The 258,464-nt window shown below is 49.2% G+C and overlaps 5 protein-coding genes and 1 long non-coding RNA gene across 17 annotated transcripts; 3 read left to right on the forward strand and 3 right to left on the reverse strand.

Annotated features, from left to right (window-relative positions):
• Positions 1 to 6,794: 6,794 nt before the first annotated feature.
• LOC135812033 (serine/threonine-protein kinase OSR1-like) lies at positions 6,795 to 128,857 on the reverse strand. Of its 9 annotated transcripts, XR_010552735.1 has the most exons (7): positions 127,702 to 128,856; positions 125,460 to 125,918; positions 116,475 to 116,582; positions 14,178 to 14,285; positions 11,571 to 11,666; positions 6,971 to 8,204; positions 6,795 to 6,938 (listed from the first exon to the last, which is right to left on the reverse strand). XR_010552735.1 is itself a non-coding variant. In XM_065325338.1 (6 exons), the coding sequence occupies exons 1-6, from the start codon at positions 128,650 to 128,652 to the stop codon at positions 7,380 to 7,382; spliced, it is 2,547 nt and encodes an 848-aa protein (XP_065181410.1). In that variant the 5' UTR covers positions 128,653 to 128,856; the 3' UTR covers positions 6,795 to 7,379. The 9 variants fall into 9 exon arrangements, 6 of the variants coding, with proteins under 6 accessions (XP_065181410.1, XP_065181415.1, XP_065181414.1 ...); XM_065325338.1 differs by having other exon boundaries at positions 6,795 to 8,204; XR_010552737.1 differs by lacking the exons at positions 6,795 to 6,938; positions 6,971 to 8,204; positions 11,571 to 11,666; positions 14,178 to 14,285 and adding exons at positions 109,536 to 109,665; positions 109,711 to 110,949; positions 114,603 to 114,698 and having other exon boundaries at positions 127,702 to 128,857.
• On the reverse strand, positions 74,529 to 93,189 carry LOC135812372 (uncharacterized). The gene is made up of 5 exons (XM_065325748.1): positions 93,055 to 93,189; positions 91,530 to 91,955; positions 84,675 to 84,770; positions 80,453 to 80,548; positions 74,529 to 75,957 (listed from the first exon to the last, which is right to left on the reverse strand). Exons 1-5 carry the CDS (start codon positions 93,187 to 93,189, stop codon positions 75,121 to 75,123), a joined length of 1,590 nt encoding a protein of 529 aa, XP_065181820.1. The 3' UTR covers positions 74,529 to 75,120.
• Positions 128,858 to 154,464: 25,607 nt separating the features above from the next.
• Positions 154,465 to 155,709, forward strand: LOC135812690 (uncharacterized). The gene is made up of 3 exons (XR_010552920.1): positions 154,465 to 154,566; positions 154,814 to 154,893; positions 155,667 to 155,709. It is a non-coding gene; the product is annotated as an uncharacterized LOC135812690 (long non-coding RNA).
• A 199-nt stretch (positions 155,710 to 155,908) lies between these two features.
• LOC135813018 (treacle protein-like) lies at positions 155,909 to 160,491 on the forward strand. The gene is made up of 4 exons (XM_065326237.1): positions 155,909 to 155,939; positions 156,464 to 156,624; positions 157,586 to 157,637; positions 158,607 to 160,491. Exons 1-4 carry the CDS (start codon positions 155,909 to 155,911, stop codon positions 160,238 to 160,240), a joined length of 1,878 nt encoding a protein of 625 aa, XP_065182309.1. The 3' UTR covers positions 160,241 to 160,491.
• A 1,686-nt stretch (positions 160,492 to 162,177) lies between these two features.
• On the reverse strand, positions 162,178 to 224,878 carry LOC135812035 (serine/threonine-protein kinase dst1-like). 4 transcript variants are annotated; one of them, XM_065325345.1, is made up of 7 exons: positions 223,670 to 224,878; positions 177,383 to 178,060; positions 175,311 to 175,418; positions 173,494 to 173,601; positions 172,656 to 172,763; positions 170,780 to 170,875; positions 162,178 to 163,566 (listed from the first exon to the last, which is right to left on the reverse strand). In XM_065325345.1, the coding sequence occupies exons 1-7, from the start codon at positions 224,621 to 224,623 to the stop codon at positions 162,739 to 162,741; spliced, it is 2,880 nt and encodes a 959-aa protein (XP_065181417.1). In that variant the 5' UTR covers positions 224,624 to 224,878; the 3' UTR covers positions 162,178 to 162,738. The 4 variants fall into 4 exon arrangements, with proteins under 4 accessions (XP_065181417.1, XP_065181416.1, XP_065181418.1 ...); XM_065325344.1 differs by lacking the exon at positions 223,670 to 224,878 and adding an exon at positions 178,529 to 179,581; XM_065325346.1 differs by lacking the exons at positions 172,656 to 172,763; positions 173,494 to 173,601; positions 223,670 to 224,878 and adding an exon at positions 178,529 to 179,581.
• Positions 195,945 to 202,745, forward strand: LOC135812374 (mucin-1-like). The gene is made up of 7 exons (XM_065325749.1): positions 195,945 to 195,948; positions 196,293 to 196,393; positions 196,581 to 196,660; positions 197,401 to 197,445; positions 198,267 to 198,357; positions 199,741 to 199,792; positions 200,864 to 202,745. The coding sequence occupies exons 1-7, from the start codon at positions 195,945 to 195,947 to the stop codon at positions 202,492 to 202,494; spliced, it is 2,004 nt and encodes a 667-aa protein (XP_065181821.1). The 3' UTR covers positions 202,495 to 202,745.
• Positions 224,879 to 258,464: the final 33,586 nt, after the last annotated feature.

The following is a 258,464-nucleotide window of genomic DNA, read 5'->3' on the forward strand; positions in this document are numbered from 1 at the left end:
CTTGGTCCGAAACAGTGGCGTCGAGCCAGGTTTCGTTGACACAGACTATATCCGGGGCGTTGAGTTGTTGTGTGAGCAGTAGGATGTCATTGAGTTTGTTACGCAGGCTCCTGATGTTGAGAAATAGAACGCGAAGTGCACTTGGGTGGGTAGGAGAAGGTAGTGGAACTGACGGACTAAATGAGTCAGCAAGGGGGTTAAGATTGGGAGTTTTATTAGTTTGTCGTCCAGAATCAGGAAGGAATGGTGGCGCAAGTGGATTGAGCGACGCACTCAGTTCTCTTGAGTGATGCGGTCTGATTTGAAGCGCCATTCACGAACCGAAATGCCACTTGGCCAGAAGTCTAGACTCTGGAAGGTGGTGGTGGTGGTGTGTGTGTGTGTGTATGCTCGTACTCTGCAGTGCACGTTGGCCTGGAAAGGGTGTCGTCAGGGGAACAACAAACCCCAAACTGGCATGTGGGTGTGAGCGATATTGTCCATACGGTTTAGTACTGTATAGCACAGCGATGTTGTACCGTCCGGGATTCCAAATGTCTATGTTGTGCAGTCCAGGGAGGGGGGGGGGGGGATTTCAAATGTCTATGTTGTGCAGTCCAGGGAGGGGGGGGGGTTCAAATGTCTATGTTGTGCAGTCCAGGGGGGGGGGGGGGGGTCAAATGTCTATGTTGTGCAGTCCAGGGGGGATTTCAAATGTCTATGTTGTGTCGAGGTTTGCGTTCAAGCAAAGGTCGCCAATATCAACAGTTTTGTACAGCCTTCAAAATTCCCAAAGCCCTGCAAATGTTGCAGGTTGTCTGTTCACCAAAGACACTGGAAAGGCAACGGATATGTACGAGACTCGTACTGAATGTTGATGACCTGGCCATGCCACTGAAGGCTACTGTACACCGTAGTGTGCTGTGTTGAAGCCTAATGTCTGATAAATTATAGAAGCTTGTTTTGAATAGAAGCCTCATCTTCTACATACGCTGTCGGCACAGTAGCCTGGTTTTAGTGTTGACACACATAGAAATACCTGGTTTGAATAGAAGACTGATGTGAATAGAAGCCTAGCCCTGACATTGGCTTCTGTAGAAATATGCCTGGCTATTCACGACATTACGGTAATTGTCGATCTGCTTGCTTTCTCGACTTGGTCTTCGGCAAAGACTTTAGAAGTACATGCAACGTGAGTCGCTAATGCAAGTGCGGCGCTTTGCCGCGAGTAGTCCGCGACTTCACCAAAAGCATCTCAACTGATGCAGACATCCACCATAGACAAAGTGTCTGGAGTCTTCGCTGCAAGACTCCAGACACTTTGTCTATATCGCTCCGGCTAGCAGTTGAGCACTTTACCCTGAGCTGCATACAATGGACCGACATCTACCATATTTATCACCGTAAATTTGACCATCGGAGTATAAGCCTCATGCCCCCCCCCATTTTTGGTTGAATTTTCAGTGTTCAAAGTGCGGCTTATACAATCATGTACTCCAGAGAATACGGTCATTATGTAACAATATCATAAGCATGGCCATGGGTACCAAGCAGTCACCAGGTCACTAGCAGTGCTTCACCCATATCAACCAGCTACTTCAGTCCACTGCACTCTGAACATTTATACCGATCACACATAATATAGCAATAAAAACTGCTTTATGGCAGTTTTCTAAAATAAGTTATTGTGTTCTAGTCCATGGACCCCGTCTAAAAAGTAAGAAATTAACGAAATGTGATAGCTGAAAATTAAAATTTCACACAAAACCTCACAATAATCACAACACTTGAAATGCTGCTTTCAACACTAAACTTGTACTGCACCAACAATTGGCAACATGCATGCATAGGAAAGAGGATCACGAGGGGAAAAGGTCTTCTGCATGTAGCTTTTCATTCTGTGTGTGATTATTGTGAGGTTTTGTGTGAAATTTTAATTTTCAGCTATCACATTTCGTTAATTTCTTACTTTTTAGACGGGGTCCATGGACTAGAACACAATAACTTTTTTTAGAAAACTGCCATAAAGCAGTTTTTATTGCTATAATTTCTTTTGTTTTTTCTGTCACCAATCAATAGAATGCCCTATAACCCCCCGGGGGGTTATGGACTCTTGCCTATATCAATATGTAAATGATGGCCTTCACATCATATCAATACCATATTATACGCATTGATGTGCAAGCCTTTTCTTGCAGAAAATGGCACTAGCATAAATGATAATGCATGGGAAACATGTGAGCAGTGGTGGTGAAACTTTTTTTATACGGAGGTCATTCTGTGCATGTTGCAGAATTTCATGACTCTGTCATAAAATTGTCTTGCCTTTCAGATATTTCAGATTTCTCCACCCTCAATCAGATTTATTTGAGAAATGTAGCCATGCGCCAGGTGCGTGTCGCAGATGTTTTTGTTGATTCTGTGTTTATAGTCATGGGTTATCGTGATAAGGTCATCCAGCATCATATTGAAACTTGATGTCGATACAACTTTTGGAAGTAGTTCAATGACTTCAAACTGTTAGTCCACGATTGTCTAAAACAACACAGCAAAGGAGGAACATGTATTAAAATGTAAACGAATACATTGCTGAGTCCAAAACCTCGTTCCAACAACTACACTGATGCTGAGGATAAAAGGGGCAAGGCTATGGTTGGAGGTCACGTAGTACTGAGAGATATACAAGGCACTCCACAATAATAAAATCTTAAACATCTTTTGGTGAGTATGAATGATATCCAGTCGAACCTCTTTAGGACGAACACCAAGGGACCGATGGTATTTATTCTGTGAGCTTAACCTATTTTATAACCAGAGAAAACAATAGACCCTTTGCGCAATAAGCGAGAGGGGTCGAGACGGGGCATGCTGTGCGCGCGCTGCACACTTGGCATGCAACCAGCATGCATGGTTTGCTGCAGGACGTGATCAAGTTTCCTGTGACAGGCTAGGTTTTCACGGTCCCGACGCGATGTTCATGTATGTACTCCCCAGCCTTTTTTCATTTGAAGTTTTTTTAGTTCTGAAGGAAGAAGTTCCGAAATGCTTTCCAAGGACTGCTGTTGGGTTCTTGTTTGGAGCAACCGTCATCCCTTGTCTAAGAAACCCACTTGTTTTTCCAGGCGTTCCCTAGTGATGCTGGCATTCTACTCTCTTGAATCCTGGCTATCTGGCGAGAAGGGCAGCAGTTTGCTGCGACATCGTTCACAGTCACGGTTTTGCTCGGAACACTTTGTCGATGAAGACAGTCACTTTCATCGTTTTGCGAAGACGCGGAACGTCCTGCCAAGAGACTCTGGAGCTTGAGAGAAAGGCATGACCCATCCCTGTCTTCGCTATTCAAGGAAGATCGACTGCTTGCTGGCGCTGCTCGAGCTGCTGATGTTGAAGTGCAGAGAGACGCAGCCTCATCGCTCAGGCGTGCAGAGAAGGCCATCTGAGTTCGAGCTGTGGCTGTGTGCACGATATGACAGACTTTCACGTTATGCACATAGCCACCAAAGTAAAACTCATGGACACTATCCACGGGCTTCTTCACTAGTACTACTCCATCAGCTCCCTAGCCCTCTTCACTGTCGTCGGCGACTTGCCCCTGCGTTGGAGATGAGCAAGCCTGGTGTGGCACTCACTCTGGGAAACAGAGGTTCATCACTCATCGAGTCATCCACTGGGACGCATGAAATGTTGGGCACGACGACTGTACACTCGAGGAAGTGGTGCCCTTCTTAGTTCTAAGAGCATCAGGGTTCTGCATAGAGAAGTGTTCTCTACATCGACAGAGAAGAGAAGGTAGAGAAAATAAAAATAAATTTCAATCTACAGTAATCCGAAATATCCACTGACTGCGGAAAACTTACCGCTCCAACAACTCCTTCTTTTTCCAGACAGATACGCACCCTCATTCAGCAGAAAACTGTGCAGTTCCTTCACAGGCCATTCTTCATTTGACAGTTCGTCCACGGGTGCCACAGCCATCGATGGCAAACCACTCGACACTCTCTCCTCCATCTCCAAAATGGAAAAATACAGTGTTTCACCATGCTCAACAACGGATACTCTGCACAAAAATCGAAGAGGATGCCCCGTCTCGGATCACGTGACCGTTATTGTGCAAAGGGTCTATTATATCTCCAATAGACATACGAATAGATTTCTTCTATAGCGAAAGATTCTAAGCCACACCGACTCATTGACTCGTCTCGTATGAAACAATTGAGTCACAAGAGAGATTCTGCAAAACGAAAATGCGTACACACTTTCGCTCTACATCATGAAGTGCGAAACTTCGCACCTTTGGACGCGAAACTTGCAGGGAACGTGAAATGAACTGTCGTAGGAAATTTCGTGAGATCGGGTCATGGCGTACGTGCACTTGGCCCGCGCAAACTACGAAAATGTGCAGAACGCAAAGTTCGTGCAAAAATTCGCACACACTTTCGCAAGGACTGTCGCGAAACTTCGTTCGAATTTTCGTTTTGCAGAACCTCTCTACTGAACCTTTCTTTAGCAACATGACGGCAACTGAAACAGCAACAGAGAAAGTACGATACATCTACTCCACATTCTTACAGGTACTACAAACAGATTGCAGATCGTAATTCTTGCTTTGGCGGCACGAAACGTTATTTGGGGCAGTGCAATCTCGGCGGTACTCACAAATCAAACAGCCCAGACTTGAGTAAACAAATCCAATCATACAAGTACGAGATTTTCACGAGACGAGACTGCACCCATTGGCTTGTTTCGTATGAAACAAACAAGTTACTGAACCTCTCCACAATAGAGATTTCCCCTGATATGCGAATTTATTTTGCAAACTCGGTCAATTGGTACTTGAACCTTTCCCTCCAGATTGGGAACTGCCAACGATAGTATGCCACTGACCAGTGCCTTACTTGTAACGTACCAATGTACAATGAATATCAGTATTTCGACAATACATCTAACATAAGCCTTACCGTCAAGAAGTTGAACTCTCGTTCTTCGCGCACTGTAGACAAGGGCAAAGAGATAAAAATGGATCTAAATCCGAATAAAATCAGCGCACGTTTCCGTAAATGAAAGATGAACATAAGCAAATGAATCGAAGGAAACCGGTCAACTTAGAGATCACCTGTCATCGAGTATTCCGTAAAAGGAGGCCTCGCAGCTCGGCAGCAGAAAAGCAAAATTTAGAAAAGAGATCCTGTCAACTTCTCCATTTTATTGCATTCCGCCCCAAAATCAGCACACTTTTCCTGAATGAAAGAGTCAACACAAGCAAATGAATCAAAGGCAACTGGTCAACTCACCTGTCATTGAGTAATATTCCGCGAAAGGAGGTCTCAGCAGCGCCGAAACGAAATAAGCCAGGTCATGAGACGAAATATCCGAAACAGCTCATGCAAGAAGCAGTTCCAAAGAAGGAAGTTCCTCGCGCATGCACATCCGAACACGCGTGCACGGATCCGCGGACTGCATGCATGCACATGCGCTGAACACAATGTCTGCCGTGCACGTGCACAGCACACGGCTACCACGCGTTGGTAGATTTAATACCGAGTACCTTACGTAGAGACTTACGTAGCCTAAGTGAAATACCGAGCACCTTACGTAGAAACTTACGTAGCATAGCGATGTCGTTTTTTCTGCCATGTGAACACAATAATAGAAAAGCTGACAGGATCGCTTTTCTAAATATACAGCAGCAGAACTTCACCATACGTTGTCAACGGCAACCATGCACCATACATGTATGATTATACTAGATGTTGCAGACTGTTGGGGCGCGGGGCGGGGGAGCAGTGAAGCAAGGGGAAGGACCCATGAGTGTGTGTGTGTGATCCCGGGTAGCCTAATCGGTAGGGCACTGTCCCGGAAAGACATGCAGGGGTACTGGGTTCGAATCCCGCTCGTGGATCCTACTTTTGCAAAATAGAGTAGTAGGAAGGATCTCCCGGCGGGATTTGAACCCTGCGCCCCTGTCTTTCCGCTACACAAACCGCTCCTCAACAAAATCATTATCAATCCAAGTAGAGTGACTTTCAGGAACTAATCCATCGTCTTGTTCATTCAGCAAGCATCGCTTTCCTATGTTTTTCGCTTTCTCCAGAAAAAGATGCGCGAAAAAAATAGAGTCTACTGCAAGTACTCGTGCTGCACTGTACGAACTACTACCTGGGTCACGGCGAAGTGTCTCATTCGCTCTCCCTGCCGGCGTTCCGCAGCCTACAACGCTTTGCGCTGGTGGCTGTGGAGTCGCGTGCGCGCACTCCTCGTTGCCATGGCGCAAAAACTGCCGCACTCCTAGACCAGCGTCCATTTAGTCCTTCGCTTCCGCTACAGTGCCCTACCGATATCATTCCCGGGGATCGCACACAACCGTGGCTCCTTCTTGCTACACTGCTCCCACGACCCACCGTACCCTCCCCCCCCCCCCCCCCCCGAGTAGGTATGGGTGGTGTGAGTACACAGCCTGTTGTGGTGGGGAGCAGTGCAGCAAGAAGAAACCACGTCACGGGTGTATGTGATCCCTGGTAGCCTAGTCGGTACGAGGTAACTGTCCCGGAAAGACAGTGGTGCTGGGTTCGAATTCCGCTAGCGGATTCCTCTCTTGCAACACATACAGGATTTCATTGTTCAGCAGTGGCTATAACCATGACACTACTCATGAGTGTGATTCCCAGCAAATGCGTACAAAGACTACAACTGAACGGGAACTTTTTTGTCTTCCCAGTAAAAGTACTATACTATTAGCGGAAGATTCACACCAGCTTGCCAGGCAGTCCACACCGCACAGGGTGATACTGATCCACAACTGAAGTGCACAGAAGAGCTTGAAAGTGAGAGAAACCGAGTCGACTTTGAAAGGAAAAATATCAGGGTGTGTATATAATTGCATGAGGAAGAGTAAAGTCCAATGACATCATTCAAACCTGGGTTCAATGCACTATGAGGTCATCCAGACCTAGATAATATATCTAGATATCAAAAGCAATGCGGTCACCCAGACCTAGATATCAAAAGCAATGATGTCATCAAGTCTAGGCATAGCATTGTAGCATGGTAGCAAGGCACAAGGTGATGCAGTCCGTTACATGTACAGGTAGGTACATGACTGTCTAACAAACAATAGAGAAATGGTAAAATAGTATTTTGTGAACAGCATGATCATGATCAGAGGCAAGGAAACCGAATACTGCGAGTGCATTGTCAGTGTAGGTATTGATATGTACAGGTAATGTAAGGATGGAGTTACTCTAGCATATTACTATAGTATACAGTACATGGGCTACAGAGAAAAGTAGAGAAGATCTGGAAGGAAACACCAAGTTACATCATACAAACATCAGTTAATTAAAAATATCAAGTACCGAATTTGAATATGGTAAGGCAGTAGTTCTGTGCCGCCTATATCCTGCTCAAATGTTGATATTCAGGGTGTAGAGGCCATCTTGTGTACTGAGCACCACTACTTCATTGAGTAGTGCTATTGGTGATGCACCATACCCGCTACTCTGTACACTGGGCAACTCATAGACGCAATGTGTACGTACATTGTACACAGTACACTTAATACGCTGTGAGGCCCAATCACGCCAGGCAATGACTAGACTATCATCAGACAGTGAACATGCCTGGCTGTGATGCAGGTTTACACCATCTGGTTTCACAGCCTCTTGCCAATGACCATCATCAGTGTACTGGAGGAAACACCCACTGTAACCACCAATGATGTACAGTGAGCCATGACAGGCGACAAGTGAGGCATATGCACAGCCACATGGAAGATCAGGTAGTGAATGTGAGGGGTCAGCAGAGGATTTCCACTGCTGGTCAAGCAGTGTGTAACAGCTAACACAGCTGCTCATACCTGATATATTGGTGCAGCCACCTAGAAGACTAACACTAGTGTCAGTAGCATGTACAACACAGCCAGTGTGCTGGCCATACGGCACCTTTGCTACTTCCACCCACTGCCTATCATGCTGATTGTACTGCAGTAGAACAGGTTGATCTTGGTTGTCATGACAATACAAGTACAAAACCTGACCATTGCTAGCTAGGGATGGGTATTGAAATGGACCACCATGACGTGGAAGAGGAAGGTCAGTCCAGTGACGTACGTCTGTAGTCTGCTGGATGCTTGTAATGGCATTATGTCCATTGAACGAGACAGCAACGAGAGTGTTATTGTGGATGATGAGTTTCGGAGATTGACCACGACTGGATTCTGCTCTGATCCACTAGAGAAGACACACACACACGCACACACACGCACACCCACACACGCACGCACGCACGCACACACACACACACACAAACATAAATACACACACACCGTACAGCATAATGGCCCAGGGAACAAACTGAAAATCAGTTTCTACATGTGTAATGGACAACAGGCCCACAAGCAGCCTCAGTCTTGTTGTTCAAAATCCAACCTCAGTTACCCCCCACCACCACCAAACACACATACACACACACACACACACACGCGCGCACACACACACACACACACACACACCCACACACACCCACACACACACCCACACATGCATGCACGCACGCACGCGTACACACACAAACACGTATGCACACACACACACACACACACACACACACACACACACACACACACACACACACACACACACACACGGGCACGCACATACACATACACACACACACACACACCACACACACACACACACACACACACACACATAAATTACAATAATTCTCAATTTGCAGTGGAGCTTGCGCACACTAGGAAAAACACTTTATACTTCTAAGCCCAAGCCTCTAGAGCTCGAGTGGTTGCGTCATCTTCTGCAGAGAATAACTTACATTCTTTCTCTATACATTTAGGCCTGGGCGGATAATGCTAGTTATTTTGCGGGATAATGCTAATGGAAATGCCAGAAAAACTGTATCATAATGCTACTTATAGTGCTGCTGTTCCTCTGCAATGCCAGCAATTCACCAGTAGTATAATAATAATAATAATAATAATCAGCAGTACGCGTAGTATATATGGAAAAATGGCTTGGTTTGGGCAGTATTGTGCACGTTTCGTAGTTCTACGTAGAAGGCATGGAAAATGCTAGAAAATCATGATCATAATGTTAAATTATGCTGCTATTGCTCCATACAATCCCTTGCAGCTAGCTGTCCAGCGAGGACAGTCTCGAGTGGAGGCCTCTCGATCTGCTCGCTCATTCGCCTGGCATTCAGTAGCACTTCATCGCCAAGGACTTCAATTCAAAACAGTTTTCACACTGCGCTTCAAGCCTTTTTCCTCGTGAACTTGCTGCAAACGTATGAGCTCTGCTGCGCGTGTTCCCTTTGTGCCCAGAAACAGCTAGTATCTCCGAACTTCGATTGGCTGGATCGATGTCGTCCAGGTTCTCCTCGCTATCGCCATCACGACTCTAACTGGAGACGATTTCTTCACCATTTTCCGCAAGCAGCAGCTAGCGCAGAAATTTCGCCATCCCTGAGTGTAGGAGATGGAATCCGTTCGATCAGCTCAAAAACTCTTCGTTGTGACTAGAGGAGTAGCAGAGAATTTTCTACCGGAAGCCCTTTGACTTCCCTGACTGCTGAAACCCTTCCTGCCATGACTGCTACTTTCTCAAACAAGAGAGATGCTCTTTGGTTCCACTTCACTGCACTCGAACGTCCACGTCCACGCGACACAACCCTTTTACAAACATCATTTTTCTCAAAAAAAAAGATTTTCACCCTAAGCCTGGTTTTCGCAGAAGTAAAAATAATTAGTTGGGCCATTTGAGTGTAATGCCACTTTTGTGGAAATGTAGTGTTATAATGCTAGCATAATGCTCGTTGCAAACCGCACACTATAATGCTACTTAGAATGCTAGCATTATGCGCCCAGGCCTAACACTAGTGACCATTATAGGGATGAATAGAAAAACTACCATCACTCTTCTTCTTCCACCACCTTTTCTCGGACTAATCGAATGGACTGGAGTTGCCGCTTCAAGTCCTATCCTGTGCAGGCGCCTATTGATCTTTTGTTGCCCAAGCATTGGTCCGGTAGTTCCTGGACTACCGTACTCGTGCGATTAGTGACCCTGGGGCACTATATTTTCAATGTCCATCACTGGTGGGGCACTATTCAAGAGAGGGCACTGTTTTTTTCAATGCTGGTAAACTTACATCATTCTGCATAAAAACAAAGAAGACAAAAAGACATAGCCTATAATGTACTGTAAACTATCATGCCTCAACAGAAAGGGCAACAAGAACTGTGATCTTGATCCTGAAACCACCAATTCAATGATATGGACAAGAACATTAGCAAAAGAACACCAAACTATTACATGCGCTTGGTTACAAGGGGGGGGGGGCACTTTTCAAGAGGGGGCTTTATTTCTTCACTGGCCCATAGAGACTGGGGCACTATTTGAAGATAGGATACTATTTAAGAGAGGGCTCTAATCGCACGAGTACGGTAGATGTGCAAAAGGAAATATACTCAGGTACGAGTATGTCAAGGGCGGAATTGTGTTAGCATTTCGTACGAGACGGAAGATCAATTTTTTTGTTCAGCCCTCTTCTTCGCGCCTTCCCCTCAGTTCAAAAAACGGTGATTTTCACTATCTTAACCATTCTGTAATATCTACTTTCAGTGACGAGAGTCATACTAGACACCCTTAGCAAACAATCGTAATGCTATCTTTTTATATGCTACTCCTACCTTGATCACTCATAGAGCATTGAAGCTGTAGCGTAAAAACGTTATTGGGCCTGATTTATCATTGTGACGAACGGTTTTTCGGCCAAATATTGCGAAGTGCGTACCCATTTCACCTTGTATCGCGTAAATAGCGTCATAAATGGTTGTACCACACGAAATACAAGCTATTGTCATGGCAACAGTGTACTAAAATAGCGTGCGTCTTCCTAAAGTTCGAACCCAAATCTCTGTATTTTTCTCCTTACGGTAATGCCGTTTGGACAACATAACGGTTTTTTTGCTAAGGGTGTCTACTAACTCGAAACAACTGTACAAAGGAACTTATTACCAACTGCTGTGTCGCTTGCGGATGGTGTGCTGTGTAAACGTGTCGAGGTCGGCTGGGGAGCGCAATTTTGGTGTGGTGGTTGATGAAAAACCTTAAAAACTCGTTATATTCGAAAATCTCCAATACGGCTGTTCCTAGTATTCCAAGGATCGGATGCTGGTATTAAAAAATACACAGACAGAATATGTGCTGTAAAGCCTTTTGCCTCCGTTGTTTTGTGTCCATATTATAGTGTGCCATGTCTTTTTCCTTGATCATCTTAGTTTTGATCTGGTTCCTCCTTGGACAATATTATCTGGCAATGAAAGTTTGGGGCACCTGGGACATGGACCAGTGGTTATTTTGATAACGTATTTTAAGTCCTGATGAATTAGTTTGTAAACGGATCTAAAAACAGTGGCATAGACCATGGTTTGCAGGGCATTTAACATTTCTAGCCACTAGCAGCGTTTAATGACCAGCCGGACCCGCTATACTGAGGGAGGACCTGATCTGCACAGTAAAATCATGGGGGGGGGGGGGAAGGAAGAGAAAAATTCCAAACACGTTGTACTATACCTCTCTCTCCATTGTGATGCGCCGAATCTTCTCCGGTGTGATAGTCAGAGAATGTGCGGCGGGTGCAGCAGAGTGCTGTCTAGAACTGTCACCAACCTACACACGTATCCAGGGTAGAATGTGAATAGTGGAAGGTAAGCAACACACACATACACACACACATAATATTATTTTAGTACGCACATGCACATTGAAGCAGATGCACACACACATACATGATTGTATGTACGCATGTACTGTGAGTACACATACATTGCACTTGTACTTGTTCACTGCCAAAAACTGGTCACGTGGTCTTCCCGGGAGAGAGGAGAGAGATTCAAAAGGCATCTTGGAAAGATGACTCAATTGGCTATTGAATCGCCCAAAGGCTGACAACCCCTGAAATCCCCAAACTCCGGGTGGACTTGGAAATGATCCCACCTATGCGCTAACCACACCGCGGTAAGTGGGCAAGGACAAGGTGCAGAAAAAGATTGACGGCATTCGAGTACACATGCACATATTTGCCTGGTGAAAATCAGGTAGCTGCGGCATTTTTGAGGAAACGGACAAATTTTACCCTAATGACGTGTATCAAGACTCAAGGTCATGCGCACACGCACATACACTCATATGCCTGCTCACCAGCCCAAACACCAACCCAGAACGACCATTCAACCTCCCCCCCCCCCCCCACCTCCCTCCTCCTCCCCCCCCCCCCCCCGTGATTGCCTGTCTTTGGAGAGCAAGACGTGGCCTCACGCTGCAGAACAGAATCGGCTAATTCCGGAGATCATTGTGCTTGTATTTCCCTACGGCTACGGCTCCTAGAGCACAGCACAGCCCTGACCCAAACCCATCTTCATCGTCTGCAAGTTGTGCAGAACTGAGGTGAAAAGGCACTCTTTGGGAGACTGCACTTTGAAGCAGCACATGACCTGCTAGAACTTAAGTCAGTCTACCGAATCCGTGAGCTAAATGTTAAGAAGATATTGTCACTCATGTGGCGCTGTCTTCATGGCCGTACCAGTCCCACACTTAGAAGCACTCTTCAAGTTGGGCGATGGCCACTCAACCAGGCTCCGAAACACAAAACGACTTGGAGGACCCAGTCAGCTGAAGACATGCTGGGCATTGTTGGCTTACCTCAACGGGCAGCACTCTCTGCAACTCTCCAGCACCTGCATGGTGTTGGCTTCAATGCTCCACTACCAACATTGGTCAAAATCATCGGAGAGTATGCATTCATGGACAGATGTGTATGAACTGCTACACTCTTCATGTATTATGGTACTACTTGGTCCGCGTCAGCGATATTGTCGCTTATCTTTCAGCTTTGTTTATATGTCGCCAATGCTTACTTGGCAGCCCATTTCATCCCAATTTTGGTTAGCAAGTTAGTTTGCTAGTACCTGAAAGGTCTAGCTAGAGTTCGAATGGATTTCGAGAGCGACAGGTGGGTGATTCCGATTGATACAGCGCCGCATCAAAATAGATTATCATTTTACGCTGTGCAGGCAAGAGCAGCGCAAGCCACAAGAAAGTAATCGGCAACTCGGAATCAGCTCCATTTTGCTGAACGGCCGAGATCGCTCACCTCAGGGATCGCTCGTCAAGCTGAGATCGCAGCTCCCTTACCTCCAGCTCAACGCTCGGAGTATCCAGCGCGTCGTGGAGATTTGCAAGTACTGTACGCATCGTCGTCGTTCAAAATAAAATCTTGCAAAGAACGGCGTCTGATTTGAACCACACAGGCTGTCGTGCTGCCCACGCGAAGTCCTATAGAGAAGGCGACCGTCACGATAGACTTCTCTCTAGAAAATAGCCATGCAGCGGAGAGGAAGAGAGACGAGCTTGCAAAAGCAAGAGAGTCGATCCCGAGCAAAATTACTAGTCGCCAGCGCCGAGAGCAGCGACGAGGAGGACCGAAAAAAGTAGGAACCCTTCCTTGGACAATAAATTCCTCGCAGCTAGTTGTCATTCTATACCTTACCGTCCATCGTACCAAGTTTTATCACTTCAAGTGCACGCGTTCATGTCCAAAGTCTAAGTTCGAATTGTCGAAAGATAAGCGACAATATTGCTGACGCGGACCAAGTAGACAAAGGCCAGAAACCTGTTTTGTCTATATTCTCCTCTATCTCTATCACACAGCCCAGATATCTGTTTTTAAATAGCATGCTCTCTCTCTCTCTCTCCCTCCCTCCCTGCCTCCCTCCCTCCCTCCCCCTCTCTCTCTCTCTCTCTCTCTCTCTCTCTCTCTCTCTCTCTCTCTCTCTCTCTCTCTCTCTCTCTCTCTCTCTCTCTCTCTCTCTCTCTCTCTCTCGGCGTAGTGTACATTTCTTATGGATCAAATCCAGCCAGTATCTTTAATTCCCGGTTTGTAAATCACACACAAGGGAGTTGATAAACACAGAGATCTGTGGAAATCAGTTCAAACCTGTATTCACTGTGAGTGAAAACATCGACAGCAGCAAGCTCTAGAACAGTTTTTTTATTTACATTTTTATCTCTTTTCACACTATCATTGGACCGGATGAGGCGAAGCATGCCTTTGGCATTATACGCATTATCAGTGGTATACTGGCAACACCAATCAAGATTTGTTGAGCAAGATCTGCTTACGCTAGAAACTGGAGTGGCCCTGGTGGCTCTGCTTTCTGCACTAGACGTCTGTCCTCTGCTAGCACTGGTCATTGCTGACCGTCCAGAGTCAGCGCCACTTCCCTGAGCCTGTAATGTACAGAACAGCATAAGCATGTACACACATGTACACACCCACACACACACCAGTGTATGGCCGTAAAGACATGCACATGCACCCAAGCACACGCGCATGCCCAAGCACACGCGCACACACAGAGTAAGAGCTGACTGTCGGCTGTACAATATAGCTGTCCGCAGCCGACCCGCACTAGTTATGGCTGATCGGAAGTGTGAGAAAGAATCGACATTGTCGACATCTCCACCACTGGGGTACATGCAAGTTCGCGGGGTCTGACAGCGTAGAAGCATCCTTGTTCTCGTATTGAGACTGACCTTCATACTCCACTCAAGTACTGCATTGCATTGTCAGAAGGTATTGTGTGATCATGATGAGTTGCTTGTGGACTAGATAATGTTTTTATTATTACTATTTTTATACAAAGAACACAAACCCGGCTCGAGACAAAAAAAATAAGAACAAGAAAGATAACAAAGTTGCATGCAGGGAGAATGAAGAAACGACTAGAACACATAAGTTGTGGGTTGACAGAACAAACAACTATTGAGTCGGGGCTGACTACTAGTATCCACTAGCGCAGCTGTGTAGGTGTGTAGGTGTGTAGGTGTGTAGGTGTGTAGGTGTGTAGGTGTGTAGGTGTGTAGGTGTGTAGGTGTGTAGGTGGGGCGTTGTCAGAAGGCATTGTGTGATCATGATGAGTTTCTTGTGGACTGGACAATGTTAGAAGGTATTGTGTGATCAAGATGAGTTTCTTGTGGACTGGACAATGTTAGAAGGTATTGTGTGATCAAGATGAGTTTCTTGTGGACTAAAGAACCATAATATGGCAAAACACTCATTACATTTCCACACAATCTCATACACATGGCCGTGACCGTGGAAGGTAGTGTCCCAATTTCTGATCACAAATGTAGATGTGTGTGCTTTCAGAGAAAAACACATTGGTGTTTCATATATAAAATGAACCAAAATTGCTTAAATCTATGGATTTTCATGCTTCTCTTTCTTTCACATGCATTTGAATCAAAAGTTAAAGGGGTTAAAAACGGACTTTGATGAATGAATACACTTTTTTGTTCCCAACAAGGCCCCTGCACAATCTTCTCAGCACCAAGCTCAAGGCGACAAATCTCGTACGCGTACGAAGCCTCGTAACCGTCCCCCCCAGCTTGACCCAGCAGCAAACCAGCTGGACCCAGCCGATGCAGATGATCCCCGGGACAGCAGTCAGGGCAGATCGACTTGGCCTCTGGCTCTGCACAGCACGAAACCCGTACCCGTACGGACGACCCCAGCTTGGTCGATCCTGAGCCTGTGCAATCAAACTGCAAGAAGAGCCAACCTATCCTGGCCATCATCGAGGATGACAGTTGGAAATTAGTTGCCGCGCGCCCGCCAAGAAATAAGCGATCGGTGTTCCTTGTGGGCAACTTAAGCCACGACTGTACGGTGGACAGCCTCACTGAGTTTGTACACCGTAGGTCAGAAAGCGTGAGGACGCCTGTCAAAGCCCACCAATGCAACCTACACACAGCCGGAAACAGGCGAGTGTCCGCAAGGATATCAGATGATGCCACCTCCAAGCTGACAGTGACGTCAGTCAATTTCTGGCCAAGGCCGCTCTACTGCAGGCCGTGGAGATTCGATACCTCCACAAATGCAAATGCAGCTAACAGCACCAGTCGAAGCAAGAGAAGCAGCCACAACAAGAACAACAACAGCAGCAGCAGCAGCAGCAGCAGCAACAACAACAACACCAGCAGCAGCACCAGCAGTCGCCGCAGCAGCACCAGCAGTCGCCGAAGCAGCACCATTAGTCGCCGCAGCAGAACCAGTGGTCAACACAGCAGCACCATTAGTCGCCGCAGCAGCACCAGTAGTCGCCGCAGCAGCACCAGCAGTAGCCGCAGCAGCACCAGTAGTCGCCGCAGCAGCACCAGTAGTCACCGCAGCAGCACCAGTAGTCACCGCAGCAGCACCAGTAGTCGCCGCAGCAGCACCAGAAGTCACCGCAGCAGCGCCGGTATTCGCCGCAGCAGCACCAGTAGTCACCGCTGCAGCCCCAGTAGTCGCCGCAGCAGCACCAGGCGTCGCCGCATCGGCACCAGTAGTCACCGCAGCAGCACCAGTAGTCACCACAGCAGCACCAGTAATCACCGCAGCAGCACCAGTAGTCGCCGCAGCAGCACCAGTAGTCAACGCAGCAGCAGCAACATTCGCCGCAGCAGCACCAGTGGTCACCGCAGCAGCCCCAGTAGTCACCGCAGCAGCACCAGCAGTCGCCGCATCGGCACCAGTAGTCGCCGCAGCAGCACTTGCAGTCGCCGCAGCTGCACCAGTATTCGCCACAGCAGCGCCAGCAGTCGCCGCAGGCGCACCAGTAGTCAACGCAGCAGCAGCAACATTCGCCGCAGCAGCACCAGTGGTCACCGCAGCAGCAGCAGTAGTCACCGCAGCAGCACCAGTAGTCACCGCAGCAGCACCAGTAGTCACCGCAGCAGCACCAGTAGTCAACGCAGCAGCAAAACCAGCAGTCGCCGCAGCAGCAACAGTAGTCACCGCAGGGGCACCAGTGGTCAACGCAGCAGCAGCAGCATTCGCCGCAGCGGCACCAAAAGTCACCCAGCAGAAGCAGCAGTAGTCACCGCAGCAGCACCAGTAGCCGCTGCAGCAGCAACAGTAGTCACCGCAGCAGCACCAGTACTCCCCGCAGCAGCACCAGCAGTCACCGCAGCAGCCCTAGTCGTCGCCGCAGCAGCACCAGCAGTGCCGCAGCAGCACCTGTAGTCGCCGCAGCAGTACCAGCAGTCTCCTCAGCAGCACCAGTTTTCGCCGCAGCAGCACCAGCAGTCGCCGCAGGCGCACCAGTAGTCAACGCAGCAGCAGCATTCGCCGCAGCAGCACCAGTAGTCACCGCAGCAGCACCAGTAGTCACCACAGCAGCACCAGTCATCAACGCAGCAGCACCAGTAGTCGCCGCAGCAGCACCAGTAGTCACCGCAGCAGCACCAGCAGTCGCCGCAGCAGCCCCAGTAGTCGCCGCAGCAGCACCATTAGTCGACGAAGCAGTACAATGAGTCGCCGCAGCAGCACCAGTAGTCAACGCAGCAGCACCAGCAGTCGCCGCAGCAGCACCAGTAGTCGCCGCAGCAGCACCAGTAGTCACCGCAGCAGCCTAAGTAGTCGCCGCAGCAGCACCAGCAGTCGCCGCAGCAGCACCTGTAGTCGCCGCAGCAGCACCAGCAGTCGCCGCAGCAGTCGCCGCAGCAGCACCAGCAGTCGCCGCAGGCGCACCAGTAGTCAACGCAGCAGCAGCAGAATTCGCCGCAGCAGCACCAGTAGTCACCGCAGCAGCACCAGTAGTCACCGCAGCAGCACCAGTAGTCACCGCAGCAGCAGCAGTAGTCACCGCAGCAGCACCAGTAGTCGCGGCAGCAGCACCAGCAGTCGCCGCAGCAGCCATAGTAGTCGCCGCTGCAGCACCAGCAGTCACCGCAGCAGCACCAGTACTCCCCGCAGCAGCACCAGCAGTTACCGCAGCAGCCCTAGTAGTCGCCGCAGCAGCACCAGTAGTCGCCGCAGCAGCACCAGTAGTCACCGCAGCAGCCCTAGTAGTCGCCGCAGCAGCACCAGCAGTCGCCGCAGCAGCACCTGTAGTCGCCGCAGCAGCACCAGCAGTCGCCGCAGCAGTCGCCACAGCAGCACCAGCAGTCGCCGCAGGCGCACCAGTAGTCAACGCAGCAGCAGCAGCATTCGCCCCAGCAGCACCAGTAGTCACCGCAGCAGCACCAGTAGTCACCGCAGCAGCACCAGTAGTCACCGCAGCAGCAGCAGTAGTCACAACAGCAGCACCAGTAGTCGCCGCAGCAGCACCAGCAGTCGCCGCAGCAGCCCTAGTAGTCGCCGCAGCAGCACCAGCAGTCGCCGCAGCAGCTCCTGTAGTCGCCGCAGCAGCACCAGCATTCTCCGCAGCAGCACCAGTTTTCGCCGCAGCAGCACCAGCAGTCGCTGCAGGCGCAGCAGCAGGAGCAGCATTCGCCGCAGCAGCACCAGTAGTCACCGCAGCAGCACCAGTAGTCACCGCAGCAGCACCAGTAGTCACCGCAGCAGCAGCAGTAGTCACCGCAGCAGCACCAGTAGTCACCGCAGCAGCACCAGTATTCGCCGCAGCAGCACAAGTAGTCGCCGCAGCAGCACCAGTTGTCACCGCAGGCGCACCAGGAGTCGCCGCAGCAGCACCAGTAGTCGCCGCAGCAGCACCAGTATTCGCAGCAGCAGCACCAGTAGTCGCCGCAGTCGCACCATCAACATTCGCTGCAGCAGCACCAGGAGTCGCCGCAGCACCAGTAGTCGCCGCAGCAGCACCAGTAGTCGCCGCAGCAGCGCCAGTAGTGGCACCAGCAGCACCAGAAGTCGCAGCAGCAGCACCAGAAGTCGCAGCAGCAGCACCAGTAGTCGCAGCAGCAGCACCAGTAGTCGCCGCAACAGCACCAGCAGTCGCCGCAGCAGCACCAGCAGTCGCCGCAGCAGCACCAGTAGTCGCCGCAGCAGCACCAGTAGTCGCAGCAACAACACCAGTAGTCGCAGCAGCAGCACCAGTAGTCGCAGCAGCAGCACCAGTAGTCGCCACAGCAGCACCAGTAGTCGAAGCAGCAGCACCAGTAGTCGCCGCAGCAGCACCGGCAGTCAAAGCAGCAGCAGCAGGAGTCGCCGCAGCAGCATCAGCAGTCGCCGCAGCAGCACCAGCAGTCGCCGCAGCAGCAGCAGGTGCCGCAGCAGCATCACCATTAGTCGCCGCAGCAGCACCAGTAGACGCCGCAGCAGCACCAGCAGTTGCCGCAGCAGCACCAGCAGTCGGCGCAGCAGCATCAGCAGTAGCCGCTGCAGCACCAGTACTCGCCGCAGCTGCACCATTAGTCGCCGTAACAGCACCAGTAGTCGCCACAGCAGCACCAGTAGTCGCCGGAGCAGCACCAGTAGTCGCCGCAGCAGTAGTCGCAGCATCGGCACGAGTAGTCGCCGCAGCAGCACCGGCAGTCGCAGCAGCACCAGCAGTCGCCCCAACAGCACCAGCAGTCGCCGCAGCAGCACACGCAGTCGCCGCAGCAGCACACGCAGTCGCCGCAGCAGCACCAGCAGTCGCCGCAGCAGCACCAGTCGTCGCCGCAGCAGCACCAGCAGTCGCCGCAGCAGCACCAGCAGTTGCCGCAGCAGCATCACCATTGGTCGCAGCATAAGCACCAGTAGTCGCCGCAGCAGCACCAGCAGTCGGCGCAGCAGCAGTCGCCGCAGCAGCACCAGTAGTCGCCGCAGCAGCTCCATTAGTCGCCGCAGCAGCACCAGTAGTCGCCGCAGCAGCACCAGTACTCGCCGGAGCAGCACCAGTAGTCGCCGCAGCAGCACCACTAGTCGCCGTAGCAGCACCAGTAGTCGCCGCAGCAGCACCAGTAGTCGCCGTAGCAGCACCAGTAGTCGCCACAGCAGCACCAGTAGTCGCCGGAGCAGCACCAGTAGTCGCCGCAGCAGTAGTCGCAGCATCGGCACGAGTAGTCGCCGCAGCAGCACCGGCAGTCGCAGCAGCACCAGCAGTCGCCCCAACAGCACCAGCAGTCGCCGCAGCAGCACACGCAGTCGCCGCAGCAGCACCAGCAGTCGCCGCAGCAGCACCAGTCGTCGCCGCAGCAGCACCAGCAGTCGCCGCAGCAGCACCAGCAGTTGCCGCAGCAGCATCACCATTGGTCGCAGCATAAGCACCAGTAGTCGCCGCAGCAGCACCAGCAGTCGGCGCAGCAGCAGTCGCCGCAGCAGCACCAGTAGTCGCCGCAGCAGCTCCATTAGTCGCCGCAGCAGCACCAGTAGTCGCCGCAGCAGCACCAGTAGTCGCCGGAGCAGCACCAGTAGTCGCCGCAGCAGCACCACTAGTCGCCGTAGCAGCACCAGTAGTCGCCGCAGCAGCACCAGTAGTCGCCGTAGCAGCACCAGTAGTCGCCGCAGTAGCACCAGTATTCGCAACAGCAGGACCAGTAGTCGCAGCAGCAGCACCAGTAGTCGCCGCAGCAGCACCACTAGTCGCCGCAGCAGCACCAGTAGTCGCAGCAGCAGCACCAGTAGTCGCCGCAGCAGCCACAGTAGTCGCAGCAGCAGCAACAGTGGAGACAGTAGCCTGGCAGAAGAGACAGCAATCCTCCAGTAGGCAGTAGACTCACTGGCAGCATGGGGAAGCAGGTGGAAGATTAAGTTCGAGCCCACAAAGCCGCAGGCATTGACCATCAGCCACCACCGCTCGCCAACACCCCCCCCCCCCCCCCCAACGCAATACGCTTCCAAGGAGCAGTCGTGCCAAAAGTAGAGGAGCTCAAGCTTCTTGGCGTCACTTTCGACAGGCAGCTGGCATCCGCAGCCATATCGGACAGCTTTTAGTACGAGGAGCCCAGCGGCTCGGCTTCCTCCGTAAGGCATCGGCTGCACCAGACCCAAAGCACCGGGCAATCGTGTACCGCGGCTTTGTCCACCCTGTGTTAGAGTATGGCATGTTGGTGTGGATGAGCGCGGCCCCCACCACCTTGGCCCGCCTCACTGCCATCAAGCGCCGTGCCTTACACATGATTGGAGACAGATCATACCTCCCGAGCCTCGCCATTCGACGTACCGTAGCATGGCTCTGCTTCCTGTACAAGCTACACTTTGTGGAGGGTCCGGAAATGCTGAAAGCCATTCTGCCACCATCAGCAGTCGCACAAAATGCCGCATGTCTACTCGTGAGACAACCAGATCTGCAACACATCATCCATCACAACTCACCAGTATCCTTCCCCCTCAGTCACAAAACAACACACTCGTGACTCCGCTCATGTCCCCACCCCCTCATCACAACGTGGAATCAGCTCCCACCTACCCTTGTGCAGTCTCCCCTTTCTCGCAGAGGTATGCACACCGTCAAGAAAAATGTCAACGACCACTTGCGGCGCAGCAAGTTGGAGTGGGCCACAAACAGGTTATGATCTCTCCATCGCAGCCAAGACACCAGCCTAATATACTGACTTCACTCCAGCTTCCTCCTACCTCTCTCTCATCCCCTTTGCTCAGCCTTAATAATTATGCGATTATTAGTTCTCTCCATCTTCCTTATTCCGCGGTGCACTGTTTTTGCTATTGTTATGTCCTATCTCAAACTCAAATTCTCCCCTTTATCGTTTGCAAAGCCGGTGCTTCCCTCTTGGACGCACATGTTCTTTTCTCCTATGGATCGGCTCACATGAATAACGATGAATACGAGACCTTTGGTCGGAGGAGTTACTTTTGCCCCGCCCCCACTTCCATCCAATATGCCACCGGACCCGCTGTGCAGCATCTGATGGTTCTGTGGTATTCAGTAAAACAGAGACACACACTCACACACACACACACACACACACACACACACACACACACACACACACACACACACACACACACATTCTTACCTGTACTGTGGAGCGAAGTTGTGATAGCTGATCATTCACCCGTCTGTTGGTCTCATCTAGCTGCTCACTGATGGATGCCTGTAGGTCTGTCTGTTGACTGGCAACTACGGCTACATGTCCTTGCAGGCTGGTGACTTGTTCGGTCGTCGTCTCCAGTCGGTCACGGATTTCAGTCCCTTGTTGGTGCATAGTCTCCTGTCGGTCATGGATCCCAGTCACTTGCTCGCTCGTAGTCTGCAGTTGGCCACGGATAGCAGTGGTTTCCTGCTGAGTGTCGACAAGACGCTGTGTTATGGTGCTGAGTTGGTCCTCTACTGCAGAGCTGCGTGCAGTGATGTCAGCAATGCGTGTAGCTAGCTGCTGTGAAATCGACTCTAGTTGCCTGGTAACCCCTGTACCAGCAGTGCTAGGCTGACTCTGTACAACACCATCAAAAACAAACAGCAGACAGAGGGACACAGAAGGACAGAGGGACACGGAAGGACAGACAGAGGGACAGGCAGACAGAAAAAGATGCAGATAGGGAAATAGGAAAGTGGATACAGACATATAAACACACAGACAGTCATTTTTTAAGCAAGAAACTCAATGTACATCAATGTGTGTTTGTACGCACGTCAAAGTTGCATATCAAGCACAATACATCAGCAACAGTAATAGATACTCGTGTATAGATACGCTGAACGAAGGCCTGCATTTGCTGCATTCATTAATTTTTACCTAGCATACACACTGTCAGTGAATGGGTATGTAAAACAAAAAACATACGTGAGTATGTGACTGTGCAGGCGCGTGCACCGTATGAGTTTTTTGGTGTCCGGAATCCACCTTTTTTCGGGCAATCTTGCCGAAGGAAAAGCGCGCCTACTGGATTGGTTATCCTGCATACGCGTCGATCGACGGGCAGTTTACAGTACAGTGACTATGTCCTTATTTCGAAGTGAGAGAGAGAGTTGCTTTGCATGTAGTTCAAAATACATTATTCTCTCTTTCTTCAGTGGAGAGTAGCGACAGAGAGATCGATCTCTAGCTCTGGTTCGCTCCTGGATTGGCGATGACGTTCAAGAAATCCGTTCTGTTTCGAAATTTGAGTCAAGCACGTGCGATTCAAGTCAGCAAGGATATGATTGACGATATCTCCTTCCAAAGTGTTGACTCAAATCAAGATCTCCACAGCCTTTCGTTCTCGCTCATGTGCGCAGCAGAGATGTTCGTCAAAAACGTTGTCGACTGGAAGACGTAAAAATGTGCGTCCATGATCCACTTGCGCTGCTTCAGAACGAAGCGCTCCTCCGGCCGCGACTCAATGACGCGGGACTCTGCTTTTCTTCCGCGAGCTTCCATCGAAGCAAGGCCCATAACTCTTTATTGAAATCATGTTGAACATTGCCAATACATGCTGAAAATTTCGTCATAAGAACAGAAAGAAAGATCCTTAGAATGTAAGCAGTGTTTTGATGAAACAAACATGCCTGGAGTGGACTCCATTGTAGTGAAGTACCATAGACATAGTGTTATACTAGTCTTATAGACTGTAGTGTAGCCGGGGCTGCTAGGCCTATCAAACTTTTACGTGTTCAATATAATGACAAACATGTCATTGTATACGAGTGCATTGACTTTTGCACCCTCTTTGCAAATCCTTTTTGAAGTGCTGGTATGTAAAAGGTAACCCGTTATATCCTGTTTCCAGTTACACGTGTACCAACATTTCCATGCAACATCGTCCCCTCTCTCCATTCCTCTTATTTCTGTCCTTTCGACCCCTGTACCTGGTTCCCTCTCTGACGCGTTTGTGCCGGCATGATCTGATGATAGCAGTCGGACGAGCCCCGCATCTCATCAGCACCAGTGTTCATTGGTGCCCTGCACCCCTGATCTCGAGTCCCCTCCCCCTCCCTCCTCCCTAGCCCTCGCATCTCATCAGCACCAGTGTTCATTGGTGCCCTGCACCCCTGATCTCGAGTCCCCTCCCCCTCTCTCCTCCCTAGCCCTCGCCATTATCTCCGACGGGATGTTCGGGGGATGCGCATGTGCACAAATACATAATGATACAGTGGGTCTCCAGAAAAAAATTACCAACTCTAGAAACCCCCCTTTCAAGACTCGGTGCACGCCACTGCTGTGTCTTTGCAGTTCATACTAGTACTACACAATCATGTACTCATGAAATAAAAGTCTACAAGATCACGTTTGAATACAAACAACAAAATAATTGCTCACCAGCAAAATACTGCTGAACATGGCCAGGAAACGTTTGATCTCTTCGTGCGCTTGCTCGGCTGACGGTCGGTCCCCAGGACGGTTAGAGAGGCAGCGACGTATCAATGGCTTCAATGGATGTTCATCTGGCAAACGTGCTAGGTAGCGTGCTCTGCGTGTTGTCTCCGGAATCACTTCTTCAACTTGTTGGCCACGTTCTCGCACGACGACGAAATGTGGCGCTGTGATCAACTCGATGCCAGGCATAACTCCTGTTAGAACGCTCAGCATCATTACACCTAGCGAAAACACGTCCAAGGGACGATCGTAATCCGGAGCCTCACGCAACGCTTCAGGTGCCATGAATGGCAGCGTACCTGGGCAGCGAGTCATCTCCATTGCCGATTGGACTTGGTGCTGTTGTTGTCGAGGTGAGGTCAAGCGCACAAATTTAGCACCGCCGAAATCACTGACTTTGGCTGTGCCATTTTTCACAAGCACATTCTTGGGCGCTAGATCGCGGTGAATGATTCCGAATGAATGCAGATAGCGAAGTCCTGCACTAGCGTCGCAGAGATACGACACGAGTTTAGGAGCATCTTCTCTGCCATCTCCAATGCTAACGTCTTCTAGAGACGCCGACAATAACTCCAGGGCCAACGCAGCATTTCCCCTTACCCGAGCTAATCCTATCAGTTGACACAGGTTCGGGTGATGTACTCTGCTAAGACGAAACACCTCTTGGCCAAACGCTCTGAGCTTACGCTCTCTATCCTGTACACCTGGCTCAACCAACACGGGGTGTAAAACTTTGAGAGCGATATCGATACCTTGCCAGTTGACCTTGTAGACTACGGCATCTGATCCTCTGCCGATTTCGTCTTCGTCTCTCACCTGAACGTCACCTAGGAACGTGATATGCTGGTGTGTTAGCCCTAGGTCATCCAGCAACGCCTGAGCGTCGCGATTCATCATGAACGACTTTGTCTACGATACTCCGATAGTCACACTTCAGACAGTACGTTCCCAGTGGTAAGAAAAAGAACAAACAAATCCAGGACGCCTTCGTCCCTCACCAACTCGGCGGCTAGATGATAAAAAAATGTTTTCGATGTTGGTCTTACTATACGGTATCTAACTGCTAGTACAGCAGTAGGTGGAGCTTCGCAGGCGAAGCCTTTTGTTCTGGGATGACTAGACTGGGATCTTACGATGCCGCAGATCTACGTATAGTCCATCGGCCAAGTCTCAAAATCGAAAGTGGTGATGCACTGAGCTTCCAACTAAACGCGACCATACCCAGCACGTAGAGAATATATCAGAGAACACTATTCCGTTTGTTGGACGTGCCGAATTCAGTCCAGGGCGTCGATACGAAGCGTTCTTCGTCGCCGAGTTTTTTACTGTGCGCTCCATTTGAGAGTGCGCAGAGTTCTGATCGAGAGTTTTTTGAGCAGATTTTCAAATTTTTGAGGCTGTCAGCTGACAGCTGTCAACCCTAAATGGCACTTAGTATGTGACAGGCAATAGGTTTTGGTGCCTCCGTATGCCTTCTATCTTCCTTCGTTTCACTTCGCTGCTTCGCCCACCACCTCAGGAGATGACAGCGTACCTGCACTAGTCAGCTCTCGCTAACCCTGTCTCTCTTTCTCCGTCTTACTCTTAGCGCTCGTCATTCGTGTCCTTCTGCATGGGGCGAGTTTGATACTGTTGTGTCGTAGTTTTTTTGTTCGCGTGACGATCAGGATTTATGGAGAAAGACGACGACTCGCCAAGTTCCCATGCAGCCACAGACGGCGTAGCAATTCTTACCGCCAACCCTTCGAGCAACGGAACCGGCCTGAGTTGGAAATCGTGTCTGTGTAATTGTGCCACGATACGGATGAAACACACAGGCTCACATGTGACGAGATGAAGATAATCTCAACAGGCTGACGGAAATCCAACAGGCTCACGGGAACGCTGCAGTTATGGTCGGAGACGCGGAGTTATTTAGTCACTGGTAAATGTTGCATCGAGTGCTGTGTGCTCAAACACAATTGTAAAAATCATGAAAAAGCGAAAATAATGCAATGGTGGGGCTGAGTGGTGTTCTGTGGAGGAGACGTCGCTGTCTCAGTATTCAACGCCGGACCCTGTATTTCAAGTCTGTGATCATGCTCGATCATAAATTCCTGTATGGCTCCAGTGCCTTCTCAGCATTGTTGGCGGGTAAGCACCTGGATCGTGTCCAAGTACTGCGGCTCTGGTGGCTTGAGGGATGTACGGGTGCTCGCCGTGCACCCCTGCCGGCAATCTGCTAGTGAAGCTTGGTACCTACTGTGTCCGGGAGATTTTCATCCAGAAGCTGATCTTCCTAGGCTGGAGCTGCTGCTACTCCTGTGCTAGCCCTCAACCACTGGTGCTCCTACTCGGCTCCAGTGTGGGCCATTAACCACCCTGCCCGATTTCGCACTGTTGCTATTCCACACCGTCAGCATTTAACTCTGAGGTCAGACCTTGATCCCTCGCACCATATGCTATCTGTCTGTCTGCCTCTCTCTCACACACAGATGTGCACGCATACACACAAACACGCATGCACACACACACGCATGCACACACAGTGACACAAACATACACATGGCCAACTTCTCTGTGTTTGGTGATCATCATCTGTTTTCTGATGTGCAAGCTCACCTCTGATGCCGATTACTTCCTTACTTAGACCCGGTCTGCTATTAGACCAGTCTGCTCTCCCTTCACTCGCTTGTAAATCCTACTTGGAGCAGTAAGGTTGTGTCACTGCTCCTACTGATGTCATTGTTGTGAAAGCAATATCATCGCCATTGGTGGTAATTTTCCACTGTGCATGAATCATTAACAATCATCATCTATGTGTCACGGCCTAACCATCCTCGTAACTCCCCTCATCATGACTAGTGCTGTACCGTTGAAACCTACTTTGCTTCAGTGTATATTCGCTCCAAAGCTCTTGTTTTGTTGCATAGTGATCTGACGCAGTGTGCTATAGCCTATCGGGTAATATGGATAAGATTAGTATAGTCGGCATCGCCTATCGAGTGACCAGGTACATGTATAAGGATACTAGTACATGTATACCGGCTTAACGATATCGGAGCACAAATAGCACTGTGTGTGCAATATTCCTTTCTAAGCTCACGCTGTGCGGTGCAGATAGGTCATATGTCGTTGCCAACTTGCCGCATGTGCATGTGCAGCAGGAAGGCACCACATGTCGACTACTACTTATACTGTACAGCATTGTGTGCTTACATGCATCTACGGCCTTGTGGATGCAATTGAGTCTCACATACATGTGCATGAAATATTGCTTGTAGTGCGGCATCAGTTAACATACAGTGGCTAAATATTTTTCTCGCAATAATGACCGTATTCACCACAAGTGTGTTTATGTCCAGAGCCAACTCAAGTCCTGTATTATTTATGACCATGACAACAAGACTTCCGGGCTGAAATTCTTCTATGACAGGCATGAACACTTGCCTTACAATTGTTCGTGATTGTACGAAGTACATATTCGCTGTTGCATCAATTTTGCACCATTTACATTGTAGTGCCACTAGTGGTACCACCTGCATGCGTATTGAGTCAAACAAGGTTACCTCTGTATAATTATGCTTATCGTGGCTATCAAGAGCTTCGATGCAAATAATTCCCAGCTGACGAATGGTGTCCAGCTTGTGTTCAGCTCAGCTGGCACTCACAACTCATAATAATTGCGTTCTAGACGCCAGATGAGATGTTTTAGCTACAATGTAGACACAACGTCCGTGTTCAAGAAAGCCGTCACTTCATCTTCTGTCCATCCTCAATAGCACGCTCAAGCAAATACGTCTGAAACACAGTAGCGACAATCCGACAGCGGCGACACGCCGTCTTCTCCGAATGAGATTCTACCGTTCTAATTCAGATTCCCCCAAAAATGTCGAAATAAATAATAGATTTCCACCAAGCTCGCTAGAATCTTGCGAACCGTCAACATGCAGGCATTTCAAGTGTTCGAGCGTGCGTAGATTCTGCTCAGCGGCTCAAGAACATTCGCCAAGCGAAAAAAAGTCGATGAGAAAGACGTAATGGTGGACGAAATTACGAAAATCGGAAGAAGGTATTCGACCCAGTTCGACTATCCTGGACTGGATTGGCAACGTCCAACAATCGGATTCGTATTCTATGGGGTCTCATGAGCTCGTGTGCCAAAGGGCGTTTAGTTGGAGCTTCAGTGCATCACCTTCGCCGAAAGAAGCCCTTTCTGAGATTTGGCCGATGGACTAGTAGATCTCCCATGTCTTCTGCGCCGGCTGGCTTCAAATCCTGTTCTTTCTGTGCGGTGCCCGGCATCTCGCATGATCTCGGAGGGTCATTCATGGTCATGGCATGCGCCGAGCTAGTCCTCCTTCTGAGTGCTTCAAAGGCTACTAATAGTAGTGAGGTTTTGCATTCCGAAATTCGGCAAAAAGATTCGGCACGCGGGAGCGAGGTCGAAAATGCACACGAAGATTCGGCATGTTTGTTCGGAAAAAGCTCACTTTGCCGAAAATATTTTTCGGATGAATTTTCTTGTAGAAGAGCGCTAGCGCGTGATTTATTCAAAGAGGTTTCTTATCTCGGCATCGCTTCGCCTCCGTCTTTGGCGACATCAGCATCGTCAGCTACCTCTGATTGCTCCTCTGAGTCCTCTCCACTGCCTGTCTACTCTCTTTCGCCTGGACTGGAGTATCCTCACCGTCATCTGTGTGGCTGAAAAGACTATGGCGATACGCATAAAATTTGACTTGGCCATGGAGTTGGTTTTTCTGAGGTGACTGGGGAGGCAGGTTTGGCCCTCGACTCTTTGGGCGATCAAAGTTCGTTGGAATCAGCAAGAAAAGGAGCACGGGACAGGACATTGCTGATGCTGGGGCTCACGAAATGAAAACACATCATTTTCGACTTGCAAAACAAACGTTGGTGCGAAAATTCGGCATTTTGATGTTCGACAAATGACCGAAGAACGCCGAACCGAAATTCGGAATGCAAAACCTCACTAGTAATACGCTACTAATACATGCGCCTTATCCATACTACGTAACCATGGTATCATAGTTCAGGAATCCGGCCACAACGCCTTCACAAATACATACGATGACATAACAAAGCCCTAAACAATATTTGCCTAGCCTGTTCATGGTTCAGGGGCAGCACGCGGCCTTCATCCGATGCAGACTTGTACTTGTCACTGTAACCATGGTAACTACGCTGTACTGTCTTTTCTTGGCTCCATGATCATCTCATGATGCCTATTGATGGCATGAATCATGATGTCTGCTACTGTACTGTGCTAGGGTCAAGCCAATGCGAGCACGTGCTCTGGGATGACTGGAATCAAAGCTTCCGATGCCGGAGTTCTACTATAAAATTATACGTAGATCTGCTATGCCTACTACAGTCGTCCCTCTCTAATCCGGCACTTTATAATCCAGCACCCTCGATAAACCAGCACAATTTTCAGGAGCCAAAATGTCCTCTTCATGCACATTGCAGCAGTAAATCGGATTTGTTAATCCAGCACCCTCCCTAATCCAGCAGATTTTAGTGGCACAAATGGTGCCGGATTATAGAGGGACCACTGTACTAGTACTGCTCCGGCCGCCGGACTTCAAAATCTTGTTCGTTCTATGCAGTATCTCGCACTAATCATGATAATGACGGAATGTCATGCGCCGAGCTACTACTAGTACTAGTAGAATCTATTACCCGTACTCGCGCGGTTAGAACCTCCTCTTGAATAGTGCCCTAGTCTCCAAAAGCCAGTGAAAAATAAAGCCCTCTCTTGAATAGTGCCCCCCCCCCAACCGGTCTTGTAACCAAGCCCATGTGCAAGTTAATTTGGTGTTCTTTTGCTAATGTTCTTGGCCATTGATGCGTTCATTCTTCTGCCGGCTCACTTCTGTGCCGCCTGTTCTGCCTTCGTGCCAATTCTGAGGCACGTAACCGCACCTGCACAAGGTCTCAAGTCTCGCTTGGACTTGTACTGCCACGAGCCTCCTCTCGATTTGGTTATTGTATTCCTCTCTTTCTTATCTAGCCGCTGACCGCTGAAACTCAGTTCCGGCATCGGTCCGCCTCGCTGCTTCACCAAGTCAATTTCGTATCGCAATCCTAGATTGGCTAGGGTACCCGTAAGGCGACCATAGGTCTGTAAGGACTGCCCTAGAGAAATATGAATAAATATTATACTATACTATTGCTTCGCAGTGGTGTTTTCAGGGACAAAATTGCAGGTCTTGTTCCCGTTTCTGTGGAGTCGTGAGCGTTTACAGTACACCTTAGGCTGAGCCGCTCTGTTATTTTTTGTTTTCTGCTGGATGACGCAAATGTACCAGCAATGAAAAAAATTAATAGTGCCCTCTCTTGAATACTGCCCCATCTGTGATGGATATTGAAAAAATAGTGCTCCAGGGGCACTAATCGCGCGAGTATGGTACTACATGCTACTAGTACATCTACCATGCAGCACATAATGTAGCGACTCTCCTCCTCCGGGGACAAAAATAATTAAAAAGAATCATTACACTACCTTTCATTCCTTGTCACTAAACTGTTTTTTCTTGGCTGCATGTTTGCTGGGGTCCAGCCAATGTGAGCGCGTGCTGCACTCAGCAAGTGTCAGAGTTAGGGAATCTGGGACCTGAATGACTGAAGCTGCATGCATGGTTGCATGGTGGAGCGAGCAGTCCAGTAAATTATTAATCATTGTACAACACACAAAAGGCACAACAGAGGTTTAAAGAGCTTGTTGCTGGAGCGACAAACTCTGTAATAAACCTCTTTTGTGCCTTTTGTGTGCAATACCACAATGTACATGTAGTGGTTCACGTTATCAGTAATTGTGTTGAGTCTTTACCGCTAGCAGAAAGACGTTTTCCTCCTTGTGATCATTGTGCAATGTACATGATTGTATACATGTATCTGCCGCATGATAATGTATGATCACGTGGTCGGATGATGTCGTAATGGAGATTGTTCAGAAAATGATCTCCTGATTTCGATTGACCTCTGCAGGTAGGACAACGCTTTTTTTCTTTTTCTTTTTTTTTTTTTTTTTTAAAATACCGAGGTACACAGTCGAGCAGATTATGTAAATGTACATGATTGTACATATGATAACCTTACACTGGTTAAACTCCAGTATTAGATAAACCTTGTCACTGTTTCCGAACACAGTGTCCTCCACCTTGTTTCATGCTATCAATCTAACAATTGCATGATTGTACATGTACAAGTACATGAGGTGCTGAGTGATAATGTATGATCACGTGGTCGGATGATGTCGTAATGGAGAGTGGTCAGAAAATATTAATAATCTCGTGATTTCGATTGACTTCTGCAGCCAGCAGGTAGGACAACGCTGTTTTCTTTTTTCTTTTTTTTTCTTTTTTTAAATACTGAGGTACACAGTGGAGCAGAGAAGGTAATGAGAAGACCGAACCAATGACAATACATGTACATGTACAATCATGTCATTGTCATATCTGGAGACGAATCAGCGAATCAGCGTGCTGGTGAATTGGGTCTACCTCCCCCGACAGTGGGTCTCGGGTTCAGCGGCAGGATTGTCTGGATTCGTTCTGCTTTTTTAAAATTGCACATACTACTGTAGTCACAAGAACAAAGCAGGAGGAAGGAAGAAGAAAATAGGAAATGTTGTGTTGTCGGCAGCTTCATCAGAAGAAGAGTTCTCTCAGTGAATGCAATCAGTCATGGGAACAATACAAATATGTGTACTAGTAACTACTGCTTGACTTGTTAACCTGTACTCGAAGTACATGTACATTGTACCTGCCATAGGCCTTGACAGATTATGCTAGCATAATTTTTCGCACAATTCCTACCAAAATCGAATAATCGCATAAGTGCTCCCATAACCTCAATGCAGAGACCGGACGGCAGTATTGCTCATGATACTAGGTACATTGCAAACTTGCCCAACGTGCATTTGTACCGCTGTTGCACCTAGTGACGACCCACAATGGTGCGTGCCATCTCTCGCGGAACACTCTGCTATTCTGTCCTCACTTGATTCCTTCCAGACCTCCCCATCCACAGTTAGGACCGTCATTAACAAGTTGAAAATCAATAAATAACCTGGTTTTGCCGGTCTTCCCAATGAAGTTCTTAAACGTCTGGCACCCTCAATTTCGTCTCCTCTCTCCACCTTCTTCAAAATCTCCTTAGCAAGCGGCGTATACCCACTTGTTTGGAAGTTTGCTGTTGTCACTCCCATTTATAAGAATAAAGGCTCTCGTCAGCACACTACCAATTATCGCCCCATTTCGCTGCTACCAAGTTTGTCGAAAGTATGTGAACGTGTTGTTTACAATATTCTGTATAAACATGTCTCAACCGGCGCTTTCTCAGTACCAGTCTGGCTTCTATCGTGGGGACTCGACCTCGCTACAGCTGACCCGCATTGTCCAGGAGCTGTACACTCAGCGACACCAAAGGCGCCATCAAGGTCTCTGCTTCTTCGACTTGGCCAAAGCATTCGATTCGGTATGGCATAGAGGGCTGATCGCAAAACTACGATCGTGCTATCGCAGGATCATCACCAAGGCTATTATCACACGTGTCTCTTCCGACATTGCTGCTGCTGTTGTGCCGCATCAGCTATGTGTTGGCAATCCCTCGGCTTGTGAGGCTGCCACTATCTCAGTGCAGTCTCAATATTTCAGTGTGGAGACTGAGGCAATTCTCCTCATTGATGCGTCCAAAGCATTTAATGCAATTAATCGCAAAGCTGCTCTGCATAACATCAGCCACCTATGTCCTCCAATGGCCAACTTCATTGCCAATACGTATGGTGCACCCATCCCGCTACTTCTGTCTGGCGGCGGCATGATTTAGTCTCGGGAGGGCACGTGTCAGGGTGATCCCTTGGCAATGGCCATGTTCGCGTTAGCAGTGACACCTATGGTTCGTGACCTTTGGCAACATCACGCGGATATTCAGCAGTGCTGGTATGCGGATTACGGCGAGGCTGGTGGTCGGCTGTGGGTAGTTCATGCGTTTTGGCGTGACATCACCTCCCTTGGTCCACAGTATGGACACAATCCAAATGCTGCTAAGACTAAGTTACTAGTCAAGCCTGGATTGGCGGAGGAAGCAAGGATCTTGTTTGCTGACACACCAATTGATATACGGAGTGATGGTGCCCGTTATCTGGGTGGCGCAATAGGCACGCAGGAGTACATCACTGGAAGTCTGTGACGTCACGTGGCATTGTGGAGTAAGGAGGTACGTGCGTTGGCATCGTTTGCCAGGACGCAACCACATGCGCGGCTTACAGTGCTTTTACCAGAGGCCTGCGTAGGAAGTGGCACTATCATCTGCGATCTCACAAAGACCCAGAATCTGCGTGTTTTGATGAACTGGATAGTGTCATTGGAAGAGACCTGATTCCGGCCCTCACTGGTCGTCCCAGCCTGTCGGATACTGAACGCAAACTGTTGGCACTGCCTGTCAGGTTCGGTGGCCTCGCCATCCCAAGTATTGCCCAGGACGCCAGTGAACAGCGAAGAGTGAGTCTGAGGGTGACGCGGCCCATTGCGGACATTATAGAGTGCAAATCTGATGCTGCTCCGCCGGCCATCGTTATTACTCAGGCAGGGGCTCTCCGCAGGGGTGAGCAGAAGTTGCGTGCGTCTGCATTATCGTCAGTTGCAGGCGCACATGTCCCTGGGGCTGTGCAATCAGCAGAGGTTGCTGGTGGAATGTGCTGCTGACCCTGGGGTTTCAAGCTGGCTGACTGCTGAGCCCCTGGCAGAGAGTGGCTTTTTTCTTAACAAGGTGGAGTTTGTTGACGCATTGTCATTACGATATGGCTGGCCCTTGCGGGACATTCCAAGCTCGTGCGTGTGTGGTGCGGACCTCAGCGTCGATCAGCGGCAACGTTCCCTACTGGGGGGTACCCCACTCTCCGGCACAATGCTCTGCGTCACCTGATTGCCGAGGCCATGGATGCGGCCATCCCGATGTGCGAATTGAGCCTCCTTAGCTCCCACTCGAGGGTGAAGCGCTCTCTGGTGCCACGACTAACCGGCGTCGGGAGACTCGTCTGGATATCTGTGCAAGGGGCTTCTGGTCTCGGCAGCAAGACGCATTCTTTGATGTTAGGGTGACTCATCCTTCAGCGTCCTTGCTGTCGAGAGCGGTGGTTCTTGCTCAGCTAACCAGGAATGAGCAACAGAAGAAGAGAGCATACCTGCAGAGGGTAATACATGTGGAGAGAGGTGCATTCACGCCCTTGGTTTTTGCTACCAATGGTATGTCAGGGGCGTCGGAACCGGTGCGGCAGGTGCGGCCAAAGCCGCACCAATAATTTTGGAAGTTTTTTTATTTTTATTTTTTTTTAAACATTTTCAACCTTGTTGATGGCTTGTCGACTCTTGTACAGGTACCATATTTTACGTCGACAATGCGGTGTGTCATGAGCATGCATATTCTTATTTCTCATATTATTCGGTAGCATTAAAAATATGGCCTTTTAGGCCCAATTTTCAAAAAAAATCACGGGGGAGGACCCCCGGACCCCCCTCTCACACTTTCGCCGCACCAATGTTAAACTGCTTCCGACGCCCCTGTATGTGCAGCCAGGAGTGTTCAGGTGCCCTGAAGAATTTGGTTGGCTTAATTATCAACAAGCATCCTGATTTACATTATTCAAGCGTTATGGCAAGATTGAGGTGCTGTATCTCTTTCTTGCTATTTAAATGGTTTGTAACGTGTTTTCGTGGATGCAGGGCTTCCTATTTGCGTCACTCGTTTGCAGGCGTGCTTGTTAAAATATTATTTTTCCTTGTTAATAATAACGACCTACTTCTTGCGTAGGGATGAATAATTATCCGATCAACGATGGGAATTAACCGTATTGCGTGACTGATCCTTTCAATGTTCTAATCTTTCAAGTGACGTTTCCTTTTCTACCTGGACGCCTCCTTGTTTTCTCTTTCCTCTCTAGCTCCTCTCTTGTACCTTTTTATTTAATTTTTATTATCATTATTTATTTATGGATTCCCCAAAGGTCGAGGCCTAAGTCGAGGGGGTCTCCGTTCATGGCTTACTGGGAATATATCTGCAAATTTAGAACATTATAGATTGAGAAGAGGAAGGGTTATAACAAATGCGTACTGTAGAAATCAGCCATATCATTCGTTACTATGTTATAGAAACTCTGGAAGGAATGAAACCAGCGGGTTCGAAGCGGGTGTTGGCAAAGATGGTACGGACACGAGACACAAAGCAATGACAATTTTGGGTGGTTCTAATGTCAGTGGGGGAAGAATTCCAGGTGTCAGCGGTAACCCTCCCCCCCCCCCCCCCCTTCTTGCTATTATTCACTTAAATGTGGGGCTTTGAATAAAACACGTTGACTACTCATACAGTGACTATGCTGCACTAGGCACCGTTCGACTGCGGAACCCCTAAGCAGTCAAATATAAGCATTCATTTTAGCCCTAAGGAGTGAAATATGCAGGAATATACAGTTCCAAGAAGAAGAGAAAAGCACGTGAGTCTGTCAAGTCGACACCTCTCGTCAGTACTGCTGGCAGCCACGAGAGTCCCAAGAAGAAGAGAAAAGCATCGCTGTCTACTTCCCTACCGGACATCGCCAGCACACCGTCCAGGGACGGCGGTGACTCCAGCGGTGGCGAACTGGACCTGTCGGATCTTCTCGCTGACGGTAATGCCGTGTCTTCTGCCCCGCCGGCGCTTTGTCGTCGACGGAACGTCTCCATAGGGAACGTCTGGACAGGGAAGAGGAAAAGGCCGTGTCGGTAACAAAGCATCCTCACTCCGGTGTCAAAACTATGAAGATGGACATGAATAAAGGAGCAGTGGCCCGTGGTAGGAAATCTGCGACCAAGTCGATACCGCCCAAGGCGGGATTCGATCCAACTAAGTAACTGCACGCCGAAAGTGACTTTGGTCTTGGAGATGCATCATCATGGTAGTTACTAAGTTAGATCATGTCAGTGCAGCCTGAAAGGTATGATGTCATACTAAGAACAAATGATGATGTCATCATGATGTACAGATGATGTCAGCATGGCCTCTATTTTCTCGTATTCTCAGTTCTCACTTTAAATGTCTGTCTATGACTATGATACATGTACTTGGAGGTACATAATAATAAGGAGGCACAGCTTTATTGCGCAAGCTGATGCTCTGAAGCTATTTCTGCTAGCATGTCATTGTCATGTTCTCCTTTTGCCTGTTATTTCCGCGGGCAAGCCTTGAGCGCGCGTGCGTGCGTGTGTGTGTGTGTGTGGGGGGGGGGGGGGGTAGTGTGTATGCCCGTACTCCGCAGTGCACGTTGGCCTGGACGCGTGTCGTCAGGGGAACAACAAACCCCAACTGGCATGTGGATGTGAGCGATATTGTCCATACGGTTTAGTACTGTATTACAGTATATAGCACAGCGATGCTGTGGCGTCCAGTGGGGGGTTTGAAATGTCTATGTTGTGTCGAGTTTGCGTTCAAGCAAAGGTCGCCAATATCAACAGTTTGTACAGCCTTCAAGATCCCCAAAGCCCTGCAAATGTCACAGGTGGTCTTTTCACCAAGGACACTGGAAAGACAACGGATGTGTACGAGACTCGTACTGAATGTTGATGACCTGGCCATGCCACTGAAGGCTACTGTATACCGTAGTGTCTTGTGTAGAAGCCTAATGTCTCATAAATTATAGAAGCTTGTTTTGAATACAAGCCTCATCTTCTAGATACACTGTCGGCACAGTAGCCTGGTTTTAGTGTTGACACACATAGAAATACCTGGTTTGAATAGAAGCCTAGCCATTGTATTGGCTTCTATAGGAATAGGCCTGGCTATTCACGACATTACGGTAACTGTCCATCTGCTTGCTTTCTCGACTCGGTCTTCGGAAAAGACTTTTGAAGTATTAAATTAAATTGCAAAGTGAGTCGCTAGTGCAAGTGCAGCGCTTTGCCGGGAGTAGTCCGCGGCTTCACCAAAAGCATCTCAACTGATGCAGACATCTACCATATTTATCACCATAAATTTGACCATCGGAGTATAAGCCTCATGCACCCCCCCCCCCTTTTTGGGTGAATTTTGAGTGTTCAAAGTGCGGCTTATACATTTACTCCAGAAAATACGGTCATTATGTAACAGTATCATAAGCATGGGTACCAAGCACTCACCAGGTCACTAGCAGTGCTTCACCCATATAGGTAGGTAGGTAGGTACATTTTTATTTGAATTCGCAGAACCAAACGGGCGGTGTCGCCCAATTACATGGAAGCGAATGGAAACAGTAAAATATTGTAGGAAATAGCCTAACACGATAGCATCAACCAGCTACTACAGTACACTGCACTCTGAACATTTATACCGATCACACATACCGTACTGGCAATATATGTTGCCGCAGTGAGGCCATGAAGCATTACATTGGCACATGTTTGCCGCACGCAGGGCGTTACATGCAAAGTCGCACAGGAGCCGTTACACAAGTTTCTATATTGCCGCAGTCCTTTTTTTGCTATTGCCGCATCACTTTTTTGCTATTGCCGCATCATTTTTTTGCTTTTGCCGCATCATTTTTTCTTGTGCAGTGCAAACTGCAATGAAAAGATCGCCGCACCCCGCCGGACGCGCGTTACGAACTCAACGAAAATTTGTCGCACTAGCCTGGTCGCGCGTTACGCCGCACCCCCCTGCGTTACGCGTTACGCGGCAACATATATTGCCAGTACGGTAATTTTTTTTATTTATTTTTTTATACGAAAGTCCACTATATTCCCGAATATGCGCGAGAAGTGGTGGCGGGGCCAGGCTGCTCTGCCGACCTCAAAGGTCTCGGCGTCTACGCAGACAAAGCGCGCCATAATGCAGTAAAACCATGTAGAGAGGAGGAAGAGGGGAAATGAATAATAGTGAGAAACAAGGACAATGGGTAGATGGTCGTGAGAGAAGCAGAGTGAAAGACAACGTCACATTGTGGTAAGGGGGGGGGGGGGGAGGATGCTAGTGAGGCACTGGTCTAAACCGTTTCATAGGGCGTCGGTGGCTGCTTGCCAGTTCAGGTGCAGCAGATACTTGTTGCATTTTTCTTTGAATAATTGGAGCTGGCTGGGTTGCGGCCGTGCTGGTAGAATGGTCGCTGGTATGCTGTTCCACAAGGGAATAATGCAGTCTGGGTAGGAATCCTGGAGGCTGCTACGAATGCGCACGGGCAGCGTCGACTTCAGCTGGAGTGGGTGGCAGTGGGCAGTCTCCGTGGCTAACCTAGTGGATCGACCACCCACTGGGCGGGGATTGGCTGGAGGTGGGAGGATGGGCTTCAGGGGGCTTGTTGTTGGAAGGTAAGACAGCTTGAACGTGAACGAAAGCGCAGCAACCAGTCGGCGGTGTTTCAGGCTGGGGAGCCAGGCGCCTGGGCCAATCACCTTCAGTGCCTTGTGCTGGATTTTGTCCAGTCTGGATGTACCTGACCCCATCCACACCAGGCAGCAGTATTCCATTGTTGGCCGCACGAAGCCTTTGTAGACTGCCGTGCGGCCGCTGGAGTCCAACAGGGGCGCAACCTTTCTCAGGAAGTGTAGGCGTTGGGCAGCCTTTGAGGCCACGGCCCGGACGTGTGCTGCGTAGGACAGTTGCGAGTCGAATGCTATGCCCAGAAGTTTAATTTCCTTCTCTTCAGGAACAGTCACTCCATTGAAGAGCACTGGTGGGAACGCTGGGGGAGGCTTGCGGTGGTCGATGATGAGGGCCTGAGATTTGGATGGCTCGAAGGTGACCTTCCACTTGGAACCCCAGTGGGAGACGGCGTCCACTGCTTCCTGGAGTTGTGCTGCAGAGTCGGATATGCTGGCGGTGGCAGAGATGCACTGATACAGTGTCGTGTCATCTGCATACGTGGCAAGCTCAGCACCAGCAGGCAAGGTGTCCTCGCAGTCATTCACGTACAGGAGGAATAACGTTGGTCCAAGGATGCTACCTTGTGGTACCCCTGCTTGGATATGGTGCAGGGAGGACTCTTGGCCGCCCACAACAGCCTGCAGGCGCCGGTTGTGCAGGTAGCTTTCCAGCCATCCGAGAAGCGGGCCGTCTAGACCGTACACGGAAGCCTTATGCAGCAGGCCAGCATGGCTGACTTTATCAAAGGCGCCTGCTATGTCTATCGCCAAAACATGGGCGGCTCCTCCAAGGCCGGCTGCTCGGGACCATTCACAGTGGAGCTTGGTTAAGACGTCGGCTGTGCTCAGGCCCTTTCTGAACCCGAACTGTTTCGCAGAGATGACATTGTGGGACTCCACGAAACTGGTTATCTGACGATTGACAATTGTTTCCATCACTTTGGATATGATAGACAGCAGAGACACAGGTCTGTAGTGTTGAGGCAGGTTCTTGGATTTCTTCTTGTGAATGGGTGTGACTCTAGCTGTCTTCCAGGATGTCGGCATAACCATGCTGTAGAAGCTAAGGGAGAACAGTTTGGAGAGTGGCTTACTTAGGGGGTCGGCACACATCTTCAGAACTCGTGCGGGAATGCAATCCGGTCCAGTAGCTTTCGATGCATTTAGGCGGCGGAGTTCTCTCTTGACAGTGGCAGGGCGGAACCGAACCGTTGAGAGCTTTTCAGCCGTGCGCTTTGTAACGTGGGGGAAATCAGTCGCTGGTTGGTTCGCGGGGAAGTCGTCGGCGCCCAGGCTGCACTTTGAGGCGAAATACTGCCCAAAACACTCAGCTTTTTCGGCATTCGATACGCATTCCAAACCAGGCTGCGGCGTAAGAGTTGGGATGGACGTGTTTCTGCTGCTGCCACCTGCTTGCTTGATGGTAGACCACCACGAGCGGTCACTCAGGCTAGCTTTGGAGAGCTTAGTACGCAGGGTAGCCAGGCGGGCCACCTTGGCATGCTGGAGGATGTCATTACAACGTAGAGTGGCTGCTGAGGCTGTCTGCCGCGCTGCTGTTGACTTCTGCCGTCTGGCAGTAGCCCAAGCCCTCTCTTTTGCTTTTATGGCATCCGTGCACTCAGGGGTCCACCAAGCTGGATCCGTCGGCCGGGATGTGAGTTGCCGGGATGGGATGAAACGTGACATACCCTGGAGGATAACTTCGGTGATGTTGGCGCACGACTCATCAGCGCTGGTGGTGAAGGCAGTTGACCAGTCATAGGCTAGGAAAAAGTGACAGAGGCGGTTCCAGTCTGCTTGGTTGTACCGCCAGACAGTGCGTGTGGTTTTTGGTTCACGGAACGCAGAGATAGGGAAGTCCATGGTGAGGACAGCGTGGTCAGAGGACCCCAGTGGGGCATGGCATTTCACCTGAACGGGTTCACTGAAGTCAGACATCACAAGGTCCAGGGTGTTGTCTCCACGTGTGGGGATGTTGACATGTTGCTCCAGGCCATGAACATAGCAGAGTTCCTCGGCTGCTTCTCCTGCCGAGGTAGTCTTGGTGCTCCCTAGCCATGCTGCATTGTGGACATTGAAGTCCCCTGCGAGGATAACATAGTCACCGTGGCTGCGGGCCTCATCTAGGTGGGTATCAAGGTATTCGATCAGCTCGGTGTCTGTCCCGGCTGTGGAGCCTGATCGGTAGAGTGCACAGATAACAATCTTGGACCGGCTAGCTGTTGATACAGATATCCATATCACTTCGTGGTGCTCTGTGCTGAACCGGTCCAGGTGCTGGAAGGCCATGTTTGATTTCACCCAGATGGCAACTCCGCCTCCATGAGCGTTTCTGTCATGTCGGATTGGAGGAGCGTATCCGGACAGACAGACCTCACTGTCAGTGACCTTTGCGGTTGAGAATTTTGTCTCTGTAACAGCGATGACATCAGGTGAGGAGCACTTTGCAACATGTGCAAGTTCACCAAGCTTTGACTTTAGGCCAAAAGCATTGGTGAGTAGGAGCCTGAGGAAGCGCTTCATTGGTGACCATGTAGGTCATGTTGTGGCGCAGATCCGTTTGATCTCTTCAGGTCTCCAGCCTCTGGTGGGGAGAGGTGGGAGTTTCTCCGTTTTTGGCCACCAGGCAGTGGAGTGGAGATGATGTCTGCCGGTGGTGGTGGCGGCGGTGGTGGCGGCGGCGGCGGCGGGGAGGAGGTTGAGCCCTGCTGCTGTTGTTGCTGTTGCTGTTTAGTCAGAACACTGGCAGAGGTGCTGCTTCTGCTACTGTGGCAGCGACTGCTGGTGCTGCCCTCAGGGCTGGTTTCAGAGAACCTCCATGGCCTGCAGTATAGGGGTCTTGGCCAGAAGTTGGGCGCTGTAACTGTGGAGAATGAAGTGGCATCGATGGTCACTCTGGCGGAAGCACGCCCACTTTCTGACAGCCATACACTGCAGGTGTGGACAGGAATAGAGGCGCCCAGAAACTCACTCCTGGTTTTGATAAATTGCCTGAAGTGGCTCTCAGTGCTATCTGTGGCGATATTGCCCACGTACACTACGGCACGCTTGTTCTTGGGTGGTTCTGAGGAGACAAGCTTCCATGAGTCATCCTCGATAACATGGAAGATTGGCTTGCCGTTGGACTCTGTCACATCTGTCTGAGACTTGGACTCTGTCACATCTGTCTGAGACTTGGACTCTGTCACATCTGTCTTGGGCTGTGACTCAGAACACTCTGCCTTTGCCAAGTCACCGCTTCCCTGGGCCTGGGGGCCGTGGGGCTTTCGATCCGCGCTTGTGAATGTGACGCCAGTACGTGATACGGTGCTGCTGGGTTCCATGTGAGCTGCAGCTTGCTTGGCGCTGCGTTTGCTGGCACGGGTACTACTGGTACTACTTTGCGTACGATGTACGTCTGCTTGAACTGGTGAGCTGTTTCTCGTCGTCTTCGACTGCATCCAGGCAATGGCGGAGTTTTTTGAAACAACTAACTCTTCCTTCAAATCTTTTACTTCCGCTGCCAGCTCACCAATTTTGCGTTTCATCCGCGCTTCGCGATCAGCAGACTCGGTCGCGAACTTTGCCAGCGTTTGCATCACTGCAAGGAGACCCTGCTCAATCCCCAAGAGGGTGCAAAGCAGCTTCGTCACGGCCTCAGCAGAGAGCTCGCCCATGGCGAAGGGTTCCTGCCTGGCCCTACCTAACTATCTAGACTATCCTACACTATTTCTACTACTACTACTACCCACCTAGCTATCTCCAGTCCGGCCTGATGCCGGCTGGGATGTCCAAAAAAACGAAAAGCTACGAGCTTGAAAAACGCGTGCCACACTCGTAGCTGCAAAAAAAGGAATGGTGATGTGAGTAGTGACTTCTCGGGCCCCGGTCGCTACAAATGGTAACAAGAGTCCATAACCCAAGAGTATGCAACTGTGATTATGGGTGCATGCGTGGCGCGCTGCCTTCATTACGTAACTTGCCTTCATCACGCTCTGAAAGCATGCATTCAAACTCTCAATTTCTCGCACGAGCCCATCCGTTTTTGCTCTATTCGTTCCAGTACCTACACAATCTCTGAATTCTGGCGCGTGAACTCCAGTTCCGTACGAAAGTTCATTTCAAACTGGAGGGGAAAGTGCGGTGTTTGATTTTCCGCAGTGCGCGGACTGCAGCTGAATGATGTAATGAAGGCAGCGCGCCGCGCATCTGGCCCATAGAAAAGAGATCACAGTTGCATACTCTTGGGTTATGGACTCTTGATGGTAATAATTATGCAGCAGCAGAACTTCATCATACGTTGTCAACGGCAACCATGCACCATACATGTATGATTATACTAGATATTGCAGACTGTTGGGGCGGGGGGGGGGGGGGGGGGGGGGGAGCAGTGAAGCAAGAAGGACTCATGAGTCACTTTGAGTGTGTGTGTGTGATCCCCGGTAGCCTAATCGGTAGGGCACTGTCCCGGAAAGACAGGGGTACTGGGTTCGAATCCCGCTCGTGGATCCTACTTTTGCAAAATAGAGTAGTAGGAAGGATCTCCCGGCGGGATTTGAACCCTGCGCCCCTGTCTTTCCGCTACAGTGCCCTACCGATATCATTCCCGGGGATCGCACACAACCGTGGCTCCTTCTTGCTACACTGCTCCCACGACCCACCGTACCCTCCCCCCCCCCCCCCCCTACCGGCGGCGGCGAGTAGGTATGGGTGGTGTGAGTACACAGCCTGTTGTGGTGGGGAGCAGTGCAGCAAGAAGAAACCACGTCACGGGTGTATGTGATCCCTGGTAGCCTAGTCGGTACGAGGTAACTGTCCCGGAAAGACAGTGGTGCTGGGTTCGAATTCCGCTAGCGGATTCCTCTCTTGCAACACATACAGGATTTCATTGTTCAGCAGTGGCTATAACCATGACACTACTCACGAGTGTGATTCCCAGCAAATGCGTACAAAGACTACAACTGAACGGGAACTTTTTTGTCTTCCCAGTAAAAGTACTATACTATTAGCGGAAGATTCACACCAGCTTGCCAGGCAGTCCACACCGCACAGGGTGATACTGATCCACAACTGAAGTGCACAGAAGAGCTTGAAAGTGAGAGAAACCGAGTCGACTTTGAAAGGAAAAATATCAGGGTGTGTATATAATTGCATGAGAAAGAGTAAAGTCCAATGACATCATTCAAACCTGGGTTCAATGCACTATGAGGTCATCCAGACCTAGATGATATATCTAGATATCAAAAGCAATGCGGTCACCCAGACCTAGATATCAAAAGCAATGATGTCATCAAGTCTAGGCATAGCATTGTAGCATGGTAGCAAGGCACAAGGTGATGCAGTCCGTTACATGTACAGGTAGGTACATGACTGTCTAACAAACAATAGAGAAATGGTAAAATAGTATTTGTGAACAGCATGATCATGATCAGAGGCAAGGAAACCGAATACTGCGAGTGCATTGTCTGTGTAGGTATTGATATGTACAGGTAATGTAAGGATGGAGTTACTCTAGCATATTACTATAGTATACAGTACATGGGCTACAGAGCAAAGTAGAGAAGATCTGGAAGGAAACACCAAGTTACATCATACAAACATCAGTTAATCAAAAATATCAAGTAAAGAATTTGAGTATGGTAAGGCAGTAGTTCTGTGCCGCCTATATCCTGCTCAAATGTTCATATTCAGGGTGTAGAGGTAATCTTGTGTAGCGAGCACCACTACTTCATTGAGTAGTGCTAGTGATGATACACCATACCCGCCATACCGTACACTGGGCAACTCATAGACGCAATGTGTACGTACATTGTACACAGTACACATAATCTTCTCTGAGGCCCAATCATCCCTGGCAATGACTAGACTATCATCAGACAGTGAACATGCCCGGCTCTGCATCAGGTCTACACCATCTGGTTTTACAGCCTCTTGCCAGTGACCATCATCAGTGTACTGGCGGAAACACCCAGTGTTACCACCAATGATGTACAGTGAACCATAACAGGCTACACGTGAGGCATATGCACAGTGACATGGAAGAGCAGGTAGTAAATGTGAGGGGACAGCAGAGGATTTCCACTGCTGGTTAAGCATTGTGTAACAGCTAACACAGTCGCTCGTACCTGATATATTGGTGAAGCCACCTAGAAGACTAACACTAGTGTCAGTAGCATGTACAACACAGCCACGGTGCTGGCCATGCGCCGGCGGCACCTTTGCTACTTTCACCCCCTGCCTATCATGCTGATTGTACTGCAGTAGAACAGCTTGATCTTGGTTGTCATGACAATACAGGTACAAAACCTGACCATTGCTAGCTAGGGATGGGTATTGAAATGGACCGCCATGACGTGGAAGAGGAAGGTTAGTCCAGCCACGCATGTCTGTAGTCTGCTGGATGCTTGTAATGGCATTATGTCCATTGAGCCAGACAGCAACGAGAGTGTTATTGTGGATGATAAGTTTCGGAGTTTGACCACGCCTGGATTCTGCTTTGATCCACTAGAGAAGACACACACACACACGCACACACAGGCACACCCACACACATACGCACGCACGGACACACACACACACACACACACACACACACACACACACATAAATACACACACACCGTACAGCATAATGCCGTTTGGACAACATAACGGTTTTTTTGCTAAGGGTGTCTACTAACTCGAAACAACTGTACAAAGGAACTTATTACAAACTGCTGTGTCGCTTGCGGGTGGGGTGCTGTGTCAACGTGTCGAGGTCGGCTGGGGAGTGCAGTTTTGGTGTGGGGGTTGATGAAAAAACTTAAAAACTCGTTATATTCGAAAATCTCCAATACGGCTGTTCCTAGTATTCCAAGGATCGGATGCCGGTATTAAAAAAATACACAGACGGAATATGTGCTGTACAGTCTTTTGCCTCCGTTGTTTTGTGTCCATATATAGTATGCTATGTTTTTTTCCTTGATCATCTTGATTTTAATCTGGTTCCTCCTTGGACAATATTATCTGACAATAAAAGTTTGGGGCACCTGGGACATGGACCAGTGGGTGTTTTGATAACGTATTTTAAGTCCGGATGAATTAGTTTGTAAACGGATCTAAAAACAGTGGCATAGACCATGGCTTGCAGGGCATTTCAGATTTCTATCCACTAGCAGGGTTTAATGACCAGCCGGACCCGCTATACTGAGGGAGGACCTGATCCACACAGCAAAATCATGGGGAGGGGGGGGGGGGAAGGAAGAGAAAAATTCCAACCACGTTGTACTATACCTCTCTCTCCATTGTGATGCGCCGAATCTTCTCCGGTGTGATAGTCAGAGAATGTGCGGCGGGTGCAGCAGAGTGCTGTCTAGAACTGTCACCAACCTACACACGTATCCAGGGTAGAATGTGAATAGTGGAAGGTAAGCAACACACACATACACACACACATACACACACATACACACACACATACACACACACATACACACATACACACACACATAATATTATTTTAGTACGCACACGCACATTCAAGCAGATGCACACATACACATACATGATTGTATGTACACATGTACTGCGAGTACACATACATTGCACTTGTACTTGCTCACTGCCAAAAACTGGTCACGTGGTCTTCCCGGGAGAGGGAAGAGAGATTCAAAAGGCATCTTGGAAAGATGACTCAATTGGCTATTGAACCGCCCAACGGCTGACACCCCCTGAAATCCCCAAACTCTCGGTGGACTTGGAAATAATCCAACTTATGGGCTCACTACCCAGCAGTAAGTGGGCGAGGAGAAGGTGCAGAAGAGGATTGACGACATTCGAGCACGCATGCACACACTCACGTGGTGAAAATCAGGGAGCTGTGGCATTTTTGAGGAAATGGAATATTTTTATGCAAAATGATGTGTATCAGGACTCATGGTCGTGCGCACCCGCACATACACTCATTATGCCTGCTCAACAACCCAAACTCCAGCCCAGAATGACCATTCAACCCCCCCCCCCCCCTCCTCCTCCCCCCCCCCCCCAATGATTGCCTGTCTTTGGAGAGCAAGACGTGGTCTCACGCTGCAGCGCAGAATCGGCTAATTTCGGAGTTTCATTCTGCCTGGATTTCTCTACCGCTACAGCCCCTAGTGCACAGCCCTGACTCAAACCCATCTTCATCGTCGGCAAGTTGTGCAGAACTGAGGTGAAAAGGCACTCTTTGGGAGACTGCACTTTGAAGCAGCACATGACCTGCTAGAACGTATGTCAGTCTACGGAATCCGTAAGCTACATGTTCAGAAGGTACTGTCACTCATGTGGCGCTGCCTTCATGGACGTACCAGTCCCACACTTAGAAGCACTCTTCAAGCTGGGCGATGGCCACTCAACCAGGCTCCGAAACACACAACGGCTTGGACACCCCTGTCAGCTGAAGCCATGCTGCGCATTGTTGGCTTGCCTCAACAGACAGCACACTGTGCAACTTTCTAGCACCTGCACTACGATGCATCGTGTCGGCTTCAGAGTTTCGCCTGGCAGTCGTACCCTACTCACTTCAATAATAGGACACTATTCATGGATGACCACTTTGCTAGCTGTACATGTATGTATGTAAAGGATGTTGCCAGCATTGGCAGCAGATTGTGCAGCTGAAACAAACATATGTGACGCAGGGAGCTGGAGATGCATACTCGCATGACTCTAACATTATTAAACATGGAAAATAATCAGTCCTGTAGCCGACATGGGGCCACACCACCACACTTTGCAGCGGGATTCAGGCAAGCGTTTTTAATATTTAATTTTTTAATCTCTTTTCACTTTCTCATTGACTGGGCCAAGGTGAAGCATGCCTTTTGCACTATACACATCAGTTTTGCTCTGGATACGATGTCACATTGTACCCGAGGAAACCAGGCTCCGTCTGTACTACGCCATCGTCACACCAATACTGTTAAGCGCGATGCATAATATCACTTCTGCGACACGATGAGCGACGAGTGATGCGATCGAGAGTTTTTCTGCAAAATTGGAGACTGACAGAGGCTGCACTGGAGAAGCTGAACGCCTTCCACAAACGCCGACAACAGAATTTATTCAGATTTAGGTATCCCAAAATCTTCTCCAACGAAGACCTATATTCCAGAGCACACTCACGCACGCACGCACGGAGGCATGCGCGTGCACCCCCCCCCCCCCCTCCCCCCCACACACACACAACCACTCTCTCATACTACTGTCCTCTGCCATTTCCGGATGCTGGATCATGGCTTGAGGATGCTTTCAGACACCCTGCCACAACAGACAATGGACAACTACTTCTGTTTAAAAGAAGTAACCGATGTGCGTGGACACCCGAAATCGAAACTGGCCATGGCAGTAAAGGCAAGCGCTGCTCTCAGAGACATGCCACTGAAGACCGTGAATGATCTCAGTGAGCTGAGACAACATGCTTTGTACAAGCAATCATGTAGAACTCTTAGCCTGAGCTGATTTGGTTCACGCATGCAATGCACGGAGTAGTTGTTCCCAGACAGAAGCAGTCCAGGCATCATGACTTTGCGCATAATTATGTCGTTATGCTGCTTCATTACGCGCCCTGTTCTATTCTCATTATTCTTACTGCCAACACCAATCAAGATTATTCCGCTTACACTAGAAACTGGAGTGCTCCTGGTGGCTCCGGTTGCCGCACTAGAAGTCGATCTTCCGCTAGCACTGGCCATTGCTGATCGGCCAGAGTCACTGCCACTTCCCGAACTCTGAAATGTAAAGAACGGCATAAGCATGTACATGTACACACATTTACACATCCACCACCACCCCCCCCCCCCCACACACACACACACATACACACACACACACACACACACACACACACACACACACACACACACACACACACACACACACACACACACACACACACACACACACACACACACATACACACATGCACACATACACACACACACACACACACACGTCAGTGTACGGTCGCAAAGACTTGCACACATGTACATACATCCAAACACACACAGAATAAGAGCTGACGGTCGGCTGTGGGGTGTGCAATATGGCTGTCCTCAGCTGACCCTACACTACTTATGGCTGATGTGAAGTGTGAGAAAGAATCAACATTGTCGACATCTCCACCACTGGGGTACATGCAAGTTTGCAGGGTCTGTCAGCGTAGAAACATCCTTGTTCTGGTATTGAAACTGACCAGCATACTCTCCTCAAGTAATGTATTGCAATGGCAGAAGGTTTTAATTCTGTGATCAGGATGAGTTGCTTGTGGACTAAAGAACCATAATTTTGTTGAAACATTCAAAACAATTCTTCGCAATCTCCTATAACGTTAAATGGCATGCCGTTGAAGGTAGTGTACTAATAAATATAGTGATAAACGCAGATATGTGTGCTTTCAAAGAAAAGGCATTGGTGTTTCATATATAAACAAAAATTGCTCAAATCAATGTATGTTCATGCCTTCTCTTTCTTTCACATACATTTGAGTCATAACTTGAAAGGGTTAAAAACAGACGTTAATGAATAGCCTTCACACACATTCTTACCTGCAGTGCAGAGTGAAGTTGCGATAGTTGAACTCTCATTCCTCTGTTGGTCCCATCTAGCTGCTCACTGATGGATGCTTGTAGGTCTGTCTGTTGACTGGCAATTACTGCTACATGTTCTTGCAGGCTGGTGACTTGCTGGTTTGTAGTCTCCAGTTGGTCACGCATCTCAGTCACATGCCGGTTCGTGTCTACAAGGCGGTCGTGCATCCCGATCACATGCTGGTTGGTAGTCTGCAGCTGGTCGCATATCCCAGTCACTCGCTGGGTTGTGTGTCCCAGGCGGTTATGGATCCCGGTCACTTGTTGGCTCGTAGTCTCAACGCAGTCACGGACGACAGTCACTTGCTGGTTCGCAGTCTGCAGCTGGCCCTGCATCCCGGTCACTTGCTGGTTCGTAGCCTGCAGTTGGTCACGCATCCCGGTCACTTGCTGGTTTGTAGCCTGCAGCTGGCCACGCATCCCGGTCACTTGCTGGTTCGTAGTCTGCAGTTGGCCACGGATAGCGGTGGTTTCCAGCTGAGTGTCGACAAGACGCTGTGTCATGCTGCTGAGTTGGTCCTCTACTGCAGAGCTGCGTGCGGTGATGTCAGCAATGCATGTAGCTTGCTGGCTTAGCTGCTGTGAAATCGACTCTAGTTGCCTGGTAACCCGTGTACCAGCAGTGCTAGGCTGATTCTGTACAACACCATCAAAAACACACAGCGGACAGAGGGACACAGAAGGACAGACAGAGGGACAGACAGACAGAAATAAATGCAGATAGAGAAATAGGAAAGTGGATAGAGACAGATACACAATCAGACAGACATTTTAACCCTTTCAGTGCCGCTGTCGACTCCAGTCGACAGCCCATTCATGCACTCTAAGTGCCGCTGTCGACTGCAGTCGACCAGCAAGAATGCAGTTCCCAGTGCCACTGTTGACTGCAGTCGACAGGCTGACTTCGCCCAGTTTGGGCCACTATTTTGGGGTATTGGAGATGTTTAGCTGCCATAGAGGGTTAATGGGCCCTGGAAGAGGTCCATATCCATTGAAATACGCTGCCAGGAATAGGGGTTGCCATTAGAAAAAATCGAACCAGCGTCGTTGAAAATGTGTATCTGAGTTTTAGCCGAACGGCGCTAAAAAATACGGTTCCCACGCACTTCCACCTCACTGAGTCGGTGAGAATATATTTCTATTTCCCGTCAACTTTCATTGCATGGAGCATGGAATTTGGTTCAGACTTGATGGCTATAGTGCGTTTCAAAAGTATAGACCTCTAGAATTTTTCAAATAATTCAAATTAGGTTTGAGCTTTTTTGTAAAATTTCTTCGGAATATTGCTCAGGCAGCTCACGCAATTTTTCTCATACTTGTATAAATTTCTAAGCGATTGGATAACAGACGCGCAATTTCGAAAATGTTATGCACAAAGTGATCATAGATTTTATGGGGGATAGATGCTGGCCTAACGGCTTTTTGAAACCAGAATTCTGGACTTTTGAAACGCACTATAGCTATTACCCAAGACTCCAGGCGGTTATCCATTGCGACAGGCGGTTGGAGTCACGGGTAGAGAACCAAACGACGGATTCCTCACGAACGCATTTTGGATGCAGCTATGCACAAACTTGACGGAAAAAGCGCTGGCGGCGCTCGCCGGGTCCAGAACTAAATTTTCCTGAGAACTAAAACATTGCAATGGCGACCAGCACGGTCAAGGGACACTACAGGTGTGTCAGCTACAAGTGTAATAATATTATTCTTTCCGCAACGACACCCACCTCAATACCTGACGATCTACTGCAAGCTGGTGCGGAAGTGATACCGCGAACGAAGCGCTTGTCAACGGAACAGGGAAGCGCTTCATTCTCCGACGTTGAAGAAATGTGCGTGGACTGCTGACAATCAGGAGAACAAAGGACCACCATGTTGGCAGAACTATCAGCGGCTGTTCAGCGACACTATCCCCTTCACGAAACGACTCGCGATCGTTCCCCAAGCTTTCTGCAAACAACAAGAAATGCGTCCGCAGCGACAGGACGAAAGTCTCTCGAAAACTGAAGGCCTGTTGCCACGAAGACAGGGAAGTTTCAGCAAGCACTTTCTTCTGTTTCAAGTATTCTAGCCCTTCGGTCCACTGGCAGATCTTTCAATCAAATCGAACGAAAAACAGGATTTGCTTCTCTCTCCAAAACAACAACTAACTTAATGTCTTTACTTCGCAACTGGCCGGGCCGTATGGTATACATGTAGTGTCAACTTGGCTAATAACGACTGCGGATATAACGACAATTCGCGAATAACGACAGAATTTCCTTGCCCAGAGCAAAGTCCCATCCAACTGTAATACATACATTGTATAATGAGACTTCGGTTATAACGACACTTGGCGAATAAGGACACTTTTCTGATGCCCCGCCGAGTGTCGTTATCCGCAAAGTTGACTCTACTGTATGTAGTGCATGCGGCGCGTGGCGCACTTTCGCATTACATGATCACATGACTTGCTGCACAGCGGCTGGCGCTAGAACGCTCAGCGCGCTTGTCCTTCGGATTTTGCGATATTTTTCGAGGGCAATGGCTTCCTTTATCAGTTGGCTACCTACGATGTATAATTCAGGCCGTCATCACACTACGTTCTCCGACTCCCGTTTACGTCTACGTCTATTGTGAGAAAACAAAATGGGTGGTCGTGTCACCAGACAGGCACAGTTTTTGACGTGTTTACGCAGTCAGGTTTTTGGAGAAATTTGAACCCACGTACATCGAAATACAGGGTCGCTCGGAAAAGGCTGGGGGAGATACGTGTAGACATCTATTCAGTCACTCACAAGACAGCCATTGTGCTAAACAGATCTTCTTTAGTTCTCTATCAGAAGTGCGCCATGTCATCTCTCTCGTGCTATACATAAAGCGGTACAAGCACGGCATGCCTGCACGTGCGTACATAGTACTACATACAACTGCATGTACGATATCTACATTACCCCCCTTCCCTCAAAAAGAAAAAAAAAAAGAAGAAAGAGAAAAAAGGAAAACTAAAACAAACAAAAAAACACTTGCATCCGTATCCTGCAGCTTGCAGAGGAATGTACGTACATGTGTTGGAGTAAAAGAGAGACGGGAAGTGTTGCAACTATTAGAAATAATCTGACTCAAAACTTGAGGCAAAAACACCATGAGTTTGAGTTACAATGCAAACTCGACCAATAAGGGGAAAAAATAAAGAAAAATCTAAATATTCACAAGGTAGTTAGAAGATTCTAAACAACGCCAATCTGGTTAGAAGATTCTAAACAACGCCAATCTGGTAGCGATTGAAGCCACTCATTTGGTAATGCATGACTCGACGACTCAGATGTCAGCTTCACGTGCTTTCTCTGTAAGCTTGATCTGACGGCCAGCTCTGGTCTGTACGCCCTCACGGAATACACTTGGACGAGAAGTTGGCGGTGACAGTGACATACAGGCCGGTGTTGCAGGTGATGCTGTCGTCTCCGGTGAAGCTGCAGGAGACAACGGCAATGTGAGCGCAGTTACCGGAGCTTCGGGCCTGGATGTTGCGCTGCTCGCTGACGGAAGGCTTGTTGGGTCGGACACTGGCAGTGCTGGAGCACACACTGGCTCTGGCACATGCTCCCTCTCTGACTGTGCCGGAGGTTCACTCATGGGTGCTTTCTCCGCTGCTGCTGCTGCTGGTGCTACAAACTCGGTAACATGCTGACGGTTCCGGAGCAGTATGCGTGACCCATCAGTGACCCCAACCTGACGACCATACTGCTCTACTACCTTCCATTCTTTTCGAGGGTCGCTGTACCCATCATGGAGCACTACCCGCGTACCTGATGGCAAATGGGGTAACTTGCGGACACCTCGGCGCGAGTCATGACCTTCAACCATTGCTGCTTTCGCCTTGATCTGCTCAGATGGGTTGACGATCTGTGGGGTGATGGATGCTGGAACCCGTGTCCGAATGACTCTGCTGAACAACGCTTCGCTCGGCGATGTACCTAGCATCCGGTGCCGCGAATTGCGAATGTCGAACAAGACTTGAGTGATGCGGCGGTGTAGCGGTAGATGAGGTCTCAGGCTGGCAACTCGTTCTTTCACCAGACGATGTAGTCGCTCCACCATACCGTTAGAGCGGGCATACCGGGGGCTAGACTTGCAATGCTCAACACCCAACTGAGCGAGAAACTTGGACATCTCAGTGGATGCAAACTGTGGGCCCCAATCCGAGACGAGTGTTGAAGGCAGACCAAACCGTGCGAACAACTCCATCAGCTTGTCGATCACACCCGTTGTCGTAGTATTGGACAGTGGTAGAAGCTCTGGCCAGCGGGAACCATAATCAATAGCAGACAGGAACGTGGCTCCCTCAATGGTAACAAGGTCAATGGCCAGTTTCTGCCAGACACCTTCTATCTCTGTAGGGAGGAGCTGTTGCGCTGGATTGGAGCGTTTACGCCAGCATTCAGAGCATTTCTCTGCAAACAGATTGGCATCCTTCATGAGACCTGGCCACCAAACCCGTTCGCGAAGGGTATCCCGGAATGCATCGATGCCTGGATGACCTTCATGTGCTAGTCGCAGCACCGCTGGGCGGAGCTCTTCTGGAATGACGTAGCGATTGTCTAGCATGACAATCCCTTCAATGACTGTCAGCTGATGGCGTAGCAGGAAGTAAGGCTCTTCCGTTTGGATGCACCCTGACCAAACTGATGTGCCCACTCTTTGTCGGACGCTGCTCAGTGTCGGATCAGAGTCCGTGGCCTGGCGAATATCCTTGGAACGAACCGGACAAGCCTCGAGAATGAGACTAACGAATTCCGCCATTGAACGTGCCTCTGCAGGTGAAGCTGTGCGATCAGGTAGAGGAGCTCGAGAGAGGGTGTCAGCACAAACCATCTGCTGGCCAGGGACGAACACCAAGCTGTAGCGATAGGGCATCAATGCGACCAGCCATCTCTGAAGCCTCGGTGGCACTTCGTCGAACGGCTTCTGGACGATAGAAATAAGCGGCTTGTGATCCGTAAACACTTGCACTTCTCGGCCTAGTACATACTGCCGAAAGCGAGTCAGGCCGAATACCACTCCCAGCATCTCTCGTTCCAGCTGAGAATAGCGTGACTCAACATCTGATAGAGAGCGACTGGCACATGTCACTGGTACCCAACAGCCACTGGTATTCTTCTGCCACAGGACTGCTCCCAAACCGTCTGGCGATGCATCACAGCTGATAGCAGTAGGGACGTCTAATGCTGGTTGAAAGAATGCCAACGCTTGCAAAGCTGACGCTATACCAGCCTTTGCTGAGGTGAATGCCTGCAGGACTTCATCATCCACACTGAAGGGATCACGCTTTGCTAGCCTGCGCAGAGAAGCCGTGATCTGGGCCAAGTTCGGAATGAACTTTCCAAGGTACGTAGCCATCCCCAGGAACCGTCGCACATCAGAGATAGATTTCGGAGGGGCCAGCTCCTGGATGGCTTGTAACTTGTCATCATCTGGGGACAAGCCGGTCGCACTTAGCCAATGTCCCAGATACTTCACACGGTCCTGGTTCAGTCGGCACTTGGTCCAGTTGAGTTGGAGGTTAGCTGCTCGCAGTCGCTGCTTGACTGCTTCTAGCCGTGCATCGTGTTCTGCTTGATTGGAGCCAAACACTAGGATGTCGTCGATGTAGACGATGACTCCGGGCAGGCCTTCCAGAATGTCGGACACCACTCGCTGGAAAATCTCAGGCGCACATGCGATACCGAAAGGTAAACGCTTGAAACGGAACAGGCCACAGTGCGATGAGAAAGTCGTTAGAGGCCTTGCTTCTTCTGACAAGAGTAGCTGATGGAATCCAGATTCCGCATCCAGAACTGAGAAGACCCCTGCGCCATCAAGCTGAGCTGTGATCTCGTCAACGGTTGGAAGAACGTTGCGCTCACGTGTAACTCTCTTGTTCAGTTCTCTGTAGTCCACGCATAGTCGCAATGCTCCATTCGGTTTGCGGACTGGAACAAGTGGTGACACCCACGGCGTGGCTTCCTTGACGGGTTCAATGATATCCAACTTGGTCAGCCGTTTCAGCTCGGTCTCGATGTCAGCCCGGATACTGAAAGCTGGGCGTCGTGGTGGCTGGGCTAGAGGCTTTGAACCGTCTTCCAGAGAGATTTCGATGGGTGACACGTTCACCACGTTTGCTTGTGACAGGAGGTTCAGCTCCTTGATGACATCCTGTCCGAAGAGAACGGAGTGCTGACTGGCTGCTACCACGAAACAACTGCACTTCACGTTCTTGCCACCATGTGAAATGTGGACGTCAGCCATGCCCAAAGTCTCTACGACACCGCCATTGTACGCTTTCAGCAAGCGGTCACTCTTGCGCGTGGGCTTGATCACATCATCAGTGAGGATCGTCCGAGTTGCACCTGTGTCTAACAGTCCAGTGCACAGCTCACCATTGACTTTGAGTGTAGTCTGGAATGTCTTGTCGCCAGCGAGTGCATAGCTACTGACGGCGAAAGCGGAGTCGTACATGCGACTTGCATGCTCATACTCATCAGGCTCATCCTCTACTGGCCGGGCTCTTTCTTCGTGTCTTTCCACTTTGTTTGACATGCAGACCGCTGCAAAATGCCCTCGCTTGCCACACTTGTTGCAGGTGACGTTGGCCGCAGGACAGTTACGCATGCCTGGTTTGTGACTACGTCCGCAGTATTTGCACTTCTTTCCCTCTGATCCAGAACCAGCTGCAGAGACAGCTTGCACACGCTGGATGGGCACGGGGAACACAGGCGGTGCGTCACTAGCTCTGGTACTATCGTACAGTTTACTGTCAGTAATCGACGCTTCCAACGCCACTGACTTGGTGACGGCGTCGTTCAGGGTCAGCTTCGACTGTTTCAGCAGCTCCTTTCGAAGCTCAACAGAACGCAGGCCCACGATCAGCTGGTCGCGAATTTGGCAGTTGACAATGGTATCCACAGAAGTGGAGCTGAATTCGCAAACATCTGCCTTTTCTCTCAGCCGCCCAACGAACGAAGTCACCGACTCGCCCTCCATTTGGCGGAGTTGGCGGAATTTGTGACGTTCAGACGTGACATTTGTTGACGGTCGAAAGTGTGCCAACAATGCGTCCGTCAAGGCTTGGTACTCATCTCCAGGTGAGCCATCTTGTGTCTGCTCCACCGTGACAACCAGACCTTTCACAATGCGCCTCACTGCTAATCCAGCCAGATTCAAGAACAAGCGTTTCTTGTCAGCTGCTGCCGTCACTTCACTGATTGAAAGGAAATCATTTATGTCCTCGAGCCAGAGTTCAAAATCAGCACCGACGTTGCTCGCAGCATAGTCAGGAATAAATTCCTTGGGCGTCCTGCCCTTTGTCATTTTCGTTCACTGCGCCAATGTAGACATCTATTCAGTCACTCACAAGACAGCCATTGTGCTAAACAGATCTTCTTTAGTTCTCTATCAGAAGTGCGCCATGTCATCTCTCTCGTGCTATACATAAAGCGGTACAAGCACGGCATGCCTGCACGTGCGTACATAGTACTACATACAACTGCATGTACGATATCTACAATACGCACGTTCATACAAAAAGTCGTATACCCGTATCCCCCTCTCCATACCACGTCTACGTCTCCCGTTTCCTCTGCTCCCGTTTTCACCCCGTATACGAATCATCATGACAACCGACCAAAACTCCTTACGTGGACGTAGACGCAGCGCTTTGTACCATGGTGTCATGACAGCCTGAGAAAGCGATATTCCGTCCAGAAAGTACCAAAAAATACAGGAAAAGCTGGCTTTTCGATTTTTTGAACTGGACGTAAAAAGCGCCTGGCGCTGGGGCAGTGGGGGTGCACAGCTGACAGCCTGGCATTGAGTGCCTTGTCACTTGAGCAGTCAGCTGGCAGTGAAAAGAAACTCAATGTACATCAATGTGTGTTTGGACTCGTCTCAAAGTTTGTTGCATATCAGGCACAATACATGAGCAGCAGTACATGTACTAGACTCCCGTGTATACATATGTTCCGCGCAATCTGAGATTTCCTAGATTTCCTGCGCAATCTGCGGTGACACAGTAATATTTGTGGCACGAGACTGAGCTTCTGCGAGACTTCTGGGAGCAAAAGCGGTACCCAAGTACGTGTGGTGAAAAACTCACGTGCGCCGTTCGTGCAATCTGTGGATTTCTCTCAAAACCTGAAAGGCACAGCAAATTCATGTGGAGCGCAGTCGGTGGGTGCAATCATTGGATTTCGTTGAAAATCATGAAGAGCACAATGAATCTGTGTGGCGGCAATCTGTGGCCCGATTTCGCTGAAAACGGATTCGCTGTGCTCTTCAAGTTTTTTTCAAAGAAATCCACAGATTGTGCCCACAGATTGCGCCCCTCATGGATTCGCTGTGCTCCTTGAGTTTTTCTTCTTGAGGGAACTCGGGCCACAGCTTGCGCCCCACACGGATTCGCTGTGCTCTCCTTGATTTTCAACGAAATCCACAGATTGCACTCGCAGACTGCGCCCCACATGAATTCGCTGTGCTCTTCAAATTTTGAGAGAAATCAACAAATTGCACGAACCACACACTGGAATTTTGCACCACACGTACTTGGGTGTGCTCACAGAAGTCTCGCAGAAGCCCAGGCACGCGGTTTTACTGTGCCTGGTCTGAGCAATTTGGCAATTCTCAGATTGCGCAAATTCCCAGATTGCGCGGAACTGCCTTCGCAATCTACAGAGTGAGCAGGCTATCTGGAATTCTCAGATTGCGCAGCGCGATCTGTAGATTGCGCAAATTCTCAGATTGTGCGGAACACATGCATTGTATGAAGACCTTCAAGTTTAATGCATTAATTTTACCTAGCATACACACTGACAGTGAATGGGTATGTAAAAAGAACATTCGTGAGGACTGTAAAAGCCATTATTCTAACGAGGCGCATTCATAACGATTTCCCAAAATTGACTAGTTTACGTGTACCAAAGGTAACGATTCTCACTCATTCTCAACGCTCAATAGGACAGTATATGTATCGATTTCTGTATAACGATTTCTATTTTAACGACAGATTTCTCCTCGTTAACTCGTTAGAGTTAGCACTTCGTTATATATTATGGCTTTTACAGTATGTGACTTTTTCTTAGCAGTTCATATTGCTGTCGTGGACACGGAAATCCAGTCGATTGACGGCGCCGGTGCCCTCAGCGCGTACAGAACAGCGCTTGATGCGACCAGCGCGCTGCAGCGTGTAATACAAGGTCATCCATGTGTGTGTGTGTGTGTGTGTGTGTGTGTGTGTGTGTGTGTGTGTGTGTACTGCTTACCCACGGCTGCATGGCCAGCGCCTTGGGGCCGCTAGACGTGCGACCGGATTTCCATGTCTACGACAGTACACGTACATGTAGTCATGAAATAAACGTTTAGGTTACATTCACACACGGTACAAAACCGCATACAAGCATCATGTTCTTTGAAGTGGGCATGGAAACGTGCGCGAAAAGTGAACAATCACATCAACGTTCAAAGCCATCCCGGAGCGGCTTTGAAGGCGGCTTTGAAAGCGGATTTCGACTTTTAGCTTTCAGGCAAGTCGAAACGAGTGGTTTGGTGTGTTGAGTGCGCGGAGTTTTTGTTAGTTTTTGGAGAGTCCGTACCATGCCTCGAGTTGTCTTTTCTGCCGAGGTGGAGCTACGGCTGATAGAACTATAGTCTATGGAGAAAATACCAGCAAAGTGGAACTATGATGAAAAGAGCTGTTGCCGAGAAGAGGATTGCAGATGAGCTGAATCTGTGCGCAAAGCAGCTATCCGGAGGTGATCAGGAAATGCTATACACCGCCGCGATCGTTTACAACTCCAGCACACTCAGAGGAATACACCAGTTGTGGAGGCGTTCCACCGAGATCATACTAGCGCACCAAGAAATAGTATTATTGAAATGTTGAGCCAAGTGCCGTACTGTAGTCTGTACCGGTGCGCTCAGCTCATGCAGAAATCAAAATTCCCGCTCTTCGCCATGGGTCACGCGGGTCACTTTACGTGTTCGGCATGCGCTGCATTTGACTGTGTGAATGCACAGGCGTTGCAAGTGGCTTGTACGGTCACGTAAACGCGAATTTTTGTACGGTGTGTGAATGCAGCCTTAGGCTGATTCCACACTACACCAAATCCTGCCTAAAAAGCCATTTTTCAGGCACTTTTCAGGCAAGTTGCCATGGCGATCACTTTGAGAAACGCGCGAAAGTGAAAAGTGCTTGTTGTCTACAAAGCAACACCAGCACCCTCTTTCAAGGCAACTTTTTACCTTTTCAGAACACTTTTCTGACTTTTTTTCAGCCTTTCGATTTTTTCCGAATGTGTTCCCTGTCGTATCTTTCAGTTGTGGTGAGTTGTGAGCTGTCAACAATGCCTAGGGTCATGTTTAGCCAGGAGCTTGAGGGCAAGCTGATCGAGCTTTGGAGCGGATATTTGAGGCGACCTCCGGCCGGTACAGTTCGCGGGAGCTACGCCGGAGGAGATCGCCATCAAGCTGAATTTGTTTGCTGAACAGCTCCGGGAGGAGGCAATATACTGCGTCGATCGTCCATTCCAAAATCGACAACAATTAACGAAGGCGAAAGGACTGTACGAGACATACACAACGAAAACTGCCACCGGAATGCCTGTTGGCGAGGTTGACAAATATTCGACCTATGATCTGGAATCCGCCTACACCGCGCGCTGGCGTGGTCAAATTTCAAGATTGGGCACGCGAAAGTGGGTGATATTCGAGGATTTGGCCCAACAAAGAACCTCTTCACTACCGCCGTTGCTAGATCAAGCACAGGAAAGCCTCACAGTCTAACCTTCAAAGCAAAGTCCCGTGATCGACACTTGTAGGTGTGAATGCAGCTTCACTTTATAAGCCAATTTATGCCTTCAAGGCAAAGCCACTTTCGGCGTAGTGTGGAATCGGCCTAAGGTAGGGAGTTCAGTTCCGGTCACTGAAAAGCGAAAAGTGCAGTCACAGCTCGCCTGTACAAAGTGAATGGGCGCCTCGTGGCTGCAGTTCGAGATGCAGTTCGCGGCCCGAGTATCTTCTCCCGCGGCCTTTTCGGCCTTGTCGATGCTATTTTTAGGTAGCCGAGGTCATTACCTTTCCAATGGTGCCACACATGCCATGCTTCCAAAAATAATGCCTCCGCGCTTGGCGCGGGTGCACTTCGAAGTACTAATTTCGACCAGATCCGTACTCGGCTTCGCGAGGAACACCCGATTTTCGTGTTCAGCGGCCTCGAATTAGCCTAAACCAAGAGGATTCTACAACATTGAGGCTCGCGCTTTATCGCCGTAGAAGGAAAATGATCACAGAAACCAGCCCACGGCGATTTCCTGGTGGTAGACGAAAAAATCGAGTGAACTGCGCGCACACTGGTAGAAGCAGTGACCATGGTGACGGTGAAAACGTGTGACTTGTGCAAGTCGGCGCGCACGGCATGCGTGCACACTGCATATATGCGCATGCATGCACACATCCTGTGTCGCCATGTATGCACCAGATAGTGCAGTGCTGGACGGAAACCACACGGCTCCCATACATACTTGCATTTACTTCTGTGACTACTTTCTCCCCCGTTTTCCGATCTTCAATCGACTATAACTCTAGATTGCCTTGGAATTTCGGGTTCAAATTTTCACAGGTTGTTTCTCGATTCTTCCCGGTTTAGAAAAACTAGCGTTTTATGCAAAACTCGCGAATTTGATTTTTCAATTGAAGTCCCTACCTAAGGTCACATTCGATTACAAACAACAAAATTATTGCTCACCGGCAAAATACTGTTGAACATGGCCAAGAAACGTTTGATCTCTTCGTGCGCTTGCTCGGCTGACGGTCGGTCCCCAGGACGGTTAGAGAGACAGCGGCGTATCAATGGCTTCAATGGATGTTCATCCGGCAAACGTGCTAGGTAGCGTGCTCTGCGTGTTGTCTCCGGTATCACTTCTTCAACTTCTTGGCCACGTTCTCGCACGACGACGAAATGTGGCGCTGTCATCAACTCGATGCCAGGCATAACTCCTGTTAGAACGCTTAGCATCATTACACCTAGCGAAAACACGTCCAAGGGACGATCGTAATCCGGAGTCTCACGTAACGCCTCAGGTGCCATGAATGCCAGTGTACCTGGGCAGCGAGTCATGTCCATTGCCGATTGGACTTGGTGCTGTTGTTGTCGAGGTGAGGTCAAGCGCACAAATTTAGCACCTCCGAAGTCACTGACTTTGGCCGTGCCATTTTTCACAAGCACATTCTTGGGCGCTAGATCGCGGTGAATGATTCCGAATGAATGCAGATAGCGAAGTCCTGCACTAGCGTCGCAGAGATACGACACGAGCTTAGGAGCATCCTCTCTGCCATCTCCAATGCTAACGTCTTCTAGAGACGCCGACAATAACTCCAGGGCCAACGCAGCATTTCCCCTTACCCGAGCTAATCCTATCAGTTGACACAGGTTCGGGTGATGTACTCTGCTAAGACGAAACACCTCTTGGCCAAACGCTCTGAGCTTACGCTCTCTATCCTGTACACCTGGCTCAACCAACACGGGGTGTAAAACTTTGAGAGCGATATCGATACCTTGCCAGTTGACCTTGTAGACTACGGCATCTGATCCTCTGCCGATTTCGTCTTCATCTCTCACCTCAACGTCACCTAGGAACGTGATATGCTGGTGTGTTAGCCCTAGGTCATCCAGCAACGCCTGAGCGTCGCGATTCATCTTGAACGACTTTGTCTACGATAGTCACACTTCAGACAGTACGTTTCCAGTGGTAAGAAAAAGAACAAACAAATTCAGGACGCCTTCGTCCCTCACCAACTCGGCGGGTAGATGATAAAAAAAATTTCGATGTTGGTCTTACTATACGGTCGGTATCTGACTGCTAGTAGTAGGTGGAGCTTCGCAGGCGAAGCCTTTTGTTCTGGGATGACTGGGATCTTACGATGCCGCAGATCTACGTAGATCTCCCATGTCTTCTGCGCCGGCTGGCTTCAAATCCTGTTCTTTCTGTGCGGTTCCCGGCATCTCGTATGATCTCGGACTGTCGGAGGGTCATTCATGGTCATGGCATGCGCCGAGCTAGTCCTCCTTCTGAGTGCTTGCAATGCAAAGGCTACTAATACGCGCGCTACTAATACATGCGCCTAATAGGGCTTGAAAGTGCTACGTCACAGCATAGCAACAATTTCAAAAATTCAAAGATTGGATCCACTTGGATCCAGTTTTTGTATGGATCCAAGCACATTTCAAGCCGTCTTACTCACAGCAAGGTGATGTAACCAGTGAAACTGACTGATTTGGCTACTGGGGGCGGGGTTACAACTGGTGGCGAAGTAAAAGTCACCCCTGCATATGACATGAGTGGGTTGCTATGCACCCACATACTGAGGCACTAGACATCCTTAGCAAAAGTACGATAACGCTAACTTTTACGGTACTCACTCCCAGCCGTGACAAAAGACGTTATCAGATAACGGAAAAACGTTACAGAGCTCAAAATAACGGGCCGACGTTCGTTATGGAAATTCTGCAAAAAATGCAAAAACTCGCATTGTTTTGTAACTGGCGGGAGATAAAAAGCACGTCGTGCAGATCGAGATGAGATCGAGAGTCGAGATTGCTTCCTCTTGTGACATTTAGCTTTTTTGGCGAGTTTTGCCTTTCAGTTGACAATTTCTGCGTTTTCTGCTTCGTGCCTTTCTCCCTCTATCCCATCTGGGAAACAAAGGACCAGTTCCACGGCACTCCTGAGGAAGAAATTCATCGGCCTCTCCCAGACGTGCTGGAGCTGGAGAACCCTTACAGTCTTCGGTGCTGCGTTTAGGAAAGGGTTTCCAAGGACCTGGGAACAGCGAAAACTCATTTTCGCCGTGCTTTTGCTATTCCAGAGTAAAAGACCTCGCCAAGGTATTCTTTCGGAACGACATCAAACTAATCCCTGGTTCAAAATTTTGAATTTCCCGCATCTGTTTCCACGAAAATTCATATCGCCATGGTTGTCACGACTACTTCGTCTCAACTATAACGTACTTTGTGCTAAGGGAAAAGTCAGCTTGAACGATCCGAAGTACGGAAAGGTTTGCGTTTACGTTAGCGTTTTTTTAGCTAAGGATATCTAATAGCAAAGTCACACCTTAGTGGATCCAAAATAGAAATCTGATGTCAACTTAGTACTCCCTGGCCGTTTTTGACGTCATCACTTTCAAGCCCTATACATACTACGTAACCATGGTATCATAGTTCAGGAATCCGGCCACAACGCCTGCACAAATACATACGATGACATAACAAAGCCCTAAAAAATATTTGCCTCCTTCGCCAGCTAGCAGGCGGCCTTCATCCGATGCAGACTTGTACTTGTCACTGTAACCATGGTAACTACGCTGTACTGTCTTTTCTTGGCTCCATGTCCATGATGGCATGAATCATGATGTCTGCTACTGTACTGTGCTAGGGTCAAGCCAATGCGAGCACGTGCTCTGGGATGACTGGAATCAAGGCTTCCGATGCCGGAGTTCTACTATATAATACGTAGATCTGCTATGCCTACTACTAGTACTGCTCCGGCCGCCGGACTTCAAAATCTTGTTCGTTCTATGCAGTATCTCGCACTAATCATGATAATGACGGAATTTCATGCGCCGAGCTACTACTAGTACTAGTAGAATCTATTACCCGTACTCGCGCGATTAGAGCCCCCTCTTGAATAGTGCCCTAGTCTCCAAAAGCCAGTGAAAAATAAAGCCCTCTCTTGAATAGTGCCCCCCCCCCAACCGGTCTTGTAACCAAGCCCATGTGCAAGTCAATTTGGTGTTCTTTTGCTAATGTTCTTGGCCATTGATGCGTTCATTCTTCTGCCGGCTCACTTCTGTGCCGCCTTTTCTGCCTTCGTGCCAATTCTGAGGCACGTAGCCGCACCTGCACAAGGTCTCAAGTCTCGCTTGAACTTGTACTGCCACGAGCCTCCTCTCGATTTGGTTACTGTATTCCTCTCTTTCTTATTTAGCCACTGACCGCTGAAACTCAGTTCCGGCATCGGTCCGCCTCGCTGCTTCACCAAGTCAATTTCGTATCGCAATCCTAAATTGGCTAGGGTACCCGTAAGGAGACCATAGGTCTGTGAGGACTGCCCTAGAGAAATATGAATAAATATTATACTATACTATTGCTTCGCAGTGGTGTTTTCAGGGACAAAATTGCAGGTCTTGTTCCCGTTTCTGTGGAGTCGTGAGCGTTTACAGTACACTTTAGGCTGAGCCGCTCTGTTATTTTTTGTTTTCTGCTGGATGACGCAAATGTACCAGCAATGAAAAAAATTAATAGTGCCCTCTCTTGAATAGTGCCCTCTCTTGAATACTGCCCCATCTGTGATGGATATTGAAAAAATAGTGCTCCAGGGGCACTAATCGCGCGAGTACGGTACTACATGCTACTAGTACATCTACCATGCAGCACATAATGTAGCGACTCTCCTCCTCCGGGGACAAAAATAATTAAAAAGAATCATTACACTACCTTTCATTCCTTGTCACTAAACTGTTTTTTCTTGGCTGCATGTCTGCTGGGGTCCAGCCAATGTGAGCGCGTGCTGCACTCAGCAAGTGTCAGAGTTAGGGAATCTGGGACCCAAATGACTGAAGCTGCATGCATGGTTGGAGCGAGCAGTCCAGTAAAATAATCATTGTACAACACATTAAGGCACAACAGAGGTTTAAAGAGCTTGTTGCTCGAGCGACAAACTCTGTAAACCTCTGTTGTGCCTTTTGCGTGTAATACTACAATGTAGTGGTCCACGTTATCAGTAATTGTGTTGAGCCTTCTCCGCTAGCAGAAAGACGTTTTCCTCCTTGTGATCATTGTGCAATGTACATGATTGTATACATGTATCTGCCGCATGATAATGTATGATCACGTGGTCGGATGATGTCGTAATGGAGATTGTTCAGAAAATGATCTCGTGATTTCGATTGACCTCTGCAGGTAGGACAACGCTTTTTCTTTTTTTTCTTTTTTTCTTTTTTTAAAATACCGAGGTACACAGTCGAGCAGATTATGTACATGTACATGTACATGATTATGATATAACCTTACACTGGTTAAAAACCAGTACAGTCTGTATCGGCTATAGCGTACGTACCCTTTTGATTTCCGTGATTTCATCACTATAACCGATGCATCACTAAACGCGATACGATAGATTTTTTTCTTTCTTTTTTTCGATCGACACATGAAAGGCAAGGAAATACTTCCAGCATGGCGTTTTGACAAACGAGCATGCTGCATAGTTGACAGTGCCCGAATTTCCATAAAACAATTCTGTTATGTACACGCACATGATTGTATCACTATAAAAATAAGCAACGTGAAGAAAGTAAAAAAATAGGGCCTTTGATATTATTGCTACATGTATTTTAAAGTTATCACTATAGCCGATAATAATATAGTGTGTTATGCATGTTTTGATTCTTTGTTGCCATCATAATATCCGATATATCATTACATCCGATAATATTGGTTGTAGTGATATTTCTACTGGATAAAATACGTTTTGCTTTTGATATTTCGTACCAATATCACTGTAGCCGATATATTCTTATATCCGGTCACTCTATAGCCGATACAGACTGTATAAGATAAACCTTGTCACTGTTTCCGAACACAGTGTCCTCCACCTTGTTTCATGCTATCAATCTAACAATTGCATGCTTGTACATGTACAAGTACATGAGGTGCTGCATGATAATGTATGATCACGTGGTCGGATGATGTCGTGATGGAGAGTGGTCAGAAAATATTAATAATCTCGTGATTTCGATTGACCTCTGCAGCCAGCAGGTAGGACAACGCTGTTTTCTTTTTTCTTCTTTTTTTCTTTTTTTTAAATACTGAGGTACACAGAGGAGCAGAGAAGGTAATGAGAAGACCGAACCGATGACAATACATGTATAATCATGTCATTGTCATATCTGGAGACGAATCAGCGAATCAGCGTGCTGATGAATTGGGTCTACCTCCCGTGACAGTGGCTCTCGGGTTCAGCGGCAGGATAGTCTGGATTCGTTTTGCTTTTTAAAATTGCACATACTACTGTAGTCACAAGAACAAAGCAGGAGGAAGGAAGAAGAATACAGGAAATGTTGTGTTGTCGGCAGCTTTATCTGAAGAAGAGTTCTCTCAGTGAATGCAATCAGGCACGGAACAATACAAATATGTGTACTAGTAACTACTGCTTAACTTGTTAACCTGTACTCGAAGTACATGTACATTGTACCTGCCATAGGCCTGGACAGATTATGCTAGCATAATGTTTCGCACAATTCCTACAAAAATCGAATAATCGCATAAGTGCTCCCATAACCTCAATGCAGAGACCGGACGGCAGTATTGCTCATGATACTAGGGACATTGCAAACTTGCCCAAAGTGCATTTTTACCACTGTTGCACCTAGTGACGACCCACAATGGTGCGTGCCATCTCTCGCGGAACACTCTGCTATTCTGTCCTCACTTGATTCCTTCCAGACCTCCCCATCCACAGTTAGGACCGTCATTGACAAGTTGAAAATCAATAAAATTATCACCTGGTTTTGACGGTCTTCCCAATGAAGTTCTTAAACGTCTGGCACCCTCAATTTCGTCTCCTCTCTCCACCTTCTTCAACATCTCCTTTGCAAGCGGCGTATACCCATTTGTTTGGAAGTTTGCTGTTGTCACTCCCATTTATAAGAATAAAGGTTCTCGTCAGCACACTACCAATTATCGCCCCATTTCGCTGCTACCAAGTTTGTCGAAAGTATGTGAACGTGTTGTTTGCAATATTCTGTATAAACATTTCTCATCCGGCGCTTTCTCAGTACCAGTCTGGCTTCTGTCGTGGGGACTCGACCTCGCTACAGCTGACCCACATTGTCCAGGAGCTGTACACTCAGCGACACCAAAGGCGCCATCAAGGTCTCTGCTTCTTCGACTTGGCCAAAGCATTCGATTCGGTATGGCATAGAGGGCTGATCGCAAAACTACGATCGTGCTATCGCAGGATCATCACCAAGGCTATTATCACATGTGTATCTTCTGACATTGCTGCTGCTGTTGTGCCGCATCAGCTATGTGTTGGCATTCCCTCGGCTTGTGAGGCTGCTACTATCTCAGTGCAGTCTCACTATTTCAGTGTTGAGACTGAGGCAATTCTCCTCATTGATGCGTCCAAAGCATTTAATGCAATTAATCGCAAAGCTGCTCTGCATAACATCAGCCACCTATGTCCTCCAATGGCCAACTTCATTGCCAATACGTATGGTGCACCCATCCAGCTATTTCTGTCTGGCGGCGGCATGATTTTAGTCTCGGGAGGGCACGTGTCAGGGTGATCCCTTGGCAATGGCCATGTTCGCGTTAGTAGTGACACCTATGATTCGTGACCTTCGGCAACATCACGCGGATATTCAGCAGTGCTGGTATGCGGATTACGGCGAGGCTGGTGGTCGGCTGTCGGTAGTTCATGCGTTCTGGCGTGACATCACCTCCCTTGGTCCACAGTATGGATACAATCCAAATGCTGCTAAGACTAAGTTACTAGCCAAGCCTGGATTGGAGGAGGAAGCAAGGATCTTGTTTGCTGACACACCAGTAATATATATATACGGAGTGATGGTACCCGTTATCTGGGTGGCGCAATCGGCACGCAGGAGTACATCACTGGATGTCTATGCCGTCACGTGGCATTGTGGAGTAAGGAGGTACGTGCGTTGGCATCGTTTGCCAGGACGCAACCACATGCGGCTTAGAGTGCTTTTACCAGAGGCCTGCGTGGGAAGTGGCACTATCAACTGCGATCTCACAAAGACCCAGAATCTGCGTGTTTTGATGAATTGGATAGTGTCATTGGAAGAGACCTGATTCCGGCCCTCACTGGTCGTCCCAGCCTGTCGGATACTGAACGCAAACTGTTGGCACTGCCTGTCAGGTTCGGTGGCCTCGCCCTCCCAAGTTTTCCCCAGGACGCCAGTGAACAGCGAAGAGTGAGTCTGAGGGTGACGCGGCCCATTGTGGACATGATAGAGTGCAAATCTGATGCTGCTCCGCCGGCCATCGTTATTGCTCAGGCAGGGGCTCTTCGCAGGGGTGAGCAGAAGTTGCGTGCGTCTGCATATCGTCAGTTGCAGGCGCACATGTCCCTGGGGCTGTGCAATCAGCAGAGGTTGCTGGTGGAATGTGCTGCTGACCCTGGGGTTTCAAGCTGGCTGACTGCTGAGCCACTGGCAGAGAGTGGCTTCATTCTTAACAAGGTGGAGTTTGTTGACGCATTGTCATTACGATATGGCTGGCCCTTGCGGGACATTCCAAGCTCGTGCGTGTGTGGTGCGGACCTCAGCGTCGATCAGCGGCAACGTGCCCTACTGGGGGGTACCCCACTGTCCGGCACAATGCTCTGCGTGACCTGATTGCCGAGGCCATGGATGCCGCCATCCCGATGTGCGAATTGAGCCTCCTTAGCTCCCACTCGAGGGTGAAGCGCTCTCTGGTGCCAGGACTAACCGGCGTCCGGAGGCTCGTCTGGATATCTGTGCAAGGGGCTTCTGGTCTCGGCAGCAAGACGCATTCTTTGATGTTAGGGTGACTCATCCTTCAGCGTCCTTGCTGTCGAGAGCGGTGGGTCTTGCTCAGCTAACCAGGAATGAGCAACAGAAGAAGAGAGCATACCTGCAGAGGGTAATACATGTGGAGAGAGGTGCATTCACGCCCTTGGTTTTTGCTACCAATGGTATGTGCAGCCAGGAGTGTTCACGTGCCCTGAAGAATTTGGTTGGCTTAAAGGGGAAGTTAAGGCAAAAATTAAAATTTCACCAGTTGTAGTCTTCGGGGTGCTGAGTCGAATGGTCTTGGTCCGAGGAAGCTGAGACGCTTCCTTCCTACTTGAATCCCAATCGAACTCGCGCACTTCCACCGAAACTGGGTGACTGCACCCTACTAGATGGGGATTTGTATGCAAAATGTCACTAAAAGCGCCATTTCGTTCTTATAAAAGCACGGATGACCTCGATTGGCCCATATGTTGTAGTCTTTTGGACGCTGAGTCGACTGGTTTTGGTCCGAAAAGGCTGCGAAGCAGCGTTCCTCCTTTATTCCCAATCGAACATGGTCGAACAAGTGGTCACGTGCTGCTGCGTACACCAGTCAGCTGGTCACCGTGCCTGCAGGGTACAACTTACTAGCCTGTTTGACCTTTTTTGGGTGCAGTCCTGTCACTCGAGTTGAACTCGAGTTGAACCTTGGTGTGAAAGTTGTCGCCTGCTGGCGTGGTGACCAGCTGATTTGGGCACCCAGGAGCACGTGACCGCTTCTTCAACCATGTTCGATTGGGAATAAAGGAGGAACGCTGCATCGCAGCCTTTTCGGACCAAAACCAGTCGACTCAGCGTCCAAAAGACTACAACATATGGGCCAATCGCGGTCATCCGTGCTTTTATAAGAACGAAATGGCGCTTTTAGTGACATTTTGCATACAAATCCCCATCTAGTAGGGCGCAGTCACCCAGTTTCGGTGGAAGTGCGCGAGTTCGATTGGGATTCAAGTAGGAAGGAAGCGTCTCAGCTTCCTCGGACCAAGACCATTCGACTCAGCACCCCGAAGACTACAACTGGTGAAATTTTAATTTTTGCCTTAACTTCCCCTTTAATTATCAACAAGCATCCTGATTTACATTATTCAAGCGTTATGGCAAGATTGAGGTACTGTATCTCTTTCTTGCTATTTAAATGGTTTGTAACGTGCTTTCGTGGATGCAGGGCTTCCTATTTGCGTCGCTCGTTTGCAGGCATGCTTGGTAAAATATTTTTTTTCCTTGTTAATAATAACGACCTACTTCTTGCGTAGGGATTAATAATTATCCGATCGACGATGGTCATTAACCGTATTGCGTTACTGATCCTTTCAATGTTCTAATCTTTCAAGTGACGTTTCCTTTTCTACCTGGACGCCTCCTTGTTTTCCCTTTCCTCTCTAGCTCCTCTCTTGTACCTTTTTATTTAATTTTTATTATTATTATTTATTTATGGATTCCCAAAGGTCGAGGCCTAAGTCGAGGGGTTCTCCGTTCATGGCTTACTGGGAATATATCTGCAAATTTATAACATTATAGATTGAGAAGGGGAAGGGTTATAACAAATGCGTACTGTAGAAATCAGCCATATCATTCGTTACTATGTTATAGAAACTCTGGAAGGAATGAAACCAGCGGGTTCGAAGCGGGTGTTGGCAAAGATGGTACGGACACGAGACACAAAGCAATGACTATTTTGGGTGGTTCTAATGTCAGTGGGGGGAGAATTCCAGGTGGCAGCGGTAACCCCCCCCCCCCTTCTTGCTAGTATTCACTTAAATGTGGGGCTTTGAATAAAACAAGTTGACTACTCATACAGTGACTATGCTGCACTAGGCACCGTTCGACTGCGGAACCCCTAAGCAGTCAAATATAAGCAGTCATTTTAGCCCTAAGGAGTGAAATATGCCGGAATATAACAGTCCCAAGAAGAAGAGAAAAGTATCGCTGTCTGCTTCCCTACCGGACATCGCCAGCACACCGTCCAAGGACGGCGGTGACTCCAGCGGTGGCGAACTGGACCTGTCGGATCTTCTCGCTGACGGTAATGCCGTGTCTTCTGCCCCGCTCCGGTCAATCCATCCGCCGACGCTTTGTCGCTTTCCAGGAATATAACAGTCCCAAGAAGAAGAGAAAAAGTATCGCTGTCTGCTTCCCTACCGGACATCGCCAGCACACCGTCCAAGGGCGGCGGTGACTCCAGCGGTGGCGAACTGGACCTGTCGGGTCTTCTCGCTGACGGTAATGCCGTGTCTTCTGCCCCGCTCCGGTCAATCCATCCGCCGACGCTTTGTCTTCGATGGAACGTCTCCATAGGGAACGTCTGGACAGGGAAGAGGAAAAGGCCGTGTCAGTAACAAAGCATCCTCACTCCGGTGGTAAAGCTATGAAGATGGCCATGGATAAAGGAGCAGTGGCGCGTGGTAGGAAATCTGCAACCAAGTCGATACCGCCCAAGGCCCCGGGGACGGGATTCGATCCAACTACAACTGTAGCCTGCACGCCGAAAGTGACTTTGGTCTTGGAGATGCATCATCGTGGTAGTTAGATCATGTCAGTGCAGCCTGAAAGGTATGATGTCATACTAAGGACAGATGATGGTGTCATCAATGACTCATCATGATGTAAAGATGATGTCATCGTGACCTTTAGTTTCTCGTATTCTCACTTGAATGTCTGTCTATGACTATGATACATTGTACTCGGCGGTATTATAATTATGAAGGAGGCACAGCTTGTTGTGCAAGCTGATGCTCTGAAGCTATTTCTGCTAGCATGTCATGTTCTCCTTTTGCCTGTTATTTCCACGGGCAAGCCTTGAGTGCGCGTGCGTGCGTGTTTGTGTGTGTGTGGGGGGGGGGGATGGGAGTGGTGGTGGTGGTGGTGGTGGTGGTGGTGGTGGTGTGTGTGTGGGGGGGGGGGGGGGGGAGGAGTGTGTATGCCCGTACTCTGCAGTGCACGTTGGCCTGGACGGGTGTCGTCAGGGGAACAACAAACCCCAAACTGGCATGCGGGTGTGAGTGATATTGTCCGTACGGTTCATCTTCTATTTATCTTCCTCTCGTCTGAGTCACGTTGGTGCGAGCGCGCACGTGGAGATGCTCCAGTTTTCAGCCATGTCGTCTGTTCCGTTATTACGAGTGGCCATGCATGCTATTGTTCTACTGACGCTGATAATTCTCTCCTTCTGTCTAGTCGCGTTCTACTCTGCTTCTCTGTCTCTCTTCTATTCTGTTTCTGCTTCGAACGTGTAGTTGTTTGAGCTGCTCTCATGATAATTTATTTGTATTTTTGAAACCCTTTGTACCCATGATCATGCGCTTGTAAGTTGTAGTTGTACAACTGCGCTGTGCTGTATGACTGAGCTATGACTATGACTATGAGTCATGCTCGCACTATGATGTCTTTTGTGTCACGTGTACGTGTATGTCGTGGCGCAAGCGCCCTGTGCCTTTGCTGGCCCTTTTTTGCTTCCTTTTGCAGTTTTGGTTAGAGAGTTATGCCGGTTATGGTTGAAGTGTGTTTGCAAGGAGAAATCCAGAACGTCTAGTAATGGTGTGTTGTCCCATTTGCGTTCGGAGAGTGTGCCTGTGCACGTGTATCGATATTTTGAATTCTTGCCTGTAACAGTCGCCAATATCAACAGTTTGTATAGCCTTCAAGATTCCCAAAGCCATGCAAATGTCACAGGTTATCTTTTCACCAAGGACACTGGAAAGGCAACGGATGTGTACGAGACTCGTACTGAATGTTGATGACCTGGCCATGCCACTGAAGGCTACTGTATACCGTAGTGTCTCGTGTAGAAGCCTAATGTCTCATAAATTATAGAAGCCTGTTTTGAATACAGGCCTCATCTTCCAGATACGCTGTCGGCACAGTAGCCTGGTTTTAGTGTTGACACACATAGAAATACCTGGTTTGAATAGAAGCCTGTTTTGAATACAAGCCTGATCTTCTAGATACGCTATCAGCACAGTAGCCTGGTTTTAGTGTTGACACACATAGAAATACCTGGTTCGAATAGAAGCCTGATGTGGATAGAAGCCTAGCCCTGGCATCGGCTTCTACAGGAATAGGCTTTATACGTATCTAATATTGACTGAGTACGAGGTCAATATAGGAAATAAAAGCCGAGTAAAAGACCGAGGCGAAGCCGAGATCTTTTACGAGGTCGTTTATTTCCTATGCTGACCAAGTACGAAGTCAATATTAGATTAATCTGACCAACGCATGTGTTCAATCGCTAAAAAGGAGTCGAATATAAGCGGTCAATATAGCCCTAAGGAGTGAAATATGCAGGAATGTTTGACTGCTTAGGTATGGCAAAAATCTATGTGAGTCAATACTAAGGGAGTGATAAACGACATTACGGTAATAATCGTCTGTTTGCTTTCTTGACTTGTTGAAAGTGCTCAGCAAAGACTTTAGAAGTGCATGCTAGATGTCAGCGGATTTATAAAGGTTACAAGTATGGTGGAATCGAATTTTGCTACAACTGTTGTTGATTTTAATTCGCAAATCCAAGTGAGAGAGAGAGAGAGAGAGAGAGAGAGAGAGAGAGAGAGAGAGACATAGACAGAGAGAGACAGAGACAGAGAGACAGAGAGACAAAATGAGGGCTGAGACCGCTACAACAGGGCTTAATTTTAATTCGCAAATCCAAGTGAGAGAGAGAGAGAGAGAGAGAGAGAGAGAGAGAGAGAGAGAGAGAGAGAGAGAGAGAGAGAGGAGAGAGAGAGAGAGAGAGAGAGAGAGAGAGAGAGAGAGAGAGAGAGAGAGAGAGAGAGAGAGAGAGAGAGAGAGAGAGAGAGAGAGAGAGAGAGAGAGAGAGAGAGAGAGAGAGAGAGAGAGAGAGAGAGAGAGAGAGAGAGAGAGAGAGAGAGAGAGAGCACAACTGCTCAATGACAAGGCAGCGAACATGTTAGGCAAAGTTTCACGCTTGAGCAATTATGTCCCAAACATTATTCTAGTATTGAAGTTGGAACTGAGAATAGGATCTTGTAATATGCCTGGGAAAGTAAGTGAAGAACAGTTACTTTTGAACGAGGAATACAGTGGACCTCTTTGGAGGTGCTGCGAATGATTAGAATTGGCGAGTATCAGATTTCTAATGGACAAAGCATGCAGTGCGAGTGGCTAGTGCAACTGCAGCACTTTGCCGGCCCGCGAGTAGTCCGCGACTTCACCAAAGCACCTCAACTGATACAGACATCTACCTTATTTTATCGAGGTAAATTTGATCATCGGAGTATCAGCCCCGCCCCCCTTTTTTGATGAATTTGAGTGTTCAAAGTGCGGCTCATCCTCCGTAGAATAAGGTTAATGTAACTATAATTATTATTATAAACATGGATATCAAGCACCATACATGTATGATTGTACGCAAGTAGCAGGAGGGATCCACCGGCGGGATTCGAAGCCTGCACCCCCGTCTTTCCGGAACAGTGCACTACCGATTCCATTCGGCTACCGGGGATCGCACACAGCCGTGGCTCCTTCTTGCTACATGACCCCCCCCCCCCCCCCCCCCCCTACCCACTCCCGCCCCCCACCGGCCAGTAGATATGGTGTGAGTACACAGTCTGTTGTGCCGGGGAGCAGTGCAGCAAGAAGAATCCACGTCACGAGTGTATGTGATCCCCGGCAGCCTAGTCGGTACGAGGTAACTGTCCCGGAAAGACAGTGGTGCTGGGTTCGAATTCCGCTCGTGGATCCCCTTCCCTTGCAACACATACAGGATTTCACTGTTACTAACTTAAAAGCAGTGGCTATAATCATGACACTACTCACGAGTGTGCTTCCCAGCAAATACGTACGAAGACTAGAACTGCATGGGAACTTCTTTTTCTTCCCAGTACAAGTACTATACAGTCCTATTATTTTATAGTGGAAGATTCACACCAGCTTGCCAGGCAGTCCATACCGCAAAGGGTGATACTGATCCACAAGTGAAGTGCACGGAAGAGCTTGAAAGTGAGAGAAACCAAGTCGACTTTGAAAGGAAAAATATCAGGGTGCGTACACAATTGCATGAGGAAGATTAAAGTCCAATGACATCATTCAAACCTGGGTTCAATGCACAATGAGGTCATCCAGACCTAGATCATAGAGTAATATACCTAGATATCAAAAGCAATGAGGTCATCCAGACCTACATATCAAAAGCAATGATGTCATCAAGTCTAGGCATAGCATTGTAGCATGGTAGCAAGGCACAAGGTGATGCAGTCCGTTACATGTACAGGTAGGTACATGACTGTCTAACAAACAATAGAGAAATGGTAAAATAGGATTTGTGAACAGCATGATCATGATCAGAGGCAAGGAAACCGAATTCTGCGTGTGCATTGTCAATGTAGGTATTGATATGTACAGGTAATGTAAGGATGGAGTTACTCTAGCATATTACTATAGTATACAGTACATGGGCTACAGAGAAAAGTAGAGAAAATCTGGAAGAAAACACCAAGTTACATCATACAAACATCAGTTAATTAAAAATATCAAGTACAGAATTTGAATATGGTAAGGCAGTAGTTCTGTGCCGCCTATATCCTGCTCAAATCTTCATATCCAGGGTGTAGAGGAGGCCCTCTCTTGTACTGAGCACCACTACTCCATTGAGTAGTGCTAGTGATGATGCACCATACCCTGCACTATGTACACTGGGCAACTCATAGACACAATGTGTACGTACATTGTACACAGTACACATAATATACTCTGAGTCTGAACCCTCACCGGCAATGACTAGACTATCATCAGACAGTGAACATGCCCGGCTGAACTCCAGGTCTACACCATCTGGTTTTACAGCCTCTTGCCAGTGACCATCATCAGTGTACTGGAGGAAACACCCAGTGTTACCACCAATGATGTACGGTGAACCGTGACAGGCGACAAGTGAGGCAAGTGCACAGTCACATGGAAGAGCAGGTAGTGAATGTGAGGGGAGAGCAGAGGATTTCCACTGCTTGTCAAGCAGTGTGTAACAGCTAACACAAACACAGTCGCTCATACCTGATCTACTGGTGAAGCCACCTAGAAGACTAACACTAGTGTCAGTAGCATGTACAACACAGCCAAGGTGCTGGCCATGCGCCGGCGGCACCTTTGCTACTTCCACCCACTGCCTATCATGCTGATTGTACTGCAGTAGAACAGCTTGATCTTGGTTGTCATGACAATACATGTACAAAACCTGACCATTGCTAGCTAGGGATGGGTATTGAAATGGACCACCACGACGTGGAAGAGGAAGGTCAGTCCAGTGACGTACGTCTGTAGTCTGCTGGATGCTTGTAATGGCATAATCATCTTCACAGACAGCAACGAGAGTGTTGTTGTGGATGATGAGTTTTGGGGAACAACCACGAGTGGATTCTGCTTTGATCCACTAGAGAAGACACACACACACACACACACACACACACACACACGCATGCACACGTACACACACACACCCGCACACACACCCGCACACACATATCAGCCTCAGACACCTCAGACATGCCCATCGCGGAAGCGATGATAGCGAACAGCTATGTTAGACATAGCAACTGGTGCTGGGATTACACCATTCAACAGCTTGCAAGGCTGATGACCTGACCTCCACTAATTTTTAGCCTGGTATCCACCACACAGCTGATTGAAGTGGATTTTCCTGGCCAGTGAATCCCTATTTTTCATTTTTCATTTTTTCATTTTTTTTAAACACACACCACACCACATACTCCGGCATACACTGGCTGTTGGTAACCACCCAGGAGAATGAAAGAAGAGCAATGAGAATGAGAAAGAGAAGAAAGACGTGTGCGACCATAATCGTCGGGAATTGAACCCGCAAAATCTCGATTGGAAATCGACTGCACATACCACTGCACCATATGGGACACATATAGTCACACATACACACACACACACACACACACACACACACACACACACACACACACACACACACGCACACACACACACACACACACACACACACACACACACACACACACACACACACACACACACACACACACACGCACACACACACGCACGCGCGCGCACGCACCTCAGACCTCAGAGCTGCCCATCGCGGAAGCGATGATAGCGAACAGCTATGTTAGGCATAGCAACTTGTGCTGGGATTACACCATTCAACAGCTTGCAAGGCTGATGAATTGACCGCCACTATTTTTAGCCTGGTATCCACCACAGAGCTGATTGAGGTGACTTTTTCTGGCCAGTGAATCCCTATTTTTCATTTTTCAATTTTTTTCTTTTTTTCTACACACCACACCACATACTCTGGCATACACTGGCTGTTGGTAACCACCCAGGAGAATGAAAGAAAAGTCAGGAAGAGATCGAGAAAGAGAAGAAAAATGTGTGCGACCATAATCATCGGGAATTGAACCCGCAACCTCTCGATCGGAAATCGACTGCACATACCAATGCACCATATGGGACACCATTGGACCATTGGACGCCCATCGCCGGAGGCGATGATAGCGATGCTACAGCAGAAGCCATAGCAACTTGTGCTGGGATTGCACCATTCAACAGCTTGCAAGGCTGAAGAATTGACCGCCACTATTCAGCCTGTTCTACACCACACAGCTATGCAGTGGCTTTTTCTGGCCAGTGAATCCCTACTTTTTGGTCTTTTTTTTCTTTTCTTTTCTTTTTCCCCGCACACACATCACACCACATACTCCGGCATGCACTGGTTGTTGGTAACCACCCAGGAGAATGAAAGAAAAGTCAGGAAGAGTCTGAGAAAGAGAAGAAAAACGTATGTGACCATAATCGTCGGGAATCGAACCCGCAACCTATCGATTGGAAATCGCTGCACATACCACTGCACCATATGGGACACACACACACACACGCACACACGAGCACACACGAGCACACGCACAGATCACGCCCGCCCGCCCGCTCACACAAATCCGCTTAAAAATATTCCATTTAGATGCAACTATTTTTTCGGAAGGAAAACTACTTTATACTTCTAAGCCCAAGCTTCTAGAGCTCGAGCGGTTGCGTCATCTTCTGCAGAGAATAACTTACATTTTTTCTCTATACATTCACTAGTGACCATTAGGCCATCATTTTCTTTATCTATGTTTCGCGTCAGTTCAACTTCCAGAATCATATGCGAGAGGTGGAAAAAAATAATAAGTTGCAAAATAATAAAAAGGCTCATCAGAGGTGTATGCACTGTACATAGCACAATAGCTTGTGCATGGTGTACATTCGAAAGAAAAATCGTACATCAAAGCACAACATCTAGGTTAGCAGGATGAGTAAATATTCATTTTGGGCAGAGGAGGCAACCGTTGGTGCCTATGCTTCGCTGGATTATTGTACTCAGACTTCAGCAGCGGTGCAAAGAGCTCCGGAACGACGCATCCTCTCAGCTTAAGGCGATCAATGCGGTCTGGTGTAAGCTCATAGAATATTGCTCCCAGATGCCGAACAAATGATTTACCAACGCTGGCCTAGAGGCCATTTCTGAATCCCAGCTTTGCCGTATGCAACCAGTCCACACTGATGACTCGCACGATCGTACACTCGCTGTGCATGTTTGATTTTTTTTCCGAAAAAAATCAAAACGTATGCGTGCGGACGACGTGATACATAGCTATAAAAAATGATGGCCTTATACGGATGAATCGAAAAACCACCATCACTCTTCTTCTTCCACCACCTTTTTCTCGGACTAATCGAATGCACTGGAGTTGCCGCTTTAAGTCCTATCCTGTGCAGGCGCCTATTGATCTTTTGTTGCCCAAGCATTGGTCCGGTAGTTCCTGGACTACCGTATTCGCGCGATTAGTGACCCTGGGGCACTATATTTTCAATGTCCATCACTGATGGGGAACTATTGAGAAAGGGCATTATTCAAGAGAGGGCACCGTTTTTTTTCAATGCTGGTACACTTACGTCATTCCGCATAAAAACAAAGAAGACAAAGAAAAACAAAGAATGCAAAGAAAAACATAGCCTATAATGTAGCCTCAACAGAAAGGGCAACAAGAACTGCAATTTTGATCCTGAAACCACCAATTCAATGACATGGACAAGAACATTATCAAAAGAACACCAAACTATTACTTGCACATGCGCTTGGTTACAAGGGGGGGGGGGGCACTATTCAAGAGGGGGCTTTATTTCTTCACTGGCCCATAGAGACTGGGGCACTATTTGAAGATAGGATACTATTTAAGAGAGGGCTCTAATCGCGCCAGTTCGGTAGATGTGCAAAAGGAAATATACTCAGGTACGAATATGTCAAGGGCGGAATTGTGTTAGCATTTCATACGAGGGGGAAGAAGAAGTTTTTGTTCAGCCCTCTTCTTCGCGCCTTCCCCTCAGTACAGCTACTACTTTCATAGGAAAAACGCGATTTTTGCAGGTGTTGACGTGGGGCGGCATTCAGGTAGCGTCGTGCTCAAAAGGTGAAAAAAAAACGGTGAATTTCACTATCTTAATCATTCTACAATATCTACTTTCAGTGACGAGAGTTATGCTAGACACCCTTAGCAAACCACGGTAAAGCGGGATTCACAGAAGCTTTTTTGTGATGCGACACGCGATGCGACGCGATCTGCGATGGATGCGTGCGATGCGAACTCGCGAAATACCATTCACAGAAGAAGTCAGCGATGCAACATGGTCTTGCTGGCTTGGTTACGTCACCATGATATTCGCGCGGTTTGATACAACTTGTACAAATTTATAGGCAACTCTTGAACCTTTGTACAACTTTGCTGTAGAAAAGGTCAAATTCGTACGCCAAATCGCTTGTCGCATCGCATCGCAAAAGTTGAGCCAAGCTCAACTTCTGCGATGGCCTGCGATGGCCCAGTTGCGGCGGTTGCGTGGGCCGCGACATGGCTGCGATTTGGGGTTTTCCCGGTTTCGCGTCTGTCGCATCGCGTGTCGCATCGCAAAAAAGCTTCTGTGAACCCCGCTTAAGGCTTTTTTTTTACGGTGCTCATACCGTTATCACCCATTTAGCGTTGAAGCTGCAGAGGTAAAAACGTAATGGGGCATGATTTATCGTTGTGACAAACGGTACGTTTTCGGCCAAATATTGCGTAATGCGTACCCATTTCACCTTGTATCGTGTATACGGCGCCATAAATGGTTGTACCACACGAAATAAAAGCTATTCTCATGGCAACAGTGTGCTAAAAATAGTGTGCATCTTGTTAAAGGTCGAACCCAAATCTCTGTAATTTTCTCCTTTCGGTAATACCGTTAGAACATCACGTTTTTTGCTAAGGGTGTCTAATAACTCAAAGTAAATGTACGAAGGAACTTATTACCAACTGCTGTGTCGCTTGCTGATGGTGTGCTGTGGCAACGTGTCGAGGTCAGCTGGAGAGTGCAGTTGTGGTGCGGTGATTGACGAAAAAGCTTTAAACCGTTATAAAATATATTCGAATATCCCCAATACGGCTGTTCTCTTAGTATTCCAAGGATCAGATATAAAAAAAAATACACAGACGGAATATGTGCTGTACAGCCTTTTGCCTGCATTGTTTTGTGTCCATATATAGTATGCTATGTCTTTTTTCTTGATCATCTTGATTTTAATCTGGTTCCTCCTTGGACAATAATTATTATCTGACAATGAAAGTTTGGGGCACCAGGGACATGGTCTAGTGGTTGTTTTGATAATAACGAATTTCAAGTACTAATGAATAATGTTGAAAACGGATCTAAAAACATGGCACAGACCACGCTTCGGCAGGGCATTTCAGTTTTCTATCCACTGGCAGGGGTTAATACCTAGCCGGACCAGCTATACTGAGGGAGGACGTGATCCACACATTGAAATCATGGGGGGAAGGGAAGAGAAAAATTCCAAACACGTTATACCGTACCTTTCTCTCCCGTGTGATGCGCCGAATCTTGTCCGGTGTGAGAGTCAAGGAACGTGCGGCGGGTGCAGCAGAGTGTTGTCTAGACCTGTCACCAACCTACACATGTCAACAGGGTAGAACATGAATAACTGACCAGCATGCTCTACTCAAGTACTGTATTGCAATGGCAAAATGTATTTGTGATCTTGATGAGTTGCTTGTTGACTAGATAATGTTTTTATTATTACTATTTTTTATACAAAGAACACAAACCCGGCTCGAGAAAAAAAATAAGAACAAGAAAGATAACAAAGTTGCATGCAGGGAGAATGAAGAAACGACTAGAACACATAAGTTGTGGGTTGACAGAACAAACAACTATTGAGTCGGGGCTGACTACTAGTATCCACTAGTGCAGCTGTGTAGGTGTGAAGGTGTGCAGCTGTGTAGGTGTGAAGGTGGGGCGTTGTCAGAAGGTATTGTGTGATCATGATGAGTTTCTTGTGGACTGGACAATGTTAGAAGGTATTGTGTGATCAAGATGAGTTTCTTGTGGACTGGACAATGTTAGAAGGTATTGAGTGATCAAGATGAGTTTCTTGTGGACTGGACAATGTTAGAAGGAATTGTGTGATCATGATCAGTTTCTTGTGGACTATTTTTTAAAATGCACCAGTAATCAACGCAGCAGCACCAGTAGTCGCCGCAGCAGCACCAGTAGTCAACGCAGCAGCCACAGCAGTCGCCGCAGCAGCACCGACAATCGCCGCAGCAGCACCACTAGTCGCCGCAGCAGCACCAGTAGTCGCCGCAGCAGCACCAGTAGTCGCCGCAGCGGCACCAGTAGTCACCGCAGCAGCCACAGCAGTCGCCGCAGCAGCACCGACAATCGCCGCAGCAGCACCACTAGTCATACGCAGCAGCACGAGTAGTCGCCGCAGCAGCACCAGTAGTCACCGCAGCAGCACCAGTAGTCAATGCAGCAGCAGCACCAGCAGTCGCCGCAACAGCACCAGTAGTCGCCGCAGGGGCACCAGTAGTCAACGCAGCAGCAGCAGCAGCATTCGTCGCAGCAGCACCAAAAGTCACCGCAGCAGCACCAGTAGTCGCCGCAGCAGCACCAGTAGTCAACGCAGCAGCCACAGCAGTCGCCGCAGCAGCACCGACAATCGCCGCAGCAGCACCACTAGTCGCCGCAGCAGCACCAGTAGTCGCCGCAGCAGCACCAGTAGTCGCCGCAGCGGCACCAGTAGTCAACGCAGCAGCCACAGCAGTCGCCGCAGCAGCACCGACAATCGCCGCAGCAGCACCACTAGTCATACGCAGCAGCACGAGTAGTCGCCGCAGCAGCACCAGTAGTCACCGCAGCAGCACCAGTAGTCAATGCAGCAGCAGCACCAGCAGTCGCCGCAACAGCACCAGTAGTCGCCGCAGGGGCACCAGTAGTCAACGCAGCAGCAGCAGCATTCGTCGCAGCAGCACCAAAAGTCACCGCAGCAGCACCAGTAGTCGCCGCAGCATCACCAGTAGTCGCCGCAGCAGCACCAGTAGTCTACGCAGCAGCAAAAGTATTCGCCGCAGCAGCACCAGTCGTCACCGCAGCAGCACCAGTATCCGCCGCACCAGCACCAGTAGTCACCGCAGCAGCCCCAGTCGTCGCCGCAGCAGCACCAGCAGTCGCTGCAGCTGCACCAGTAGTCGCCGCAGCAGCACAAGTATTCGCTGCAGCAGCACCAGTAGTCACCGCAGCAGCAGCAGAAGTCACCGCAGCAGCACCAGTAGTCACCGCAGCAGCACCAGTAGTCACCACAGCAGCACCAGTAGTCACCGCAGCAGCACCACTAGTCACCGCAGCAGCACCAGTATTCGCCACAGCAGCACCAGTAGTCACCGCAGCAGCACCAGTAGTCACCGCAGCAGCACCAGTAGTCGCCGTAACAGCACCAGTTGTCACCACAGCAGCACCAGAATTCGCCGCAGCAGCACCAGCAGTCACCGCAGCAGCCCCAGTAGTCGCCGCAGCAGCACCATTAGTCGCCGCAGCAGCACCAGCAGTCGCCGCAGTTGCACCAGTATTCGCCGCAGCAGCACCAGCAGTCCCCGCAGGCGCACCAGTAGTCAATGCAGCAGCAGCAGTATTCGCCGTAGCAGCACCAGTAGTCGCCGCAGCAGCACCAGTAGTCACCACAGCAGCACCAGCAGTCGCCGCAGCAGCACCATGAGTCGCCGCAGCAGCACCAGTAGTCAACGCAGCAGCACCAGTAGTCGCCGCAGCAGCACCAGCAGTCGCCGCAGCAGCAGCAGTATTCGCCGCAGCAGCACCAGCAGTCCCCGCAGGCGCACCAGTAGTCACCACAGCAGCGCCAGCAGTCGCCGCAGCAGCACCAGTAATCACCTCAGCAGCACCAGTATTTGCCGCAGCAGCACCAGAAGTCACCGCAGCAGCACCCGTATTCGCCGCAGCAGCACCAGTATACACCGCAGCAGCCCCAGTAGTCGCCGGAGCACTACCAGCAGTCGCCGCAGCAGCACCAGTATTCGCCACAGCAGCACCAGTAGTTAACGCAGCAGCACCAGTAATCACCGCAGCAGCACCAGTAGTCACCGCAGCAGCACCAGTATTCGCCGCAGCTGCACCAGTTGCAAACGCAGCAGCACCAGTAGTCACCGCAGCAGCACAATCAGTCGCCGAAGCAGCACCAGTGTTCGCCGCAGCAGCACCAGTAGTCACCACAGCAGCACCAGCACTCGCCGCAGCAGCACCAGTAGTCACCGCAGCAGCACCAGTATTCGCCGCAGCAGCACCAGTATACACCGGAGCAGCCCCAGTAGTCGCCGCAGCAGTACCAGCCGTCGCCGCAGCAGCACCAGTATTCGCCACAGCAGCACCAGCAGTCGCCGCAGCAGCAGCAGCTGTATTCGCCGCAGCAGCACCAGCAGTCCCCGCAGGCGCACCAGTAGTCTGTGCAGCAGAAGCAGTATTCGCCACAGCAGCACCAGTAGTCGCCGCAGCAGCACCAGCAGTCGCCGCAGCAGCACCAGTAGTCGCCGCAGGAGCACCAGCAGTCTCCGCAGCAGCACCAGTATTCGCCGCAGCAGCACCAGCAGTCGCCGCAGCAGCAGCAGCTGTATTCGCCGCAGCAGCACCAGCAGTCCCCGCAGGCGCACCAGTAGTCTGTGCAGCAGAAGCAGTATTCGCCGCAGCAGCACCAGTAGTCGCCGCAGCAGCACCAGCAGTCGCCGCAGCAGCACCAGTAGTCGCCGCAGGAGCACCAGCAGTCTCCGCAGCAGCACCAGTATTCGCCGCAGCAGCAGCATTCGTCGCAGCAGGCGCACCAGTAGTCAACGCAGCAGCAGCAGCAGCAGCATTCGTCGCAGCAGCACCAGTAGTCACCGCAGCAGCAGTAGTAGTCACCGCTGCAGCACCAGCAGTCGCCGCAGCAGCACCAGTATTCGCCGCAGCAGCACCAGTAGTCGCCGCAGAAGCACCAGTAGTCGCCGCAGCAGCACCAGCAGTCGCCGCAGCCGCACAAGTAGTCAACGCAGCAGCAGCAACATTCGCCGCAGCAGCACCAGTAGTCACCGTAGCAGCACCAGTAGTCAGGGAGCAGCACCAGTAGTCGCCGCAGTAGCACCAGTATTCTCCGCAGCAGCACCAGTAGTCACCGCAGCAGCACCAGTAGTCACCGCAGCAGCCCCAGTAGTCATTCGCCGCAGCAGCACCAGTAGTCGCCGCAGCAGCACCAGCAGTCTCCACAGCAGCACCAGTATTCGCCGCAGCAGCACCAGCAGTCGCCGCAGGCGCACAGGTAGTCAACGCAGCAGCAGCAGCATTCGCCGCAGTAGCACTAGCAGTTACCGCAGCAGCAGCAGTAGTCACCGCAGCAGCACCAGCAGTCGCCGCAGCAGCACCAGTATTCGCCGCAGCAGCAACAGTAGTCGACGCAGCAGCATCAGTAGTCACGGCAGCAGCACCAGTAGACACCGCAGCAGTACCAGTAGTCGCCGCAGCAGCACCAGTAGTCACCGCAGCAGCACCAATAGTCGCGGCAGCAGCACCAGTAGTCACCGCAGCAGCACCAGTACTCACCGCAGCAGCACCAGTATTCGCCGCAGCAGCACCAGAAGTCACCGCAGCAGCACCAGTATTCGCCGCAGGAGCACCAGTAGTCACCGCACCTGATCCACACAGTGAAATCATGGGGGAAAGGAAGAGAAAAATTCCAAACACGTTATACCGTACCTTTCTCTCCCGTGTGATGCGCCGAATCTTGTCCGGTGTGAGAGTCAAGGAACGTGCGGCGGGTGCAGCAGAGTGTTGTCTAGACCTGTCACCAACCTACACATGTCAACAGGGTAGAACATGAATAACTGACCAGCATGCTCTACTCAAGTACTGTATTGCAATGGCAAAATGTATTTGTGATCTTGATGAGTTGCTTGTTGACTAGATAATGTTTTTATTATTCCTATTTTTTATACAAAGAACACAAACCCGGCTCGAGAAAAAAAATAAGAACAAGAAATATAACAAAGTTGCATGCAGGGAGAATGAAGAAACGACTAGAACACATAAGTTGTGGGTTGACAGAGCAAACAACTATTGAGTCGGGGCTGACTACTAGTATCCACTAGTGCAGCTGTGTAGGTGTGAAGGTGGAGCGTTGTCAGAAGGCATTGTGTGATCATGATGAGTTTCTTGTGGACTGGACAATGTTAGAAGGTATTGTGTGATCATGATGAGTTTCTTGTGCACTGGACAATGTTAGAAGGTATTGTGTGATCATGATGAGTTTCTTGTGGACTAAAGAACCATAATATGGCGAAACACTCATTACATTTCCACACAATCTCATACACATGGTCGTGACCGTGGAAGGTAGTGTCCCAATTTCTGGTCACAAATGTAGATATGTGTGCTTTCAGAGAAAAACACATTGGTGTTTCATATATAAAATGAACCAAAATTGCTCAAATCTATGGATTTTCATGCTTCTCTTTCTTTCACATGCATTTGAATCAAAAGTTAAAGGGGTTAAAAACGGACTTTGATGAATGAATACACTTTTTTGTTCCCAACAAGGCCCCTGCACAATCTTCTCAGCACCAAGGTCAAGGCGACAAATCTCGTACGCGTACGAAGCCTCGTAACCGTCCCCCCCCCCCCCAGCTTGACCCAGCAGCAAACCAGCTGGACCCAGCCGATGCAGATGATCCCCGGGACAGCAGTCAGGGCAGATCGACTTGGCCTCTGGCTCTGCACAGCACGAAACCCGTACCCGTACGGACGACCCCAGCTTGGTCGATCCTGAGCCTGTGCAATCAAACTGCAAGAAGAGCCAACCTATCCTGGCCAGCATCGAGGATGACAGTTGGAAATTAGTTGCCGCGGGCCCGCCAAGAAATAAGCCATCAGTGTTCCTTGTGGGCAACTTAAGCCACGACTGTACGGTGGACAGCCTCGATGAGTTTGCAAACCGTAGGTCAGAAAGCGTGAGGACGCCTGTCAAAGCCCACCAATGCAACCTACACACAGCCGGAAACGGGCAAGTGTCCGCAAGGATATCAGATGATGCCACCTCCAAGCTGACAGTGACGTCAGTCAATTTCTGGCCAAGGCCGCTCTACTGCAGGCCGTGGAGATTAGACACCTCCACAAATGCAAATGCAGCTAACAGCACCAGCCGAAGCAATATACACAGCCACAACAAGAACAACAACAGCAGCAGCAGCAGCAACAACAACAACACCAGCAGCAGCACCAGAAGTCGCCGCAGCAGTCGCCGCAGCAGCACCAGCAGTCGCCGAAGCAGCACCATTAGTCGCTGCAGCAGTACCAGCAGTCGCCGCAGCAGCACCAGTAATCAACGCAGCAGCACCATTAGTCGCTGCAGCGGCACCAGTAGTCAACGCAGCAGCCACAGCAGTCAACGCAGCAGCCACAGCAGTCGCCGCAGCAGCACCGACAGTCGCCGCAGCAGTACCAGCAGTCGCCGCAGCAGCACCACTAGTCATACGCAGCAGCACCAGTAGTCACCGCAGCAGCAACAGTAGTCACCGCAGCAGCGCCAGTATTCGCCGCAGCAGCACCAGCAGTCGCCACAGGCGCACCAGTAGTCAACGCAGCAGCAGCAGCATTCGCCGCAGCAGCACCAGTAGTCACCGCAGCAGCACCAGTAGTCACCGCAGCAGCAGCAGCAGTAGTCACCGCAGCAGCACCAGTAGTCACCGCAGCAGCACCAGTAGTCACCGCAGCAGCACCAGTAGTCATCGCAGCAGCACCAGTAGTCACCGCAGCAGCACCAGTAGTCGCCGCAGCACCAGTAGTCACCACAGCAGCACCAGTAGTCACCTCAGCAGCACCAGTAGTCACCGCAGCAGCACCAGTATTCGCCGCAGCTGCACCAGCAGTCGCCACAGGCGCACCAGTAGTCAACGCAGCAGCAGCAGCATTCGCCGCAGCAGCACCAGTAGTCACCGCAGCAGCACCAGTAGTCACCGCAGGAGCACCAGTAGTCACCGTAGCAGCACCAGTAGTCACCACAGCCGCAGCAGCAGTAGTCGCCGCAGCAGCACCAGTAGTCACCGCAGCAGCACCAGTAGTCACCGCAGCAGCACCAGTAGTCACCGCAGCAGCACCAGTAGTCACCGCAGCAGCACCAGTAGTCACCGCAGCAGCAGCAGTAGTCATCGCAGCAGCACCAGTATTCGCCGCAGCAGCACAAGTAGTCGCCGCAGCAGCACCAGTAGTCGCCGTAGCAGCACCAGTAGTCACTACAGCAGCACCAGCAGTCACCGCAGCAGCCCCAGTAGTCGCCGCAGCAGCACCATTAGTCGCCGCAGCAGCACCAGCAGTCGCCGCAGCACCAGCAGTATTCGCCGCAGCAGCACCAGCAGTCCCCGCAGGCGCACCAGTAGTCAGTGCAGCAGCACCAGTATTCGCCGCAGCAGCACCAGTAGTCGCCGCAGCAGCACCAGTAGTCACCACAGCAGCACCAGCAGTCGCCGCAGCAGCACCATAAGTCGCCGCAGCAGCACCAGTAGTCAACGCAGCAACCCCAGTAGTCGCCACAGCAGCACCAGCAGTCGCCGCAGCAGCACCAGTAGTCGCCGCAGCAGCACCAGCAGTCACCGCAGCAGCAGCAGTATTCGCCGCAGCAGCACCAGCAGTCCCCGCAGGCGCACCAGTAGTCAATGCAGCAGCAGCAGTATTCGCCGCAGCAGCAGAACCAGAAGTCAACGCAGCAGCACCAGTAGTCACCGCAGCAGCACCAGCAGTCGCCGCAGCAGCACCAGTATTCGCCGCAGCAGCACCAGTAATCGCCGCAGCAGCACCAGTAGTCGCCGCAGCAGCACCAGCAGTCGCCGCAGCCGCACAAGTAGTCAACGCAGCAGCAGCAACATTCGCCGCAGCAGCACCAGTAGTCACCGCAGCAGCACCAGTAGTCAGAGAGCAGCAAAAGTAGTCGTCGCAGGAGCACCAGTATTCTCCGCAGCAGCACCAGTAGTCGCCGCAGCAGCACCAGTAGTCAGGACAGCAGCACCAGTAGTCACCGCAGCAGCACCAGTAGTCGCCGCAGCAGCACCAGTAGACACCGCAGCAGCACCAGTAGTCGCCGTAGCAGCACCAGTAGTCACCGCAGCAGCACCAGTATTCGCCGCAGCAGCACCAGTAGTCACCGCAGCAGCCCCAGTAGTCGCCGCAGCAACACCAGCAGTCGCCGCAGCAGCACCAGTATTCGCCACAGCAGCACCTACAATTGCCGCAGCAGCAGCAGTATTCGCCGAAGCAGCACCAGCAGTCGCCGCAGGCGCACCAGTAGTCAGTGCAGCAGCACCAGTAGTCGCCGCAGCAGCACCAGTAGTCACCGCAGCAGCACCAGTAGTCACCGCAGCAGCACCAGTAGTCACCGCAGCAGCACCAGTAGTCACCGCAGCAGCACCAGTAGTCACCGCAGCAGCAGCAGTAGTCACCGCAGCAGCACCAGTATTCGCCGCAGCAGCACAAGTAGTCGCCGCAGCAGCACCAGTAGTCGCCGTAGCAGCACCAGTAGTCACCACAGCAGCACCAGTAGTCACGGCAGCAGCACCAGTATTCGCCGCAGCAGCACCAATAGTCACCGCAGCAGCACCAGTATTCGCCGGAGCAGCACCAGAAGTCGCCGCAGCAGCACCAGTAGTCACCGCAGCAGCACCAGCAGTCGCCGCAGGCGCACCAGTAGTCAACGCAGCAGCAGCAGCATTCGCCGCAGCAGCACCAGTAGTCACCGCAGCAGCAGCAGTAGTCACCGCAGCAGCACCAGCAGTCGCCGCAGCAGCACCAGTATTCGCCGCAGCAGCAACAGTAGTCGCCGCAGCAGCACCAGTAGTCACGGCAGCAGCACCAGTAGTCACCGCAGCAGCACCAGTAGTCGCCGCAGCAGCACCAGTATTCGCCGCAGCAGCAACAGTAGTCGCCGCAGCAGCACCAGTAGTCGCCGCAGCAGCACCAGTAGTCACCGCAGCAGCACCAGTAGTCACCGCAGCAGCACCAGTAGTCACCGCAGCAGCACCAGTATTCGCCGCAGCAGCACCAGTAGTCACCGCAGCAGCACCAGTATTCGCCGCAGCAGCACCAGTAGTCACCGCAGCAGCACCAGTATTCGCCGGAGCAGCACCAGAAGTCGCCACAGCAGCACCGGCAGTCACCGCAGCAGCACCAGTAGTCACCACAGCACCAGTATTCGCCACAGCAGCACCAGTAGTCACCGCAGCAGCACCAGCAGTCGCCGCAGCAGCCCCAGTAGTCGCCACAGCAGCACCATTATTCGCCGAAGCAGCACCATTAGTCACTTCAGCAGCACAAGCAGTCAACGCAGCAGCCCCAGTAGTCGCCGCAGCAGCACCAGCAGTCGCCGCAGCAGCACCAGTAGTCGCAGCAGCAGCACCAGCAGTCGCCACAGCAGCACCAGCAGTCGCCGCAGGAGCACCAATAATCAGCGCAGCAGCAGCAGCATTCGCCGCAGCAGCACCAGTGGTCAACGCAGCAGCACCAGTAGTCACTGCAGCAGCACCAGCAGCCGCCGCAGCAGCACCAACATTCGCCGCAACAGCACCACTATTCGCTGCAGCAGCACCAATAGTCACCGCAGCAGCACCTGTAGTCGCCGCAGCAGCACCAGCAGTCACCGCAGCAGCACAAGTAGTCACCGCAGCAGCACCAGTAGTCGCCGCAGCAGAACCAGTAGTCACCGCAGCAGCACCAGTAGTCACTGCAGCAGCATCACTAGTCGCCGCAGCAGCACTAGTAGTCGCCGGAGCAGCACCACCAGTCGCCGCAGCAGCCCCAGTAGTAGCCGCAGCAGCACCATTAGTCGCCGCAGCAGCACCAGTACTCGCCGCAGCAGCACCAGCAGTCGCCGCAGCAGCACCAGCAGTCGCCGCAGCAGTAGCGTAAGTAGCCTTGCAGAAGAGACAGCAATCCTCCAGCAGGCAGTAGACTCACTGGCAGCATGGGGAAGCAGGTGGAAGATTAAGTTCGAGCCCACAAAGTCGCTGGCATTCGCCATCAGCCGCCACTGCTCGCCAACCCCCACCCCCGAACGCTATACGCTTCCAAGGAGCAGTCGTACCAGATGTAGAGGAGCTCCAGCTTCTTGGCGTCACTTTCGACAGGCAGCTGGCATTCCGCATCCATATCCAACAGCTTGCAGTACGCGCAGCCCAGCGGCTTGGCTTCCTCCTGAAGGCATCGGCTGTACTACACCCAAAGTACCGGGCAACCGTGTACTGTGGCTTTGTCCGCCCTGTGTTAGAGTATGGCATGGTGGTGTGGATGAGCGCGGCCCCCACCACCTTGGCCCGCCTCACTGCCATCCAGCGCCGTGCCCTACACATAATTGGAGATGGATCATACCTCCCGAGCCTCGACATTCGACGTACCATAGCAGGGCTCTGTTTCCTGTACAAGCTACACTTCGTGGAGGGTCCGGAAATGTTGAAAGCCATTCTGCCACCATCAGCAGCCGCACTGCAATGCCGCATGTCTACACTTGAGACAACCAGATCTGCAACACATTATCCATCACAACTCACCAGTATCCTTCCTCCTCAGTCACGAAACAACACACTCCGCTCATTTCCCCACCCCCTCATCGCAACGTGGAATCAGCTCCCACCTACCCTTCTGCAATCTCCCCCTTCTCGCAGAGGTATGCACACCGTCAAGAAAAATGTCAACGACCACTTGCGGCGCAGCAAGTGGGAGTGGGCCACAGACAGGTTATGATCTCTCCATCGCCGCCAACACACCAGCCTAGTATACTGATCTCACTCCAGGTCCCTTCTACCTCTCTCTGATCACCTTCGCTCAGCCTTAATATGCGATTATCAGTTCTCTCCATCTTCCTATTTCCACGGTGCACTGCTTTTACTATTGTTATGTCCTATCTCAACCTCAAATTCTCCCCATTATCGTTTGCACAGCCGGTGCTTCCCTCTTGGATCCACAATCATGTTCTTTTCTCCTATGTACCGGCACACATGAGTAACGATGAATCCGAGACCTTTGGTCGGATGAGTAACTTTTGCCCAGCCCCCACTTCCATCCAATATGCCACCGTCCTCGCTGTGCCGCATCTGATGGTTCTGTGGTACCGGATTTTCCCCAATAAATGCACAGTACTTTTATTTTTTCAAAGGTGGTCAGACCTGTACTACTATAGGAGACTGTACTAGTATTGGAGACGTGTACTTTTATTATTTCTGGAAAGATTGATTGCCTGAGTTTGGTGGCAAACAACTCGTGATAATGATACTGTAAGGCTGTAAATTCACTCCACCATAGTAAGAATCAGTGTACAAAGACACAAAGATGATGAACGGGTAAGAAGAACGAAGTAAGGTGGACCCTGGTAGCTGTACCCCAGTAGTGTTCATCACATCATTCCGGCATTTACTCTTATTAGAGACGTGTTATTTTATATTTTTTATCCATGCTCAACATGTACTACAATTGGAGACGTACTAGTATTGGAGACGTACTAGTATTGGAGACGAGTATGTTTAATGGGAAAAATATTGTATTCAGTAAAAAAAACACACACACACACATTCTTACCTGTACTGTGGAGCGAAGTTGTGATAGCTGATCATTCACCCGTCTGTTGGTCTCATCTAGCTGCTCACTGATGGATGCACGTAGGTCTGTCTGTTGACTGGCAACTACGGCTACATGTCCTTGCAGGCTGGTGACTTGTTCGGTCGTAGTCTCCAGTCGGTCACGGATCCCAGTCACTTGTTGGTTCGTAGTCTCCAGTCGGTCACGGATCCCAGTCACTTGCTGGCTCGTAGTCTGCAGTTGGCCACGGATAGCGTTGGTTTCCAGCTGAGTGTCGACAAGACGCTGTGTTATGCTGCTGAGTTGGTCCTCTACTGCAGAGCTGCGTGCGGTGATGTCAGCAATGCATGTAGCTTGCTGGCTTAGCTGCTGTGAAATCGACTCTAGTTGCCTGGTAACCGCTGTACCAGCAGTGCTAGGCTGACTCTGTACAACATCATCAAATATACACATAGCAGACGGAGGGACAGACAGGGGGACAGACAGAGGGACAGACGGAGGGACAGACAGGCAGACAGACAGACAGAAAGAAATGCATAGAGGCAAAATAGGTAAACGGATAGAGAGACAGATACACACACAGGCAGACATTCTCCAAGAAACTCAATGTACATCAATGTGTGTTTGTACGCATCTCAAAGTTGCATATCAAGCACAATACATCATCAACAGTAATAGATACCCGTGTATACATACACTGTATGAAGACCTTCAAGTTTGCTGCATTCATTTTACCTAGCATACACACTGACAGTGAATGGGTAAAAAAAACATTCGTGAGCACGTGACTGTTTCTTTGCAGTTCATACTAGTACTCAGTCATGTAGAGGAGACGGCTCGATACCGGGACGTTTTGACAGCCAAATTTGTATAGACCCAAACCGATCATCAGCGTTGATTTTTCACTCGAAATATGTTTGTGGAAGGAAACTGGCATGTTGAAGTTTGCTCTGGGGCCAGAGTCAATCGAACTGAGCCACTCCTTTGTGTTGACCCATTGCCTCCAGTTGCCCAATTTTTCGCTTCAAAAAAGTTCAAATCAGAGGTGGCTCCAAACCGGACACGTTTTAGAGTGCCCGTCAAATTCACTCTGGGTCTGAAATTAGGTAATTGCTATCGCTCCACGACGGCCAGTACAGAGTAACAATAAGCCTTGTGTGTGCTTCCATTAGTTTTGATTGGTATGCGGTGCTTTATTGGCGAGAGGCGAGCCGCTGTTTACCTGCGACAAGAAGTTGATTTTTCGAAAGTCGTAAAACTCAAGTCGCAGTGCGAAGCAACACGTCAAAAACTCACCTGCTTGATATGGCGCTTCTGGTCATCGCAGAGCCATGCAATTTTGGCTCGGAGTATAACACATCGTAGTCTCACTGTGACATATGTTTTCTAATCAAAATACCAAGAGAGAAAGTGAATATTGAGTCCGTTCCGGTTTGCAACCGGTGTCCTATTTGAAACCGTCCCCTCTACTCATGAAATAAACGTTTAGGTCACATTCGATTACAAACAACACATAATTGCTCACCGGCAAAATACTGTTGAACATGGCCAAGAAACGTTTGATCTCTTCGTGCGCTTGCTCGGCTGACGGTCGGTCCCCAGGACGGTTAGAGAGACAGCGGCGTATCAATGGCTTTGTGGTGACTTTAGCAGTTCCCATACCTGTAACTTTTCCGTTTTCACTCCTGGGTTTTCCATAAGCGGTGACTTTGATTTTTATGGCCATTTTCCGGAATTATAATGTGTACGCTACTTCCGGTTCAGATTCCAGATTGTACGCATATATCCCATCATGCATCCTAGTATTTCGCCAGGCATTTATACCGTAGCGTATCTGTATATAGGACATATACACACTGTCACTGTACTATGTCATTACTACACATGTACACCCTTTTCCTTACTGGCCAAGACATTCTCAACCTAGAGCTTTAGGCCAGTAGATAGTTTGGTTTCATCGAAGGCAGTTGCCTTTCTATCTCTCTTTCATTGCTTTGTCAATATTACAGTAATAATACAACTCTATCGATTTACGCCATTTGTGTGCGTTTTAAGAGTTGTGCTAGGGCTAGGACCCTACATTGGTGACCCCGTTCTATTTTTTTTTGCAGTATTGCGTTTGTGCGCGGATCGCGTTCGTAGTTCTCGATCGAGTCTGTCATCGTTTATATCACAGCACCATCTGAACATGTCGAATCCTGTCACCCCACAACGCGGTACAGGTGCGGGCCTTGGCCGAGCTAACGCACTTTCGAGGTCTCTGTCGGCACAGCAGCGCCCGCGCCCTGGCCAGAACACAGACCAAGTGCAACCAGCAGCCGTTCATGCCGTTGCCATCAAGCTGCCACCGTTCTGGCCCCACGACCCGCACATTTGGTTTGCCCAAGCTGAGGCGATGTTCAATACGCGGCAGATCCGGACCGAGCGGACTAAATTCGACCACGTTGTCAGCGCCTTGGCCCCTGAGTTTGTGCAGGAAATCAGAGATCTCGTGTTGCGTCCTCCTGCCTTGAATCCGTACACAACGATAAAGGATCAGCTGATCAAAAGGACCGAGATATCCGAGCAAGCCAGGCTACGCAAGCTCCTGTCTGACGAGGAACTGGGAGATCGCAAGCCATCCCAGTTCCTTCGAAAACTCCAGCAGCTCTTGGGAGGTGCTTCGCTGGACAATAGTTTCCTGCGGGAACTGTTCCTGCAGCGTCTACCTGCCTCAGTAAGGATGGTGTTGGCCTCCGCCAGCAGCACGATGGACCTCGCCAGCCTGGCCTCCATGGCAGATAGAGTGATGGAAGTTTCCTCTGCTCCTCCGCCCGTGGCCGCAGTAGTAGTGGCTGAGGAACACATGGACCGGTTAGACGCCCTCCAGCTGCAGGTTGCCGCACTGACCGCTGCAGTGGACAAGTTGTCTGCGCCCCGTGCGCGCTCCCGACCCAGCTCGCCTGAGCGGTACACAGCGCGCTCACGCCAGGCCTCACCTGCACGTGCTGATAGTCGCAAGTCACACCTCTGCCGCTACCATGCTAAGTTTGGCGATAAGGCTCTGAAGTGCGACCATACCTGTAGCTACTGGCCGGGAAACGCGCAAGCCAGACATTAGTGGCGCAAGTGTCTGGTACGAATACCTCTAGCCGCCTACATGTCCGAGATCGTATTGCTGGTGCTCTATACCTAGTGGATACAGGAGCTGCTGTGAGTGTTGTTCCGCCAACCAGGGCGGACATACGTCAGTCAGCACAGTTTACTCCCCTCCATGCAGCCAATGGCACCACTATCCGGACATATGGCCAACGTTCCCTGACCTTGGACTTTGGCCTCCGGCGGCATTTTACATGGGTATTCATTGTGGCGGACGTAACGCAACCCATTCTGGGAGCAGACTTTCTTGGACATTTTCACCTGCAAGTGAGCATCGCCCACCAGGAGTTGCGGGATGAAGTGACCAGTTTGCACGCTCTGGGTTCGATCAGCGTGGCCACACCTGAGCCACCGATCAGTACTATACCCCCTGCTGCACCATCCGCGTTCACCTCATTACTGGAGGATATCCCTGAGGTCGCCCAGCCACCCAGGTATGACCAGCCAGTCAAGCACACCGTCAGCCACCACATTGAGACAAGTGGACCTCCAGTATTTGCGAAAGCCCGCCGACTCGCACCGGACCGTCTTGATGTCGCCAAGCGTGAGTTCCAGCACATGATGAATTTGGGCATCGTTCGGCCATCCCAGTCCACATGGGCCAGTCCGCTGCACATGGTACCTAAACCTAATGGCGACTGGCGTCCATGTGGCGATTACCGTGCACTGAATCAGAAGACGATCCCAGATAGATACCCGATTCCCCATATCCAGGATTTCACAGCAGATCTGAATGGGGCTCGCTACTTCACGAAACTGGACCTTATCCGTGCGTATCATCAGATCCCGGTTGCCGAGGAGGATATTCCTAAGACAGCAATCATCACCCCGTTTGGGCTATTTGAGTTCACCCGCATGCCGTTCGGCCTCCGCAACGCGGCCCAGTCCTTCCAGCGGTTCATCGACCAAATCCTGCGCGATTTACCATTTTGCTATGTATACATCGATGACGTGCTCATCGCCAGTCCGGATCTGGAAACACACCGGCAGCATGTTCGACAAGTCCTACAACGGTTGCATGATCACGGTCTCGTCATCAACCCCAGTAAGTGCGTGTTTGCTGCCGACTCACTGGAGTTCCTTAGCCATGTTGTTTCCGCTGACGGCATCCAGCCAACCCCTAATCGTGTCACGGCCATTAACGAGTTCTCCCGGCCCACAAGTTTGAGGCAACTCCGGCGTTTCCTTGGCATGGTAAACTACTACCGGCGGTTTATTCCCCAAGCAGCGCAGCTGGTTCGTCCACTCACCGACATGCTAGCAGGTAAACCTAAGTATTCCTCTGCTTTCCCCTGGACTGACGCTACCGAGTCTGCCTTCGCCGCTGCTAAGTCGGCAATCGCATCAGCTGTGATGCTCACGCATCCCATTCCGTCCGCACCACTAAATTTGATGTGCGATGCCTCGGACACTTGTGTGGGTGCCGTCTTGCAGCAGTTCGTGAATGAGGAATGGCAGCCGCTCGCTTTCTTCAGTAAGAAACTCACCGCTCCTGAGTGTCGCTACGCAACGTTTGGCCGTGAACTGCTGGCTGTCTACTTGGCAATTAGGCACTTCCAGCACTACCTGGAAGGCCGTCCCTTCCATGTACTCACCGATCACCGATCACTGACCCATGCCATTCGTTCTCCGTCCTCCAAGCATTCCCCGCGGGAGGCTCGTCAGCTGGGATACATTTCGGAGTTCACTACTGACGTCCGCTATGTGTCCGGTCCCAGCAATCCTGTTGCCGACGCTTTATCGCGCGTCCATGCAGTTACCGCACCGCCGACAGTTGATTTCTCAGCGCTGGCTTCTGCACAAGCCGTGGATGCCGAACTCCTCCAACTGCGCGGCCAACCTGACTGCAGTCTTCAGTTCCGGGAGGTGACTCTTCCCTCCGCCACCCTCCCAGTAGTTTGCGACATGTCCACTGGCAAACCCCGGCCGTTCCTGCCGCCCGGTTTCCGACAGTGCGCCTTTGAGTCATTGCATCAGCTTGCTCATCCGGGAATAAAAGCTTCGCGCAAGTTAGTCGCGGATCGCTTCGTATGGCCTGGCATGAATGCAGACGTCGCCAACTGGACCCGTGCCTGCTCTGACTGTCAGCGTGCTAAGATCCACCGCCACACCAAAGCTCCGGTATGTCCAATCCCTATGGGTGATCGATTCGCCCACATCCACGTTGATTTGGTCGGTCCCCTGCCCACGTGTCAATCGGCAACATATCTGTTCACCTGCATTGATCGTTGCACCCGCTGGGTTGAAGTGCTGCCTCTCGCTGACATTACCGCCGTATCAGTATGCAAGGCCCTGTTGTCGGTATGGATTGCTCGCTTTGGCATCCCCTCTACCATCACGTCTGATCGAGGTGCGCAGTTCGAGTCGATCCTGTTCCGCCACCTCTCGCAGGCCTTGGGTTGCCAACACCTCCATACCACGGCCTACCATCCTCAGGCCAATGGTATGGTGGAACGGTTTCATCGCCAGCTCAAGGCCTCGCTCCGCGCTCTACCCGATCCGGCTTTCTGGGTCGACCATCTGCCGGTCATTCTGCTCGGCATTCGGTCTGCCATCCGGGTCGACACCCAGTTGAGTTCGGCCGAGATGGTCTATGGCTCCTCCTTGCCCCTCCCAGGCCAACTCCTCGGTGCCTCCGCCCCGGTGTCCGACATCCCATCCACTGGTGCGGACTACTTCCGCCGACTGCAGGATGCGATGCAGAGTGTCACACCGATCCCGACCCGTGACGTCGACGCACGTGGGTATTTACCAGTCGCTTTAGCATCAGCCGAGCGGGTATACCTACGCAACGACGCTGTCCGGCGGCCTCTGCAGGCTCCGTACGATGGTCCATTTGCTGTGCTCCGTCGATCTGCCAAATATTTTGTGCTGGATGTAAAGGGTCGGCCGGTAACCGTCTCCATTGACCGCCTCAAGCCGGCACATGTCTTGGAGTAGTGTTGCAGTCCCTGCTACAGTCTCATTCCTGGTCGCTCACGACCCACATTTTTTCTTCTTCCTTTTTTTACTATGGAGTCGTGCTCTAGGAGGGGGGTAATGTGGTGACTTTAGCAGTTCCCATACCTGTAACTTTTCCGTTTTCACTCCTGGGTTTTCCATAAGCGGTGACTTTGATTTTTATGGCCATTTTCCGGAATTATAATGTGTACGCTACTTCCGGTTCAGATTCCAGATTGTACGCATATATCCCATCATGCATCCTAGTATTTCGCCAGGCATTTATACCGTAGCGTATCTGTATATAGGACATATACACACTGTCACTGTACTATGTCATTACTACACATGTACACCCTTTTCCTTACTGGCCAAGACATTCTCAACCTAGAGCTTTAGGCCAGTAGATAGTTTGGTTTCATCGAAGGCAGTTGCCTTTCTATCTCTCTTTCATTGCTTTGTCAATATTACAGTAATAATACAACTCTATCGATTTACGCCATTTGTGTGCGTTTTAAGAGTTGTGCTAGGGCTAGGACCCTACAGCTTCAATGGATGTTCATCCGGCAAACGTGCTAGGTAGCGTGCTCTGCGTGTTGTCTCCGGTATCACTTCTTCAACTTCTTGGCCACGTTCTCGCACGACGACGAAATGTGGCGCTGTGATCAACTCGATGCCAGGCATAACTCCTGTTAGAACGCTTAGCATCATTACACCTAGCGAAAACACGTCCAAGGGACGATCGTAATCCGGAGTCTCACGTAACGCCTCAGGTGCCATGAATGCCAGTGTACCTGGGCAGCGAGTCATGTCCATTGCCGATTGGACTTGGTGCTGTTGTTGTCGAGGTGAGGTCAAGCGCACAAATTTAGCACCTCCGAAGTCACTGACTTTGGCCGTGCCATTTTTCACAAGCACATTCTTGGGCGCTAGATCGCGGTGAATGATTCCGAATGAATGCAGATAGCGAAGTCCTGCACTAGCGTCGCAGAGATACGACACGAGCTTAGGAGCATCCTCTCTGCCATCTCCAATGCTAACGTCTTCTAGAGACGCCGACAATAACTCCAGGGCCAACGCAGCATTTCCCCTTACCCGAGCTAATCCTATCAGTTGACACAGGTTCGGGTGATGTACTCTGCTGAGACGAAACACCTCTTGGCCAAAAGCTCTGAGCTTACGCTCTCTATCCTGTACACCTGGCTCAACCAACACGGGGTGTAAAACTTTGAGAGCGATATCGATACCTTGCCAGTTGACCTTGTAGACAACTGCATCTGATCCTCTGCCGATTTCGTCTTCGTCTCTCACCTGAACGTCACCTAGGAACGTGATATGCTGGTGTGTTAGCCCTAGGTCATCCAGCAACGCCTGAGCGTCGCGATTCATCTTGAACGACTTTGTCTACGATAGTCACACTTCAGACAGTCCGTTTCCAGTGGTAAGAAAAAGAACAAACAAATCCAGGACGCCTTCGTCCCTCACCAACTCGGCGGGTAGATGATAAAAAAAAAATTCGATGTTGGTCTTACTATACGGTCGGTATCTGACTGCTAGTACTAGTAGGTGGAGCTTCGCAGGCGAAGCCTTTTGTTCTGGGATGACTGGGATCTTACGATGCCGCAGATCTACGTAGATCTCCCATGTCTTCTGCGCCGGCTGGCTTCAAATCCTGTTCTTTCTGTGCGGTGCCCGGTATCTCGCATGATCTCGGAGGGTCATTCATGGTCATGGCATGCGCTGAGCTAGTCCTCCTTCTGAGTGCTTGCAATGCAAAGGCTACTAATACATACTACGTAACCATGGTATCGTAGTTCAGGAATCCGGCCACAACGCCTGCACAAATAAATACATACGATGACATAACAAAGCCCTAACAAATAATATATTTCAATTATTTGCCTCCTTCAGGGGCAGCACGCGGCCTTCATCCGATGCAGACTTGTACTTGTCACTGTAACTACACTGTCTGTACTGTCTTTTCTTGGCTCCATGATCATCCTCCATGCCCATGATGGCATGAATCATGATGTCTGCTACTGTACCATGTGTACTGTGCTAGGGTCAAGCCAATGCGAGCACGTGCTCTGGGATGACTGGAATCAAGGCTTCCGATGCCGGAGTTCTACTATAACACTAGTATACGTAGATCTGCTATGCCTACTAGTAGTACTGCTCCGGCCGCCGGACTTCAAAATCTTGTTCGTTCTGTGCAGTATCTCGCACCAATCATGATAATGACGTAATGTCATGCGCCGAGCTACTACTAGAACTAGTAGAATCTACTACCCGTACTCGCGCGATTATTAGTGCCCCCCCCCCCCCAACCGGTCTTGTAACCAAGCCCATGTGCAAGTAGTTAATTTGGTGTTCTTTTGCTAATGTTCTTGGCCATTGATGCGTTCATTCTTCTGTCGGCTCACTTCTGTGCCGCCTTTTCTGCCTTCGTGCCAATTCTGAGGCACGTAACCGCACCTGCACAAGGTCTCAAGTCTCGCTTGGACTTGTACTGCCACGAGCCTCCTCTCGATTTGGTTACTGTATTCCTCTCTTTCTTATTTAGCCGCTGACCGCTGAAACTCAGTTCCGGCATCGGTCCGCCTCGCTGCTTCACCAAGTCAATTTCGTATCGCAATCCTAGATTGGCTAGGGTACCCCGTAAGGCGACCATACATGTAGATCTGTGAGGACTGCCCTAGAGAAATATGAATAAAATATTATACTATACTATTGCTTCGCACTGGTGTTTTCAGGAACAAAATTGCAGGTCTTGTTCCCGTTTCTGTGGAGTCGTGAGCGTTTACAGTACACTTTAGGCTGAGCCGCTCTGTTATTTTTTGTTTTATGCTGGATGACGCAAATGTACCAGCAATGAAAAAATTTGATAGTGCCCTCTCTTGAATACTGCCCCATCTGTGATGGATATTGAAAAAATAGTGCTCCAGGGCCAGGGCCAGTAATCGCGCGAGTAGCGTACTACATGTTACTAGTACATCTACCATGCAGCACATAATGTAGCGACTCTCCTCCTCCGGGGACATGAATAATTAAAAATAATCATTACACTACCGGTATGTCTGCACGTGCCTTTCATTACTTGTCACTAAACTGTCTTTCCTTGGCTGCATGTCTGCTGGTGTCCAGCCAATGCGAGCACGTGCTGCACTGAGCAAGTGTCAGAGCTAGGGAATCTGGGACGTGACCCGAATGACTGAAGCTGCATGCATGGTTGGAGCCAGCAGTCCAGTAAAATTCATTGTACAACACAATAAAGAACAACAGAGGTTTAATACAGAGCTTGTTGCTCGAGCGACAAACTCTGTAAACCTCTGTTGTGCCTTTTGTGTGTATAAATACTACAATGTAGTGGTCCACGTTATCAGTTATTTTAATACTACAATGTAGTGGTCCACGTTATCAGTTATTTTAATACTACAATGTAGTGGTCCACGTTATCAGTTATTTTAATACTACAATGTAGTGGTCCACGTTATCAGTTATTTTAATACTACAATGTAGTGGTCCACGTTATCAATTATTTTAATACTACAATGTAGTGGTCCACGTTATCAGTTATTTTAATACTACAATGTAGTGGTCCACGTTATCAGTTATTTTAATACTACAATGTAGTGGTCCACGTTATCAATTATTTTAATACTACAATGTAGTGGTCCACGTTATCAGTTATTTTAATACTACAATGTAGTGGTCCACGTTATCAGTTATTTTAATACTACAATGTAGTGGTCCACGTTATCAGTTATTTTAATACTACAATGTAGTGGTCCACGTTATCAGTTATTTTAATACTACAATGTAGTGGTCCACGTTATCAGTTATTTTAATACTACAATGTAGTGGTCCCCGTTATCCGTAATTTTAATACTACAATGTAGTGGTCCACGTTATCAGTTATTTTAATACTACAATGTAGTGGTCCACGTTATCAATTATTTTAATACTACAATGTAGTGGTCCACGTTATCAGTTATTTTAATACTACAATGTAGTGGTCCACGTTATCAGTTGTGTGATGAGCCTTCTCCGCTAGCAGAAAGACGTTTTCCTCCTTGTGATCATTGTGCAATGTACATGATTGTATACATGTATCTGCCGCATGATAATGTATGATCACGTGGTCGGATGATGTCGTAATGGAGATTGTTCAGAAAATGATCTCGTAATTTCGATTGACCTCTGCAGGTAGGACAACGCTTTTTTCTTTTTCTTTTTTTCTTTTTTTTTAAGTACCGAGGTACACAGTCGAGCAGATTATGTACATGTAGATGATTGTACATATGATATAACCTTACACTGGTTAAAAACCAGTATAAGATAAACCTTGTCACTGTTTCCGAACACAGTGTCCTCCACCTTGTTTCATGCTATCAATCTAACAATTGCATGATTGTACATGTACAAGTACATGAGGTGCTGCATGATAATGTATGATCACGTGGTCGGATGATGTCGTAATGGAGAGTGGTCAGAAAATATTAATAATCTCGTGATTTCGATTGACCTCTGCAGCCAGCAGGTAGGACAACGCTGTTTTCTTTTTTCTTTTTTTTTCTTTTTTTAAATACTGAGGTACACAGTGGAGCAGAGAAGGTAATGAGAAGACCGAACCGATGACAATACATGTACAATCATGTCATTGTCATATCTGGAGACGAATCAGCGAATCAGCGTGCTGATGAATTGGGTCTACCTCCCGTGACAGTGGGTCTCGGGTTCAGCGGCAGGATTGTCTGGATTCGTTTTGCTTTTTAAAATTGCACATACTACTGTAGTCACAAGAACAAAGCAGGAGGAAGGAAGAAGAATACAAGAAATGTTGTGTTGTCGGCAGGTTCATCTGAAGAAGAGTTCTCCCAGAGTTCTCTCAGTGAATGCAATCCGTCACGGAACAATACAAATATGTGTACTAGTAACTATTGCTTGACTTGTTAACCTGTACTCGAAGTACATGTACATTGTACCTGCCATAGGCCTTAGACAGATTATGCTAGCATAATTTTTCGCACAATTCCTACCAAAATCGAATAATCGCATAAGTGCTCCCATACCCTCAATGCAGAGACCGGACGGCAGTATTGCTCATGATACTAGGTACATTGCAAACTTGCCCAACGTGCATTTTTACCACTGTTGCACCTAGTGACGACCCACAATGGTGCGTGCCATCTCTTGCGGAACTCTCTGCTATTCTGTCCTCACTTGATTCCTTCCAGACCTCCCCATCCACAGTTAGGACCGTCATGAACAAGTTGAAAATCAATAAATCACCTGGTTTTGACGGTCTTCCCAATGAAGTTCTTAAACGTCTGGCACCCTCAATTTCGTCACCTCTCTCCACCTTCTTCAACATCTCCTTTGCAAGCGGCGTATACCCACTTGTTTGGAAGTTTGCTGTTGTCACTCCCATTTATAAGAATAAAGGTTCTCGTCAGCACACTACCAATTATCGCCCCATTTCGCTGCTACCAAGTTTGTCGAAAGTATGTGAACGTGTTGTTTACAATATTCTGTATAAACATTTCTCAACCGGCGCTTTCTCAGTACCAGTCTGGCTTCTGTCGTGGGGACTCGACCTCGCTACAGCTGACCCGCATTGTCCAGGAGCTGTACACTCAGCGACACCAAAGGCGCCATCAAGGTCTCTGCTTCTTCGACTTGGCCAAAGCATTCGATTCGGTATGGCATAGAGGGCTGATCGCAAAACTACGATCGTGCTATCGCAGGATCATCACCAAGGCTATTATCACACGTGTCTCTTCCGACATTGCTGCTGCTGTTGTGCCGCATCAGCTCAGTGCAGTCTCTATATTTCAGTGTGGAGACTGAGGCAATTCTCCTCATTAGTGCGTCCAAAGCATTTAATGCAATTAATCGCAAAGCTGCTCTGCATAACATCAGCCACCTATGTCCTCCAATGGCCAACTTCATTGCCAATACGTATGGTGCACCCATCCCGCTATTTCTGTCTGGCGGCGGCATGATTTAGTCTCGGGAGGGCACGTGTCAGGGTGATCCCTTGGCAATGGCCATGTTCGCGTTAGCAGTGACACCTATGATTCGTGACCTTCGGCAACATCACACGGATATTCAGCAGTGCTGGTATGCGGATTACGGCGAGGCTGGTGGTCGGCTGTCGGTAGTTCATGCGTTTTGGCGTGACATCACCTCCCTTGGTCCACATTATGGATAAAATCCAAATGCTGCTAAGACTAAGTTACTAGTCAAGCCTGGATTGGAGGAGGAAGCAAGGATCTTGTTTGCTGACACACCAGTAATATATATATATATATATATTAACTGGTTTGAGGGAAAGAGACAAACGGGAAAAGTCTGAAGAAAAAATTGACTGTCACCACCAGGACTCGAACCAGGGACCCTCGCTTGTAGCCAGCGATGCTCTAACCACTGAGCTATGATGTAGTCGTCATCCCAGCAGTGGCCGTTCAACATTTTCTTCAGACTTCGTAACTCACACTTCCTGTGAATCCACACAATGCGGATTACGGCGGGTATATTTTTTATTTTTATATATATATATATATATATATATATATATATATATATATATATATATATACGGAGTGATGGTGTCCGTTATCTGGGTGGCGCAATCGGCACGCAGGAGTACATCACTGGAAGTCTGTGACGTCACGTGGCATTGTGGAGTAAGGAGGTACGTGCGTTGGCATCGTTTGCCAGGACGCAACCACATGCGCGGCTTACAGTGCTTTTACCAGAGGCCTGCGTAGGAAGTGGCACTATCATCTGCGATCTCACAAAGACCCAGAATCTGCGTGTTTTGATGAACTAGATAGTGTCATTGGAAGAGACCTGATTCCGGCCCTCACTGGTCGTACCAGCCTGTCAGATACTGAACGCAAACTGTTGGCAGTGCCTGTCAGGTTCGGTGGCCTCGCCCTCCCAAGTATTGCCCAGGACGCCAGTGAACAGCGAAGAGTGAGTCTGAGGGTGACGCGGCCCATTGTGGACATGATAGAGTACAAATCTGATGCTGCTCCGCCGGCCATCGTTATTGCTCAGGCAGGGGCTCTCCGCAGGGGTGAGCAGAAGTTGCGTGCGTCTGCATATCGTCAGTTGCAGGCGTACATGTCCCTGGGGCTGTGCAATCAGCAGAGGTTGCTGGTGGAATGTGCTGCTGACCCTGGGGTTTCAAGCTGGCTGACTGCTGAGCCCCTGGCAGAGAGTGGCTTCATTCTTAACAAGGTGGAGTTTGTTGACGCATTGTCATTACGATATGGCTGGCCCTTGCGGGACATTCCAAGCTCGTGCGTGTGGTGCGGACCTCAGCGTCGATCTTGCGGCAACGTTCCCTACTGGGGGGTACCCCACTCTCCGGCACAATGCTCTGCGTGACCTGATTGCCGAGGCCATGGATGTGGCCATCCCGATGTGCGAATTGAGCCTCCTTAGCTCCCACTCGAGGGTGAAGCGCTCTCTGGTGCCACGACTAACTGGCGTCCGGAGGCTCGTCTGGATATCTGTGCAAGGGGCTTCTGGTCTCGGCAGCAAGACACATTCTTTGATGTTAGGGTGACTCATCCTTCAGCGTCCTTGCTGTCGAGAGGGGTGGTTCTTGCTCAGCTAGCCAGGAATGAGCAACAGAAGAAGAGAGCATACCTGCAGAGGGTAATACATGTGGAGAGAGGTGCATTCACGCCCTTGGTTTTTGCTACCAATGGTATGTGCAGCCAGGAGTGTTCACGTGCCCTGAAGAATTTGGTTGGCTTAATTATCAACAAGCATCCTGATTTACATTATTCAAGCGTTATGGCAAGATTGAGGTGCTGTATCTCTTTCTCGCTATTTAAATGGTTTGTAACGTTCTTTCGTGGATGCAGGTGTAGTGTGCGTGAGCCTCCTAGCCTTAGACCACGCACATTACATTGGTGTGCGTGGTCTAAGGCAAGGAGGCAACTCCCACAGTCAGTCAACGAACGTTTCAGAACTTACTCCGGCACGGCCTGGAGCTTATCTTGTATCCAATATTCCTAAGTGAACTTGCTCTCAATCAACCACGACTCTTACGTATGAGATACAAACAAGAGAACTTATACAGAATCTAACAAGGCCGTTGGCAAGGGGGCCAGCTAGGAAGCTTCAGCTGGTGTCTATTGCGGGAAACAAGCAGCAGGCAGCAAAACAGCTAAAGGACGTATGTGATAGCATAGCAAGCAATCTGGAAATGCCATTGATTACTCGCAGCACGCCTCAGTGCTACAAAGGAAGCATTGGAGCATGAAACTGATATTGCAGTGAAGATAAGTCCATACAACTGCACAAGGACCTCTTGCAAATGAAGCATAGTGGCACAAGTATTGTATTTTGGAAACAATGAAGACTACTGATAGTTAGTGTTGGTCTAGCTACTCTCCAGTGTGTAGTGGCGCCATGCAAGGATCATGGAAGAACAATCGTAAATGTAGGAAGTACTGTATGCAGTTCTAAACAATAAGAGTCATGCAAAATACATGTACTACTAGTCATGTGTAAACTGTAAAGCAGGGATACTACACAGGGCTTCCTATTTGCGTCACTCGTTTGCAGGCATGCTTGGTAAAATATTATTTTTTCCTTGTTAATAATAACGACCTACTTCTTGCGTAGGGATGAATAATTATCCGATCAACGATGGGAATTAACCGTATTGCGTGACTGATCCTTTCAATGTTCTAATCCTTCAAGTGACGTTTCCTTTTCTACCTGGACGCCTCCTTGTTTTACCTTTTCTCTCTAGCTCCTCTCTTGTACCTTTTTATTTAATTTTTATTATCATTATTTATTTATGGATTCCCCAAAGGTCGAGGCCTAAGTTGAGGAGGTCTCCGTTCATGGCTTACTGGTAATATATCTGCAAATTTATAACATTATAGATTGAGAAGAGGAAGGGTTATAACAAATGCGTACTGTAGAAATCAGCCATATCATTCGTTACTATGTTATATACACTCTGGAAGGAATGAAACCAGCGGGTTCGAAGCGGGTGTTGGCAAAGATGGTACGGACACGAGACACAAAGCAATGACTATTTTGGGTGGTTCTAATGTCAGTGGGGGGAGAATTCCAGGTGGCAGCGGTAACCCCCCCCCCCCTTCTTGCTATTATTCACTTAAATGTGGGGCTTTGAATAAAACAAGTTGACTACTCATACAGTGACTATGCTGCACTAGGCACCGTTCGACTGCGGAACCCCTAAGCAGTCAAATATAAGCAGTCATTTTAGCCCTAAGGAGTGAAATATGCAGGAATATAACAGTTCCAAGAAGAAGAGAAAAGCAAGTGATTCTGTCGAGTCAACACCTCTCGTCAGTACTGCTGGCAGACCCTAGACTAGAGTCCCAAGAAGAAGAGAAAAGCATCGCTGTCTGCTTCCCTACCGGACATCGCCAGCATACCGTCCAAGGACGGCGGTGACTCCAGCGGTGGCGAACTGGACCTGTCGGATCTTCTCGCTGACGGTAATGCCGTGTCTTCTGCCCCGCTCCGGTCAATCCATCCGCCGGCGCTTTGTCGTCGACGGAACGTCTCCATAGGGAACGTCTGGACAGGGAAGAGGAAAAGGCCGTGTCGGTAACAAAGCATCCTCACTCCGGTGTCAAAGCTATGAAGATGGCCATGAATGAAGGAGCAGTGGCCCGTGGTAGGAAATCTGCGACCAAGTCGATACCGCCCAAGGCCCCGGGAACGGGATTCGATCCAACTAGCCTGCACGCCGAAAGTGACTTTGGTCTTGGAGATGCATCATCATGGTAGTTTGATCATGTCAGTGGCAGTGCAGCCTGAAAGGTATGATGTCATACTAAGAACAGATGATGATGTCATCATGATGTACAGATGATGTCATCATGACCCCTAATCTCTCGTATTCTCACTTTAAATGTCTGTCTATGACTATGATACATGTACTTGGAGGTACATAATAATAATTATTATTATGATGGAGGCACAGCTTGTTGTGCAAGCTGATGCTCTGAAGCTATTTCTGCTAGCATGTCATTGTCATGTTCTCCTTTTGCCTGTTATTTCCGCGGGCAAGCCTTGAGCGCGCGTGCTTGTGTGTGTGTGTGTGGGGGGGGGGGGGGGGGGGAGTGTGTATGCCCGTACTCCGCAGTGCACGTTGGCCTGGACGCGTGTCGTCAGGGGAACCACAAAACCCAAACTGGCATGTGGGTGTGAGCGATATTGCCCATACGGTTTAGTACTGTATAGCAGAGTGATGTTGTGCAGTCCAGGGGGGGGGGGGGTTCAAATGTTTATGTTGTGCAGTCCAGGGGGGGGGGGGGGGTTCAAATGTCAATATTGTGTCGAGGTTTGCGTTCAAGCAAAGCTCGCCAATATCAACAGTTTGTACAGCCTTCAAGATCTCCAAAGCCCTGCAAATGTCACAGGTGGTCATTTCACCAAGGACACTGGAAAGGCAACGGATGTGTACGAGACTCGTACTGAATGTTGATGACCTGGCCATGCCACTGAAGGCTACTGTATACCATAGTGTCTTGTGTACTTGAAGCCTAATGTCTCATAAATTAGAGAAGCCTGTTTTGAATACAAGCCTCATCTTCTAGATACACTGTCGGCACAGTTGCCTGGTTTTAGTGTTGACACACATAGAAATACCTGGTTTGAATAGAAGCCTAGCCCTTGTATTGGCTTCTATAGGAATATGCCTGGCTATTCACGATATTACGGTAATTGTCCATCTGCTTGCTTTCTCGACTTGGTCTTCTGCAAAGACTTTAGAAGTATAAAATTGCAATGTGAGTCGCCAGTGCAATGCAGCGCTTTGCCGCGAGTGCGCAATTTCACCAAAAGCATCTCAACTGATGCAGACATCTACCATATCATTTTATCACCATAAATTTGACCATCGGAGTACAAGCCTCATGCCCCCCCCCCCCTATTTGGGTGAATTTTGAGTGTTCAAAGTGCGGCTTATACATGTACTCCAGAGAATACGGTCATTATGTAACAATATCATAAGCATGGGTACCAAGCACTCAGCAGGTCACTAGCAGTGCTTCACCCATATCTACCAGCTACTTCAGTCCACTGCACTCTGAACATTTATACCGATCACACCTAATTAAATATGCAGCAGCAGAACTTCATCATACGTTGTCAACGGCAACCATGCACCATACACCTATGATTGTACCAGATGTTGCAGACTGTTTGGGCGGGGGAGCAGTGAAGCAAGAAGCACCCATGAGTGTGTGTGATCCACGGTAGCCTAATCGGGAGGGCACTGTCCCGGAAAGACAGGGGTACTGGGCTCGAATCCCGCTCGTGGATCCTACTTTTGCAACATAGAGTAGCAGGAAGGATCTCCCGGCGGGATTTGAACCCTGCACCCCTGTCTTTCCGGGACAGTGCCCTACCGATTTCATTCCCGGGGATCGCACACAGCCGTGGCTCCTTCTTGCTACACTGCTCCCATGGCCCACCGTACCCTTCCCCTCCCCCCCCCCCCCCCCACACCCCCTGCGTGTAGGTATGGGCGGTGTGAGTACACAGCCTATTGTGGCGGGGAGCAGTGCAGCAAGAAGAAACCACGGCACGGGTGTATGTGATCCCCGGTAGCCTAGTCGGTACGAGGTAACTGTCCTGGAAAGACAGTGGTGCTGGGTTCGCATTCTGCTCGTGGATCCCTCTCTTGCAACACATACAGGATTTCATTGTTCAGCAGTGGCTATACTCATGACACTGCTCACGAGTGTGATTCCCAGTAAATACGTACGAAGACTAGAACTGCACGGGAACTTTTTGTCATCCCAGTACAAGTACTAGACAATCCTATTAGTATTAGTGGAAGATTCACATCAGCTTGCCAGGCAGTCCACACCGCACAGGGTGATACTGATCCACAAGTGAAGTGTACAGAAGAGCTTGAAAGTCAGAGAAACCGAGTCGACTTTGAAAGGAAAATATCAGGGTGCGTACACAATTGCATGAGGAAGATTGAAGTCCAATGACATCATTCAAACCTGGGTTCAATGCACTATGAGGTCATCCAGACCTAGATAATATATCTAGATATCAAAAGCAATGCGGTCACCCAGACCTAGATATCAAAAGCAATGATGTCATCAAGTCTAGGCATAGCATTGTAGCATGGTAGCAAGGCACAAGGTGATGCAGTCCGTTACATGTACAGATAGGTACATGACTGTCTAACAAACAATAGAGAAATGGTAAAATAGGATTTGTGAACAGCATGATCATGATCAGAGGCAAGGAAACCGAATACTGCGAGTGCATTGTCATTGTAGGTATTGATATGTACAGGTAATGTAAGGATGGAGTTACTCTAGCATATTACTATAGTATACAGTACATGTGCTACAGCGCAAAGTAGAGAAGATCTGGAAGGAAAACACCAAGTTACATCATACAAACATCAGTTAATCAAAAATATCAAGTACAGAATTTGAAAGGGTAAGGCAGTAGTTCTGTGCCGCCTATATCCTGCTCAAATCTTCATATCCAGCGTAAAGAGGCCATCTGGTGTACTGAGCACCAGTACTCCATTGAGTAGTGCTAGTGATGATACACAACCCCCACAACACTGTACACTGGGCAACTCATAGATGCAGTGTGTATGTACATTGTACACAATACACCTAATACACTTTGAGTCAGAATTATAACCGGTAATGACTAGACTATCATCAGACAGTGAACAGCCGTTGGCCAGGTTTACACCATCTGGTCGTACAGCCTCTTGCCAATGACCATCATCAGTGTACTGGAGGAAACTCCCGTAGTAACCACCAATGATGTACAGTGAACCATGACAGGCTACAAGTGAGGCAAATGCACAGTCACATGGAAGAGGAGGCAGTGAATGTGAGGGAACATCAGAGTATTTCCACTGCTTGTCAAGAAGTGTGTAACAGCTTACACAGTGGTCATAACCTGACATGGTGTAGGAACCTAGAAGACTAACACTAGTTTCAGTAGCATGTACAACACAGCCACAGTGCGTGCCATGCTTCGGCACCTTTGCTACTTCCACCCACTGCCTATCATGCTGATCGTACTGCAGTAGAACAGGTTCAAATTGGTCGTCATGATAATACAGGTACAAAACCTGACCATTGCTTGCTAGGGACGGGTATTGAAATGGACCACCACGACTTGGAAGAGGAAGGTCAGTCCAGCGACGTATGTCTGTAGTCTGCCGGATGCTTGTAATAAGGAAATTTTCACCAGCCGTCCAGACAGCAACGAGAGTGTTATTGTGGATGATGAGTTTTGGAGACTGTCCACAATCGGATGTTGCTTTGATCCACTGGATCCACTGGAGAACACACACACACACAAACACACACACCTTGACCTTTTGACGCCCATTGCCAAAGGCGATGATAGCAATGCTACGGCAGAAGTCATAGCACCTTGTGCTGGGATTGCACCATTCAACAGCTTGCACACACACACACACACACACACACACACACACACACACGCACACGCGCGCACACACACATATGCACACACACACACACACACACACACACACACACACACTTGTACTTGTACTTGTTGCTCACTGCCAAAACTGGTCACGTGGGTCTCCCCGGGAGAGGGGAGAGAGACTCAAAAGGAATTTTAGAAAGAGGACTCAATTGGCTATTGAACCACTCAACGGCCGACACCCGCTGAAATCCCCAAAACTCTGGGTGGACTTGAAAATGATCTCACTTATGGGCTCACCACACCTCAGTAAGTGGGTTAGGACAAGGTGCAGAAAAAAGGATTGACGGCATCAGGGTATCCGTCCTGGGATCCAACTGCAGTTACCCCTGCCCCCAGTGAAGGTAATACTTGCTACTAGTGTGGATGGCTGAATCAGAGTGGATCTGATACAAGCTTCACACACACACACACGCAAACACACACACACACACAAACACACATTTGTTGCTCACTGCCAAAACTGGTCACGTGGGTCTCCCTGGGAGAGGGGAGAGAGACTCAAAAGGAATCTTGGAAAGATGACTCAATTGGCTATTGAACCGCCCAACGGCCGACACCCCTGAGTTGGACTTTTTCCGTCGCCATGCACTGGCCTCTACGGCTCTAGCAATGCGCTGCGTGCATGCTTGCTGCAATGTAGTCAACAAACTCATCACACATGGAACTACTCCCGCACTGCCGTGCTGGGGTAGCTACAACAAGACTCGAGTCACAAGACTCAGAAAACTAGTCAACACACGGACTTGTCATGTACTACACTCGTATCAGTTCATGTGGTCAGAGAACGTGTGTTTCTCCTTGCCGGTGCCGGTGGTTGTGCTTTGAGAAAGAAAATTTTAGTTTCCGCTCCCGCCTCATTATTTTATGCTACAGCGATGAGTGCACAACCGTGACAAGTAACAAAACAGCGAACAGCTCCCGGACCTAGAACTTTCAGATCTCGTAGCGTTGCGAGCGAAGAGTCGTGCCAGTGGTTCAAAGAGCCTGCACTGTTCTCCAATTGAGTGGTGCGAAATATGCCAAGTTCGCACCAAAACATCACCATGTGGCAGGCTACTTGAGTCTAAGCGAATCGGTATGGAACAACATTTAGAGCACTCGCATCACTCTTCTCCATTTTGGCGACTCTGCTCTCTAGTGATCTGATAATTATCTCAGCCTCGTCTACAATAGCTGCTGCTTCTTCATCAGTCGGAAACTCAGTAGCGCTCACTCTTGACCGGCCAGCGCGGCCATTTCTTCAGCTGAATACCGAGCCCTGGACCGAACTCATGAAAGTCAGCCATGGCTGCATCCTCATATATCACTCTCACAAGGAGTTATGTCCTCGGGGTCGCTTGCACCACCTACTATCGGTCGCCAAATCATTTGAAATAGCACTGACACTATTGCTTTCACGCACTTCTTTTGACCTAGCTGCACGCTATGACGTTGCGGGGGGTGTGGCGCGGCCGCGTGACGTCATGGCACAGCCCCCGAAACTCAGTTTTTCAAACGGAGATATCTCGAGAACGCTTTGTCGGAGACACGTGGGACCAACACCATTTGACTCAGCGCCCGAAACTCTACCAACCCTGAAATTTAAATTTTTCACCGGACTTCCCCTTTAATCTAGGCAAATGCAGTCCATGGTATGTATACTTCAACCAGAAAGTATATGAACCCTGGAACCAACAAAGGTAGCAGGTACAACATTACACCTTCAAGTAGCCGAGCCCGTTGGCAACAGGCCCAACACAATCAGGCATAAGTGTACCCACCAACCGAACGAGCTGGCACACACGCACGCACCCACACCCATACCCACACACACCACACACACACACACACACACACACACACACACACACACACACACACACACACACACACACACATGTATGCACACACATGCACATATGCACACACACACACACACAAATGTTCACACACGCACACACACATACATGCTCACACGGTACAGCGCAATGGTAAGGGAACAACCAGAACTTAGTATGTACCGGTACATGTATAATGAACCACAGGCCCCTAGCAGCGTCAGTCTGATTGTTCAGGCAAAATTTAACCTCAGCTACTCTTCCCCCCCCCCCCCCCCCCACCACTACCACCGTCACATGCACACAGATACACACATCAAATGCCATGCATGCATACATGCTGTAGCGTAGTGTCTTTATGCACTGCCCAGGCCCAAACTCTATAAAAATGTCAGTGGCTACGAGTACACCATATACACAGCTAAAGTGGCATGCCTCATGCAATTTGCAAAGCAGTCACCTCGTGTTGAGTGAGCCCTGGCAAACTCTCGATGATCAAATTGCTTACAAACAAAACTTAAAGCTGAGTCCTTTTCAATGTGCTAACGAGAGAGCTTGAAACTCAGGGCCCTACGCTATGCTTTTTTGCCTTGATGAGCTAGGCAAAAAAAAGCATAGGGATGTTTTTTTTTCATTTCTCCTATTTTTTCCAAGACATAACCTGGGATTCAAACCCGCACTATCGCCCTGCATGCATCCCCCGATACACTTCGCATACATACTAATTCTTCCCAGTTGCTTCACGTTATGATCTTGCATTTGAAAGCCCTATTTGAATATTGTCGCCAGCTGTTTGTGGCCAGCCGTCTTTGATGGTACGGTAATGTCGAGGGTAATACGACACCGTCAACCACCTTGATGACCTAGGTACGGGACAGATACGGGGATAGCGCCAGACATAGGTCCGTCTGCCACAAACACCAAATTAAAGCTATGTGGACCCTGGCTAGAGCCAGACGTTACTGAAGTAACGTCTTCTCCATAGCTACGGGAATAAAGGGAATTGCACCGTACAGAGCTTATACAAATCCGCTTCATTATAAGTATTTTATATATTCCATTTAGATGCAACTATTTTTTCAGAACGAAATAATTACTTTCTTCTTGTAAGCCCAAGCCTCTAGAGCTCGAGTAGCTGCATCATTTTCTGTAGAGAATAACGTACAAGTTGGCTCTATACATCAACCGCTGACCACTATACGCATGAATGGAATAACCACCAGCACTCTTCTTCTTCGACCGCCTTTTTCCCGGACTGGTCGAATGCACTCGAGTCACACAGACGGAATATGTGCTGTACAGCCTTTTGCCTCCGTTGTTTTGTGTCCATATATAGTATGCTTTGTCTTTGCCTTGATCATCTTGATTTTAATCTGGTTCCTCCTTGGACAATATTATCTGGCAATGAAAGTTTGGGGCACCTGGGACATGGACCAGTGGTTATAAACGTATTTTAAGTACTGATGACTTATTTTGTAAACGGATCTAAAACCAGTGGCATAGACCATGGCTTGCAGGGCATTTCAGATTTCTATCCACTAGCAGGGTTTAATGACCAGCCGGATCCGCAATACTGAGGGAGGACCTGATCCACACAGTAAAATCATGGGGAGGGGGGGGGGGGGGAGAGAAAAATTCCAAACACGTTGTACTATACCTCTCTCTCCATTGTGATGCGCCGAATCTTCTCCGGTGTGATAGTCAGAGAATGTGCGGCGGGTGCAGCAGAGTGCTGTCTAGAACTGTCACCAACCTACACACGTATCCAGGGTAGAATGTGAATAGTGGAAGGTAAGCAACACACACATACACACACACATACACACATACACACACATAATATATATTAGTACGCACACGCACATTGAAGCAGATGCACACACACACACACATGATTGTATGTACACATGTACTGCGAGTACACATACATTGCACTTGTACTTGCTCACTGCCAAAAACTGGTCACGTGGTCTTCCCGGGAGAGGGGAGAGAGATTCAAAAGGCATCTTGGAAAGATGACTCAATTGGCTATTGAACCGTCCAACGCCTGACACCCCCTGAAATCCCCAAACTCTCGGTGGACTTGGAAATGATCCAACTTATGGGCTCACTACCCAGCAGTAAGTGGGCGAGGAGAAGGTGCAGAAAAGGATTGACGGCATTTGAGCACGCATGCACGCACTCGCATGGTGAAAATCAGGGAGCTGTGGCATTTTTGAGGAAACGGACTATTTTTACGCAAAATGATGTGTATCAGGACTCATGGTTGTGCGCACACGAACATACACTCATATGCCTGCTCACCAACCCAAACACCAACCCAGAACGACCATTCAACCTCCCCTCCCCCCCCCCCCCCCACCTCCCTCCTCCCCCACCTAACACACACAACTACCCCCCCCCCCCCAATCATTTCCTGTCTTTGGAGAGCAAGACGTGGCCTCACGCTGCAGAGCAGAATCGGCTACTTCCGGAGTATCATTGTGCCTGTATTTCTCTACGGCTACGGCTCCTAGAGCACAGCACAGCCCTGACCCAAACCCATCTTCATCATCTGCAAGTTGTGCAGAACTGAGGTGAAAAGGCACTCTTTGGGAGACTGCACTTTGAAGCTGCACATGACCTGCTAGAACTTAAGTCGGTCTACCGAATCCGTGAGCTAAATGTTCAGAAGGTATTGACGCTCATGCGGCGCCGCCTCCATGGCCGTAGCCGGCCCACACTGAGAAGAACTCTTCAAGCTGTGCGATGGCCACTCAATCAGGCTCAGAAACACACAAAGGCTTGGAGGACCCAGTCAGCTGAAGCCATGCTGGGCATTGTTGGCTTGCCTCAACGGGCAGCACACTCTGCAACTCTCCAGCACCTGCATCGTGTCGGCTTCAATACTCCACTACCAACATTGGTCAAAATCATCGGAGAGTATGCATTCATGGACAGATGTGTATGAACTGCTACACTCTTCATGTATTATGGTAGTAGACACAGCCCAGAAACCTGTTTTATCTATATTCTCCTCTATCTCTATCATACAGTCCAGATATCTGTTTTAACTAGCATGCTCTCTATCTCTCTCTGTCTCTCCCTCCCTCCCTCCCTCCCTCCCTCCCTCCCTCCCTCCCTCCCTCCCTCCCTCCCTCCCTCCCTCCCTCCCTCCCTCTCTCTCTCTCTCTCTCTCTCTCTCTCTCTCTCTCTCTCTCTCTCTCTCTCTCTCTCTCTCTCTTTCTCTCGGCGTAGTGTACATTTCTTATGGATCAAATCCAGCCAGTATCTTTAATTCCTGGTTTGTAGATCACAAACAAGGGAGTCGATAAACACAGAGATCTGTGGAAATCAGCTCAAACCTGTATGCACTTTGAGTGAAAACATCGACAGCAGCAAGCTCTAGAACAGTTTTTTTATTTACATTTTTATCTCTTTTCACACTATCATTGGACCGGATGAGGCGAAGCATGCCTTTGGCATTATACACATTATCAGTGGTAAACTGGCAACACCAATCAAGATTTCTTGAGCAAGATCTACTTACGCTAGAAACTGGAGTGGCCCTGGTGGCTCTGCTTTCTGCACTAGACGTCTGTCCTCTGCTAGCACTGGTCATTGCTGACCGTCCAGAGTCAGCGCCACTTCCCTGAGCCTGTAATGTACAGAACAGCATAAGCATGTACACACATTTACACATCCACACCAGTGTATGGCCGTAAAGACATGCACATGCACCCAAGCACACGCGCATGCCCAAGCACACGCGCACACACAGAGTAGAAGCTGACTGTGGGCTGTATATGGCTGTCCGCAGCCGACCCTGCACTAGTTATGGCTAATGTGAAGTGTGAGAAAGAATCGACATTGTCGACATCTCCACCACTGGGGTACATGCAAGTTCGCGGGGTCTGACAGCGTAGAAGCATCCTTGTTCTCGTATTGAGACTGACCTTCATACTCCACTCAAGTACTGCATTGCAATGTTAGAAGGTATTGTGTGATCATGATGAGTTGCTTGTGGACTGGACAATGTTAGAAGGTATTGTGTGATCATGATGAGTTTCTTGTGGACTGGACAATGTTAGAAGGTATTGTGTGATCATGATGAGTTTCTTGTGGACTGGACAATGTTAGAAGGTATTGTGTGATCAAGATGAGTTTCTTGTGGACTGGACAATGTTAGAAGGTATTGTGTGATCAAGATGAGTTTCTTGTGGACTGGACAATGTTAGAAGGTATTGTGTGATCAAGATGAGTTTCTTGTGGACTAAAGAACCATAATGTGGCGAAACACTTATTACATTTCCACACAATCTCATACACATGGTCGTGACCGTGGAAGGTAGTGTCCCAATTTCTGGTCAGAAAAGGTAGATGTGTGTGCTTTCAGAGAAAAACACATTGGTGTTTCATATAAAGTGAACCAAAATTGCTCAAATCTATGGATTTTCATGCTTCTCTTTCTTTCACATGCATTTGAATCAAAAGTTAAAGGGGTTAAAAACGGACTTTGATGAATGAATACACTTTTTTGTTCCCAACAAGGCCCCTGCACAATCTTCTCAGCACCAAGCTCAAGGCGACAAATCTCGTACGCGTACGAAGCCTCGTAACCGTCCCCCCCAGCTTGACCCAGCAGCAAACCAGCTGGACCCAGCCGATGCAGATGATCCCCGGGACAGCAGTCAGGGCAGATCGACTTGGCCTCTGGCTCTGCACAGCACGAAACCCGTACCCGTACGGACGACCCCAGCTTGGTCGATCCTGAGCCTGTGCAATCAAACTGCAAGAAGAGCCAACCTATCCTGGCCATCATCGAGGATGACAGTTGGAAATTAGTTGCCGCGCGCCCGCCAAGAAATAAGCGATCGGTGTTCCTTGTGGGCAACTTAACCCACGACTGTACGGTGGACAGCCTCACTGAGTTTGTACACCGTAGGTCAGAAAGCGTGAGGACGCCTGTCAAAGCCCACCAATGCAACCTACACACAGCCGGAAACAGGCGAGTGTCCGCAAGGATATCAGATGATGCCACCTCCAAGCTGACAGTGACGTCAGTCAATTTCTGGCCAAGGCCGCTCTACTGCAGGCCGTGGAGATTCGATACCTCCACAAATGCAAATGCAGCTAACAGCACCAGTCGAAGCAAGAGAAGCAGCCACAACAAGAACAACAACAGCAGCAGCAGCAGCAGCAGCAGCAGCAGCAACAACAACACCAGCAGCAGCACCAGCAGTCGCCGCAGCAGCACCAGCAGTCGCCGAAGCAGCACCATTAGTCGCCGCAGCAGAACCAGTGGTCAACACAGCAGCACCATTAGTCGCCGCAGCAGCACCAGTAGTCGCCGCAGCAGCACCAGCAGTAGCCGCAGCAGCACCAGTAGTCGCCACAGCAGCACCAGTAGTCACCGCAGCAGCACCAGTAGTCACCGCAGCAGCACCAGTAGTCGCCGCAGCAGCACCAGAAGTCACCGCAGCAGCGCCGGTATTCGCCGCAGCAGCACCAGTAGTCACCGCTGCAGCCCCAGTAGTCGCCGCAGCAGCACCAGGCGTCGCCGCATCGGCACCAGTAGTCACCGCAGCAGCACCAGTAGTCACCACAGCAGCACCAGTAATCACCGCAGCAGCACCAGTAGTCGCCGCAGCAGCACCAGTAGTCAACGCAGCAGCAGCAACATTCGCCGCAGCAGCACCAGTGGTCACCGCAGCAGCCCCAGTAGTCACCGCAGCAGCACCAGCAGTCGCCGCATCGGCACCAGTAGTCGCCGCAGCAGCACTTGCAGTCGCCGCAGCTGCACCAGTATTCGCCACAGCAGCGCCAGCAGTCGCCGCAGGCGCACCAGTAGTCAACGCAGCAGCAGCAACATTCGCCGCAGCAGCACCAGTGGTCACCGCAGCAGCAGCAGTAGTCACCGCAGCAGCACCAGTAGTCACCGCAGCAGCACCAGTAGTCACCGCAGCAGCACCAGTAGTCAACGCAGCAGCAAAACCAGCAGTCGCCGCAGCAGCAACAGTAGTCACCGCAGGGGCACCAGTGGTCAACGCAGCAGCAGCAGCATTCGCCGCAGCGGCACCAAAAGTCACCCAGCAGAAGCAGCAGTAGTCACCGCAGCAGCACCAGTAGCCGCTGCAGCAGCAACAGTAGTCACCGCAGCAGCACCAGTACTCCCCGCAGCAGCACCAGCAGTCACCGCAGCAGCCCTAGTCGTCGCCGCAGCAGCACCAGCAGTGCCGCAGCAGCACCTGTAGTCGCCGCAGCAGTACCAGCAGTCTCCTCAGCAGCACCAGTTTTCGCCGCAGCAGCACCAGCAGTCGCCGCAGGCGCACCAGTAGTCAACGCAGCAGCAGCATTCGCCGCAGCAGCACCAGTAGTCACCGCAGCAGCACCAGTAGTCACCACAGCAGCACCAGTCATCAACGCAGCAGCACCAGTAGTCGCCGCAGCAGCACCAGTAGTCACCGCAGCAGCACCAGCAGTCGCCGCAGCAGCCCCAGTAGTCGCCGCAGCAGCACCATTAGTCGACGAAGCAGTACAATGAGTCGCCGCAGCAGCACCAGTAGTCAACGCAGCAGCACCAGCAGTCGCCGCAGCAGCACCAGTAGTCGCCGCAGCAGCACCAGTAGTCACCGCAGCAGCCTAAGTAGTCGCCGCAGCAGCACCAGCAGTCGCCGCAGCAGCACCTGTAGTCGCCGCAGCAGCACCAGCAGTCGCCGCAGCAGTCGCCGCAGCAGCACCAGCAGTCGCCGCAGGCGCACCAGTAGTCAACGCAGCAGCAGCAGAATTCGCCGCAGCAGCACCAGTAGTCACCGCAGCAGCACCAGTAGTCACCGCAGCAGCACCAGTAGTCACCGCAGCAGCAGCAGTAGTCACCGCAGCAGCACCAGTAGTCGCGGCAGCAGCACCAGCAGTCGCCGCAGCAGCCCTAGTAGTCGCCACTGCAGCACCAGCAGTCACCGCAGCAGCACCAGTACTCCCCGCAGCAGCACCAGCAGTTACCGCAGCAGCCCTAGTAGTCGCCGCAGCAGCACCAGTAGTCGCCGCAGCAGCACCAGTAGTCGCCGCAGCAGCACCAGTAGTCACCGCAGCAGCCCTAGTAGTCGCCGCAGCAGCACCAGCAGTCGCCGCAGCAGCACCTGTAGTCGCCGCAGCAGCACCAGCAGTCGCCGCAGCAGTCGCCACAGCAGCACCAGCAGTCGCCGCAGGCGCACCAGTAGTCAACGCAGCAGCAGCAGCATTCGCCCCAGCAGCACCAGTAGTCACCGCAGCAGCACCAGTAGTCACCGCAGCAGCACCAGTAGTCACCGCAGCAGCAGCAGTAGTCACAACAGCAGCACCAGTAGTCGCCGCAGCAGCACCAGCAGTCGCCGCAACAGCCCTAGTAGTCGCCGCAGCAGCACCAGCAGTCGCCGCAGCAGCACCTGTAGTCGCCGCAGCAGCACCAGCATTCTCCTCAGCAGCACCAGTTTTCGCCGCAGCAGCACCAGCAGTCGCTGCAGGCGCAGCAGCAGGAGCAGCATTCGCCGCAGCAGCACCAGTAGTCACCGCAGCAGCACCAGTAGTCACCGCAGCAGCACCAGTAGTCACCGCAGCAGCAGCAGTAGTCACCGCAGCAGCACCAGTAGTCACCGCAGCAGCACCAGTATTCGCCGCAGCAGCACAAGTAGTTGCCGCAGCAGCACCAGTTGTCACCGCAGGCGCACCAGGAGTCGCCGCAGCAGCACCAGTAGTCGCCGCAGCAGCACCAGTATTCGCAGCAGCAGCACCAGTAGTCGCCGCAGTCGCACCATCAACATTCGCTGCAGCAGCACCAGGAGTCGCCGCAGCACCAGTAGTCGCCGCAGCAGCACCAGTAGTCGCCGCAGCAGCGCCAGTAGTGGCACCAGCAGCACCAGAAGTCGCAGCAGCAGCACCAGAAGTCGCAGCAGCAGCACCAGTAGTCGCAGCAGCAGCACCAGTAGTCGCCGCAACAGCACCAGCAGTCGCCGCAGCAGCACCAGCAGTCGCCGCAGCAGCACCAGTAGTCGCCGCAGCAGCACCAGTAGTCGCAGCAACAACACCAGTAGTCGCAGCAGCAGCACCAGTAGTCGCAGCAGCAGCACCAGTAGTCGCCACAGCAGCACCAGTAGTCGAAGCAGCAGCACCAGTAGTCGCCGCAGCAGCACCGGCAGTCAAAGCAGCAGCAGCAGGAGTCGCCGCAGCAGCATCAGCAGTCGCCGCAGCAGCACCAGCAGTCGCCGCAGCAGCAGCAGGTGCCGCAGCAGCATCACCATTAGTCGCCGCAGCAGCACCAGTAGTCGCCGCAGCAGCACCAGCAGTTGCCGCAGCAGCACCAGCAGTCGGCGCAGCAGCATCAGCAGTAGCCGCTGCAGCACCAGTACTCGCCGCAGCTGCACCATTAGTCGCCGTAACAGCACCAGTAGTCGCCACAGCAGCACCAGTAGTCGCCGGAGCAGCACCAGTAGTCGCCGCAGCAGTAGTCGCAGCATCGGCACGAGTAGTCGCCGCAGCAGCACCGGCAGTCGCAGCACCACCAGCAGTCGCCCCAACAGCACCAGCAGTCGCCGCAGCAGCACACGCAGTCGCCGCAGCAGCACACGCAGTCGCCGCAGCAGCACCAGCAGTCGCCGCAGCAGCACCAGTCGTCGCCGCAGCAGCACCAGCAGTCGCCGCAGCAGCACCAGCAGTTGCCGCAGCAGCATCACCATTGGTCGCAGCATAAGCACCAGTAGTCGCCGCAGCAGCACCAGCAGTCGGCGCAGCAGCAGTCGCCGCAGCAGCACCAGTAGTCGCCGCAGCAGCTCCATTAGTCGCCGCAGCAGCACCAGTAGTCGCCGCAGCAGCACCAGTAGTCGCCGGAGCAGCACCAGTAGTCGCCGCAGCAGCACCACTAGTCGCCGTAGCAGCACCAGTAGTCGCCGCAGCAGCACCAGTAGTCGCCGTAGCAGCACCAGTAGTCGCCACAGCAGCACCAGTAGTCGCCGGAGCAGCACCAGTAGTCGCCGCAGCAGTAGTCGCAGCATCGGCACGAGTAGTCGCCGCAGCAGCACCGGCAGTCGCAGCAGCACCAGCAGTCGCCCCAACAGCACCAGCAGTCGCCGCAGCAGCACACGCAGTCGCCGCAGCAGCACCAGCAGTCGCCGCAGCAGCACCAGTCGTCGCCGCAGCAGCACCAGCAGTCGCCGCAGCAGCACCAGCAGTTGCCGCAGCAGCATCACCATTGGTCGCAGCATAAGCACCAGTAGTCGCCGCAGCAGCACCAGCAGTCGGCGCAGCAGCAGTCGCCGCAGCAGCACCAGTAGTCGCCGCAGCAGCTCCATTAGTCGCCGCAGCAGCACCAGTAGTCGCCGCAGCAGCACCAGTAGTCGCCGGAGCAGCACCAGTAGTCGCCGCAGCAGCACCACTAGTCGCCGTAGCAGCACCAGTAGTCAAAGCAGCAGCAGCAGGAGTCGCCGCAGCAGCATCAGCAGTCGCCGCAGCAGCACCAGCAGTCGCCGCAGCAGCAGCAGGTGCCGCAGCAGCATCACCATTAGTCGCCGCAGCAGCACCAGTAGTCGCCGCAGCAGCACCAGCAGTTGCCGCAGCAGCACCAGCAGTCGGCGCAGCAGCATCAGCAGTAGCCGCTGCAGCACCAGTACTCGCCGCAGCTGCACCATTAGTCGCCGTAACAGCACCAGTAGTCGCCACAGCAGCACCAGTAGTCGCCGGAGCAGCACCAGTAGTCGCCGCAGCAGTAGTCGCAGCATCGGCACGAGTAGTCGCCGCAGCAGCACCGGCAGTCGCAGCACCACCAGCAGTCGCCCCAACAGCACCAGCAGTCGCCGCAGCAGCACACGCAGTCGCCGCAGCAGCACACGCAGTCGCCGCAGCAGCACCAGCAGTCGCCGCAGCAGCACCAGTCGTCGCCGCAGCAGCACCAGCAGTCGCCGCAGCAGCACCAGCAGTTGCCGCAGCAGCATCACCATTGGTCGCAGCATAAGCACCAGTAGTCGCCGCAGCAGCACCAGCAGTCGGCGCAGCAGCAGTCGCCGCAGCAGCACCAGTAGTCGCCGCAGCAGCTCCATTAGTCGCCGCAGCAGCACCAGTAGTCGCCGCAGCAGCACCAGTAGTCGCCGGAGCAGCACCAGTAGTCGCCGCAGCAGCACCACTAGTCGCCGTAGCAGCACCAGTAGTCGCCGCAGCAGCACCAGTAGTCGCCGTAGCAGCACCAGTAGTCGCCACAGCAGCACCAGTAGTCGCCGGAGCAGCACCAGTAGTCGCCGCAGCAGTAGTCGCAGCATCGGCACGAGTAGTCGCCGCAGCAGCACCGGCAGTCGCAGCAGCACCAGCAGTCGCCCCAACAGCACCAGCAGTCGCCGCAGCAGCACACGCAGTCGCCGCAGCAGCACCAGCAGTCGCCGCAGCAGCACCAGTCGTCGCCGCAGCAGCACCAGCAGTCGCCGCAGCAGCACCAGCAGTTGCCGCAGCAGCATCACCATTGGTCGCAGCATAAGCACCAGTAGTCGCCGCAGCAGCACCAGCAGTCGGCGCAGCAGCAGTCGCCGCAGCAGCACCAGTAGTCGCCGCAGCAGCTCCATTAGTCGCCGCAGCAGCACCAGTAGTCGCCGCAGCAGCACCAGTAGTCGCCGGAGCAGCACCAGTAGTCGCCGCAGCAGCACCACTAGTCGCCGTAGCAGCACCAGTAGTCGCCGCAGCAGCACCAGTAGTCGCCGTAGCAGCACCAGTAGTCGCCGCAGTAGCACCAGTATTCGCAACAGCAGGACCAGTAGTCGCAGCAGCAGCACCAGTAGTCGCCGCAGCAGCACCACTAGTCGCCGCAGCAGCACCAGTAGTCGCAGCAGCAGCACCAGTAGTCGCCGCAGCAGCCACAGTAGTCGCAGCAGCAGCAACAGTGGAGACAGTAGCCTGGCAGAAGAGACAGCAATCCTCCAGTAGGCAGTAGACTCACTGGCAGCATGGGGAAGCAGGTGGAAGATTAAGTTCGAGCCCACAAAGCCGCAGGCATTGACCATCAGCCACCACCGCTCGCCAACACCCCCCCCCCCCAACGCAATACGCTTCCAAGGAGCAGTCGTGCCAAAAGTAGAGGAGCTCAAGCTTCTTGGCGTCACTTTCGACAGGCAGCTGGCATCCGCAGCCATATCGGACAGCTTTTAGTACGAGGAGCCCAGCGGCTCGGCTTCCTCCGTAAGGCATCGGCTGCACCAGACCCAAAGCACCGGGCAACCGTGTACCGCGGCTTTGTCCACCCTGTGTTAGAGTATGGCATGTTGGTGTGGATGAGCGCGGCCCCCACCACCTTGGCCCGCCTCACTGCCATCAAGCGCCGTGCCTTACACATGATTGGAGACAGATCATACCTCCCGAGCCTCGGCATTCGACGTACCGTAGCATGGCTCTGCTTCCTGTACAAGCTACACTTTGTGGAGGGTCCGGAAATGCTGAAAGCCATTCTGCCACCATCAGCAGTCGCACAAAATGCCGCATGTCTACTCGTGAGACAACCAGATCTGCAACACATCATCCATCACAACTCACCAGTATCCTTCCCCCTCAGTCACAAAACAACACACTCGTGACTCCGCTCATGTCCCCACCCCCTCATCACAACGTGGAATCAGCTCCCACCTACCCTTGTGCAGTCTCCCCTTTCTCGCAGAGGTATGCACACCGTCAAGAAAAATGTCAACGACCACTTGCGGCGCAGCAAGTTGGAGTGGGCCACAAACAGGTTATGATCTCTCCATCGCAGCCAAGACACCGGCCTAATATACTGACTTCACTCCAGCTTCCTCCTACCTCTCTCTCATCCCCTTTAAATAATAAATAAATTTCACGGTTCGCGTGAGACTCGGCTGGAAGCCGAGTTTTCCGCATCCGCCGTGGGAACGCCACCACCCTCTAGGATCAAAGGCGCAGATGCAGCGCCTAAACGGTGGGAGGTGAGTAGATCAGACCCACCACCAAGTGGTCAAAGACCGAAATCCCATTAGCTGCATCCATGTTACCCTCGTGCCAGGCCACGAGTTCCCAAATTAACTGTGGGTCGCAGCACGGCTGGAAAAATTCCTTCCGCTTCCAAGCAGGACTTGAACCTGGTACCCTCTGTTTCTCAATCATGGTCTTAGACCATCCCACTATGCCTGCCTCATCCCCTTTGCTCAGCCTTAATATGCGATTATCAGTTCTCTCCATCTTCCTTATTCCGCGGTGCACTGTTTTTGCTATTGTTATGTCCTATCTCAAACTCAAATTCTCCCCATTATCGTTTGCAAAGCCGGTGCTTCCCTCTTGGACGCACATGTTCTTTTCTCCTATGGATCGGCTCACATGAATAACTATGAATACGAGACCTTTGGTCGGAGGAGTTACTTTTTCCCCGCCCCCACTTCCATCCAATATGCCACCGGACCCGCTGTGCAGCATCTGATGGTTCTGTGGTATTCAGTAAAACAGAGACACACACTCACACACACACACACACACACACACACACACACACACACACACACACACACACACACATTCTTACCTGTACTGTGGAGCGAAGTTGTGATAGCTGATCATTCACCCGTCTGTTGGTCTCATCTAGCTGCTCACTGATGGATGTACGTAGGTCTGTCTGTTGACTGGCAACTACGGCTACATGTCCTTGCAGGCTGGTGACTTGTTCGGTCGTCGTCTCCAGTCGGTCACGGATCTCAGTCACTTGTTGGTGCATAGTCTCCTGTTGGTCATGGATCCCAGTCACTTGCTCGCTCGTAGTCTGCAGTTGGTCACGGACAACAGTCACTTGCTCGCTCGTAGTCTGCAGTTGGCCACGGATAGCAGTGGTTTCCAGCTGAGTGTCGACAAGACGCTGTGTTATGGTGCTGAGTTGGTCCTCTACTGCAGAGCTGCGTGCGGTGATGTCAGCAATGCGTGTAGCTAGCTGCTGTGAAATCGACTCTAGTTGCCTGGTAACCCCTGTACCAGCAGTGCTAGGCTGACTCTGTACAACACCATCAAAAGCAAACAGCAGGCAGAGGGACAGACAGAGGGACAGGCAGACAGAAAAAGATGCAGATAGGGAAATAGGAAAGTGGATACAGACATATACACACACAGACAGTCATTTTTAAGCAAGAAACTCAATGTACATCAATGTGTGTTTGTACGCACGTCAAAGTTGCATATCAAGCACAATACATCAGCAACAGTAATAGATACTCGTGTATAGATACGCTGAACGAAGGCCTGCATTTGCTGCATTCATTAATTTTTACCTAGCATACACACTGTCAGTGAATGGGTATGTAAAACAAAAACATACGTGAGTATGTGACTGTGCAGGCGCGTGCACCGTATGAGTTTTTTGGTGTCCGGAATCCACCTTTTTTCGGGCAATCTTGCCGAAGGAAAAGCGCGCCTACTGGATTGGTTATCCTGCATACGCGTCGATCGACGGGCAGTTTACAGTACAGTGACTATGTCCTTATTTCGAAGTGAGAGAGAGAGTTGCTTTGCATGTAGTTCAAAATACATTATTCTCTCTTTCTTCAGTGGAGAGTAGCGACAGAGAGATCGATCTCTAGCTCTGGTTCGCTCCTGGATTGGCGATGACGTTCAAGAAATCCGTTCTGTTTCGAAATTTGAGTCAAGCACGTGCGATGCAAGTCAGCAAGGATATGATTGACGATATCTCCTTCCAAAGTGTTGACTCAAATCAAGATCTCCACAGCCTTTCGTTCTCGCTCATGTGCGCAGCAGAGATGTTCGTCAAAAACGTTGTCGACTGGAAGACGTAAAAATGTGCGTCCATGATCCACTTGCGCTGCTTCAGAACGAAGCGCTCCTCCGGCCGCGACTCAATGACGCGGGACTCTGCTTTTCTTCCGCGAGCTTCCATCGAAGCAAGGCCCATAACTCTTTATTGAAATCATGTTGAACATTGCCAATACATGCTGAAAATTTCGTCATAAGAACAGAAAGAAAGATCCTTAGAATGTAAGCAGTGTTTTGATGAAACAAACATGCCTGGAGTGGACTCCATTGTAGTGAAGTACCATAGACATAGTGTTATACTAGTCTTATAGACTGTAGTGTAGCCGGGGCTGCTAGGCCTATCAAACTTTTACATGTTCAATATAATGACAAACATGTCATTGTATACGAGTACATTGACTTTTGCACCCTCTTTGCAAATGTTTTTTGAAGTGCTGGTACATGGTATGTAAAAGGTAACCCGTTTTATCCGGTTACCAGTTACACGTGTACCAACATTTCCATGCAACATCGTCCCCTCTCTCCATTCCTCTTATTTCTGTCCTTTCGACCCCTGTACCTGGTTCCCTCTCTGACGCGTTTGTGCCGGCATGATCTGATGATAGCAGTCGGACGAGCCCCGCATCTCATCAGCACCAGTGTTCATTGGTGCCCTGCACCCCTGATCTCGAGTCCCCTCCCCCTCCCTCCTCCCTAGCCCTCGCATCTCATCAGCACCAGTGTTCATTGGTGCCCTGCACCCCTGATCTCGAGTCCCCTCCCCCTCCCTCCTCCCTAGCCCTCGCCATTATCTCCGACGGGATGTTCGGGGGATGCGCATGTGCACAAATACATAATGATACAGTGGGTCTCCAGAAAAAAATTACCAACTCTAGAAACCCCCCTTTCAAGACTCGGTGCACGCCACTGCTGTGTCTTTGCAGTTCATACTAGTACTACACAATCATGTACTCGTGAAATAAAAGTCTACAAGATCACGTTTGAATACAAACAACAAAATAATTGCTCACCAGCAAAATACTGCTGAACATGGCCAGGAAACGTTTGATCTCTTCGTGCGCTTGCTCGGCTGACGGTCGGTCCCCAGGACGGTTAGAGAGGCAGCGACGTATCAATGGCTTCAATGGATGTTCATCTGGCAAACGTGCTAGGTAGCGTGCTCTGCGTGTTGTCTCCGGAATCACTTCTTCAACTTGTTGGCCACGTTCTCGCACGACGACGAAATGTGGCGCTGTGATCAACTCGATGCCAGGCATAACTCCTGTTAGAACGCTCAGCATCATTACACCTAGCGAAAACACGTCCAAGGGACGATCGTAATCCGGAGCCTCACGCAACGCTTCAGGTGCCATGAATGGCAGCGTACCTGGGCAGCGAGTCATCTCCATTGCCGATTGGACTTGGTGCTGTTGTTGTCGAGGTGAGGTCAAGCGCACAAATTTAGCACCGCCGAAATCACTGACTTTGGCTGTGCCATTTTTCACAAGCACATTCTTGGGCGCTAGATCGCGGTGAATGATTCCGAATGAATGCAGATAGCGAAGTCCTGCACTAGAGTCGCAGAGATACGACACGAGTTTAGGAGCATCTTCTCTGCCATCTCCAATGCTAACGTCTTCAAGAGTCGCCGACAATAACTCCAGGGCCAACGCAGCATTTCCCCTTACCCGAGCTAATCCTATCAGTTGACACAGGTTCGGGTGATGTACTCTGCTAAGACGAAACACCTCTTGGCCAAACGCTCTGAGCTTACGCTCTCTATCCTGTACACCTGGCTCAACAAACACGGGGTGTAAAACTTTGAGAGCGATATCGATACCTTGCCAGTTGACCTTGTAGACTACCGCATCTGATCCTCTGCCGATTTCGTCTTCGTCTCTCACCTCAACGTCACCTAGGAACGTGATATGCTGGTGTGTTAGCCCTAGGTCATCCAGCAACGCCTGACCATCGCGATTCATCACGAACGACTTTGTCTGCGATACTCACGCTTCAGACAATCCGTTTCCAGTGGTAAGAAAAAGAACAAACAAATCCAGGACGCCTTCGTCCCTCACCAACTCGGCGGCTAGATGATAAAAAAATGTTTTCGATGCTGGTCTTACTATGTACGGTATCTGCTGACTGCTAGTACAGTAGTAGGTGGAGCTTCGCAGGCGAAGCCTTTTGTTCTGGAATGACTGGGATATTACGATGCCGCAGATCTACGTAGATATCCCATGTCTTCTGCGCCGCGGCTGGCTTCAAATCCTGTTCTTTCTGTGCGGTACCCGGTATCTCGCATGATCTCGGAGGGCTAGGGTCATTCATGCCATGGTCATGGCATGCGCCGAGCTACAACCCCTCCTTCGGGGGCAGCACGTGCACGCGGCCTTCATCCGATGCAGACTTGAACTTGTCACTGCAACAGTACAGTAGTAGTACTCACTTACAAAGACACTTTTCTTGGCTCCATGCCGATGAATCATGATGTCTGCTAGTACAGTCATGTATTGTGTTAGGGTCAATTCACGCCAATGCGAGCACGTGCTGCACTGCGCAAAGGTCAGAGTACTACTACCATGACTACTAGACTACTGTCGTGGACCATGTCACCATGTATTATAATGTGCACATGGAAATCCAGAGGACCAGACCGCCACCGGGGCTAAGGCTGACGCCCTCAGCGCGTACAGAGCAGTGCACAGCCATGGACATCTGCATGTTGATCCGATACGATCAGTACACATGGTCGATTCTACAGGGCGACGCAGCGCAATGGCATGCATGTAGCCTATCTAGTATCTAGTATACAGACTCAGTGTAGCCTGGCTGTAGGTCTACTAGATCTAGACTGCTTACCCACGGCTGCATGACCAGCGCCCTGGGGCCGCTAAATGTGCGACCGCACTTCCATGTCCACGACATCGACATTAGAGAGGTTTCGTTTCACGTTGTTCTGCACTACACCGTGAAATTTCACGTCGGTGTGGCAAATTTTGGCGTCGAAACTCCCGTTTACGACGTGAGCTGAGGTCAACTCACGTTCGACGTGAACGCGAGTTTTTGCAAATTTAGCCTTGCTATCAGGTTGGGATTAATCACTCGATTTTGTCCATTTTGCCAAAACTAGCTATAAGTAATATTTGGGCGACTTTGGCTTTGTGGCGGGAATCCCGACTGCATGCGTCGCGATGGAAGATGCCGAAGATCGAAAGGGAAGGAAAGACCGCTCTGCTTTCTGATACTGAGATCGATACAGGAGGAAGTAATTAGTTACTAGTGCACAGTTTCAGCGTAGCTCATTCCATTCCATTTTCATTCTCATTCCATCGACTGCTTGCATCGCGATGTCTGGCACTGTGAGCCCAAATCAGGAGTCCCCTGGCGCTGCTTCAAGTGGTTCAAGTAGCTCTGTCCGCTTCAAGACATGCCATGATCTTGAAATGTTTTTATTTCTGCTGGGGAAGCCATCTATTTTCGAGCCGAGGATTGGAATGAAGGACTGGGAAGAGGCGGCTGACAGTCTGCGAAAGACTTTTCCGGAATTGAAAGGCTTGACTGGGAGGACCGTGCGGGATAGGACTCTGCGCGAGATAAAACAATTCAAAGCCAACGACAACAAAAGCAGAAGAAAAAGTGGCGTGGAGGAGGAATATCAGCAAAAGGATGGTCTTCTAGGCGAGCTAGCTTCGCGATTGGAAGCTACGGAGTGTGTTCAACAGCAGAAAAAAGCGAAGAAGACTGCTGATGAGAGGAATGGTGTGTCGCTGCGGGAGGCTGCGCTAGTGGAGCTGCGACACAAAAAGCAACGCAAGAGATCCTGTGCGGACTCTGATGGCAGCGACGATTCCTCGCTGTCAGGAACAGATGATGGGGAGGAGAAGGAGCAACCAGCGAAGGAGCAACCAGCGACGAGAAAGAAAGTGAAGAAAACCTCAGGTAGCACCAACATTGCTGAGGGACTGCTGGACTGGCTTCAGGCAAAGACAAAGGCTGAAACAGAGCTGAAGAACAGGGAGCTCAAACTGAGGGAAATGGAGTTGGAATTGCGCAAGGCCCAGCAGCAGTAACGATGCTTGCAATTCATGTGTGGCTACGTCAGTATTGGGTATGCTTGGGTTTTTGGTAGCCTTGTGTCTGGAAGTTTTAACTTTTTGTGGCGGCTGCTTGGTGATAATTATGCTTTTCCTGTGCATCATGTGCTAGCATGCTGTAGAACGTTTTCAGCTCTGCAAGTGACTTGTACATTTTCTTTTCCAGTTTTGTTGTGTTGTGTTGACGCTTGCTCTACACCAGTGTAATTGTTTTGGCGGGCTGCCTTCCTTCATCTTGTGTTTTGTGGCCTCGTTTTGATCAACCACCTGATATCCACTTCCTTCTTTAAACATGCAACTTTGTGTCAAGATCACATCATCATGCTTTAAAACCTTTTCTATGCTATCTACTATTTGTCGGAGGTATTTTCTCCTTGTCCTTGGTGTGTCCAGGGAACATGGTACCTGAGAAGTAATTTTTGCGCATATAGCATTGTCCATTCTGCTGTTGACTAGACGACCAGTGACACGAGTACAAAGTAGTATTTACTAGTTCGAAGTAGTTCCTCACTGAAAAGCAATAAAACAGGTATGCATGACAAAATCAATTCATGTAAACATGCCGATCATGGGGAGACCGATCCGAGAATATCGCAACGTGGAAAATGCAACACGTTCAACTAAGCCAAACGGAAAGGACGACTGAAGACATGAAAGCAGGAAAGAAAAGTCCCAAACTATCCACATTTTCTAACGCCAGAACTGCAAAACAAGAACCAACCAATCATGCACGATAACAACTTCTAGTGAACCTCTACTGAAGAATTTAAGTTGACTACGATAAGCGATGAAAACCAGATATGAAAAGGACCTGCATAGAGGCCGCAGGTGGAAAGCGAAGCAAGTAAATAAGCTCACAAAAATCCTAAATGCACTTTCAAATAGCCGAATTAATATCTGCACACTCACGAGCAAACTGCAGCTTCATGCACAGCCATGGCAAGAAGGTAGCAGTGCGTTGTGAGTAGCAACGTGAGCAGAGAGAGAGAGAGAGAGAGAGAGAGAGCAGTAGCTCTTGTAGTGCACTATCATGGTTCCCCTGAATAGCAGTACTCAGATATCACTGCAGGAGATATCACTGCAGGTACTCTTCAAGGTGTGGAGGCCGAACGCCAAACTTCCTACTGATGAGATTGCGACGAAGACATGAATGGCAATTGGTGAGCAGTGCTGCGACGATGTAGTACTTTGCAACTGGTGATAGCAAAATCTTCAGATTTTGCTTGTAGTTGCAGAAGGCAAACAGGTTTTGCACTCTTCCAAAACCCCACTCTACTGAAACACGCAAGCCACTCATCGTGACGTTGAAAGCAGCTTGCTCTGCTGTGAGGTGTTGGCCTCGGAATGGTGTCTGAATGAATCTCTCCACTGCGTACCCTTGATCAGCAAACAAGCAAATGTCATTCACCATGGGTCCATCCGGCATTGCAGCAAGATGCGTCAGCATGTCGTCCCGCAGACCGCTCAACTCCAAGACCGCCATATCGTGCCTGCGGCCCTCAACAGGACCGAAGAGATGAGCAATCAGACCGCAAGGTGTCATCACACCTTGAAATTTTACACAGTGCACTCGTTTATGGCCACTATACATCAGCCGTTGGTGCCTAGATGGTCTGCATATCCGCATCACGGTCCCGTCCAAGAAACCCCAAATACTGTTGTATGGTGCTCCATTGTCGCTCACAGATTGGCAGAATTCGGCCAGCCTCTGGTGTGTCAGCCAAGGATTGTTCAGACGGAATAGTAGACGACTCCAGCGGCCATAGATTAGCCTCACAGTCTCATTTACCAACAAAGACAACACACTGACTGGTACATTAAAAAGTTGGCTGAGATCGACAAGTCGACCAGGGTAGGACAGGCGACGCAGCACCACTGCCAGAGCAAACTGGCCAGGAAAAGTACTCTTGTTCCGGAGAATGATCCTCTCAGGCAATTGAAGTGCTCTGAAAAGCCTCATGAAATGCCGTTTGCGGAATCTGAACAGTTTCCGAAATTTGTGATCCGATAGGGAAAAAATGTTGATGCGTCCTTTTTCCCGCACGGCTTTCTTTCTCACACCTTGTTGTTCCAGTTCAGCAAGGAGTAGTACAACAGCTGCTATCTCCTCATCGTCAAGGTCACCTTGTCCCACGGCAGCAACAAAAACAGCTTGTTGGTGTTGATCCATCATCGGCGCGGCCTCACAACACTTCTCAACCCGTACTGAAACAAAACTTCACCAAAAACAGCTTGTTGGTGTTGATCCATCATCGGCGCGGCCTCACAACACTTCTCAACCCGTACTGAAACAAAACTTCAACTTACTTTCAAATTCTAGCTCACCAAAAATCACTTTTTTCACTTTTTGAAGTTTTCGTTCCTGTCGTCAGCGAAACGACGAGCTTCACAAGCAACGCGAAACGAAAGCTCTTTCTGAGCTCGCGTCAACGCAAAAAATTGACGTTCACGTAAGAGCACAAATCACGCGGGTCGAAACCTCTCTATTAGTACAGTAGGGGATCATCCCGCGGATGTGGGACCCAAATGACTGGAGATGATGTATGGGTGGGGCGAGCGATCCATGACAACCATAATCATAGTAAATCTACATGACTCTGCTGAAACAGTGAAAGTCATTACATGCGGACAGATGATGTCGTAATGGGGAATGGGCAGCGAATGATCTCGTGATTTCGGTTGATCTCTGCAGGTAGGTTCTAGCTAGGACGACGCTGCTCGCTGTCCACCGTGGCTCTTGTAACGTAACCTCGGTAGTCATTGCTCGTGTGGACTGACTCCTGTTCATGGAGAGCTTGCTGTAACCTTGGTTTGATTTAGATTTCTTCTATACATGTCCAGTCAACTTCGCTAATAACGACTGCGGATATAACGACAATTCGCGAATAAAGACTGCGGATATAACGACAATTCGCGAATAACGACAGAATGTCCATGCCCAGAGCAAAGTTCCATCCAAGTGTAGTACATAATATAATGAGACTTCGGGTATAACGACACTTCGCGAATAAGGACACTTTTTGGATGACCTGGACCGTCTCCAAGTTAGTTCTGCAGAATCGTGCGGCTCGAGCTGTGTACGGATGCTCGCCGCGTACCTCTGCCAGAAACCTGCTAGTCAAACTCTGCGCCTACCGTGTCCGGGAGATCTTCATCCAGAAGCTCATCTTCCTGGTTTGGCGCTGCAGCTACTCCCGTGCTAGTCCCACACTGCAAGTGCTGTTGCTACCAACCAGTGGCGCTCCTACTCGGCTGCAATTATCTATGGGTCTAAGACCACCGCCAATCCCCACTGAGCTGGGTAAGGGTTGTCTGGCGTTCCAAGGAGCTAGGCTCTGGAATGCGTTTCCCAGCGAGGTACGGGCCATACCGCACCCGGCCCAATTTCGCACTGCTGCTATTCCACACAGCATGAACCTTTGAGGTCAGACGGATCACTATCGCCATATTTTCATGATATGCCTGTCTGTTGGCCTGCCTGCCCGTCTCTCTCCCTGTTTCTCTGACAACCTGCTTGTTAAAGGGGAAGTTAAGGCAAAAAATAAAATTTCACCAGTTGTAGTCTTCGGGGTGCTGAGTCGAATGGTCTTGGTCCGAGAAAGCTGAGACGCTCCCTTCCTACTTGAATCCCAATCGAACTCGCGTGCTTCCACCGAAACTGGGTGACTGCGCCCTACTAGATGGGGATTTGTATGCAAAATGTCACTAAAAGCGCCATTTCGTTCTTATAAAAGCACGGATGACCGCGATTGGCCCATATGTTGTAGTCTTTTGGACGCTGAGTCGACTGGTTTTGGTCCGAAAAGGCTGCGATGCAGCGTTCCTCCTTTATTATTATTTTATTATTATTTCACAATCACGATGACATAGTGCCAATAAGCATGTGATGCGGGCGATTTTAACCAGCCATGGTGGGGACAACTGAGAAAAAGAAGGAGAAGAAAAAGAGAAAAGAAAACAAAACAAAAGGAGTACTATAGGAACCTGGAGAGAGCAGTATGAAGATTAGGCTAGCAATGGAAAACAACGAATTCAATTCAATTCAACTTAGGCGCGGGCAGAATGGAACAAAATGCAGCGAAGGTGTCACGAGACTTTACCTCTTGCGGAAGCCGAGACCAATGAGAATAGGACTTGAACAGAGGGGATTTTAATAGGATCGATGACCTGGCAAGTGGGAAATGGAGAGAACATCTAGTACGCGAGCTATTATTGAACCAGCTTAAATGCGCAAGTGCATGAGGAGGAGCAAGTTGAAGCTTAATACGGTGAATGAATTTGCATGCCGAGTGGGGAAAGCGTTCTGAGAGAGGGGAAGAGGAAGCCAAAATGTATAGCGTCTGAGAGGAGGTCAGAAGGGGCATGCGAAATATTAATCGAAGTAATTTACGGTGGGTGACTTCTAACCGATGCATAAGAGCGGAGGATAGACCGGAGGACCAAACGAGAGAGCAGTAATCAAACAAAGGAAGAACATAAGAGTGATAAATTTGTATTCGACAACCATGGTGTAGGTGGGAGATGTGAGGAGAAATGCAGCCTATCGCAGAGCAAACTCGCTTTTCAATATAGGTTACGTGCGAATCCCAGGACAAGTGTTCATCAAGAAATATACCAAGGTGTTTGTGATTTTTAACAATGTTGATAGCAATGGGATCATCAGGGAAAGTAAAAAGCCGAGTCGTAAAGAGGGTGCGGTCACTGGAGGGTCGTGGGGGGATACAAAGGATTGCCGTTTTCGACACATTGGGGCGGAGTTTCCACTTCGACATCCAGCGCACAACTTGATTAATGTGATACTGTAGCGAGTCGCAGGCTTGCAATAAGCCTGGCTCGGTTATATGGAGCGCTGTATCGTCCGCGTAGAGTGAGGTATGATCCAAACTTGCCAAATCATTAACGTATACGATGAACAATAGAGGCCCCAAGATAGAACCCTGGGGCACTCCAGAGTGGACTGTTAGAGGGGCGGACAGGGCATGTCCAATTCGGACACTCTGTCGACGTTCAGTGAGATAGCTGGTGAGCCACTGCAGACACGTCCCGGCTACGCCAAACGCTGCTAACTTATGGAGGAGACCCCTTGTCCAGATATCAGGGAAGATTCCGGTGGCGAAGGACTGGTTGAAAACTAGGCTGAGAGGGATAGCTATACTAGGAGACAGGGCTTTTAGGAGTTCATGGGATATGCCATCTGCACCTGCCGCCTTCCTGGGCTTTAGGCGACGGATGTGTTGGGCAATGGCGGTGGGAGTAGTGCTAAAAGAGGGTAGTGCTGGGAGCCCGTGGTGTGGAATACCAGGGAGAGACCATGCAGGATCATCCGGTGTTCCAAAGCTGATGAATTGGCGATTCAGAGCATTGGCAATCTGGGTAGGGTCGTTGTGTACAGTGTTATTTTCATGGAGTTCAGTGATGATAGGGTTTCCAACAGGGGTCGGCGAACGAAGCTGCTTAACAAACTTGAACAAACTAGGGGTGGATGCAATAATGGATGAGGGGTTAGTGCTAATGGAGGACACATACTGGCGGTGAGCCTCTCTAGATAGGATTCGTGCTCTGTTACGTTCGCACTTGTAATGCTCGTGATTGCTAGGGTTAGGATACTTGCGATACAAGCTGTACGAGTCTCGCTTCCTCTTCAGCTGAGCTTTAACAGCACGTGTCAGCCACGGGGGACTTGGTGTACGTCGTCTAGGGGCTGAAGAGCGCGACCGGGTGGGTAGGAAAGCGGAACATAGACCATGAAGGATGTCATAAAATGCTGGAGCAGTACGGTTTGGATCTCCAAGCTTCAACTGGAGAGCAGCATGCCAGTTCAAATTAGCAATGGATTCATTTAGAGCAACTAGGTGAGTGGGAAGAATGGAGGAGATGTCAAACTGACTGAAGTCAGGTATCTGGAAGGAATGGGAGGGCAGTGTAGTGTTGGGTGCAGGTGGTGATGCGGAACAATTGAGTGGTCCGACTGACCGAGAGGGGCTGAGGGGCGCGGATCGCAAATGCTGGCTGCAGTGTCAGTGATCATCAGGTCCAGAGCAGCCTCATTGCCTTTGTGGGAGCGGTGGGTCGAGAATATGATGTGTTGCTGCAAGGAAAACATGTCAAGAAGACATGAAAGGTGGTGGCCTGCAGTGTCTGTTGTTGTTCCATACCAGGTGGAACATTTAGCATTGAAATCTCCCATGATGAGGACTGGCGAGCCAGGGGTCCGTATTTTAGTCAAGCAGCTTTGAAATGAGGCGTAAAAGTTATCTATCACCGACGGGTCGGTGGACGGTGGGCGGTAGACAGCCGCAATTTGGATGGGCTGCTGGCGCGTGGGGCAAGCAGAGGTTCCAGTGGATGGCGATATCTCTACCCAGGTAGCTTCGAATTGCGGAAGATGTAGGTCTGTACGGTGGGTAATAGGACCAAATGCACTTGATTTTACTAAGATAGCAACACCGCCATAGGCCAGGAAGTCGTTGGTGTTAATTTTATTCTCGGAGGTGGGTCGATCCCTTCGAAAACATTCATAGCCTGGGAAGGAGAGGGAAATTTGTGGACACAACCAGGTTTCAGTTATGCAAACAACAAGGGGACAGCTGGTCGTGAGAAAGTCGGATAGCTCAGCAGATTTGTTTCTAAGGGAACGTGCATTGATACAGGCTACGGGAAAGGAGGCTAGGGGCGTTGAAGGATAGAAGGGTGTTGCGTTAGGGTCAAGTTGAGGTGTTGGGATTCCCAATCGAACATGGTTGAACAAGTGGTCACGTGCTCCTGCGTACACCAGTCAGCTGGTCACCGTGCCTGCAGGGTACAACTAAGTTACTTACTAGCCTGTTTGACCTTTTTTGGGTGCAGTCCTGTCACTCGAGTTGAACTCGAGTTGAACCTTGGTGTGAAAGTTGTCGCCTGCTGGCGTGGTGACCAGGTGATTTGGCCACCCAGGAGCACGTGACCGCTTGTCCAACCATGTTCGATTGTGAATAAAGGGGGAACGCTGCATCGCAGCCTTTTCGGACCAAAACCAGTCGACTCAGCGTCCAAAAGACTACAACATATGGGCCAATCGCGGTCATCCGTGCTTTTATAAGAACGAAATGGCGCTTTTAGTGACATTTTGCATACAAATCCCCATCTAGTAGGGCGCAGTCACCCAGTTTCAGTGGAAGTGCGCGAGTGCGATTGGGATTCAAGTAGGAAGGGAGCGTCTCAGCTTCCTCGGACCACGACCATTCGACTCAGCACCCCGAAGACTACAACAGGTGTAATTTTAATTTTTGCCTTAAGGCCATGGTAAAAAATAAAGTTGATTCTCAGGTCATGAGCCTGTGAAAATCGGTGCGAGCGAGCGATTTTTTATTTTAATTCCCACAATTTTTTTATTTCTAAAGATAGGGTCACACATGTGTACGTCACAGGTTCATAATTAATTTATAATCATTTTATTATTCAGGCCAGGGAGTAGAAAAATACCGGTATTTTACTACTCCCGGATTCATGCCTTTCGCATTGACCGTTTTCATGCACGCATATGCATGTATAGAAATTAAAAAAATTGTCGGTGCACCGCCAAAAATCGGTGCGCGCGTACTTGAGAATCAAAGATAATTTTTACCATGGCCTAACTTCCCCTTTAATAGACCGATCCCCTTATTATACTGGGTTCGAGCACGGGGGCAACCTCACTCGCGATCGAGCTAGTTTTTGAACGTGACAGCATCTTTGAAAGTGTGTTTCAGGTTTGTTTTGGAACTTGTCTTCTGCTTAGTTCAAGTAGTTTGCGATGGCTTCGAGCGGTGCTAAACCTCCTGCTGCTGGTAAGAGCAGAGTCTCCGAGAGAGACATGGACTGTGATGCCGCTGCAGGATTTTTTCAAGGCGCGGGAGGGAACGATCTCGGGCCACAAACAGGAGTTACTCCAGAGGTGAGTTTTTTTGTTGTTGAAATATTCGAATCGCGAATCGTCTTGTCAGATTTATTTTGTGCCTAGGCTACAGCAGACCATATATCTTTCTCCTTGCGATCGGTGATGAAGATAATAGTAACCTTTTTCTGGTCTGTCTTTTCCTCTCCAGAGCCATCTTCTATGAAGGTAACCGTGGTGCTGCCAAGTCACCAAGTCGCGATCAGCAGCCCTGGAGTGGAAAAATCGATTTTCCAACGATCTGGTTGGACACCAGCCACTAAAGTACTTCTGATTTGCCTGTAGTGACAACAGCAGCCATCCTTGGACACCTTGCAAAGACAGGAAACGCCACTGGTGGAAGCGACTGCTATGAGGTGACGATAGCAGTGCAGTGGTGATCGCTGTTTTGTCAAGTCGAAGGGCTAGCCAACCCAGAGGAAGCATAAAAAAACCGATAAGCAGTGCGTGGTATTTGTTGAGCGTGAAGAGCTAGAGGAGGACAGTGCAAACACATGGACGGAGTGGATGGTGTTTGAAGAACAGTGTGCTGTGTGCCGGCTGGTGGTGATGGTGGTCTTTTTCAGCATGTATTCGTGCTGCTTCTTGTGCTGGAACACTTCTCGCCCAGGACGGCAGATTGCGTGCTCCCTGGCCCTCAGTTGGCAATGGGGCATTTGTTCCAGGAACATTACCCCAAAGCCAATGATGAGTCGTACCTTTGAAAATTCGAAGCTTGCTGTTAATCGCAAGCGTAGCGCAGTGGATTGCTCCCTCTTCGAAGCACGAGGGCCAAAGCTTGCCGCTGTCTGCAGCAAAGTGTGCGTGCGGTTTTTGCGAACCTATGAATATACCCCCCTGCATGTTCAGAGTGAACTATTTTCTAGTATATTTAACATCCTCAACCCGCCACGACCATGCGCTCTTGGCCGAATTTATGCACGAAGCATAAACACACCAGCACAGCAAGGACACTTCCGTTGACAGATATTGTTTACGCCTCTAGACCGCTGTTTCTTTTCTTCGAGCTCATCGTTAGAGGAGGATAGTAGCAGGATACTAATGATGATATAATATAAGATGATAGACGGTTTATGGTCCGATATTGATGATTGAAGATCTAAGAAAGCAATGACAGTGATTGCGAAATGGATAATATTATCATGATTATATGCCAGTCTGGTAATGCGTTGTACTAGTGGACGGTATTGAAATCATCACAGCATTCGATGCAAATATTGGTATACCTTTGGTTTCAGTATTGGAAAAAAAGAGTAAGAGAACCTGGTTGATTTGGTTGCATCTGCGACTGGCTACCGGGTGTTGTGATCAGCAATGTTACCATGGGAGAAAATAAGAGCGCAAGGATCTGTTGGGTCTTGTTGTGCCGGTGCGAGAACCCTAAGTGCATGGCAAAATAGAACTGTTTCATCCACAATGCAGAATGTCTTGCGGTACATGGCATTGATGACTGAACATCTTGCCCAAATGGGGATCATGCCCAAACGGAGGAACAAGACATCTTTCCAGCTCAGCTAGCTATATAGTATATACCGTGAAACGGATGATTAACTTGTGCCACGCATGACAGCTTCTGTTCCATTCGGCCCAGGCTTAGACACATCAATGCCAATAGCAGCTGATCCTCCATTACATGCTCATTGGCGATTTACGGCCACCTCCAACTGTATCCGCCGTCCCTCAGCTTCCGTCTTCGCAGATCTGGCTCGGCGCAGTACATTTTCTCGGCTAGGCTCAAAGTAGTCCCACAGAGCGGTCCAAACACCTGAAGGCAAACCAGTCAGAAACTGGAGCGGCTCAGAGTCTTTCTTTATGTTATTGTACGTAAGCTGTTTTCGGCTTTCTTCAACCCATCGTCCAACTGCTCCACGAGACTCTGTACACGAGCTCTACTTGCTGCCAACTCCTGATGCAGATGCTGCACTTCCATTACAGGACCAAACTGCACTAAGCCAGGTTCCTTTCCAACTCAAAATGCCGTTGCCTCTCAGCAAAATACTGGTTTGCGAGCATGGGGAGCTCGTGATGCAGACGCTGCACTTCCATGACCGAACTGCACTAGGCTCAGCAAATACTGTTTTGCGAGCATGGGGAGCAGAGCGTCCAGACTCCACTCTCTTGCTAAAAGCAAACCTGGTACCGTAGGACAGCTGTTTGGTTTCCTGGACTCATCCTGCCCTTGTAGAGCTGGGCAAAACGATTTCGACTTCGGGATCGAAATGATCGCTGCAACTCAAATATTCAGAGTGACCCTTAAACTACGTCCTTCCTCACGGGGAATAACCTGGATCCGCTTGCTCCAGGCCGCTGTGGCTCCACACGAGGAAAGGAGTGAAATGACTTGTTTGCTTCGGCCTCCTCTTCTGACAGTGAGGAACGCAGCAATGATCCTGAGAAGGCATCCTGAAGTCGTAAAAAGGAAGATCTAAACAAAAACAAAACAGCTCAAATCAAAAGTCCTTGTGGCATTTTTTGTAGACAGGCTTGCACTGCGTGTAGATTTCGCGTGCTCTGCACTTCGCATGCGAGAAGTCACGCACAGCCGAGGTGAGGTTGGTCGCGTGTGTGCAGCAGGATCCCACGCGACTGCGGAGTTGCCCCCTTGCTCGAACCCAGACAATAATAAGGGGATCGGTCTATTCGTGCGGTTGTTTTCAGACGTTAAGCCCTGTTGTAGCGGTCTCAGCCCTCATTTTGTCTCTCTGTCTCTCTGTCTCTGTCTCTCTCTGTCTATGTCTCTCTCTCTCTCTCTCTCTCTCTCTCTCTCTCTCTCTCTCTCTCTCTCTCTCTCTCTCTCTCTCTCTCTCTCTCTCTCTCTCTCTCTCTCTCTCTCTCTCTCTCTCTCTCTCTCTCCTCTCTCTCTCTCTCTCTCCCTCCTCTCTCTCTCTCTCTCTCTCTCTCTCTCTCTCTCTCTCTCTCTCTCTCTCTCTCTCTCTCTCTCTCTCTCTCTCTCTCTCTCTCTCTCTCTCTCTCTCTCTCTCTCTCTCTCTCTCTCTCTCTCTCTCTCTCTCTCTCTCTCTCTCTCTCTCTCTCTCTCTCTCTCTCTCTCTCTCTCCTCTCTCTCTCTCTCTCTCTCTCTCTCTGTTTTTGGTGGACAAAAACATCTCTGGCGTTGATTGCTTTCTTGCTTCGACTTCTGCCGCGCCTTTGTTCTCATTCTCCCCTTTATGTACAAGTGTTGTGCAAACCCTCCTTTAATATAGTCTGTCTTATTTTTGCCCTGAGATGTTTTGATGCATAGTGATTATGACGCTCATTATTCGCTCCCTTGTCACTGGACAGTTCTGTCCGTTTGGGTTTTAGCGAATTCAAATAAAGAAAACAACAACAACATGCCCCGCCGAGTGTCGTTATAAGCGAAGTTGACTGGAGTACAAATACAAGCCTCTGCGAGAACGTGGGCGTCGGAGAAAAACGTGCAGTGCTCGGCTTGCTGTAACTACATGACTGTACAAGTAAACCACTGGACTCGACTCGCACTGCACTGGCCTCTGACCTCCAGACCTGTGCTCATGTGTTTTTGACTGGCAACAACGGCAGCAAGAGAAAAAACGCCGTTCCCGCATGCACCTTTGTTATGGTTATGGTCCCTTCCCGGTTCCCCGTCGGTCAGCCACGTGCATGTCCATTTCAACCGATGTACGTCGTGACAGCGCTCGGCTCAGGTCGATTGATGGCTTCAACAAGTCCACCCACATTAATTTTACTGGTCTAGCGGTGCCCGTCGATCCCGCACATAGTGAAGCGTTTCCATAGCCTGAACGCCTCATCTGTTACATACGCTCTTCGCTGGAATCATCTCACTCTGGAGCTGCGTTCTTGCTCACCATACTGCTAGGTTAGCCCTTGACTTGGCGGAAAATGCTCGGAAAGCTGTGAAATTTTCGGAATCATACACTTCCTTGAATGTGGTCCATTTCTTCATCATGTACTGCACTTGCCTGCGAACCGAGAGGTCGCGGGTTCCAGCCCCGCGGTCGCACATCTGACTGCAAATCCCCATGAAGCAGCTCACCAGATCTAGGTGTGGGTCGGGCCGTCCTCTTCACTCAGTAGAGCTGCTCTCAGCACTAGAGGCAGTCGAGCGAGCTGTATTCCCGGTGCCAAAAGGCGGGCTCACCACCCCTGCACCCCTGCACCCATGCACCCCTGCACCCCTGCACCCCTGCACCCCTGCACCCCTACATGGCAACTTCACCATGTCTAACAATACTGTAGTACAGTGTGGTTTTATTGGCTGGAGTTAAACAAAATTCTTCATCCACCTACAAAACCATTCCCGAAACACACAGGAAAATGTACCACGCTCTGCCGATTTTTCTTCCGACATTGTCCACCAAGGGATGCCTGCTGCCGCTACCTTCCGAGAGTCTTGTTCCGATTACATTCCTTTTCAAATCGTGCTGCACTGTTCTTTAATTCTTTGCCTGTGCAGTGGCGCACCCAGCACCGCACTACATTTGCTAAGCACCTTCAGACCATGCTAAAAGACCCAGCGTCTTTTCAGAAGTATTTTGAATTTTTGATCTTCTTTTCAGCAAACGCCCTCATTGATCTGCACCGCCTGTATTGTATAACTGTGTTTACTGCGTTCCTAGTTTAAATTCGTTTTTAAAAACATCTCTTTAATTCTTGCATTATCCCATTATGACCATGCTTAAAGACGCAGCGTCTTTTCAGAAGTATTTTGATCTTCTTTTCAGCAAACGGCCTCATTGATCTGCATCGCCTGTATACCTGTGTTTACTGCTTACTGCTTACTGCTGCTTTATTGTTCCAAGTATCAGTTAAGGTGGCTCACACCCGCGCGCATCGTTTGAAAAGTGTAGATTTTCAGTAAATTTTTCGGTAGCGATGATTTTTGTGCGATCAATCGTTGTAGGAAACTTCTTCTCGCTTTTCTGGCGACCTAGCTAGAACCTGCTGCTAGTGTCCCTCTTCACTCGTTCTCTCTATGAAAGGGGAAGGCAGCACTCGCAGAAGATTTTCCAAGAATGCAATGTCGACTGGTGCTCGTACCATAAGAAGGGAGAAATCAAAGTCCGCTCTTGAATCATGCCTGAGTATTAGAAAATTGTTTCAGAACACGCTTGTGTAGATTTCCTGCCAGTGCCACTGACATCTCGCGACCTTCAAATATTATAACTTGCTCGATCATCTCCCGCACTGACTGGCAAATTCGTCAGGTAACTGTGGATGGATCGATTCAGGGAGATCGAAGGTAAATACATCGAAGCACTTCAAACACGTTTCAAGACGCACTTCAAATTTTGTAATTGTGTCTTGAAAATTGTTTAGAACAATTCATACTTCAATACGCTGTTGCGAGAATTGTATCCTCTGCTTGGGAGTCTCGACTGTTTTATTGCTGCATGGCTTTCCTCAACACCGTTCACTGTACATGTATCGCGGAACGCAGATTGGATGGCATTGGAGGTGAATTTGATAATTTGTGACTGTGTCATCAACCAAGTGAGGACATCAAATATCAACAGGGACGCTCCGAAAATCACAAACGCTGCGAAATAGATATGAAATGGTCTTACACACTGGAGGGTATTCCACATTCATTGTGTCATATCTTTAGACTGTCCGAAAGTTTGTCGTGCCGTGCAACTTTCACAGACTAATCCGATAATTGGCATGTGGCCCTACTGGCACACACTCATGTATATGCCGTTGAGTTTATCTATATGTGCACGCACATGTGTGTATACATATACAATTTTATTACGTGTGCAAAATTAGGCAATCTACATGTACATATATGTGTGTGCACTCACTCCTATGACATAGAACGACAGTGCAGGCTATGTAAAGTCGCATCAATGTGTGTCACCCGGGTGTGTACATGCATGCGCGCTCGCGTGGGCGTTTTGTGTGCGCGCCTGGCATGGCATAACGCCGTTCAGTATGACTAGTGTTGAACTGTGGTAATTTGCCCCCACCCCTCTTTTTTCTGCTGGTGTTGGATATGCAACTAATGACATAAACTCGGTTGTTGAAAACGAGTGCCATGCACCACAATGGATTGATAATAATATAATACAAGTAGCACTGTAACAGCACTGGTAATACTAATGCTGCAGCCATGGCAGTTGTGAGTAGCTTTCCAAGTCAAGCCTGCTGCAGAAATTATTGCACTCTGACCAGCTGGAGTGGCCCAGGACTACCGGTTGTGGAGAACAGGAGTGATGCTTGTATATACGCTTGTGTTTACATGATGTACACAGTGTACTTCGAAGAAACGTTAGGTGTATTACTTGTGTGTTCTTCTGCCTGTGCGCGTGTACATGTGCTGGTCAGTGTGGAACCGCCATCCATATCAGATCATACAGCTAATATCAGTCTCAACAGCTTGTATCTGGCAAATAGGGTTTTAGTGACTCGATTTTGCTTACTGTGTTCAACAGAGTGGCATTGCACACAGCTACTTGATGTAATAGTAGCATCTTGGAAATTTTATATTTTTAATAGTTAGCTTCAGTAGAAACTTCTCCAGTGTGGCTCTTAGCTTCATTACCACGGAGACTAAGCATTCAAGTAATGCACGAAGAACAGTGGCTAGATGTGAAGTGAAAAGCCATTGGACCGTACCCCGTCAATACGCGTTTAGTATAGAAGTATTTCTTGCTATTTTGGCAGCAAACACTGTATAATAGAATAATTACATTACCAGTAGAAAGTGCCCAATGTGCATTGCTTCAGCACTATGTTTTGGACAAAGCAGTCAACAAATTCCACATCACTATCGGCTTCATGTTGGAGAAAGTTGTGAAAAACACTAGAGTATACATGTACAGTAGGTATCGGTTATAGCGTGGGTGTTTGAAAAACGACATTTGATTCTTATTGCCGATATTTCTTACACACGATAAATCACGTGTGACATATCATATGCGCGCACGTTTGGCATGTGGACACGTACACATGATACACACGGATCAATCAGACTCGCGGTCGTGCTAGGCGACTGTGGAGCAGCGGATACGAGAGAAGTCGGAAGAAAGAGTCCGACTGGACAGAAAAAGTGATTCTCCAATGTTCCCTTGGACATAACTCTCTTTTTGTGTTGAATATTATTGTATTGAGCATTCACAGAGCACAGATGTTATTACTACAGGCGATACACTTTGCGCTAATCTGGCATATTTTGCTACATAAAATCCATTCTTAGGGCCGATATATTCTACTATGCGATAATACTGCTTGTAAGAATAAATATACACATAAAATATGTGCTATGATTATGAAAAATGAGTGTTCATTCTTGTAAGCAGTATATTTTTGTATACGACCACACTGTACACTCGATACACATGCTCAGCTACATGTATGGCATTTAGTATGTGGGCGACTTCAAAGTTCTATTTTGGTAGTTTGCTTCGGTAGAAACTGTCTAAACTTGATCCAAAGCTCTACTACTATGTTCTGAAGATGTTGCAATCAAGTAATGTAAGACAAGTATCTGCCGCATTGGAGCTAGTTGTGAAAACCTTTAGACCATACACTCAATGCACATGCTCAGCTATGGCATTTAGTATGTGGGCGACTTCAAAGTTCTATTTTGGTAGTTTGCTTCAGTGGAAACTGCTAAAAAATGATCCAAAGCTCTACTACTATGTTCGGAAGATGTTGCAATCAATTATTGTAAGACACGTATCTGTTATATGGTGGAGTCAGGGGTTCTAAGGCGTTGGACAATGTCCCAGTGCAATGTGCTGATTCTTGAAATATGGCATCACTTGAAACTTCAAAGTTTTATTTCACGAGTTACCTCCGGTAGAACCTGCTCAAACGTGCTACACAGTACCATTATTAGGTTATGATAGCATAACCATCAAATACAGGGCAAGTCCAGTGTCAAATACTTGTGGGCGGGGCTAATATGTGGGACGTGTGCGCTGAAATGGGATGATTCCGAAAAGAGAAAAAAGGTCACCTTCTAGCAGAATTCTACCCACTTCTACAGCTTATGCTGATATTTAGCAAGTATACTACTGTCCTGATGTTGGACATCAAGAAAAAGGGGGTAACTACCAGTGCTACGGCCAAAACAGTGGTTTTCCGGTATTTTTTGGCCTAAATTGGCAATTGTGATTATGCTATGTTTGGCCCCTCCCCCGAGTGAAACCGGCCGGTAGAACTTGATAAAAATTTGTCTCCGTACACTAGATATCCAACGGAACAAAGTACAATCGTTTATAGCCACGTTTCAAACAAAAAAAATTGGACCCGAGGGGTAGGAGCCACCTTAAGTTTAGTTTTAACATCTCTTATTATTATTATTATTTTTCTCACCCCACACCCCTCTACTCTGTTATCGGCCCTCTTAAGAGTTGTGTTCATCACTGTTGAGGCTTCCGATGGAAGATAAAAGAATACTACCACTACTACTACATTAGGTGCCCGAGCGAACAACCGTAGTGGGTGGGGTTACCATGGTTATCCCGCTGATAGAATAATACTACCCTGTACATGTACAGTACAACCTGTCAAAGCAACCACTCTGATATAGCGACCACCTGGTCAAACGACCACAACAACTAGGACCCAGCTACGTTACATGTATTTCCGGTGAAGTGACCCTGGATTAGACTAGGATCTTCGAGATCTTTTTCGCCTGTTCACTGCCTTTCATGTACATATATCTACATGTACATGTTGTTGGTGTGACAGCGTGAAACAAGGTGTTCTGCATCTACATGACTGTATAGTGACTGTATATTGGAAGGAATTTGAAGTTCGTTTTGGAGAGATTTGGAGGGGTTTCCTTTTGTGTAGCCAAGCACTCTGTGCGAACGGGACGGTAGAAATTAAAAATCATTACATCTGTAACATTAATGTAAAGAGTAAGACCAGGCCTCACAGGCACAGCTGCCAAAAGTGTGACCGACATCAACGATAGAGCATTGGCACGCAAATCATCGAGCAATAGATAACCCATAAACTCGCGGTAACTTCAAGCTCCGTGCAAAAGCACTCTTGGGACAACTTCATTATGACACTCACAAGAGAATGCTTCACCAAATAAATAATCTACACTGGGTTGAAATTTGGAGGGATTTGGGGGCTTGCTGTCTTGTTGATATCTATTTTGCTTCGCAATGCCAAACCGGCAATGGTGCCTAATTCTATGGAAGTTAATTTCAAAGAGGGAGAGAGCGAGAGAGGGGAGAGAGAGAGAGAGAGAGAGAGAGAGAGAGAGAAAGAGAGAGAGAAAGAGAGAGAGAGAGAGAGAGAGAGAGAGAGAGAGAGAGAGAGAGAGAGAGAGAGAGAGGTACAGAGATACAGAGAGGGAAGAAGTGAGGTTCGGATCATCGGAGAGATGGATTAGTGGTGCGTGGTGGACGCATGAACGTGTGGTTGGGGGTAGCAGCGAAGAAGTTCCATGTACATGTGATTTTAATTACGGGAGATATGATAAGCGTTTTAGCAGCGTCAACAGAGGGAATACAAAGAGTTCATTGGTGCACAAGCATGCAGGCATGCAGAGAGGAATGCATGACGGAGTGTGTTGGCAGGCACAGTCAGACAGAGCATTCATTGAAAGGTGTAGGGGATGGAGGCAAGCTTAAATTGCTGAGCAGCCTTGACCTCCATCTAGCCGAAAGAAGTTCTCGCCCATATCCGAACTGGTCAGAATCTTCAACAAAAATATCATAAAGATCAGCTTAAGCTGCCTCCCCAATGTCGCCTCTATTATCAATGGCCACAGCAGAAGCAAGCTCAACCCAATTCCGGCAGATAAACCCTGCAACTTCAGGGAAAAGGAAGAATGCCCCTGGCAGGCCAACTCGTGCCAAGACGCATGTGCCGTGAGCGCCGAGAGGAAGGAGATAGTACATGTCTACATGGGCCTCTCCGAGACGCCCTTCAAGCTACGGCATGGCAACCACAAGCGGTCAATGCGCAGTGAACGATACTGCCACAGCACGGAGCTTTAGAGTCACACACATGTGATTGTCCATGTATGGTCGTTGAAACACCAAGGAAAAGACTATAGCATCAAATGGAAGGTAAGAAAGACGGCCAGCTCATACATCCCAGCCTCCAAGAGCTGCAACGTGTTACTTGTGCCTGGCAGAGAAGCTGGACATCATCACCGTGGTCTACGAGGCGCACTCTGCTAAATTCGCGGCCGGAGTTCGACACGAAGTGCAGGCACAACACCACGTACATGTTGTCTACCTGTTCCTGTGCCAGTGCATGGATATCACATCGACTCTCTGCATGTGCCAGTGCATGGATATCGCATTGACTCTCTGCATGTGCCAGTGCATGGATATCACATCGACTCTCTGCATGTACCAGTGCATGGATGTCACGTCGACTCTCTGCCAGGTTATACGCGGTCACCACCCACACAATGTTATCACCTACTTCAGTACTTGACAAAATCTTTATTAGGGAACTTGAAATAGAGATGTGAAAAACAAATACTTCGAAAGTACTGTAAAACCGGAAAGTTTAACGACCAAAAAGTTTAACGTTTTTTGTAAATTGGGCATGATAACGTGCAGCAAGTTTAACAATGGCTACCTGGTCACCCCCTCTGTAGGCGCATCTTTACACAGACATCTCAAACCGGGTTCACGATAACAAATTGGTCGTTAAAATGTTAGACTTTGTGCCTCGTTAGACTTTCCGGTTTTACAGTAGATGGAGCGGGAATGCAAAACAATGTCCAAAAACTCACGATTTAATTATCATGGGACAATGTTCGGCATCTGTCTGTGACAGCACCATTTCGCTTGGGCAGCTCTCAGCCCGCACGGAGTCGTGAAGTTCATCCTGTTGCGCCGGTACGGTGATCTCGAACCACGCAAACAGGTAACTGCCCATCGCATAAGGCAGAATGACAGCCTGCGGCGGAGGTGACCCATGATGAGGGATGAAAGTCGACGTTATTTTCCGCAATCAGGCATGCTAGTGTCTTCAGGAACATTGGACACTCTTTGCCAATCATGCCCGAGGTAGAGAAAACTAAAGGGGTAAATGCACCTCTCTCCACTGCTGTCACCCGCTCTCCGTACGGGCGCTTCTTCATCTTTTCATGGCTTAGGAGCTGGCTGATGACTTCCCGACGAGACAGAAAGCTTGCCTTTGGGTGTGTCACCCGGATATTTAAAAAAACATCTTGCTGTCTCGTCCAGAAGCCACCAGCCCGGGTGCCCAGGCGGGCCCCTGCCTTGGAGCCGCTCACCATCATTATTGCAACAGAGGCGGTTCTACCACAACATCCTGGACTGCTTCACGCATAACGTGAGCCAACAAGTTCCGGATCACGTTGTGGCGTGCCATGGGGTAGCCTCCTGCCGGACAGATCATCGCATGGTCGATTGCCATTGCAGCACCACATACACAAGTTAGCGGCAAACCGTCAGGCTCACGCTGCAGGCCGTAGCGGATACAGAATGCATCTCGGAAATCCAATTTATTGAGTACCATCTGCATTTGGGATGATGTCATCACCTACAAGTATCTACTCTCCCGTTCCTTACCATCTGTACTTCCAAAAGACCGCAATCTTTTGGCACGCCATATTAAATCCAGCACCCCAATCCCTCCAAAATTTCAACCTAGCGCAGGCTATTTTATTGGGGTGTTCTATTGCGGGTATCATTATGAAGTGGTTTTGCACGAAGCTCGAAGCGAAATAGACAACGCTGCGTTCTTCTGTGCCATATGGCTGACCGTTTAACAGGAGACATCGTCAGGAAGCTGTACCTTACGTATGTCCGCCCCACAGCAGAATACGCCGCCCCAGTATGGGAGTCCTCCCTCTCTGCTGCACAGCGGCTCACCCTTGAACGGCTGCAAGCCAGAGTAGCTCGCACAGTCATGCGGCTTGAGAGATGCCCTTGCCCATCAGACGAGCCCAAGTCATCATTGTTTAAACAGCTGGGGTGGCCAAGTCTATCCTGGCGCAGGAAGATCGCCTGCCTTATGGAATTCTTCCATTTGGTCACCACCCAACCAGAACTTTTTGAAGCAGCGGGATACTGCCCCACGCGTAGTCGCCGCCGCCAACTCGCATTCACTCTGCCACGGGTTGGGAAACACGCCGGGAGGTCATTTCTCTTCCGCACCGCTACTGTCTGGAATGCCTTGCCCGCAGACCTGAGAGCCACAGCCTCGCAGTCCCTGTTTCACAGTCACATTTGCACGCACTTCTCTGACACCAAACACAATGCCACTCCTCACTGACATGCCTCTGTCCTCCTTCTTTGTGCCTTGCGCTTATTCTTATTAAATTTTTGTGTTTCTGTTTCGGTACATTTCGTATTTCAAGGCATATCCCGAGGCTATAGGTATCATTGATTAAAGGACCATTCTGGAACATTCAGCATAATTGTATTTCTCTTGCTAGGCTGTTCATTACGAATTATTAGCCCTCCACTGTCTGCTATCTCAACCCTACAGCCTCCCATTATAATGGAACTCCCTTCAATTTAGACTACGTCTTTGGGAAATCCTCAAATATATAATAATAATAATAATAATAATAATAAAAACGAATTTCTCTGATGTCCATTGCTCGATGCCTTGTACACATCTACATGTATATACATGTTCGCAATACCCTAGAACACAATTGTAGCAGTGGCAAAGTAGAGAAATAGTAGTAAAGCACACACATGGTGATTTTTTTTTTTGTTGACAATGCAACACAATTATTGTGGAAAGATCACAACAATAAGAGACAAGATCAAAAGGAAAGCTTTCCAATAATAATAATAATAATAAAACGTAGCCTGTAAAATGTAAAAAGTCACTGACTACAGTTTAATTCAATATCCATGTCCAGTATTTATAATAAAAATAACCTGCTGCAATTTATAGATTCTCACATGCGAGCAACCTGGGCCTCAGCAACAACCAGCTCAGCAGACTCCGGATGCCGAACCAATCGCTCACACAATCCTTTCATTTCCATGTTTTCATTTTCTTTTTACAACTTACTTCTCCCATCCCCGATCTCCCTTTGGTGCGTCCATCGAGCTGTGAAGCCGAGACCTCTGGTCGGCTGAGCTTATTGGGCCCAACATCACACTCCATTATTCACTTCAGTGTCTGGAAATACGTCGATATTGTGGACAAAATGGGGGTAAACGCCGGCATACCCACACAGCACTTCCCAAGCCTTGTCCCTCTTCCCGCAGGAACTTTGCATTAAAGTTAGGGAGTGAACAGAACATCTTCTTTCTGATGTGTGAAGCCCAAGAATGCCAGTGCTCAAAATTGGCGCTTGAGTTATTTCCTGTCACGCAGAGCACCTCTCTACAGTGAAAACATTTCAAGCTGCCTTTTTTGTATGGTATGGTACAAACCTGACCACTTTTGCGGATGATACCACTTTGTACTCCCTCCTATACCAAGCCTCGAATGCCTCTCTATAACGCAGCCTAGATTAGGTTCATAACTGGGGTAAAAAATGGAGGATTGCGTCTGAGTCATCAAAATCGCAAATCATCACTCTATCACACCAGAGGAAGGGTACAGTGACTCCAAAAGCTGTCATTCGGCGGAACTCCTCTCCTACCAAATGAATCTGTCAAGATCATAGATGCTCGAAGTGACGTTTGATTCCAAACTTAGCTACTGACTCCACCTTCCGCAAGTTGCATCACGTGCCAAGAAGCGGCTGGGCCTCCTGCAGAAGGCAGCACCCCTCCTGAGCCACGAGGAATATGCCCCCCCCCCTCCCTTGCGTGGATGAGATCAGCTCCCTCCCTGGCCATGCTGAATGCTGTCCAGCTCCGCGTCCTTAGTGTCAGTACCATACTTCCCAGCCTCACTGTTCGGGGAAAGGTCTTGCTCTCTGCCTACTGTATAAACCGGTATGGGACCATGTGTTGCAGCTATGTTACTAAAGTACCACCAGTTACCTGCACAGCAGCCCTCTACTTCAATCCTGGTCACAGCACCACTTCAATTGTTGGCCGCTCCGGTTCACGTTCCGACCTTAACCAACGCGAAGCAGACTTCATGGAGGATGAACGACGACTCGGCACATCCGCAGTTCATTCCGGAATTTTTTTTTCTGAATCTGGCAAAGAAGTGACAGGTCCAGGTGTTTTATTACTCAAATATATCAAATATATCATTCCGGAACCGCCACGACGAACGTGGCCTCCCGCGTGAGCCTCACCATATCTGGTAATAATTTGTTGCGGCCGAAATTTCGTTTTGCAAGGTTTCGTGTGGCAGTGTAGCAGGTATTGGCAGTACGGACCGAATTTTAAATGCGACCGAAATTTGAGCGCGCCGAAAATTTGTAGACTTGCAGTACCCATTCTGTAGAGCATCGATGACTGTGAAGTCTGTTTTGCAATTTTTTTTTTTTAACGGTACGGTGTACAATATTTTGTGGAAACCAACTCTCATGGTCACACAATTACAGGCACAGAAGTACCGTACTTCTACCAACGTCTACCGACTTCTGCCAGCCTCACACCTGGTTGAGCCGGTAGAAGAAAGTAGAATATACTGTTTGGGGTAGAGAGAAAAAACCCCGAGCACGTCAACCGAATATTCATTGGTTTTATTTGAGGGAAAGATGCAAACGGGAAAAGTCTGAAGAAAATTTGACTGTCACCACCAGGACTTGAACCAGGGGCCTTCACTTGAGCATCTACGGAAAGCAGTACAGTCAACTTCGCTAATAACGACTGCGGATATAACGACCATTCGCGAATAACGACAGAATTCCCATGCCCAGAGCAAAGTCTCATCGAACTGAATACCTAAAATGAGACTTCGGGTAAAACGACACTTCGCGAATAAGGACACTTTTCTGATACCCCGCCGAGTGTCGCTATACGCAAGGTTGACTGTCGTTTCTACTGAAACCTGTAGATCAGAAAGGAGCGCCTCCTAAGGCCCAAGTAAGGGGTCGTCCATAAATATCGAACTTTTTTTCACAAAACGAAATGATTTCGTTATGGGGTGGGAGGGGGTTGACCAATTTCGTTTCAGAAAGCATTGGTTCATGTGCATGGCCGTTGTATATGCACGTATGTCAACATTTTTTCACGTTCTGAGGGGGAGGGAGGGAGGGGTTGGGTCTAAACTAAAATAATTCGTTTTGGTGAAAAATGTTCGATATTTACGGACGGGCCCTAACCCTGGGCATGCAAGACGTGTTTGTTTGACCTGATGTTATTATCAACTTTTTGAATTGTTCTCTAATTCTTTTACAGCCACATGCACAGTACTCGTACTAGTGACTCTCTCTCCCAGGCGATCTCATGCTGAGATGAACTAATTTCAAAAAGTGTTTGGCTAAGCGTTCAGTCTGCTTTCGGCAGTGAGACGATGATTTCGGAGAGAGAACTATAAGTTACAGATGTTCTTCTTGTACCTGTACAGCGAATAATAATAATAATAATAATAATAATAATAATAATAATAATAACAGCTCGCATGTACCCCATGGGTGAGATCACCAATGGGGCTAACGCATCTGTCGGCAAAAGAGTTAGAGAAAACGAGAAACACATGACATACACACCTTCTTCATTCTGTTATTGCAGGGAAAAACTACCTCGATTCCACCATGAGCCTAGGTATGAGGAATATAATATTAATTAAGTACAGAATGTTATTTACCAAAAGGATATTCAAGTAAGCGCAGATATTTTTTAGCATGATAAGTTAGTACATTGATTCACAGCGAATATAGGGATACAATTCCAAGTTCTGTAGTGATAGTTGCATTGCCCTGTTAGACTGGCAGTGGACTAAACATGGTGTATTCTGCTTGCTGATTCCACCTTGCAGTGCTTTCTCGGAATCAGCTGGAGGATATTCCGCGTCTCCCGTCGTCCTTGACCAAGTTGTCTGCGCCGTCGAATCTGCTGACCAGTATTCCGGATGTCCGCGTGAGTACTGGATTGTCTGGTTCTCTGTCTGTGTGTGCACGCTCATCGTGTGTGACTGTGTGTGTGTGTGTCTCTCTCTCTTTCTCTCTCTCTCTCTCTCTCTCTCTCTCTCTCTCTCTCTCTCTCTCTCTCTCTCTCTCTCTCTCTCTCTCTCTCTCTCTCTCTCTCTCTCTCTCTCTCTCTCTTTGTCTCTCTATTTCTCACCCTCTCCATGTCTGCGTACTATGACATACGTTTGTGTTTGTAGAAATGTGCTGACCTGATCGAGCTGCGCCTCAACAGCAATCGGCTAACGGCCGTCAGTGAAAGCATTCTAGAGAACAAGAGGTGAGCACACTCGGTTGTAGTCCACCACCATACCTGTCGTGAGGACTTCACCGGCACCTGGCTAGTCACCTGAGACTTCTGTGTACGGTCCCCTCAGTTTAACAGGCATACTCTACTCAATCTCCACCTCGGCTTGGTTGGCTCTCTGGTTGGCATCAAAGTCATCTGCTCTAGTGCAAGGCTCGCTGTGATTCTCGCAGTAAAAGCACTCTGACTTTGATACGGGCTTTGAGCCAATTTCTAAACGCTTTGTTGTGCACTAGACCTCGTCGGTTTGGCCAGTGACTTTGAGCTGCGTTGATAACACCTAACAGCAGGCGTGTAGCCTGCATGGAGCACCGGGGGGGGGGGGGGGCACGGCACGTCCACGACAGTAGGTTCAGCATGCACATAATGACTAGGAATGGCCTGCACCAGCTATCCTACACATATGCGGCCGTGCACTCCCCCCCCCCCCTCTCCGTAAAAGGGGGACCAGCTACGCCCCTGTGACAGGGACGAAGCAGCAAGCTTTCCAGTCATCTGTTACACAGTGAATAGTTTTAGCTTAGACTACAATCCAACGACACTCAACGAGAGAACAAGCTTCAGGCTTCAGCACTGGCTTTCAAGATGCTGATTGGGAAAGTGTCTGTCTGTCTGTTTGTGCGTGTGTGTCTGTTTGTACGTGCATGTGTGTGTGTGTGTGTGTGTGTGTGTGTGTGTGCGCACTCGTATGTGTGTGCGCGCGTGTGTGTGTGTGTACGTGCATGCGTGTGTGCGTTGTGTTTCAGATTGTTTGTGGTGGACATCGGGAGGAACAATATCGCTTCGTTTAAGTAAGCACTCGGTCAAACTTGCAGGCTTAAGAGGTTCACAGTTGTCACTGTGCCCGTATATGTACGTCGTTTATTCAATCTGCGGACACAACTGTTTCTTCCTTTGTGGACTCATCAGCGCAGCACAGAGGATATGAAGCCGAACCTGATAGCAATGAAAAATAAATTTTCAAAAGCCAGATTTAAACCAGGCCCGAATGTACCTTGCCAGAGTGTGCAAACTGACAAGTCAGTGAGCTCTGCATAACGCAAACAGCAAGGCAGTACCCCACACAAGAGTGCTCAACTGCTACAAGAGCAGGAGCTAAATACTCAATCTGCGGGCAGAACTGTTTCTTCCTTTGTGGACTCATCAGCGCAGCACAGAGGAAATGAGGCCGACCCTGATAGCAATGAAAGATAATTTTTCGTCGTTTATCCGAGCCATCCAGGACCGAACGCCGTGTGTAACATTGAAATATTGAAATATTCGTATTTAAACTCTGAGTCACATAATGTAAAACGGGCAGCCTCTGCTATCTGGAATCCTTCGCGCCGTGTATTATTCTGTTCCTGGTGTGCCTGTCCTTGCCTGGAGATTCGTTTCGCTCTAATTGCTCATAGTCACAAGAACAAACCAGGAGGGAGGAAGAAGAAAAATAGGAAAGTTTTAAAAGTCTTCGGCGGCTTCATCTGAAGAAAATTTCTTTCAATGAATGCATTCGGCCACGGAACACTTCACATGTGTATGACTTCTGCTCGACTTGTTCTAGTAACACAGCTATGTAATCTCACACTTGATGTCACCTTGTTTTCTGCGGTGTCCTTGCCGTCCGCTTGCAGCGACGTGGACTGTCTTGGCCGCTTGAAGTCGCTGCGTAACTTCAGTCTCCAGGGCAACCGAGTGTGCGACTTCCCCGACTACGCGGAGAAGGTGAGATTGGTGTTGAAATTCAGTGACTTCACTGCTGGCTACTATCATTATCCTGTTGTTTGTTGCAGGGCGTATACAGACTGTCGGTCGCCGAAGAATTGGGGGTCAGCCTCCTAGCCTAGACTGCTCTTATTTTCATCAGGAGTACATAACCCCCAAGAGTGTGCAACTCCAGCTATGGGGTCTGCGACGGCAGAACTTCACATCACGTGATGAACCCGTACACATTACTTGCACTCTGTGCATGATAGATACAGGTGTTGGACGCAACCCAGCTTTGCATACAACTCTCTTGTGGTCGCTTTGCATTGTTTTCCAGCGTAGCCTTTTGAACCATGTCACATGATCTGAAGTTCTGCCGTCGCAGCACTGTATAGAGGTTGTGCAGACAGTTGCACACTCTTGGGGGGGGTGATGTCTCTTGATTTCATGCCTTACAATCTATGCACAGTTGAGTCACCGTGTGCACATTGCTCTGCTATGCATGGTGAAATTCTAGTGTGGTCGTTCTTCCGCACTCTGTTCTCCGGCGCTCCGTTCTTCGCCGCCCGACAGTACTGTTTGCACACAGAACAATGTTTGTAGTGCACTTTAAAGGTGTGGCAGTATAATTATGATGTATTTGTGTGCGCTCATGCGTTGGTCATGGTGGTCATACTGCAATTTCTGTGCTGCTGTTTGCATTCGTGGTGGGTTGTTATGGTGCTGCTGTCACTGGAATTGTGTTATGTCATTTTTGTCAACTTGGTCTTGTCGGAATCATTGTTATTCCGAACCCTGTGTGGGTGTGGATGTTGCGGTCTAGATGTGGGTTTGTGGGTGCCTGTCTGTCTGTGAGAGGGGGGGGGGGTGAGAGTGTGTGTGTGGATGCGTGCGTGTTTGTGTGTGTGCGTGCGAGTATTCCTATCCATCTTTTATTGTGAATATGAGTGTGTATCTGTTTGGTGTTCGATTGCTTCAGCTGAAGGAGCTCCTGCCGCAAGTGAGGATTTTCGATGGTCGAAAGCGGACAGGTAAGATGGCTTGGAGTCTCGATGGGGATGTGCAGCCATCTACTAGTATATCTATATGATAACGCTGAAGACGGATGAGAGTACTCATTGCTGGTGTTGATCGACCTTTTTCCGAAGTATAAGCCGCTCTCTGAACACACAAAATGCACCCAAATTAAGATGTCTGTATTTCGTGACAAAGAATGGGGGTGCGGCTTATACATGTACTCCAGTGTGGCTTATACTCTGGACAATACGATTTATCTATATCCCTGTGTGTGTGTGTGTGTGTGTGTGTGTGTGTGTGTGTGTGTTGGTGTGTGTGTGTGTGTGTGTGTGTGTGTGTGTGTGTGTGTGTGTGTGTGTCGTGCCAGCTAGTTCGGTTGGTGGGTACACTTATGCCGGATTGTGTTGGGTCTGTTGCCAACGGGCTCGGCTGCTTGAAGGTGTAATGTTGTTTACACGACAACGCCCGAAAACGATACCTAAACGGAACGAAATGGAAACGCACTTCAAAGTGTTTTGAAACTTTTTCAAATCGTTTTCGTTCTCGTGTAAACGGTGAAAACAGTGGAAACGATTGGAAACGGAGCGCGGTCATGGAAACCATTCCGTGCAGGACTGTATTTCGCGGGAAATACCCAACCCTTGCGACCACCAGCACGTACCAATTCCAACTAACGTGTTACTTCGCGCCCTTGCGGCAAGCCACCACGTACTAACTCCAGCCTGCTCGCCCGTTTTCCGTTTTCGTGTAAACTGTTCAAAGCGATTCGCCGTTCTCGTGTAAGCGGTTTGAAAACGATTCGAGGCCAGCCCGTTTTCGTTCCGTTTTGTTTCGTTTCGGTTTGTCTCCGTGTAAACTTAACCTTAGTAAAAGTGAACTTCTTTTGATTTTCAGTATGTCACATCATTTTTTCTTCTTTGTGCGTTTTGACACTAACCCCTGGCATCGTGTTTGCCTTCATTGTTTCACACCCTCTCTCCCAGATCTTCCACATCTGGTCAAGTCCGTGGGACAAGCTACGAACTCCGAGGCTGCTCGCACTGCCGACGACGCTGAAGAAGATGGCGGTACAGATCGCCAGCAAACACCCGCCTCCGACTCACCAGCAAAGCAGGCCAGTTCGCCTACAAGCCATGCTGACACACCGCAGGCGAGGAAGAAGAAGAAACAAGCGGACGCGTCCAACGTCACTTCGGCCCATGGCAAGGTAGCGCGAGTATCCGAGAGCGGTGAAGCTGCTCCTAGCGCATCAAAGTCGAAGCAGGCTTCCTTGGCGGCTGTCGACAGCGAGTTGGCAGGGGACACCGCAGCCATGCCTTCAACCCCGACAAAGCAAAAGAAAAGTAAGAAGCCAAAGAACCGCCCCGTTGTGGAAGATGAGAGCTCTGATGTGGTGAATTCCGAGCACGCTTCACCTCTTGCTGCATCTCCAGTCAAGCGGAAAACCGAGCATTCGAAGCGGACACCAGTCAAGGATGAAGTGAGCTCCAGTAAGACAAGTGCCCAGCATACTTCACCCAACATCGCGACTAGCGGTGAGGCAGAAGGCACCACAGAGGCCAGCATAGCGACCCCGACAAAGCACAACAAGGACAAGAAGCTGAAACGGCAGCGCAAGGAGGACAAGGAGAGTGTTGGTACATCTTCCGCCACAACAGCAGCAGCAGCAACAGCCACAGTACCAGGAGCAACAGCAGCAGCAGCCGTAGACACTGAGACCACTTTTCCTGCAGGATCCATTGTCAGCGCAAAGTCAAAGAAACGTAAGCATGACTCTGCGGAAGCGATGGCTGAAGAGCCAACGGAAATGTCCGCACAGGCTATGGCCGCCGTAAACCATTGCAAGAAGGTCAAATCACCTGCCGACAAAGCACTGCAATCTACTCCGTCCGCTGCTAAAACGCCTTGCCCTGGAGAAACTAGCAGCCCCAAGAAACGCTCCAGAGTGAGTCAAGCTGCGGAGGTGGTCGCCTCACCGGCCAAGAAACACACGGCTACTTCTTCGCAGTCTGTTCTTGAGGAGCCGGAAGCTGTGCCAACCGGCAAGCAAAAGAAGCGTAAGCGACCCGATAGTGATCCCGTCGAGTCGACACCTTTGGTTGGTGATGCCGGCAGCAAGAACAGTCCCAAGAAGAAGAGAAAAGCAAGCGAGTCTGTCGAGTCAACGCCTCTCGTCAGTACTGCTGGCAGCCACGAGAGTCCCAAGAAGAAGAGAAAAGCATCGCTGTCTACTTCCCTACCGGACATCGCTAGCACACCGTCCAGGGACGGCGGTGACTCCAGCGGTGGCGAACTGGACCTGTCGGATCTTCTCGCTGACGGTCATGCCACGTCATCTGCCGCCGCGCCGGTCAACCCATCCGCCAGTGCTTTTTCGTCGACGAAACGTCTCCATAGGGAACGTCTTGACAGGGAAGAGGAAAAGGCCGTGTCGGTAACAAAGCATCCTCACTCCGGTGTCAAAGCTATGAAGATGGCCATGGATAAAGGAGCAGTGGCGCGTGGTAGGAAATCTGCGACCAAGTCGATACCGCCCAAGGCCCCGGGGACGGGATTCGATCCAACTAGCCTGCATGCCGAAAGTGACTTTGGTCTTGGAGATGCATCATCGTGGTAGTTAGATCACGTCACTGCAGCCTAAAAGGTATGATGTCATCCTATGGACAGATGATGGTGTCATCAATGACTCATCATGATGTACAGATGATGTCATTGTGACCTTTATTTTCTCGTATTCTCACTTGAATGTCTGTCTATGACTATGATACATGTACTTGGGCGTACATAAGAAAGAGGCACAGCTTGTTGTGCAAGTTGATGCTCTGAAGCTATTTCTGCTAGCATGTTATGTTCTCCTTTTGCCTGTTATTTCCGCGGGTAAGCCTTGGGCGCGAGTGCGTGTGTGTGTTGGGGGGGGGGGGGGGGGGGTGTATGCCCGTACTCCGCAGTGCACGTTGGCCTGAACGGGTGTCGTCAGGGGAACAACAAACACCAAACTGGCATGTGGATGTGAGCGATATTGTCCATACGGTTTAGTACTGTATAGCAGAGTGATGTTGTGCAGTCCAGGGGAGATTTCAAATGTCTATGTTGTGCAGTCCAGGGGGGGGGGGGGGATTTCAAATGTCTATGTTGTGTCGAGGTTTGCGTTCAAGAAAAGGTCGCCAATATCAACAGTTTTGTACAGCCTTCAAAATTCCCAAAGCCCTGCAAATGTCACAGGTTATCTTTTCACTAAGAACACTGGAAAGACAAGGGATGTGTACGGGACTCGTACTGAATGTTGATGACCTGGCCATGCCACTGAAGGCTACTGTATACCGTAGTGTCTTGTGTAGAAGCCTAATGTCTCATAAACTATAGAAGCCTGTTATGAATACAAGCATCATCTTCCAGATACGCTGTCGGCACAGTAGCGTGGTTTAGTGTTGACACACATAGAAATACCTGGTTCGAATAGAAGCCTAGCCCTGGCATCGGCTTCTATAGAAATATGCCTGGCTATTCATGACATTACGGTAATCATTGATCTGCTTGCTTTCTCGACTTGGTCTTCGGCAAAGACTTAAGAAGTAATTGCAACGTGAGTCGCTGGTGCAAGTGTAGCGCATTGCCGCGAGTGCGCAACTTCACCAAAGCATCTCAACTGAGGCAAATATCTACCATTTTATCACCATAAATATTAATTTGACCATCGGAGTCTAAGCCTCATGCCCCCCCCCTTTTTGGGTGAATTTTGAGTGTTCAAAGTGCGGTTGATACATGTACTCCAGAGAATACGGTCATTATGTAACAGTATTATAAGCATGGGTACCAAGCACTCACCAGGTCACTAGCAGTGCAGTGCTTCACCCATATCAACCAGCTACTACAGTATTCTGCACTCTGAACATTTATACCGATCACATTATAATATGCAGCAGCAGAACTTCATCGTACGTTGTCAACGGCAACCATGCACCATACATGTATGATTGTACCAGAGTAGCAGGAAGGATGTACCGGCGGGATTTGAACCCTACACCCGTCTTTCCGGGACAGTGCCCTGCCGATTTCATTGCCGGGGATCGCACAAAGCCGTGGCTCCTTCTTGCTACACTGCTCCCATGATATGACCCACCGTACCCTCTCTCCCCCCCCCCCCCCCCCCCCCGGCGAGTAGGTATGGGTGGTGTGAGTACACAGCCTGTGCGGGGAGCAGTGCAGCAAGAAGAAACCACATCACAGGTGTATGTGATCCCCGGTAGCCTAGTCGGTACGAGGTAACTGTCCCGGAAAGACAGTGGTGCCGGGTTCAAATTCAGCTCGTGGACCCCTCTCTTGCAACACATACAGGATTTCATTGTTCAGCAGTGGCTATACTCATGACACTGCTCACGAGTGTGATTCTCAGCAAATACGTACGAAGACTAGAACTGCACGGGAACGTTTTGTCATCCCAGCACAAGTACTAGACAATCCTATTATTTTATAGTGGAAGATTCACACCAGCTTGCCAGGCAGTCCACACCGCACAGAGTGATACCGATCCACAAGTGAAGTGCACAGAAGAGCTTGAAAGTGAGAGAAACCGAATCGACTTTGAAAGGAAAAATATCAGGGTGCGTACACAACTGCATGAGAAAGATTAGTCTGATATCAAAAGGAATGAGGTCATCCAGACCTAGATATCAAAAGCAATGAGGTCACCCAGTCTGACCCAGACCTAGATATCAAAAGCAATGATGTCATCAAGTCTAGGCATAGCATTGTAGCATGGTAGCAAGGCACAAGGTGATGCAGTCCGTTACATGTACAGGTAGGTACATGACTGTTTAACAAACAATAGAGAAATGGTAAAATAGAATTTTGTGAACAGCATGATCATGATCAGAGGCAAGGAAACCGAATACTGCGAGTGCATTGTCATTGTAGGTATTGATATGTACAGGTAATGTAAGGATGGAGTTACTCTAGCATATTACTATAGTATACAGTACATGGGCTACAGAGCAAAGTAGAGAAGATCTGGAAGGAAAACACCAAGTTACATCATACAAACATCAGTTAATTAAAAATATCAAGTACAGAATTTGAATATGGTAAGGCAGTAGTTCTGTGCCGCCTATATCCTGCTCAAATGTTCATATCCAGGGTGTAGAGGTGGTCATCTGATGTACTGAGCACCACTACTCCATTAAGTAGTGCTAGTGATGATGCACCAAACCATACATCCTGTACACTGGGCAACTCATCGGCGCAATGTGTACGTACATTGTACACAGTACACTTAATACGCTGTGAGGCTGAATCATAGCTAGCAATGACTAGACTACCATCAGACAGTGAACACGCCCGGCTGTTCTTCAGGTCTACACCATCTGGTTTTACAGCCTTTTGCCAATGACCATCATCAGTGTACTGGAGGAAACACCCAGTGTTACCACCAATGATGTACAGTGAACCATGACAGGCTACAAGTGAGGCATATGCACAGCCACATGGAAGAGCAGGTAGTGAATGTGAGGGGACAGCAGAGGATTTCCACTGCTGGTCAAGCAGTGTGTAACAGCTAACACAGTTGCTCATACCTGATCCACGGATGTAGCCACCTAGAAGACTAACACTAGTGTCAGTATCATGTACAGCACAGCCATGGTGCTGGCCATGCACCGGCGGCACCTTTGCTACTTCCACCCACTGCCTATCATGCTGATTGTACTGCAGTAGAACAGCTTGATATTGGTTGTCAAGACAATACATGTACAAAACCTGACCATTGCTTGCTAGGGATGGGAGTTTGAACAAACCACCATGATGTGGAAGAGGAAGGTCAGTCCAGTGACGTATGTCTGTAGTCTGCTGGATGCTTGTAATGGCGCAATCATCATCCAACCAGACAGCAACGAGAGTGTTATTGTGGACGATGAGTTCTGCACCACGATTGGATTCTGCTTCGATCCACTAGAGGAGACAAATACACACACAAACACACACACACACATGCACACGTACATGCACACCACCACACACACACACACACACACACACACACACACACACACACACACACACACACACACACACACACACACACACACACACACACACACACACACACACACACACACACACACACACACACACACACACACACACACACACACACACACACACACACACACACACACACACACACACACACACACACACACACACACATACACACACACACACACACAAAGTCACACACACACACACACATACACGCGTGCATGCACGCACACACACACACACACACACCTTGAACCTTGAACCTTGAACGTGCCCATTGCCGATGGCAATGATAGCGAAGGGACTATCCGCTAGCTTTGCAGTACGGAGCGTGGCGCTTGAGGTCCCCGGGACGACGGCAGACCTTTCCACATGCGCAGCGGAAGCCAGAGTCAGGATCAGGAGGAGCACGGGCGGGAGGACGACGATGAGCGATCTGCCTCCAGACAGAGCGATCCTGGGCAGCATCAAACCAGCAGTCAGAAGGCACAGGGGGGGCTGATGGAGCGGAGATCATCCACGATGACGTCACGCCACCGCTTGCGTGGACCATGGCGAGGGCGTGTTGCAGGGAGCTCCCCAAACAAAACTCGCTTCGGCATGCGGTCGTCGTTCATCCGGCCAACATGGCCAAGCCAACGCAGTCGATATTCCCGGATGATGTCCGCGACGTCACAGTCAATGCCGAGGGTTCGGGCCATGGTAACCGAGGTGACGCGGTTGTCCCACTGGTCCCGCCTGGATACGCCAACGACGATGCGAACACACTGGTGATGAAAGGTGTTGAGAGAGCGCAGGTCCGGTGCCTTCGGCGTCCACGTCTCTGCTCCGTACAGGAGGGTCGTTAGCACAAGGGCGATGTACACGCGGCGCCGACAGCGGAGAGATAACGACCGATTCTCAAACACTGGGACACGGAGACTGCCGAACACACGCGAAGCCTTGGCGAGACGGGACTGCACATCATGCGAAGACTGCCCGTCCCGATGGATGACGCTGCCAAGGTACGTAAAACTGTCAACGGCCTCGATGGTGCTCTCACCAAGAGACACCGGCTCATTCATGGGCGAATTGACAGTCATGCATTTGGTCTTCGATAGACTGACCGTGAGGCCCCACCGCGCCGCACACGAAATAAACAATTCCGTGCACCGATCAAAAATCGGCTTAGTGGTGGCATACACTGCAGCATCGTCCACAAACTGGGACTCTGTGACGACATCACGTTGCAGGCGGGACTTGGCAGTGCGGTCACCAACCAACTTTCGGCCAACCCGGTAGTGCAGCTCAACACCAGCGTCCGGGCACATGGAGCGCCAATACCCAACGACTGCAGAGAAATACAAGTTAAATAAGACGGGTGCCAAAGTACAACCCTGACGCAGACCGTTGTTGACGTTAATGGCAGCAGTGACACCGCCCTCGATGCGGACCTTCACCTCCATCGACTCATGCAAGGACTTGATGATACTGAGCATCCTTGGGGGAACACCAAACTTCTGGAGCAAACACCACAGGGCTGGACGGGGGATCGAGTCGTATGCCTTTCGCAAATCGACAAAGAGAGCATACAACGGCGAGTCATGTTCGTAAGATTTCTCAATTAATTGCCTGGCAACAAAGATCATGTCTGCACACCCTCTGCCCTTGCGAAAACCAGACTGTGACTCGGGAAGCATCTTCTCCGAGATTGTCTGCAGCCGGTTCTGAAGAATCCGCGCAAACAACTTCCCAACCACATCCAAAAGGCTGATACCCCTCCAGTTATCACAAACTTTCAAGTTGCCTTTCTTAGGGATTGGAACAACGATGGCATCCCGCCACTCAGCGACAACCGATGCCTCATCCCACACCAAATGCATGAGCCGAACCAGACGATCATGGAGCTCCTCACCACCCGAGATAATCATTTCGGGAAGGATACCTGATTCCCCACCGGACTTTCCAACTTTCATGGAGCGCATCGCCGCAAGCATCTCTGCCTTCGTCGGGGAATCATCCAGCTCGGTCTGCAGTGGCTCATCCGGGATAGCTGTCAAGACAGCTGGATCGTACTGGCTCTCGACATTCAAGACGCCGCCAAAGTGCCTGAAAAACCGATCCCGGATACCATCGGAGTCCGTCAGGAGTACACCATCCTCATGCAGCACTGATGTTTCACGCTTGGGCTGTCGACCTACGTGGAGGGTCTGCAACTTCCGGATGCAACGCCACTGAGATCCACCGCCAATCTCAGACCTCTCCGCCTCCTGCGATACAGACTCAATCCACTTTTCCTTGGTCTCCCGAACAGCCCGCGCCACGGCTCGCTGCTTCTGGCGGAAGCTCCTCATCGCTGATCGCGTGCCCTTCTGCAGCATCTCGTTGTTGGCTTGGTTCTTGGCATCGATCAATGGCTGCAGTACATCAATATTCTTTAGGAACCAGTCCGGCTGGATCCTCTTCCTTTCCCCAAGGACTTGCTCAGAAACCTCACACACACAATCCCGCAACGTCGACCACTCCTCATTGGCGCCTGACTGCCGGGGCCGTTGCTGTAGGCCGGTGGACATACTATCTCGAAACTTCTCACGAATAGCATCCCTTGTCAACACCTCCACAGCAGCCACGGCTTTTCGTCTTCCAGATGGAGGCGGGCGAGCTCGGCGCGGCTGAGCAGCACTGATACGAAGCTTGATGCGAACCATGAAATGATCGGTGAAACAATTGGCACCGCGCATAACGGAAACATCCTGACAATGCCAATGCTGAGACTGCCGCATGAGCACCATGTCGATAAGATGTGGGAGCCTGGTGGCGGGGTGAGTCCATGTACCACGCCGATGGTGAGGCTTTCGATACCACGTGTTCATAATGGACAGCTGGTTTGTAGCACACCACATCAGCAGCCGTTCTCCTGCTGCATTACACTGTCCAAGGCCATACCTGCCACGAACATCAGACCACATATCACCAGAAGCAGGCTGAACACCCACACGCGCGTTGAAATCCCCCAGAACAATTTGAATGTCATCACGTGGTACTCCGTCCAGTGTAGTCTGCATGTCCGCGTAAAATTTATTTTTCGTTGGCAAACTGGCCTTACTAGTGGGAGCGTAACAATTGATGACAGACAGGAACAAGTCCGACCGTCTCCTCCACCACTGCGAGGGCACCCAATCACCCGCGTCCGCCAGTTTGAGTCGCGCCACCACTATTCTTGAGCCTACTGCCGTCCAGGACTTGCCACCACGTCGCCACGCGTCAGTCATCTCTGGGTTGAGGACGATGCCAACGCCCTCGTTGCGGAACGCTGGAGTACCAGCAGGAGGCAGCTGACGGCCCGAGTGTATCATAGTGAAGCCAGACGACGACCAGACGTCCGCCCCGAACCATTTCGTCTCCTGTACGCCAGCTATTGCTATTTCGAAGCGCTTCAGCTCCGCTACCAAAAATTCAAATTTTCGGTCCACTACCGTATCCGCCTGCGCTGTCGATGGACGGGCCCTTGAAACCTTAGGGTCGCCGCCGTCCTCAACAAGCGTCCTGACATTCCATGTCGCGATATTCAACTTCCTGGCCTTCGCTTCTCCTCTCCGTCGACCCGAGTCCACACGCGCCCGCACCATTTCAAACAAATTTCAAAAAATTTCAAACGAGCGAGCAGACGTCCTCTTGTGCAAGCGTCAGTCAACACTACACTGCAACGGCTTGCAAGACCATTAGCAGAGGCCACAGCAGTCGTTCCCTGGTATCCACCACACGGGAAACAACTCACACACACACACACACACACACACACACACACATATATATACGCACACATACACACACACACATACACACACACAAAAACACATATGCACACACACACAGACACACACACATACACACAAACACACACACCTGTACTTGTACTTGCTCACTGCCAAAACTGGTCACGTTGGTCTCCCCAGAAGAGGGGAGAGAGAGACTCAAAAGGAATCTTGGAAAGATGACTCAATTGGCCATTGAACCACCCAACGGCCGACACCCCCTGAAAATCCCCAAACTAGGGTGGACTTGAAATGATCCCACTTATGGGCTCACCACACCTCAGTAAGTGGGTGAGGACAAGGTGCAGAAAAAGGATTGACGGCATCAGGGTATCCGTCCCGGGATCCAACTGCAGGTACCCCTGCCCCCAGTGAAGGTAATACTTGGTACTAGTGTGGGTAGCTAAATCAGAGTGGATCTGATTTTAAGCTTCACTAGCACCATTGATTACACAAGAGTTAATCTAGCCAGAAGCAGTCCATGGTTAACAGGTATGTATACTTCAAATAGAAAGTATATGAACCCTGGAACCAACGAAGGTGGCAGGTATAACATTAAACCTTCAAGCAACCGAGCCCGTTGGCAACAGGCCCAACACTATCTGGCATAAGTGTACCCACCAACCGAACTAGCTGGCACACAAACACACACCTTCCTTCCTTCTACCACTGCCATGGCTGGCTATGTGGCCCCATACAGGGCAGACCAGGAGACGTGTTGTCCATCGGGCGGGGAACGCCATACTCAGCAAGCGCGGGCCGCGCAAACAGCGTTACACTTGTGCCTCGCAAAATCCTGCAGCCGACGAAAACTGCGCGCACAAGTGCCACAGATGAGGGGCTTCGCCGCAGGCCCCATGCGGGACTGGACAATAGCGTCGACAGCATCACGGCAGGTGACCCGCCATCCCTGTCGATCTTGGACGATGTCACTAAGCTGCTCCAGAGGAACGCCAACAGCCATCAAGTCGCACTTCGCGGAGTCCTTCCAGCGCTTACGGGGTCCATGCGGTGGACGTTTGGAGGGTAACGCGCCGTACAGCAGCTGACGAGGGATCCGATCTTGCATGCGAGACGATGGCCAAGCTATCGAAGTTGACTCTGACTTTATTCGCGATCTCCTCCATATCGCCCCACATCCTGCGAACCTGGAGAGAGATGTGCTCCTCGATCTGCCGGCCACGATTTATCTTCAGGATGGAGCGCACGCACTGCAGGTGAAAGGGCTCCAGGCGACGGACATCACGCTGCCTGACGGTCCAACTCTCAGATCCATAAAGAAGGACCGCCAGGACAGTCACTCCATACACAATGCGCTTGATGGCGATGCTGAAGTCATCACTGTCGAAAACCGACTCCCGCAGTGTACAGAACGCACCCGATGCAGCAGCAACTCGCCGAGACACATCAAATGAGCTCCGGGCGTCTGGCGTAACATGACAACCGAGATAGCGAAAGGCCTCAACGTGGTCAACAACACCATCCAAAGGGGTCTGGTCGGCATCCACAATACCAGCCCCAGCCGCCATGAATTTGGTCTTGGACATATTGACACTAAGGCCAAACGCACCAGCTACATCCCTGAACGAGGATAGAGCCCTCTCAGCACCAGCATGCGTAACTGCGAGCAGGGCTGAATCATCCGCAAACTGACACTCCGTCAGCCGAACTCTGCGATGCTCTACCAATCTGGTGGTGAAAAGCTGCTCCCTCCGAAACTGGACGAGTGGGATCCCCAGCTCACCATCATCAGCAATCACGCCACGCCATTTCTCAAAGACTGCACACATGTATAGGTAAAACAAAAATGGGGCCATAGTGCAACCCTGCCGCAAGCAAACCGTTCTCAACCCGAATCGGTGCAAGCAGGTCTCCACCCACACGAGTACTGGCAGTCATGTCGCTATGGAAGAAACTGATGATGGTGATCAGATTCCCCGGGACGCCAAGTCTAGCCAACACTCTCCACATAGCACTCCGAGTCGTACGCTTTCTTCAGATCGATAAATACAGCCACAAACACACACACACACACACACAGACACACACACACAAACAGACACACACGTCTAGGTGGCTATGAAGTCGAGACCCTAGGTCGGCGGAGTTCCCTAAACCTCACCACCACTGCCACGATTCAGGTTGTGCGTGCTTCCCCTAGCTGCATCTCATGTTTGGCATTTAAGTGGTCTTAGTAAAAAATATAAAAAAATAAACACAGACACACAGACACACACACACACACACACACCACACACACACACACACACACACACACACACGCGCACACACACACACGCACGCACGCACACACACACATACACACACACACACACACACATAGACACACACACACACACACACATAGATACACACACACAGACACACACACATAAACACACACAGACGCACACACACAGACACACACACAGTCACACACAGTCACACACACACACCCCACACCCACCCGCCCCCGCTCCATGTCCGCTACAGTAGATGCTATACGATATCGTTATACCGTGCAACACCGTACGGTACAGGACAGGTACGGGATAGCGCCAGGCATGCCGATAGCACAAACAAACAAATAAACACGGATTTAAAGCTGTGCGGACTCTGGCTAGCGCTAGACGTTACTGAAGCAACGTCTTTTGCATAGCTACGGGAATAAAGGGAATTGCACCGTACATAGCTTACACAAATCCGCTTCAAAATATTCCATTTAGGTGCAACTATTTTTCGGAAGGAAATAATTACTTCTTCCTTGTAAGCCCAAGCCTCTAGAGCTCGAGTAGCTGCATCATTTTCTGTAGAGAATAACGTACAAGTTGGCTCTATACATCCACCGCTGACCACTATACGGATGAATAGAATAACCACCAGCACTCTTCTTCTTCTACCACCTTTTTCCCAGACTGGTCGAATCCACTCGAGTCACACAGACAGAATATGTGCTGTACAGCCTTTTGCCTCCGTTGTTTTGTGTCCATAATTATATAGTATGCTATGTTTTTTTCCTTGATCATCTTAGTTTTAATCTGGTTCCTCCTTGGACAATATTATCTGGCAATGAAAGTTTGGGGCACCTGGGACATGGACCAGTGGTTATAAACGTATTTTAAGTACTGATGAATTAGTTTGTAAACGGATCTAAAACCAGTGGCATAGACCATGGCTTGCAGGGCATTTCAGATTTCTATCCACTAGCAGGGTTTAATGACCAGCCGGATCCGCAATACTGAGGGAGGACCTGATCCACACAGTAAAATCATGGGGAGGGGGGGGGGGGGGGAGAGGAAGAGAAAAATTCCAAACGCGTTGTACTATACCTCTCTCTCCATTGTGATGCGCCGAATCTTGTCCGGTGTGATAATCAGAGAATGTGCGGCGGGTGCAGCAGAGTGCTGTCTAGAACTGTCACCAACCTACACACGTATCCAGGGTAGAATGTGAATAGAGGAAGGTAAGCAACACACACATACACACACACATACACATACACACACATAATATATATTAGTAAGCACACGCACATTGAAGCAGATGCACACACACATACATGAATGTATGTACACATGTATTGTGAGTACACATACATTGCACTTGTACTTGCTCACTGCCAAAAACTGGTCACGTGGTCTTCCCGGGAGAGGGGAGAGAGATTCAAAAGGCATCTTGGAAAGATGACTCAATTGGCTATTGAACCGCCCAACGGCTGACACCCCCTGAAATCCCCAAACTCTCGGTGGACTTGGAAATGATTCAACTTATGGGCTCACTACCCAGCAGTAAGTGGGCGAGGAGAAAGTCCAGAAAAGGATTGACGGCATTCGAGGACGCATGCACGCACTCGCATGGTGAAAATCAGGGAGCTGTGGCATTTTTGAGGAAACGGACTATTTTTACGCAAAATGATGTGTATCAGGACTCATGGTCGTGCGCACACGCACATACACTCATATGCCTGCTCACCAACCCAAACACCAACCCAGAACGACCATTCAACCTCCCCCCTCCCCCCAACTCCCTCCTCCTCCTCCCCCACCTAACGCACAACACACCTACACCCCCCCCCCCCCCCCCAATGATTGCCTGTCTTTGGAGAGCAAGACGTGGCCTCACGCTGCAGAGCAGAATTGGCTAATTCCGGAGTATCATTGTGCCTGTATTTCTCTACGGCTCAGGCTCCTAGAGCACAGCACAGCCCTGACCCAAACCCATCTTCATCGTCTGCAAGTTGTGCAGAACTGAGGTGAAAAGGCACTCTTTGGGAGACTGCACCTTGAAGCTGCACATGACCTGCTAGAACTTAAGTCGGTCTACCGAATCCGTGAGCTAAATGTTCAGAAGGTATTGACGCTCATGCGGCGCCGCCTCCATGGCCGTAGCCGGCCCACACTGAGAAGAACTCTTCAAGCTGTGCGATGGCCACTCAATCAGGCTCAGAAACACACAAAGGCTTGGAGGACCCAGTAAGCTGAAGCCATGCTGGGCATTGTTGGCTTGCCTCAACGGGCAGCACACTGCGGAACTCTCTAGCACCTGCATCGTGTCGGCTTCAATACTCCACTACCAACATTGGTCAAAATCATCGGAGAGTATCCATTCATGGACAGATGTGTGTGAACTGCTACACTCTTCATGTATTATGGTACTAGACACAGACCAGAAACCTGTTTTACCCATATTCTCCTCTATCTCTATCATACAGACCAGATATCTGTTTTAACTAGCATGCTCTCTATCTCTCTCTGTCTCTCCCTCCCTCCCTCCCTCCCTCCCTCTCTCTCTCTCTCTCTCTCTCTCTCTCTCTCTCTCTCTCTCTCTCTCTCTCTCTCTCTCTCTCTCTCTCTCTCTCTCTCTCTCTCTCTCTCTCTCTCTCTCTCTCTCTCACTCTCTCTCTCTCGGCGTAGTGTACATTTCTTATGGATCAAATCCAGCCAGTATCTTTAATTCCCGGTTTGTGAATCACACACAAGGGAGTCGATAAACACAGAGATCTGTGGAAATCAGTTCAAACCTGTATGCACTGTGAAAGAAAACATCGACAGCAGCAAGCTCTAGAACAGTTTTTTTATTTACATTTTTGTCTCTTTTCACACTATCATTGGACCGGATGAGGCGAAGCATGCCTTTGGCATTATACACATTATCAGTGGTATACTGGCAACACCAATCAAGATTTGTTGAGCAAGATCTGCTTACGCTAGAAACTGGAGTGGTCCTGGTGGCTCCGCTTTCTGCACTAGACGTCTGTCCTCTGCTAGCACTGGTCATTGCTGACCGTCCAGAGTCAGCGCCACTTCCCTGACCCTGTAATGTACAGAACAGCATAAGCATGTACACACATTTACATGCATACACACACACCAGTGTATGGCCGTAAAGACATGCACACATGCACATGCACCCAAGCACACGCGCATGCCCAAGCACACGCGCATGCCCAAGCACACGCGCACACACAGAGTAAGAGCTGACTGTCGGCCGTGCAATATGACCGTCCGCAGCCGACCCTGCACTAGTTATGGCTGATGTGAAGTGTGAGAAAGAATCAACATTGTCGACATCTCCACCACTGGGGTACATGCAAGTTTGCAGGGTCTGACAGCGTAGAAACTAGACCTGAGTCGGGTAGCATTTTCCCCCGGGTATCGGGTTCGGATAGTTTTCTACGGGTAGCACGGTACTCTCTCTCTCTCTCTCTCTCTCTCTCTCTGTCTCACTCTCTCTCTCTCTCTCTCGGCGTTGTGCACATTTTTTATGGATCAAATCCAGCCAGTATCTTTAATTCCCGGTTTGTAAATCACACACAAGGGAGTCGATAAACACAGAGATCTGTGGAAATCAGTTCAAACCTGTATGCACTGTGAAAGAAAACATCGACAGCAGCAAGCTCTAGAACAGTTTTTTTATTTACATTTTTATCTCTTTTCACACTATCATTGGACCGGATGAGGCGAAGCATGCCTTTGGCATTATACACATTATCAGTGGTAAACTGGCAACACCAATCAAGATTTGTTGAGCAAGATCTGCTTACGCTAGAAACTGGAGTGGCCCTGGTGGCTCTGCTTTCTGCACTAGACGTCTGTCCTCTGCTAGCACTGGTCATTGCTGACTGTCCAGAGTCAGCGCCACTTCCCTGAGCCTGTAATGTACAGAACAGCATAAGCATGTACACACATGTACACACCCACACCAGTGTATGGCCGTAAAGACATGCACACATGCACATGCACCCAAGCACACGCGCATGCCCAAGCACACGCGCATGCCCAAGCACACGCGCACACACAGAGTAAGAGCTGACTGTCGGCCGTGCAATATGGCCGTCCGCAGCCGACCCTGCACTAGTTATGGCTGATGTGAAGTGTGAGAAAGAATCAACATTGTCGACATCTCCACCACTGGGGTACATGCAAGTTTGCAGGGTCTGACAGCGTAGAAACTAGACCTGAGTCGGGTAGCATTTTCCCCCGGGTATCGGGTTCGGATAGTTTTCTACGGGTAGCACGGGTACTCTCTCTCTCTCTCTCTCTCTCTCTCTCTCTCTCTCTCTCTCTCTCTCTCTCTCTCTCTCTCTCTCTCTCTCTCTCTCTCTCTCTCTCTCTGTCTCTCTCTCTCTCTCTCTCTCTCTCTCTCTCAGTCTCTCTCTCAGTCTCTCTCTCTCAGTCTCTCTCTCAGTCTCTCTCTCTCTCTCTCTCTCTCTCTCTCTCTCTCTCTCTCTCTCTCTCTCTCTCCACACTATACTTTCGCCATTTTTTTTAATCTCTTTTGTTTCTCTTCTGTTCCCGACTTTCTGATGCGTGAAGCAGGCACGGATGCCGAGACCATTGGTCGGCGGAGCCTGCAGCACCCCATCACCACCGCTGCGTTGCATTCGCAGAACCATTCAGTCAATGTCTTGTTAGTCTGTTGTTTTGTAATGTCCTGCTTCTTTCTTCTTTTACGAATTGGGTGAGTGGTTTCAAGTAAAAAAAAGCCTTTTGCACTACAGAACTGTAGGGCGCCGAAGAACGGTCCGCAGAAGAACGGCCAGGCTGGATTTTCACTTTTTTTTCAAGGAACAGTGTAGGCTGGATTTATTTCAGTTGAGAATGGAAACCCTAATATACACTATGTAATGTACACTCAGACGTATAACTCTGCATACATGTACATGTAAGACTGTAACATCGAATAAGAACGAAACTGCTGTGTTCGCTAAAAATAGTAACGGGCTAGGCTAGAACCCTGCCCCCCCCCCCCACACACACACAGTTCTTTGGCTCCAGACAGTACTCTATACACATTATCAGTGTTGTTCTGGATACGACGGTCATCTTGTAGCCGAGGAAACCAGGCTCCGTCTGTACTACGCAATCGTCATACCAGTGCTGTTATACAACTGCGAACCATGGAGACTGACAGATGCTGCCTTGGAGAAGCTGGGCGCCTTCCACAAACGCAGACTACAGAACTTATCCAGAATTTGGTATCCCACAATCTTCTCCAACCACAACAGGCAATGGACAACTCATTCCATCAAGATGTCACTGGTATGCTTGAACACCAAAAGTTGAACCTGGCCACGGCAGTCAAGGAAAGGAAAGCGCTGCTCTCAAAGACGTGCCACTGAAGACCGTGAACAATCTAAGTGAGCTAATACTACGCACTTTGGACAAGTAATAATGTAGAACTTTTAGCCTGAGCTGGTTTGGCTCGCGCATGAAACGCACGGAGTAGTTGGTCCCGGACAGAGGCGGACCAGGCATCATGACTTTGCACATAATTATTATCGTTATGCTGCTTCATTACTCGACCTGTTCTATTCTCATTATTCTTTCTGCCAGCACCAATGAAGATTATTCCGCTTACACTAGAAACTGGAGTGTTCCTGGTGACTCTAGTGTCCGCACCAGAAGTCGATTCTCCGCTAGCACTGGCCATTGCTGATCGGCCAGAGTCACTGCCACTTCCCAGACTCTGAAATGTACAGAACGGCATAAGCATGTACATGTACATGTACACACATTTACACACACACACACACACGCATATGCACACGTACACACACACACACACACACACCAGTGTATGGTCGCAAAGGCATGCACACATGCACCCAAGCACACGCGCATGCCAAAAAACACACGCACAGTGTAAGAGCTGACAGTCGGCTGTGCAATATGGCCGTCCGCAGCCAACCCTGCACTAGTTATGGCTGATGTGAAGTGTGAGAAAGAATCGACATTGTCAACATCTCCACCACTGGGGTACATGCAAGTTTGCAGGGTCTGACAGCGTAGAAACTAGACCTGAGTCGGGTAGCATTTTCCCCCGGGTATCGGGTTCGGATAATTTTCTACGGGTAGCACGGGTACCTGATTGGGTAATTTTTCCATGGTAACACCACAATGCACTCCTTCCCTTACACACTGGGTAGACATGCGGAGTATTACGTGAATGTGTATACGTGCACTGAACATGATGTCATCTGCGACTTCAAGAGAGAATAGTACCCGTCTACCCGAGGTCCTTACGGGTAGCACGGGTACCTGACTGCTCGTGCACACCACTAGTGGAAATATCCTTGTTCTGGTATTTAGACTGACCGGCAAACTCGACTCAAGTACTGCACTGCAATGAATGTCAGAAGGCATTTGGTATCATGATGAGTGGCTTGTGGACTACGGAACCATAATTTTGTTGAAACACGCATTGCTATTCTATAGAATGTGCTATACATGGCATACCGTTGAAGATAGTGTCCCAATATTATGGTCACACATATAGATAACTGTCATGTGTGCTTGCAGACAACAACACATTGGTGTTTCATAAAATAATTATATAGTGAACCAAAATTACTCAAATCAATGGATTGCCATGCTTCTCTTTCCTTCACATCCATTCGAGTCAAAACTTGAAAGAGTAAAAAAACTGAAGTTAAAGGGAAAGTATACCCTAAAATTAAATTTTCACCATGCAGTTGTAGAGTTCGGGTGCGGAGTCGAATGGTCTTGGTCCGAGGAAGCTGAGACGCTCCCTTCCTCCTTTAATCCCAATCGAACTCGCGCACTTACACCGAAACTGGGTGCACCCTACTAGATGGGGATTTGTATGCAAAAGTCGCTAAAAGCGCTGTTTCGTTCTTATAAAAGCATGGATGACCGCGATTGGTCCATATATCGTTTTCTTTTGGACACTGAGTCGACTGGTTTTGGTCCGAAAAAGCTACAATGCAGCAGCGTTCGGCCCTTATTCCCAATCAGACACGGGTGAGTAAGCGGTCACGTGCGCATGCGTACACCAGTCACCTGGTCGCCGTGCCTGCAGACTACAACTTTCACACAAAAAAATTCACGGTTCGCGTTCAACTCCAATGTGCAAAAGGTTCAACTAGAGTGACAGAAAAGGTGTAAAAACTCACGGTTTGCGTTCAACTCCAATGTGCAAAGGTTCAACTAGAGTGACAGAAATGGTGTAAAAACAAGAGTACTTACCCCCCCCCCTCCCCCCCCCCCCCCAGGGTTACTCTTGGTAAACAGTGTAGCCTGCAGGCACGGTGACCAGGTGACCGGTGTACGCATGAGCACATGACCGCTTACTCGCCCGTGTTCGATTGGGAATAAGGGCCCAACGCTGCTGCATTGCAGCTTTTTCGGACCAAAACCAGTCGACTCATCGTCCGAAAGACTACAACATCGCGGTCATCTGTGCTTTTACATGAACGAAACGGCGTATTTAGTGACTTTTGCATACAAATCCCCATCTAGTAGGGCGAAGGCACCCAGTTTCGGTGAAAGTGCGCGAGTTCGATTGGGAATAAAGGAGGAAGGGAGCGTCTCAGCTTTCTCGGACTAAGACTATAATTATGACTCAGCACCCAGAAATTGGATTTTAGGGTTAACTTCCCCTTTAATGAATAAAACGAACCCCAGTCTTACCTCCAGTGTAGAGCGAAGGTGTGATAGTTGGTCATTCACTCCCCGGTTGGTCTCTGCTAACTGCTCTCTGATGGATGTACGTAGGTCTGTCTGCTCGGTAGCAACCACTGCTACATCTCCTTGCAGGCTGGTGACTTGCTGGTTCATAGCCTCCTGTCGGTCGTGCATTTCAGACACATGCTGGTTCGTAGTCTGCAGTTGGCCACGGATCCCAGTCACTTGCTGGTTCGTAGTCTCCAGTCGGTCACGGATCTTAGTCACATGCTGGTTCGTAGTCGCCTGTCGGTCACGCATCTCAGTCATATGCTGGTTCGTAGTCTGCAGTTGGCCACGGATCACAGTCACTTGTTGGTTCGTAGTCTGCAGCTGGCCCTGCATCCCGGTCACTTGCTGGTTCGTAGTCTGCAGTTGGCCACGGATCCCAGTCACTTGCTGGTTCATTACCTCCTGTCGGTCACGCATCTCAGTCACATGCTGGTTCGTAGTCTGCAGTTGGCCACGGATAGCAGTGGTTTCCAGCTGAGTGTCGACAAGACGCTGTGTTATGGTGCTGAGTTGGTCCTCTACTGCAGAGCTGCGTGCGGTGATGTCAGCAATGCATGTAGCTTGCTGGCTTAGCTGCTGTGAAATCGACTCTAGTTGCCTGGTAACCGCTGTACCAGCAGTGCTAGGCTGACTCTGTACAACATCATCAAATATACACACAGCAAACGGAGGGACAGACGGAGGGACAGACAGAGGGACAGACGGAGGGACAGACAGGCAGACAGACAGACAGAAAGAAATGCATAGAGGCAAAATAGGTAAACGGATAGAGAGACAGATACACACACAGGCAGACATTCTCCAAGAAACTCAATGTACATCAAGGTGTGTTAGGACGCACCTCAAAGTTGCATATCAAGCACAATACATCAGCAACAGTAATAGATACTCGTGTATACATACACTGTATGAAGACCTACACGTTTGCTGCATTCATTTTACCTAGCATACACACTGACAGTGACAGTGAATGGGTATGTAAAAAAACATTCCTGAGTATGTGACTGTTTCATTGCAGTTCATACTAGTACTTCACATTCATGTACTCATGAAATAAACGTTTAGGTCACATTCGATTACAAACAACACATAATTGCTCACCGGCAAAATACTGTTTAACATGGCCAGGAAACGTTTGATCTCTTCGTGCGCTTGCTCGGCTGACGGTCGGTCCTCGGGACGGTTAGAAAGGCAGCGACGTATCAATGGCTTCAATGTATGTTCATCCGGCAAACGTGCTAGGTAGCGTGCTCTGCGTGTTGTCTCCGGAATCACTTCTTCAACTTGTTGGCCACATTCTCGCACGACGACGAAATGTGGCGCTGTGATCAACTCGATGCCAGGCATAACTCCTGTTAGAACGCTCAGCATCATTACACCTAGCGAAAACACGTCCAAGGGACGATCGTAATCCGGAGCCTCACGCAACGCCTCAGGTGCCATGAATAGCAGCGTACCTGGGCAGCGAGTCATCTCCATTGCCGATTGGACTTGGTGCTGTTGTTGTCGAGGTGAGGTCAAGCGCACAAATTTAGCGCCGCCGAAATCACTGACTTTGGCCGTGCCATTTTTCACAAGCACATTCTTGGGCGCTAGATCGCGGTGAATGATTCCGAATGAATGCAGATAGCGAAGTCCTGCACTTGCGTCGCAGAGATACGACACGAGCTTAGGAGCATCTTCTCTGCCATCTCCAATGCTAGCGTCTTCTAGAGACGCCGACAATAACTCCAGGGCCAACGCAGCATTTCCCCTTACCCGAGCTAATCCTATCAGTTGACACAGGTTCGGGTGATGTACTCTGCTAAGACGAAACACCTCTTGGCCAAACGCTCTGAGCTTACGCTCTCTATCCTGTACACCTGGCTCAACAAACACGGGGTGTAAAACTTTGAGAGCGATATCGATACCTTGCCAGTTGACCCTGTAGACTATGGCATCTGATCCTCTGCCGATTTCGTCTTCGTCTCTCACCTGAACGTCACCTAGGAACGTGATATGCTGGTGTGTTAGCCCTAGGTCATCCAGCAACGCCTGACCGTCGCGATTCATCATGAACGACTTTGTCTACGATAGTCACGCTTCAGACAATCCGTTTCCAGTGGTAAGAAAAAGAACAAACAAAACAAGGACGCATTCTTCCCTCACCAACTCGGCGGCTAGATGAAAAAAATGTTTTCGATGCTGGCCTTACTATACGGTATCTGACTGCTAGTAGGTGGAGCTTCGCAGGCGAAGCCTTCTGTTCTGGGATGACTGGGATCTTACGATGCCGCAGATCTACGTAGATCTCCCATGTCTTCTGCGCCGGCTGGCTTCAAATCCTGTTCTTTCTGTGCGGTGCCCGGTATCTCGCATGATCTCGGAGGGTCATAATATGCATGGGCATGGCATGCGCTGTACATGACATTGTGTACATGTACTGTAAGTGTAAATACAAGTAAACCACTGGACTCGACTCGCACTGCACTGCACTGGCCTTCTGACCTCCAGACCTGTGCTCATGTGTCTGACCGGCAACAACGGCAGCAAGAGAAACGCCGTTCCCGCATGCACCTTTGTTATGGTCCCTTCCCTGTTCTCCGTCGGTCAGCCACGTACATGTCCATTTCAACCGATGTACGTCGTGACAGCGCTCGGCTCAGGTCCATTGATGGCTTCAACAAGTCCACCCACATTAATTTTACTGGTCTAGCGGTGCCGCGGCCACTACTGCCCCGTCGATCCAGCACATAGTGAAGCGTTTCCATAGCCTGAGCGTCTCATTATTATTATTATTATTATTTGAAGGATTCCCCAAAGGCCGAAGCCTAAATCAAGGGGGTCTCCGAGAATAAATATGCGTGTACAATGCGTGTACAATAGGGTGCAATTCTTAAAAGGAAGAAAATATTACGATAAAAAAAGATTAATGTGAAGAGGTTAAATAAGAAGTCTGAGTAGAAGCAAGCGAAAAGGGTACTGGTAAAGAAGGGGGGTAATCAGGAAGTGAGAAAACCTCGAGGATGGAATCTATACCTGTGGAAATGGGACATAACGTGCTGGCTAAATACACCACGGGTTTCAGATATCCTAATCTCGGTAGGCAGGGAGTTCCACGTGGTGATCATGGAATGTAGTGGAGTGGATCGGAAACAGGGACCAGTGTGAGTGGGCAGGAGGTAAAAGTGGGGACGTCGTGCACTCTTGGATAGAACTATGTTGAGATTATTGAGGGTTTCCGGGTATTGGCGGGTGAAATGGTAAAACAGTTTGAGGCAATGTATATGCCGCCGCCACGCAAGACTTTCCCATTCAGCAGCTTCAAACACATTCTCCATGCCATGAGGAATGGGCACTTTCCGACGGTGTAAATACTGCCTGGCCACGCGTGCTTGCAATCGTTCCAAAGTGTCAATATTTCCTGCGGTCAGTTTGTTATTCCACAGAGGTGAAGCATACTCAATGGAGGGACGGACGTATCCTTTGTAGAGGCGGGCAATGAGAGCAGGGGTCAGATTGGGTGGCATGTAGGATAGCAGAACAACGCGACGACGAAAGTTGGAGGTGACACTATTGATGTGGGTCTGGAAAGACAGGCGGGGATCCAGGGTGATTCCTAGATGGCGGTGGGTAGTCGAGGGACATAGGTCTGCAGCATCCACACGCAGTGCTGGGGCAGGAGTCTGGGCGGGGTCAAGTTTGCCGAATACAACACGCACGGATTTAGCGGCATTAAACCTGCCACCAAATGTAGCAGCCCAGTCCATCACCATGTTCACTGCTGACTGGAGCTGTTGAGGTGCTGCTGCTGACGGTCGGGATAACCCCAGCGCAGTATCATCAGCATAGAGGTATGTTTCCGTCCTGTTGCCATCAGGGATTGATCTCGGGAGGGTATTAATGTACAGGAGAAATAGGATGGGGCCAAGGTGGGAACCTTGAGGAACTCCCGCCGAGATAGGGGCGAGGGGGGAAAGGTCTTCGCCAACTTTGACCTGTAACTTGCGAGCTTCAAGGCAACCTGCAAACCAAGTAGTAGCCGTTGGGTTGCATAGTGGTTGTAGAAGGGCCAGAAGGGTAGAATGCGGGACGCGATCAAATGCCTTGGCAAAATCCAAGAAGACCACATCATACTCCTGGCTGCTGTCCATGCTCTTGGCGGCGCTAGCCATTAAATGTATCAGTTGGTCAACTGTGCTCCGACCGTGTACAAACCCGAACTGATCCGAAACTATTACATCTTCATTCCTAAGGAACCTGCTAAGACGGCGCGCGACAATCGAATCAAGCACTTTGGCGACCGAGTTCAAGAGAGAAATAGGGCGGTAGTTCTGGGGTTCAGCTGTGGAACCTCTCTGCTTATAATATTGGTACAACTTGCGCCGTTTTCCACGATGGTGGCAGGCGGCCTTGTGGTATACTTTTAAAAATTAAAGACTTTGCAGAGGGAGTGGGCAATGACACCAGCGGTCTCCTTCAGAATGCGGTTTGGGATGTCACCATCGGCAGCTTTATGGACAGGCAATCTCTTGAGAGTATCAAAGATGTCGTAGGCAGATATAACTGAGATATCGAAGGGCGATGTTGGCGTAGGTGGGGGGTGTAGAATAGGTAGTTGTTGGGTGTGGGTGTTGGAGCATTGGTTGGAGAACACGTCAGCCAGCAAGTGCGCCTTGGAGGCGTCTGTGGTTACAACCTCGCCTCCAGACTCAAGGGATGGAATTGGTGCACGCGTTTTAGATATATTGGTGAGCTGTTTGGCTTGGCGCCACCACTGGTACGGACTTCGTTCTCTGTCAACCCGTGCGCTCATGTTCTCCAGGTAGATCGCTTTAGAACGTCGGACGGAGGCTTGATAGGCATTGCGGGCAACTTTAAAGACAACCCAGTGGGTTGTTAAGTTTGTACGCTTGGCTAAACGGAAAAGGCGGTCTTTTTCTTGCAAAGAGTGGCATGGCGGCCAGTGTACCAGGGTGTATCTGTTCTTCGCTTTGTGGAAATAGTTCTCATAGGCACGTGTGACGAGATTGCCGTAGTAATGCAGGAATGTCAACTATCCCATGCTTGCTCAACTGAGGACATACTACTGATGTCAGACGAAAGTGGAAGATTCCATATGTGGTCTCTGAGTGCATCAAAATCGGTGTTTACGTAATCAGGAACGGCACGTGACTGACTGGGAGATGACTGGGCAAGGGAAGGCAAAGCAACTTTGAAGGCAACGGGACAGTGATCGGAAATGGAGGACAGCACTTGAATGTCACATACATGCTGTGGTGTGTTTGTGATGACAAGATCAAGGAGCGATGGACCCTGGCGGCCAGTGGCAGAATATCTAGTCGGGGTGTTGTGGACGAGTTGGATGAATCCAAACTGGTCAAATACTTTGAGTAGAAGCTTGCCTTCTGCTGTAGATGGGTCTGTAGAGTTCCATGTACGTAGTTTAGCGTTGAAGTCACCCACTAAGATTGTGGGCAAGTGTGGCTGGTTCTGTTCAAAGGTACGGCTGAAGGAAGTGAAAAATTGGTCGCGCTCGTCTACGGTACGATGTGGCGGGCGGTAGAAGACATGAAAGGCCATTGGAAGCTGTTGAGTGATGCTTACTCGAAGACAGAGATGTTCTATGTCCGGGCCCTCCATTTGTGGCAGCCTAGTAATCCTGTGGGAAAGACTGGATTTGACATACACTGCTATACCTCCTCCTGTGCTGCCTAGTATGGCTGTCTTTCGGTGACATCTGAATACTACATAGTTGTGGTCGGGGAGTGATAGAAAAAACCAAGTCTCAGTGAGAAAAAGAATATCTATATCGTGATATTTAATGAATGCTTCTAAAATAGAGAGTTTTCTAATTGCACTTTGGCAATTGAGGTGTGCAACTCGGAGCCCCGGAGGTTCCTATTGTTGCCGGTTTGAGCTCCCAAGTGCGCCAGCTCTTGGGTGTAGTTGTGCTGCGTTGCTTCGTGTTGTTGCCAGCGGGTCAATGTTGTGTGCTCGCATATACTCTTCTGCAAGGACCTGCGAATGAAGGATTACTCTGGGTGAATCCTTCGTCGCAACAACTTCGATGTGAGTGGTGCGCAGATAGCAGATCTTTCCGGCCTTTCTCATTGCCTGGAAAGCTGGTCGCAGCTTCTGTTGAAATTGGCGTTCGTCCCTGGTCATATTTTCAGAAAGGTGCACCTTTTCCCTGGTCTCGTTGGTTGTACGGAGTCTGCTCCGTAGCTGGAGCATGCGCTTGCAGGCATCTGGCGTTGCAGTGCGGACCAGGATGGGACGCGGTTTGAGTGGCGGTTGTTGTACTGACGTACGCGTGACACCAAGTCGTTACATACGCTCTTCGCTGGAATCATCTCACTCTGGAGCTGCGTTCCTGCGCCCCATATTATAGAGTAGGCTATACTGCTAGGTTAGAATTTGACTTGGCGGAAAATGCTCGGAAAATTGGCAGATCTGCTCGAAAAACTGTGAAATTTTCAGAATCATACATTTCCTTGAATGTGGTCTATTTCTTCATTGTGTACTGCTCGTGCTTGCGAACCGAGAGGTCGCCGGCTCCAGCCCCGTGTTCGCACATCTGACTGAAAATCCCCATGACGCAGCTCACCAGATCAAGGTGTGGGTCGGACCGTCCTCTTCACTCAGAGTCAGTAGAGCTGCTCTCAGCACTAGAGGCAGTCGAGCGAGGTGTATTCCCGGTGCCAAAAGGCGGGCTCACCACACCTGTATGGCAACTTCCCCATGTCTAACCCCTAAGACGAAATGAATACTGTAGTACAGTGTGGTCATATTGGCTGGAGTTAAACAAATTCTTCATCCACATACAAACCATTCCCGAAACACACAGGAAAATGTACCACGTTCTGCCGATTTTTCTGCCGCCATTGTCCACCAAGGGATGCCTGCTGCCGCTACCTTCCGAGAGTCTTGTTCCGACTACATTCCGTGCCTGTTGTGAAACGACAAGTTCTCGAGAGTGAAAGGCCTTCTCGCTTGTGACATTGTGTTCGCTTCAATGCAGCTGTATCCCGAATCCGCCGTACCGCTGATGTTTACGACGTGGCATACGCTACAGGCGCTATGTGCGGTTTGCTGTGTGCGCTGTAGTTGTATGTTGTATGTGTATGCTTTTCTCATATACGCTGTCATTTTCACGCTATAACTACCTGGTGGTTTTAGTGTTAGTTATTCAGTTAGTTTCAGTTGTACATTCAGTTGTTCTTTCATTGTTCATTGTTATTAGTCAATGGAAGTGAAATATACTGTTGAGAATAAATAGTTGTCCTCGTGCCGTGTGGGGTCGTTCGTTCCTGATACTTTAGAGAACCAGAGGGTTCAAAACAGTTGCGACCACGCCAGGATACGAAGCGAGAATGGCACAGGAACTATGGATCATTGAAGCCAGCTTTATCGCCAACGGAATTCGGTATGGATTTGAAGGCGATAGGTTGAGAGAATACGTGGAGAAGAGGCTCCGACAGAGTGAGGTGTTTGAAGAGCGCAGTGCTAGACGGCAAGAGGGTGCGCTCCGCACAGAGTTTAACGAAAAGCTCAAGAAGATTAAACAGCGCATCGCCAGCAGTAAATATGAGGGAGCAAAGCGAGATTTGCTTGCCACACGCGAAAGGACGCCTGACAAGGCGTGGAAGACTTTGCTTACAGACAAGCAGCGGCCAGAGGAGTATTCGAAGCCAGTGGGAGGATCAGATTCAAGGCCCACTGGGTCGGTGCAGTGCATGGCGACATCGGTCGGAGACGCTCAGAAGCAGCTGGAGTCTCGGCCGAAGGACATCGAGGCGCAAGACGTCGAGGCGCAAGACGTCGAGGCGCAAGACGTCGAGGTGCAAGACGTCGAGGCGCAAGACATCGAGGCGCAAGACGTAGAGGCGCAAGACGTCGAGGCGCAAGACGTCGAGGCGCAAGAGGAGTTGGAGGCGCAAGAGTTGGAGGCGGAAGAGTTGGAGGCGGAAGAGTTGGAGGCGGAAGAGTTAGAGCCGCAAGAGTTAGAGGCGCAAGACTTAGAAACGCAAGGCGTAGAAGCCGAGAAAATGAGAAAGGCGATACTACTGGTTAGCACGGAAGAAGTAAGCGGCGAGACTGTGTGGAACACAGAGATCCGATGTGTGTCCTCGGATTCCGCGCCCGCCCCGGGTCGAAGCAGTGTACCGGTGACCACGTCGTGTGTGACAGCCCACATCGTCGAGCTTTATGACATTATCGGTTGTGTGTTGTCTGGTCCAGCGTCTGCCCCATGTCGAAGTGGATCGGTGACAGTGTCGTGTGCGACAGTCCACAGCGGCAAGCTTCGCGAAGTCGAGTTTTCTGAATTGGTGGGCATTAGTGATATTCTACCATGGCCACCACCGCAGCAGCAGATGACGCGTAGTAAGCCCCAAATCGTTTGACTTGTGACTTGGTGTACGGCGGTGAGAAGCCCTTTGGTGGGGAGAATGTTGTGAAACGACAAGTTCTCGAGAGTGAAAGGCCTTCTCGCTTGTGACATTGTGTTCGCTTCAATGCAGCTGTATCCCGACTCCGCCGTACCGCTAATGTTTACGACGTGGCATACGCTACAGACGCTATGTGCGGTTTGCTGTGTGCGCTGTAGTTGTATGTTGTATGTGTATGCTTTTCTCATATACGCTGTCATTTTTACGCTATAACTACCTGGTGGTTTTAGTGTTAGTTATTCAGTTAGTTTCAGTTGTACATTCAGTTGTTCTTTCATTGTTCATTGTTATTAGTCAATGGAAGTGAAATATACTGTTGAGAATAAATAGTTGTCCTCGTGCCGTGTGGGGTCGTTCGTTCCTGATACTTTAGAGAACCAGAGGGTTCAAAACAGTGCCCGAGTGAACAACCGTAGTGGGTGGGGTTACCATGGTTATCCCGTTGGCAAATAGAATAACACTACAGTAAAACCTGTCAAAGCAACCACTCTGATATAGCGACCACCTGGTCAAACGACCACAACAACTAGAACCCAATTACAGGAGTTACATGTATTTCCGGGGAAGTGACCCTGGATAAGACTAGGATCTTCGAGATCTTTTTCGCCTGTTTACTGCCTTTTAAGTTTTACAATCATGCGCAATCATGTACATGTACATGTATGATAGAATTCAAAACTGGTAAACCAGCATTAGATAAACCTTGTTGTAGTTCACGCAATTGTTAGATTGACAGCATGAAACAAGGTGGAGGACACTGTGTTCGAAAACAGTGACCTTACTACAACCTTCCGCGGTTGGCAGGGTGCGATACCCATATGGTTCAAATTGTCCCCAGCGGTTGGCAGAGCCCCGGTCCCTGCCAACCGCGGAAGGTTGTAGTAAGGTCACTGATTTCGAACACAGTGTCCTCCACCTTGTTTCATGCTGTCAATCTAACAATTGCATGATTGTACATGTATCTACATGTTATTGGTTTGACAACCTGAAACAAGGTTATCTAAAAGCATTAATCCACATCTACATGTATGATGGAAGAAATTTGAAGTTCGTTTTGGAGAGGTTTCCATTTTCTGTAGCCAAGAACTCTGTGCGGACGTGGGTGGTAGAAATTCTTTCCCTCAAACTAGTTAATATCTGTGTGTGCATGTGTGAGATATAGAGAATGAATGTGTGTGTGTGTGTGAGAGAGAGAGAGAGAGAGAGAGAGAGAGAGATTTAGAGAATGTGTGTGCGGACGCGCGTGTGAGTGTATGTGTATGTGAGAAAAGGGAGAGAGTGTGGGTGTATGTTTGTGTTGTGGTGTGGGCATGTGTGGATTTGGCATTTGTCCCCAGCTCTATTCTATATCATTCATGCCGGAACTGCTGCTGCATAGCCCCAAGTCTGAAGACTTGGCAACTTCACGCCTGCACCTGACTCTTGCGCTATGATACGCGTCGCCTATGACACCCCTCGGAATTTCCCACCTTGCTCCCCCTTATGTTCTGGCTGCCCGTTTTGGATCTATCAGTTGCCTGATGATCGTAGAGATACATGAAACTCGGAGTTGTGACAAAGCTTCCAAACTCTCTCTTGTGTAATATTATTAATATAAAGAATAAGATCAGGTCCCAAAGCTGCCAAAGGTGTGCTCGACATCAACAATAGAAGCAATGGCACACAAGTCATCCAGCAATAGATAGCAGTAACTTCGAATTACGTGCAAAAGCACTCATCAGACACCTTCATAATGACATGGTGCACGCCCCTACATGGCTGCTTCCCCTTGTCTAAGCCCCAAGACGAAATGATAGTAGCCGACTGGCCGAAGTTAAATTTTGTTTAAACAAAAAAACTCACAATAGAATACTTGAAGTACCACAAATATATAATTTACACTGGGTTGAAATTTGGAGGGATTTGGGCGCTTGCTGTCTTGTTGTTGATATTTATTTTGCTTCGCAATGCCAGACCGGCAATGGTGCTCAATTCTATGGAAGTGAATTTCAAAGCGGGAGAGAGCGAGCGAGAGAGGAGAGAGAGAGAGAGAGAGAGAGAGAGAGAGAGAGGTACAGAGATACAGAGATGGAAGAAGTGAGGTTAGGATCATCGGGGAGATGGATTAGTGGTGCGTGGTGGACGCATGAACGTGTGGTTGGGGGTAGCAGCGAAGAAGTTTCATGTACATGTAACTTTAATTACGGGAGATATGACAAGCGTTTTAGCAGCGTCAACAGAGGGAATACAAAGAGTTCATTGGTGCACAAGCATGCAGGCATGCAGAGAGGAATACATGACGGAGTGTGTTGGCAGGCAAAGTCAGACACAGCATTCATTGCAAGGTGTAGGGGATGGAGGCAAGCTTAAATTGCTGAGCAGCCTTGACCTCCATCTAGCCGAAAGAAGTTCTCGCCCATATCCGAACTGGTCAGAATCTTCAACAAAAATATCATAAAGATCAGCTTAAGCTGCCTCCCCAATGTCGCCTCTATTATCAATGGCCACAGCAGAAGCAAGCTCAACCCAATTCCGGCAGATAAACCCTGCAACTTCAGGGAAAAGGAAGAATGCCCCTGGCAGGCCAACTCGTGCCAAGACGCATGTGCCGTGAGCGCCGAGAGGAAGGAGATAGTACATGTCTCTGTCCCCGGGGAAAATTGCGATTCCGCGGCCCCGTTTTTTCCCGCGTTTTTTGCGATTTTTAAAAGACCGCGTTTTCCGCGATTTTCACGCGTTTTTTTTTACTTTTGTTGCACTACACGTACACACAGTGCACTGTTCGGTCAGCAACGTCTCATCGTGGCGGCTTTTTACTCAAATATGACGAGTGCTTACACCAGAGACTTGTAAGTGATTGATTTCACTACATACTCACTGAAAATTTCCGCACATCAATATTATTCACCGCATATTTACCGCAAATTCACCGCAAATTATGCCATATTATGCCGCGTTTTCCCCCGCGTTTTTTGCGATTTTTTCCGCAATTTTCCGGGGGACAGATGTCTACATGGGCCTCTCCGAGGCGCCATTCAAGCTACGGCATGGCAACCACAAGCTGTCAATGCGCAGTGAACGATACTGCCACATCACGGAGCTTTAAAGCCACACACATGTCCATGTATGGTCGTTGAAACGCCAAGGAAAAGACTATAGCATCAAATGGAAGGTAAGAAAAAGGGTCAGCTCATACATCCCAGCCTCCAAGAGCTGCAATGTGTTACTTGTGCGTGGCAGAGAAGCTGGACATCATCGCCGTGGTCCATGAGGCGCACTCTGCTAAATTCGCGGCCGGAATTCGACACGAAGTGCAGGCACAACACCAGGTACATGTTGTCTACCTGTTCCTGTGCCAGTGCATGGATATCACGTCGACTCTCTGCATGTGCCAGTGCATGGATATCACGTCGACTCTCTGCATGTGCCAGTGCATGGATATCACATCGACTCTCTGCATGTGCCAGTGCATGGATATCACATCGCCTCTCTGCATGTGCCAGTGCATGGATATCACATCGACTCTCTGCATGTGCCAGTGCATGGATATCACATCGACTCTCTGCATGTGCCGGTGCATGGATATCACATCGCCTGTCTGCATGTGCCAGTGCATGGATATCACATCGACTCTCTGCATGTGCCAGTGCATGGATGTCACGTCGACTCTCTGCCAGGTTATACGCGGTCACCACCCACACAATGTTATCACCTACTTCAGTACTTGACAAAATCTTTATTAGGGAACTTGAAATAGAGATGTGAAAAACAAATACTTCGAAAGTACTGTAAAACCGGAAAGTTTAACGACCAAAAAGTTTTTTTTGTAAATTGGGCATGATCACGTGCAGCAAGTTTAATGATGGCTACCTGGCCACCCCCATCTGTAGGCGCATCTTTACACAGACATCTTAAACCGGGTTCACGATAACGTTTCTTCGAATAACGAAAACAAATTGGTCGTTAAAATGTTAGACTTTGTGCCTCGTTAGACTTTCCGGTTTTACAGTAGATGGAGCAGGAATGCAAAACAATGTCCAAAAACTCATGATTTCACTATCATGGGACAATGTTCGGCATCTGTCTGTGAAGCACCATTCCGCTTGGGCAGCTCTCAGCCCGCACGGAGTCGTGAAGTTCATCCTGTTGCGCCGGTACGAAGATCTCGAACCACGCAAACAGGTATGCCCATGCCCATCGCATAGAATGACAGCCTGCGGGGGAGGTGACCCATGATGAGGGATAGGTGAAAGTCGACATTACTTTCCGCAATCAGGCATGCTAGTGTTTTCAGGAACATTGGACACTCTTTGCCAATCATGCCCGAGGTAGAGAAAACTAAATGGGTAAATGCACCTCTCTCCACTGCTGTCACCCGCTCTCCGTATGGGCGCTTCTTCATCTTTTCATGGGTTAGGAGCTGGCTGATGACTTCCCGACGCGACAGCAAGCTTGCCTTTGGGTGTGTCACCCGGATATTTTAAAAAACCATCCTGAACTGTGTCTTCCACAGGGCCCAGTGGGACCTAAGGGTTTTACATCCTTCAGTTCGGTGTCAATAGGTTGTGTGCGTAAACTGTTGGTTTCCTTGGACACCAGCAAAGCGACAGGCAGTGATGGAATACCCGCATTTCTTCTGAAGTCCTGCGCTGATTTGCTAGCTCCCTCCTTAACATTGATATTTAATGCATCTCTTGCTGTTGGTTCTGTGCCGGACGGCATGAAGTTGGCACATGTCACGCCGGTATTCAAGGCTGGGAATCCTCAAGATCCGGGAAATTATCGCCCTGTGTCTCTCCTGCCAATTGTGTCGAAGCTGTTAGAACGAATTGTCCAGAGACAACTATCCTCATTTCTGGACAAGGAGAATTTGTACCCTCCCTGTCAGTTTGGCTTTAGACGTCAACATTCAACGGAAGACGCTCTAGTTTTCGTCACGGACACGTTTGTTCGCGCTCGCGATGCCGGACAAATTACTGGTGCTGTGCTCGTGGATATGTCCAAAGCATTTGACAAGGTCAGGCACCAAGTGCTCATTAATGATTTGTTTGAGCTTGGCATATCTGGTTCAGCATTAGTTTGGTTTGCCGACTATTTGTCCAATCGTCGCCAAATAGTGCACATTGCTGAGAACTATAGCCCTCCTTTCCCCTGCATGTGTGGCTTTCCCCAGGGCTCTGTTCTTGGTCCGCTGCTTTTTGTACTCTATGTTCGTTCGATCCAGTCCATTGTCTCCGAGTTTTCTGTGAAAGTTATTCAATTTGCTGACGATATTCTATTGTATGTTTGCGGTACGCAGAAGAATGCGCTTAGCAACTCCCTGTCTGCAGCTGTCTCAGTCATTAGTACCTGGCTGTCAAACCGCAATTTAATTCTAAATGCTCGGAAGACACAAGTGCTCTTCCTGTCTACGCCACATATTACTGACCACCAATTTGCAGTCTACTGCCATGGAGTGCAGCTCAAGCAAGTGACATGTGCAAAGTACCTTGGAATACATTTGGACCAGGATCTTTCTTGGAGCACTCAAGTTGATTCTATGGTCTCCAAACTAGCCAGTAAAATTGGTATTCTGTTCCGAAATCGACACAATATTCCGCTGACTTGCCGAGAAACCTTCGTAAAGTGCCTAGTGTTGCCAGATTTTCTATATGCATCAAATTGTTTTTCTGCTGGCCTTTCCTTAACCCAGTTAGGTAGGCTTGAACGAATGCTAAAGCGAGCTTTGCGTTCAGTGTACGATACTGGTTTTTGTAGCCCATCAAGCCCTTTATTTGCGAGACTTGGTCTAGATCGTTTGGCAACCATGTATTGCAAGAAATTACTGTATCTGACGTGGCGCTGTTTGGAAGGCCGCTGTAGTGTCACATTAAGTCAAATGTTCGAGCGTTTAAATAATGGTCTTGCAACGCGCAGCCTTGTATCACGCACTCTTAAGTTGCCCATGCTCAGACCTGCCTTTGCCCGTCATGGCGCTTCCTTCCAATGTGCTAAGCTGTGGAATGATTTGCACCCTCTAGCTCGCTGTGTGGATAACTCCGCCCGTTTTAAGAAACTGTTACCCCAATGCCTTGCTTTTTCACGCTAGTAATTATGCCTTTCAGCTATGCAAAATGCGAACATGATCACCTATCCAATACCAGTAGTCTATTATATTAATTATTCATATCTTTTTGCATCTTTCCCTCGAGTGGGTCTATTGTTATTAGACAATTGTCTGTTATAGTCACCACTATAAATAAAAATCCAATCCAATCCAATCCAATCCATCCTGCTGTCTCGTCCTGAAGCCACCAGCCCGGATGCCCAGGCGGGCCCCTGCCGAGCGGTTGGCTGTCCTGCCTTGGAGCCGCTCACCATCATTATGGCAGCAGAGGCGGTTCTACCACAACACCCCGGACCGCTTCACGCATAACGTCAGCCAACAAGTCCCGGATCTCGTTGTGGTGTGCCATGGGGTAGCCTCCTGCCGGACAGATCATCGCATGGTCGATTGCCATTGCAGCACCACATGCACAAGTTAACGGCAAACCGTCAGGCTCAGGCTGCAGGCCGTAGCGGATACAGAATGCATCTCGGAAATCGAATTTATTGAGTACCATCTGCATTTGAGATGATGTTATCACCTACTAGTATCTACTTCCAAAAGACCGCAATCCTTTGGCACGCCATATTAAATCCAGCACCCCAATCCCTCCAAAATGTCACCCTAGCGCAGGCTATTTTATTGGGGTGTTCTATTGCGGGTATCATTATGAAGTGGTTTTGCACGAAGCTCGAAGCGAAAACGAATTTCTCTGATGTCCATTGCTTGATGCCTTATACACATCTACATGTATAATGCATGTTCGCGATATCCTAGAACACAATTGTAGCAGTGGCAAAGTAGAGAAATGGTAGTAAAGCACACACATGGTGAATACAATCCTTTCATTTTCATGTTTTCATTTTCTTTTTACAACTTACTTCTCCCATCCCCGATCTCCCTTTGGTGCGTCCATCGAGCTGTGATGCCGAGACCTCTGGTCGGCTGAGCTTATTGGGCCTAACACCACACTCCATTATTCACTTCAGTGTCTGGAAATACGTCGATATTGTGGACAAAATGGGGGTTAACGCCGGCATACTCACACAGCACTTCCCAAGCCTTGTCCCTCTTCCCGCAAGAAGTTAGGGAGTGAACAGAACATCTTCTTTCTGATGTGTGAAGCCCAAGAATGCCAGTGCTCAAAATTGGCGCTTGAGTTATTTCCTGTCACGCAGAGAAGAACCTCTCTACAGTGAAAACATTTCAAGCTGCTTTTTTTGTATGGTACAAACCTGACCACTTTTGCGGATGATACCACTTTGTACTCCCTCCTGTACCAAGCCTCGAATGCCTCCCTATAACGCAGCCTAGATTAGGTTCATACCTGGGGCAAAAGATGGAGGATTGCGTCTGAGTCATCAAAATCGCAAATCATCACTCTATCACACCGGAGGAAGGATACAGTGACTCCAAAAGCTGTCATTCGGCGGAACTCCTCTCCTACCAAATGAATCTGTCAAGATCATAGATGCTCGGAGTGACGTTTGATTCCAAACTTAGCTACTGACTCCACCTTGCGCAAGTTGCATCACGTGCCAAGAAGCGGCTGGGCCTCCTGCAGAAGGCAGCACCCCTCCTGAGCCACGAGGATTATGCCCCCCCCCCCTCCCTTGCGTGGATGAGATCAGCTCCCTCCCTGGCCATGCTGAATGCTGTCCAGCTCCGCGTCCTTAGTGTCATTGGCCCTGGTACCATACTTCCCAGCCTCACTGTTCGGGGAAAGGTCTCTGCTCTCTGCCTACTGTATAAACCGGTATGTGACCACGTGTTGCAGCTATGTTACTAAAGTAACACCAGTTACCTGCACAGCAGCCCTCTACTTCAATCCTGGTCACAGCACCACTTCAATTGTTGGCCGCTCCGGTTCACGTTCCGACCTTAACCAACGCGAAGCAGACTTCATGGAGGATGAACGACGACTCGGCACATCCGCAGTTCATTCCGGAAATTTTTTTTTCTGAATCAGGCAAAGAAGTGACAGGTCCAGGTGTTTTATTACTCAAATATATCAAATATATCATTCCGGAACCGCCACGACGAACGTGGCCTCCCGCGTGAGCCTCACCATATCTGGTAATAATTTGTTGCGGCCGAAATTTCGTTTTGCAAGGTTTCGTGTGGCAGTGTAGCAGGTATTGGCAGTACGGACCGAATTTTAAATGCGACCGAAATTTGAGCGCGCCGAAAATTTGTAGACTTGCAGTACCCATTCTGTAGAGCATCGATGACTGTGAAGTCTGTTTTGCAATTTTTTTTTTTAACGGTACGGTGTACAATATTTTGTGGAAACCAACTCTCATGGTCACACAATTACAGGCACAGAAGTACCGTACTTCTACCAACGTCTACCGACTTCTGCCAGCCTCACACCTGGTTGAGCCGGTAGAAGAAAGTAGAATATACTGTTTGGGGTAGAGAGAAAAAACCCCGAGCACGTCAACCGAATATTCATTGGTTTTATTTGAGGGAAAGATGCAAACGGGAAAAGTCTGAAGAAAATTTGACTGTCACCACCAGGACTTGAACCAGGGGCCTTCACTTGAGCATCTACGGAAAGCAGTACAGTCAACTTCGCTAATAACGACTGCGGATATAACGACAATTCGCGAATAACGACAGAATTCCCATGCCCAGAGCAAAGTCTCATCGAACTGAATACCTAAAATGAGACTTCGGGTAAAACGACACTTCGCGAATAAGGACACTTTTCTGATACCCCGCCGAGTGTCGCTATACGCAAGGTTGACTGTCGTTTCTACTGAAACCTGTAGATCAGAAAGGAGCGCCTCCTAAGGCCCAAGTAAGGGGTCGTCCATAAATATCGAACTTTTTTCACAAAACGAAATGATTTCGTTATGGGGTGGGAGGGGGTTGACCAATTTCGTTTCAGAAAGCATTGGTTCATGTGCATGGCCGTTGTATATGCACGTATGTCAACATTTTTTCACGTTCTGAGGGGGAGGGAGGGAGGGGTTGGGTCTAAACTAAAATAATTCGTTTTGGTGAAAAATGTTCGATATTTACGGACGGGCCCTAACCCTGGGCATGCAAGACGTGTTTGTTTGACCTGATGTTATTATCAACTTTTTGAATTGTTCTCTAATTCTTTTACAGCCACATGCACAGTACTCGTACTAGTGACTCTCTCTCCCAGGCGATCTCATGCTGAGATGAACTAATTTCAAAAAGTGTTTGGCTAAGCGTTCAGTCTGCTTTCGGCAGTGAGACGATGATTTCGGAGAGAGAACTATAAGTTACAGATGTTCTTCTTGTACCTGTACAGCGAATAATAATAATAATAATAATAATAATAATAATAATAATAATACGAAGTAGTGGTTGCGACTTCGGCGATGATTTGTAAGAAAGGGTTTGCTCCCCACACTGGAGCTCGCGCTATTCCGCCGACTTTACTTGACACTTGACTGACTCACGACTGCCATCCAGAGCACACGAGAAGTCCATCGAACCTTCGACTCGGCAAACCTGCAAGAAAGCACCACTCCCTGCTCAATACACAGTGTTTCGGGGAATTCACCCCTCATCAGTTGAGCTTGAGTAGGCTGAGGAAGATTGTGCCTGAAGAGCACCACTTATATAGTGCTCTCCAGGCACAAACATCACCAGGGATACAAACTTACAGAGACGCTCCATTTCCAGCGCGACAAACACCTCGTGAACACCAGATAGCAGCGTGAGTCAGTGTCGCTCCTGGACGGTGAGACCAGCACTATATAAGTGGTGCTCTTCAGGCACAATCTTCCTCAGCCTACTCAAGCTCAACTGATGAGGGGTGAATTCCCCGAAACACTGTGTATTGAGCAGGGAGTGGTGCTTTCTTGCAGGTTTGCCGAGTCGAAGGTTCGATGGACTTCTCGTGTGCTCTGGATGGCAGTCGTGAGTCAGTCAAGTGTCAAGTAAAGTCGGCGGAATAGCGCGAGCTCCAGTGTGGGGAGCAAACCCTTTCTTAATAATAATAATAATAATAATAATAATAATAACAGCTCGCATGTACCCCATGGGTGAGATCACCCATGGGGCTAACGCATCTGTCGGCAAAAGAGTTAGAGAAAACGAGAAACAACTGACATACACACCTTCTTCATTCTGTTATTGCAGGGAAAAACTACCTCGATTCCACCATGAGCCTAGGTATGAAGAATATAATATTAATTAAGTACAGAATGTTATTTACTAAAAGGATATTCAAGTAAGCGCAGATATTTTTTAGCATGATAAGTTAGTACATTGATTCACAGCGAATATAGGGATACAATTCCAAGTTCTGTAGTGATAGTTGCATTGCCCTGTTAGACTGGCAGTGGACTAAACATGGTGTATTCTGCTTGCTGATTCCACCTTGCAGTGCTTTCTCGGAATCAGCTGGAGGATATTCCGCGTCTCCCGTCGTCCTTGACCAAGTTGTCTGCGCCGTCGAATCTGCTGACCAGTATTCCGGATGTCCGCGTGAGTACTGGATTTTCTGGTTCTCTGTCTGTGTGTGCACGCTCATCGTGTGTGACTGTGTGTGTGTGTCTCTCTCTCTTTCTCTCTCTCTCTCTCTCTCTCTCTCTCTCTCTCTCTCTCTCTCTTTGTCTCTCTATTTCTCACCCTCTCCATGTCTGCGTACTATGACATACGTTTGTGTTTGTAGAAATGTGCTGACCTGATCGAGCTGCGCCTCAACAGCAATCGGCTAACGGCCGTCAGTGAAAGCATTCTAGAGAACAAGAGGTGAGCACACTCGGTTGTAGTCCACCACCATACCCGTCGTGAGGACTTCACCGGCACCTGGCTAGTCACCTGAGACTTCTGTGTACGGTCCCCTCAGTTTAACAGGCATACTCTACTCAATCTCCACCTCGGCTTGGTTGGCTCTCTGTTTGCATCAAAGTCATCTGCTCTAGTGCAAGGCTCGCTGTGATTCTCGCAGTAAAAGCACTCTGACTTTGATACGGGCTTTGAGCCAATTTCTAAACGCTTTGTTGTGCACTAGACCTCGTCGGTTTGGCCAGTGACTTTGAGCTGCGTTGATAACACCTAACAGCAGGCGTGTAGCCTGCATGGAGCACCAGGGGGGGGGGGGCACGGCACGTCCACGACAGTAGGTTCAGCATGCACATAATGACTAGGAATGGCCTGCACCAGCTATCCTACACATATGCGGCCGTGCACTCCCCCCCCCCCCTCTCCGTAAAAGGGGGACCAGCTACGCCCCTGTGACAGGGACGAAGCAGCAAGCTTTCCAGTCATCTGTTACACAGTGAATAGTTTTAGCTTAGACTACAATCCAACGACACTCAACGAGAGAACAAGCTTCAGGCTTCAGCACTGGCTTTCAAGATGCTGATTGGGAAAGTGTCTGTCTGTCTGTTTGTGCGTGTGTGTCTGTTTGTACGTGCATGTGTGTGTGTGTGCGTGCGTGCGTGCGTGTGTGTGTGTGTACGTGCATGTGTGTGTGCGTTGTGTTTCAGATTGTTTGTGGTGGACATCGGGAGGAACAATATCGCTACGTTTGAGTAAGCACTCGGTCAAACTTGCAGGCTTAAGAGGTTGACAGTTGTCACTGTGCCCGTACATGTACGTCGTTACTCAATCTGCGGGCAGAACTGTTTCTTCCTTTGTGGACTCATCAGCGCAGCACAGAGGAAATGAAGCCGAACCTGATAGCAATGAAAAATAAATTTTCAAAAGCCAGATTTAAACCAGGCCCGAACGTACCTTGCCAGAGTGTGCAAACTGACAAGTCAGTGAGCTCTGCATAACGCAAACAGCAAGGCAGTTCCCCACACAAGTATGCTCAACTGCTACAAGAGCAGGAGCTAAATACTCAATCTGCGGGCAGAACTGTTTCTTCCTTTGTGGACTCATCAGCGCAGCACAGAGGAAATGAGGCCGACCCTGATAGCAATGAAAGATAAATTTTCGTCGTTTATCCGAGCCACCCAGGACCGAACGCCGTGTGTAACATTGAAATATTGAAATATTCGTATTTAAACTCTGAGTCACATAATGTAAAACGGGCAGCCTGTGCTATCTGGAATCCTTCGCGCCGTGTATTATTCTGTTCCTGGTGTGCCTGACCTTGCCTGGAGATTCGTTTCGCTCTAATTGCTCATAGTCACAAGAACAAACCAGGAGGGAGGAAGAAGAAAAATAGGAAAGTTTTAAAAGTCTTCGGCGGCTTCATCTGAAGAAAATTTCTTTCAATGAATGCATTCGGCCACGGAACACTACACATGTGTATGACTTCTGCTCGACTTGTTCTAGTAACACAGCTATGTAATCTCACACTTGATGTCACCTTGTTTTCTGCGGTGTCCTTGCCGTCCGCTTGCAGCGACGTGGACTGCCTTGGCCGCTTGAAGTCGCTGCGTAACTTCAGTCTCCAGGGCAACCGAGTGTGCGACTCCCCCGACTACGCGGAGAAGGTGAGATTGGTGTTGAAATTCAGTGACTTCACTGCTGGCTACTATCATTATCCTGTTGTTTGTTGCAGGGCGTATACAGGCTGTCGGTCGCCGAAGAATTGGGGGTCAGCCTCCTAGCCTAGACTGCTCTTATTTTCATCAGGAGTACATAATCCCCAAGAGTGTGCAACTCCAGCTCTGGGGTCTGCGACGGCAGAACTTCACATCACGTGATGAACCCGTACACATTACTTGCACACTGTGCATGATAGATACAGGGTTGTACATCAAGAGTACATAACCCCCCGAGAGTGTGCAACTCCACTATGGGTGCTGTCCCGACAGAATGTCAAGTTGACGTCATGTTGATGATGCAATGCGCACTGTACACGGATTATCAGACGAATCCGGAACCTGTGGTTGACCGAAGCCGATCGATCCTGTACAAATTATTGCAAAGAAAAACGTGTGATGCGTTAACACCCGTACACATGTTGTAAATCACTGGTGCAAGGAGCATTGCATCATAAATAATGACGTCAACTTGAAATTCTGTCGGGACAGCAGGGTATGTGGGAGTTGCACACTCTGGGGGGTTATGTACTCTTGGTTTCATGCATTACAATATATGCACAGTTGAGTCACCGTGTGCACATTGCTATGCTGTGCTTGGTGAAATTCTAGCCTGGTCGTTCTTCTACGCTCTGTTCTCCGGCTCTCCGTTCTTCTCCGCCCGAAAGTACTGTTTGCACACAGAACAATGTTGTAGTGCACTTTAAGATGTGTCAGTATGTGATGCACTAGTGTGCGCTCATGCGTTGGCCATGGCGATCATACTGCAATTTCTGTGCTGCTGTTTTCATTCGTGGTGGGTCGTTATGGTGCTGCTGTCACTGGAATTGTGTTATGTCATTTTTGTCAACTTACAGTCCATTTCAAAACTATAGACGCGTAGGGTTTTTGAAATATTTCAAATTTGGCTGGAGCTTTTTTATTAATTAATTATTAATAGTTTTCGGAATATTGCTCAGGTCCGCTCCACAATTACTCTCATATAGTTTCTAAACGATTGGATAACAGACGCCCAATTTGGAAAAATTTATGCACAAAGTGATCACAGATTTTATGTGGTATCGATGCTGGCATAACGGTTTTTGCCTAGGTACGCGTCTATAGTTTTGAAATGGACTGTAGTCTTGTTGGAATCATTGTTATTCCGAACCCTGTGTGGGTGGGGATGTTGCGGTCTAGATGTGGGTGTGTGGGTGCCTGTCTGTCTGTGAGAGGGGGGGGGGGGGGGATGAGAGTGTGTGTGTGGAGGCGTACGTGTGTGCGTGCGAGTATTCCTATCCATCTTTTATTGTGAATATGAGTGTGTATCTGTTTGGTGTTCGATTGCTTCAGCTGAAGGAGCTCCTGCCGCAAGTGAGGATTTTCGATGGTCGAAAGCGGACAGGTAAGATGGCTTGGAATCTCGATGGGGATGTGCAGCCATCTACTAGTATATCTATATGATAACGCTGAAGACGGATGAGAGTACTCATTGCTGGTGTTGATCGACCTTTTTCCGAAGTAAAAGCCGCTCTCTGAACACACAAATGCACCAAATTAAGGGTAGGGGGGGGGGGGAGGGTGCTGCTTATACTCCGACTGTCAAATTAACAGTAATAAATAGAGTAGATGTCTGTATTTCGTGACAAAAATGGGGGTGCAGCTTGTACTGCAGTGTGGTTTATACTCTGGACAATACGATTTATCTATATCCCTGTGTGTGTGTGTGTGTGTGTGTGTGTGTGTGTGTGTGTGTGTGTGTGTGTGTGTGTGTGTGTTGGTGTGTTGGTGTGTTGGTGTGTTGGTGTGTTGGTGTGTGTGTGTGTGTGTGTGTGTGTGTGTGTGTGTGTGTGTGTGTGTTGTGCCAGCTAGTTCGGTTGGTGGGTACACTTATGCCGGATTGTGTTGGGTCTGTTGCCAACGGGCTCGGCTGCTTGAAGGTGTAATGTTGTTTACACGACAACGCCCGAAAATGATACGTAAACGGAACGAAATGGAAACGCACTTCAAAGTGTTTTGAAACTTTTTAAAAAACGTTTTCGTTCTCGTGTAAACGGTGAAAACGATTGGAAACGGAGCGCGGTCATGGAAACCATTCCGTGCGGGACTGTATTTCGCGAGAAATACCCAACCCTTGCGACCACCAGCACGTACCAACTCCAACTAACGTGTTACTTCCCGCCCTTGCGCCAAGTCAGCACGTGCTAACTCCAGCCTGATCGCCCGTTTTCCGTTTTCGTGTAAACTGTTCAAAGCGATTTGCCGTTCTCGTGTAAGCGGTTTGAAAACGATTCGAGGCCAGCCCGTTTTCGTTCCGTTTTGTTTCGTTTCGGTTTGTCTCCGTGTAAACTTAACCTTAGTAAAAGTGTACTTCTTTTGATTTTCAGTATGTCACATCATTTTTTCTTCTTTGTGCATTTTGACACTAACCCCTGGCATCGTGTTCGCCTTCATTGTTTCTCACCCTCTCTCCCAGATCTTCCACATCTGGTCAAGTCCGTGGGACAAGCTACGAACTCCGAGGCTGCCCGCACTGCCGACGACGCTGATGAAGATGGCGGTACAGGTCGCCAGCAAACACCCGCCTCCGACTCACCAGCGAAGCAGGCCAGTTTGCCTACAAGCCATGCTGACACACCGCAGGCGAGGAAGAAGAAGAAACAAGCGGACGCGTCCAACGTCACTTCGGCCCATGGCAAGGTAGCACGAGCATCCGAGAGCGGTGAAGCTGCTCCTAGCGCGTCAAAGTCGAAGCAGGCTTCCTTGGCGGCTGTCGACAGCGAGTTGGCAGGGGACACCGCAGCCATGCCTTCAACCCCGACAAAGCAAAAGAAAAGTAAGAAGCCAAAGAACCGCCCCGCTGTGGAAGATGAGAGCTCTGATGTGGTGAATTCCGAGCACGCTTCACCTCTTGCTGCATCTCCAGTCAAGCGGAAAACCGAGCATTCGAAGCGGACACCAGTCAAGGATGAAGTGAGCTCCAGTAAGACAAGTGCCCAGCATACTTCACCCAACATGGCGACTAGCGGTGAGGCAGAAGGCACCACAGAGGCCAGCATAGCGACCCCGACAAAGCACAACAAGGACAAGAAGCTGAAACGGCAGCGCAAGGAGGACAAGGAGAGTGTTGGTACATCTTCAGCCACAACAGCAGCAGCAGCAACCACAGTACCAGGAGCAACAACAGCAGCAGCCGTAGACAGTGAGACCACTATGCCTGCAGGATCCATTGTCAGCGCAAAGTCAAAGAAACGTAAGCATGACTCTGCGGAAGCGACGGCTGAAGAGCCAACGGAAATGTCCGCACAGGCTATGGCCGCCGTAAACCATTGCAAGAAGGTCAAATCACCTGCCGACAAAGCACTGCAATCTACTCCGTCCGCTGCTAAAACGCCTTGCCCTGGAGAAACTAGCAGCCCCAAGAAACGCTCCAGAGTCAGTCAAGCTGCGGAGCTGGTCGCCTCACCGGCCAAGAAACACACGGCTACTTCTTCGCAGTCTGTTCTTGAGGAGCCGGAAGCTGTGCCAACCGGCAAGCAAAAGAAGCGTAAGCGACCCGATAGTGATTCCGTCGAGTCGACACCTTTGGTCGGTGATGCCGGCAGCAAGAACAGTCCCAAGAAGAAGAGAAAAGCAAGCGAGTCTGTCGAGTCAACGCCTCTCGTCAGTACTGCTGGCAGCCACGAGAGTCCCAAGAAGAAGAGAAAAGCATCGCTGTCTACTTCCCTACCGGACATCGCCAGCACACCGTCCAGGGACGGCGGTGACTCCAGCGGTGGCGAACTGGACCTGTCGGATCTTCTCGCTGACGGTCATGCCACGTCTTCTGCCGCCGCGCCGGTCAACCCATCCGCCAGCGCTTTGTCGTCGACGGAACGTCTCCATAGGAAACGTCTTGACAGGGAAGAGGAAAATGCCGTGTTGGTAACAAAGCATCCTCACTCCGGTGTCAAAGCTATGAAGATGGCCATGGATAAAGGAGCAGTGGCGCGTGGTAGGAAATCTGCGACCAAGTCGATACCGCCCAAGGCCCCGGGGACGGGATTCGATCCAACTAGCCTGCATGCCGAAAGTGACTTTGGCCTTGGAGATGCATCATCGTGGTAGTTAGATCACGTCACTGCAGCCTGAAAGGTATGATGTCATCCTATGGACAGATGATGGTGTCATCAATGACTCATCATGATGTACAGATGATGTCATTGTGACCTTTATTTTCTCGTATTCTCACTTGAATGTCTGTCTATGACTATGATACATGTACTTGGGCGTACATAAGAAAGAGGCACAGCTTGTTGTGCAAGTTGATGCTCTGAAGCTATTTCTGCTAGCATGTTATGTTCTCCTTTTGCCTGTTATTTCCGCGGGTAAGCCTTGAGCGCGAGTGCGTGCGTGTGTGTGTGGGGGGGGGGGGGGTGTATGCCCGTACTCCGCAGTGCACGTTGGCCTGAACGGGTGTCGTCAGGGGAACAACAAACCCCAAACTGACATGTGGGTGTGAGCGATATTGTCCATACGGTTTAGTACTGTATAGCAGAGTGATGTTTTGCCGTCCAGAGGGGATTTCAAATGTCTATGTAGTGTCGAGGTTTGCGTTCAAGAAAAGGTCGTCAATATCAACAGTTTGTACAGCCTTCGAAATTCCCAAAGCCCTGCAAATGTCACAGGTTATCTTTTCACCAAGGACACTGGAAAGGCAACGGATGTGTACGAGACTCGTACTGAATGTTGATGACCTGGCCATGCCACTGAAGGCTACTGTATACCGTAGTGTCTTGTGTAGAAGCCTAATGTCTCATAAATTGTAGAAGCCTGTTTTGAATACAAGCATCATCTTCCAGATACGCTGTCGGCACAGTAGCCTGGTTTAGTGTTGACACACATAGAAATACCTGGTTTGAATAGAAATACCTGGTTTGAATAGAAATACCTGGTTTGAATAGAAATACCTGGTTTGAATAGAAATACCTGGTTTGAATAGAAGCCTAGCCCTTGTATTGGCTTCTATAGGAATAGGCCTGGCTATTCACGATATTACGGTAATCATTGATCTGCTTGCTTTCTCGACTTGGTCTTCGGAAAAGACTTTAGGAGTATTAAATTAAATTGCAAAGTGAGTCGCTAGTGCAAGTGCAGCGCTTTGCCGGGAGTAGTCCGCGGCTTCACCAAAAGCATCTCAACTGATGCAGACATCTACCATTTTATCACCATAACTTTGACCATCGGAGTATAAGCCTCATGCCCCCCCCCCTATTTGGGTGAATTTTGAGTGTTCAAAGTGCGGCTTATACAATCATGTACTCCAGAGAATATGGTCATTATGTAACAGTATCATAAGCATGGGTACCAAACACTCACCAGGTCACTAGCAGTGCTTCACCCATATCAACCAGCTACTACAGTACGCTGCACTCTGAACATTTATACCAATCACGTATAATATGCAGCAGCAGAACTTCATCATACGTTGTCAACGGCAACCATGCACCATACATGTATGATTGTACTAGAGTAGCAGGAAGGATCTACCGGCGGGATTTGAACCCTACACCCCTGTCTTTCCGGGACAGTGCCCTACCGATTTCATTGCCGGGGATCGCACACAGCCGTGGCTCCTTCTTGTTACACTGCTCCCATGACCCACCGTACCCTCTCCCCCCCCCCCCCCCCGGCGAGTAGGTATGGGTGGTGTGAGTACACAGCCTGTGCGGGGAGCAGTGCAGCAAGAAGAAACCACGGCACGGGTGTATGTGATCCCGGGTAGTCTAGTCGGTACGAGGTAAGTGTCCTGGAAAGACAGTGGTGCAGGGTTCGAATTCCACTCGTGGATCCCTCTCTTGAAACACATACAGGATTTCATTGTTCAGCAGTGGTACGAAGACTAGAACTGCCCGGGAACGTTTTTGTCTTCCCAGTACAAGTACTATGCAATCCTATTAGCGGAAGATTCACACCAGCTTGCCAGGCAGTCCACACCGCAAAGGGTGATACTGATCCACAAGTGAAGTGCACAGAAGAGCTTGAAAGTGAGAGAAACCAAGTCGACTTTGAAAGGAAAAATATCAGGGTGCGTACATAATTGCATGAGAAAGATTAGTCTGATATCAAAAGGAATGAGGTCATCCAGACCTAGATATCAAAAGCAATGAGGTCACCCAGACCTAGATATCAAAAGCAATGATGTCATCAAGTCTAGGCATAGCATTGTAGCATGGTAGCAAGGCACAAGGTGATGCAGTCCGTTACATGTACAGGTAGGTACATGACTGTCTAACAAACAATAGAGAAAATGGTAAAATAGGATTTTGTGAACAGCATGATCATGATCAGAGGCAAGGAAACCGAATACTGCGAGTGCATTGTCATTGTAGGTATTGATATGTACAGGTAATGTAAGGATGGAGTTACTCTAGCATATTACTATAGTATACAGTACATGGGCTACAGAGCAAAGTAGAGAAGATCTGGAAGGAAACACCAAGTTACATCATACAAACATCAGTTAATCAAAAATATCAAGTACAGAATTTGAATATGGTAAGGCAGTAGTTCTGTGCCGCCTATATCCTGGTCAAATGTTGATATTCAGGGTGTAGAGGCCATGTCGTGTAGCGAGCACCACTACTTCATTGAGTAGTGCTATTGATGATACACCATACCCGCTACACTGTACACTGGGCAACTCATAGACGCAGTGTGTACGTACATTGTACACAGTACAATTAATACGCTGTGAGGCCCAATCATGCCTGGCAATGACTAGACTATCATCAGACAGTGAACATGCCTGGCTGTGCTGCAGGTATACACCATCTGGTTTCACAGCCTCTTGCCAATGACCATCATCAGTGTACTGGAGGAAACACCCACTGTAACCACCAATGATGTACAGTGAACCATGACAGGCCACAAGTGAGGCATATGCACAGTCACATGGAAGAGCAGGTAGTGAATGTGAGGGGACAACAGAGAATTTCCACTGCTGGTCAAGCAGTGTGTAACAGGTAACACGCCTCCTCATACCTGATCTAAAGGTGAAGTCACCTAGAAGACTAACACTAGTGTCAGTAGCATGTACAGCACAGCCATTGTGCTGGTAATGCGCCGGCACTTTTGCTACTTCCACCCACTGCCTATCATGCTGCTTGTACTGCAGTAGAACAGCTTGATCTTGGTTGTCATGACAATACATGTACAAAACCTGACCATTGCTTGCTAGGGACAGGTATTGAAATGGACCGCCATGACTTGGAAGAGGAAGGTCAGTCCAGTGACGTATGTCTGTAGTCTGCTGGATGCTTGTAATGGCCTTATGTCCATTGAACCAGACAGCAACGAGAGTGTTATTGTGGATGATGAGTTTCGGAGATTGACCACGACTGGATTCTGCTCTGATCCACTAGAGAAGACACACACACACGCACACACACGCACACCCACGCACACCCACACACGCACGCACGCACGCACGCACACACACACACACACACACAAACATAAATACACACACACCGTACAGCATAATGGCCCAGGGAACAAACTGAAAATCAGTTTCTACATGTGTAATGGACAACAGGCCCACAAGCAGCCTCAGTCTTGTTGCTCAAAATCCAACCTCAGTTACCCCCCACCACCACCAAACACACATACACACACACACACACACGCGCACACACACACACACACACACACACACCCACACACACCCACACACACCCACACACGCATGTACGCACGCACGCGTACACACACAAACACGTATGCACACACACACACACACACACACACACACACACACACACACACACACACGGGCACGCACATACACATACACACACACACCACACACACACACACACACACACACACACACACACACACACACACACACACACACACACACACACACACACACACACATAAATTACAATAATTCTCAATTTGCAGTGGAGCTTGCGCACACTAGGAAAAACACTTTATACTTCTAAGCCCAAGCCTCTAGAGCTCGAGTGGTTGCGTCATCTTCTGCAGAGAATAACTTACATTTTTTCTCTATACATTTAGGCCTGGGCGGATAATGCTAGTTTTTTTGCGGGATAATGCTAATGGAAATGCCAGAAAAACTGTATCATAATGCTACTTATAGTGCTGCTGTTCCTCTGCAATGCCAGCAATTCACCAGTAGTATAATAATAATAATAATCAGCAGTACGCGTAGTATATATGGAAAAATGGCTTGGTTTGGGCAGTATTGTGCACGTTTCGTAGTTCTACGTAGACGGCATGGAAAATGCTAGAAAATCATGATCATAATGTTAAATTATGTTGCTATTGCTCCATACAATCCCTTGCAGCTAGCTGTCCAGCGAGGACAGTCTCGAGTGGAGGCCTCTCGATCTGCTCGCTCATTCGTCTGGCATTCAGTAGCACTTCATCGCCAAGGACTTCAATTCAAAACAGTTTTCACACTGCGCTTCAAGCCTTTTTCCTCGTGAACTTGCTGCAAACGTATGAGCTCTGCTGCGCGTGTTCCCTTTGTGCCCAGAAACAGCTAGTATCTCCGAACTTCGATTGGCTGGATCGATGTCGTCCAGGTTCTCCTCGCTATCGCCATCACGACTCTAACTGGAGACGATTTCTTCACCATTTTCCGCAAGCAGCAGCTAGCGCAGAAATTTCGCCATCCCTGAGTGTAGGAGATGGAATCCGTTCGATCAGCTCAAAAACTCTTCGTTGTGACTAGAGGAGTAGCAGAGAATTTTCTACCGGAAGCCCTTTGACTTCCCTGACTGCTGAAACCCTTCCTGCCATGACTGCTACTTTCTCAAACAAGAGAGATGCTCTTTGGTTCCACTTCACTGCACTCGAGCGTCCACGTCCACGCGACACAACCCTTTTACAAACATCATTTTTCTCAAAAAAAAAGATTTTCACCCTAAGCCTGGTTTTCGCAGAAGTAAAAATAATTAGTTGGGCCATTTGAGTGTAATGCCACTTTTGTGGAAATGTAGTGTTATAATGCTAGCATAATGCTCGTTGCAAACCGCACACTATAATGCTACTTAGAATGCTAGCATTATCCGCCCAGGCCTAACACTAGTGACCATTATAGGGATGAATAGAAAAACCACCATCACTCTTCTTCTTCCACCACCTTTTCTCGGACTAATCGAATGGACTGGAGTTGCCGCTTCAAGTCCTATCCTGTGCAGGCGCCTATTGATCTTTTGTTGCCCAAGCATTGGTCCGGTAGTTCCTGGACTACCGTACTCGTGCGATTAGTGACCCTGGGGCACTATATTTTCAATGTCCATCACTGGTGGGGCACTATTCAAGAGAGGGCACTGTTTTTTTTCAATGCTGGTAAACTTACATCATTCCGCATGAAAACAAAGAAGACAAAAAAACATAGCCTATAATGTAGTGTAAACTATCATGCCTCAACAGAAAGGGCAACAAGAACTGTGATCTTGATCCTGAAACCACCAATTCAATGATATGGACAAGAACATTAGCAAAAGAACACCAAACTATTACTTGCACGTGCGCTTGGTTACAAGGGGGGGGGGGGGGCACTTTTCAAGAGGGGGCTTTATTTCTTCACTGGCCCATAGAGACTGGGGCACTATTTGAAGATAGGATACTATTTAAGAGAGGGCTCTAATCGCACGAGTACGGTAGATGTGCAAAAGGAAATATACTCAGGTACGAGTATGTCAAGGGCGGAATTGTGTTAGCATTTCGTACGAGACGGAAGATCAATTTTTTTGTTCAGCCCTCTTCTTCGCGCCTTCCCCTCAGTTCAAAAAACGGTGATTTTCACTATCTTAACCATTCTGTAATATCTACTTTCAGTGACGAGAGTCATACTAGACACCCTTAGCAAACAATCGTAATGCTATCTTTTTATATGCTACTCCTACCTTGATCACTCATAGAGCATTGAAGCTGTAGCGTAAAAACGTTATTGGGCCTGATTTATCATTGTGACGAACGGTTTTTCGGCCAAATATTGCGAAGTGCGTACCCATTTCACCTTGTATCGCGTAAATAGCGTCATAAATGGTTGTGCCACACGAAATACAAGCTATTGTCATGGCAACAGTGTACTAAAATAGCGTGCGTCTTCCTAAAGTTCGAACCCAAATCTCTGTATTTTTCTCCTTACGGTAATGCCGTTTGGACAACATAACGGTTTTTTTGCTAAGGGTGTCTACTAACTCGAAACAACTGAACAAAGGAACTTATTACCAACTGCTGTGTCGCTTGCGGATGGTGTGCTGTGTAAACGTGTCGAGGTCGGCTGGGGAGCGCAATTTTGGTGTGGTGGTTGATGAAAAACCTTAAAAACTCGTTATATTCGAAAATCTCCAATACGGCTGTTCCTAGTATTCCAAGGATCGGATGCTGGTATTAAAAAATACACAGACAGAATATGTGCTGTAAAGCCTTTTGCCTCCGTTGTTTTGTGTCCATATTATAGTGTGCCATGTCTTTTTCCTTGATCATCTTAGTTTTGATCTGGTTCCTCCTTGGACAATATTATCTGGCAATGAAAGTTTGGGGCACCTGGGACATGGACCAGTGGTTATTTTGATAACATATTTTAAGTCCTGATGAATTAGTTTGTAAACGGATCTAAAAACAGTGGCATAGACCATGGTTTGCAGGGCATTTCAGATTTCTAGCCACTAGCAGCGTTTAATGACCAGCCGGACCCGCTATACTGAGGGAGGACCTGATCTACACAGTAAAATCATGGGGGGGGGGAAGGAAGAGAAAAATTCCAAACACGTTGTACTATACCTCTCTCTCCATTGTGATGCGCCGAATCTTCTCCGGTGTGATAGTCAGAGAATGTGCGGCGGGTGCAGCAGAGTGCTGTCTAGAACTGTCACCAACCTACACACGTATCCAGGGTAGAATGTGAATAGTGGAAGGTAAGCAACACACACATACACACATACACACACATAATAATATTTTAGTACGCACATGCACATTGAAGCAGATGCACACACACATACATGATTGTATGTACGCATGTACTGTGAGTACACATACATTGCACTTGTACTTGTTCACTGCCAAAAACTGGTCACGTGGTCTTCCTGGGAGAGAGGAGAGAGATTCAAAAGGCATCTTGGAAAGATGACTCAATTGGCTATTGAATCGCCCAAAGACTGACAACCCCTGAAATCCCCAAACTCCGGGTGGACTTGGAAATGATCCCACCTATGCGCTAACCACACCGCGGTAAGTGGGCAAGGACAAGGTGCAGAAAAAGATTGACGGCATTCGAGTACACATGCACATATTTGCCTGGTGAAAATCAGGTAGCTGCGGCATTTTTGAGGAAACGGACAAATTTCACCCTAATGACGTGTATCAAGACTCAAGGTCATGCGCACACGCACATACACTCATATGCCTGCTCACCAGCCCAAACACCAACCCAGAACGACCATTCAACCCCCCCCCCCCCCACCTCCCTCCTCCTCCCCCCCCCCCCCCCCCCCCCCGGTATTGCCTGTCTTTGGAGAGCAAGACGTGGCCTCACGCTGCAGAACAGAATCGGCTAATTCCGGAGATCATTGTGCTTGTATTTCCCTACGGCTACGGCTCCTAGAGCACAGCACAGCCCTGACCCAAACCCATCTTCATCGTCTGCAAGTTGTGCAGAACTGAGGTGAAAAGGAACTCTTTGGGAGACTGCACTTTGAAGCAGCACATGACCTGCTAGAACTTAAGTCGGTCTACCGAATCCGTGAGCTAAATGTTAAGAAGATATTGTCACTCATGTGGCGCTGTCTTCATGGCCGTACCAGTCCCACACTTAGAAGCACTCTTCAAGTTGGGCGATGGCCACTCAACCAGGCTCCGAAACACAAAACGACTTGGAGGACCCAGTCAGCTGAAGACATGCTGGGCATTGTTGGCTTACCTCAACGGGCAGCACTCTCTGCAATTCTCCAGCACCTGCATGGTGTTGGCTTCAATGCTCCACTACCAACAATGGTCAAAATCATCGGAGAGTATGCATTCATGGACAGATGTGTGTGAACTGCTACACCCTCCATGTATTATGGTAGTAGACACAGTCCAGAAACCTGTTTTATCTATTATTCTCCTCTATCTCTATCACACAGCCCAAATATCTGTTTTTAAATAGCATGCTCTCTCTCTCTCTCTCTCTCTCCCTCCCTCCCTGCCTCCCTCCCTCCCTCCCCCTCTCTTCTCTCTCTCTCTCTCTCTCTCTCTCTCTCTCTCTCTCTCTCTCTCTCTCTCTCTCTCTCTCTCTCTCTCTCTCTCTCTCTCTCTCTCTCTCTCTCTCTCTCTCTCTTGGCGTAGTGTACATTTCTTATGGATCAAATCCAGCCAGTATTTTTAATTCCCGGTTTGTAAATCACACACAAGGGAGTGGATAAACACAGAGATCTGTGGAAATCAGTTCAAACCTGTATTCACTGTGAGTGAAAACATCGACAGCAGCAAGCTCTAGAACAGTTTTTTTATTTACATTTTTATCTCTTTTCACACTATCATTGGACCGGATGAGGCGAAGCATGCCTTTGGCATTATACACATTATCAGTGGTAAACTGGCAACACCAATCAAGATTTCTTGAGCAAGATCTACTTACGCTAGAAACTGGAGTGGCCCTGGTGGCTCTGCTTTCTGCACTAGACGTCTGTCCTCTGCTAGCACTGGTCATTGCTGACCGTCCAGAGTCAGCGCCACTTCCCTGAGCCTGTAATGTACAGAACAGCATAAGCATGTACACACATTTACACACCCACACCAGTGTATGGCCGTAAAGACATGCACATGCACCCAAGCACACGCGCATGCCCAAGCACACGCGCACACACAGAGTAGAAGCTGACTGTGGGCTGTACAATATGGCTGTCCGCAGCCGACCCTGCACTAGTTATGGCTAATGTGAAGTGTGAGAAAGAATCGACATTGTCGACATCTCCACCACTGGGGTACATGCAAGTTCGCGGGGTCTGACAGCGTAGAAGCATCCTTGTTCTCGTATTGAGACTGACCTTCATACTCCACTCAAGTACTGCATTGCAATGTCAGAAGGTATTGTGTGATCATGATGAGTTGCTTGTGGACTAGATAATGTTTTTATTATTACTATTTTTTATACAAAGAACACACACCCGGCTCGAGACAAAAAAAAATAAGAACAAGAAAGATAACAAAGTTGTACGCAGGGAGAACGAAGAAACGACTAGAACACATAAGTTGAGGGTTGACAGAACAAACAATTATTGAGTCGGGGCTGACTAATAGTATCCACTAGCGCAGCTGTGTAGGTGTGTAGGTGTGCAGGTTGTTAGAAAGCGTGAGGACGCCTGTCAAAGCCCACCAATGCAACCTACACACAGCCGGAAACAGGCAAGTGTCCGCAAGGATATCAGATGATGCCACCTCCAAGCTGACAGTGACGTCAGTCAATTTCTGGCCAAGGCCGCTCTACTGCAGGCCGTGGAGATTCGATACCTCCAAAAATGCAAATGCAGCTAACAGCACCAGCCGAAGCAAGATAAGCAGCCACTACAAGAACAACAACAGCAGCAGCAGCAGCAGCAACAACAACAACACCAGCACCAGCACCAGCAGTCGCCGCAGCAGTCGCCGCAGCAGCACCAGCAGTTGCCGAAGCAGCACCATTAGTCGCCGCAGCAGCACCAGTAGTCCACGCAGCAGCACCATTAGTCGCCGCAGCAGCACCAGTAGTCAACGCAGCAGCACCAGCAGTCGCCACAGCAGCACTGGCAGTCGCCACAGCAGCACTGGCAGTCGCCGCAGCAGCACCAGCAGTCGCCGCAGCAGCACCACTAGTCAACGCAGCAGCACCAGCAGTCACCGCAGCAGCACCAGTAGTCACCACAGCAGCACCAGTAGTCGCCGCAGCAGCACCAGTAGTCCCCGCAGCAGCACCAGTAGTCACCTCAGCAGCACCAGTATTCGCCGCATCAGCACCAGTAGTCACCGCAGCAGCACCAGTATTCGCCGCAGCAGCACCAGTAGTCACCGCAGCAGCCCCAGTAGTCGCCGCAGCAGCACCAGCAGTCGCCGCAGCAGCACCTGTAGTCGCCGCAGCAGCACCAGCAGTCTCCTCAGCAGCACCAGTATTCGCCGCAGCAGCACCAGCAGTCGCCGCAGGCGCACCAGTAGTCAACGCAGCAGCAGCAGCATTCGCCGCAGCAGCACCAGTTGTCACCGCAGCAGCACCAGTAGTCACTGCAGTAGCAGCAGCAGTAGTCACCGCAGCAGCACCAGTAGTCACCGCAGCAGCACCAGCAGTAGTCGCCGCAGCAGCACCAGTAGTCACCGCAGCAGCACCAGTAGTCACCGCAGCAGCACCAGTAGTTGCCGCAGCAGCACCAGTAGTCACCACAGCAGCACCAGTATTCGCCGCAGCAGCACCAGTAGTCACCGCAGCAGCACCAGCAGTCGCCGCAGCAGCCCCAGTAGTCGCCGCAGCAGCACCATCAGTCGCCGAAGCAGCACCAGCAGTCGCCGCAGCAGCACCAGTAGTCGCCGCAGCAGCACCAGCAGTCGCAGCAGCATTATTCAGCGCAGCAGCACCAGCAGTCCCCGCAGGCGCACCAGTAGTCAGTGCAGCAGCAGCAGTATTCGCCAAACCAGCGACCAGTAGTCAACGCAGCAGCACCAGTAGACACCGCAGCAGCACCAGCAGTCGCCGCAGCAGCACCAGCATTCGCCGCAGCAGCACCAGTAGTCGCCACAGCAGCACCGGTAGTCACCGCAGCAGCACCAGTAGTCACCGCAGCAGCACCAGTAGTCGCAGCAGCAGCACCAGTATTCGCCACAGCAGCACCAGCAGTCACCGCAGGCGCACCAGTAGTCAACGCAGCAGCAGCAACATTCGCCGCAGCAGCACCAGTAGTCACCGCAGCAGCAGCAGTAGTCACCGCAGCAGCACCAGTAGTCACCGCAGCAGCACCAGTAGTCTGTGAGCAGCACCAGTAGTCGCCGCAGTAGCACCAGTATTCTATGCAGTAGCACCAGTAGTCGCCGCAGCAGCACCAGTAGTCGCCGCAGCAGCACCAGTAGTCATCGCAGCAGCACCAGTAGTCACCGCAGTAGCAGCAGCAGAAGTCACCGCAGCAGCACCAGTAGTCACCACAGCAGCACCAGTAGTCACCGCAGCAGCACCAGTAGTCACCGCAGCAGCACCAGTAGTCACCGCAGCAGCACCAGTATTCGCCGCATCAGCACCAGTAGTCACCGCAGCAGCACCAGTATTCGCCGCAGCAGCACCAGTAGTCACCGCAGCAGCCCCAGTAGTCGCCGCAGCAGCACCAGCAGTCGCCGCAGCAGCACCTGTAGTCGCCGCAGCAGCACCAGCAGTCTCCTCAGCAGCACCAGAATTCGCCGCAGCAGCACCAGCAGTCGCCGCAGGCGCACCAGTAGTCAACGCAGCAGCAGCAGCATTCGCCGCAGCAGCACCAGTTGTCACCGCAGCAGCACCAGTAGTCACTGCAGTAGCAGCAGCAGTAGTCACCGCAGCAGCACCAGTAGTCACCGCAGCAGCACCAGCAGTAGTCGCCGCAGCAGCACCAGTAGTCACCGCAGCAGCACCAGTAGTCACCGCAGCAGCACCAGTAGTTGCCGCAGCAGCACCAGTAGTCACCACAGCAGCACCAGTATTCGCCGCAGCAGCACCAGTAGTCACCGCAGCAGCACCAGCAGTCGCCGCAGCAGCCCCAGTAGTCGCCGCAGCAGCACCATCAGTCGCCGAAGCAGCACCAGCAGTCGCCGCAGCAGCACCAGTAGTCGCCGCAGCAGCACCAGCAGTCGCAGCAGCATTATTCAGCGCAGCAGCACCAGCAGTCCCCGCAGGCGCACCAGTAGTCAGTGCAGCAGCAGCAGTATTCGCCAAACCAGCGACCAGTAGTCAACGCAGCAGCACCAGTAGACACCGCAGCAGCACCAGCAGTCGCCGCAGCAGCACCAGCATTCGCCGCAGCAGCACCAGTAGTCGCCACAGCAGCACCGGTAGTCACCGCAGCAGCACCAGTAGTCACCGCAGCAGCACCAGTAGTCGCAGCAGCAGCACCAGTATTCGCCACAGCAGCACCAGCAGTCACCGCAGGCGCACCAGTAGTCAACGCAGCAGCAGCAACATTCGCCGCAGCAGCACCAGTAGTCACCGCAGCAGCAGCAGTAGTCACCGCAGCAGCACCAGTAGTCACCGCAGCAGCACCAGTAGTCTGTGAGCAGCACCAGTAGTCGCCGCAGTAGCACCAGTATTCTATGCAGTAGCACCAGTAGTCGCCGCAGCAGCACCAGTAGTCGCCGCAGCAGCACCAGTAGTCATCGCAGCAGCACCAGTAGTCACCGCAGTAGCAGCAGCAGAAGTCACCGCAGCAGCACCAGTAGTCACCACAGCAGCACCAGTAGTCACCGCAGCAGCACCAGTAGTCACCGCAGCAGCACCAGTAGTCGCCGCAGCAGCACCAGCAGTCGCCGCAGCAGCACCAGTAGTCGCCGCAGCAGCACCAGCGTTCTCCGCAGCAGCACCAGTATTCGCCTCAGCAGCACCAACAGTCGCCGCAGGCGCACCAGTAGTCCACGCAGCAGCAGCAGCATTCGCCGCAGCAGCACCAGTAGTCGGCGCAGCAGCACCAGTAGTCACCGCAGCAGCACCAGTAGTCGCCGCAGCAGCACCAGTAGTCACCACAGCAGCACCAGTGTTCGCCGCAGCAGCACAAGTAATCACCGCAGCAGCACCAGCAGTCGCCGCAGCAGCCCCAGTAGTCGCCGCAGCAGCACCAGCAGTCGCCGCAGCAGCACCAGTAGTCAACGCAGCAACCCCAGTAGTCGCCGCAGCAGCACCAGCAGTCGCCGCAGCAGCACCAGGAGTCGCCGCAGCAGCACCAGCAGTCGCCGCAGCAGCAGTATTCGCCGCAGCAGCACCAGCAGTCCCCGCAGGCGCACCAGTAGTCAGTGCAGCAGCAGTATTCGCCGCAGCAGCACCAGTAGTCAACGCAGCAGCACCAGTAGTCACCGTAGCAGCACCAGCAGACGCCGCAGCAGCACCAGTATTCGCCGCAGCACCACCAGTAGTCGCCGCAGCAGCACCAGTATTCACCGCAGCAGCACCAGTAGTCACCCCAGCAGCCCCAGTAGTCACCGCAGCAGCACCAGAAGTCACCGCAGCAGCACCAGTATTTGCCGCAGCAGCACCAGTAGTCACCGCAGCAGCCCCAGTAGTCGCCGCAGCAGCACCAGCAGTCGCCGCATCAGCACCAGTAGTTGCCGCAGCAGCACCAGCAGTCGCCGCAGCAGCACCAGTACTCGCCACAGCAGCGCCAGCAGTCGCCGCAGGCGCACCAGTAGTCAACGCAGCAGCAGCAACATTCGCCGCAGCAGCACCAGTAGTCACCGCAGCAGCACCAGTAGTCAGGGAGCAGCACCAGTAGTCGCCGCAGTAGCACAAGTATTCTCCGCAGCAGCACCAGTAGTCACCGCAGCAGCACCAGTAGTCACCGCAGCAGCACCAGTAGTCACCGCAGCAGCACCAATAGTCACCGCAGAAGCACCTGTATTCGCCGCAGCAGCACCAGTGGTCACCGCAGCACCACCAGCAGTCGCCGCAGCAGCCCCAGTAGTCGCCGCAGCAGCACCATTAGTCGCCGAAGCAGCACCATTAGTCACTTCAGCAGCCCCAGTAGTCGCCGCAGCAGCACCAGCAGACGCCGCAGCAGCCTCAGTAGTCGCCGCAGCAGCACCAGCAGTCGCCGCAGCAGCACCAGTATTCGCCGCAGCAGCACCAGCAGTCGCCGCAGGAGAACCAGTAGTCAGCGCAGCAGCAGCAGCATTCGCCGCAGCAGCACCAGTGATCAACGCAGCAGCACCAGTAGTCACCGCAGCAGCAGCAGCTGTCGTCGCAGCAGCACCAGTATTCGCTGCAGCAGCACCAGTAGTCACCGCAGCAGCACCAGCAGTCACCGCCTCAGCACAAGTAGTCACCGCAGCAGGACGAGTAGTCGCCGCAGCAGCACCAGTAGTCACCGCAGCAGCACCAGTAGTCACCGCTGCAGCATCACTAGTCGCCGCAGCAGCACCAGTAGTCGCCGGAGCAGCACCACCAGTCGCCGAAGCAGCCCCTGTAGTCGCCGCAGCAGCACCAGTAGTCGCCGCAGCAGCACCAGCAGTCGCCGCAGCAGCACCAGCAGTCGCCGCAGCAGCAGCGTAAGTAGCCTTGTAGAAGAGACAGCAATCCTCCAGCAGCCAGTAGACTCACTGGCAGCATGGGGAAGCAGGTGGAAGATTAAGTTCGAGCCCACAAAGTCGCAGGCATTCACCATCAGCCGCCACCGCTTGCCACCCCCCCCCCCCCCCCCCCCCCGAACGCTATACGCTTCCAAGGAGCAGTCGTGCCAGAAGTAGAGGAGCTCCAGCTTCTTGGCGTTACTTTCGACAGGCAGCTGGCGTTCCGCAGCCATATCCAACAGCTTGCAGTACGCGAAGCCCAGCGGCTTGGCTTCCTCCTTAAGGCATCGGCTGTACTACACCCAAAGTACCGGGCAACCGTGTACTGTGGCTTTGTCCGCCCTGTGTTAGAGTATGGCATGCTGGTGTGGATGAGCGCGGCCCCCACCACCTTGGCCCGCCTCACTGCCATCCAGCGCCGTGCCCTACACATAATTGGAGACAGATCATACCTCCCGAGCCTCGACATTCGACGTACCGTAGCAGGGCTCTGTTCCCTGTACAAGCTACACTTCGTGGAGGGTCCGGAAATGTTGAAAGCCATTCTGCCACTATCAGCAGCCGCACTGCAATGCCGCATGTCTACTCGTGAGACAACCAGATCTGCAATACATTATCCATCACAACTCACCAGTATCCTTCCTCCTCAGTCAACAACACACTCCGTTCATTTCCCCACCCCCTCATCGCAACGTGGAATCAGCTCCCACCTACCCTTCTGCAATCTCTCCCTTCTCGCAGAGGTTTGCACACCGTCAAGAAAAATGGCAACGACCACTTGCGGCGCAGCAAGTGGGAGTGGGCCACAGATAGGTTATGATCTCTCCATCGCCGCCAACACACCAGCCTAATATACTGATCTCACTCCAGGTCCCTTCTACCTCTCTCTGATCACCTTCGCTCAGCCTTAATATGCGATTATCAGTTCTCTCCATCTTCCTATTTCCACGGTGCACTGCTTTTACTATTGTTATGTCCTATCTCAACCTCAAATTCTCCCCATTATCGTTTGCACAGCCGGTGCTTCCCTCTTGGATCCACAATCATGTTCTTTTCTCCTATGTACCGGCACACATGAGTAACGATGAATCCGAGACCTTTGGTCGGATGAGTTACTTTTGCCCAGCCCCCACTTCCATCCAATATGCCACCGCCCTCGCTGTGCCGCATCTGATGGTTCTGTGGTACCGTATTTTCCCCAATAAATGTACAGTACTTTTATTTTTTCAAAGGTGATCAGACCTGTACTACTATAAGAGACTGTACTAGTATTGGAGACGTGTACTTTTATTGTTTCTGGAAAGATTGATTGCCTGGGTTTGGTGGCAAACAACTAGTGATAATGATGCTGTAAGGCTGTAAATTCACTCCACCATAGTAAGAATCAGTGTACAAAGACACAAAGATGATGAACGGGTAAGAAAAACGAAGTAAGGTGGACCCTGGTAGCTGTACCCCAGTAGTGTTCATCACATCATTCCGCCATTTACTCTTATTAGAGACGTGTTATTTTATATTTTTGATCAATGCTCAACATGTACTACAATTGGAGACGTACTCGTATTGGAGACGTGTATGTTTAATGGGGAAAATACTGTATTCAGTAAAAAAACACACACACACATTCTTACCTGTACTGTGGAGCGAAGTTGTGATAGCTGATCATTCACCCGTCTGTTGGTCTCATCTAGCTGCTCACTGATGGATGCCCGTAGGTCTGTCTGTTGACTGGAAACTACTGCTACATGTCCTTGCAGGCTGGTGACTTGTTCGGTCGTAGTCTCCAGTCGGTCACGGATCCCAGTCACTTGTTGGTGCGTAGTCTCCTGTTGGTCATGGATCCCAGTCACTTGTTGGTGCGTAGTCTCCAGTCGGTCACGGATCCCAGTCACTTGTTGGTGCGTAGTCTCCTGTCGGTCATGGATCCCAGTCACTTGCTCGCTCGTAGTCTGCAGTCGGTCACGGACAACAGTCACTTGTTGGTGCGTAGTCTCCTGTCGGTCATGGATCCCAGTCACTTGCTCGCTCGTAGTCTGCAGTTGATCACGGATAGCAGTGGTTTCCAGCTGAGTGTCGACAAGACGCTGTGTGATGGTGCTGAGTTGGTCCTCTACTGCTGAGCTGCGTGCGGTGATGTCAGCAATGCATGTAGCTTGCTGGCTTAGCTGCTGTGAAATCGACTCTAGTTGCCTGGTAACCCGTGTACCAGCAGTGATAGGCTGACTCTGTACAACACCATCAAAAACACACAGCCGACGGAGGGACACAGAAGGACAGACAGAGGGACAGACAGACAGAAATAAATGCAGATAGGGAAATAGAAACGTGGATAGAGACAGATACACAATCAGACAGACATTTTAACCCTTTCAGTGCTAAAGTCGACAGCCCATTCATGCACTCTAAGTGCCGCTGTCGACTGCAGTCGACCAGCAAGAATGCAGTTCCCAGTGCCACAGTTGACTGCAGTCGACAGGCTGACTTCGCCCAGTTTGGGCCACTATTTTGGGATATTGGAGATGTTTAGCTGCCATAGAGGGTTACTGGGCCCTGGAAGAGGTCCATATCCATTGAAATACGCTGCCAGGAATAGGGGTTGCCATTAAAAAAATCGAACCAGCGTCGTTGAAAATGTGTATCTGAGTTTTAGCCGAGCGGCGCTAAAAAATACGGTTCCCACGCACTACCACCTCACCGAGTTGGTGAGAATATAATTATTTCTATTTCCCGTCAACTTTCATTGCATGGAGCATGGAATTTGGTTTAGACTTGATGGCTATAGTGTGTTTCAAAAGTATAGACCTCTAGACTTTTCAAAAAATTCAAATTAGGTTTGAGCTTATTGTAAAATTTCTTCGGAATATTGCTCAGGCAGCTCACGCAATTTTTCTCATACTTGTATAAATTTCTAAGCGATTGGATAACAGACGCGCAATTTCGAAAATGTTATGCACAAAGTGATCATAGATTTTATGTGGGATAGATGCTGGCCTAACGGCTTTTTGAAACCAGAATTCTGGACTTTTGAAACGCACTATAGCAATTACCCAAGACTCCAGGCGGCTATCCATTGCGACAGGCGGTTGGAGTCACGGGTAGAGAACCAAACGACGGATTCCTCACGAACGCATTTTGGATGCAGCTATGCACAAACTTGACGGAAAAAGCGCTGGCGGCGCTCGCCGGGTCCAGAACTAAATTTTCCTGAGAACTAAAACGTTGCAATGGCAACCAGCACGGTCAAGGGACACTACAGATGTGTCAGCTACAAGTGTAATAATATTATTCTTTCCGCAACGACACCCACCTCAATACCTGACGATCTACTGCAAGCTGGTGCGGAAGTGATACCGCGAACAAAGCGCTTGTCAACGGAACAGGGAAGCGCTTCATTCTCCGACGTTGAAGAAATGTGCGTGGACTGCTGACAATCAGGAGAACAAAGGACCACTATGTTGGCAGAAATATCAGCGGCTGTTCAGCGACACGACCCCCTTCACGAAACGACTCGCAATCGTTCCCCAAGCTTTCTGCAAACAACAAGAATTGCTTCCGCAGCGACAGGACGAAAGTCTCTCGCAAACTGAAGTCCTGTTGCCACGAAGACAGGGAAGTTTCAGCAAGCACTTTTTTCTGTTTCAAGTGTTGTAGCCCTCCGGTCCACTTGCAGATCTTTCAATCAAACCGAACGAAAAACAGGATTTGCTTCTCTCTCCAAAACAACAACTAACTTAATGTCTTTACTTCGCAACTGGCCGGGCCGTATGGTATACATGTTCAGTCAACTTCGCTAATAACGACTGCGGATAGAACGACAATTCGCTAATAACGACTGCGGATAGAACGACAATTCGCTAATAACGACTGCGGATAGAACGACAATTCGCTAATAACGACTGCGGATAGAACGACAATTCGCGAATAATGACAGAATTTCCATGCCCAGAGCAAAGTCCCATCCAACTGTAATACATACATGGATAATAAGACTTCGGTTATAACGACACTTGGCGAATAAGGACACTTTTCTGATGCCCCGCCGAGTGTCGTTATCCGCAAAGTTGACTCTACTGTATGTAGTGCATGCGGCGCGTGGCGCACTTTCGCATTACATGATCACATGACTTGCTGCACAGCGGCTGGCGCTAGAACGCTCAGCGCGCTTGTCCTTCGGATTTTGCGATATTTTTCGAGGGCAATGGCTTCCTTTATCAGTTGGCTACCTACGATGTATAATTCAGGCCGTCATCACACTACGTTCTCCGACTCCCGTTTACGTCTACGTCTATTGTGAGAAAACAAAATGGGTGGTCGTGTCACCAGACAGGCACAGTTTTTGACGTGTTTACGCAGTCAGGTTTTTGGAGAAATTTGAACCCACGTACATCGAAATACAGGGTCGCTCGGAAAAGGCTGGGGGAGATACGCACGTTCATACAAAAAGTCGTATACCCGTATCCCCCTCTCCATACCACGTCTACGTCTCCCGTTTCCTCTGCTCCCGTTTTCACCCCGTATACGAATCATCATGACAACCGACCAAAACTCCTTACGTGGACGTAGATGCAGCGCTTTGTACCATGGTGTCATGACAGCCTGAGAAAGCGATATTCCGTCCAGAAAGTACCAAAAAATACAGGAAAAGCTGGCTTTTCGATTTTTTGAACTGGACGTAAAAAGCGCCTGGCGCTGGGGCAGTGCACAGCTGACAGCCTGGCATTGAGTGCCTTGTCACTTGAGCAGTCAGCTGGCAGTGAAAAGAAACTCAATGTACATCAATGTGTGTTTGGACTCGTCTCAAAGTTTGTTGCATATCAGGCACAATACATGAGCAGCAGTACATGTACTAGACTCCCGTGTATACATATGTTCCGCGCAATCTGAGATTTCCCAGATTTCCCGCGCAATCTGCGGTGACACAGTAATATTTGTGGCACGAGACTGAGCTTCTGCGAGACTTCTGGGAGCAAAAGCGGTACCCAAGTACGTGTGGTGAAAAACTCACGTGCGCCGTTCGTGCAATCTGTGGATTTCTCTCAAAACCTGAAAGGCACAGCAAATTCATGTGGAGCGCAGTCTGTGGGTGCAATCATTGGATTTCGTTGAAAATCATGAAGAGCACAATGAATCTGTGTGGCGGCAATCTGTGGCCCGATTTCGCTGAAAACGGATTCGCTGTGCTCTTCAAGTTTTTTTCAAAGAAATCCACAGATTGTGCCCACAGATTGCGCCCCTCATGGATTCGCTGCGCTCCTTGAGTTTTTCTTCTTCGGGGAACTCGGGCCACAGCTTGCGCCCCACACGGATTCGCTGTGGTCTCCTTGATTTTCAACGAAATCCACAGATTGCACTCGCAGACTGCGCCCCACATGAATTCGCTGTGCTCTTCAGATTTTGAGAGAAATCAACAAATTGCACGATCCACACACTGGAATTTTGCACCACACGTACTTGGGTGTGCTCACAGAAGTCTCGCAGAAGCCCAGGCACGCAGTTTTACTGTGCCTGGTCTGAGCAATTTGGCAATTCTCAGATTGCGCAAATTCCCAGATTGCGCGGAACTGCCGTCGCAATCTACAGTGTGAGCAGGCTACCTGGAATTCTCAGATTGCGCCGCGCGATCTGTAGATTGCGCAAATTCTCAGATTGTGCGGAACACATACATGTACACTGTATGAAGACCTTCAAGTTTAATGCATTCATTTTACCTAGCATACACACTGACAGTGAATGGGTATGTAAAAAAAGCATTCGTGAGGACTGTAAAAGCTATTATTCTAACGAGGCGCATATATAACGATTTCCCAAAATTGACTAGTTTACGTGTACCAAAAGTAACGATTTTCACTCATTCTCAACGCTCAATAGTACAGTATAATGTATCGATTTCTGTATAACGATTTCTATTTTAACGACAGATTTCTCCTCGTTAACTCGTTAGAGTTAGCACTTCGTTATATATATATATATATATTACAGTATGTGACTTTTTCTTTGCAGTTCATATTGCTGTCGTGGACACGGAAATCCAGTCGATTGACGGGGCCGGTGCCCTCAGCGCGTACAGAACAGCGCTTGATGCGACCAGCGCGCTGCAGCGTGAAATACAAGGTCATCCATGTGTGTGTGTGTGTGTGTGTGTGTGTGTGTGTGTACTGCTTACCCACGGCTGCATGGCCAGCGCCTTGGGGCCGCTAGACGTGCGACCGGATTTCCATGTCTACGACAGTACACGTAGATGTAGTCATGAAATAAACGTTTAGGTTACATTCACACACGGTACAAGACCGCATACAAGCATCATGTTCTTTGAAGTGGGCATGGAAACATGCGCGAAAAGTGAACAATCACATCAACGTTCAAAGCCATCCCGGAGCGGCTTTGAAGGCGGCTTTGAAAGCGGATTTCGACTTTTAGTTTTCAGGCAAGTCGAAACGAGTGGTTTGGTGTGTTGAGTGCGCGGAGTTTTTGTTAGTTTTTGGAGAGTCCGTACCATGCCTCGAGTTGTCTTTTCTGCCGAGGTGGAGCTACGGCTGATAGAACTATAGTCTATGGAGAAAATACCAGCAAAGTGGAACAATGATGAAAAGAGCTGTTGCCGAGAAGAGGATTGCAGATGAGCTGAATCTGTGCGCAAAGCAGCAATCCGGAGGTGATCAGGAAATGATATACACCGCCGCGATCGTTTACAACTCCAGCACACTCAGAGGAATACACCAGTTGTGGAGGCGTTCCACCGAGATCATACTAGCGCACCAAGAAATAGTATTATTGAAATGTTGAGCCAAGTGCCGTACTGTAGTCTGTACCGGTGCGCTCAGCTCATGCAGAAATCAAAATTCCCGCTCTTCGCCATGGGTCACACGGGTCACTTTACGTGTTCGGCATGCGCTGCATTTGACTGTGTGAATGCACAGGCGTTGCAAGTGGCTTGTACGGTCACGTAAACGCGAATTTTTGTACGGTGTGTGAATGCAGCCTTAGGTCACATTCGATTACAAACAACAAAATAATTGCTCACCGGCAAAATACTGTTGAACATGGCCAAGAAACGTTTGATCTCTTCGTGCGCTTGCTCGGCTGACGGTCGGTCCCCAGGACGGTTAGAGAGACAGCGGCGTATCAATGGCTTCAATGGATGTTCATCCGGCAAACGTGCTAGGTAGCGTGCTCTGCGTGTTGTCTCCGGTATCACTTCTTCAACTTCTTGGCCACGTTCTCGCACGACGACGAAATGTGGCGCAGTGATCAACTCGATGCCAGGCATAACTCCTGTTAGAACGCTCAGCATCATTACACCTAGCGAAAACACGTCCAAGGGACGATCGTAATCCGGAGCCTCACGCAACGCCTCAGGTGCCATGAATGGCAGTGTACCTGGGCAGCGAGTCATCTCCATTGCCGATTGGACTTGGTGCTGTTGTTGTCGAGTTGAGGTCAAGCGCACAAATTTAGCACCGCCGAAATCACTGACTTTGGCCGTGCCATTTTTCACAAGCACATTCTTGGGCGCTAGATCGCGGTGAATGATTCCGAATGAATGCAGATAGCGAAGTCCTGCACTAGCGTCGCAGAGATACGACACGAGCTTAGGAGCATCTTCTCTGCCATCTCCAATGCTAACGTCTTCTAGAGACGCCGACAATAACTCCAGGGCCAACGCAGCATTTCCCCTTACCCGAGCTAATCCTATCAGTTGACACAGGTTCGGGTGATGTACTCTGCTAAGACGAAACACCTCTTGGCCAAACGCTCTGAGCTTACGCTCTCTATCCTGTACACCTGGCTCAACCAACACGGGGTGTAAAACTTTGAGAGCGATATCGATACCTTGCCAGTTTACCTTGTAGACAACTGCATCCGATCCTCTGCCGATTTCGTCTTCGTCTCTCACCTCAACGTCACCTAGGAACGTGATATGCTGGTGTGTTAGCCCTAGGTCATCCAGCAACGCCTGAGCGTCGCGATTCATCATGAACGACTTTGACTACGATACTCACGCTTCAGACAATCCGTTTCCAGTGGTAAGAAAAAGAACAAACAAATCAAGGACGCCTTCTTCCCTCACCAACTCGGCGGGTAGATGATAAAAAAATGTTTTCGATGCTGGCCTTACTTACAATACGGTATCTGACTGCCAGTACAGTAGTAGGTGGAGCTTCGCAGGCGAAGCCTTTTGTTCTGGGAAGACTGGGATCTTACGATGCCGCAGATTTCCATGTCTTCTGCGCCGGCTGGCTTCAAATCCTGTTCTTTCTGTGCGGTCCCCGGTATCTCGCATGATCTCGGAGGGTCATTCATGGTCATGGCATGCGCCGAGCTAGTCCTCCTTCGGGGGCAGCACGCGGCCTTCATCCGATGCAGACTTGAACTTGTCACTGCAACAATAGACACTTTTCTTGGCTCCATGCCGATGAATCATGATGTCTGCTAGTAGATCTACTGTGTTAGGTCAAGCCAATGCGAGCACGTGCTGCACTGAGCAAAGGTCAGAGTACTACTAGTACTACTACTGTCGTGGACCATGTCACCATGAATTATAATGTGCACATGGAAATCCAGAGGACCAGACCGCCACCGGGGCTTAAGCTGTGTTCACAACTGGCGCGTGGACGCGGTACGCTTGCGGTTCATGCGCCCCCAAACGCGCGCTCAGCCTTTCACAAAAAACAGCAATCCGAGTCGTATTTAGCACGGGCGACACCTTCGAGTACTAATTTTTTGACCCCGCCAGTCAAAGTGACTGGCATGTACGCCGATATGTGCCTGATACGCGCTGAAAATTCCAACATGTTGGAAGTTCCATTTCGGCGCGTTTCCGTACGCATGGCGCCCCTAAAGCCAGCAAAAATACGCACAAACGCGTGGTTTCACGCGTACACGCGCCAGTTGTGAACACAGCTTAAAGGGGAAGTATACCCTAAAATCAAATTTTCACCAGTTGTAGTCTTCTGGGTGCTGAGTCGAATGGTCTTGGTCCGAGGAAGCTGCGACGCTCCCTTCCTACTTGAATCCCAATCGAACTCGCGCACTTCCACCGAAACTGGGTGACTGCGCCCTACTAGATGGGGATTTGTATGCAAAATGTCACTAAAAGCGCCATTTCGTTCTTATAAAAGCACGGATGACCGCGATTGGCCCATATGTTGTAGTCTTTTGGACGCTGAGTCGACTGGTTTTGGTCCGAAAATTGAACAAGCGGTCACGTGCTCCTGCGTACACCAGTCAGCTGGTCACCGTGCCTGCAGGGTACAACTTACTAGCCTGTTTGACCTTTTTGGGTGCAGTCCTGTCACTCGAGTTGAACTCGAGTTGAACCTTGGTGTGAAAGTTGTCACCTGCTGGCGCGGTGACCAGGTGATTTGGGCACCCAGGAGCACGTGACCGCTTGTTCAACCATGTTCGATTGGGAATAAAGGAGGAACGCTGCATCGCAGCCTTTTCGGACCAAATCCAGTCGACTCAGCGTCCAAAAGACTACAACATATGGGCCAATCGCGGTCATCCGTGCTTTTATAAGAACGAAATGGCGCTTTTAGTGACATTTTGCATACAAATCCCCATCTAGTAGGGCGCAGTCACCCAGTTTCGGTGGAAGTGCGCGAGTTCGATTGGGATTCAAGTAGGAAGGAGCGTCGCAGCTTCCTCGGACCAAGACCATTCGACTCAGCACCCAGAAGACTACAACTGGTGAAAATTTGATTTTAGGGTATACTTCCCCTTTAAGGCTGACGCCCTCAGCGCGTACAGAACAGTGCACAGCCATGGACATCTGCATGTTGATCCGATACGACCAGTACAGGGCGATGCAGCGCAATTATGTCATGCATCATGTAGCCTATACTAGTATACAGTGTAGCCTAGTGTAGGTCTACTGGACTGCTTAGTAGTTACCCACGGCGCCCTGGTGCCGCTAAATGTGCGACCGGACTTCTATGTCCACGACATCGACATTAGTACAGTAGGGGATCATCCCGCGGATGTGGGATCCAAATGACTGGAGATGATGTATGGGTGGAGCGAGCGATCCATTACAACCATAATCATCGTAAATCTACATGACTTTGCTGAAACAGTGAAAGTCATTACATGCGGACAGATGATGTCGTAATGGGAATGGGCAGCGAATGATCTCGTGATTTCGGTTGATCTCTGCAGGTAGGTTCTAGCTAGGACGACGCTGCTCGCTGTCCATCGTGGCTCTTGTAACGTAACCTCGGTAGTCATTGCTCGTGTGAACTGACTCCCGTTCATGGAGAGCTTGCTGTAACCTTGGTTTGATTTAGATTTCTTCTATACATGTCCAGTCAACTTCGCTAATAACGACTGCGGATATAACGACAATTCGCGAATAACGACTGCGGATATAACGACAATTCGCGAATAACGACAGAATGTCCATGCCCAGAGCAAAGTTCCATCCAAGTGTAGTACATAATAATTATAATGAGACTTCTGTCCTCTCTGTCTCTCTGTCTCTCTGTCTCTCTGTCTCTCTGTCTCTGTCTCTGTCTCTCTGTCTCTTTCTCTCTGTCTCTCTCTCTCTCTCTCTCTCTTCTCTCTCTCTCTCTCTCTGCCTCTCTCTCTCTCTCTCTCTCTCTCTCTCTCTCCTCTCTCTCTCTCTCTCTCTCTCTCTCTCTCTCTCTCTCTCTCTCTCTCTCTCTCTCTCTCTCTCCCTCTCTCTCTCTCTCTCTCTCTCTCTCTCTCTCTCTCTCTCTCTCTCTCTCTCTCTCTCTCTCTCTCTCTCTCTCTCTCTCTCTCTCTCTCTCTCTCTCTCTCTCTCTCTCTCTCTCTCTCTCTCTCTCTCTCTCTCTCTCTCTCTCTCTCTCTCTCTCTCTCTCTCTCTCTCTCTCTCTCTCTCTCTCTCTCTCTCTCTCTCTCTCTCTCTCTCTCTCTCTCTCTCTCTCTCTCTCTCTCTCTCTCTCTCTCTCTCTCTCTCTCTCTCTATCTATCTATCTATCTCTCTCTCTGTTTTTGGTGGACAAAAACATCTCTGGCGTTGATTGCTTTCTTGCTTCGACTTCTGCCGCGCCTTTGTTCTCGTACTCCCCTTTATGTACAAGTGTTGTGCAAACCCTCCTTTAATATAGTCTGTCTTATTTTGCCCTGAGATGTTTTGATGCATAGTGATTATGACGCTCATCATTCGCTCCCTTGTCACTGGACAGTTCTGTCCGTTTGGGTTTAGCGAATTCAAATAAAGAAAACAACGACAACATGCCCCGCCGAGTGTCGTTATAAGCGAAGTTGACTGGAGTACAAATACAAGCCTCTGCGAGAACGTGGGCGTCGGAGAAAAACGTGCAGTGCTCGGCTTGCTGTAACTACATGATTGTACAAGTAAACCACTCGGCTCGCACTGCACTGGCCTTCTGACCTCCAGACCTGTGCTCATGTGTTTTGACTGGCAACAACGGCAGCAAGAGCAAAAACGCCGTTCCCGCATGCACCCTTGTTATGGTTATGGTCCCTTCCCTGTTCCCCGTCGGTCAGCCACGTGCATGTCCATTTCAACCGATGTACATCGTGACAGCGCTCGGCTCAGGTCCATTGATGGCTTCAACAAGTCCACCCACATTAATTTTACTGGTCTAGCGGTGCCCGTCGATCCCGCACATAGTGAAGCGTTTCCATAGCCTGAACGCCTCATCTGTTACATACGCTCTTCGCTGGAATCATCTCACTCTGGAGCTGCGTTCTTGCTCACCATACTGCTAGGTTAGCCCTTGACTTGGCGGAGAATGCTCGGAAAGCTGTGAAATTTTCGGAATCATACACTTCCTTGAATGTGGTCCATTTCTTCATCACGTACTGCACTTGCCTGCGCACCGAGAGGTCGCGGGTTCCAGCCCCGCGGTCGCACATCTGACTGCAAATCCCCATGAAGCAGCTCACCAGATCTAGGTGTGGGTCGGGCCGTCCTCTTCACTCAGTAGAGCTGCTCTCAGCACTAGAGGCAGTCGAGCGAGCTGTATATCACCACCTCTGCACCCCTGCATGGCAACTTCACCATGTCTAACAATACTGTAGTACAGTGTGGTCATATTGGCTGGAGTTAAACAAAATTCTTCATCCACCTACAAACCATTCCCGAAACACACAGGAAAATGTACCACGTTCTGCCGATTTTTCTGCCGCCATTGTCCACCAAGGGATGCCTGCTGCCGCTACCTTCCGAGAGTCTTGTTCCGATTACATTCCTTTTCAAATCGTGCTGCAGTGTTCTTTAATTCTTTACCTGTGGAGTGGCGCACCCAGTACCGCACTACATTTGCTAACCTTCAGACCATGCTACAAGACGCAGCGTCTTTTCAGAAGTATTTTGATCTTCTTTTCAGCAAACGCCCTCATTGATCTGCATCGCCGGTATTGTATACCTGTGTTTACTGCTTACTGCTTACTGCTGCTTTATTGTTCCAAGTATCAGTTTAGTTTAGTTTAAACATCTCTTATTATTATTATTATTATTATTAAACTCGGATGTTGAGCCATAAATAAATGTAGAAGAGAAAAGGACATATGGATACGAGTTAAGAGTAACTCTCCATCACTGTAACATGATACTTTATACAGTCAGAAAGTGCAATAACTAGGCACAAAACTGACAGAGTACTGAAACATTCGACGTCCTGACACCTAGCTTCAACACATCTCCGTAGCGCTAACCGACAGCCTTCCAACTTGGAAGGTTCAAGGTTATGGAAAGACCAAAGAGGGGAAGGCAAGCGCAACGAAAACGAGCAAAAGCTACAGTCCCAACGGAACAAAGAATGTCGATTGTTACTGGACGATGACGAGACCAGTACGATATTTGACAAAGCGGTCTAACTACAATTCGAAGCAGCAAAGCAGCACACCACCCAACTTGGGTGGGTCATAAATATCAAAGATAAGTAAAGAAAGGGAAGCTTTGCGAAAACGAATTGTACAAGCCGAAAGCCAAACTCCTACAGTACTCCTCATGCATGACATTGTGATGGACTAGTTGACTACAAAACAAGTTGTTTCACACGACGTACGTTTCGCCGTATGGTTCGTGACGGCTCATCAGGTGTGCAATATGAAACTCGGATGTTGAGCCATAAATAAATGTAGAAGAGAAAAGGACATATGGATACGAGTTAAGAGTAACTCTCCATCACTGTAACATTCGTTGCGCTTGCCTTCCCCTCTTTGGTCTTTCCATAACCTTGAACCTTCCAAGTTGGAAGGCTGTCGGTTAGCGCTACGGAGATGTGTTGAAGCTAGGTGTCAGGACGTCGAATGTTTCAGTACTCTGTCAGTTTTGTGCCTAGTTATTGCACTTTCTGACTGTATAAAGTATCATGTTACAGTGATGGAGAGTTACTCTTAACTCGTATCCATATGTCCTTTTCTCTTCTACATTATTATTATTATTATTATTATTATTATTTGAAACTCGGATGTTGAGCCATAAATAAATGTAAAAGAGAAAAGGACATTTGGATACGAGTTAAGAGTAACTCTCCATCACTGTAACATGATACTATATACAGTCAGAAAGTGCAATAACTAGGCACAAAACTGACAGAGTACTGAGACATTCGACGTCCTGACACCTAACTTCAACACATCTCCGTAGCGCTAACCGACAGCCTTCCAACTTGGAAGGTTCAAGGTTATGGAAAGACCAAAGAGGGGAAGGCAAGCGCAACGAAAACGAGCAAAAGCTACAGTCCCAACGGAACAAAGAATGTCGATTGTTACTGGACGATGACGAGACCAGTACGATATTTGACAAAGCGGTCTAACTACAATTCGAAGCAGCAAAGCAGCACGCCACCCAACTTGGGTGGGTCATAAATATCAAAGATAAGTTAAGAAAGGGAAGCTTTGCGAAAACGAATTGTACAAGCCGAAAGCCAAACTCCTACAGTACTCCTCATGCATGACATTGTGATGGACTAGTTGACTACAAAACAAGTTGTTTCACACGACGTACGTTTCGCCGTATGGTTCGTGACGGCTCATCAGGTGTGCAATTTGAAACTCGGATGTTGAGCCATAAATAAATGTAAAAGAGAAAAGGACATTTGGATACGAGTTAAGAGTAACTCTCCATCACTGTAACATGATACTATATACAGTCAGAAAGTGCAATAACTAGGCACAAAACTGACAGAGTACTGAGACATTCGACGTCCTGACACCTAACTTCAACACATCTCCGTAGCGCTAACCGACTTACCGACCCTCTTTGGTCTTTCCATAACCTTGAACCTTCCAAGTTGGAAGGCTGTCGGTTAGCGCTACGGAGATGTGTTGAAGTTAGGTGTCAGGACGTCGAATGTCTCAGTACTCTGTCAGTTTTGTGCCTAGTTATTGCACTTTCTGACTGTATATAGTATCATGTTACAGTGATGGAGAGTTACTCTTAACTCGTATCCAAATGTCCTTTTCTCTTTTACATTATTATTATTATTATTATTATTATTATTATTATTATTATTATTATTATTATTATTATTATTATTATTATTATTATTATTATTATTATTATTATTATTATTATTATTATTATTATTATTATTATTATTATTATTATTATTATTATTATTATTATTATTATTATTATTATTATTATTATTATTATTATTATTATTATTATTATTATTATTATTAACTGGTTTTGAGGGAAAGAGACAAACTATTATTATTATTATTATTATTATTATTATTATTATTATTATTATTATTATTATTATTATTATTATTATTATTATTATTATTATTATTATTATTATTATTATTATTATTATTATTATTATTATTATTATTATTATTATTATTATTATTATTAACTGGTTTTGAGGGAAAGAGACAAACGGGAAAAGTCTGAAGAAAATTTTTTTTTGACTGTCACCACCAGGACTCGAACCAGGGACCCTCGCTTGTAGCCAGCGATGCTCTAACCACTGAGCTATGGTGTAGTCGTCATCCAAGCAGAGACCGTTCAACGTTTTCTTCAGACTTCGTAACTCACACTTCCTGTGAATCCACACAGGCGGGTGGGACGCAGCCCTCACTGTTATTATTATTATTATTATTATTATTATTATTATTATTATTATTATTATTATTATTATTATTATTATTATTATTATTATTATTATTATTATTATTATTATTATTATTATTATTATTATTATTATTATTATTATTATTATTATTATTATTATTATTATTATTATTATTATTATTATTATTATTATTATTATTATTATTATTATTATTATTATTATTATTATTATTAATGCAATGAATATAACTAAATGCGCACTCATATCACAACCATGGGGACGAATCATGTATTCCAGAACGTTTTCTTGTCACAATTATCAATGGAATTCGTGACTAAAGAGAATGATGAAACTACAATAGGATTTATACACTTGCAGTGGAACAGCGAGGATACATCATTCTCTTTAGTCACGAATTCCATTGATAATTGTGACAAGAAAACGTTCTGGAATACATGATTCGTCCCCATGGTTGTGATATGAGTGCGCATTTAGTTATATTCATTGCATTATTAAGATTATTGTCTCCACGTCGCCTTTTTACATATTATTATTATTATTATTATTATTATTATTATTATTATTATTATTATTATTATTATTATTATTATTATTATTATTATTATTATTATTATTATTATTATTATTATTATTATTAACTGGTTTGAGGGAAAGAGACAAACGGGAAAAGTCTGAAGAAAAAATTGACTGTCACCACCAGGACTCGAACCAGGGACCCTCGCTTGTAGCCAGCGATGCTCTAACCACTGAGCTATGGTGTAGTCGTCATCCCAGCAGAGGCCGTTCAACATTTTCTTCAGACTTCGTAACTCACACTTCCTGTGAATCCACACAGGCGGGTGGGACGCAGCCCTCACTGTAACCCACACACTTCACGTACAAACTAGCACGCGGGGAGCCCCAAGTCATAAAATATTAACTGGTTTGAGGGAAAGAGACAAACGGGAAAAGTCTGAAGAAAAAATTGACTGTCACCACCAGGACTCGAACCAGGGACCCTCGCTTGTAGCCAGCGATGCTCTAACCACTGAGCTATGGTGTAGTCGTCATCCCAGCAGAGGCCGTTCAACATTTTCTTCAGACTTCGTAACTCACACTTCCTGTGAATCCACACAGGCGGGTGGGACGCAGCCCTCACTGTAACCCACACACTTCACGTACAAACTAGCACGCGGGGAGCCCCAAGTCATAAAATATTAACTGGTTTGAGGGAAAGAGACAAACGGGAAAAGTCTGAAGAAAAAATTGACTGTCACCACCAGGACTCGAACCAGGGACCCTCGCTTGTAGCCAGCGATGCTCTAACCACTGAGCATATTATTATTATTATTATTATTATTATTATTATTATTATTATTATTATTATTATTATTATTATTATTCAAATAATCTACGTGGAGATAAAAGTTTAATAATAGCAATGAAAAGTATGAATGCCGCAGACATCACCACGCAACATGACAATTTGTTCAAGGTTTGGTTTTGTGTGTTTCCAAAATCGATTTTCACGTTGCGATCATCAGTGGAAATACGCAACTAAAGAGATCAAGGGAAAAACAAAGGTTAAAAATCCAAAGAAGTGTGACACATGACGGGTAACTTGTGGTAAGTATTACAAAAAGTGAGAACTAAAATAAAGAGTAAGTGTGACAAACGGGCATGAACAGTGCAGAAACAACTCATGAACACGGGGTGCAAACTCACGAAAATAACCTAAGTGCTAAAACATGTTCTTTTTGCTTACACAAATCGGGCTTATGCGTACGAATACAAACAGCTTCAAGGACCTTCAACTGCTGGACATAACGGGCACGACACAGTACAGAGAAGTGGGAATCATCATACACACTCAAACAATCGGGACGAGATAACAAATGCAAATACACAGCTGATTTCTTACGAATTTCACCCTCATCAGCTCCATCACCTTCCCTGCCACCTGACTCCTCCTCGTCCGTTTTATCACCATCACCACCAGCCGTCTCACCGTCATCCGCCTCGTCTTCATCCGCCGCCTCGTCATCACCCGCCTCGTCGTCATCTGTATCCTCGCCGTCATCCGCCTCGTCGTCATCTGTATTCTCGTCATCCGCCGCATCATCACCCAACTCATATTCACCACCAGTCAGTCGTCTGATACCATCCATGTTCTCCTTCCTACGTCTGTCCCGTGCCACTGTCCTTACCTCATCTACGTCCCGAGATTGTGTTCCGTTTTGCCCCCGGCTTCCGGTCTCCTTCGATGCTCCGCGTGGGCCTTGGCCATTCCTAGCATATATTTCGGTTGAATAATTGGCGGTCGACCTCCGTGGTCGACCCTTCAACACCTGAGCGCACGTATCAAGCAGCATGTACCACTTCACATGCTGCAGGACGCAGCAAAAGCGAAGCGCCCGAAGCGGGGAAGACCACGCAAGAACCCGCTCCCTCTACCACCGACACAACCAGAGCAAGTCGAACACACGGTGCAGAGGAAGAGTGGTGGATCACTAAGCCAACCGAATGTGCCTTCTCCACCGTTGCCCTTGCCGCCGCCGGAGCCACCACCAGTGCCGTTGGTGGCTGGGGTTGGGGAGGAGTTGGCAACAACAACAGTACCGCCAATCACAGAAATTGAGCCCATTTCTTTGACACAGTATCCGGCTGTGCGGACACCGCAGCACCCTCCGGCGATTGATCCGTGGGTCCAGAGACCACGGAGGTCGACCGCCAATTATTCAACCGAAATATATGCTAGGAATGGCCAAGGCCCACGCGGAGCATCGAAGGAGACCGGAAGCCGGGGGCAAAACGGAACACAATCTCGGGACGTAGATGAGGTAAGGACAGTGGCACGGGACAGACGTAGGAAGGAGAACATGGATGGTATCAGACGACTGACTGGTGGTGAATATGAGTTGGGTGATGATGCGGCGGATGACGAGAATACAGATGACGACGAGGCGGATGACGGCGAGGATACAGATGACGACGAGGCGGGTGATGACGAGGCGGCGGATGAAGACGAGGCGGATGACGGTGAGACGGCTGGTGGTGATGGTGATAAAACGGACGAGGAGGAGTCAGGTGGCAGGGAAGGTGATGGAGCTGATGAGGGTGAAATTCGTAAGAAATCAGCTGTGTATTTGCATTTGTTATCTCGTCCCGATTGTTTGAGTGTGTATGATGATTCCCACTTCTCTGTACTGTGTCGTGCCCGTTATGTCCAGCAGTTGAAGGTCCTTGAAGCTGTTTGTATTCGTACGCATAAGCCCGATTTGTGTAAGCAAAAAGAACATGTTTTAGCACTTAGGTTATTTTCGTGAGTTTGCACCCCGTGTTCATGAGTTGTTTCTGCACTGTTCATGCCCGTTTGTCACACTTACTCTTTATTTTAGTTCTCACTTTTTGTAATACTTACCACAAGTTACCCGTCATGTGTCACACTTCTTTGGATTTTTAACCTTTGTTTTTCCCTTGATCTCTTTAGTTGCGTATTTCCACTGATGATCGCAACGTGAAAATCGATTTTGGAAACACACAAAACCAAACCTTGAACAAATTGTCATGTTGCGTGGTGATGTCTGCGGCATTCATACTTTTCATTGCTATTATTATTATTATTATTATTATTATTATTATTATTATTATTATTATTATTATTATTATTATTATTATTATTATATATTAGAGCTTGGCTTCACTCTAGTCCGTGACTCCGTCATGATGTTGCGTGGTAGTCGGAGGAAGGTGAATTTCAGCCATCACCCCAGCGATGTCCTGCAGCATGAGTCGCTCATGCCAGTTTGACTCGGCTCGATTTGTCTTTTGTGTCTGTGCATGATGATGTCACAGGTTTGTTTGCCAGTTTTGGTTCTGTTGCCGTTTATCCTCCGTCTTTGCTTTTTGTTTTGCTGTTTCCTTTCTCTTCTTCCTCTTTGCTCACGTTGATGCCATTTTGTTGTGAGTCCGCATGCTTTGACTCGAACTCGCAAGGTTGATTATTATCTCTTGCACCTTTTACTGGTTTAGGACTTGTGCCCAGTCCTGAAGTTATTGCTCATTGTTTGTGTTTTTGTTTTTAATTGTTTTGCATTTACATTTACATGTATTTAGAACACATGTGCAAGGTTGATTGCTATATCCCTTGCACGTATCAGGGCCTGTGCCCTTTCCTGTTTTATTTCATCTCACATAATAGTACATAATAAACCAGTTTATTATAATATTATTATTATTATTATTATTATTATGGAGTTGGCTTTATTTCACTCACGTTGTCATGACATGAGGTAAGAACCCCATCACCGGGCCAAAAGAGACCAAGGGTAATGAGAGAAAAAAAAAAATAGATAAATGGCCAACGCAATGAAGACCGAAGCAAAAAGGATTGTAAAAACCAAAGCAAAAATATTGAAAGCCGACGCAGAAACTGAGAGACGGACAGAAATAAGCAGTACGATGGAGGATGCCAGGACATATTCGAATACAAAAAGATGGAGGAGGACAGGACATATTCGAATACAAAAAGAGTAATTACAAAAATGGACTACCAGTACAGGAATAGACCTGTAGAAATAGAGGAAGAGATGAATGCCGGACATACTCAAATGGCAAGAGAAAAATCAGGCTGTGAGAACCGTCATACTGCACATTCATGGATGTCAAAGCAAATGCGGTATTGGAGGTTTATACAGACTAGCTCTACCCGTAACATGAGGAGCCTAATGCCGAATGCCAAGAACCGACTTGATGATGTTCAGCGTGCCCAGGATAGCACATTGCTGAGCCCTTTCAATGCGCAGAGTGCCTGCCAATGCCAACACAAAGTGTGAGAGGGACACACCAGTCAGTCCACCAAGCGCCCCAACAACCAGGGGCACAACGCGGACATCATCCACATGCCAGATGCGCCGCAGCTCTTGGCAAAGGGGAGCGTACTTTGTTATTTTTTCGGCGATTTTTGTGGGCACATTCTGGTCCAGTGGAACACTGACATCCATCAGCAGCACCTGTGTGCTGGACCGCAACACCAGGTCTGGACGGTTGTGGCGCACTTGCGTATCCGTTGGGATATTGAACTCCCACAGGAGCTTCATGTCAGGATTTTCCGTGACAGGCACAAGATGATGCTTCAGCGGGTTGCTTCCCGGCTGACCCAGACCATGCCGCTTGCATAGTGCCCAATGCACCAACTTGACGAGCGTGTCATGCCGTTCGATATACAGTGTTTTGGCTAGGGCTGGGCAACAGGCCACAATGTGATCAACTGTTTCTCCGCGAGTGCCGCAAACTCGACAAATGTCCACAACGTCTCCCCGTCCAATGACCGTGACCTGATAGTGCCTGGTCGCAATGGCCTGATCCTGTACAGCCAGCAAGAGTCCCTCTGTCGCAGGCCTGATCGTTGGCGATTTCAGCCAGCGAAAACTCAAGCCCAGGTCCAAGCCAGCATCAGAAGCTCGTCTCCAGAACTGGCCATGGAGAGGCTTACCTTGGATAACGGCCAGGCACCGGAGAGCAACGGCCTTCTTGACAATGACTTTTGTGGCAGTCTCCAAGTCGGGTAGGTCAAGTTCACCCAGAAGTCTGGAGGCTTGACGTGTAACTGATTTTGACGGTGCCACATCATTGTCGTGATGGCGCTTAACAGCAGCCAACAGTGGCACGTTTGGGTGGGCTTGTAGGTACCGCGCCACCCGGACACGGGTTCTATCCAGGAGATCCCGGAATGATAGAATTCCTCGACCACCCATGTCACGAGGCAGGTGGACCCTGGCGGCAGAGTCCTTGGGGTGGCGGGCGTGTGCTTTAAACAGTGCTTGGCGGGTCTGTCGGTCGAGTTCTTCTATCTCTGCCTTTGTCCACTCAACGATGCACAGAGAGTAGAGGATGACTGGAATGGCAAAGGTGTTGATGGCTTTGACCAAGTTCCTGGCGTTCAATTGAGACGAGCATATCAATTGAAGGCGGCGGCCGAACTCAGCCTTTGCTGTGGTCTTCAATTCGGTGGCGTGAAAATGTGCTGATTCCGGGACACCAAGGTACCTGTAGGACTCCTCCGCCTGCAGCTTAGCAATGGCGTGACCCTGGAGTGTCTGGAGAGCAGACTGCTGATCGCTCTGGGCTCTTCCCCGTTTCATGGTGAGCCAGCTAGACTTTGCTGGGTTGAATCGCATACCAATGCAGTCGCCCATTGACTCCACAACATTGGTCATGGAGAGCAGATTATTGTCGTTTCGGGCGAAGAGCTTCATGTCGTCCATGTACCACAGGTGCGATACAAGGCACACCTGGGCCGGTGGGCCACAGCGGTAGCCAAGACCCGTATTATTATTATTATTATTATTATTATTATTATTATTATTTTACTCACCCCACACCCCTCTACTCTGTTATCGGCCCTCTTAAGAGTTGTGTTCATCACTGTTGAGGCTTCCGATGGAAAATAAAAGAATACTACTACTACTACTACATTAGGTGTCCGAGCGAACAACCGTAGTGGGTGGGGTTACCATGGTTATCCCGCTGATAGAATAATACTACCCTATACATGTACAGTAAAACCTGTCAAAGCAACCACTCTGATATAACGACCACTCTGATATAGCGACCACCTGGTCAAACGACCACAACAACTAGGACCCAGCTACGTTACATGTATTTCCGGTGAAGTGACCCTGGGTAAGACTAGGATCTTCGAGATCTTTTTCGCCTGTTCACTGCCTTTCATGTACATAATATCTACATGTACATGTTGTTGGTGTGACGGCATTAAACAAGGTGTTCTGCATCTACATCTACATGACTGTATAGTGTATGTAAATTGGAAGGAATTTGAAGTTCGTTTTGGAGAGATGTTAGATAGGAATACAATACATTATAATGACATGCACATGTACTTGACTTGTTACACCAGCCTCACCTTCTATCCTCTTTCACATGCACTACTAATACTATACAATGCGCTGTATTCATGTATTGTTCCCACACACTTTCGAGGTGGACCTAAGATAGCACACTGGAGACCTTTTGATGCATTTCACTTTCAGCCACCCTTTTAGTTATCTACACTAACAGCTGTACATACATCCTAATGGCCCTTTCAACAGTAATGTGTTGTTCTCCTGGTATTATTGCACACCTACATGTACATGTATACGATGTATTGTACACCCTTCTATTCAGTTCTTCCTCTACAACGTATTCCTCTTGCACAGGTGCCATGTCCCGACCTTTCCCATTCTTCTGCCCACACAATCATGTACCTTGTAGTTTGACCTTTCTTCTTACTTCTCTCTGCTCTACGTATCCCCTGACCATAGGCTAGCTTACTTACTCACCCCATAAAAGCTGCTGCCTTTCTAGTTTCCTACGGATTAGTTTCTTGCCGATTAAGACCAGTTCTCCGCAGATCAGTTCCCTGTACACGTGGATTAGTTTCATGCTAGATTACAGTGTATTACCTGAGAACTCTCTCTTTCTCTCTCTCGGAATAAGTATGCAATTCTGTCTGATAACCATTATCCATTACTGTAACCGCTTGCTCTACCGACTGAGCAAAACCGGGACTTAACATTTGGCCCCCAACAGCGGTTCTGAACGACAGGACGACCTGAGATTTCCGTATGCAATCGTAGCGAGTATTTTATTGCACAAGTTTTTCTCCTCCTAATCCTATTCGTCAAGATGAAGTTCGTCCCAGTCTTGTTCGTCACTCTAGTGGTATGTCTGGCTGTCAACAATCCTGTGCCATAGCAAGCACGTAGGCAAGAAGATTCGCAAGATGATATGAAGGCTTATGCTGAGTACTTGGATAATCCCCTACCTCATAGCGCTATGTCTGACCAATCGCACGCAGGGTCTGTCAACGTTGATTCTCCTTCCTGAACCTTCTACGAGAAACTCTTCAACCTCATCTACGGAAATATCTAGTAAGTCGTTTCACTGTGCCAACCATATCATACAAACTACGCTATCCCTCGCTAGTTTATTCGCTGTCTTTCCGCTATCATAGGCATAGTTGTTCCAGTCCTTTTTTTCACACTCTCAAGTCGCATCATTCAACCCATCCCACTCCCAGCCCCATCATTCTATCAAAATGTCTATCTTGCATACAGATGCATAAAGTACACAGTACTGTAACTACATGACGATTGTAGTTCTGGATCACCCAACATTTTTACAATGGTCACACTCAAGCACAACAGCTTTCTCAAGTTTCTGACAACACAGCTTCCTAGCATCTTCATTACCCATACACTGATACAGACCATGTCAACCACATACAGACCATGTAATCAGTTTGCTGGATCAGCAGTCACCATGTACCAGTCCCTGCCCTTGAACAGACGCAAAATACTGTATACTCTACCCTGCACGCACGCACTCAACTCACAAATCCATGTAACATGATATACCGCCACACGAAGAAGGCAATACTCGTAGAAGGCAATACTAATATGCAGACATCCTTGATCACCAAGCGCGAGGAGAAGTCCCGCTACACAAACGAAACACCCCCCGCCGGTGGCCATGTTGCTGAGTTGACGGCAGCGCCCCGGGCAAAGCGTAAGGCTTTTACATTGGAAACGTGCAACCTCACTGCTCCGCATCATCTATTGCTAAAATTTAGCAATAGATGATGCACCATTTAATGGTGCTCCGATCATGGGGTCGACATAGTGCAATGCGCCGTCTATGCATCAGCCTACTTCAGGACTGCATCTGCACGCGTGACTGTGGAGGCAGCCGACGAGGAGAAAGTAGCCAATAAGGCATTCTGGCCTGACATGCTTTCCCACACCATCCGACCCTGGCGCTTCAAAAGTGACAGCTTTGGCACCAGCACAAACAATGTCGCAACAGCTAGCGAATGATGGCCAATTCCCTCCTAAATCCACTGGCTCGGCCCTACTACCCGCGCTGCCAGGAAAAGCTAAACTTGTTCTCCATTAACTGCCGCTCCGTTCTCAACAAATCCGCAGAATTGTCGGCTATTGCCGAGATCCACAGACCTGACATTATCTGCCTCAGTGAAACCTGGTTAGCTCCAAGTGTCGCTCTTAGTATCTCTGGATACACCACCTTTCGGCGTGATCGACCTCCCAACGAAAACAAGTCTGGTACCGACTCCAGGGGATATGGTGGAGTCGCTATTCTCGTTCGTGATCATCGTTTCTGTTGTATCCAACTTCGCAACGACCTCAGTCGCCCTACCTGTGAAACAGTGTGGGTGGCGCTTAAACCTTGTTCCGGCTCCCCAAAGCCTATTATCGTCTGTAGTGCCTATCGCCCATCCTCTGCCAAAAGCACAGAGATAAATCACTTCTGTAACATGCTCACCGATGCCCTGGTCACTATCCCCATGTCCTCGTACCACGTTATACTGACTGGAGACTTCAACTGTAAGCACCAGCACTGATGCCCAACTGACTCAACGTCCCCCGCAGGAGCTGCGCTCCACCGCCACCTCACCTGTTCGGACTAGAGCAGCTTGTGAATACCCCGACGCACACAACACCTGCAGGGACCCAGTCGTGCTTAGACCTTCTCTTCGTCAACAACCCCCAGCTTGCAACGGATATTAACACGACTTGCGCTCTTGGATCCTCGGATCATCTGACCGTGTCATGTCGGTTCGAGCTCTCACCATCGCCTGCCCAACATCTGCAGCAAGCACCACGCAAGCATTTCCCTTACCCCTATCGTCATGTCCCCTCTCACTGCTGGGACTCTCTTAATTCCGATCTCTCTCATTGTGACTGGTCATTTCTACGCCCAGGCAACTCCCCAACTGTTGACGACGCAGTCGATCGATTTTCAATCGTCCTGGAACAAACCTTCCTGCACAACCTCGCGGATTTTTCCACCCATTCTTGTCGGTCAAACACACGCGCATCGTCTGTGACATCCAATCCACCCTGGGTGTCGACTGTCCTCGTATCTGTGGTGAAACGTAAACGAGACCTCTTCAGTGTCAGCCGAAAATTTCCAACACCTGTCAATATGGAGGCCTACCGAGTTCAACGCAACTTTGTCAAATACCTATCCCGTAAAACCTACCGCTCTTACATCAGCTCCCTCTCTGCAACAATCTCATCACCCAATCGTCCTTCTCTCTATCAGTTCATTCGCACCCACCGTCCCAGTGTCTCTCGCGCCCCAATCCAGTGCTTGATTGATCCTGACGGCAACCGTCAGTCTGAGGCAAAGTCCATTGCGGACACTTTGAACAAACAGTTTGTCTCTCCCGGCCTTCCCGACGATCCGAACTGGGTTATCCCGCCCCTGTACCCAGCTCTAGAGCTGCGCGCTCCACTTCTGGAGGTCTTTTCAACAACTGGTGTGGTCCGCAAACAACTGAAACGCTGCAAGTCTCGTGGAAAAGACGGTATTCCAAATGAAGTCCTTAAACTGCTGGTGCCTTCCTTGTCGTATCCCCTGTGCTTGCTCTTCAACTTGTCATATCGTGCAGGAGTCTTCCCATCTGCGTGGAAATCTGCTATTGTTGTCCCGATATTTCAGAAAGGACAACGCTCCCAAGCTGTTAATTACAGGCCCATCTCCCTCCTACCAACTATATCCAAGGTCTGTGAACGCATCTTCTATGAATCTTTCTACCACCATGTCACCCCTGCCCTCTCCTCTGCACAATCCGGCTTCTGTCGTGGCGACTCAACTACTTTGCAATTGACACGCTTAATCCAGGACATTTACGGACATCGTAACCTGAAGAAGCATGTAGGTCTTGTCTTTTTTGATCTATCAAAGGCGTTCGATACAGTCTGGCATCGAGGCCTACTTGCTAAGCTCGAGTCCATTTTTCTAGTAAGTGGTACAGCTCTGCAGTGGCTGTCGTCATATTTGTCGTCCCGTCATCAAACTGTCCGTGTCTCTGCTTCCTTGTCCGATCCTTTACCTGTAGTGTCTGGTGTTCCACAGGGGTCCATACTGGGTCCACTCCTTTTCCTAACTTATGTGACGATCTGCCCTCTCTAGTTCCAGACGTTAGCCTTTTTGCTGATGACACTGCACTGTTGTGCTCTGACAGCTCGCCGTCCAACCTCGTTACCTCCATGCAGACCGGCATTAACTCCACCATAGCATGGATGGAAGCTTGGAAGCTGAGGCCCAACATCGCGAACACCGAAGCAACGTTCATCAGCCCATCGCCGCCCACTCAGCCGTTGCACTTTCCAGGAGCCAATGCTAACGTTAAAATTGTTCATGAACACAAACACCTTGGTGTTATATTCGACACCCATTATGTCCTGGTCCCCACAGGTCCAGCCAGTATGCAAGCGAGCTGGCTCCTCCCTTGGCATGTTGCAACCTCACTGCCACCATTTAAATGACCATTGCCGAAAATTGTTCTTTACGTCGTATATTCTACCTATAATTACTGTGACACAGCGTGGTGCGGTCTGTCTCAGGCCCTTGTTCAAACTCTGGAAATACACCAGCGTCTGCTTCTAAAAATCCTGTTTCGCAAAGATCAAACATTCTCCTCCCAACGTTTCCACAGTTTAGCTTCAGTATCTCCCCTCTTAGAGCGACACCAGCAACATCTTTGCATCCTTGTACACATGATCTTATTAGACCTGGCTCCCAAACACTTTGCTAAGTATAACTGGTTTGTGTCCACCAGATCAACGCGTCATTCCTTCTCATTACCCCGTGCCAATACCTCCCTGTTTCTGAAATCTCCTATCTTCTCTGTGTACACCCTCTGGTCTTCCCTGCCAACTAGCCTTAAAGCATGCACAGACATTAAGGAGTTCAAGCTTCAGCTTCTTCGTCCTAAATAATCTCACCATTTTCGTCATGCCTCTTGCAGTACTCTCTTTGTTTCTCTCCTTATTATTCAGTTCGCCGGGGTTGGCTACCACCCGACTTCTCATTATATTGGCAGTCTTCTGACGAGCCAGGAGATGTTGAATTAATAATAATGATGAGCGAGTATACTTTCCCAGTTTTACCGTCCCCAAGAGTGACGCGATTTTACACATCCCTTTTTCACCGTCCAAAATAATTGAGACGTGAACACATAACACATTTTACCGCTCCACAGAGAGACAGGTCCTTCACACATTTACATTTTACACACAGGGTCCCTACTTTATTCTCAGTCTACCAAGCCATACTGTCCTGCCACACTTGACAATCCATGATTACAAATTACATTACACGAATCCATGATCACATCCACCCGTGCCACACTCCGCAGCTACAAAGTACAATACAATCATACGGCCAGTTCCGTACAATAATCCAGCTCTTCTACACACGTACACCCTCATCATTCCTAATCACACCCACTCCCTCTGAAGTCCCCCACCCAGCCCGCTACTCATTCTTTTTCTTTCTTCATGTCATTGTCTTATACTTTGTACTGCCTTATAGTACTAGTACTGCCTTGTACTTTTCTGTTTGCTGATAATGTACATGTACATGTCCCCTTTTACATTTTAATTCGCATGTGGACATGCGCCCGCAAAGGGGAGGGCTGTGTTAGATAGGAATACAATACATTATAATGACATGCACATGTACTTGACTTGTTACACCAGCCTCACCTTCTATCCTCTTTCACATGCACCACTAATACTATACAATGCGCTGTATTCATGTATTGTTCCCACACACTTTCGAGGTTGACCTAAGATAGCACACTGGAGACCTTTTGATGCATTTCACTTTCAGCCACCCTTTTAGTTATCTACACTAACAGCTGTACATACATCCTAATGCCCCTTTCAACAGTTGTCCTCCTGGTATTCTTGCACACCTACATGTACATGTATACGATGTATTGTACACCCTTCTATTCAGTTCTTCCTCTACAACGTATTCCTCTTGCACAGGTGCCATGTCCCGACCTTTCCCATTCTTCTGCCCACACCATCATGTACCTTGTAGTTTGACCTTTCTTCTTACTTCTCTCTGCTCTACGTATCCCCTGACCATAGGCTAGCTTACTTACTCACCCTATAAAAGCTGCTGCCTTTCTAGTTTCCTACGGATTAGTTTCTTGCCGATTAAGACCAGTTCTCCGCAGATCAGTTCCCTGTACATGTGGATTAGTTTCATGCTAGATTACAGTGTATTACCTGAGAACTCTCTCTTTCTCTCTCTCGGAATAAGTATGCAATTCTGTCTGATAACCATTATCCATTACTGTAACCGCTTGCTCTACCGACTGAGCAAAACCGGGACTTGACAGAGATTTGGAGGGTTTCCCTTTTGTGTAGCCAAGCACTCTGTGCAAACGGGACGGTAGAAATTAAAATCATTACATCTGTAACATTAATGTAAAGAGTAAGACAAGGCCTCACAGTCACAGCTGCAGAAAGTGTGACCGACATCAACGATAGAGCATTGGCACGCAAATCATCGAGCAATAGATAACCCATAAACTCGCGGTAACTTGGAGCTCCGTGCAAAAGCACTCTTGGGACAACTTCATAATGACACTCACAAGAGAATGCTTCACCAAATAAATAATCTACACTGGGTTGAAATTTGGAGGGATTTGGGGGCTTGCTGTCTTGTTGATATCTATTTTGCTTCGCAATTCCAAACCGGCAATGGTGCCTAATTCTATGGAAGTTAATTTCAAAGCGGGAGAGAGCGAGAGAGGGGAGAGAGAGAGAGAGAGAGAGAGAGAGAGAGAGAGAGAGAGAGAGGGAGAGAGAGAGAGAGAGGTACAGAGATACAGAGATGGAAGAAGTGAGGTTAGGATCATCGGAGAGATGGATTAGTGGTGCGTGGTGGACGCATGGTTGAGGGTAGCAGCGAAGAAGTTCCATGTACATGTAATTTTAATTACGGGAGATAGAGGGAATACAAAGAGTTTATAGGTGCACAAGCATGCAGGCATGCAGAGAGGAATACATGACGGAGTGTGTTGGCAGGCAAAGTCAGACACAGCATTCATTGCAAGGTGTAGGGGATGGAGGCAAGCTTAAATTGCTGAGCAGCCTTGACCTCCATCTAGCCGAAAGAAGTTCTCGCCCATATCTGAACTGGTCAGAATCTTCAACAAAAATATCATAAAGATCAGCTTAAGCTGCCTCCCCAATGTCGCCTCTATTATCAATGGCCACAGCAGAAGCAAGCTCAACCCAATTCCGGCAGATAAACCCTGCCACTTCAGGGAAAAGAAAGAATGCCCCTGGCAGGCCAACTCGTGCCAAGACGCATGTGCCGTGAGCGCCGAGAGGAAGGAGATAGTACATGTCTACATGGGCCTCTCCGAGACGCCCTTCAAGCTACGGCATGGCAACCACAAGCGGTCAATGCGCAGTGAACGATACTGCCACAGCACGGAGCTTTTAAAAAGTCACACACATGTCCATGTATGGTCGTTGAAACACCAAGGAAAAGACTATAGCATCAAATGGAAGGCAAGAAAGACGGCCAGCTCATACATCCCAGCCTCCAAGAGCTGCAACGTGTTACATGTACTTGTGCGTGGCAGAGAAGCTGGACATCATCACCGTGGTCCATGAGGCGCACTCTGCTAAATTCGCGGCCGGAGTTCGACACGAAGTGCAGGCACAACACCACGTACATGTTGTCTACCTGTTCCTGTGCCAGTGCATGGATATCACATCGACTCTCTGCATGTGCCAGTGCATGGATATCACGTCGACTCTCTGCATGTGCCAGTGCATGGATATCACATCGACTCTCTGCATGTGCCAGTGCATGGATATCACGTCGACTCTCTGCATGTGCCAGTGCATGGATATCACATCGACTCTCTGCATGTGCCAGTGCATGGATATCACATCGACTCTCTGCATGTGCCAGTGCATGGATATCACATCGACTCTCTGCATGTGCCAGTGCATGGATATCACATCGACTCTCTGCATGTGCCAGTGCATGGATATCACATCGACTCTCTGCATGTGCCAGTGCATGGATATCACATCGACTCTCTGCATGTGCCAGTGCATGGATATCACATCGACTCTCTGCATGTGCCAGTGCATGGATATCACATCGACTCTCTGCATGTGCCAGTGCATTGTCGACTCTCTGCATGTGCCAGTGCATGGATATCACATCGACTCTCTGCATGTGCCAGTGCATTGTCGACTCTCTGCATGTGCCAGTGCATGGATATCACATCGACTCTCTGCATGTGCCAGTGCATGGATATCACATCGCCTCTCTGCATGTGCCAGTGCATGGATATCACATCGACTCTCTGCATGTGCCAGTGCATGGATATCACGTCGACTCTCTGCATGTGCCAGTGCATGGATATCACGTCGACTCTCTGCATGTGCCAGTGCATGGATATCACATCGACTCTCTGCATGTGCCAGTGCATGGATATCACATCGACTCTCTGCATGTGCCAGTGCATGGATATCACGTCGACTCTCTGCATCACGTGCATGTGCCAGTGCATGGATATCACGTCGACTCTCTGCATGTGCCAGTGCATGGATATCACATCGACTCTCTGCATGTGCCAGTGCATGGATATCACATCGCCTCTCTGTATGTGCCAGTGCATGGATATCACATCGACTCTCTGCATGTGCCAGTGCATGGATATCACATCGACTCTCTGCCAAGTTATACGCGGTCACCACCCACACAATGTTATCACCTACTTCAGTACTTGACAAAATCTTTATTCCCGTAGCTATGCAGAAGACGTTACTTCAGTAACGTCTGCCGCTAGCCAGGGTCCACACAGCTTTAATTTGGTGTTTGTGTGTTTGTGTGTTTGTGTGTTTGTGTCACGCCTGGCGCTATCCGTATCTGACGGCAAAAAAGCATAGGATGTTATAAATTTTTCAATTCTCCTTTTTTTTCAGGCATGTCCTGGGATTCGAACCCGCACTATCGCCCTACATGCATTCTCCCATACACTTCGCATTCATACCCATTCTTCCAAGTAGCTTCACGTTATTATCTTGCGTTTGAAAGCCCTATTTGAATATTGCGGGCAGCTTTATGTGGCCAGCTGTGTTTGATGGTACGGTACGGGAGACGGTGTCGTATTACCGGTATACCCTCGATCGTACCTGTCCCATACCTATCCCCTACTGTAACGTGCCATCAAAGACGGCTGGCCACAATGCATATTCAAATAGGGCTTTCAAATGCAAGATCACAATGTGAAACAACTTGGAAGAATTAGTATGCATGCGAAGTGTATCGGGGGATGCATGCAGGGCGCGCGATAGTGTGTGTATATTTATTTATTTATTTATTCAACATCTCCTGGCCCGTCCGAAGACTGCCAATAAACATGAGAGGTCAGGTGATAGCCAACCACGGCAAGCTAAAAGGGAAAAAAAAAGAAAGATGCTGTCAGAGAGGGAAAGGAGATAGGGAGAGAAAAAGAAAGGGAGGCACATTAATAATACATGGGATCACTTCGGATGAGACAGTGTGGAAAGCTGGACTGTGAATTTCCTGATATCCTGGCATGTCTTAATGCTAGTAGGCAGGTTAGACCAAAGGGAGTATGCTGAGAAGAAAGGGGATTTCAAAAACAGAGAGGAACTAGCGCGGGGCAGTGATAAGGCATTGCGTGTTGGGCTAGTGGTAACAAACCAGTTGTACTTGGCAATATGTTTCGGGACTTGGGCTAGGAAGATTTTTTGCACAAGGATACAAAGATGCTGCTGATGTCGGGCAAGAAGAGGGTGCGTGGAAGCAAGTTTATAAAGACAAAGGGAGGCAAATGTTTGGTCTTTTCGAAACAGAATTTTCAGAAGCAAGCGTTGATGTACCTCCAGTCTGTGGAGTAAAGTCTGAGACAACCCGCACCAAGCTATATCGCAATAGTCAAATATAGGCAAAATGTACGACTTAAAGAACAATTCTCTGCAGTTATCATTCAAGTGTTGGCAGTGGGGTTGTAGCATACCTAAGGACGCACTCGCACGCTTGCACACAGACTGGACTTGTGGAGACCAGGAGAGTTGGCGGTCGAGAATAACGCCCAGGTGCTTGTGCTCGTTAACAACTTTAATAGGTGTACTATTTAGACCAGGAAAATACAGAAGTTGAGTGGGGGGCGAGGGAGAGAAGAACATGGCCTCGGTTTTGGCGAGGTTAGGCTTCAGTTTCCAGGTTTCCATCCATGTTACTGTAGCGTTGACCCCGGACTGCATGGAGGCCGTGAGGTTGTCTGCCGAGCTGTCGGAGCACATCAGAGCAGTGTCGTCAGCAAAAAGACTTACATTTGGTACAAGGGCTGGCAAGTCATTAACGTAAGTGCGGGTTCGAATCCCAGGTTATGTCTTTAAAAAAAGGATTTTTTTTTAAAGAATTTATAACATCCCTATGCTTTTTTTTGTCTAGGTCATCAAGGCAAAAAAGCATAGCGTAGGGCCCCGAGCTTTCAAGCTCTCTCGTTAGGGAGCTTGAAATAGAGATGTGAAAAACAAATACTTCGAAAGTACTGTAAAACCGGAAAGTTTAACTACCAAAAAGTTTAACGTTTTTTTTGTAAATTGGGCATGATAACGTGCAGCAAGTTTAACGATGGCTACCTGGCCACCCATCTGTAGGCGCATCTTTACACAGACATCTTAAACCGGGTTCACGATAACGTTTCTTCGAATAACGAAAACAAATTGGTCGTTAAAATGTTAGACTTTGTGCCTCGTTAGACTTTCCGGTTTTACAGTAGATGGAGCACTGCTGCAGGAATGCAAAACAATGTCTAAAAACTCACGATTTAATTATCATGGGACAATGTTCGGCATCTGTCTGTGACAGCACCATTCCGCTTGGGCAGCTCTCAGCCCGCACGGAGTCGTGAAAAAGTTCATCCTGTTGCGCCGGTACGGTGATCTCGAACCACGCAAACAGGTAACTGCCCATCGCATAAGGCAGAATGACAGCCTGCGGCGGAGGTGACCCATGATGAGGGATAGGTGAAAGTCGACATTATTTTCCGCAATCAGGCATGCTAGTGTCTTCAGGAACATTGGACACTCTTTGCCAATCATGCCCGAGGTAGAGAAAACTAAAGGGGTAAATGCACCTCTCTCCACTGCTGTCACCCGCTCTCCGTACGGGCGCTTCTTCATCTTTTCATGGCTTAGGAGCTGGCTGATGACTTCCCGACGAGACAGCAAGCTTGCCTTTGGGTGTGTCACCCGGATATTTAAAAAAAACATCCCGCTGTCTCGTCCAGAAGCCACCAGCCCGGATGCCCAGGCGGGCCCCTGCCGAGCGGTTGGCTGCCCTGCCTTGGAGCCGCTCACCTCCATTATGGCAACAGAGGCGGTTCTACCACAACATCCCGGACCGCTTCACGCACAACGTGAGCCAACAAGTTCCGGATCTCGTTGTGGCGTGCCATGGGGTAGCCTCCTGCTGGACAGATCATCGCTGGTCGATTGCCATTGCAGCACCACATACACAAGTTAGCGGCAAACCGTCAGGCTCAGGCTGCAGGCCGTAGTGGATACAGAATGCATCTCGGAAATCCAATTTATTGAGTACCATCTGCATTTGAGATGATGTTATCACCTACTAGTATCTACTTCCAAAAGACCGCAATCCTTTGGCACGCCATATTAAATCCAGCACCCCAATCCCTCCAAAATTTCAACCTAGCGCAGGCTATTTTATTGGGGTGTTCTATTGCAGGTATCATTATGAAGTGGTTTTGCACGAAGCTCGAAGCGAAAACGAATTTCTCTGATGTCCATTGCTCGATGCCTTGTACACATCTACATGTATATACATGTTCGCAATACCCTAGAACACAATTGTAGCAGTGGCAAAGTAGAGAAATGGTAGTAAAGCACACACATGGTGAATACAATCCTTTCATACAATCCTTTCATTTTCATGTTTTCATTTTCTTTTTACAACTTACTTCTCCCATCCCCGATCTCCCTTTGGTGCGTCCATCGAGCTGTGAAGCCGAGACCTCTGGTCGGCTGAGCTTGTTGGGCCCAACACCACACTCCATTATTCACTTCAGTGTCTGGAAATACGTCGATATTGTGGACAAAATGGGGGTAAACGCCGGCATACCCACACAGCACTTCCCAAGCCTTGTCCCTCCTCCGGCCAGAACTTTGCATTAAAGTTAGGGAGTGAACAGAACATCTTCTTTCTGATGTGTGAAGCCCAAGAATGCCAGTGCTCAAAATTGGCGCTTGAGTTATTTCCTGTCACGCAGAGAAGAACCTCTCTACAGTGAAAACATTTCAAGCTGCTTTTTTGTATGGTATGGTACAAACCTGACCACTTTTGCGGATGATACCACTTTGTACTCCCTCCTATACCAAGCCTCGAATGCCTCTCTATAACGCAGCCTAGATTAGGTTCATACCTGGGGCAAAAGATGGAGGATTGCGTCTGAGTCATCAATATCGCAAACCATCACTTTATCACACCAGAGAAAGGATACAGTGACTCCAAAAGCTGTCATTCGGCGGAACTCCTCTCCTACCAAATGAATCTGTCAAGATCATAGATGCTCGGAGTGACGTTTGATTCCAAACTTAGCCACTGACTCCACCTTCCGCAAGTTTCATCACGTGCCAAGAAGCGGCTGGGCCTCCTGCAGAAGGCAGCACCCCTCCTGAGCCACGAGGAATATGCCCCCCCTCCCTTGCGTGGATGAGATCAGCTCCCTCCCTGGCCATGCTGAATGCTGTCCAGCTCCGCGTCCTTAGTGTCATTGGCCCTGGTACCATACATCCCAGCCTCACTGTTCGGGGAAAGGTCTCTGCTCTCTGCCTATAAACCGGTATGTGACCATGTGTTGCAGCTATGTTACTAAAGTACCACCAGTTACCTGCACAGCAGCCCTCTACTTCAATCCTGGTCACAGCATCACTTCAATTGTTGGCCGCTCCGGTTCACGTTCCGAGCTTAGCCAACGCGAAGCCGCGGCAGACTTCATGGAGGATGAACGACGACTCGGCACATCCGCAGTTCATTCCGGAACCACCACGACGAACGTGGCCTCCCGCGTGGGCCCTCACCATATCTGGTGAACACCTCACTGAGGCAGCCGCTGACCGACGGTCCCTCGCTATCGTCTCTCGACATATACAGAGAGAGACCCGAGACCTCTTCTTGCCACAGCAACTTGAGTTTCCTTCCCTCAGCGGTAGGACTGCAACGAGACAGTGCCGCCTGAGCTCGACAGCTTTCAGATTTCGCCAAATACAGCAAAACCATTATCAAGCTTTGTCAGCTCGACCTCAGACAAGAGGATTTACGCTCGCGCATCGAGACATTCGCGCTCGCGCAGCTTACCGAACTACAGGACGCAAGAACAGATCTCGCGTTCTCAGACTGCTTGCCCGCAAAACAGAGACAACTTGTGCAGCAGCTGGGCACGTCTGATTTATTCACCGACGAGGGCAGGCGCCTCATCGCCATATCAGGTGATGTTCTCCACGCAAGTGCGCAAGCTGGTTCCGCTCCCGACAGAAGACAACAGCCCACTCGCGGTGAGAGTTACAATCGACCCGGCCGAGGAAGAGGGAGAGGCCGCGGTACGCAGCGGTTCGGCCAGTCATGATTACCGACACAACGGAATGGGCAAGGATCGGCGCCTCGCCAATGATCCTGGACTGGTTAAGCAATGGTTTCCCTATAAAATTCAAACAGTCCCAGCCAGCGTTCCACCAAGGCAACAGGCCAATGCCGAAGGAGAGCAGAGACTTCATCACGGCTCACATACAAGAATGGCTCGAACAGGGAGCACTAGAGAAGACACAAACGCCACCGCATTGCATCTCTCCAATAGCAACGGTGCCGAAGAAGGATGGAAAACTCCGAATGATTTTAAATCTCAAACGCCTGCACCAGTGCGTAGTGGAACCACGCTTCAGGTACGAGAACCTCGACACGCTGCAGGATATCTTACAACCAGGAGACTGGTGCAGCTCCCTCGACCTGCAAAACGGTTTCTTCCACGTGCCCGTACACCCAGAGTCTCGGCCATATCTTGGGTTCCAGTGGAACGGAAGCTATTACCAGTACGGCGTTCTGCCATTCGGACTATCTGCCAGCCCGTGGGCATTCACAACAACGATGCGGAAAGTCATGAGGCACATAAGATCTTAGATGGGTACCTGAGTAACGTCCTACGTAGACGATTGGTTGCTCATCGCGGCTTCTCTCCAGGAGTGCGCCTCGCTAACAGAGCAAGTGACAGGCTAACAGAGCAAGTGACAGCGCTGTTTCGCCGCCTCCAACTTCGGATCAACAAGGAGAAGTCTTCCCTCCATCCGGCCCAGAGCGTGGTCTATCTGGGGATGCGATTGGACACGTCATCACGCCATGTGCTGGTCCGAGTACCATCAGACAAACTACGCACGATTCCCAGGACAACGAGCCGCCTGCTGTGAGATTCTCAGGAGAGACCAGTCCCTGCACGTGTCGTTGCACAAGTTGCAGGACGAATAACTGCAGTAACGAAGTCTCTTGCGCCAGCAAGACTCATGCTACGGGCATTATACCAAGATTTGGCGAAGGCTCGTAGCCTAAACAGAGCCGTAACCCTGTCGAGACAGTCCAGGACCGACTTGAAGCACTTCCTGGAGCGCATCCAGACTTGGAATGGACGGTACCTGACAACACCTTCCCCAAGCGTAACGCTGACGACGGATGCCTCGGACTACGGATGGGGCATGACGTTGGCCAATGGCATGTCGGCGAGAGGTTTCTGGCCGAACCCACATGCCATGCACATCACCGAGAAAGAGCTAACGGCAGTATTGTTAGCGCTGAAGACTATAGAACGAGCAGACCCAGCGCTAATCAAGGACAAGACGGTTATGGTCAGGTCCGACAGCGTAGCTACAGTCTGCCAGCTGAACAACCTCGGGGGGGGGGGGGGGGGCTCGGAAGCTCAGACGGCTGTAACTCGTCGGATCAACGTCGTAACGTCGCGGCTCAAGACAACCCTCCTGGCAAAGCACATCCCAGGAGCAGACAATTGCGAAGCGGATCACCTCAGCCGAATACGAGATCCCAGCAAGTGGTCACTGAACCGAGCTATCTTCCGGACGATAGATAGAGAACCGGGACCACACGATGTGGATCGCTACCATACTTCCCAGCCTCACTGTTCGGGGAAAGGTCTCTGCTCTCTGCCTACTGTATAAACCGGTATGGGACCATGTGTTGAAGCTATGTGTCCCCAGCTGGCTATGCCGCCACGTCATCGCCGCACACGAGCAGCCCAAGCACAGCACCATCCCCACCAGCTTGAGCTGAGTGTCTCGCCACGAGCTCCTGACTACCTTCTGCGCTCTTTCCCCATACTGCATTGTGGCAGATCTGGGCAAGCAGCCAGTCCTGAAGCACCTGCAGAGCTTCTAGATTGCTGCATATCGTCACCTGCAATAGAGGGACAGGTGCTCTGCTCATGACTGGTGCTAGCCATGTACATGAATCACACTGGCCTGCTATCAGTGGCACAAAATTATTACGTTGACACTCTTCTACAAGTAGCATTATAGACATATGTGGAGATACATGTATGCCCCCAGAACTCTTTCTCCCTCCCTCCCTCCCTCCCTCTCTCTCTCTCTCTCTCTCTCTCTCTCTCTCTCTCTCTCTCTCTCTCTCTCTCTCTCTCTCTCTCTCTCTCTCTCTCTCTCTCTCTCTCTCTCTCTCTCTCTCTCTCTCTCTCTCTCTCTCTCTCTCTCTCTCTCTCTCTCTCTCTCTCTCTCTCTCTCTCTCTCTCTCTCTCTCTCCCTCTCTCTCTCTCTCTCTCTCTCTCTCTCTCTCTCTCTCTCTCTCTCTCTCTCTCTCTCTCTCTCTCTCTCTCTCTTTCTCCGTCATTCCTCTCGCCCCCCCCCACACATGGTGCTGGCTTTGTACGCCGATCCCTAGACCCTTGGCCTTGGTCGGGGGAGTCCACCACACCTCACCTGCGCAGCTCATGTAGCGCCTGCACACCCGGTCGCACGTCCCCAGGGCGCTGGCCATGCAGCCGTAGCACGTACATGTATTATGATTATTATGTATAGGATATTGCACGGTTCCAAGGGGATTATTTGTCAAATGCGCGCCGCGGGGATTATGAAAAATAATCCTCGCGGACGCCGTGCAATATCCTGTATAGACCTCGCTTTTCGGGTGATCAGCAGCGCTGCATGCAGCATGAACCAGTGCACTGTGAACGGAACACCGAACGCAAAGTACAGGTAGTTCTGATTATAGTCATTTGTTCGATCGACTGAATTTCCATGTGCACGACAGTACATGTACTCAATCTGCAGACAGAATGTTTCGTCCAGTTTGTGGACTCATCAGCGCAGCACAGAGGAAATGAGACCGAACCTGGTAGCAATGAAGCATACAATTTTCCAAAGCCAGATTTAAGGTGGCAGACTACCCACAAATACGCTGAAAAGTCGAATTTGTATATTCATATCGAGTGCTACATCAGTTGAAAGAGCATGAATAGCTGCAAATTCTCTGAAAATTTTGTCTCCATCTGACCAGCCGTCCAAGATTTAGGGCCGAAAATGTTCTCTTACTAGGAAAGATTTTTTGTTGCATGCACGCTGTCATTTTTTTGCAGCACTGTGTTTTACGAAGTAGTGGTTGCGACCTCGGCGATGATTTGTAAGAAAGGTTTGCTCCCCACACCGGAGCTCGCGCTATTCCGCCGACTTGGGTGAATTCCCCGAAACACTGTGTATTGAGCAGGGAGTGGTGCTTTCTTGCAGGTTTGCCGAGTCGAAGGTTCGATGGACTTCTCGTGTCCTCTGGATGGCAGTCGTGAGTCAGTCAAGTGTCAAGTAAAGTCGGCGGAATAGCGCGAGCTCCGGTGTGGGGAGCAAACCTTTCTTGCACTGTATTTTATTATTATTATTATTATTATTTATTACAACATCTCAAGACTCGGCGGTAAGAGTTATGGCCGAAAATGTGCCTTTGCAAGGAAAGATTTTTTGTTGCACGCTGTCATTTGTTGGCAGCAGTGTTTTTGAATGTGAGCAGACTGTGCGCAACTTGTCGTATCATGGAAACACGCGAAAGTCCAAAAAATCACGTTTTTGAGCCACGTATTGGGCTGCACGGCGGCGGGCTTTGCCCGCCGCCGTGCAGCAGGACTTTTGCCAGCACCCTCGTGACGTTGCAGATATGTGGCTTGATTATTGTAGTTGACGTTGATTAAGTGACTTTGGCAAGTTTGAGTCGTGTCAAGAAGTCAGGTAGGATTCAGTACTAGGCAGTCGTGGAACGTGAGTGGTAGTCTTTGCCGGTTTCTGAGGGTATCCTGGATTTGGTGTGCAGCGCTGTGGAAATGGCTTGCTGTGGACGTCCCAGCACTGGATGTTGTATCAAAGGTACGACCTCGTAGCACGTGCTAAACCTAAAAAATTCAAAAATTGACTTGGGTCTGTGGGAGTCCAGGTCAGCCTACCCATAAATTTCATAATGGCATTCAATTGACCGTAACTTTGGTGTTTCTCAATGGATTTGAGTGAAATTTTGACCACACACTCCTGCCACTATGCTGGCCCTCAGGACATGATTTACAAGTTCTTGCGCCTCACTGACAGGCTTTCCAGGCCGGAAAAACTCAAATTTCCGGCATAGTGCCACGGTGTGCGAGCCACCCAGGAGCCAAACAAATCCATTTACAATATTTTCACATTTTCGTGCTCATTCTGTTCGTGCGCGGGACTCAAACCTAGAACAAGTCCAGAAGCAGCCATGGGTGATGGGGTAGGGCCCCTCAACGGGGCCCTGGAATCTGTCACAACGGAACGAGTGGGCGTTCTCTCACACACTCCCACAGACCCAAGTCAATTTTTGAATTTTTTTAGGTTTAGCACGTGCTACGAGGTCGTACCTTTGATACAACATCCACTGCTGGGACGTCCACAGCAAGCCATTTCCGAATTCTGCACACTTTCGCGTGTTTCCATGATACGATAAGTTGCGCACGGTCTGCTCACATTCAAATACACTGCTGCCAACAAATGACAGCGTGCAACAAAAAAATCTTTCCTTGCAAGGGCACATTTTAGGCCATAACTCTTGAACGGCTGGTCAGATCGGGACACAGTTTTCAGAGAATTTGCAGCTATTCAAGCTCTTTCAACTGTCGTAGCACTCAATATGAATTTACAAATTCGATTTTTTAGCGAATTTTGGGTAGTCTGCCACCTTAATTTTAATTAGGGTGGCAGACTACCCAAAATTCGGGGGCAGCCTACCCATAAATTTCATATGGTATTCAATTGACCGTAACTTTGGTGTTTCTCAATGGATTTGAGTGAATTTTTCACCACACACTCCTGCCACTATGCTGACCCTCAGGACATGATTTACAAGTTCTTGCGCCTCACTGACAGGCTTTCCAAGCCGGAAAAACTCAAATTTCCGGCATAGTGCCACGGTGTGCGAGCCACCCAGGAGCCAAACAAATGCATTTACAATTTTTTCACATTTTCGTGCCCATTCTGTCCGTGCGCGGGACCCAAAACTAAAACAAGTCCAGAAGCAGCCATGGGTGGTGGGGTAGGGCCCCTCAACGTGGCCCTGCAATCTGTCACAACGGAACGAGTGGGCGTTCTCTCACAGACTCCCACAGACGCAAGTCAATTTTTGAATTTTTTTAGGTTTAGCACGTGCTACGAGGTCGTACCTTTGATACAACATCCAGTGCTGGGACCTCCACCGCAAGCCATTTCCACAGCGCTGCACACCAAATCCAGGTTACCCTCAGAAACCGGCAAAGACTACCACTCACGTTCCACTAGTGCCTAGTACTGAATCCTACCTGACTTCTTGACACGACTCAAACTTGCCAAAGTCACTAAATCAACGTCAACTACAATAATCAAGTAATCTACGTGGAGATAAAAGTTTAATAATAGCTATGAAAAGTATGAATGCCGCAGACATCACCACGCAACATGACAATTTGTTCAAGGTACACTGCTGCCAACAAATGACAGCGTGCAACAAAAAAAATCTTTCCTTGCAAGGGCACATTTTTGGCCATAACTCTTGAACGGCCGGTCAGATCGGGACACAGTTTTCAGAGAATTTGCAGCTATTCATGCTCTTTCAACTGACATAGCACGCAATATGAATTTACAAATTCGCTTTTTCAGCGAATTTTTGGGTAGTCTGCCACCTTAAACCAGGCCCGAATGTACCTTGCCAGAGTGCTCAAACTGACAAGTCAGTGAGCTCTGCATAACGGAAACAAAGGCACTAGATCTACCCCACGTGAGAGTGCTCAACTGCTACAAGAGCAGGAGGGTACATGACTATTGTACACATGTGTATGCACTGCCTCCAGCACAGCAAGGTGAGGTTTGTTGCGCGCACGCATTTGAATAGTGAAGTGATAATGAGTGCCATGTTTCCAGACTGCACTTGGGCAGGCCGGTGACGATGTCAGGTGACGGAGTATCGCCGAGTCCTTCTCATTATCGTCAGTGTCCGAAAGTGCCATATATACATACAGACTTGCTTGCTACCTTGTTAATCACCATTGTATTCGACTTGAAACGTAATGGTACGAAAGGCCTAGTCGAAACTATAATGGCTTCTATGCTTCGTGTGGCGATTATTTCCTTATCCTTGCAAAAACATGCATGATGCATACTCAGAAAAAGTCCCAATTTCTGCCGATATTCTGCCGGCATTGATCCGCCAAGGGCTGTTTGGAGGTGACATTTTGAAACAACGATGTCAGGCCTTTCGACCGGTACTGTATACCTCCGTTTACTGATTACAATGCGGTACGCTTACAGATAGTCACCACTTGCCCAATAG

Source organism: Sycon ciliatum, chromosome 3, assembly GCF_964019385.1.
Source record: "Sycon ciliatum chromosome 3, ocSycCili1.1, whole genome shotgun sequence".
Taxonomy (NCBI): Eukaryota; Metazoa; Porifera; class Calcarea; order Leucosolenida; family Sycettidae; genus Sycon; species Sycon ciliatum.

Coding starts and splice junctions, on each gene's coding strand:
- LOC135812033 (XM_065325337.1), bottom strand. CDS start 61,677: ATGAATCGCGACGCTCAGGCGTTGCTGGATGACCTAGGGCTAACACAC. Junction 48,114..48,929: donor AACTTCACTCTGCACTGCAG/GTAAGAATGTGT, acceptor TTTACATTTCAG/AGTTCGGGAAGTGGCAGTGA. Junction 45,736..48,005: donor GGAGCACTCCAGTTTCTAGT/GTAAGCGGAATA, acceptor ATACGTGTGTAG/GTTGGTGACAGTTCTAGACA.
- LOC135812372 (XM_065325748.1), bottom strand. CDS start 93,189: ATGGGAACTGCTAAAGTCACCACAAAGCCATTGATACGCCGCTGTCTC. Junction 84,771..91,529: donor AACTTCGCTCCACAGTACAG/GTAAGAATGTGT, acceptor TGACATGTGTAG/GTTGGTGACAGGTCTAGACA. Junction 80,549..84,674: donor GCATCACACGGGAGAGAAAG/GTACGGTATAAC, acceptor TGACATGTGTAG/GTTGGTGACAGGTCTAGACA.
- LOC135813018 (XM_065326237.1), top strand. CDS start 155,909: ATGTACCTTGCCAGAGTGTGCAAACTGACAA. Junction 155,940..156,463: donor CAGAGTGTGCAAACTGACAA/GTCAGTGAGCTC, acceptor GACTTGTTCTAG/TAACACAGCTATGTAATCTC. Junction 157,638..158,606: donor CGATGGTCGAAAGCGGACAG/GTAAGATGGCTT, acceptor CCTCTCTCCCAG/ATCTTCCACATCTGGTCAAG.
- LOC135812374 (XM_065325749.1), top strand. Junction 196,394..196,580: donor CCAGTATTCCGGATGTCCGC/GTGAGTACTGGA, acceptor TTGTGTTTGTAG/AAATGTGCTGACCTGATCGA. Junction 198,358..199,740: donor CCCCCGACTACGCGGAGAAG/GTGAGATTGGTG, acceptor CGATTGCTTCAG/CTGAAGGAGCTCCTGCCGCA.
- LOC135812035 (XM_065325345.1), bottom strand. CDS start 224,623: ATGATGAATCGCGACGCTCAGGCGTTGCTGGATGACCTAGGGCTAACA. Junction 178,061..223,669: donor TGTTCAACAGTATTTTGCCG/GTGAGCAATTAT, acceptor GATGTTGTACAG/AGTCAGCCTAGCACTGCTGG. Junction 172,764..173,493: donor GGGCCACTCCAGTTTCTAGC/GTAAGCAGATCT, acceptor TGTACATTACAG/GGTCAGGGAAGTGGCGCTGA.